General features: G+C 43.2%; 3 protein-coding genes across 5 annotated transcripts; 1 reads left to right on the forward strand and 2 right to left on the reverse strand.

Annotated features, from left to right (window-relative positions):
• Positions 1-31,253: 31,253 nt before the first annotated feature.
• LOC147436941 (uncharacterized) lies at positions 31,254-149,875 on the forward strand. Of its 2 annotated transcripts, none has more exons than XM_086486338.1 (7): positions 31,254-31,617; positions 85,343-85,442; positions 85,519-85,639; positions 122,943-123,064; positions 123,168-123,289; positions 123,409-123,568; positions 148,862-149,875. In XM_086486338.1, the coding sequence occupies exons 1-7, from the start codon at positions 31,458-31,460 to the stop codon at positions 149,004-149,006; spliced, it is 930 nt and encodes a 309-aa protein (XP_086342464.1). In that variant the 5' UTR covers positions 31,254-31,457; the 3' UTR covers positions 149,007-149,875. The 2 variants fall into 2 exon arrangements, with proteins under 2 accessions (XP_086342464.1, XP_086342465.1); XM_086486339.1 differs by lacking the exon at positions 148,862-149,875 and adding an exon at positions 147,852-148,130 and having other exon boundaries at positions 31,259-31,617.
• Positions 149,876-157,510: 7,635 nt separating this feature from the next.
• On the reverse strand, positions 157,511-158,401 carry LOC147436942 (uncharacterized). The gene is made up of 3 exons (XM_086486342.1): positions 158,336-158,401; positions 158,106-158,166; positions 157,511-158,029 (listed from the first exon to the last, which is right to left on the reverse strand). The coding sequence occupies exons 1-3, from the start codon at positions 158,399-158,401 to the stop codon at positions 157,941-157,943; spliced, it is 216 nt and encodes a 71-aa protein (XP_086342468.1). The 3' UTR covers positions 157,511-157,940.
• On the reverse strand, positions 158,279-202,398 carry LOC147436943 (AUGMIN subunit 6-like). 2 transcript variants are annotated; one of them, XM_086486341.1, is made up of 13 exons: positions 201,543-202,398; positions 201,351-201,407; positions 201,155-201,249; positions 162,419-162,575; positions 161,502-161,627; positions 161,271-161,433; positions 161,116-161,176; positions 160,645-160,963; positions 159,790-159,915; positions 159,565-159,708; positions 159,361-159,484; positions 158,702-159,166; positions 158,279-158,550 (listed from the first exon to the last, which is right to left on the reverse strand). In XM_086486341.1, the coding sequence occupies exons 1-13, from the start codon at positions 201,807-201,809 to the stop codon at positions 158,486-158,488; spliced, it is 2,169 nt and encodes a 722-aa protein (XP_086342467.1). In that variant the 5' UTR covers positions 201,810-202,398; the 3' UTR covers positions 158,279-158,485. The 2 variants fall into 2 exon arrangements, with proteins under 2 accessions (XP_086342467.1, XP_086342466.1); XM_086486340.1 differs by having other exon boundaries at positions 159,244-159,484.
• Between the last annotated feature and the right edge of the window lie 85,960 nt (positions 202,399-288,358).

Consider the following 288,358-nt stretch of genomic DNA (forward strand, 5'->3'; position numbering starts at 1 on the left):
ATGAAGCATGGCATGATAGAAAGCCTCCTATTGAGCACATGCGTGTTTTCGGCTGTTTGGCATATGCTTTGGTGCCACAAGTGCAGCGCAGAAAATTGGATGATAAGGCTGCCAAATGTACTTTTGTTGGTTATAGTGCTGAAAGCAAAGGTTATAGGTTGTATCATCCGCAAACAAAATGTATTCTGGTTTCACGGGATGTAGTGTTTGTGGAAGATTCTGTTCAGCCCTTGCTGTCATGTACTAGAGACAGTAATGTAAGCTCACAAGACATTTATGACACTTTGTTGCCTCTTTTCAGTGGTGGAAATACAAATGTAATTTCCAATGAGGCAAATGTACAGCCTATGGGGGTTTCTGAAAATGTTATAGATCAACCTATTATTGATACAGATGTACATGATGTACTCGATGAGGAAAGGGCTGAAAATGAGCACGCTAGAGATATGCCAAAATGGCTGGTGCACACTTTGCGTGACAGTAAATTGGATGCACCTTTGTCTAGTCGTACTCGTTCAGGCTCTTGCCATGCATCTTATGCATCAGATTGTTATGCTTTGGCTGTGTCTAGCTTACATGATGTTGAGGAGCCTCTATCTTTTGATGAAGCACAGAATTCAGAAAATTGGATGGCTGCCATGCAATCAGAATATGATGCACTCATAGAAAATGACACATGGACTTTATGTGATTTGCCTCCTGGCAAAAAGGCCATTGGTACGAAGTGGGTTTAACAGTTGAAACGCAAGCCAGATGGTGAGATCGATCACCATAAGGCTCGACTTGTTGCAAAAGGTTATGCACAGCAAAAAGGCATAGATTATGAAGAGACTTTTGCTCCCACTTGTCGTATGACTACTGTACGTTTTCTATGTGCATTGGCAGCTCATTTTGGTTGGGATGTACATCAATCAAACATTGTTACTGCTTTCTTGAATGGTGACATATTTGAGGAAGTTTATGTAACGCAGCCTCGCGGTTTTGTCATAAAAGGACAAGAGGACAAAGTGTGCAGATGTAAGAAGGCTTTGTATGGGTTGAAGCAATCTCCTCGTGCTTGGTATGAGAAAGCTGAGACTCATTTGGTTAAACGAGGCTTTCGTAACAGTCCAACAGAAAGCACATTGTATGTAAAGCGTGAGGGTGAGGTGCTTCTCATTGCGGTTCTTTATGTTGATGATTTGCTGATCACTGGACCAAATGAGAGACATATTGCTGAATTTAAGTCTGATTTGAATGCTACTTTCAAGATGAAAGATTTGGGGTTGTTGCATCATTACTTGGGTATACAGTTTAAGCAATGTGATGGTGGTATTGCCTTGTGTCAGAAAAGTTACATAGAGACATTGTTATGTAAGTTTGGACTTGAGGATTGCAAACCTATTGCAACTCCCATGGAAACAGGTTTGAAGTTGAGTCTACATGATGCTGGCGATCCTGTTGATGTCACTCTTTACCAAACTGTTGTTGGCTGCCTCATTTATGTATGCAACACGAGGCCGGATATTCAGTTTGCAGTCTCACAGGTGAGCAGATTTATGCATAGCCCAGGGTCTAAGCATTGCCAGGCTGTCAAGAGGATTTTCCGCTACCTTAGTGGCACTTTACATCTTGGCTTGTTTTATCCCAAGGGGGGATCATTGCCGCCAGACTTACATGCTTTTTCGGACTCAGATTGGGCTGGTTGTTTTGACACGCGAGTGTCCACAAGTGGTTTTTGTTTCATGCTTGGCAGTTCATGTATATCATGGTTGAGCAAGAAGCAACCTACTGTGGCCACTTTGATTTGTGAGGCTAAGTACAGGGCAGTCTTCACAGCTATGGTTGAGTGTGTATGGCTCAGACGCCTTATGGCTGATTTGGGTGTTGGACAGGACACTGCCAACACTATCTACACTGACAGTCATAGCGCATTGGCAGTTGCGAGGAACCCAATTTTTCATGCTCGCACAAAGCACATTGAGGTGCATTACCACTATGTCAAGGAGAGGCTCTCAGCAGGAGAGATCAGCTTGGCTTATGTACCAACACAGGACAACCTTGTAGATATTTTCACAAAGGCATTGTCTCGTGAGAAGCTTGAAGCTTTCCACAAAGCTTTGGGCTTACTCCCCTTTGTGGACTGATCATGTGCTTAGGGCATGGCACTTCCCTTTACTCATGTGCCAGCTCTCGTTCACCGCATCACTCCAGGCCATATACATGTGGTAGTGGTGTGTGAACATACTAGGACCGCCGGGGCATTTTTTCCCTCTTTAGGAGGTTTTTTCCCCCGTGCATTGTATATACGCCCATCACTCTAGGGCTATCTATCTTCCATTGCACACTAAGTGACACACTCTCTATTGTGTGCCTTGAGCTTCCTTCGTCTTGTCCAAGCTGTGTGTGTTTCTGTGCAACACTAATTCCAACAAACATATATGTTGTCTTGTTTGGATGGATGCAGGTAAGGACTCTATCTTGTCTTGGAAGGTTTTCTTTGGCTTTGGCAAGTTGTCCTACACTAGATTATACATTCACTTACTACTTGGGAAGTTCTTTTGTTACTTTGTATACTGGAATGAGGCTTCATTCTTACAAACATTGTACAAAAATAATTCTAAGACTGAGTTGTTTTTGTACTTATCATTTCATTTCTTCTAAAGCCAGTTGTCTTTTGAATGTAAAAAGTTCAATTATGTCATATTATTTATGGTAAACAGTTACACACACACACACACTCACATTACACGAGGACACTGGAACCAGTTAATGTGCTTATTGCTTTTTACTTATGCAAAAATCGATCGGACAAGTACATACCCCGTCAGGCAAAGGTAGCAATGGATGAATAAGAAAAAACATCAATAGCAAGTTTTTTAGTTTTTGGGAAAGGTTTTGTGCCATATTTGCGAAGAGGGTTCTGCATATGGATGTATCTAGAGGAGTTTTTTGACAATAATAAACATTTTCACCTTTGTACCATAAATATGCTCAATGTCTTCGTGTGAATGGGTTCTAAATGTGATATATTCTAAACACATGATAGCAGTCAATGAGCTCATATGTTGGAGCTGAGTAGAATAAAGCCTAAAGTGGAATCTCTAAAAAATTAGACAGGAATGTTTCTAAGTGTAGAGGGTAAGTCTCCGAGCAAGGAGGGAACATGGACTCACTTTAACTCAACCTCAGTGAGCATGAGGGAAAGGAAATCACGTTCAATGGCGCTTATAAGAACACACAACGATAACAGAAGCTTGCATAAATCTTGCACCGTGGCAATCACGGACACACATTCATCAGAGCACACAGAAGCTTTGGGGTCTGGGCCCAACCAAGGAAGGCAGAAGATACTAGCTGAGGGAATTCCTTGACGCCCACAACTTCCACAACAATACAGGATGATGACGACCTCGCAGGTAGATCTACGCTTTGATCTACTGAGTATGGCACTCGGTTAAACACACACACACATGATGAAATATGAGCACTATCTTGATACTATTTGGTGAGTGAAGCACAAACTAGGTTTTCATGTAATTGGGTAGCAGGTATTGGTTGATAAAGCATAAAAGAATTTTTGTATTGGATACACGCAAACAATTGAATACTTATTAATGCATTTGCATCATACTAATCTGCATGGGAAAAGAGCATAGCATACGGTGTTAAGGATTCATGAAGCCTTTGCAAATCTGTAAATAACACAAAAATCAGTAAATAAAAATAGAATTCTGGGGCTGCTGTCCTATAGGCCTGGTATGATCCGAAAGAAAATCACTCACTTAATTTGATAATATGTTTTTGTGTATTAATGCAGTTGCTTGATAAGTAGCAGTGAAGAATTAATGACATATATTCCGAATCATTAGTTATACTGAGTTGTATTGTCTCATGATTGGAAATTTAGATTCAAAGCAGCTTTAAGCATGTAATTTTGCCTCTTATCCAATATGGTATAAAGTACATGATAACTTGTTCAATTTTGTGCCAAACTAAACCATAATGTACTAGTCTACACTTGCTCATGTGATGGATAATGGCCAAAGAACTTTGAGTTTTTTTTTTTAAAGATATGTATGCCCGCCTTACTAAACCATAATGTATTGGTATGTAATTGCTCTACTAATGCGTAATGGCTAAAGAGTGTTTTTTAAATGGTATGTATGCTTTTCTTCTCATAATCCCCAATAAAGGATGCATGCATCTAATGGATAATGTATTAACCTGTACTTGGTCAGCAGAACTTAGGATATCCTTTCACAATCTAATCTCTGATCCGAAAGTATATCAAAGTAAAAGAATTGGGAAAAGAGACATACAGTAGGGTTGGCTTAGCTGGTCCAAAAAAACAATACAAAATCTATAATTAAAATGGGTTTTGGGAACCAACTGCAGGATGGTTGATAAGAATACACAGGCTTGCTCCTGTCACTTAGCTGTAGGAAGAACTTGGTGGTTGCAATCTTGAAGACATAATCTGATTCTTTTTGTTGAAAAAATTGGGTTATGCTTACTTGATCATATGCAGGTCTTGATAAGGTAGTTTTGGACAGATATGAATGATAAAGTTTTTGGAAGACAATTCGTTGCTTGTCGAGAAGGAATAGTATAACGACTGGTTTTTTTTAAAGCAATTTTGAATCACATATTATTCAATACAGGGAAAACGTATTCGGGAAGGTAATTGGAATAGTTGGAACCTTGGTGCAGTTATGGTTTTTTTATAACATTGCTTGGAAAAACAAACAAAACAATGTAAAATTTTTCAATCTTTTACTACAATGATTGCCAATGCTCATGAAATGAATGCTTGTTTGGCACAAGAACCAAGCAAAATAGGGCTGACTGCACGAATTAGGGTGAATAATAATCGAGAGAACATGAAGGCAATTAATAATAAGATACAAATGGACAGATTGGAGCTTAAATCACCTACAATGGAACCCTAAAGGACTAGGGAATTCTTGCCTAGAAAAGCTAAAGCGGTTTTTGAACCTACCATTGTAAAAAAATCATAATTTAGGATAGTAGTAGGGGGTTGTTCTAGGGGTGTGACAGCAATAACAAGTGGCAAAGGTCACTTGGTACCTGTCTACCCATTCATTGTAGCCTATTCTAATAAGATTTGATGTTTGGATGGTGGCAGGTATTGATCTCTCCTTCACCTACCAAGGGACGTAGCTACTCCTCCTGAGTGACCAGTTGTACTTCATACTTGATAAATTAATTCAATAATTTATGATCATGTTTTCTTATTGTATAAGTATGATTGTGTCATGCTTTGAAGTCTACTGTTTATATTGATTGGTGCAATTCACTATATAGTTCTGTACAGTTGGAAAAATAAAGTAAACACACACACACACATGTGCCTAGTACGATCTTTCTGGCCACTTTCACATTGTGCAAGATGTTAATCTATAGAAGCTAAAGAAGAGGGAACCGTGAGCGAGAGAGAGTTGCTTGATTATGAGCTACATGCCTTCGGAACGGGGTGATTGAAAGACATGCCCAACATGGTTTTGTGTGTGTGTGTGTGTGTGTGTGTGTGTGTGTGTGTGTGTGTGTGTGTGTGTGTGTGTGTGTGTGTGTGTGTTTTTTTTTTTTGGGGGGGGGGGGGGGGGGGGGGGAGATGCAGAGGCACAAAAGAGTTTTTCCTTTTTTGTAAGGAGGGGGCATCTTGGGGGAATCTTGCAGGTATTGGAATTTTTTAAAACCAACACCAACAGTATTGTAAAATTGTGGTGATGAGAGCCGCAAGGGAGAGCACACACTGTGGTTGGGAGAGGAAAGTGTATAGGTCTAAGTCATGGCTAAAAAAGTGAGGGAAGCAAGTTTGGATGTTACCAAAAGCTGAGCACTCTAGTAATGTGTGGTACTCAGACTTGTGAACATGCACTGGGCATAATGTGCACAATCAATTTGACTCTTCTCCATTGCCCCAACGCCCTGTCTCTCATCGAAGGGAGTGGAAATTAAGCCAAATGGCTACAATAGTGCGTATTGCTGACAAGGGGATAGGCTCAAACATGTAAGGGCGAGTACATTTTCCTTTTTCAACGAAGAATATGGTTTTGTATTTGGGGGCAATATGGTTGTTGTAATGCTTGAAGCATGACCCACAAGATTCCTTCCAAGCCGTAATAGATTGGCATTGTAGGAAAGCCTCATTCACTTGGGAGTCTATTGAAGCATCATGTAACCTGAAAATACATCCAAAATGCTATATGCTCGTTTTCTTGCTACTCTTTTCAATACATGATCAGTGATAGGAAGAGGATAATTGTCGCGAATTATAGCTGTGTTCACTTTTTTGAGATTGACGCACACTCTTAATTTGCCATTCCGTCAATTTCCTCTTTGATTTTCTTGGCAATGGTTTCGTTGTAAGTGTAAGGACATTGTCTGCTTGGCTTAGCATTAGGCTTTAAGAAAATTTTGTGCTGACAAATGGCAAGATCAACCCCTTTCAAGTCTTTATAAGGCCTGACAAAAAGATCTTTATACCCTTTGAGCGTTTAAATCAATAACTCTTCCTTGTTTGGTGATAGATCCATATGAAAAGTAATAGTGTACTTCATAGATAATGCAATCAATACATGAGCCTGCACATCTTTAACATCCCAATGAGCTTGTTTTGTTGTCGTAGGCAAAACAACTCTAACAATAGCAATCCTTGCAGCAAGACCTGCAACATCCTCAACATTGCATGTATCCTCAAAACCCGAACGTACATCAATGCCCTGCACAATGTTCTAAATGCCCTTTGACACAAGAACATGTTGCATCATGTAAGCCCACATAGGGTGATTATTCCCATCCAATCTGTCCTCAACAACAAACATCTTGAACACATCTGTGTTGTTGTCAGCCATGGCAAATGCCTGCATTTGATGTGAAAACTGCCTGAAAAAAGGAGAAACAAAGTGGGAATAACACGTGCTATATAGCACAAACCATAGAAGACTGAATGGGACCTGTTATGCAGTAATTGGCATTGACAAAAAAATTGCACAAAATGATGAAATAGCCTACACAATACTGCATAATATTGCATATAGTGGAAACGGAGGACAAAATGAGCCCGAATGAGAAATTTGAACAGACTAAGCTCTTTGAGCTTACCTGAAATTTTTGTCGACCTACGAACACTCGCCAAAGCTCATAGAAATCGGAGAAACTGAGTAGGCATGTGTTGGAGCTGCCGGAAACTAAGCCTAGGAGGATGCAACCTGATCTGATACCAATTTTTGGAATAAGGGTTGCAAGAAAACACATACAGCTTGGAGAAGATGAAGGAAGCTAAAGGCACACAGACAAGAGTGTATTACTTAGTGTGCAATGGAAAGATAAGTTAGCCCTAGAGTGATGGGCGTATAAGATTTCCCATACCACAAGTAGAAGGTATATTTGATAAGCTAAGGTTCAACCTACTTCAGTAGGATTAATCTCAAAAGTGGCTATCATCAAACAAGGATAGTGAATGAAGATATCCTAAAGACCGCATTCCGTACAGCGTTTGGTCTTTATGAATATCTTGTCATGCCTTTTGGTTTGACAAATTCTCCAGCCATGTTCAATCGTTTACTGGAGAAAATATTTAGACCCTACTACAAATTCATTGGAGTGTTCTTTGATGATATCATCATCTACTCCAAGTTCTTGGAGGAGCACAAACAACATCTCCAGGTAATTTTTCAAGCTTTGAGGGAGAACAAGCTTTTTATCAATCAAAAGAAGAGTAATTTTTTTCCTTCAAGAGATTCAATACTTAGGTCATATTATCTCTGAGGATGGTATCCATATGGATCCATCTAAGTTAGAGGTAATAATGATCCAAGGAATCTACATGGGCTATGAAGCTTCATTGGTATGTGTGCATATTATAAATGCTTCATCACAAAATCCTCTCAAATAACGGGACCATTACGTGACTTAACAAAGAAGAACGTTAGTACTCATGGATTGCTAAAGAGCAGAATACTTTTGACAAGCTCAAAGAGAATCTTACCTCCCAACCAATGCTTATGCTTCAAGATCTCTCAAAGCCATTTGAGTTCCAATGTGATGCTTATGGTGATTGCCTTGGAGAAGTCTTGCTTCAAGAAGGGCATGCCATAGCAAAGTCTCAAGTACTTCATGACGCAAACCAAGCTTTCCCACAAACAAATGAGGTGGAAAAATTTTATTTCACAATTTTATTTCCATATTGCTCACATTGTTGTTAAGCACAACCAAGTGGCCGATGCACTTTCACGATGACCAAGAGTCGATGTGGTGTCTATAGCAACTCACAATGATCTATCTTCTATGATAGATGAGTATGCTACTGACCCTGACTTTAAAGACATAATGTCAGCCCTTGCATTGGGGAATAAAGAAGAACCATTCACCTTGCAGGATGGTTATCTTCTCCATGGCAATAGGCTATGTGTTACCCACTCCCTTCGTGAGAAAGTCATGTATGAATCCTATGCTCCCCCTATGCTGGGCATAGAGACATTCAGCTTACTCTTCAAGGAGTAGAGATGTACTTCTATTGGCCTACCATGAAAGTAGACATACAAGAGTATGTTTCAAAATGTGTGGTATTCCAAAAGACAAAGTATGATAAAGGGAAGCAACCTAGGTTACTCCTGTTATTGCCAATCCCTAATTCACCATGGGTGAGTATCTCCATGGATTTCATCTTTGGATTACCTAAGTCTATCCATGGGAGTACAGGAATATGGACAATAGTCGATAGGTTTAGCAAGCAAGCACACTTTATTCCTTTAAAAAAGACTATTAAGGCACACCAAATGGCAACCCACTTCATATCTTAGATTTTCAAATATCATGGATTGCCAACATCCATCCTGTCATATAGAGATTCTAGAATGACCAGTAATTTTTTAAAAGGTCTCTTTGAAAATCCAGGTACAATATTGAATTTCTCTTTGGCCTATCACCCACAAAATGATGGCCAAATTGAGATAACCAATCTTAAAATTCTCAATCTATCAAAGACTTATGTTACAGAAGTAGATCAACGCTCACAATGGGAGAAGTACTTACCCCTTGTAGAGTATGCGTACAATAATATTGTCCATACTACTACATGAAATTCACCTTTTGAGATCATAAAGGGAAGACCTAAAAGTCCCTTGGTACTTAAAGTACATGGGAAGATCTTCATTGCTGATGAGTATAGCCGTGACCTACAAGAATTTTTCCAAAAGATTAAGGAGGCTATATCCATCTGTCAGCAAAGACAAAAGGCTGCTCTTGATAAGCACATAAGGGACTTAACATTCAAAGAAAATGATTGGGTCTTACTCAAGTCTCCCAAGGCTCGATTAAGGCAAACAACGGGCAAAAACCCTACGTGCAACCAAAAGTATTATGCTAAACCAGCAAATACTATGGTCCTTTCAAATCTTGAAGCCAATCAATGACATGGCTTATCAACTCAAGTTGCCCAACCATTGGATCATACACAATGCTTTTCATGTGAGCCTACTTAAGCCCTACAAAGGAGAGCCACCAAGAGAACCAATTATTAAAGACCCCCCAGAAATCGAAGACCTAGAAGAGGTGCTACAACCCGAAACTATCCTTCGACATGAAGGCAAGGTGATACAGCACGGTAAGATTATCCAAAGATATCTTATTAACTTCAAAAACTATCCTTTGAAGATGCTAGATGGATGCAAGGAGTACAGCTTAAGGATAGTATGAACCTTGTCAATGCACAATGCTACATTAGAGTAAGCAAATGTACATGTTTTTTTTTAAATGATGAATGTTTTTGTCTTATAAGACTAATTCTCTTCTTCTTGTGCAAAAATTTAAGTAGTATGCATGCTTAGAATCATGTTTGTGATAACGACGTCTCTCAAACACCAAGTAGAATTTGTCACTCTAGTTGGAAGAATGAAATGGACTCAAGAGCAGACATGCTTGCGATAGCTAAGTATCCCAAGCCCCAAATGGATTAGTCATCCATCTTGGAATGATGTCATAGGGTAAAAAGGGATCCTTTATCCACTTTGAAAAATGGATTAATGACCAAGACTTTATCTTCTCTACCTTATAGTCGAGGACGGTTATGGTTTCAAGGGAGAGGTAATGTCATAAAATTTAATATCTAGCTTTACCCAAGTGATTTTCTCATGTTAAACTGGTAATTTAATATGGGGAAATAAAAAGGAAACAAGAGCTAGAACATCGATATGAGTTTTTAGGCCAAGCTCAATATGGGGCCAAAAGGAGATAGTTCCATCTCGGCAAGGACTCACAAGGAGTTGGTCTGTACTAAAGAACAATGTTTGCATAATGAAGCTTGGAAGACCTTAGGGTTAGCTTCATTAAAGACCTCCACTTGTTAGTGTAAAACTCCTTACACCTAGGTTAAGCTAGGTTCCTGTTTTAAGTATTAATAATTAAGGTTCTTGGCATGCTTGATTGCTAAGGTCCTTGGCCAAGCTAGCATTGTGATTGAGGTATCCAAGTCCAAGTCAAAGATGATCCCTACAAAGGAGGGGGCGAGCCTACAAGATAGGGCATGAGAGAGAGAGAGAGAGAGAGAGAGAGAGAGAGAGAGAGAGAGAGAGAGAGAGAGAACCCATGATCATGCTAAGCATGTACTTGCTGACTAAGGTGCTTGAGAAGCTTTCCATGCTTGGAGGGTATGGTGCTTGAGGGGCTTCAGTCAAGAAGTGCCTACAAAGGAGGGGGTGAGCCCCAAATCTAGGAGTATGTTTGACTTAACCTCTCACTCACCCAAAGGGAGCTCCTTCTTCAACGGGCACAAGGACACATATCAAGTTCTCCCTATGCTTAGCCACATGGGGTGCTTGAATCCTATTGGCTAGGCTAAACAAGGGTCCAATGAGCATTTAGTTATTTAATTAATTGCTTAAAGCATTTTCCAAGCCCTCTCTCTCAATGGGGAAAGGAGGATACTTGTCCAAATGCTACCATGGTTGCTTGATATGCACTATGCATGTGATTGGCTAGGATTGCAAGGGTTCAATCAAATGCAAGCATTAGCTACAATGAGGGGTTGACCAAAGCGAGCTGGGGGTGTGCTTGGGGGTTATACTCTCTGTCACACACACTCACATGCTCATTCTTACTTGGTGAAAGTGCAAGAACTCCATCTCCTTCTCCAAGCTTGTTGAGAAGCTGAGAGCCTACACCAACACTCTTGGCTAGGGAATGCAAATCCAACCAAGAGCCGTGATTCAATGCTTAATCTTGTCATCTTCTTCATCATCATTATTATGCTAATATTCTATGCTATGCAAAAAGAGTGATGATAAATGAGGAACTATCTCTCTTTCTCGTATGTTACTTCTTCTTCCTCTGCCCTACCCTCATTCCCTGCTAGCTCTCTCCACCTTCGAAGGTGTTTGAGGCCTTGGGACTGAGGCGGGGATGGTTAATTCTTTTAAAAATGTTATGTTATGCTTGTGATGCGTGAATTTTTCCATCTTCATTGCATTACCTAGGTCTCAAGGAACCCAAAGATTGTGTTGTATCAAGTCTCTCTGTATGGAAGAATCTATCATACAAAAGCCTATTGGAGGGGGGACTGGCTCCACATAAATCTGGTCTTCAATTGTTGTCAAGTTCTCTAGCTCTCTCTCTTGCAAAATTATTAATCATTCCAAGTTAATTAAGTATAATGGTTATGTTGCTATAGCTAATTAAGTTCACCCTCTATGTTCTCAAAGTAGTCTCTTAAAAATGCTCACTATAGTCTCTTAATTCCGCTATTCTCAATGTTCATAGGCCATTTTCATTACACTATTCATCCACCTCAAAAGTTAAAAACTCACAACCACCTGGTGGCCATAGGTGTATTGAGGTCTTCAATCCATCAGAGAAGAGAGCTTGTTTCTTGTGTTGTCTCCGAAGTATCTACAATTGAATTTTTCAAAATAAATGTTGACGGGTGAAGTTATTTGTGCAAATAGAGAACAAATAAATAGCAAATAACTACTCTCGATCTTGAAAGAGATGAGACTATTGATCCATAAGCAAAGGTGTAAGAGGGGAATCAATGTGCACATGATATTATGGTGATATTGTCATTGCATTTTCAGATTTAAGCACATCATGAAAGAAGCCCTTACTACAACGATTGGAGTTGGGATGGAGTTCCAACTGCTTAGGGTGAAGAACACATGCAGGTACAAGTATTTCCATGGCATGTTGTTTGTAGGGCAGTGCACAATCCAAACAAAAGATAATACGTGTTCAAAATGTTGACCGTTGGGCTCGAATGGGCCCAAATCAGGTGTAAGCTAGTTAATACAATGCAACAAGATGGAAATGGAGACTTGCAAAGAACCTGGATTTTCTTTGACCATGTTTGTAGGATTATGGGCTAGACAACAATGGCATCACATGTATATGACCCTGTGTACTTAAGTGTTCAATACTCAACAAATAGAATTTGAAGATTTAGGTGTCCAAATAGATCAAGCATAGCATGGATGGGATCAGGGAGAGGTGAATATACAAAATATGTGACAAAATATAAGATTTGGCACAAATTACACCTACCATGATTGTTGTCACTTGTCGATTTTTTGGGATTGGAGTTGACCATGATAAAGTACATCTCAAGGGGATTCCAATGACACCTCATATGCCAAAATTGGACACTCTGAGCTCAAGATATTGACCAAACTAACTTTTAGAGTACTAATTGCACAATTGAATGACATTTGTCATTTGTTTGCCCCCGGTTCAGATACTTCCAAGAAAATGCGACACCGGAGCATCTACAAACTCAAAGAAAAGGAAAGCTATCAGGTTGACATGGACCACATCACAAGGTCCAAGGCTTACTTTGTCAATGAGGCCATTAAAACTCAGGACGACCTCTGAGTCTTTAAGTGTGTATGGAAAGACAAGCAACAAAAGAGATGGGAGGCACCACAGATGCCCAAAGATTTCAATACCATTGCATACACACCGCAAAATGCGGACATTGCCATATCCAAGGTAGGAGTCGAGGATTTCCTCTCCAAGCCGATAGTACGGGTAGATTACAGAAGGACTCATGAGTTAATCACCACTCTCCACAAGGTGTATGAAGAAAATATGACGGCTACTCTTACAAAAGCAGACGGAGAGAAGGTTACAATAGAGATCACTCCCGATTCCATATCATAACTCATGAAATTGCCAAGGGGAAAACTGATAAAGCCACAAGGCTATGCTAACAAAGATTTCAGTTTTATGAAGTTGCCTACATCTAGCAACATCAAAGAAAGGACAGAACATTTGATGAGTGTTCTGCACGAGCACCTACACTTTGATAGACAAACCGAATACACGAGGTTCGACAAGAATTTGTCTTTAACCTTCCACAAGTTAGTACCACAACACAGACATGTGCTTGTGGATCTAGCCAAATGGGTCTTCGATTGGCTCGTAGCAGCAATCGAGAAGAAGCAATGGGCCAAACCATTTGGCATCCCACACCTTAGGGGAGCCGAATTATTAACAAAGATTGTTGCATCTTAGTCGGAGAGCGGGACTAACTAGAGGATGCCCCAAACTCTAATGAATGGGTAGAAAGGGTAAGACAACCGAAAGCAAAGAAGGCGATAGCCCCATCTACATCTCCACGGACCACAAGAGCTAAAAAGACAACACAACCAAAACATGTGAGAGATGAAGGGGCCACTAGCTCTAAGTCAATAAGATCAAACTCGGACGAGGAAAAGATAGAGTGCCAGCAATTAGACCCCACTACTCAAGAAAGGAAACTAGTGTCAGCATACACCAAGAGGGTGGAGCAAAGAGAACAGAAGGCTAAGGATGAAGGCTAAGGATGAGCAAGAGGCAAAGTTGAAATCAAAAGAAAAAAGGAAATGGAATCAAAGAGAGTCTGCTCAAAGAATAAGAGACACATAAAAATTTAGAAAAGAAGAGCAGGCCCGGAGTTTAGGCGCGGAGTTTATCAAATATGATGAGGGCCAAAATCAAAGAACAAACTAGCGAGACGTCAAAAAGACTTGCAGAAGAAGGAGTAGAAGGGGAAGAACCAAAAAGAATGAAGACTCGGGATGAGCCTGAAGAAGGTGCCTCCGCCAGAGAACTAAGGACAAGAAGATTAGAGCGACAACAACCTGTTGAGACCGCTACTGAAGAAGAAACTTTTGATCAAGAAAATGTCATAGATATGATGGACCATATCTACCATCGGGAGGAGCACGCAAAGCAAGGGCAGCAATAGGAGACTCAACAACAAGGAGAACCAAAGATACCCAGCCCTGTACCTACAAATTTGATTCACATGGAGTCCCCACCCACAAATGAAGGCCTCCGGTCAGAGCAAACAAGCCAAGTCCACAAGTAAAGCATAAAGGCAGATATCCCATACGGACCCCTCACCGATGAAGAACATGCCAAAAAGACCATCCAAGATCTGTTAAATGCAGGCTACAGCCTAGAAGAGGCCCAAGCTACGGTAGAACTACCAAAGTCCTTAAAAGAACCCATCCCAGAGCCAAAAACACATGAGCAAACTACAAGTGAAAACGATCAGTCAGAGGGCTTGCCAAAAATGCAAGAAAATCCCATGACGACTGATCAAGAACACGAACTAAAAATTGATCAGGTACAAGACGGAGTAAATCAACCTTAAGGCTTGTTAAAAGTACAAGAAAACCTTGGGATGGCTGGTTTACCAACTTTATCGAAAACCCAACGACAATAAGTAAACCACGTAGTAAAAAAGATCCAAGAGATGTGGAGAAAGCACCAGAGGGTAGGAATGAAGTCGTTGCCTTGACATTCTCAAGGAGACTCCCCATGGAGGCAAACCAAAGCAAAGACTCAAGACAACCGCTCCACCGGAGATCACTCTTACCAAGAAAGATGAAAGTAAGGGATTTATGCCAAAAACGACCATCAAGATGACACAAGTTGTTGTTCAAGGGCCAACAATCCACGAATCAATGTCTAGTATGGCCAAGACAACACTTATATCCAAGCTAGTTGAGGATTTGAACAAAGAGATCATGCAGCTAACTCTCAAGTATGAGAGAGAAGAAGAAAACAACACCGATCTTAGCTTAGTGGTGGTCAACATACAAAAAGAGATGGAGAAAACAAGGAGTTGGTCGTGACCAACACTCTTCTAGTAGAAGATCTTCATAGAAGGGATGCAACAGCTAGAGCATGTCAGCGAAGAGCTGGCAAAATTCAAGGAAAGAGAAGATGGCCAGGCAAGTAGAGGAGGGAATAGCTCAAAGCAGTAAGCTTGCCTTGGAAAAAAATTAAGCAATATTAACAAGCACACCAAAGTGCAAAGGAATCCGCATCACTCGGTCAAAAGCAAAGGATCTCACTAGATGTACTAAAAAGCCAAATAGCTGAGCAGAACGAACAGCTAGAAGCATTCATGGAAGATCCTTTGCTCATCCCAACAAGCAATTATGAGCAGACCGACATCAACAAAAACCAGATAACAGACTTGCAAAAGGTCTTAGAGGTTTTTCAAACAATGAGAATCACCTTAGAAGAATCTCTACATACAAAGAGCAAAGCCATGGCAGAAGAGAAAAAAGCAAAGAACGAGAGCATTGAGATGCTAGTGAAGGAAGTGGAGGAGCTAAGAAAACAATTATCAACAATAAAGCAGTTCTAGAACCTCCCACCAAGAGAAAAAGGACCCTTGGAAACAGGGCCAGATTTTGAGCAAACAAAAGAAGAAACAGAGCAAGAAGACAGGCAGTTCAAAGGCCTGGTAGATGTGGGTACTTCAACTAAACCCCACAAATAGCCTAAAGAGTACTCGCATCCATCGGAGGACCATTGGGAAGTGACTAAGGAAGTTGTGGCCGAGAACCTTTGCTACGAGCACCATCTATTGAAATTAGATTTATTAAAGTACATCACTCTAGAGCAGCTACGAGAGGAGATTCCTTAGCCATAACTTCCCTATCCACTACTCAAATGGATAACAATAGAGAAGAAGAAAGAACTGTTGCCATCAATTTTGCTAGATGTCAAGGGAAGCTACAAAGACGTAGATGTTTCAGAATGGACCACGGAGAAAATAAAGGAAGTCAGACATGAATGGAAAGAGAAATTCATGGGGAAGAACAAGCAAGCAATCACAGTAAATTCGTTTGCTCACACCCACCTTCAAATCAACCCAAGATATTGCCCAATCATCAGGAGGAGAAGGTGGGCTAACTTCGAGCAACTGCTTGTATCTCACCCAACATGGCTGAATTACCTTGTATTTCCCAAACCAAGAGAGGCTTACCCAGTATTTCCCAAACCAAGAGAGGTACCTTTACTCGCTTTCATGAGGAAGGCCATCAAGCAAATGATCAGCCTGGTTTGAGGAAAACCAGACATCGCATGTAAGATGATGCTAAAAATATGTTGTATGCTCTTTGCATGCATCAACACTTTCAAGCACACAGAGGCCACTAAAGTCAAATGGACTTCGTTCTTAATGGGCTACAAGGCTCTGATCTTCAATTTGAATGATATCCCCAAGATGAAGGTGATTTATGGCCTATTCTCAAGGTTCATGTTCCTACCCAGCCACTACATGCAAACATTCGAGGAGGCATTCTATACGGGCTACTTTGAGATGTTCATGCCCATCTGCAAAGATCTCGGATTAAGGTTTGTGGCATACACCTCACAGGAACAAGAAGAAACCTTAACTAGAATCTACAAGCCACAAGAAGAAGACCAAGTGCAGCAAAAGATGCTGACATTCCAACAGTATGTCGACGAGCAAAAGCAAAGAAAGCCCCTGCTAAAAGATTAAAGTCTTGTCAGGGATGACAAGAAGCCGAGAGGGGGGGTGTTGAACCAAGGAACCCAATCAAGCCAATGCAAATGGGCCAGCAAAACCTTTTCTTGCACTCAATAGTTTTTCGCCTAAGCTAGCATTGTAAATCTTGAACTCGAAAGAGTGATTATTTTTGAACCATTTTGTACTTAATGGTGGCTAGATGCTAGAGCCCATCACATTTTTGAAACACCTATCCCTTTCTAGCCAAAATCCCAATTTTCCACCTTAGGTATATGAGCCAAAATTTGTAATTATTAGAGATATTTTTTTTTACTTTGGAGCTCACATAGTGAAGAGTACGCATATGCTTGCACGCTCACAACTCTTTGTATGGGAAAGCATTGCTAATGAAACTTCATGTGCTACTTCGTCGTGCTCTTGGCATTATGTACATGCTCAATGTGCTATGTTTGAGTGTGTATGTGTGTGTGCGCGCACGCGATGCAATGAGTGGGTTTAGCTCTAGGTCACCTAGTGTGTTTAAGTGATCATTTTGTGATGTTGAGGGTGTTTTAAGTGAAACTGAGCATGAGTTTCTATTTGGGCTCATTTTGGCCTTCATTTCCACTATAGACAGCATTGTGCAGGAAATTTTGTCCTTTTGTGCAAATTTTTTGTGAGTGTTATTTTCTGCATAACAAGTCCCTTACAATCTTCTTCGGGTTGTGCTTTATAGCACATGTTGATGTCGCTTTGTTTCACCCCTTTTCAGGCAGTTTTCACATCAGGTGCAAGCACTCGCCATGGCTAATAACAACACAAATGTGTTCAAGATATTTGTTGTTAAGGATAAATTGGATGTGGATAATTACCCAATGTGGGCTTACATGATGCAACATGTTCTTGTGTCAGAGGGCGTTTGGAATGTTGTGCAGGGCATTCAAGAACATCCTAGTTCTGTGGATATAGGCGATGTTGAGGATGTTGCAGGTTTGGTGGCAGGGTTGCTATTGCCAGAGTTGTTTTGCCTACGGTTGAGCAATCTCATTGGGATTTTAGAGATGCCTAGGCTCATGCATTGATTGCCTTAATTGTGAAGCACGCTATTACTCTTCATATTCATTCAATTGAATTTGCAAAACAGGCTTGGGATATTCTAGCTGGTCTTCACAATGAGGCTAAAATTGCATTGATGTGTAAAGAGCTGGAGCTAAAGATCATGTATGAGGAAGATGACATGGACACTTTCCTTGTTGGTATCAAGGATATCAATGAGCAAATTATTTTTGTAGGCAAAGTCATATTTGACAGTTCCCTTGTGCATACTATTCTTGATGCTTTGCCACATTCTTACCAAACTTTTGCTAGTACTTGGAGACTTATGAGTCAAGGAAATCCTGATGTTGTCAAGTTTGATGCATTATGCACATTGTTGTTGCAAGAGTCACTTTCAAGAAAAAACAAGGCTAAACAACGTGTAGTTGAGCGGGCCTTTATTGGTGCTCAAAGATAACGTGGTAACAGCAATGTAGCCACTTCTCATGGTTCTTTTGCGAGTAGTAAATCATCTGTTATCAATGTAGCCACTTCTCATGGTTCTTCTATGAGTGGTAAATCTCATGTTCCTAATGCTTCTGTTGGCATCACTTCATCTAGGAATTTTGATGAAAATGCAAGAAGAAGATGTGTTGCAATCGTTGTAAAGCTAATGATCACATGATGAAGCAGTGTTCGAGTTTGAATGCAATCGAGGCTAAGAAGAAAGAGGCTAGTTCCACTACAAGTGTATCAATTGTAGAATTTTTTGTGAAAGGAAATTGTGATAAGAATGTAGATGCAGAGAGGGCATCTAGTGCAAAGTGCACTTATGATCCTTCTATCCATGATGCATGTATGTCAGTTTTTGTTGATTCACATGTGTGGTACTTTGATAGTGGTGCTACAAAGCACATTACCTCTCATCGTGACTTGTTTACCTCTATCGAGGATGTTTCTCATGGGAATACAGTCACTTGTGCCAACTATGCCTCTTATCTGGCCAAGGGAGTTGGAAATAATGTGCTGACTGCTACGAATGGTAGTTCTTTCACACTTGTTGATGCACTTTATCTACCTGGGATTAAAAAAAACCTTTGTCTGTATCTGCACTTGCTAGACTTGGTATTGTTGTATAATTTGTGGATGATATATGTACAATTCACGATCTCTATTTTGGTAATGAAATTGTTGCATTTGGCATATTATGCCGTCGGTTCTATAAGCTCACTTTGTATGACAAGTGTGGGAAAAATTTTGCAAATGCAATTGTCAGTTCAAAAGCTAGTTCAAATGCAGAACTTTGGCATGCACGTTTTGGGCAGCTCAATTTTGTCATTTTGCTGTGTTTGCAAAAATCTGATATGGTTGCTTCTTTACAACCTCTTGAAGCATCTCTGAATCATGTTGTGAAGGCTGTATTTTGGGTAAGATGCAATGTTCAAAGTTTCCAAAGGATGGTTTAGTGAGGGCTATATGCAGATTGCAACTTGTTCATAGTGATGTTTGTGGGCCCATGCAAACTCCGTCCTTGGGCAATTACCTTTACTTCTTGACTTTCATTAATGATTATTCCAGGCGTGCATAGGTGTATCCGCTTAAAGCTAAGTCCGAAGTGTTTATGTGCTTCAAGCAATTTCTGGTTATGGCTGAAAATGTTTCTAAATGTACTATGGGCATCATCAGTTCTGATGTGGTGGTGGTGGGGGCGGGGGGGGGGGGGGGTATATGTCTCATGAGTTTGATGCATTTCTGGCTAGCCATGGGATAAATGACCAATGTACAATGCCGTATACACCTCAACAAAATAGTGTTACTAAAAGGAAAAACAAGTCGCTTACGAAAATGGCATGATCTATGGTCAAAGTTAAGCTTTGCCACCTTCGTTTTGGCTTGAGGCTATCATGTGTGCCACTTATGTACTTAACAGGTGTCCTATGAAAGCCTTACAGTTTGTGACTCCTTATGAAGCATGACCTGATAAGAAGCCATCTATTGATCACATGCATGTTTTTGGTTGTTTGGATTATGCTTTGGTGCCACAAACACATCGCAGAAATTTGGATGATAAGGCTCTTAAATACATTTTTGTTGGTTACATTATTGAGATCAAAGGTTACAAGTTCTACCATCTGCAAACAAAACGTATCTTGGTGTCACAAGATGTTGTGTTTGTGGAAGATTCCTTGTTGTCATGTTCTAGAGACGATAATGTAAGCTCACAAGACTTTTATGCGAGTTTGTTGCCTCTTTTCAATGATGGAAAGTTAAATGTAAATTTGAATGAGGCAAATGTACAACCTATGGGGGTTTCTAAAAATGTTACAGATCACCCTATTTCTAATGCAGATGTACATGATGTACTTGATGTGGAAAGGGCTGAGAATGAGCAGGCTAGAGGTATGCCAATGGCTGGTGTATACTTTGCGTGATAGTAAATTGGATGCACCTTTGTCTAGGCGTACTTGTTCAGGTTCTATCTATGCATCTTATGCATCAAATTGTTATGCTTTGGCTAGTTCTAGCTTATATGATGTAGAGAAACCTTTGTCTTTTAATGAAGCACAAAACTCTAAATATTGGCTGGTTGCCATGCAAGCAAAATATGATGCACTTATAGAAAATGACACATGGACTTTATGTGATTTTCCTCCTGGAAAAAAGGCCATTGGTACAAAGTGGGTTTACATGTTGAAACGTAAGCCGGATGGTGAAATTGATCGCTATAAGGCTCGACTTGTTGCAAAAGGTTATGCGCAACCAAAAGACATAAATTATGAAGAGATTTTTACTTCCACTTGTCGTATGACTAATGTGTGTTTTCTATATTCATAGGTAGCTCATTTTGGATGGGATGTACATCAATCAGATATTGTTACTGCTTTCTTGAATGGTGACATATTTGACGAAGTTTATGTAACGCAACCTCGTGGTTTTGTCAAGAAAGGACAAGAGGATAAAGTGTGCAAATGTAAGAAAGCTTTGTATGAGTTGAAGCGGTGTCCTCATACTTGGTATGAGAATGCTGACACTCATTTGGTTAACTGAGGCTTTTGTAACAGTCCAATAGAAAGCACTTTGTATGTAAAGCGTGAGGGTGATGTACTTCTCATTGTTGTTCTATATGTGGATGATATGTTGATCAATGGTTTGAATGAGACACATATTTCTGAATTTAAGACTAATTTGAATGCTACTTTCAAGATGAAAGATTTTGGATTGTTGCATCATTACTTGGGCATACAATTTAAGCAATGTGATGGTGATATTGTCTTGTGTCAAACAAGCTACATAGAATCATGACTATGTAAATTTGGACTTGAGGACTGCAGGCCTATTGCTACACCCATGGAAACAGGTTTGAAATTGAGTCTTCTCATGATGCTGGTGATCCTGCCGATGTCACTCTTTACTAGACTTTTGTTGGATGCCTTATTTATGTATGCAACACGAGGCTTGATATTCAATTTGCAATCTCACAGGTCATCATATTTATGCATAGCCCATGGTTTAAGCATTGACAGGCCGTCAAGTGGATTTTTTGCTACTTGAATGATTGTTTTGACACGCACAAGTGGTTTTTGTTTCATGCTCGGCAATTCATGCATATCATGGTTGAGCAAGAAGCAACCTACCATAGCCACTTCCAGCTGTGAGGTTGAGTATAGGGTAGTCTTCACAGCTACGATTTAGTGTGTATGGCTCAGATGCCTTATGGATGATTTAGGCGTTGGATAGGACACTGCCAACATCATCTACACTGACAGTCAAAGCGCATTGGTAGTTGCGAAGAACCCAATTTTTCATGCTCGCACAAAGCACATTGAGGTGCATTATCACTATGTCGGGAGAAAGACTCTCAATGGGAGAAATCAACTTGGGTTATGTGCCAACACATCAAACCATTTCCAAGCACAACGTGTTTTTTCAATAGCCTTTTCCCATATCAATGTCCGCATAATGCCACATGCCTTTAAGATGCAAGTGTAGGTGATTGCACTTGGTGAGATGCCATCTCTTTTCATTTGCCGAAAACAGCCTCGAGCTTCTTAGCCTTGTCTCTATTGGGCATATTCTGCAACAATCAATGCACTCCAAGAGACGACCTTCCAGACGAGAAGAGAAGCTTCCAAATCAAGTTTTGTGCTTTGTGAAGTACACCACATCATAAATTTTTGTGTCCGTATCAGCATCTTGTGTAAAGCCACATGCTTCAAGATGCACGCATAGGTGATTGCATTACTTGCAATGGTAGAAATTCTTAGCAAGCAACCGAGCCCGGTAGATTCGGATCTATTCGCACGCGCCCGCATACACACACACACACTCCCATGCACGCAGAGAATAGATTTAGTGAATTCATTTGCATTTCTTGCAGTGGTAGAGATTCTTAGCAAGCAACCGAGCCCATTATGATTGGATGTCTTCGTAGAGGGCTTGCAAGGGTTCTTTACTATCATTTCTCCTATGCTTACACCATGAAGACTTATGGCCTAATGCAAGACTATGGGAGAATTCACAACAAGATTGTTGGCTGTGCAAAAAGATGTGATTGGTGATACTATGGTTGATAGCATAGACAGACAGAGCGTCAAAAGCGATGAGCTGTCAGAACCAATCCAACAGGACTAACAGAGCTTCACCAATTTTTGGGGAACACATTTTTGAAGTTCGTATGCCAAATCCGCTACCGGCATGAAAGCATGAGAAGTTCTTTTTCTGGAATGTTATCTCTTGGAATGTGTTGATCGCAGGATATCCTCAACATGGCTGTGGCAGACTCTTTATCTTTCTTGCTATTTTTAACAAAGGCAAAGACGTGCAGACTTTTTGTGAGACAGATGGTGTGATCCATGGAAGCATCAAAGACAAGGAGACTCTTTGGAAAGGAAGCTTTAGCTGACATCATCGTGTTGGTTACGACAATCGACAAATGAATGTAGAAACGGAAGGTATGTAAATACTTTGTATTCTTTACTCATTACTGAGAACACAGTGAAATGAACACACTGGAAATTGCACGCTGCCGTGGGAATGGCACGTTCCCTCGTATTATTAAAATTGGGGAGGACTGTGCGAACTCCCCCATGCAAGGAGACTTGCATGTTTTCTTTTTCTTCCAAACATAAAAAGGGGACAACCTCTAAAAATGAACATATTTTAAGCGATCCGTATCACTTTATATAACTTCTAACCCTTCCTACAATTCTTTTGCGAGGTGCATGACTCAAAATTGTTGCATCACAATCGTAACGCACTTGAGACCGTACCAATTAAGAAAAAAAAACTTGCTTTGACGAAAGGTAACAAGCTCTCTCTCTCTCTCTCTCTCTCTCTCTCTCTCTCTCTCTCTCTCTCTCTCTCTCTCCATTTTCTTCTCCAAGAATATATACACTTGTTGAATCTTCGAATGATGCAATCATGCTCACACAAATAACAAGAATACAAAAAATAAAGCGACATTGAATCAAATAATTAATACAATTTAATAGCTAAGGACATATTTAGACATATCAAAATTGAGACACCAATATCGTGGCATTGTAAACACAAGAAAACAAGAACATAGAAGAGAAAAGCTTGAGAGAGAGAGAGAGAGAGAGAGAGAGAGAGAGAGAGAGAGAGAGAGAGAGAGAGAGAGAGAGAGATTGTGCTTTGTTTTCCACAAATCCTATTACCTTAAGGTGACAACCTTCACTTCGATTCCATACAAATGCGGCTAACGAAGCACTCTAGTTACCATACATATGTGGTAGTGATGCATGTGAGCACACTTAGGACCATTTGGGCATTTTTTCCCTCAATAGGATGTTTTTTCCCTCGTGCAGTGTATATACGCCCATCACTCTAGGGCTAACTCATCTTTCCATTGCACACTAAGCAATACTACTCTTTGTTGTGTGCCTTGAGCTTCTTTATCTTTTTCAAGCTATGTGTGTTTCCTTGCAACCCTATTTCCAACATTTACCTCATAGTCCCTTGTCTAGTTTTATTAACCAGGGATCCCAATTGAGCTAATTTAACCAAGGTAGTGTGCTAGAGATTTTTTAATATCGTAGGAAGATGCTTTCCTAATTCTTAGTAGTTACTTTAAGCTCTTAATAAGATAGTATGAAGCGTTGCATGCAGTGTGTCTGTGCTTCTAGAGTGCTTAATCCCTATTGGCCTTTAGCTTAAGTATTATAACGTAATTTTTGCTATTGTGATGAGCTTGGGGAGTGTCAAGATGACCCCCCAAAGATACACAACTACAAATGAACAAAGCAGGAAGGCCACTCAAAAATTAACAAAAAACAAGCCCAAAAGTCAATTAAGGCTGTACGTGGCAACAAAGTTTATAGCGAAGACACTTTGGGGAGTTAGCCTAGGGAAATCTATTCAAGCAATGAATTAATGTGTTATCATATTTCAACTCGAGGGTCTTCTAGGTATAGCCTCTAGTCAGCCCTATGACACGAAACAATATGCTCTTGCTTAAAGAGCTCTAAATTGACTATGAAGAATTAGGTGGATTGACTATGGGATTGACAATTGACCTTTATTGCCCTACTGACATTAAAACCAACAAGCTAGAGTCCTTGATGCGTTGACCTCGACAAGTGCCAATGAATTTAATTACATTGTGTTTTAATTGTATAATACTTAAACACGTTTGTTTAATATTTTGTCCTTGATTACCCTTTATGTTTTCTCACTGCATAAATTTTTTATATAAGCCATGTTCTATGTGAATGTAGTTACAATGCTATTTTCTTGTTAATTCTACAGTGTTCAAGTAAAGATGAGGAGTCATGATAATGCTACTCTCATCAAGATGGTTACTACTGCATACCATCCTTGGTATCTGCTCTAGTTTGCACACTCATAGATTTCAAAGATGGAATCTACATCAAGAAAAGGGGCATGTTAACCCATGACATCCGGCTTATTATTTTTAGTATTTTCATGGGCCGGGATTGTCAATCCCGTATGTGCATGATCATTGATTGGTGATCACCGATGAGAGTCACACCACAAACTTTAGTAGATAAGGATTTAGTGCTTGACCGACTGTGGGTGCCCATATGTGTACGAAATGACCCACACAAAAGCCAATGTAACCTAGTTTTTGGGTCATTATCAAAGATGCTAATGCAAAGTGCACTGCTCTCATTATCTCTACCCTTATCCTCCTCATGTCTATGTGTGAGTGTGTATGAGCATGAGAGAGAGAAGGTGTGTGTGATCGACCATCGGTGGTGCTACGATGGTGGCGAGGTGGTTTACCAGCAGAGGCAAGCTCCTACTTCACTGCAGTGTGAGATTCCCTCTTCGATGGTGACGTAGAGAGGTACGTGACACACCGTGTACACGTGTTGGGCTTGTCTGCAACAAGATCGTGTGCTTGTAGTCTTCGTGGCTTGCACATGATGCATGGCAAGGTCCCCTGCATTGATAAGAATATAATAAATAAAGTAAAAGGAAGGCCTTTTTGGTTTGCCTATGGCAAATGCCTTAGTGTTTGGTTGTTCTTCTTAAGCTTTGGAGATAAGGCAATGGTGGCTTTAAGTGGCGATCTTTTGGTAATAAAGTCAAGGGGGGAGAATAATACCTAGTTCAAAATTTGTAAATGAAAACTTTTTGGCTTACTAGATGTGTGCATTGACAAAGAAGCCCTTTCGGGAGCGTAGTTGTTAGTCCCAACTTGACTAGTTGGCAAATAGTTCCTTCAAGGTCTTGAATGTATTTATGGTCTATACTAGTTTGGGCAATATATATACAGAGAAGAAAGTCTAAATTATAGTTACTTTGGAAAGAGCCACGACATTTTATCTTAGTGAGTGCAACTTAAGAGTAGAGCCGAGCAACTTACGTATGTACATGGTTGCATGTGTGTGTGTGTGTGTGTGTGTGTGTGTGTGTGTGTGTGTGTGTGTGTTCAAAAGCCACAAAATCTAATGTACAAATAAAATGTTATTGATGTATAATTAGTGTTTGTTGGCAACCTGCTTGCAGGTAGTGATATAGGAGTGGTGCCTATCAAATCTTGTACACATTTTTAAGGCTTTCTTTTAGGCTATTTGTTAGGATTAGTAATTAAAATAACTTATCTTCCTCTCTCTCTCTCTCTCTCTCTCGCTCTCTCTCTCATATCTGCGTTGCCGTTCAAGCACTCAAGAGCTCCCCCCCCCCCCCCCCCCCCCCCCCCCCTCTCTCTCTCTCTCTCTCTCTCTCTCTCTCTCTCTCTCTCTCTCTCTCTCTCTCTCTCTAACAGCAGGCAGTGCCGCCGTCTGCGAGGTAGTTGAAGGAGTACGAGCGGAAGTGCGAGGCGAGAGAGAGTGCGAGAAGAAGAGCACGACGATATGGTGAACTCACTCTGTTGTAATGTACAAAGCATAGTGAGTTCTTATTAGGTTTTTACAAAAGAATATGTGTACATACCTGGCGGCCCGCCCACTTGCCTGGGCGACCACATTGGGCTTTATACCCCAACAACCTCCCACTTAAAGTCCAATGTGGTACTTTAAGTGTGAGAGAAGCTACTATACAAGCTACTATACAAGCTAATATACAAGAGATGTAGAGAAGTGATGTACTACCCTACACCTAATTGCTTGCGAAAATGCGCAAAGCTCTTTGAGGGAAGTCCTTTCGTAAGTAGATCAGCAAGATTTTCTGTGGTGTGAACTTTGACAAGCTGAAGTTGCTTATCCTTGAGCATTTCCCTGATGAAATGATACTTCACATCCACATGCTTTGTCTTTGAGTGATAAACTGGATTGCGAGCCAATTGTATAGCACTTTGACTATCACAATATAACACAGGCATCTCTTCTTTGATTCCCAAATCTGTTACTAGTCGATTAAGCCAAATTGATTCTTTGCATGCCTCTGATGCTGCAACATATTCAGCCTCTGTAGTAGACTGAGTAACACAATCCTGTAATCTAGAACGCCATGATACTGCTCCACCAGCCAATGTAAAGACATACCCTGATGTAGACCTTCGGTTGTCTAAGTCACCTGCATAATCTGAGTCTGTAAAACCCTTTACACTTAGCTCCTGACTCCCATAGCATATACACATACTCTTTGTAGCTTTCAAGTATCTCAATATTCCTTTCACTGCCTCCCAATGTTTCTTGCCTGGGTTTGACATGTATCGACTTACTACTCCCACTGTAAATGCAATGTGTGGGCGAGTAGCAATCATTGCATACATTAAACTACCCACTGCAGATGCATATGGAATCTTATCCATTTCAGCCTGTTCTTCCTCAGACACAGGACAATCTTGTTTGCTAAGTTTCACATATGGTGGCAATGGAACACTCAATGCCTTTCCCTTCTCCATATTGAAACGTTGCAAAACCTTGTCAATATACTCTGTTTGAGATAACCAAATCAACTTCTTTGATCTGTCTCTCTCAATGCGCATACCAAGTATATGACTTGCCTCACCCATGTCTTTCATGTCAAACGATTTTGCCATCTTTGACTTCAAAGCTGAAATTTCTTCCAAGTGCTTGCCAGCAATCAACATGTCATCCACATACAAAATAAGGATCGGCCAACTGCCATCCTTAGCCTTCTTTGTATATAGACAGTGATCGAACTCACTATGTTTGTAGCCTTGAGAAAGCATAAACTTGTGGAACTTATGGTACCATGCCCTCGGTGATTGTTTTAAGCCATAAAGACTCTTTAACAACTGGCATACCAAATCTTCCTTGCCTTTCTCAACAAACCCTTCTGGCTGCTGCATGTAAATTTCCACATCTAGATCACCATGCAAGAACGTTGTCTTGACATCCATTTGGTGCAACACCAAATCTAATATGGCAACCAATGCAAGAAAGCATCTCAATGTAGTCATCTTGACCACCGGCGAGAAGACTTCATCAAAGTCAATGCCTTGTTCTTGCTTAAAGCCCTTGGCAACAAGCCTTGCTTTGTACTTTGGCTGACTATCATGAGCGGTGATCTTATACCTGGAAACCCATTTACAAGGTAGAGCCTTTTTGCCATGTGGTAATTTAACTAGCTTCCATGTCTGGTTTTTATGCAGAGCTGTCATCTCTGACTGCATGGCCAATTGCCAATTCCCAGAGTCCTTCATTTGCACTGCTTCCTTGTAACATGAAGGCTCATTGCAATCAGTCAGCATGACATAGTTCATAGATGGAACAAACCGATCAGGAGGTCGCGTGATATGTCCAGATCTACGCAAAATAGGTGGCTCAGGCTCAGCCACAACGTGTGGTTCCAATCTATCGTGTCCTTGCTCCTCTTGAGCCCTGACATTTTGTCTTGCACGTGCAGGTCCATCTTCTTGGAAGACAACTCTTCTAATCTCCTCAACCCTCTCTGGTTTAGAATGATATTTGGATTCATTAAAGTGAACATCATTGCTGCGGATAACCTTTCTGGATTCGGGATCCCAAAGTCTATACCCCATCTCACCAGAATTACCATAGCCTAGAAAGATGCACTTTCTACTCTTTGGCTCAAGTTTGTTCCTAAATTCCTTTGGAACGTGAGTATATGCCTCACAGCCAAAGACTCTAAGATGCTTGTATGAGGGCATTTTGCCTGACCATACCATCTCTGGCACTGAATCCTTCTGCAAAACCTTGCTAGGAGATCTATTTACAAGATGAACAGCTGTTGATACAGCTTCAACCCAAAACCCATTTGGCAGCTGTGCATTAGACAACATACTTCTGACCTTCTCTTGTATGGTCCTATTCATCCTCTCAGCAACGCCATTTTGAGGAGGATTGTAAGGAGCAATAAGTTCACGTTTTATACCTTTTGACTCACAAAAGTCCTGAAAGGCCTTTGAAACATACTCTCCAACATTGTCAGTGCGTAAGCATTTAAGCTTCTTGCCACTCTGATTCTCCACAAGTGTCACAAACGTTTTGAAAACACTAAACGCTTCATCCTTGTGCTTGAGAAAGTAAACCCATACTTTCCTCGAGTAATCATCTATAAATGTCATAAAGTAAGAAGCTCCCCCTAGAGATAGGTTAGGCATAGGTCCACACAAATCACTATGAACAAGTGCCAACTGTGTATCTCTTCTACTGCTTCTATGCTTATGTGGCTGTTGTGTTTGCTTACCATACAGACAATGTTCACAGAATTCAAATGAGGACTTGTTCTTCTCACCATGGTCTTCAGCTTTCTCTTTGCCTTTTTCTGCTTTCCATTCTCTGCAGTCTCTTTTCATGTGACCCTTCTTGCCACAATGGTAGCATTCTATGTCACTCTTGCCTTTAGCACTGCGGGACTTGCTACGAGACTAATTCCTCTTTCCACCTTTGTCATTTTCTTTGGTCCTTCCCCTGACAACTAAGGCTGTTCCTTTGCCTTTGTCCGTTGTCTTTCTATTGGTTTCTTCAGTAAGCAGACTTCCTTCTACACCTGCTATGTTCAAACCATCTGGAGGTGCAGAATTACTCAAAGCTGTGCGAAAAGTGTCCCAACTTTCCGGCAATGTGATCAACAGGAACATAGCTCTAACAGGTTCATCAAACTTGACACCTTGAGCTGACAACTGACTATAGATTGTGTTGAATTCATTCAGATGATTGGACATAGGTGTCCCTTCTTTCATCTTCAAGTCAACAAGCTTCTTAAGCCAATATACCTATGAAGCTGCACTCTGCTTCTCATAAAGATCACTCAGCTTTAACCATGCTTGATAAGCCGACATCTCATCTGCTACATTGAAGTAAACGCTTTCTGCCAAAGTCAGCATAATGGTAGAAAGTGCCAATTCATCCATTTCGCTCCATTCATCTTCGTCCATATCTTCTGGTTTTATCCCCTTGAGCTTTATAGGTTTTATCTGCTTCTTTTGTACCAACACGTGCCAAATCTGCTTCTTCCACAATGGGAAATTGGTTCCATCCAGCTTCTTGATATTGTAAAGACCAGTGTCCTGTGATCCAGCCATAGCTACGCTTCACAGTAGTTTACTTTCCTGGGAAAAATTCGGTAGAGTCTCCCCTGTAAACTGACCTCTGAACCAATATCAACCTGTCAAATGAACCAAGAAAGCTTCAGATTCTGCAAAATTTTTGGCAGAGTCTCCTTCGTAAAATGGCTCTGGTGTACTCAAAAAACAGTCCAAAACAGCTCAAAAAACCACTGTCTCTCTAACACTGTAAGCTGTGGGTAAACCTGTCCTGCACCTGTACTGTCTCTCACTGTTCTGTCACTGTCTTGTAAGCATAGACTGCGACAATGCCTCAACGACAGTAAAGCAAAGATGCAATCCTAACTGTCTAACTCACAGTCAATACATCCTAGTTGCCTATCTAAGGGCTCGAGGGATCGCTCCAAGACCTGTATCACCGAAAGGATCTCAACATTCGAGAATCCCCCAGCTCAATAAAACCTCACTCGACCCTCAACAAAGGTTGCAGTAAATTTGACAGTACATAGACTTCCCACAAAGTCATACATCCACAAATTTCCCACTGTATGCTGTAACCGCTGCGGCAGTTGTTTGCTGCGTGACTCACAGCCAGCAAACCCTCAACAGACATACATCATCTCTGACAATACATCCCATGTGGAAGTACCTGCAATGTCCGGATGAAATCTGGAATATCAAGCAGCAAACACAAGCTACCTGATGAACTAGTGGATGTCGCCTACAGTCTGTGTGTAGGTGCGCCCGTGTTGTATGTAACACGCCTCCAAGAACTGTGAGCCGTCCTTTGTTGTGTAGACAGCCACAAATCAGCACTCTGGAAGTGTAGATATCCTCAGCACTTGCAGTCGTAGGCCGAAACCCCAAATTTGCAGAGTCGAATCTGCACCCGCCGAGACCACGTAGTCGAAAATGGCTTGCGCAGAACTTTGTCGAAGCCGAACGGTGGCTGAGATGACCTCAGAATGAAATTCTGAGAACACCAAGCCCTTCGGTTCGTCCCACAAGATTTGGGGCCGTGTCTTCGCCTGTCGAATTTCACTCCAATCTGAGCAGGTGACTCTGGCTACCTGCAAATGCTGCCCTGAGCCTCGATATGAGCTCTGATACCAGTTGAAGGAGTACAAGCGGAAGTGCGACGCGAGAGAGTGCGCGAGAAGAAGAGCACGACGATATGGTGAACTGGCTCTGTTGTAATGTACAGAGCATAGTGAGTTCTTATTAGGTTTTTACAAAAGAATATGTGTACATACCTGACCGCTCGCCCACTTACCTGGACGACCACATTGGGCTTTATACCCCAACAGTAGTGTCTGCCTTGTTTCTATACTGCCAAACCTTAAACTTGAGGAAACCAAAGCTAATCGTTGAACCTTCACTCATTTCTTCAACACCTCTCTTCGCTCTCTCTCTCTCTCACACACACACACACACACACACACACACGCACACACCATGCGATACACATATTACTTGGATAGATACATAATTAAATATTTTCTTATGTCCTTTTGCTCATTTATAAAGGGCAGGCATGATTTAACATTTCTTATGCTTGTTAATGTAGTGATAACCACTGTTCCGGTTCGTGGTTCGTGATTCATGTCACAACTTCTGTGCTGTTGACAAGAGAAGCGCGTGCCCCCCCGCCTACCCCGCCTCTTCCAAAAAAAAAAAAAACACGCACACACACATACACTCTATTGTTGCAATTTGCATCTGGAGGCAGGTGATCGTATCTATGATACGATGGTCAAGAGATTGCAGGTGGCTTTGAAGAGGTTTGGGGAGCAGCGCGGTCTTGTTTGGGGCACAGCGCTTGTGTGTTTTGCGGTGCTCATGCTTCTCACACCTCGCATTCCTCAGCCCCAGTCTTATCACAAGTTCGCGGATCAACGCAACCTCATTGGTATGTCTCCATCGCCTGGCATTGTTCTGTAAAAAATCAAAGAGAAAAACACGGGTGCTTGAATTCTTGTTGAGTCTGTCCATGTTTCCCATCTGAAGAATGGTGATGTATAACATATTAATTCGAGGCAGAAAGTCAGTTATAGATAGATAGAATAGAGTTAGCACCGCATCTAAAGCTTATCAGCTTGACCATCGAGTATGACACTAGGAACGAAACATTTTTGGGAGCATAAAAGAGAAACAAAAAGAATGTTTTCTTATCTGTTGAAGAGGTTGGAAATTGTTGCCGTATTGAATTACGGTTCTTCTTTGTATGAGGTGAAGACTCTTGGAAGGATACATGCAATATTCTAGTAGTTTGTATGCATTTCTATGGAATCCCGTTGGCGACATTGTGTTCGTGACCATGGTACTTTGGTACATGGTAGAGCAATGTGGATTATTCTAGAGATTGTGGATGTATTGCCTACTGCGGATTGTTGGGGGTGACCTCTGAGGACTGGCGTGCAGTTCAACCGCCTTCTCTGCCTTTTGTTGCACCACGTGAGAGAGAAGCTTGGGTTAGATGCCTTCTTGGAATTTCTGGTATAGATGCCTAGAATGTTCCATCCTTTACTTGCACTCCGCTGTCTTTGGAGTTTTCATGGGGTTTTAGGAGGCAGCCAAGTCGCTTACTGCAACGATTAGATAGATTTTACATTGGCATCTGGGTAGCATCTCATGGTGGGACAATTACAGTTTGGCCGACTACAATGCCCCAGTTGCTTAGACGAAGATTACGCATCCATGACTTGGTGTTACAGGATGTTCCATTGTCTCTTAACAATTCAGGATGTTTGGTCACCCACTAGTTTTGTTGATCCAGCGACACATTTGGCTACTTGCATCATTGCGACTTCTCAAGCTTGTAGGCAGATGGTTCTAGAGAGGCGACGAGCTCTGTTCCATTGGTTGGGATGCATACACCGACATCATGAGGAGTTTTGAGGAGATGAGTTTTTGGATGAGCATGAGTTTGACACCAGAGAGACTCTTAGTCACATCGAGATTGAGAAATCTGAATTCGCCTATCATGCTTCGATATCAACATGGATATCCAAGGTAGATAGGATGAATAAGGATTTCTTTGCACATTTCAGGGAGCGTCTCAAGGGGACTTCTAGCCTTGCACGATTTTGTAGACAGGTTGCACACAAATTTTGATGAGGTCCTTGTTGTAGCTATAGATTATTTTGAGCATGTTTACTGCAGTTAAACTAACTAATGATGTTATGCATGCCAGAGACAGGTTTGATCTCATGTTCAACCAGTGGTTACAGAGGCTATGTGTCACAAGAGGGGCACCACGTGCCAATAGAAAAGAACAGACTGAACAACTTTAAGCACTTCAAATAACAACTGAACCGAAAGAGAGACACCACACGTGACACGGAGTGGCGGAATTCCATCCCAGAGAGTATTGGCCCCAAACCTTGGCGCCCCGTTCGGTATTTCTTTATATTGCATCAACACAGTACAAGCCGAAACTCCAGACTCTGCACCTTCTCCAGGAGGCATGCCAAAGAATGAGCCCTAACCTCATATTTAAAGGCCCTTGGCTTGAAAAGCAGTTACAGTGAAAAGCCTTCAAAACTCAAAAGCTTCTGGTCCAAAAGCAATGCCAAAAAGCTGCTAGCACGTTTTACGGAATTCCGTACAACTACCACGTCAATAGTCACCGCAAAACGTGGAGCGTACGTACAGCTACCACGTTATCAATTTTTGCGTGAGTGTGTGGGTCTTGCTTTATTTTACATCCTTTGTCACTGGGGCCCCATCGGATGGGGTCCCCATAAGTTGGTAGGACTTCTTCTGTTACTTGTTCTTCTTAGGGTTTAGGTCCCTCGGCCAAGATCTGCAAGTTGGTTCCATTCTTCAAGGCTTTGACACGTCAACTGTTTGTGACATCCCCCCACCGGTCCTCCAAGGAAATGAACTTAAAAGAAGCACCGGAAGGTACACGTCGATAAACCTTTGGTTATAGTCGTCCATGGTTTCGGTGGCAAGCATTTTCAAGTTGCCCCACTCTGCCAAAATTCGGACTTCAAAGATCGAAGTCATGTAACTATGTGCAAAAACTATCTTGAAAGCTTGCAAGATCTTGGTAGCATGTGGTCATGTCGCGATTGAACTCCACCATTGCATAGCATTATCTTTAAGAAATCCCGCTGCTCGAGAAATCTTGGATTCTTATGTATAGTTCCCCAAAGCATAGATGTTGTCGAATTGTTGTAGGAACTGCAATGCTTTCTTGTGATCTTTCACCCCGGAAAAAGTGAAAAATTTAATTGTTGTGCCGCCATCTTTGAAATCTTTGGGTTGGTTAGGCGCAGATCCCGGGTATGGATAATAAGGGCATCCATATGGGCTCCAACCATTGTAGCTTGGTGGCGGCGGCGGCGGAGGTGGGGGCAATGGCGGCGGCACTGGATCAGGGTCAGATGGTTGCACCATATTCTTGAAGACTCCCCCGATCAGAACAGACGGCTGAGAAGGCTGCCGGTTGGAAGCTCTCGTACTTTCTGATGCTGGAGGAGGAGGTACCACCTGGGGCATCAGAGGGGGTAACATGTAGTTCAAAAATTGTTGAAAACTTTGCGGCATCGAAAGATTCTGCTGAGGATACCGCGAAAGAATGTCGTGAAGCTCGTTGAGCTGAAACTGCAAATCTTCTATTGAATCCATGAATTCTATGTCTTGGGTTCTTTAAGACAGAGTGATGAAGACGGGAGCGCGTCAATGCGCGATGAGTAAGGGTGGGAGTGGCTAATAAGTCCGGGGTCGAGACCCGGAGAGTAAAAATTCCAATATCTCTGTTTGCTCTTTTGTAGGACCGGTGTGCTTTCAGAAAAGCACACGCCTGATGCTCTGATACCACTTTCACCAGACGGGCACCACGTGCCAATAGAAAAGAACAGACTGAACAACTTTAAGCACTTCAAATAACAACTGAACTGAAAGAGAGAGACCACACACGACACGGAGTGGCGGAATTCCACCCCAGAGAGTATTGACCTCAAACCTTGGCGCCCCTTTTGGTATTTCTTTATATTGCATCAACACAGTATAAGCCGGAACTCCAGACTCTGCACCTTCTGCAGGAAGCATGCCAGAGAATGAGCCGTAACCTCATATTTAAAGGCCTTGGCCTGGAAAGCAGTTATAGTGAAAAGCCTTCAAAACTCAAAAGCTTTTGGTCCAAAAGCAATGCCAAAGCTGCCAGCGTGTTTTGCGGAATTCCGTACAATTGCCACGTCAGCTGTCAACGCAAAACGCGGAGCGTACGTACATCTGCCACGTCATCAATTTCTGCCTGAGTGTGTGTGGGTCTTGCTTTATTTTACTTCCTTTATGTCACTGGGGCTCCATCGGACGGGGTCCCCATAAGTTTGTAGGACTTCTTCTTCTGATACTTGTTCTTCTTAGGGTTTAGGCCCCTCGGCCAGGATCTGCAAGTTGGCTCCATTCTTCAGGGCTTTGACATGTGAGCTGTTTGTGACACTATGTGTTGCAGTTTATTGGCCCTTTTCACCTTGCTCTACAAATGCGTGATGCTGTGGTTTGTCTTGATGGTGTATCTTGTCCCGGAGAGGATGGGTTGACTCCGCAGTTTTTCTTGCAGATTTGGGATGTACTGATTCCCGTTTTAAAGTTTTTGAACTCTTCAAGAAGCCTTAAGGAGAAATCTTCTCCTTTATGTCTCCAAACTTTTGACTTTACAACGCTATACACGAAGCTAAATTTGGAGGACCTTAAATTTAGAGTTTAGTTTCTTATTTCAAAAGTTTTTGCGTACAAGCTTGAGAAGGATAGGTACAAGGCATTGCTAGTAGAAAAGTCAGCCTTGAACTTTGACTTCTTATGGCTGAAAAATAAGAATGTAGATGTAGACAAAGGAAGAAAGAGATTCACCAGGATTGTAGATGACATTGACATCATATCTTGGTTAGATTTTCTTTTGGGCAATTTATATATAACCATCGGCGACTCTCTTTTCAAGCAAACAATTGGTATCCCTATGGCACCAATTGTGCTGTTTTTCTTGCTAATTTCTATCTTTTTACTTATGAGTTTGATTTTATGGAGCGTCTTGTCCTTGCTAACACTTGTCCACAAGTTATGCAATGTAAGACGCTTTGTAGAAGATCTTTTTGTCCCTGACTCTCCTTTTTTTCAAGATTTTATGTACTTGAATTCGAGTTCTGTAGGTGGAGGAATTTATCCCAAGGAGTTTTGTGAACTTAACTGTACCACAAATAGTGATTGTTGTGCCTTTTGAGACCTTAAGATTTTTCAGACTTCCTTGGGATTAGAAGTAGATATCTATGATAAGCGCCTTGAATCAGAATATGCCAATCTAAAAATCATCCGTATGCCTCACATTTCTTCGAACATTTCTCTTTTAGCTAAGTACGGTGTCATTTGCTCTCAACTATTTAGATTTTCTCGTCTTTGTTCTAGTAAATCTACTTTTGTTGTTCAATCTTGCCATCTTATTTCTTTACTAGTTGAAAAAGGATACTCATTCAAAAGAACCATGAAAAAAGTTCGTTCATTTTTGCATCGTAGTAAGTTTATTTTTAGTGTTTCTTCCTTTGGAATGTTCAAGATAATCAGTAGTAAATTTAATAGAAGTGGGGAGCTAAAAATCCCACTTATTGTTTGACTTAATAACACCTTATGTTGTCGTTTTGATCTTTAGTGCTTCTAGTTTTTTCACTATAGCTTGACAATTGCTAACCTTTATCATGGCTGAGTATGCCCATCACCTCCGGAGGGTGATAGAAACTCAGCTCGTTGGTTTTGTAGAGTACGTTCAAAGCATGAATGACCTCTATATAAAACTGCACCTACTCTTGGGCACTGACGACGTGAGTAGGGATGTCATAGCTCTTGTCCAAGCTATGCATGATAAAGGTGGTAATCTTATTCTTCCTGTATGGACAAGCAGTGAAGTTGAGATGACATATTGTCAAGTTTGGTTCTTTGCTCTTCGTAGGTTTGTAGTAGTATTCATTTTTCGATTTCGTATTTAGCTTACCTGAGCACTTAAGAATGTGTTCCGTTAGAAGTTGTTGTGTGAAGTTTGATTTCTAGGATTAAGTTTTTAAGATGTCTTATTCTTTTTTTGCTTAAAGTTGAGTACTTGTTTTAAGCCAAGTAAGTTGCGTCAACTTATTTTACACATGCCTTTTCTAAAAACATTTTTAAGTTAATAATGTTTTGTTTTATCTAGTTTTGTTTCGTAGCAAACAAAGTGATTTAGTTAGTTTGTTTGTTTGTTTTTGTTTTTCTTTTCTTTTCTTGTGTCCCTTGCTTTTATAGTTTTGTGAGTGCTTTATTCCCTCTTATAATTCGTGAGTTCAGACTATTCTGAACTTATGAAGGTACATGCTTTTTGGCTTACATCATGCCACATAGTGCTGACGTGTTAACCATTGAAGACCAAGGGGGTTAGGAATCCTAGATCCTAACCTTGGCCAACATGCAGATCCTGGCCGAGGGGCCTAAACCCTAGCAGCAACAGAAGAAGAAGAAGAAGAAGAAGAGGAGGAAGAAGAAGAAGAATTACCAACTTACTGAAGCCGGTTGAGGAGCCTAAAACCCAAAGTGGGTTAGGATTCAAATCCTAACCTTGCCCAACTAATAGTTTAGTGGCCGAGGGGGCCTAAAACGCTTAAAAGACCAGCAAACCATAGTTACTAGGAACGGGAACGCGGAACAAAATGCCATTCCTTGTTACGGGTACTCACGTTTGAAACACGGAACGGGGATTCGGAACGGGAACTTGGAATGGGAATGGGGAACGGAGACCTGAAAACGGCCATTCCCTGTTACTATGCAGCAAACACCAATTTGCGCGGAGATGATGACGTGGCAATGAGCCCTAAAAACGCGGAAATCTAGGGAGCCCTTGGGTGCATTCTTTTTGCATCTGATGATTTTGACCTAGAGCTTTTAGAAGTCTTGCTTTTCATGTAACTGTTGTGAGGCCAAGGGCCTTTTAATAATAGTTATGTTCTCTCTCTCTCTCTCTCTCTCTCTCTCTAATTGTCTGGAATTCTACCCGTTGGAGAAGCAGAGCAGAGCCACGGAGTTGTAACCTGTTGGAGCAATATAAAGAAATATCGAAAGGGGCGCCCCAGTTTGGGGCCATTGCAGTCTGTGGGTGGAACTTTGCCACTCCGTGTCTCGTGTGGATTCTCTCTTTTAGTCTAGTTGTTTTGAAGTGCCTAAAGTTTGTTAAGTTAGTTCTCTTCTGTTGGCACGTGGTGCCGTCGCCTCGCTACAGTGGTATGAGAGTTTTAGGCGTGTGCCTTTTTGAAAGCATACGGGTTTTGCCAAGGACACATAGAGCAAGATGGCGCTTCCAGATTCTACATATATTTTTTTTCCGTTTTAGGAGAGAAACCGGTCCTACATCAACTAACAGATGGAAGCTATGGTGTGGGATGAAGAAGAGGAGTTCAATTTTGGTCTAAAAAGCTCTAAATACATGTTTTTTGGCACTTTTCTGTGTCGCAGAGGCCTCTAAAAATCTCTTCAATGGTTGAGAATTTGGATATGCAACAAAAGTCAACATTGATTCTCTTGATGAGCCTTACGCTTGACGCGAGCGGATTTTGATTCCAACAATTTTGAAAAATTAGGGTTTTTAGTAACAAATTAGGGTTTTTGCGGCATGGGTCAAAATTATGTTTTGGGCAACATCAATCATTTTTTTGTTTTTTTTCAGACAACATGTAATACTCGAAGCATTTGGGAACATAGAGCTGGACATCCATTCTTTTGCAACGAGAAGAATCACCTCTTTAGAATTTTATTTGAGATTTTGAGTACTGTCTGAGAATGTTGTTTGGAATTTGTTTGAAATGGATCTAAAGTACTTTGCAGATTTCAGCCTCTTCACCCTCAATCATCCCCAACGACATCATCCACAACAGATTAGTCACATTCAGCCCTAGCGTTTTTCCAGATTTCAGCCCTATCACCATTGATTGCACATTTCAGCCCTATTATCAGCGTTTTCAGATTTCAGCCATAACCTCATCGCCAGTTTGTAGATCCAAGCCAGATCAGGCCTAGCGTTTTCAGTTTTTTGCCCTTACTCTCTTGATCCAAGCATCTACCGCAAGATCCCATTAGCATCTTAGCATCCAGATCCATTGTATCAGCATTTGTGCAAGTTAAAGCAAATACCTCTCGAACAATAGAGAGGTATTTTAGCCCTAGCGTTTTCAGTTTTCAGCCCTTACTCAGAGTTACCCGGAACGCGGAACGGGAACAATGACGGGCCTCCCTGCGGAACGGGGAACGGGAAGGGGTCCAGAACGGGAACGATGCGGAACGGGAGGCTTAAAAAACACCCAAATAATACTATTTTTAGCGTTATGTGTTTGAATACAAGTAGTACTAGAGTCGTTTGACTCTAATATCCACACGACTCTTGAGCTCCTTCCAGAACTCAAGATCCTCTGTCTTATTCTTGCACAAAATCCTTGCAACTGTCTTTGCATAGGGGGAGGTGGTGAACTCGTCACTGATGAAGACCTGTCGGACCGCATTTTGACATTCAGATAGCCTGCGCACAAGAAGAAAGTTGAATGCGAAGCGGGTGTCTAAATACTTTAGAAGCACTTTGCCGCCCGACCTCTTGAGGTACTCACTCTGAACCAAGTTGTGATTGTTGATGAAAGTAAGAATCTTCACTGCATCAGCAATGATTGGAGCGATCCAGTCTAGCTTGCCGATGTCTTTTAGAAGGTTGTTCAAGCAGTGTGCCATGCAAAAGCACACTGCCACATGCGGATAGTGGCCCTCTATAATAGATGCTGCTGCCCTGTTTGATGCCTCCCCATCTGTGACAAAGGCCACTACGTGCTGCTCATTGATCGTTTCTATGGCCGCTGTCCACTCTGCAGAGAGGACATCGACAAACTTGCCACTCTCGGAGGCATCATAAGAGTGCACAAAGTACATCTCTCCACTCGAGGTCGCGACGAGGCCATGGATAGATCTCTTCCTTGTATCGCTCCACCTGTCGGCAATGAGGGAAACGCCATGTTTTGCCCAAAGACATTGAATATTGATGGTTGCATGCTCCACGATAGCCTTCTCTCGATCGAGCAAAGTGGTTCAGAGAGCCTCTGAAGATGGCGGCACATAGCCGGTGCCATTCTCTTCTATCTGTTGCACCATAACTTTCCAATACTCCGACCTATTTCGATCAAACATAGAAGAGGTTAGTATCAAAAAGGCGGAAACAACAATAACGGCAGAAATGAGAGAGAAGATTGATAAATCATAAAACATACCTCGCCGCGACAAATGGGATATGGTCGTGATAGAAGAATCGGGTCACGGCCGCATCCACCTCTTCCTTCTTCTTTGGGTCCTAAGAGGTGGCAAGGGTCCTTTGGCGATCGATGAAGATCCACCGGCACCTAAACCGGGTAGTGTAAGGTGCAGCGGAAGTGAATGTTGAACTTTGCTCAAGATAAGTGCTCCGAACTATGCTCAAGGGTTCCTTTTACTTACGGAAGGGAGAGCCTTCCGTTCCTTTAGTGAGAGAGTGCAATGGACACAAACAAAGTGGAAGACACTGTGAGTGAAGGTGCTGAGACTGAGAGATAGAGAGAGAAGAGAATACGACACCAGAATAGTTGTCAAACCCTCCTCCACAAGGGCCCCTCTCTCGATGGTGAGAGAGGTCTATGCTATTGACTGCACAATCTGGTACAAGATGTGTTGGGGGTGCGAGATCTCTTGCTGTTCATGCTGCTGAAAACACTGATTTTCATGCTACTGGAATCGCTGGTTCTTGCTGTCCAAAACGCTGAACTGCTGACTCTACTTGCTGGGTTTTATGGCTGAAAAACGCAGGTTTGCTGTCTCCTAAAAACGCTGCCTCTACTGCTGCAAAACGCTGGTTCATGCTGATGTAAAACGCTGGTTCATTGGGCTGAAATCGCCAGGTTTAAGGGGGTGAAAGCGCTGGTGGTTCCTTGCTGAAAATCGCTGATGCTTAACCTTGAGGGGAAAAACGCCATGGGTCTTAGTGATCTTGCTTGAGAAGTTGCCTGTTGAGCAATGCTCCTGCTGCCTCTTCTGCTGTGGAATGCTAGCCCTGGTTTCCTTATATATTATCTTACTCATTTTGCGCTACCCAGTTTTCCAACGAAAGTCACTTAATAAATAAGCGAAAAATGTCAAAAATAGGGAAAATAGGTTCAATGCACTGGAAAATGCTCCTGATGGTAATGCTTTGCGCTATCGAGTTTCCCAACAAAAGTCACTTAATAAATAAGTGAAAAATGTCAAAAATAGGGAAAATAGGTTTGATGCACTGGAAAATGCTCCTGATGGATTCTGACATGCACGGTTTGCGAACAGACTCACAAAAGCGCCAGATCACTTCCTATTCTAGATTGGCTTGACCGAACTGAACCCTGGTCATGCTGTAGCTTGTCCACGTACACATAGGGTTAGATGTGTCACGTGACAGGTAGAGAGGAAGGGAAAATGAGGGTCTTTGGGTCGATACCTTTGTGTGCGGGCTTCGCTTTATGGTTGAATTGCCGATCCTTTTCCTCGAGCTCCTTCCTCTACTCGATGGTTACGTTGGTGCAAAATCTCACCTCATGTCCCGACACTCGAAGAAAGTGTGCCCTCACTTTGTCATGCCCTCCTTTCCGCGTGTAAGAGCATAACTTGCATGCCCATGCACGAGAACCTCCCATCGTCGACAAGGTGTCTTCCGAGGTCACTTCATTTCACCACGACCATTCCTTCGCCTTTTGAGTGTTGCCCGCATGAATGGAGGGGGTTGTACGAGAGGAAGAGGCCATGGAATGATGGATGAAGAAGCTTGAGAATCACGATAGAGAGCTTGAGAGAGGCTTCACTTCTTGAGAAGTTGAGAGTCGAGCCCAAGGGAGAGAGAGCTTGAGCCTTGAAGCCTTGAGAGCAAGAGAGAGCTTGAAAGTTGAGAGTCTTGAAGGCTTGGGGCTTGAGAGCTTGAGAGCAAGAGAGAGCTTGAGGCTTGAGAGCAAGAGAGAGAGCCTTGAGAAGTTGATTCAGCTTGAGAGCTTGGTAGCTTGTGAAGGAAAGGGGTGAGAGGGTGGCACAATATATAGGGGGTAGCTTTTTTTAATTCTACCCGTTTATGACCGTTGGCTGGTTCTGCCCGTTTCAGCCCGTTCCGGCGGTTCCAACTGTTCCGGTGGCGTTCCCCTGTCCGTTCCGGTTTGAGGCAGCCTGTCGGAACGGCAGCCCGTTCTGGGGTGTTCTATCCACTCCCAGTGGCCGCAACGCCGTTCCGGCGTTCCAGGCATGAAAAGAGGCGTTCCTCGGCAACTCTTACCTTACTCTCTTAGATCCAAGCATCTACCGCAAGATCCCATCAGCATCTTAGCATCCAGATCCAAGTATCTACCGCAAGATCCCACTAGCATCTTAGCATCGAGATCCATTGTATGAGCATGTGCGCAATTTAAAGCAAATACCTCTCTAACGATAGAGAGGGGGGCCCTTGGAGGGGGTTTGGTACCCCATCAAGTATTAAGTCTTCTTTCTCTCCCTATCACTCATAGAACCTTGACTCACAATATCTCTCCTCTCTCTAGTCTATTGCACATCTCTCTCATGAAGTAAAAGGAACCTTGAGTACGCACTGAGCACTCATCTAAGTTATCACCTTAAATACCTTCCTTTGCACATTACATTGGTATCAAAGCTCTTTGGCAATGTCCGGTTTCATCACTCAAGAAAAGAACCTAAAGAACCAAGAAGAATCAAAAGAATCAAAGAAGCTTCGTATACTTGTTGCCTATAGATATTAGCCACTCCCACCCTTAGTCCATCGCGCATCAGACGCGTTGTCGTCTTCATCGCTATGTCTTAGTGGCCATTAAACCATAAACCCTCAGGAAGTAGTTCCAAGTACCCCAGTACCCAAGTACCCCAAGTAACCCTAGTAACCCAAGAAGTATTGAGTGCATGGTCGTCATCAGAAGCGAAATGGATACTTTGCGTGAAGGTGATGAGACTGAAGGTGGAGAAGAAGTCCCCACATGAGGAGGACGGTTTTTGAATCCTCCTCCATTTCCATCCTCGTCACAGAATGCACGAAGCTCAGTGGAGGTTTTGATAAGTCCATGGTGGAGATGATGCTACAACAAGAGGCTGAGCGAGCCGTAGTCGCAAGGGAAAGAATGGCTCTAGAGAGGGAACGCGAGGCTCTACGTAATAGCTGCTGAAGAAAAGAGGGTAGCTATAGAGAGAGAGCGTGAGGCCCAAAGAGATCAACACATGCAAGAGTTGGTCTATCAATTTCTCTCCTTGAGGGTCTATCCTCCCAAAGAGGCCGGCGAGTCATCACGTAGCCTGGGAAGAGACGACTCCTCCAACCACCTAGTCATTGAGAAGTTGACTTTCAGTAAGTATAATTATAAGATGGATGCTTCTATGATTTTTTTTTTCCAAGAAAAAGATCCTTCTATTAGTTAATGATACTGCCCATAGGGCTACAACCACCTCTGCAAGAGAGGGCTACAACAATCATGATGGGGAGACTCTCCCAATGAAAAAACAACATATGTACAATGAGGCTAAATCAAGAGATGGGAGGAGGGAAAAGCCACACAGGTGGACGGTAGTGCCACTTGAGCAAACCCTGGACCATGGTGAAAAAAGGCCCAAGATGCCAGAGTCGAAGGAAAGCATCTTTGCGCTCCCGCATGCGGTGGGAGCTGCCCTGGAGTCTCTCGAACTGTCCTCTGAGAGTATGGATCAGCTCTAGCCAAAGAACCTGAACAGTCTCTGCTGGTGGTACAGGGCGAGGCTCGAAGATGCGGAAGCAGCGGGCCCACCAGATGAACTAGAGTCTGATGAGCTTCCAACACTCCTCTCTCTCACTGCACCACTCCTGTGGATTAAGCTTTGTAGCAGGCTGGAGTGTAGGTCGACCCCCATGCATCACTATCATCCTGCTGGTGGAGGATAGCTCAAACTGAAGTGCCGGGCCCGTGAGAGTAGACCAAGCAGCTGCCCCCCAAGTGTACTGCCGAGTTGTCGAAAGAGCTGGCATCAGTCGAAGAACACGAAGCCACACCTGCTATGCCAAAGGACAGTTCCAAAGACAATGACGCTGACTCTCCACAAGATGGTCACAAGTTGCACATGCGGCCGAGAGACCACTATGTACAAGCCAACTTCCAACTGCTGTAGCTCGGTGTGCAACCAGCCACTGGAACAAAGTGACTCGCCTCGGCTGTTTGGAGTCCCATAACCTCTCCCAGAAAGCTGTCAAGAACTCAGTTGTGAGACCCTCCTCCTGCAAATGAGGTGCTACAGCAGGACGTGTCTCTCTCTGCGTTGCCAGTATTTGACGTCCCAATCGAACAGTGTACTGAAAGAAAGGGACGCCTGGATGGTTTGCTGAGGAGAAAGGGTCCCTCCAAAGCCACTCTCCAAGATCCCAATGTACTCATGCTAGTGGACAGATCTCCCAAGCCCACAGTCTTTAGTGGCCAGTCTCAAGAGCTGCTGGGTCGGGATCTATGACACAAGTCCTCCCACAGATGCGCACCACTTGGATCCTCTGAAAACAGCACTCTGCCAACTGTGGGGCCTCTATTGCAACTCGGTGTAAGCGTCCCTCACCCTGTAGCTCGAAAAACAAGAAGGGTATAGTCTCTGAGCAAGCCCGAATTGAGATGAGAACCTCCAGTCGCGTGAAGGCCCCCATCCATCTGGGTGTTGCTGACTCGAGAGGTGTGAGCCACTCAGCTGGTACTGCCTCTGAGATGTCCTGACACATGCTCTGCACCCCTCTCATGCCCTGTAGCTGAATGCCTGAAGCTCCTCTGACAAGCCTGGAAACTGTAGCCAGTCACCTAAAGTGTGTGCTGGACCCTCTGCCATGGGACCCCAGGAAACATGAGGCCGACTACCAACCAAGTGGCCTCTCTGAGTGCTAACCATGGGGTTCCAAACAAGGGGTTGTCTCAGGCGCTCCTCCGTGCAAGTAGGCTGACACTGCTCCAGGCCTCCCCGCAGTTGCTCCCAAGAACGGAGCAGACTCACAGCGAAGCGGTCTTCCAGTCTCCTGCTCAAGCCAACTCTGCGCATCTCTGTGAAAATCCATCTAGTCAAGGGTCGCGAGGGGCCTCGAGCTTGAGGTACCCTAGCACTAAGCCGCTGAAGCAAGAACTTCTTCCAGGGCTCCTCTCCTGGAAGAAGTCCTCTGACGATAAACTTCCCAAGAAGGGCTCTGCTCTGCTGTGCTGGGTCTATGATCCCCAATTCTCCTGAGAACAAGGAAGAATGATGACCTGCCATGCCACTTTGGCCCGGGCTATCTGAGTGTCACGCCCTGACCAAAGGAAGTTCCTGATCAGCCTCTCAACCTGGTTGATACAAGAACTCGAAAAGATCCAACAAGAAGTGATGTACCATATAGTAGCCAACAACACCTGGTTTGGCCACTACAACTCTGCCTGCTAGAGAGTCGAGGAAGGGGGCAAGAGGGCAAATGTCACGGGCACATTTAACCCTATGTGTATGTGGACAAGCTACTTCATGACATGGGTTCAATTCAGTTAGTCAACCTAGCTTAGGAAGTGTTCTGGCACTTTTGTGAGTCTGTTAGCAGACCATGCATGTCTAGGCACTTAAATAGATGCATATCCTCTGGTTGCACAGAGTATGACCATCAGATTACAGTCAGAACCCATCAGGAGCATTTTTATAGTGCACAAATCTATTTTCCCTATTTTAGCCATTTTTCACTTATTATTTTTAAGTGACTTTTGTTGGGAACTGGGTAGGGCAATTTTAGCAAGCAAGTATATAAGGAAACCTAGCGCTAGCACTTCTGGGCAGAAGAGGCAGCAAGAACCTTGTGTTCATCAGGCACCTTCTCACCAAGACCCCCCCGGGCGGAACTCCTAGCGTTTTCAGCCACAAGAACAACCAGCGTATTCAGTCTCGCAGAGCCTCCAACGTTTTTGCATTGCAGATACACTTGGCAACAGTAGGACACAGCAGGACCTAGCGTTTTTGCATCAAGAAGTCAGAATCAGCCCTAGCGTTTTTGGATCAGCAAGCAAGCTTAGGGTTTTGCAGATTCACTGTGACAGAACCCAGATCTAGACCAGTGTTTTCAGTTTTCAGCACATAAATACAGCAGAGCAAGTCCCGAATCTCGCAGATCTCACCTTCCCACAGCAGATTCTCGCGCGGTCAGATCCAGCGTAGTTTGCAGATTCATCCTGGAAAACACAGATTTCAGCATCTGCGTTTTTAGCGCGTCGTCGTTGCATCGTTGTCATCGCCGTCGTCATCGACATAGAGTCAAAATTCAGCAGATAAAGATTTGCAAATATCAGCCTGATTGTCGTTTTGTACATGTGCTAGATGTGTTGTTCTAGTGCGTCGGTACTAACAGTCAGTGTCTGCTAAGACAGTTTATGGCTTTTCTCTGTTTTGCAGGCGTAATCGAGGGCGATTACAATCCTTTCAAGAGGGGGGTATGTCACATTTTGGTGACGTGGCAGCAGGCCCCCGGACACACTCACAAAAGCTGGCAGCAGGGTACAGGCCCGCAAAACGCGGCGACAGGTTGACGTGGTAGTACCGCCACGGATGCTCCGTAAAATCCGTTGACAGGCCGTACGGAAATCCCGCTTTTTGCGCTGACTTGCTGACGCGGCAGAGCGTACGGATTTTCGGAAAATACGATGGCTGAATTGGCAGTTTTTGGCTCAGTTGCTTTATTTTTGAGAAGCTTTTGGATTACTGCTTTTGGGGCTCTGCTTTTGGGCATCCCTTGTAACAATAAATAAGTGGGCAGGGCCTCACTTCTCAGAGCATTTGGACACAGAGTCTGAGAGTGAGCACCCTCCCACTCTCTTGTACTTTGAACACAGATTAATAGAAAAAGAAATACCAAAAGGGGCGCCAGTCTTTGGGGCCAATATCTCTAGGCACGAAATTACGTTAGGCCGTGTCGACTCAAGTAAGAATTGTGAATTGTTTTGAAGTGAATCTCTGCTGTGTCGCGGTAGAATCTTGACTTGGGGTGTCCAAGTTTGTTACAACAAGTGCCAGAGGATATCAATGTTTAGGTGAGGATATCAATGTTTAGGTTGCTGACGAGCAACCTAAAGTTAAGGAAACAGAAGAAATCCTTCAACCCAAACAGATACTGGCACAGAAGGAAAGAAGGATCAAAGGAAAACTAATCAGGAATTATTAGGTCAAGATACAGAATTATCCTGCCTTGGATGCCAAACAGATGGAGGAGGAGGACTTGGCAGATACTTCTCAATTATTAGAGCTTTACCATGAGGCCTTTGGATTGCCACCAAGGGTTCATGATGATTCAACAGTTGAGTCTAGTGCAAGACCTGCTGCATAGAGGAGAGCTACTCCACTCTCTTGTCATAGATCAACACATATGATTGATAGTGGTTTTTACCGACTGGTTGTTATCCTTTCAAGGGTGCTAAGCCACGACTCTGCCATCACTATATATTTTGATGAAAGTTGCAACAGAATGATTTACTCTCTCATTTTGACTAATGTCTTGCTATTTGATTGAGTATGATTGGATGGAAGGACTGCAACATTCTATCTTAATTCATCAAAGACATCGGTCGAGTTCGAGTTAGAACTGGATGTGATGAGTAGTATGGATAAATCTAGTGCATCAAAAATTCCAACTTGAATGAGATAAATTGGGTATGTGGTTTTAGCGCATCAAGACATTCATTAGAGATCAGTCAAATCTGGATGTGATGGCTACTATATCAAAAGTTTTGATGAGGATGGCATGGCTCGATAGAAATCTGATTGCTTGAGTGCATCAAAGACATTCGTGGAGTCCAAGATAGAGCTGGATGTGATGACTAGTCTGATTGATTCAAGTCCATATGGAGCATTATCCAGTTCGTGATTGAACTGGATAATTATGCCTAGACCTTTAAGACAGATACATATGGTGCATGCCAAGCAAGAAATTAGGAGCAACACACGAACAGAAACTGCAAAATCACTGAACTTGACGCGAGAGAGAGAGAGAGAGAGAGAGAGAGAGAGAGAGAGAGAGAGAGAGAGAGAGAGAGAGAGAGAGAGAGAGAGAGAGAGAGAGAGAGAGAGAGAGAGAGAGAGATGATGATGATGATGATGATGATGATGTATTTACGTCCTCGGGGGGCCATTTACGTTCTCGGGGGGCCAAAATGACCCATGGGACCCAAAATCTCATATATGAGACTCCCCCCTTCCCATGTGAAGGAGGGGGCGTGTCATGATTTTGTGGTGATCTTGTTTATGAGTGTGGTGTGATGTTCTAGCACTTTGGCAAGATAGATGCCTAGTGCTATTGGAGAGGGATGTGTTCTTGAGAGAAGCTCCTCAAATGTAGTACATCCTTGAATAAGTTGAGGAAAGTCGACCCGAATGTGCGCATATGCTGGACATTCAAGGGTTACATGTGCCTCATTTTCCAATGAATTCAAGTTGCATTGAGTGCATCTCCTCATGTTTGCATCAATATTCAGCCATCCTCCCGTTTCACTTTTGAGCATGTGTGATCTTGTCCGCATCAAGGTGATGGCCCGTCGCGCACGGTAGGACATGGGTGTTCTGATATGTATTTGGGTTTCCCCGGTTTTGTATTCTTCCCAGTATCGTGTGTTTATGTGCTTGCAATAGTATTCAAACTTGGACCTGTGCATTGCATTCTTCCATTTGCTATGAAGGGCCTCAAGTAATTGTAGTTCAAAATTCAGCTCGTGCTCATGCTCGGTACCTTCCTCTACATGCATGTCCACATGCTCCCACATTCCATTTAGAGAACCATTTCCTGATGTCCTCAACAAGGCTAGAGGTGAGAAACTTGCTTTTGTGGTTCTTTTGCGGCTTACATCCTACCTCCCATGCTATGTGAGGCAAACGGTTATTAGGCATCAACTTCACCTTCAAGAGATATCTATGCATTCTTTGCAAAGCGAGCATTTCCAATGGTCTTTGTCTAGTCTCCAATAGCATCACTGAGTATGGTGTTGTGGTTTTTATCCCCATATGTCTACATAAGAACTTTTTCTGAATTTTCTCAATGTCATTCCATGTGTTGGCCGGAATACTTGGTCCCCGTACCTCTACCCCATACAATAGCGTTTGGATCACACACGCATTGAAAGCCATGGACTTTATTTCCCACCTTTAGTGACACTTTGTTTGCACATGTTTTCAAACTCGTAATACCTTGCTTGTCCTGCCTCAATTCTTGTTTTTGCACATTGCTCCCATCTATGATTCGAAGGTATAATGATGCCCAAGTATTTAAAGCTGTCAACTGCTTGAATCTCTTGCCCATCATACATAAGGGCGGGCTGATCCTTTGATTTGTGTGTATAAGTCGCCATACATTTTGTTTTTGTGACATTCACTGAGAGTCCTGTAGCTTCGCAAAAAGCATGTACCGCATCCAAAAGTTTTTGCAAAAGAGATATGCTATGCGCTAAAAGAACCACATCATCAGCATAAATGAGGAGTAGCAAAGTAATGAGGCCTATGTTTGGTGCATCTTCATTATCTTGCATCGTTTGGCATGTAAAGTCCTCAAGCTCATCTATGCATAGCCCAAATAATGTTGGGGACTAAGGACACCCTTGTTTGACGCCTATTGTGCTAAAGAACTCTTTGGAGAAGCCTGTTTGCATTTTTAGTTTACATCGAACCGCATGGTATAGGCGTGCCACGGCAACCCTCAAATGCATGGGAACCCCAATGGTCTCCATGTGGGACCATAACCCATGACGAGATAACGTATTAAACGCTTTCTTAAAGTCCACAAAACAACAGTACATAGTTTCCCCTTTGAGTCGCGCCTCTTCCATCATAATCCGGATTGTAATCAAGTGGTCTATGGTACTATGTCTTGCTCTAAAACCTGCTTGACCGATAGCCCTCTTTCCACTGCTTTCAGCCCATGTGCTAATATCTTTTTCTATCAGACTCCCAAAAAGTTTTGCCATGTAAGAGCCCACCATGATGGTGCGGTAGTTCGTGAGTAGGTTACGGTCTCCTCCTTTAAACAAAGCTTTGACCCAATTCTCTTGCCAATCTTCAGGCATACCTTGGTGAATAGCTTGATTCATCATGCAGTGTATCCATTTCTTAGCTTCATTACGTGACCATTTCAGCATTTCGGAGTTGAAGTGCAAAATGTCAGAGGCTTTCCCAGTGGCTAGTTTTTTCAAACCTCTCAAAGCTGTTGCAAAAGTTATAGGTTCCTTATTGTCAACCTGAATTTCAGCATTCATCATTATTTGAGCATCGGTAGGAGCATATAGAGTGTTTGTGCATATACGTACATTTCGTCCATGCTGAAATTTCCCAGTATATCCTCCTTTTTTCCTTTCATGTTGCGCCATGCTTTCTTGGGTTCTTTCTTAAATCAAATCACCTCTTGCTCCGCCTTCAAAAGTTCATGCATCCTTCTCTTTTTCCTTTTCAGCATTCTGTATTCCTTGGCTGCATTTTCCCACTCCTTCGTGGACTTATCGAAGCACTTTAGCTTGCGTTTGGCTGCTTTACACTCTTCATCAAACCATGGGTTATGAGGGAGACCCTTCACTTGTTGTTGGTCTCTTTTAGATTGCCCCTTAGTGACCTCTGCTGCCTCTTCTATTGCTTGACAAAAGGTAGCCCAATTTTCTGAAATGTTTTGGGATATGCATTGTCTACTCAATAGGCTGTCCAGAAAAGTGGCATAATCAAATTTCTTTGTAACTTGCATTCGATATGCCCAACTTGGCGCCTTTTGGAGGCGTTGTGTAGGCATGTGTGGGAGGTCTAGACATACATGAATTGGAGTATGGTCCGAGTTCGGTGACCGAGCACCAATTTTAAAGTGTCCAATTAAATTCAATGCATTGTGTAACAGACTTGGACACTCCAAGTCAAAAATCAATCGCGACAGCACCAAATAACCACTTCAAAACAATTCACAGATCACAATAGATTTGCACTGGCCCGGCGGAGTTCCGTGCCTAGAGATATTGGCCCCAAAGACTGGTGCCCCTTTCGGTATTTCTTTTTATATTAATCAGTTCAAAGTACAAGAGAGTGGCTAGGGTTTCACTCTCAGACTCTGCGTCCAGATGCTTTGAGAAGTGAAGCCCTCACCACTTATTTAAAGATACAAGGGATGCCCAAAAGCAGAGCCCCAAAAGCTTTTAAAATAAAAAGCATCAGTTCTCTCTCTCTCTCTTAGAGAGTCTTTTCTCTTTTTTTAATAAAAAAAAAGCAAAATTCGCGTAGCTCATTATTTTCAATTTTTTTTTCTATTTTAATAGTCTCCGCGATTTCTGGAAATTAGGGTTTTTGACAGAAATTAGGGTTTGCAGGAATTTTAGGGTTTTTGGCAAAAATTAGGGTTTTTGCTGTCCGCCATGTCATCACTTTGTGACATACCCCCCTCTTGAAAGCATTGTAATCGATCGCGATTACGCCTGCAGAACCGAAAAAGCCATAAACCGTCTTAGCAGACACTGACTGTTAGTACCTACGTACTAGGAACACACATCTAGCACATGTACAAAATCGACAGTCACATCACACGACATCACAGGACATCACCAGACATCACAGGACATCACATGACATTCAACATTCATTTGGATCTTAGACCATGATTTATCGGCAATGTAGCTAACAATCACATCTAGGTCCAATCGGGACCTCATCGATGTCCGATTGACTAACCCCTATTGCAACCATGTCTATTCGAGATCAGTCAGACCAAAATGCTGCAATTATTTCGGCTATCAGTTCCTGCACTCACAAGAAGTCAAGAACAAATCAATATCATTATCAGGAATTCCATTTCATAAAGTCATCCAGCAGAATACTTTCAGCTCTCAGAATCCCTGAAGCTCAAAGAGACATCAGTGACTTTAGTATCAAAATCGAGGCATCTGTTGACAAGGGAGCGGAGTGACTCCCCTCTTGTGCATCCCACTGCACCAGATCTCTGGCCAAGCTGAATTCTGGGTTCCGTTTGGAGTAGACTATGCTAAACCAAAACATCGAGGTAAAGTTTCACAATCCGAAGAGTATCTGCTAGGTCCTCCTCCTCCATCCACTTCGCATCAAATGCAGGAAAGTTCTTGAACTTAACCAAGAACCGCCTTCGGACTTTACCTTTCTTCGTATCGTTATGTGCCAAAATCTGTTCATGAACAAGGATCTCCTGTTTTCTTCCACTTCGGGTTGCTCATCAGGCTCCCCATCATGAGGCACATTACCCTTAACAGGTTTCAAGAGACTCGCATGCAATGCATTGTGAATCCTCCAAGTATCTGGCAGTTTCAATCGGAAGGAGACATCATTTATCTTTTCAGTTATCTGGAAAGGTCCGTAGTATCGCATACTAAGCTTTGGAAAAAGCCTCTCCTTTCCCTTTTTCTTTCTTAGGCGTGCCTTCTCAAAAGTAAGAGCACCCAATCATCCTCCTTCAATTTCAAGTCGCGACGATGGCGATCCGCTGCCTTTTTCTGTCGTTCTTGAGACTCTTGCAAAGTCTCGCGAACCTTGGCAAAAGCCGTATCCAAATCTCGCGAATATTCATCCGCTTCAAATATCTAATCTTTCGTGCTCAGGAAGGATGGAACCTTCGCAACACTTTCAACAATCTCACATGGCGTCTTCCCCGTCGAAGAGTGTATCGTGTTATTGTAGGCAAATTCCACCAAAGGTAAGTTCTTTTCCTATTGAGTCTTTTGATCCGAGATACAAGACTTCAATAAATCTAAAATCACTGAATTGGCAATCTCAAATTGCCCGTCAGTCTGCAAGTGGAACGATGATGAGAACTGCAACCGCGTGCCAATGTTCTCCCAAATTGCCTTCCAAAACAAACTCATAAATCTGGGGTCTCTGTCGGAGACAAAGACCAAGTGTGACGCCCCAGTTTCTGGGCGCGTCGGGGAGGGGGCCCGGCGGGGATTCTTACCCGCACGCAGCCGAGGGAACTTCTGTCTTCAAGGGGCCCGTCGGGGATTCATACCCGCACGCGGCCGAGGGGACTTCTACCTTCAAGGGCCCGGCGGGGATTTCTACCCGCGCGCGGCCAAGGGACCAAGGTGTTGCTTCAAGGGGTCCTGGCACGGACGGCACCGGCTCAGGAGGGCCCGGCTCGGACGGGGCCGGCTCGGGTCAAGTTGCCTTCTCGGGGCCCGGCTCGGACGGGGCCGGCTCGGGCGTGATTGCGTTCCATGGGTCGACGGCCGTTTGTGTTTCGCGGGTCTTCGCGGGTCTCGCGTCTCGGGTCCCTAGCCCCACGTAGCCTCAGGCTCCGCCGCACCGCCGACGGGTCATAGCGTGCCCCGGGGAACCTTGCGTGGAGTCCCCACGGTGCGCGAGTGCGTGGAGTGAGGCTAACGTGCCTAGGTGGGACAATCAGACGTGCCATGTAATCGGAAAATCATCGTGATCATTCTGTGTTCTCGGGAGATCTAAAATGAAATCCATTTCAATACTTTCCCAGGGGCGGATGGGTATGGGTAAAAGGGTGTAACAATCCTTGTGTCTTATGCCTGTCAAACTTGACCTTCTGGCATATTGTGCACAACTCTTCCACGTCCTTTTTGAGTCACGGCCAAAAGAAGTATCTCTCTACCCCTTTCATGGTGGTAGCAATGCCGCGGTGACCCGTAAAAGGTGGACAGTGGCATTCAGTCATAACCTTATCCCTCAACGGCTGTGTAACGCACAACATAGTCTTTCTCATCAAGTAGCCTCCCCGAAGGGAGTATCCCGCTACTTTCTCCCCATCCCGTATCCGTGTGAAAATATCTGCAAAATCTGTATCTGTGGCATACTGATCGACCATATCCTCGAAGCTCCTATGATGTATCGCGGAAATAGCCAGAACCAACGGTTTTCGAGACAAAGCATCTGCCACCACATTCTTTTGTCCCTGCACATGGACAATTTGGAAGTGGAACTGTGACAAGATGTTCGCCCACCGCATCTGCTTTTCCGAAAGCTGCTTCTGTGACTAGAAGTAGCGCAAACTCTGATGGTCTGTAAAGACAGTAAAATCCGCTCCGAGTAGGTAATGCCGCCACTGAGTAAGAGCATGGATAACCGCCAAAAGCTCTTTCTCATAGATCTGTGCTGTCGTCTCCGGCCTAGAGAACAAACGGCTCTCGTAAGCTATGACATGGCCTTCTTGCATCAAGACCGTACCCAGACTACGACCACAAGCATCACAATATACTTCAAATGACTTCTGCAAGTCCGGCAAAGTCAAAATAGGTCCCGTAGTCAATTTCTCTTGCAATGTCCGAAAGGCAGTCACCTCTGTGGGTCCCCATGAAAAAGGTACTCCTTTTTGTGTCAAGGTATGCAAAGGGGAAGCAACCTCTGCAAACTTTTGTATGAACTGCTTGTAGCACGAACACAGTCCCAAGAAGAAGCTTCTAACTTCATGGACATTCCTCAAATCGGGCCAATCACGGATAGTCTCTATCTTGGCCGGGTCCATTTGCACTCTTGCTGCTGACACAATGTGTCCCAAAAAAGTGCATCTCTGGTAGGAAAAATTCACTTTTCTTTGCATTAATCACTAATGTGTGATCTCGTAATGCCTGAAAGACATGAAGCAGATGATCTCTGTGTTCTACCTCATTCTTGGAGAAAACAATGATGTCGTCAAAGAAAGTGCCAACAAATAGCCTGTATTCTCGAAAAATCCTGTCCATCATCTGGTTAAATGTCGCAGGAGCATTGGTTAAGCCAAAAGGCATCACCAAAAACTCAAATAACCCAAAAGTCGTCCGAAAAACTGTCTTGTAGACATCTCCTGGCGCTATCCTGATCTGATGATATCCACTCTTCAAGTCAATCCTGCTAAAGCACGAGGATCCCTGTAACTTGTCGAGTATATCATTGATCCTAGGAATCGGAAATCTGTTCTTGATGGTGATTTCGTTGAGAGTGCTATAATCGATGCACATTCTCCAAGATCCGTCTTTCTTCAAAACCAACAACACTGGAGAGCAATACGGTGAAGTACTAGGCTGGACAAGACCCTTTTCCAAGAGGTCTTTCACTGGGTTCATAATCTTTTCATTCTGTACTCGGCTCACATGATAAGGTGGCCTATTCGGTGGCGTGCTTCCAGGTATCAGATCAATGGTATGATCTTCAGGCCCTCTGAAAAGCAATCGGCATGAGTGTGGAGAAAAATCTTTGCGTTCTTTTGATTAGGTCAAAACATAGTCAACCTTTATCCATCGTTCAGTTCTCTCCCAAAAGAATGAGTAAGACACTGAAGTTCATCAAGTACAATCTCGAAGCCCTTCATTTATCAAAGTCGCTTTCTCGGCCCGGTAGTCAACCACGGCGTAGTTCTTGTGGTACCAAGGGATCCTGAGTAGAACGTCACTCGCGTGCCTTGAACACCCCTGTCATTGCAAACGAAGTTTGCCAATGCTCGATGTAATGGCAACATCCCATCCGGGTGCCAGTCGAACTACCTCCGCCTGTGGCGTCAGTCTGTTGGGCGTAATTCCAAATCGAGCCGCCAATTCCAAGTGAAAAGAAGTTGGCCTTGGCTCCGTCAAAAGAGCTTCCTGATCCTTCACTTTGCCCCAAAAGCGGCAAAGTTTGTACTTTCATTCATTAGATTCGGTGCAGGTCCCACGCCATGTGGTACCAGTTCTGCTTTTCTATCTTTCTTTTCTGCCACATTTCTCAGCTGCTCTCGAACTCTCAGACCTGTCGTCGTCTTTATCATTCTGTTCTTTCTGTGCCTTATTAGGGCACTTCGGGGAGATATGTCCCCGTTCCCCGCATCCAAAGCACTTCCCCTCTCTTATGAAGAGATCTCTCCTCAGGAGTAAGCTTGGGTCGTACATCATTTTTCTCTGGGTTGCTCTTTTTCTTTCTACTTTCATTCCCAGAAGTCTGTTCGGCTCGTTGTGTCATGGCCTCATCTGTGGGTAGGTCAGACTGCTAGAGTGAATGGCAAAGCCCCGCTTCGCATGACTCATTTACTCCTGAATAGAAGCCGACTTCTGTTCCAAGCAGTGATCTCGGATCTCTGTAGGTAGACCCAAGGTAAACCGCTCAATCTGTTCTCTGAACGAGATCTTCTTGAATGAAGAGGTGGGTAGAAAAGAGCTCCAGAATCTTTCACAATAAGCATTGATTGTATCTTTCTTGGTCATCCGAAGATGGTTCCAAGCAGCTCGTACATCTCGTTCATATTCTTGCGTCAACCAAGAAGAAATAAAAAGCTTCTTAAATTGCCATTTAACTGGTGCACTCTTGTTAAAAGAAGTGTGGACCACCAAGTACGAGCATTCCCCTTAAGGTAAGTGGTAGCTCTCCGAATCTTGGAGTGCTCTGAATAGCGTCCTCCCGGGAAAGCGATGTCAAACTGCTGTATAAAAGACAAAGCCTTCGAAGCATCTGAGTATCCTGAAAAGTATCAAACTTGATCGAGTGGCCACCTTCCTTAAACTCTCGGACTTTCTTGCTTTTATCTTCGAGAAAGTCATATTGGTTGGCTTTGTAAAAATTCTTCTTGTTCGCATAAAGCTTTCCGTCATCGGAATCTGCGCTGTCTGTAGACGAGTCCTCAGTAGAACTGTCAGTCTCTGGGCGAGATGTAGCCTTCTTTGCCTTTTTCTTGCCCTTTCCGAAGCTTTGTTTCTTGCTTCGCTTTTTACCTTTTTTTGTCTTCTTCGCTTGAATCCGAGGAGCTAGAAGAACTATTAGAAGAAGAAGAAGAAGAAGAACTGGGTACTCCTTCAAATCGAACACGCTTCTTTTGTTTCTTTGCCTTGTCAAAAGTCGATTGACGACCCAAATAACCTGGAAAGTCGGTGCTTTTCTTCTGCTTTTTGCCGTGCTTTTTGGCTTTCTTTTGCGCGTCAAAAAGCTGAGCAATCCGTGCATCAACCACGTTCTCCAGTTCCTTCTCCGTATATTTTCTTGGAGGCAGAAGGTTTCTTGAGAGCGGGTTTCGGGAGTGGGGTTGTGGTTCTCTGCCACTCCATCTGTACCTCTTCCAAAGAGGTCTGGTTCATATATTCTGCCATCTTCGGGTCCTTGGCAAAATTGAGCATCATCTTTGTTGCATCGCCGATCAACTGGCGACGCTCCATCTCTCGCCGCTCCGCCTAAGTAGGCCAAGGCGGGCCATACTCTCTGCCGGAATCTTCGTTGTGATCCATGCCCGCATCTCCAGATGCAAAGGGAGTCGACTGATCATTGCCTGAAGCCATAGGTGCCGTGGAAAAAAATTTCGGGGATCGGATTTCCCGTAGAAGAGAAATCGGCCGTGCTCTGATACCACTGTAACAGACTTGGACACTCCAAGTCAAAAATCAATCGCGACAGCACCAAATAACCACTTCAAAACAATTCACAGATCACAATAGATTTGCACTGGCCTGGTGGAGTTCTGTGCCTAGAGATATTGGCCCCAAAGACTGGCGCCCCTTTCGGTATTTCTTTTTATATTAATCAGTTCAAAGTACAAGAGAGTGGCTAGGGTTTCACTCTCAGACTCTGCGTCCAGATGCTCTGAGAAGTGAAGCACTCACCACGTATTTAAAGATACAAGGGATGCCCAAAAGCAGAGCCCCAAAAGCTTTTAAAATAAAAAGCATCAGTTCTCTCTCTCTCTTAGAGAGTCTTTTCTCTTTTTTTAATAAAAAAAAGCAAAATTCGCGTCGCTCATCATTTTCAATTTTTCTTTTAAAAAAAATTATATTTATAATAGCCTCTGCGATTTCCGGAAATTAGGGTTTCTGGCAAAAATTAGGGTTTGCAAGAATTTTAGGGTTTCTGCTGTCCGCCACGTCATCACTTTGTGACACATTGTGGCTAACTAACGCATAATCATTAGTGCTTCTTCCATGGTTTGATGTATAGCATGTGTATGTTCCGGAGCTTGCAAATTTCTTGGTGCCATTCATGACTACAAGTTGCATAGAATTCATCATAGATATCAAAGCCGAACCTTGTTCATTCATGAGGTGATCGCATGAGCATCTATCCCACATTGCATCTAATACGAGATCGCCATCTTTGTCTGCGGGATGGATTGAGTAGTCAACCAATTGAACCTGTATGTTGGCTATGGAGCATTAAGATCCCCGAGTATCATCACTGCCCCCTTTGGTGTGTAGGTTGCAATATTTGCATATGAGTCGGCAAAAGGGTCATTCTTGGAGAGATTATGCAAATCATAGAACGGGGATTCCCGATGTGGGATGTAGCATCCCGCAATGAACATCGATCTTCCAGATGTACATATCTCAGCCCACATGTATCGTTTGTGTCCATCTATCTTGCATATCTTAACCCGATTTTGCATTTCCTCCTTGTACATTATAGCAACACCCCCTTGCCCACGCATCTTGGTACCAGGCCACCAAATCGAGTGTGTAATATATCCTTGAATACTTGGCAGTCTACATGTGTCCTGTTCCCACGTTTCAAGGAGAAAAAGTATGTCTGTTTGTGGTAGAACCTCTGTCAATCCTTCCTCTTTGTGCCAAGGGAAACCTCGGCAATTCCAACTTGTGACGTGTATGTTCTTAGTCCCATGGGTTTCCCCCTGTCATGCTTCTAGTGATGTTGCCCCTGTGGAGGTGGTGTTCTTTTTCATTCGTTCTTCATATGCCTGTCTTCTTTCTTTTTGTTTCGCGGGTGTCCTGTCTTCGCTGATGTAAATTGGGCTGTCCCTTAGATAAATGCGAGCATTTTTTAGTATGATGGCTCTTTTACGTGCATCCAACTTTGTGCATACAATTGCGCGATTGTTCTCAGGCCTCTGCTTACCCACACGGTGTGCCCCATACACCACTACATCATGCATGCCAAATGTGTTTGCAAGGAGGTCTGTGACCTCCATATTCAACATGAGTACTTTCTCATTGTTAGATTCGGGTATGCCTCAGATCACAATATTCATATTGCGTTTCTCTCGCTCATTATACTCTGTGTCATCTACATTTGCATACGTCTCATGTGTCTACGGCAAGGCATTTGGAGTACTTCTTACTACATGTGCCCAGGAGGTCATATTTCCTGTTGCATTATCACTCATGTGTGCAAGCTTCTCATTGTGTGTAGCTAGAGTGTCTTGCACATTGGAGACCTTTTTGCTTAATGCATCTTGCAGGGCCTGAATTTTCTCTTCTTGATGTTGCAGTTTCATATTCTGTATTTGGATTGTCTGCTCCAATTCCTGATTCTTTAGTGCAAGATTTATAATGTCCTCACCCTGCCTCATCACCATTTCCTGTAAGGATGAGATAAAGCCCCAAATATCTTGCATCGAGCATATCACAGATTTCTCGGTTCCTGCACTTGTATCTTTACCTGTCCCTGTATTTGTACCTGTACCTGTATCCATCTTGGATGGGGGTGTTTGTTTATCCTTTGCATTCGTCATGTTTCTTGTCGGTGACGATCGCACGGAAAGCCCACTTCTCGAAACCCGCAAGTTGACTGGTTCACTCATTCATATGGGTCGGGACCCTTGCTGCAATGGTGCGCACAGGGGTGACCCACAGCCTTGGTGGGGGTCGACGTAGCTACAGCAGCTTCAGTGCTTACAGGAGCTGCACAGTGGGGCAGGGCTGGCGAGGACAATGGCGGGAACGGTGGCGGGCAGGCAGAGCAGCTCATCAAGTGACACCCAGGGGTGACCCACAGCAGTGGTGGGGGTCGACGCAGCTACAGCAGCTTCAGTGCTTACAGGAGCTGCACAGTGGGGCAGGGCTGGCGAGGACAATGGCGGGAACGGTGGCGGGCAGGCAGAGCAGCTCATCAAGTGACGCCCGAGCAGGCTGCATAAAAGCAAGGCCCCAAACACACTAACCCCAAAAGCATGTGTTCACAAAAGCCAACGTCAAAATTGCACAAAATCTGCCAATGAAAATTGCGGAAATCCGTACAACATGCCATGTGGCACAGCCAACACAAACACGGATGTTTTGTACAACCTTGCCATGTCAGCATCGGTATAATTTGCCACGTCAGCATATCAGCTTAATTTGCAGAAATCAGCCTTGGGTTTAGGTTTTAGGCCCCTCGGCAGGTGCTCTGCAAGTTGGGAACTAGGATTTAAAAGTACCTTATTTCTTTCAGTTAAAGGCCCCTCGGCCATTCTTTCTAGGTTGAGACTTCTTCTGTTTTTCAGGTTCAGTTTCTCTTGTCCTCTCGGCCATTTCTTTCCGGTTGGGCACGCAACATCATCACTTTGTGACATTCCCCCCTCTCGAGAGAATTGTTATTGCCCTCGGTTACACCTGCAAAACAGCTGTAGGATAGACACTTTCTTCAATAGACAGTGACTCTATGTACTCATGCACCAGACTCCACCAATCCAACACTCCTACAAAGACATCAGTCACTGATCAATCACATTTCTATCGAGGGTCTCAGATACAAATCATGATCATTGTAACCCGGAATCACATCCAGACCACGCTAATCTTTTCACAGATGCCTAGATTAACTAAATCTTGTTACTATTAGATTCATATCCTTTCTTTTCACATTTTAATCAAGCAAACCATGTCCATGACCATCCCCATGAGACTGTACATCCACGTAGCATGCAGTTCACAAATCATACACTTAGTTCACACTGACACCGTGTTTCAATCATTCAATCTAAACCATCTCATTCCATCCAGAACTCTTGATGCACCTAGATCACCCGCAACCATCTCATTCTTCCGGAACTCTTGATGCACCTACACCAGTATCCAGTTATCTCATCCAAGATAGACATCTTGATGCAGTAGAATCACATTCAGTTAACATTCACTTAGCCATCACATCCAGATCTTGTTGATCTCTAATAGATGTCTAGATGCACTCAGTTCAAACCATTCATCAGGCAAAATGTTGCAGACATTTCATCTGTCTCTACATGTCTCTAACAATACACACATGAAAGAGCACATGTTTTCAATTCAATTAAGGAAATTTCCAATTCAGTGTACATATGTTCATAAGTTATTCAACAAAATATCGTCAGCCTGCCAATACCCCTAAAATCTCAAAGAGAAATTAGTGACTTTATTCAATCTAGGCAATCTGTGACAAAGGAGTGGAATGGCTCCCCTCTTGTGCAGTCCACACTGCACTAGATTCAACCTATTGATTCATAAGTAACTTTTGGCATAGACATTGTTAATGACCCAAAAGCTTCAAGGTACAGCTTTCTCTCTCTAAAGAGAATTTGCGATGTTCTCCTCCTCCATCCACTTTGCATTGAGGGCCAAAAAGTACCCTTCACCAAATTATCTGTTGGACCTACTGTTCTTGTGCCCTGTGACCAGTTGGTAGTTGGCCTCCCTTGTCCTTGGCACCTTAATCTAGATCTTTGGAATTCTCTGATCTACCAGCTGATTCCCTTTATGTTCTTTCTCGTGCCTTGGGACCTATTGATAGCTTGTTGGCCTCCTTTGTCCATTGGCACTTCAATCTCAATTGTCTGAATTCTTTGAGAATCTTGAACTGATTCCCGTGCTTTGTCGAAACCCTTAGATGCACTATCATCGGAATCCCTTTCTATTTGGAATCATGTGATGAAGTCGCATTTGATTCCCTAGGGTCGTCGGACCCTTGGACGCACAATCATCTGATTTTCTTTCTTCTCCGGAATCCTATGATGAATTGTCATCCAATTCCCTGATTCATTCTTGTTGCTGGAAGACTCTTGCCTTGTTGAGGTGGACACTAACATGTCCATAGGATAAGTCAATGAGCCGGCATGCATTCCAAAACCTTGCTTAGCATGTCCCATAAGTCTCTGAATAGAGTCAGACCTCTACTGTGGACAATACTATCGGATCTATTTTGGCAAACCACAACAAAACCGCTCGATCCGGTCCCTCAAAGTGATCCTTCAAAACGAGGACATTGGCAAATAAGTATCCCAAAACCTTTGGCAAAAGTCATCCAATGTGTCTTTCTTAGTCATTCTCAGATGATGCCAAGCCCTGATGACATCTTCATACTCTTCCAATATCCAAGTTGACATAAAAATTTTCTTGAATTTTACCCACGTTGTAGGTGCTTCTCTGCGTAACAACAGAGTAGACCACCATGTCTGTGCATTTCCTTTCAAGTAAGATGCCACCCTTTGCACATTGGTGGAACGTTCTGAGAACCAAACTCCCGAGAAGGCAACGTCAAACTGCGGTATAAACTTAAGGGCTCAATGGGCGTCCTGGTAGCCTGAGAGCGTGTCAAACCTGACGGCCTGCCTTTCCTTGATCTCGTTGGTCTTCTTGCTCATTTGTTTACTATCAAACCTGACGGCTTAACCCCTTTCCTTGAACTCATTGGTCTTCTTGCTTATCAATTCACCGTCATAAGAGGACGAGCTCTCCTCCTTTGAACTGCTAGATGGCCTCCCATGCCTTCTAGACTTCTTCAAAATCTGTTTTTCTTGCTTTTTCTCCACTTCTTCCACCTTTTCTCATCTTGACTGGAACTAAAGCACGACGAAGTGTGGGAACTCTATGAAGACGAAGAAAATTCAAGGTCATATTCGAAATGAACACGCTTCTTGGATTTGCTTGCCACCTTGAAAGTTGACTTCCAACCCAAATAACCGGGGAAATCCGTTGATTTCCTTTTCTTCCGAGAGTGCTTCAAGCCTTTCATTATCTCGTTCATCTTCGTTTCAAGAGCTCTGTCTAGCTCTTTTTGCGAGTATAGTTTCCAATTTTCTGCACTCAGCTAGTCTCTCAGCTTTCTTTCCGACTTGAGAGAAGAATCAATGGCCTCTCACCATCTTGAGTGAATCTCATCCAACAGGTAAGCCTTCAAATGCTTCACATTTTTTGGGTTCTGGAGTACTTCAACCTGCACTTGACGTTTATGCTCCACTCTGGCAAAGTTTCCTGCCAGAGATTTGCCTAAACCTTCGTTTTCAATTTCCGCACCGGGTTTGAACTTTTCTTCACCTCCATGCTGAGAGGTGTTGTCTCTATGAGATTTTCAACGAGAATCCATGTATGTTGTAGAAGGGATCGGATCCTTTGTAGAAGAAGAATCTTTCTGAGGCTCTGATACCACTGTTACATGCTTGAACTCTCCAAGCAAGAAATTAATAGCAACACACAAACAGAAACTACAAAATTATTGAACTTTGACAAGAGAGAGAGAGAGAGAGAGAGAGTCGACAAGGCACGGTGTAGTTCTGTGCCCAGACACACTGGCCCCAAAGACTGACCCCCTTCCGGTATTACTTTATTATTCAGTCGCAACAGTACCACTGCCAACGGTCCTCTGCTCTCAGACTCTGCGTCCAGAGTGAGAGGCCCAAGGTCCTTATAAATTGTACAAGGGTTGCATAAAAGCAAGGCCCCAAAAGCACTAACCCCAAAAACATGTGCTCACAAAAGCTAGCGTGAAAAGTTGCCCACAAGCTGTCAACAAAAATTGCAAAAATCCGTACAGCTTGCCACGTGCCACAACCAATGCAAAACGTGGAAATTTTGTACAACCCTGCCATAGCATCCGTACAATTTGCCACGTCAGCATATTAGTGTGATTTACGAAAATAGACCTCGTTCAAGCTTTGGGTTTTTAGGGTTTTAGGCCCCTCGGCCAATGCTTGACATTTGGGTGGGAGCTAGGATTTAAAAATCCCTTATTTCTTTCAGTTTTAGGTCCCTTGACCATTCTTTCTAGATTCTGACTTCTTTTGTTTTTCAGGTTTAGTTTCTCTTGTCTTCTCGGCCATTTCTTTCCAGCTGGGCACACCATGTTATTGCTTTGTGACACTCCCCAATGCCTACACCTAGCAGAGACTGGTTGTGCGCATGTGCAATCAAAGGGTATGCAACTAATCTAAAGTGCCTAGACATGCATGTCCTGCATACACGCTAACAAAGGTGCCAGACCACTTCGTAGGCTGTCCTAAACCTTAGAAGTAGGAATTACAGCTTGTCCACATGCACATAGTGTTAGATGTGCACGTGACATCTGTCAAAGTCGACGATGCGGAAGCGTAGAGAGAGAGAGAGAGAGAGAGAGAGAGAGAGAGAGAGAGAGAGAGAGAGAGAGAGAGAGAGAGAGAGAGAGAGAGAGAGAGAGTTCTATTATCGTCCTCGAAGGTCAAATATGACCTATGGGACCAAATGAACATGTCACGTGGTGTGAGTGCAGGTCATAAGTGACTCTCGATGCTCAAAAATGGCTGAAATGAGCGTCGCAATAGAGAGTCCACATCATGGTTGGGAGAGGAAGGTATGTAGGGAGAGCTCATGGCTGAATATATGGGGAAAAGAGGACCTAATGTGGTCAAAAGCTGAGCACTCAAGTAGTGTATGGTACTCACTCTCGCACTTGACGAGGGCATAAGGTGCAAAGTCGACGAGACTCCTCGCCAGTGCCCCAACGTCCTGTCTCGCAACGTAGAGAATGGGAGCTAAGACAAATGGAGGCAATGGTGCGGATCGCACTCAACGGGATGAGCAAGGATGTAGGGATGGGTTCATTTACCTCGTTCGGAGAAGAAGAGAGATTTGTGGTTTGGGGCAATATGTGTGGGGTAATGGTTGAAGCGAGAACCTCCGGATTTCTCTCAAGCCGTGATACATTGACGTTGTAAGAAGGCCTCATTAACTTGGGAGTCGATCGACGCATCCTTGACCAAGTGACATGCATCCCATCTTCCAAACCATTTCTTGATGTCAAGCATCCACCGCGAACTTAGTATTTTGCTCTTGCATGTCTTTTGGACCTTTTGATTTGCTTCATATGCGATTCTAGGAAGTTGATACGAAGGGCTACGTTGTGTCTTAAGTATGTACTCCACAACCCTTTGCATGGCCCAGACCTCAATGGGAAGCGATCCGGACTCAAGAAGTAAGAGCATGTAGGGTGTTTGTGTCTTGACTTGGAGAAAGTTGGTGAGAAAACGCTTTTGGACATTCTCAAACTCTTTCCAAGTAGATTCCCGATGCTACCACCCCACACCTCCACTCCATAAAGAAGCACCGGTGTCACCAATGTGTCAAAGAGGTACTTTTTGAGAGCCCAACACTTGATCTCTCCAGCATTGCACATGTTCTCAAATGTATAATAAGCCCTCTTTCCGGCTTCCAAGCGATGTATTGCGTAATCCTTCCATTTATGATTGGATGAAACCTCAAGGCCAAGGTACTTGAAGCTATCTACCACTTCAAGTTGCTCATTGTTGTATACAATGCATGGATTTTTGTCATTGAGGGTCTTTACAAGCATAACCTTGGTTTTGGATCCATTCACGATCAGCCCGCTATGTAGGCAAAAGCGTTCCAAGACACTCATAAGCTTTTGTGCATCTTCTAAGGTATGTGCCACGAGCACTGCATCATCGGCATAAAGCAAAAGCATGATCACCGCATTTCCGATCTTAATCTCTTCTATGCCTTCTTGTTGCATAAAATCAAGAACCATGCATTCCAATTCATCAACGAGTAGCCCAAAGAGGGTTGGCGAAAGTGGGCATCCTTGGTTGACACCAATGGTGCTTGCAAAAAATTTCTTGAGCACGAGAGAGAGAGAGAGAGAGAGAGAGAGAGAGAGAGAGAGAGAGAGAGAGAGAGAGAGTGAGTCTCTTGAACCAATCAACCTTGGCAATGAATAATTGAATGTGTATACAATGGAGGCAAGGGGTTTGACAAATTGCCCTACCCAAGACTTTGACAAATAAGTAAAATAAATACCTAAAAGCCAAACTAAATAATGGGATCACATTGGGCAGTTCACTTGAGATGCCGAAACTCCAACACCCTCTTTGAAGCTCAATAGTGAGACCAAGTCGATGAAGAAGCTACCATGGACACCCCAATAGTGGCCACAAACTGGATACACCTCGGTGTTGCTCTCCTCAAGTAAACTAACATGGAAAGCATTGTGGATCCTCCAATTAGGCGGTAGCTCTAATTGGAATGTCACATCGTTCACTCGGTCAATTATCTTAAACGGCCCATAATAACGATTGGAATGTTTTACCACTTTTCCCTTATTAGTCACTTGTTTCTGTAGTCTTGCCTTCTCAAACATGAGTAAGCCCAATTGACTGACCATTAAGTTCAAATTCCTTTTGTGCTTGTCCGCAGCTTTCTTATGTTTTTCCTAAGAGCGTAATATTGCTTTCGTAACTTGCCCATAGCCAGTGTCCATATCCTGGACAAACTCCTCTGTTGCAAATATTTTATCCTTAGTTAAAAGGAACGGCGCAAGCAAAGGCTTACCATAAAGAATCTCGAAGGGTGCCTTCCTTGTAGACAAATGTACGGTCTTGTTATACGCATACTTGACAAGGGGCAAATACTTTTTCCAGTCAGAGTTTGTCCGACACATAGGATTTCAACATATCCGATACTATGGAATTGGCGATCTCACTTTGCCCATCCGTTTGGAGATGGTATGCAAAAGAAAAATTCAACTCCGTGCCAATGTTGTCAAACAAGGCATGCCAAAAATTTCTTGTCATGTGAGGATCTTTATCACTCACAATAGACTTGGCATCCCATGATGCTTGAAAATCTGTGCTAGAAAAATCCTAGCCATATGATCTGCTTTGATCGTTTTCTTGACTTGAATAAAGTGAGCTTGCTTGCTAAATTTGTCAACAATGTCCAGATCGCATCATTTTCGAGATCTATAAATAAATTCATAGAAATACTCTCCAAGGTTGATCGAGCATAGGCAAAGGTTGAAATAACCGAGGCATCTTTGTGAGAGTGCATATGTGCGGAAGCGTGAGAGAGGAGAGGAGAGAGAGAGACAGACACAAACGCTGGTATGGGAAGAGGGGGCGATCAGCCCCTCTGACTACCAGAGCATGAGACTGTACAATGCCAGATGATATATATGAAATGGGTACCCCTTTGGCCCCATATATAGGAGTGCCCAAGGTGGGTTCCTGTTATGTCCCGCTCACAGGAGAGGGGATCTAGCCCAGATGCCGTCGGGATGGGCGTCCAATGTCCGGGCGGACGTAGTGTGAACCCGGCCAGTGTGGCCGGCCATTATTATAAAAGGGAGGCCAAGGCCTCATTTACAGTTATCGACCCCACTGGCAGAGTGCCAGTGGTTAGCCCACGAGGCTAGGAGTGCGCGAGGTCACCTTGAGGAGGTGAGGCCGGGTGGTATGGGACGCTCGGTCTTACAGGTGTACGCCTACGTCCTCGGACGCTGGCCCCAGCACGGGGGAGCTGCCGGATGGTGGCTATGGTCGGGTGGTTCGTCCGACGTGTATCTGCAGACGGTCCGTGTGGCCGGGAGATCCTATCTCCTCGTTCGTTTCATGGTATCAGAGCCGCCTTGGTTGCACGAAGGACCGTGTGCACACCTACGGAACGGTTCGGGTCGGAAAACCTCGTGTTTGCGTAATTTTTTAGTGATTAAATTGCTGAAACTATTTACTTTTCTTCTCGAAAGCATGTTTGCAGGTAAATAATGAAGTTCGGTTGCTGATTTTTGATAAAAATCAGCAAATTAATAGTGGGAGTGCTGAAAATCGAAGGCTTTTTCTTGAATTTACTGGTTTTCGATGAAAATCGGTGTATTTACATTTAATTTGCTGTTTTTGTATTGAAATTCAGCATATGACATCTCTCTGTAAGTCCTTCTCTCTGTAAGTCTCTCTGTGCGAAGCACGCACACACACACACACACACACACACACACACACACACACACAGAGAGAGAGAGAGAGAGAGAGAGAGAGAGAGAGAGAGAGAGAGAGAGAGAGAGAGAGAGAGAGAGAGAGAGAGAGAGAGAGAGAGAGAGAGAGTGCTACCTCTCTCTTTGCTTGGGGATGACCACTCTCTCTTTGCTTGGCGATGACCATCTGCAGAACGAGCAGCTAGCGTGTGTTGCGCAGGAGGAGAGGAAGGGCTACGTGTCTTTTGCGTGCCAAACTCAAGCGGGCACACGCCCTTTTTTTTTCCACGTGTCACCTTCTCTTTTTCTCTGTGTGCGATTTTTTGCTTGGCAGCGTTGGAGTTTTACGATGGTTGTTTTATGGCCAAGGACTTTTTTTTAAAAGTCACTTGGTCACTTGACAAAAACTATAGTGTGGCCACTTTAATTTCTTTAAATTAAAGTATGAACCCTGCTCATTGTTTAAAAATTCACTTACAGAGACTTAAAAAGTCTGCAGAACCCTCTCTTTTTACTCCTCTACTCATCACCTGAGCTCTCCCTCTCTCACTCGCTCGCGCTCCCGCGCTCCCGCCATCACCTGCTCACCTTCAGGCGCTCACGCCGACGTGTGGAGCTCCTCGAACTTCACTTTTTCGCGACCAAAAAGTGCAGAAAGGCCCGGTTTCGCGTGAATTTTCCAGTTTTTCACGGACTTCGTCATGGATTCCTCCAGCTCGGATCTGCAGCGTGACGACGCCCCAGGTAACATTCAAATTCCATTCACGCATGCTCTCTACACATGGATTACAAGCACTTTCCAGAGCTTTGACCAACGTGTTACCGCTCTGGAAAACGCGAGTGTTCAGACGAACCTTCGCTTGGCCTCTCTCGAAGGGGTCGTACAGGGGCTCAGTTCTCGACTTTCTACTCTCGAAAATATGGCTCAGTCGACGACTGCGCGTATTTCCGAGGGCGAAACCCATCTTCAACATTTGCGGACGCAGATTGCTGGTTTTGGGCGTTCTTCGCAGGGTGGTCTGACTGCCACAATTCCGTACAAAACTACAAATTTCTCAGGTGAAGAGAAGGAGTGTACGGAATTGGCTGTAAATAGCTGGCTGCACCAGTGGACCACATACTTTGATCTCCATGGGGAGCATGATGAACGGAGGATTCAGACGATTCCTCTTTATCTGCGTAGTAAGGCGCTTACTGGTGGTGTAACATGACAGAAAAGCCTACGACGTGGGTTGACTTTTGCGTGAAATTCAAGAGGGATTTCGCCAAAATGGACCCTTTGAAAGCTTATGCCAAACTGAAGAGTCTTTCAATGAAAACTCTGTCTTTTGATAAATATACTACAGCTTTCAAAGAGGCGCTCACCTTCTGCAAGGTGGATTCCACGCACGTCGTGCACATGTACTTACTGGGGTTACATGAAGATTACCGTTGGGCCTTGATTAATGATAAAGCCCCGAGTGATATTGAGGATGCAGTGGCAAAGGCCAGGACGTTCCATTTGATAAATGGAGCGAATTATGAGAAGAAAAGAACTACAGACCATCAATCCAGTGAGTGTGCTTCGAGGAAGCGATCCCGATTCCAACATAAGTCCAAATTACCGCCGAGATCTTCTCAGGAAAAGAAGAAAGCCAGAAATGCTTCAGTTGCTAATGCAGTGAAGAAGGGGGCTTGCTTCGGATGTGGCCAGACGGGTCACCAAATCAAGGATTGCCCTAAAAAGAAGAAGACGCAGAAAGCGCAAGGCCGTCCTTTGGTTCAAATTCACGAGATCTCAGGTAACTCTGATGTTGTTCAAGTTGAAATCCATCATTTAGTGCAGAGTTCATGCACAAATTGTACTTTTAGCACCAAAGTGTTTGGTAAGCACGATCTTCTCCGTTTCCCCGGGAAGATCAATGGTCAAGACGTGACCGTACTCCTTGATAATGGAAGCTCACACAATTTTGTGGATGCAAAATTGGTGCAGAAACTGAACATGCGGACGCAGGACAGTGACCATGAGTATCGCGTGAAGATGGATCGTGGCGTGGATACGGATGTATGGAATCGGATGGTTCCAGACTTGTCGCTCGAGCTGGCTGATTACAAAGAGAACCTGGACTTCCACATCATGCGCCGGGACAGAGCAGATGTTATTTTAGGAATTCCATGGTTTTATGATAAACAAGACTCATTGTATATAGACTATGTACATCACTCTCTTGTTTTTGTTAAGCAGAACATCCTCATGTATCTGTGTTGCTTTGTAATCAGAAGTCTGTAAATAATGGTTTTGCAATACGAGTTGTTACTGCTTTGGAAATGTATAAAGAAATAAAGTCTTTTGATGTTGACTTTTATCAATGTGTACCATCTGCTTGGTTCGATTCACTAGTGCTTGGTACTTCTGTCACTGAATTTCGTAAAAATGTTTCATGTTCTTCTGTTGAACTTGGGGATTCCGACGAATCCAATCTTATCCGAGAAATCATGACTGATTTCAAGGATGTTTTTCTTGATGATCTACCTCCTGGCTTGCCGCCTTCGAGAGGAGTAGATCATGGCATTGAGTTGGTGGCTGGTAGTCAGCCCTTCTCAAAGCAACCCTATCAGTTTAGTAAAACCGAGGAGGACGAGATTCAGCGACAGCTGAAGGATTATCTCGACAGGGGTTTTGTTCGGCCTAGCAAATCCCCGTGGGGAGCGTCGGTGCTACTTTCTCGAAAGAAGGATAATACTATGCGCTTCTGCGTGGATTACAAGGGGTTGAATAAGCTCACTGTCAAGAACAAGTACCCGCTCCCGCGTATGGACGATCTGATAGATCGGCTCCATGGAGCGTTGTATTTTACGAAGATAGACCTGTGATCAGGCTATCATCAGATACGGATCAAACTAGAAGATGTTCCTAAGACAGGCTTCCATATGCGTTATGGTCACTACGAGTTTTTGGTCTTGCCTTTTGGTTTGACCAATGCTCCAGCTACATTCCAGCAGATGATGAACGATCTGCTGAGACCATTTCTAGGCAACTTCGTTTTTGTATTTCTCGATGATATCTTGATCTACAGCCGAAGTTTGTCTGAGCACCTAGTGCATATACGCAGTGTTCTCGAAGTACTGAGAACTAAGAAGCTTTACGCTAAGGCTTCGAAGTGTGAATTCTTTAAGAAAGAGCTTCTGTACTTAGGTCACATCATTACTCGCAATGGAATTCGCGTCGACCCTGAAAAGTTAGATAAAGTGCGAAATTGGCCCATTCTGAAGAATGTACGCCAAGTAAAGTCCTTTTTAGGCTTTACTGGATTCTTTCGCAAGTTTATCAAGGATTACTCTAAAGTTACTGCTCCGCTAAGCGCTTACGCAACTTTTAAAAGGAGGGGTGAAAGGGCCGAAGACTTCGGGTCCTCGTCGTAAAGGTAATCCCCCTGTTGTTTGGAATGAGCGTCTCGACGAGAGCTTTCGGACACTAAAGCACTTGGTGACTACTGCGCCAATATTACACATTGTGGATGCTAGCAAACCGTTTGTGGTTGAAACAAATGCTAGTGATTATGCTATTGGTGTGGCATTATACCAGGATGGACGTCTTGTTGCGTTTGAAAGTAAGAAGCTTTCTGACACTGAGATGCGTTATCCAACGTACGAGAAGGAGCTTTACGCCGTTGTCCACGCCTTGAGGTAATGGCGGCACTACTTGTATGGCTCTACGTTTGTTGCATAGACAGATCATCATTCCTTGCGCTATATCTGTGATCAGGGTGATCTCAGAGGCCGGAAGGCTAGATGGGTTGAGCTTATGCAAGACTTTGACTTTGAGATCGGTTATAGAAAAGGATCCAGCAATCGAGTTGTCGATGCGCTCAGCAGGATTCTTGAGGTCAATGCCTTGTCTATGGCTGAAATCTCGACGGATTTCTATCTCTCTCTCCGAGGGCTATGTCGTTCCGATGGCCATTTTGGCAAGATATGGAATGAGGTCGAAGTGGGGCATGACTCGCATACAGGCTTGGGTGGTCCGGAGACCCAAGTGAGTTGTGCTAAAGAGACGAGACAGCGACAATATTCCATTAGAGGTGGACTATTGTTTAGAAATGGTAAAGTCTGCGTGTCGGAAATCGATGAGATTCGACAAAAGATTTTGTGCGAATGCCACGATGTTCGTAGCGCTGGGCACCCAGGCATCCAGAGAACTTTGGCTTTGGTCAAACGATATTTCTATTGGCCAAGAATGCGCTCTTACATAGAGAGCTATGTGAAGAGATGCGCTTAGTGTCAGGTCAATAAGGCAGAGCACCTTAGGAATGCTGGCCTGCTACATCCATTGGAAATCCTAGATGCCAAGTGGCAGAGTATTTCCATGGACTTCATCGTTGGTTTGCCAAATACTAGTCGGGGCAATGACGCTATTTGGGTTGTGGTCGACAGACTCACAAAAATGGCGAAGTTTATACCAACGAAGTCCACAGTAAAAAGCCATGAGTTGGCGGTTTTATTTGTCGATCAACTTTATAAGCTGTATGGTCTCCCAGAGGACATCGTCAGTGATCGAGATACTAAGTTCACTGGTCAATTTTGGCGAGATGTGTTTGCTCATCTTTAGACGAAGTTGAGTATGTCGTCTTTTGACCATCCTGAGTCCGACGGACAAACTGAGAGGATGAATCAGACATTAGAAGACATGTTGAGAGCCTATGTCTCTCACAGGCAATCTGATTGGGAAAGGTATCTTCCACAGTTAGAGTTTGCCTATAACAGTAGCAAGCATTCTGCTACTGGATTTAGCCCGTTCATGCTGATGTATGGATTTGAGCCTAAATCCCCGATTGCTATTGGCTTACAGAAAGTCAAGGAACGCCAAGCTCGTGATTTCTTGTATGACATGCAGGAGATGCTCGAATTGGCTAAGGATAGTATAAGAACGGCTCGTGATCGAGTCACTACTTATGCTAATCAAAAGAGATCTCCAAGGACTCTAGATGTGGGACAATGGGTCTATCTGAAGATACCCAAGGATTCCAAGACTATGCGAATAGGAAAGCATTATAAGCTTTCAGCTAGATATTGTGGTCCGTTCTTGATCACAAAGAAAATTGGCCAAGTTGCCCACAAACTGGCTCTTCCTTCGGATGTTACTATACATCCAGTGTTTCATGTCAGCCACCTTAAAGAGAAATTGGGCGAAGCCGACGTTGTGGTGCCTATTGAGAAAAATGTATGGCAAGATATGCAAACTGAGTATATTCCTCGAGAACCAGAAGCAGTTTTAGATCATCGTACCCGTCATTCGCGCCAAAAGGCTTATGACGAGTACTTAATTAAATGGAAGGGCCAATCTGAAAGGTTTGCTACTGGGGAACCTGTTAGAGCTTTGAAGGCTCGGTATCTCCACTTCATTGATGAGGACATCAATGGTTCTTAAGGGGGGAAGTATGTTATGTCCCGCTCACAGGAGAGGGGATCTAGCCCAGATGCCGTCGGGATGGGCGTCCAGTGTTCGGGCGGACGTAGTGTGAACCTGGCCAGTGTGGCCGGCCATTATTATAAAAGGGAGGCCAAGGCCTCATTTACAGTTATCGACCCCACTAGCAGAGTGCCAGTGGTTAGCCCACGAGGCTAGGAGTGCGCGAGGTCACCTCGAGGAGGTGAGGCCGGGTGGTATGGGACGCCTTGTCTTACAGGTGCACGCCTACGTCCTTGGACACTGGCCCCAGCACGGGGGAGCTGCCGGATGGTGGCTATGGTCGGGTGGTTCGTTCGACGCGTATCTGTAGGCGGTCCGTGTGGCCGGGAGATCCTATCTCCTCATTCGTTTCAGTTCCCAACCCAAACTCTCGCGGCCGGACAAGGTACAACCTAAACTATGGGTGGCCAGCCCGGAGACACTAGCCGTCAGGGAAGTGCCCTAGACCTGTGTGAAGCAGCAGAGTGGTGTAAATCTAACACCCCCCCTCAGCACCTGATGCTGAACAAACCGCATGAAGCTGAAGATGTGAGGCGAAGGATAAAGATGTTTGCTGCAATGTCAACTGAAGGACATTGTTATGTCCATTGAAGGACAATACTGAGGCGAACTCAGAGTGTGTAGCAGCGGTCTGGGATGTCCCAACCTCCGAGAGATCTCCATGATAAATTGCCGTCACGAGCAGTGTAGCAAACTGTTGTACTCCGCCGATGGAGTGTGAAGGTAGTACGTGAAGGTCCCGAACTTAGTGTGAAAACAACTCCTTGTTGTAAAAGAAGTGCCAGTAGACCTGCAAGTGTCTTGCCCAACAGGATCTGTGGTGTCTGTAGTCAAACCATCTGGAGAAAATGGAGAAGCCCAGGAACCACCATGAGAATGATCGGAAGCCTGTCAATGCATGAATCTGTAACCCAGTGTGGCGAGGTGGCTAAGCTGTGAAAAACTCTAGGAAGGCTAGATGTAGCAATCTGCGCCGTAAACGTCCTTCGAAACAAGGAAAGCCAGACTAAACAGTTTGCGCTGTGGAAGCTACTGTAAGCTGCAGCATTCACCGAGAGACCGCACGGACCACCACCGGATGCTGTCTTGTCAGTAGGTAGGGTAATCCAAGATGAGGGGAAAGCCAGACTCAACAGGCTGCACTGTGAAGGGCCTCTTAGAAGAGGTGTGGTCAGATCAAGCTGTCTGCACCGTAATCATCCTGTAAAAGTAAGGAATCTAGACTAAGCAGTCTGCACTGTGAAGAACATACGAGAAGAGGAAAGGCCAAACCATTCTGTCTGTGCCGTCTTTCCTGTATTCCTGCCTCCAATCCTCCGGTGTCAACCAAAACAGAATCCGTGCCAACAACACCACCAAAGGGCAACTGTGTGTGGCTCTCAATGTGAATGAGTTGGGAGTGACCTATTGCCCAAGTGGGGGGATAAGTCTACTAGAAGGTTACCGAGGGTGAGCGTAAGCAACTCTGAACGTAGCAATCCAAATGTAGAAGAGCAACTACACTACCATCCAAGCCAAGCTCCGGGTGACTCCGGATGTAGTCGCGGAATGATGCTTGATCTCTTGCATCTCGTGGGTATTCTCTTCAAGAGAGTCCAAAGCACTGAAGTCCCACTCCAGTCTGTAGATCCAAGCAATGAACCTGTCCAAGAAGAGATCCAAGATCCTCTACCTAGGTCCATGTAGATGCTTCTGCGTAAGCAAGTGATCTGACGTGTCGAGGTCAAGTGGTAAGTGTCTGTCCACCCAAGATGGTGGTGTCTTCTCTAGGAATGTCGGAATCCCATATGCCATGAGCATGGCCATATCTCGTGTGAACTCCTTTGATGAGTGCATAGGCGTGTCCAAAACAAACCACGAGTCACCACCCCCTCTGGAGTGCGCAACCGCCGAATGATGGCTGGAATCAATGGATCTCCCAAGGATCGTACGCCCGTAGATGATCAAGCCGATGTCGAAGATACCGTGTACTGCAGCAGTCACTGAGAGACCGCATGGACCACCATTGGATGGTGTCGTGGCAGGAGATAACTTCATCCTTTGTGAAAAGCACAAAACATGTGGCTACTGTCCACCCAAAAACGCAACTGTGAGGTGATGAAAACGCTGCTGTCTGGCGATTTTCAGCGTGCTCGTACGCTCCCAGCATGGTCTGGAGCGGTGTAGGGGTCTGGGAGGGTGGGGAAATCAATGTCACAACCCCAGGTAGGCCGAAAACAGAGAAAACAGCAGGTGTATATGGCTGAAATCTGTAGCAGATGAAGAGGAATCAGGACGGCAATGCACCGGATGCAAGGCCGGGTGGGGTAGGCAAGATCCGTGGAGGGTGTGGCCAAGCGCTCTCCTCAATGCAGCAGCCTGCCAAAAACGCAGCTGCTGGCTGAAAACGCAGGTGGAGCAGAGGGTTTTTTCGGCGAGGAAAGTGCCCAAAAAAGGTAGCGTTGGCAGCCAGGACTGGTGATCGCCATGTGTGGAGACAAAAGCGCAAGTGGAGGTGGGGTCCTTTGCGACGACAGAAAACTCTCCAAGCTCCATCGCTTGCCTGGCTTTTGCAAAACGTTGGCAGATCTTTGCAGAAACGATGGCTGATTTAGTCTTCTTGGGAGGAGAACCTCATGCTGATGGTGAAGCGCTGTCCCATGGAGAGCCTGAAGCTGCTGATACCATGCAAGAGTGCGCGCGCGTGTGTGTGTGTGTGTGTGTGTGTGAGAGAGAGAGAGAGAGAGAGAGAGAGAGAGAGAGAGAGAGAGAGAGAGAGAGAGACACTGGTATGGGGAAGAGGGGGTGATCAGCCCCCCTGACTACCAGAGCATGAGACTGTACAATGCCAGATGATATATATAAAATGGGTATCCACTTGCCGCCATATATAGGAGTGCCCAAGGTGGGCGCCCAACTCAAGTGGGTGGCCAGCCCCAAACTCGAGCGGCCGGACAAGGTACAACCTAGACTATGGGTGGCCAGCGCGGAGACACTAGTCGTAGAAGGAAGTGCCCTAGAACTGTGTGAAGCAGCAGAGTGGTGTAAATTTAACAATCTTATTGTGAGTTCAGGCATCGCTCTACATTCGTCGGTCCTTGTTTCTCCCAGGGACACATGCTAGGGAGTGGGGGCTGTTTTGTGGCTATGCCTGGCCACTAAGAGGGAGGTTTCTCATGTCGGGTTGTGTTTAGCCATGTTTAGCTCTGGTTTTGCTCAGTTCCATGGCCGGTAGGCTCCTGTAGGCACAAAGGATTTTTCCCCGCTTCCCAGGTGCACCCTCTTGCCCTTTGGCCCCTCTCTAGCATTTCCCTCTCTATTGCCGGTCGTGGGAGGGCAGGTCATGGGTTGGACAGGCTAAGGCAGGACCTATATAGGCAAGCAGAGGTGCACCCGCACCCTCTTGCCCTTTGGCCCCTCTCTAGCATTTCCCTCTCTATTGCCGGTCGTGGGAGGGCAGGTCATGGGTTGGACAGGCTAAGGCAGGACCTATATAGGCAAGCAGAGGGGGGGAGCCTCTGAGTAGTGCCGACTAGCCCAAGTAGGGGGCGCCCTCCCTAGGGTGCCCCAATGGGCAGCCTGGAGGCAGCCCACCACGGGTATGAGGAGGGGTAGCCCAGCTTTTTTGGGCAGCCCTATGTCCAACATTTTTTGCTGCCTTATCTCTTGCGTTTTGCAGCCAGAGGGGGCCTCTCCCCCAGCATTTCCATGGCCAGCTCTCTAGCGTTTTTGGTGGGCAGCCTTGCAACGTTTTGGCGGCAGTGACGGGCTGTCACCAGCATGTGACTACTATCTATCCTTTTTGTTGATTTCTTTCTTATTATCTATTTACTTTCACTTTTTGGAAACACCCCTCGGGAAATCTAACTGCCCTGCATTGCATAGCTAGTGTGGAACTGTCCAGAGGGAGTCCAGGCCTGAGGGCAAGAGAGCACTAAGGTTGGACAAGGACTATGGTTAGCCAAGTGGGGTCATTGACTAGCCAAAGTGGAATCCTTTGCTATAGAGGCTACATTTCAGTTCTGGATGTGGCCGCAGTGTACAAAGAGGGTCGGATGACCTAGAAAGATACAATGGTAGCATCTCCTAAAATTTAGGGAACTGCTATTTTGGGACCTGAAAATGTGTTGACGTCATTATCTCCGGAATGACAAGGGGAACATTTTCTTACTTTGCCGTGAAGTCAACTGGGCAACCGGTTGGGATATTTTTAGACGGCAACCCCGAAACGGGAAAATGCTTATAAATGTGCCAAGTGGCACCTTCTGGTGCACTTGCCTCATGCAACAAGAAGTGGCGCTGAATTTAGGAGGGGGAGAGCCTCATTTTCAGATTTGTCACAGGTTAAGAGCTATGGAGTGCTTGCTTTCCCTCTTATGCACAGTGCGGTGCCAGGAGTGATGCCCTGCACGCTACGCACTGCCCTCTCTCTCCCCTTTGGCAATATGTTATGCCCCTCTAGTGGGCTCTTCATTTGACCAATGTACAGTTGTGTGGGTTCATGCGCGATTGCCGAGGCAAGAGCCTCTTGCACAGGTACTGGACTAGCTAGCGGCTAACCCCCCCGCAGGTACAGGTGAATTCGGAGAGGTTTCACGCCAGAAATCTCGTCCGATTCAAAGGGCAAGTAGCCCTACAGGTGCGGGAGCTCGAGGACTTGCTACGGATGCGACCGGCACGCGAAACGGAGCCCGAAACAGTGAATTACAGCCTGCTGTGTATTTTTGCAGGTTTAGGTTTTTGGCCCTAAACGGACCCTAATACCCCCAAGAGGTTCGGGGATGCAAGGGGACCGCTGTACCGGTGATCTGGCGCATTTTCAGGGCTGAAAACAGAGAATTCAGCGTGCTGCAGATTCTCGCCAGGTTTTGCAAAGTGCTCGTATGCGTCGGGAAAGTCGGCCAATGCGTGGGAGTACTGACTGTGAAGGGTTCTAGTACAGTTATGTTGCCGAAATCGGGCTGGAACAGTGGAAATTCAGCCGAGTTTGTGTGGGGCAGCTTGTAGGGAACCACATCGTTTATTCCCTCTTTTGAACAATAAAGAAATACCGAAAGGGGCGCCTAAGTTAGGGGCCAATCTGGTGTCCTTCTACTCATATAGGTGCAATCTAGCAGCTTGTATCCCTCTCCCCTTTGTTGTGTCTTGAAAGTACAGGTAAAATAGACGACTAATAATGGGTGAAAGCTAAATCAAGGTTTGAAGTAAAGTCTACCGCCCTTTTTGGATTGAACAGGCCGGTTACACGGGCAACGCTTGCGGGCTCTCTTGATCCATGGTGATGGGCAGCAGATCATCCCTTCCACATTTCTCCTCAAGGCAGCCCATTTGGTGGGCATTGCAGATAGAGGCCGAGGAGAGCAGAGACCCCTACTTCCTCTAGAGGGCAGCCACAACGGCAGCCTTGAGCCCTTCGTCTCTCTCTCTCTCTCTCTCTCTCTCTCTCTCTCTCTCCAGTTCTTCCTTTTGTAGGAGGTGGATCTGTGTTGGGGAGCCTAGCCCATGTTGTGGCCATGTCAGTGGTCTCAAGTGCAGTCGCAGTTGGCAGTGTCAGTAGCAATCGCAGTTGTGTTTCTCGGGTCTTTCTAGTTGGCATGTCAGTTCTATGCCGGACCACCCTTGGTCACTTGTACGAGTAGCTTGTTATCAACATGGAGAGCCTTTCCCGGATCTCTCTCTCTCTCTCTCTCTCTCTCTCTCTCTCTCTCTCTCTCTCGTGTACCATGCTCTGTCATACCTAGACTCTGCTTGTATAGCTGACTCAAATGCTCGCCGTGTGAGTCTGTTAGTAGGGAACTCTCTCACTCTTTGGATAGACCGTTTGGAAGAGTGGCTCCCCTACCATATTGGGGGGGGGGGGGGGGTGTTTTAGCAAGCTCTACCCTTATGTGTCCTGTGGCACTGTGTGCTTGCCTAAACACAAGTGTGAGATCATACATACTTGTGGTCTCTCGATCTGTGTCCACTAGCTATCTGTCAACCCGGATGCCCACACTGATGTTGTGTACATTAGGGCTGGGGTGACTAATGTATCAATAGCCACCCCTTCGTACGAGGCTCCTGAAAGTGTGCTTGATGACATCTCCGCTCTAGCATGGCCAAAGCTGCATTTCCTCAAGTGAGTCTGTTAGTGGCAATATGCAACAGATGTCATCATGGCTTGGCATCACTTGAAAATGACTAAGAACGATACAATGGATGATTACTACCAGAGGTTTTTGGATACTTATTTGCGAGTGTCTTCGTTTCGGAAGATTACTTTGGAAGACCAAATTGAGCGGTTTTGTTGTGGTTTGCCAAAAGAGATTCAAGACTATGGGTCTAAACCAGAAGTCTGCCTCTATTCAGAGACTTATGCAACATGCTAAGGAACGATTCGGAACGCATGCCGACTCATTGACTTATCTCGGATAGGATAGTATTCACCTCAACAAGGCAAGAGTCCGCCAAATTGAAAAGAATGAATCAAGGGAACCAGATGCAAGTTCATCAAAGGATTCCAGAGAAACGGGATCACACGATAATGCGTCTTACGGTTCCGATGGACAAGGGAAGCGAAAGACGCTACCCACAAGTCCTAGGACACAAGGAAAGAAAGGAAAAAGGGAACCAACTGGTAGATTAGAGAATTCCCTAGACCCAGGATAAGATTTTTGGATACTGCTTTTGCCAAGGTGCACAAGGCTCTTGAGAAATTTCAAGCACGGCATAAGAGGGCGCAGCCGACAAGATTCGACACGACTTGCAGCTGTAGGAAGATGATTAAGTGCTTTTACAGTTTGAGAAGGCATGCCTAAGGAAACGAAAAGGAAAGGAGCGGCTTTTTCCAAAGCTAAGATACTATGGCCCTTTCCAGATTAAAGAGAAGATCAATGATGTATCCTTCAGATTGAAGTTGCTAGATACTTGGAAGATTCATAATGCTTTTCATGTGTCTCTCTTGAAAAATTTCAAGGGTGAGGTGCCAGTCGACAGGGAGTTTGAGGAGCAACCTGAAGGAGAAGAGACCAAGGAGATACTCGTTCTGGAACAGATACTGGCACACAAGGAAAGAAAAGTGAAAGGTAAAGTGATTCGGCGGTTCGTAGTGGAATTTAAGAACTATCCGGCATTGGATGTGAAGTGGATGGAGGAGGAGGACCTAGTAGATATTCCTCAGATTTTGGAACTTTACCTTGAGGCTTTTGGTTTAGCTGCATCTACTTCGAAAGATCCCGTGGATCAGCAGTGTTGAATATGGTGCAGACGGGTTGCACAAGAGGGGAGTTACTCCGCTCCTTTGTTACAGATTACCTCGACGGAATAGAGTCACTAATTTTCCTTTGGATTTTAGGGATACTGCTATGCTGACAATATTCTGTTGTATGACTTTATGAAATGGGAATTCCCAAAATTGAACCAAAATGATGTGTACTCTCTCATGTGATTTGTTTGAGTGCAGGAACCTAAGACGAAATGACTGCGACATTTCTGCCTCGAAAATTTTTATAGACATGATCGCAATAAGCATTAGTTAATCCGACATCAGTGAGGTTCGGGATGGATCTAGATGTGATTACTAAGTACGTTGCTGGTAGTCATGGTTTGAGATTTGGAATGAATTATTGATTTGATCTGTCATGTGATGTCATGTGAAGTGATGTGACTGTCGTCTTTGTACCGGTGCTAGATGTGTCGTGTCTAGTGCGTCGGTACTTAGAGTCAATGTCTATTGAATTGGTTTATGGCCTCTGTCTGTTTTGCAGGCGTAAATCGAGGACGATTATATTTCTTTCAAGAGGGAGGTATGTCACAAACTGATGGCGTGGCATGACCCAAGACATTAAAGGCTATAAAGTTGTGACAACTTATGGGAAAGTCCCGAGGGGTAAAAGGGACACATAGGTTAAAAAAAATACGCAGGACCTACTGACGTGGGTGGCAATAGGAACGCCGTAGATTGCATTGGTTGCTGACGTGACTGAGCGTACGGATTTCCCTGATTTGTGCTGACAGTATGGACCTCTGATTTACGTTGACTGTACGGATTTCCGTAAATCGCACTGACTGCTCTTTGGGGCCTTTCACTTTTGAGTTACTGTTTTTGGGGGCTCTGTGTTTTGGCATCCCTTTGTAAGACTATAAGGGACCCAAGGGCCTCACTTTGCAGAGCATCTGGACGCAGAGTCTAAGAGCTGAGGACCTGCGGGAATTGTACTCTGCTCAAAGATTAATACAAAAAGAAACACTAAAAGGGGTGCCAGTCTTTGGGGCTAATCTCTTTTGGCACAGAACTACGCGGGGCTGTGCGGACTCAATTGAACTGTGATTTGTCTGTGAAGTATTTTAAGTGAATCTCTCTCTTGTGTTGCGACAGCCTGGGTGTCCAAGTTTGTTACAATCTCCTCCTGGCATCAAGAAATATCTAGAGAGAGAGAGAGAGAGAGAGAGAGAGAGAGAGAGAGAGAGAGAGAGATCCCTCAAGGCTACCCTCTAGAATAATGAGGATCTTTGCGGAATGCTCTGCCTCTGCATGGATTGGCTCTAAATAGGTGGCATGAGAAGAAGACGCTAAGAAGATCACCGGCTGCCCATTGCCCCTGAGAAGAAGGGGCTGCTACCGAGGATCTGCTCCCATGCTGCCCGTGGGTGCCATAGAAAATGCTAGATAGACACTAGAGAGGCCCACAAAAACGGAGACTACCCCCCATCCCCATTGTAGCAGATTGCAAGTAACCTGTATCCATCTCTTGTGATAGAGGTTGCCCGTAGGGCTTGTTTCATCTCCCCCATACCCCAAGCAGATTCAGCAATTGGAACTTCAAATCAATGCCCTAGGACAACAAACAACTAAGGTAATCACCAACGAGCACACTTGAGTATCTGACCATTTGTGCTGCGTAGAGACATTTCCGTTGGTCGCAACGAGATCATCCTTTCTTGCGTCTGACGAGTCAACCCCTCAAGAGAGTTGAAGTGATTGTACTGAATGTAGTAAAACTTCTGTTCTAGTTCAAGTATCTGGACATATTCTATCATGAGTTTCATGATATGAGGGAGTAGTACACTTTGGATCGAGATTTTGACTCTATCTTGGATTGACAATAGAATGGGGAGACTATCTTATGTTACATTCTTAAGCATGGTTACTTGATGCGCAAGGCCAAGCTATGTCTGAGAAAGGCTCTGGGGTAGAAAATGTTGACAGAGTGCCATAATCCACCTTACATTGGGCATCGAGGCATTGAGGCGACCCTCAAGGCAGCAAAGACCTACTTTTATTGGCCACAGCTCAAGTCAGATGTGGATGCATTTGTACGATCTTGTGTGGTATGTCAGAAGATGAAGTATGACAGGCACAAAGCACCAGGGCTTCTCCAACTTTACCGATCCCATATTGACTAGTGGAGAGTATTGCGATGGATTTTTCCCGAAGACGCGGAGTAGGCATGGTGGCATTTGGACGATTGTGGATAGATTGAGCAAGGAAGCTCACTTTGTTCTAGTGAAGAAAACACTTAAAGCAGCCCATATGAATAGGTTGTTCATTGCACGTATCTTTAGATATCATGGGATATCAACATCTATTGTGCTAATAGAGACCCGAGGATGACTAGTTTGTTTTGCAGGCGTTATGTGAGAGTTTAAGTACTACAATCGAGTTTTCATTGTTTCATCCACAGACTGATGATTAGTCAAAGATAACCATTTTAGTGGTTTTGGACTTGTTGGAGGGCTTTGCCTCTGACCATGAATTTGAGTATCTACCATTGGTGAATTCGTCTATAACAACACGGTCCATACGTCTACTGGGAAGACACCTTTTGAGATAGTCAAGGGTGGCAAGAAGGTTTTGAATATCTTTTTTTCTTCGAGAAAAAGATCCTTCTATTAGTTAATAAAACCACCAATAGGGCCACAACCACCTCTACTAGAGAGGGCTGCATCAACCATAAGGGGAGACTCTCCCAATGAAAAAACATCATATGTACAATGAGGGCTAAATCAAGAGATGGGAGGAGGGAAAAGCCACACCGGTGGGCGGTAGTGCCATCTGAGCTCACCCTGGACCACGGTGAAGAAAGGCCCATGGCGCCAGAGTCGAAGGAACTCCTCTTTGGGCTCCCACATGTGGTCGGAGCTGCCCTGAAGTCTCTCGAACTGTTCCCCTGGATCAACTCCAACCAAAAGTCTTGAACAATCTCCGTTGGTGGCACAAGGCGAGCCTCGAAGATGCGGAAGCAGCGGGCCCGCCAAATGAGCTAGAGTGTCAGGCCATAGACGAGCTCCCAACACACCTCTCTCACTGCACCACTCCTGTGGGGTAAGCTCTGTAGCAGGCTGGAGTGTAGGTCGACCCCCTTTATCACTATCATCCTGCTGGTTGAGGATAGCTCAAACTATAGTGCACGGCCGTGAGAGTGGACCAAGAAGCTCCCCCCCAAGTGTACTATCGTGCTGTGGAAAGAGCTGGCATCAGCCGAAGGACCCGAAGCCAAACCTGCTTTGCCATAGGGCAGTCCCATAGACAGTGATGCTGACTCTCCAAAAGATGGCCACAAGCTGCGCATGCCGCCGAAAGGCCACTATGTACTAGCCAGCTCCCGCTCCCCACTACTGTAGCTCTATGTGCAACTAGCCACTGGAACAAAGTGACTCGCCGCGGCTGTCTGGTGTCCCACAACCTCGCCCAAAAGGTTGACAAGAACTCAGCTGTGAGACCCTCCTCCTACCAATGAGGTGCTGCAGCAGGACGAGCCTCTCTCCGTGCTGCCAGTATGTGACGTCCCAGTCGAACAGTGTACTGAAAGAAAGGGACCCTTGGATGGTCGACCGAGGAGAAAGGGTCCCTCCAAAACCACTCTCTAGGATCCCATTGCACTCGTGCCAGTTGATAGCTCTCCCAAGCCCAAAGCCTCAAATGGCCTCTCTCAAGAGCTGCTGGGTCAGGATCGATGACACAAGTCCTCCCCCAAATGCCCACTACTTGATCCTTTGAAAACAACACTTTGCAACCTGTGGAGCCTCTACTCTCTGTTGTCGACCCTCGCCCTGTATCTCGAAGAACGTGGAGGGTACAGTCTCTGGGTAAGCTCGAACTACGATGAGGACCTCCAGTCGCATGAAGGCCCCCATCCATCTGGGAGCTGCTGTCTCTAGAGGTGTGAGCCACTTAGCTGATACTGCCTCTGTGATGTCCTTACACATGCTCTGCACCCTTCTCATGCCCTGGAGCTGGATGTGCAGAAGTGAACAGATAAGAACTAGCAGGGACTTGCAATTGAAGAAAGGAGATTGGGTGCTTCTTGAGTTTGAGAAGGCCAGACTTAGAAAGATGAAGGGAATAGAGAAACTTTACCCAAAGCTTAGCATGAGATACTATGGGCCTTTTAAGATATTGAAGAAGATCAATGATGTACCCTTAAATGAAGCTGCTGATCATTGGAGGATTCACAATGCATTTGACGTGAGTTTATATGGTGCTTGAGGAGCAGCTGGAGTCAGAAGAGATATAGATAATAGGAATTCTTCCATCTGAACAGATTTTGGCACATAAAGAAAGAAAAGTGAAGCGAAAGCTGGTCTGGAAATATTTGGTTTAGTTTAGGAGTCATTCTACTTAGGGCGCCAAGTGGATGGAGGAGGAGCACGTGGCAGATACTCCTTGGTTGTTAGATCTTTACCTTGAGGCTTTTGGTTTGGCACCTACCATTCGAAGAGTTCTGGTGGATTCAGCAGTTGAGTCTGGTGCAATACGTGTTGCCGAGGGTAACTCCACTCTTTTGCAAGCACATCGACTAGGATTGTAAATAGAGCTACTTGATTGTGTCTTTCGAGGGGTCTGAGCTGATGGTACTGTGTTTGGCGACTTCTATATTTGTACATAGAAGTGATTGTTGCTATAAAGATGTTTATACTCTTCAAATTTGAGAGTTTGTCTTTGATTGTGTGTGTGCGTGCGCGTGCATGTGAGGTAGAATGTCTGTAATAAATATAGTGTGTGATAATGATGAATCTAGTGCAGCGTAAAGATGCCAGTGCGGCCTTGGATGTGACGACTAGATAGATTGAGTGTAGATCCAAAATGACATCTGAAGGTCAATGCAGATAAAGAGGCGAACTTGATTGATGAATGCAATCTGAAACCCAGTGTGCATTAAGGTCCCTTAAATAGCAGATGCTTTTAGTAGCTTTTTGGTCCCTTAAATAGAAATTAAAGGCTAGGGCACCATTTCCAAACAGATTGCGTGACTGGTCTCAAAAAAGGATTGTAATCACGAGGGGCTTTTGTTCAGGGGTTAGTGCTTAGTGTCTTGACTGATGGAAACATTCATCAGACTAAAACGGAAACAGGGTTAGAAATGCTACGATCTTTTGCCTGTTTTGGCACTGTTTTTATTTGTCAAATGCTAGTTAGTTTGCTATGTAGTGCCTTGAGATTTATTTCACACATGGTACTGTTTCCAATTTGCCAGCACGCCAGTTCTTTGTAAGAATGGTTTTCAAACCAGTTACCAACGAAACCTCATATCATATTCTTCTGTACTTTCAGGTGTTCCTAACTCAATGAATGTGATCTCAAATTTCCCGTTCCTCATAATTGGAGTGATTGGGTTGGTTTTATGTCTTCATGGAAATTATCTAGGTCTAAGGTACTAAAATTACTTGTATTTTCTGAGGTATTTTGACTTTTGCATTCAAATTAATGAATGAACCAGCCTGATGCAGTTTGAGAGGTGAAGTATGGGGATGGGCTTGCTTTTATGTTGGAGTCACTGCTACAGCATTTGGTTCTGCATATTATCATCTCAAGCCCAATGATGCAAGACTTGTGTGGGATCGACTTCCAGTAAGTTGAAACTTAATCGTGAGCACTGAAATTTTTTTACTTCAGAGGAAAATGAAGAAAAAAATTGTTAAAATGTATTTTTCAAGTTGCTCTTTTGCATTGTATGAAACTTAGGTTGTATCAATAGATAACAGCCTGCTGAATTGGGATAGAACGAGTCAAGAACTCAATAGGATGTGCTTTAGTGCTTATTTTTACTGCATGAGAAAACACTCATGGCATTGGTGTCATCTTGTGTGGATGTATGGCTCGTCAAAGTCAATCGCTTAAATTTCTTTGATGGAATTTTACTTCAAACTATGTCAGGAAAGCGTTTCTTAAGGAGGCCCATTACTGTTCAGTCAAAGCATTATCCTCATTCGATAAGGTTATGCAGGCATGCAAAGGTGTTAGTGGCTGGCCTCCATAATCTTCCAATGAATCAGGCCGTTAATTATGGTTAGAAAGCGTTAATGATCTTTTGCTTTCCCGTCATCATATCTTCACATCCCATAGAGTTTATGTAGGGGCCCCCCATGATCTTTGTCAGCATTCTTATGGGAAGTCTAGACTTGGTGCCGGCCAATTCGCTCCAGGGCCCTAGGTCCAGAGAGAGGTTGCAAGCCTAATATGATCTTTTCTGGACAGAGCTTACAGGCTATGATGCTTTGCAGGAGCAGACGCTGGTGGAGGCCAGAGATTTAATAGGCTACTGCCGGTTCTCACATTTGTATGAGTGCCAGATGAGTGATGCCTTGTGGAGGCTGGCATGATCAGAGTTCTTCAATTTTGATACCTTCCCTTGGTCTTCATATTGGAGGATAGGTGGATTCGTCTCGTTACTCTTACAGTATGACTTTGTAGGAGATCTGAATCCTGCCTTGGTTGTGTCAGATCTCCATGAGTTGGATGCAGATGATTTTTGAGGCACTATATAGGGCCTTCTCATTCCCATAAACTGCTACAGGATGGCTTTTACAGCAGATACCGGAGGTCATTTTTAGTATCTAGCATTCGACTGCACAGTTTCGCTACACTGCCAGAGGTGGACAGGGCTGGCAGATTTGTGTTAGCTTCATGCAGCCAGTGTCTAGCATTCGACTGCACAGTTTCGCTACACTGCCAGAGGTGGACAGGGCTGGCAGATTTGTGTTAGCTTCTACACCACTCTTGATGATTGATTGTATCTCGTTACTGATGTATCCTGTGGCTTAATGGGTGCTTTATCCCGATGTATTCATTGTATGTTTTTCAAGATTTTTCCCATATTTCTGGTTCCTATGGTCAAATTTACTTAATGCAAAGGGTACTTCCTCCAATTTTTTTGGAAACACACATGCGCACGGACACACACACACACTCACACACTCACACACACACACACATGTTAATTACACCACTCTGTTGCTTCATCTAGGGTTATGGCATACTTGTACATGCTAGCGTGCACTCGGGTTGGCCACCCTTGCATAGCACATAGGCTGCATCTTGTCCAGGCGTGGCCACATTGGCCCGTCGGACCATATATGATATTTGGTCCCGAGTCCCCTTTTTTTTTTGGGGCGCCCTATTATTGGGTGTATTCTTGCATTGTCATTGTCAGGTTGTGGGGGCATTTAGATGGCTGGCCGACCTGCTCATATGCAGGTATATAGCACCATAGGTGCCCTCACTCTCAGATGCCTGTGGTGTCTGTGGTGCTCCCCTCAGGGGGGGACACACCTTGGTCATGAGCATGGCTGCATAGCCTTCGTCTCTCTCTCTCTCTCTCTCTCTCTCTCTCTCTCTCTCTCTCTCTCTCTCTCTCTCTCTCTCTCTCTCTCTCTCTCTCTCTCTCTCTCTCTCTCTCTGTGTGTGTGTGTGTGTGTGTGTGGGCTACACTGCATCGACGGAGACTACAGCAGAGGATTCGAGCCATACTCTCGAATCCAGAGTGCAGATTAGGATGGATTCTAGTAGTAGTAGTATTTTGGCCTTTTGAAGACGTTAATATAACATTTCATTTCATCTCTCTCTCTCTCTCTCTCTCTCTCTCTCTCTCTCTCTCTCTCACTAGGAGAGTCTGGGAGTCACCTGGCTTGGGGACGAGGATGTCAGGTTACAGAGACCAGTTTCTCACCATATTGTCTGGGGGGTCCATACAGAGACCACGCTACATGGACACATATATGCCACATAGCTCACGGGTGGCGATTGGTCAGCTGAGAGTGGCTTCACATAGGTTAGAGATTGAGATCGGGAGACATATTGGTGTTCCCAGGGAGGAGCGAGTCTGCAGAGCCTGCACAAAGGAGGTGGAGAGTGAGGAGCACTTTGTATGTAGATGCAGAGCATACACTGAGATCAGAGGCAGGTATGAGGCCTTATTCAGAGGACAGCCCACTCTCCGAGAGATCATGGACTCTCGAGATCAGAGACAGCTCGGACGTTTCTTACTAGAGATACAGAGCCATCGGGACACACTACTACAGCCACACACAGCTACACAGACAGAGGGGAGACAGTCGCAGCTCACAGACTTCTTTCAGAGGATTGCCGCCCCTCCCTCACCAGACACTCAGAGGGGAGTGACACTCCCACAGGCGGAGGTGAGCCGAGCTAGACGACGACCACGAGTCACAGGCTACAGGGGCGTGAGCTCCCACCACGACAGATCGAGGAGATCCGAGCCTGGGAGCGCCGTGCCACTGAGGAGCGAGTGGCTCAGATGAGGGCCGACACGACAGCTTTCATCCGGGTAGCCTTGGCACCAGACCCGCCCATGTACCACATCTTACATCCCCCCATTAGTACAGGATGGAGCTAGATAGCTTGATGCATTCTCATGATTGTACTACCTTGAGCATATAGACATGCATATACCCCTAGAGATAGAGCTGCATCCCTCCTCAGATACTCCACTACCTACATTCAGTTCAGTTTTGTTTCATTTGTCTTTCCTATAGACGGATGACATACACACCATGTACATTTGATTTGTCTCATAGGCCGATTTCGGCCTGACATAGACGTTAAAAATCTTTCTTTCTTTCTTTCTCTCTCTCTCTCTCTCTCTCTCTCTCTCTCTCTCTCTCTCTCTCTCTCTCTCTCTCTCAACCTGCAGCCCCCTACAGCGCATAACCTGCAGTTCCCTACAGCCCATCCCTTGCGCGTAATCTGCAGCCCCCCCCCCCCCCCCCCCCCCCCCCCCCTCCTCCTTTTCCGCATGCGTCCCGACTCCCCCCACCGCCCAACATTTCCCCCTTCCCGCCCCCGGTAGGTGCAAGTTCCCACACGAGTTTATTTCCAAACGATTTTCAAACGGCTTTCTCAGCCCTGCAAGAAAATAGTAATTGCAAGCAGAATTTTCAGAATTTGCAGAACTTACAGAAATTGCAGAATTGGCAGTTGCAGAAAGCGGGAATTTGTTTTGATTTGCCGAAATTGCAGGAAAGGCAAAATGTATGCCATGTATGCTTAAAGTGGGGAGAACATGTATGCATAGTGTGGTGCATGTAGGGCGGTCCCCTACTACCATCGCAAATTCCCCTCTCGTTTTTTGCGGCGACCAAGCATGCGGAAACAGAATGATAAGCTTGACCCTTTAGAGGATGCAGTTCAAAAGTGCAAAGAAGAAATGACTAAAACAATCAACAAGATCAACTGCAACTTATTGGGCACAATAAAATGCTCGACGAATGCGTGTTGGCCCAAGAAAGCAAGATAGCTACACTGGGAGATCGTGTGACGGCCCAAGACAAAGAGATTGCGTCACTCAAGAGGGAGCGCGCAGAGGCACGATCACGAAACACTTGAAGAGGGAGAATTGCAACCTTCAGTAATAGAAGAGCTAAACACGATCAAAGAGCAAGTGCGAGCCATCAAAGAGGGGGACGAGCAACACAAAGAAATGACAACCTCTTGGGTGGACGTTATTACAAAGACTCAACAGAAGGCAGATGAGGCCGAGAAGTGGATTGAGGTTGCCAAGAAAGGGAAAAGCAAGGAAACAACTACGTCCACACCCACCATCATTAACCTAACACTTGAAGAGGAGCAAAGAAGGCGTGTGTGCTCTCTACATGTGAGGATTTGCAGTCTTAAAGACAAAAATAATGTGGACGAAGAGGTAAAATAACTCATGGCTTTGATGGGGGTTCATGAGCCGATGCACTCAAAGAGCTTGGAGAGTGGGCAACAAGAAATATGGGAGCAAGGGGGAAACCTCGAAAGAAAGGGCACTCATCCTTCCTTTTCCCTCCATGGAAGCAAAGGACTTTTTGAAGAAGAGACCAACTCTTAAGAAAACGGGCATCTTCCTCAGGGATGACCTTACCCTCTCACAGATAGCTCATATGCAGGAGGTAATGCCAGAGATTAGAGCGACAAGGGAAAAAAGTAACATTGCTTTTTACCGAGATGGAAGATTGGTGATATTGGAGCCACGCTCCACATGACGGTGTGAGACCTATGGGACCACACTTAAAGTTGCTACCTGAAATTGTAATGGATCTATGTGTCTCGATGTGGGTGCTTTTGAGGAAAGTTTTAGTGGGAGAGATATCATCTTCTACTCTGAGACACATCAGGCCCTTGGGCAGTCTATGCCTCACATCAGTGGATGCAGATGGGAGACCGCATGTAGACAGGAGACACGATCAGAGCACAGAGGGCCGGGCTCAAGTGGAGTGGCAGTGTTATTCAGAGAGGAGTTGCAGCCACTGATACATATAGCTCGCAGGGACGAGCAAGCTTAGTACATGTGGGTGAGATTGAGAGCAGAGACAGACAGATATCTTTACATTTCTATTTGCTACTTTTCCCCGAGTACGTCAGTGTATGCACCACCCAGAGGACAGTCCCCCTTTTCTATTTTGGATGATGACATGTGGGAGTTCTCTAGAGATGGTGACATCATCATTCTAGGGGATTTCAATGCTAGGACTGCTCATCATCATACAGTTTTTTATGATACTTCAGAGGGGATATTGAGAGAGCTGGATGTTGCAGAGACGGGCCTATCCAGACTATCACAGGATGGGGAGCATACTGAGTATGGACGACACTTGACATGGGGACTGCACATGGATTGGTTATCTTGAATGGCCTACAGAGATTTCCCTCTGCGAGGGGTTTTATATGCTTTCCACATCATGGAGCTAGCATAGTGGATTATGTCATGGCATAGCCAAGTCTCATCTCTAGTATCCAGGACCTCAGGGTTGGACTGAGACTTGTTGGTGTGGCAGTGGACCATGCTCTTGTGTCATTGACCATCTCTTTCGAGTTTAGTGTAGCATACAGGCCACAAGCAGCAACTCCTAGTTGCTACACCTTCACGCCGGAGACGGACTCTGTATACATCGATGGGATCTATAGACGCCTGTGTATAGAAGAGCCAGGGCGACCTTTGGAGGAGCTTATTACTATACTGACACAGACGTTACATGATGTAGCAGCAGAGGCATACCCACACACACAGCCTGAGCAGAGATGCCGTTCTGGGAGCATGCCCCAGAACAACTGGTATGATGAGGAATGCCGTGAGACTAGAGCTAGACTTCAAAGGGAGGTGCTTTTGGGGGACATCACTCACAGACAGTCACAGGTTGACTTCCGACACCTAGTGCGGCGGAAGAAGAGGGCATTTTTGGCTCGCCTAGAGCAGGATCTATACCAGCTATTCTTGAGTCAGGACTCACGTGAGGCATGGCGGCTCTTTCATGAGCACTCCGCCCCTGCCATTACCTCTACAGAGGCCTGGGGCCAGTACGCGTCATCTCTGTACACAGTTCCTAGATAGCCGTCCCTTCCCGATCCCCCCGATCCATGCCCCCACACATGTGCTTTTTTCACCGCTGAGATGGTGAGGAAGGCCATTGACAGGATGAAGACTGGGAGAGCATATGATCATGATGGCTTAGTGGCTGAGCACTTCATGCATGCTAGAGATCTACTAGCAGAGCTCCTAGCAATTATGTTTAACCGTGCCATTTGTGAGGGCTTGCCTGATACTTGGAGCCTATCTACTATTGTACCTATCTTCAAGTCAGGAGACCCTATGGAGCCTGGGAATTATTGCACTATCATGATAGGACACACATTGGCATGGTTGTACGCATCCATTCTTGAGTAGCAGCTGAGTAGATGGGTAGAGAGGGAGGGGATACGCGTAGCCGGGCAGACATGATTAGGAGAGGTTTTTCTACTCTTGACCATATCTTGACACTCAGAGCCATCATTGAGGAGGGTAGATCACATGGGAGACGGATCTATTGCAGCTTTGTGGACTTCCACAAAGCATTTGACACAGTACCCAGAGCTAGATTGATGCGCAGATTACAGGAGATGGGAGTACCCACAGAGCTCATTTGGGGGGTCATGGCACTGTACAGGTCAGTAGTGGGGCATGTACGCACCTTAGAGAGCCTATCTACAGCGGTTCATTCCACTATTGGGTTGAAGCAGGGTTGCCCGCTCTCTCCTACTCTATTTGGTATGTATGTGGATGAGGTTTTTGACTACATTGAGAGAGATGGTGATAGAGGTGCACAACTGGCAAAAACATGGATTCCACTATTATTATATGCTGATGATATTGTGTTGATCTCCAACTCTTCGGAGGGGATGCAACATCACTTGGATGCTTTGCATAGCTTTGCCCATGAAAGTGGTTTGTCTATCAATCTTGGTAAAACCAAGATCATGGTATTTAATACCACCCCACAGTGGATCAGGAGGTCAGCGTCCGCATTCACATATGGCCAAGAGAGAGTGGAGTATACAGATGCTTACACCTACCTTGGAGTGGTTTTTAGTGGACCAGCATTTTCATTGAGAAGAGCAGCAGAGACTAGATTTGACCAGAGCCCATGCAACATTGGGTAGATTGGAGAGGATGTGTTCACATGTTCAGTTTCAGGAGCCTCGGACGAAGCTCTGGCTCTTTGACACCCTTGTGGCTTCTGCATTGCTCTATGGAGCTGAGATTTGGGGACCTTCATTGGACCATCATGGGAGGACAGGTCGCACTGATGGATGGGGGGACATGGAGAAGCCACTAGTCTCTATGATCTCACGGCTCATAGAGCCTAGGCTTTAGTACCACGTGCCATTATCCGAGCAGAGCTAGCTACCCCCCCACTAGTGGTTGAGGTGCTCACCAGATCTGTCTCCTTCATACACCACATGTGGGAACTTCCCAGAAACAGATATGTCCGCCTTGCACTTGAGTCCTCTCAACAGTGATCCATGCAGGGAGATACAACATGCTGGTATTGGGAGATGACATCATGGTTTCAGGCGCATGGGTTCAGCATAGACAGACTGCCCCCCTTCCAGTACTCAATGGATGCACTCTCTCTGACTCACCCAGTCCGAGATCACCAGGCTCATCCGCCAGGACCTGACTCAGCTAGACACCAGGAGGACATGGATACAGCCAGCACAGGAGCTGGGCACGAAGATGGCTTTCTACAGAGAGCATCTTCTCTAGCTTACGGAGGACGGTTTTGTGACGAGATCCAGATACATGGACACCCACTTGTCTCATGGGATACAATGTGCTATTGGCCAGATACGCACATCTTCACAGTAGCTGCGGATCGAGACTGGCAGATACAACAGAGTACCAGCAGAGGCCAGGACATGCCTCCTGTGTGACCTGGAGCCTGAGATAGAGTTGCACTACACACATGCCATTGCCCCATCTACTGCGAGATACGCGGCCGCTTCCATTGCTTGTTCAGAGAGGGATTCGGACCACTCTCCAGAGTCATGCGGTACGAGGATCACAGATGCTTGGGTCAGCGACTAATGCTGGATCTTTTGTGATCTGTGATTTAGCTATCCCACCTAGCTGCTTAGATCACACCTAGCTGTTTCGGATTTCATAGCATTTTATTCTGTCATTTTATTTTGTCATTTTTGTTACTCTGACTTTGTATGAGATCCACCACATTGTAACTTTCCGGTCTCATAGGTCATTCTGGCCTTCTGAAGACGTTAATATAACATTTCATTTCATTTTTCATCTCTCTCTTCCGCTGTGCCACTTTGACATGGTATCATATGACCAGCCCCCTTTCCTTGGGTGTTCTCTCCTCCTCAGATCTAGGGTTTCCTCAAACACAAGGCAGGTTGGCTTTGTTTTTTCTCCAATGCTGGGCTGGTGCAGTTATCTCTTTGCGGTTTTCAGATCTAGATTGGCATCCCATCAGGCTTGCTAGTGTTTTGTTTCCCAAAATGCAGGTACAACAGGTGCCTAGAGGCTCATCTTTGTTGGGTCCAAGTCTGCACACCCTACTCCTTTTCCTGCATTGGTTGCCTCCCTTTGATGCAGATCAGTGGGCTGCAATTCAGCTGCCTTGGCGTTTTTGGCAAGAGCATGGGCATCCCCCCCTCGTGGAGCACCTCTCCATCGACAATGGCCTCTTCTGCTGCGGCTTCGGTTTTCCAATTTCCTCATCCACATGCGGTCAATCAAACCCCTTACCTTCGCTGCATCGTCATGATCAGAGAGGCCACCTCTTGTGAGGTACGGGTCAGTCCGTGGCAGATTTGAAGGTCCATTGGAGCTAACTTCTTGGTTGTAGATTGGCATCGGATCGAGGCTTTGATCTGTTTTACACTAGATCTACGATCAGTTCGACGACGACAACGACAACGACAACGACAACGGCATATTGGTGATTGCTTTTAAGCTATACGTTGTGCACCCTATTTCGAGCTTTGCTGTGACCAAATTTAATTTTGGTTTACTTGAATGATTTTCTATCTAGACTTGGCCATTCTAAAGAGAAAAAATAAAGAGAGTGGAAGAACTATGATTACGAAGATGGCTATAAGGTGTGTCTCCGGGCCTTAGAGTGCCAAGAGGGTGAAGCAACCTTCAAAAGTGCCAATGCAATTCGTTTAAGGTGCATCTGTATCATGTCAACACCAATTCAATGTACCTTAACGTTGGGTGAGTTGTTGAAGATTAGACTGCATCTATGGAAAGATCTACAAAGCACTTTAGAGAAAGTAGGAATAACAAGAAAAACACAAGAAAAATCCGAAGAGTTGTGCATTGAGGAATCTCAAAGTAAACTAGTCAAGTTTGTTCCTATGAATAAGGTTGGAGATTACAATAAGGTTGGAGATTACAATAAGGCAATGAGCGAAACACAACTCTTCCTGTGCAGTATAATGATGTAAGCATCATGGATGTACTAGACAGTGGGGCAAGTATCGCCACCGTGACAAAAGCAGTCTGGGAAGCTTGGGGTAGACCTGCAATTAGGAAAACAAGGATGAAACTATAATTGTTAATTGGGCACATCGAATGGCCCATGGGGTTATTGAAGAATGTGATATTCAGCTCATGCACACACATTTTCCATTGTAGATTTTGGGAAAAAACTCAACTATAAAATCATGTTTGCAGGACCCTTTATGAGACAATTTCAATTGATCCAAGACTAGGAAAATGATTATCTATATCTAAAACAGGTTGGATCAATTACACACGTAAAGTTGAGAGACCACTCGTTCAAGGGCATCCTAAAGACACCAATCTAAGAGTTGGATTCAAAGACATTTGATGAAAATAAATTACAAGCCTAGTTGAAAAAAGAATGATGCAACCTTTAGAAATGTCAATGGAATTCTTTCCGAAATCAAATGCGAATTTACGAGACTAAATGAATTAAAAACGGGTAGTGAATGCCTCTGAAAGTGGGTAGGAATACTCCTTAAGAGGAAAGTAGTGGGTAAAGAAGCAAAGAAAAGGTTCAGAGTGGCTAAACTGTCAATAGGAAACCTAGTAGTACTATTTTTCAAAGTATCTAACCATTAGAGAGCCGATCTCTGGAAACGGCCCTCTATCTGGCCCATTAACAACAAGATATTCAACTTTTGTGATAAATACTTTTCTAATAAAGGAGCGAAAGAGAGTGAAAAAGTTGCACAGGAGGCTAATCGCAGCTTGTAGTGCAAGGCTTCTCCTTCTCAAAAGGCTCACTCCTCTCTCTCTCTCCCCCCCCTCACACACAACCCCCCCCCCCCCCCCCCCCCTTGGACATGACAAGTCAGTGACGTGGAAGATTTTTGGAATTTGCGTTGACCTGCTATTACAAACTGCTAACGTGTCAAGCCACTGAAGAGCGGATCCAACTTGCAGATCCGGCCGAGGGGCCTAAACCCTAAGAAGAAGCAGCAGTATGGATTTCCATGTTTTGCACTAGCAGGTGCTCACGTGGCAAGTGTACGGATTTTCGTCATTCACGCTGACAGCTTTTTGGGCTCAACGTTTTTGGGTCTGATTCGTTTGACTTTGTAGCTTTTCATGGCCAATGGCCTTTAAATATGAGCCAAGGGCTCATTCTCTGGCATGCTTCCTAGAGAAGGTGCAGAGTTTGGAGTACCGGCGTTGTACCGAGTTCAAGCAATATAAGGGGTGCCAACCTTTGGGGCCAGTTCTCTCTTGGGGTGGAACTCCACCACTCCCCGTCTCGTGTCGTCTATCTCTTTCAATTCAGTCATTATTTGAAGTGCTTAAAAGTGCTCAGTCTGTTCTTTTCTGTTGGCACGTGGTCCATGTCACCGTTACAGTGATATCAGAGCTTCAGGGTGTCTATCTTCAGTTGTTTGAAGTGCTTAAAGCTGTTTAGCCTGTCCTTTTTGATTGGCACGTGGTGCCTGTCTCACTGTTACAGTGGTATCAGACCTTCAGACGTGTGCTTTTTTTGAAAGCACACCGGTCCCACCAAAGAGCAAGATGGCGCTTCCAAAGTTTACTGGAAATTTTATTAAGGAATCTTCGTGTCCCAACCCTGGGCTTATTAGCCACTCCCACCCTTACTTCATCGCGCATCGGGCGCGCTCCCGTTTGCATTGCTTTGTTTTACAGGGCATAAGCCATAAAGACCACTTGCAAGAGAAGGATAAGGATTTTTTTTTCAAGTTGCTGTTTTTTTGAGAGGCAGTGCCATGCAGTGGTGCCAAGGACTTGGCAAGCTTTCAAGAATTTTTTTTGCCCGAAGTTATATGCCTTCAGACGTCTTTCTTTGGAGTGCAGCTTCTGGCAGAGTGGGGTATCTTGAAATGCTTACCACGAAAACCCTAACAGATTATAACTTGAAGTTTCTCGACATCTTTTAGTAGGTGTCTCTTCTTGAACCAGAAACCTTGGAGATCTAGCATGGTTGCTATGTTTTGGGACTACCATCACTGCCATAGGAACATTGTCTGGCAAGACTATTCGAGAGCTTATGTGCCATGCTGCGGTCGGCTACAACCTTATGGAAGAAATCTAACCCTAATTTTGATGCAGGTTTTAGGATGGAAGCCCTGTCGACTTTCGAGCTCGATTGATGTCAAGAATGCTTTCAATTTTCTGAACTTTGTTTGAGAATCTGTTCGGTGATCCTGTTTGGAATTTGTTTGAAATGGATGGTATCTGTTTTAAACTTGTTTTGGTGCCGATTTGAACTGTTTGACTCTTGTTTTAATACTGGTTTCAATGATTGGTGATTTACTCCCGGGTGGAGTACTGAGAAATGTTGTTTTGATATTGTTTGAACCTCGGAACGATGCAAACAGGATGTCTGGGGAGCGTTTCGTTGTATGCTTGAAAACCTCATAATCACACAGGAGCGTTTCATTTCATTGTATGCTTGAACGGATTTTCGTAATTCACGCTGGCAGCTTTTTGGGCTCAACATGTTTGGGCCTAATGATTTTGAGTTTGTAGCTTGTCATGGCCAAGGGCCTTTAAACATGAGCCAAGGGCTCATTCTCTCGCATGCTTCCTAGAGAAGGTGCAAAGTCTGGAGTACCGGTGTTGTACTGAGTTCAAACAATATAAAGAAATACCGAAAGGGGCGCCAACCTTTGGGGCTAGTGCTCTCTTGGGGTGGAATTCAGCCACTCTCCGTGTCGTGTCGTTTGTCTCTTTCAGTTCAGTTGTTATTTGAAGTGCTTGAAGCTGCTCAATTTGTTCTTTTTCGTTGGCGCGTGGTGCCTGTCTCCGTTACACATGCTGATGTGGCGCAAGTGTACGGATTTTCGCATTTTACGTTGCTGACCGATGACGTGGCAACCTGTACAGATTTCCGCAAATTGCGTTGGCAGCTTTTTGCAGTTTTTAGCACTGGCTTTTTGGGATTAGATGTTTTTAGAGCCAATTGCTTTTAGGCTTAATGCTTTTCTTTTGGGGCTCTGCTTTTAGCAACCCATGTACTCTTTATAAGTATCCGTAGGGCCATTCTTTCAGGCATCTGGATGCAGAGCTGGAGGATTTGGACCTGTCACAAAGTGATGACGTGGCTGTCCGCTCTGCAGGAAACCCTCACCCTAAAATAAAAAACCCTAATTCTATTGTAAACCCTAACCCTAAAAGGCTGCAGAAAATGCTAACGTGGCAGATGTTGATGTGGATGGCCGTACAAATGACACGTGGCAACAATATGGAACCCCGTGATTTGCGGCGCTTTTTGTGGAGATTTAGGGTAGCTTTTGAGCAATGCTTTTTCTACACAATTGTTGAGAGAGAGAGATAAAACATCTTTTTGCTTTTTGTTTAGAAGCAAGAGAGAGGAAGAACCTTTGCTTTATCTTTTCCCAAAGCTTTTAAGGCTTTTGATTTTCAGCTTTTGGGGCTCTGCTTTTAGCAACCCTTGTACCTTTAAATATGTGAGTAGGCCTCTCACAACTCAGAGCATCTGGATGCATGGACGCAGAGTCTGAGTGTGAGTGCGTGCCTGCACTCTTGTACTTTGAACTCAAATTAATACAAAAAGAAATACCGAAAGGGGCGCCAGTCTTTGGGGCCAATATCTCTAGGCACGGAACTCCACCGGGCTAGTGTCGAATAAATTGTGAATTGTGAACTGTTTTGAAGTGGTTATTTGGTGCTGTCGCGGTATATTCTTGACTTGGAGTGTCCAAGTCTGTTACAATGGTATCAGAGCGCGGTCGATTTCTCGTCTACGGGAAATCCGATCCCAAATTTTTTTTCCGCGGCACCTATGGCTTCACGCAAGGATCAGTCGACTCCCTCTGCAGATGGAGATGCGGGAAGGGATCACAACAAAGGTTCCGGCACAGAGTATCGCCCGCCTCGGCCTACTCAGCTGGAGCGTCGAGAGATGGAGCGTCGTCAATTGATCGGCGTTGCAACAAAGATGATGCTCAATTTTGCCAAGGACCCAAAATTTGCAAAATATACGAGCGAGACTTCTTCTCAGGAAGTGCATGCGCAGTGGCAGAAAACCACAACACCACCCTGAAACCCACTCTCAAGAAACCTTCTGCTCCCAAGAAATATACAGAGAAGGAATTAGAAGAGGTGGTTGATGCACGAATTGCTTAGCTTTTTGACGTGCAAAACAAAGCTGAAAAGCACGACAAAAAGCAGAAGAAAGGCACTGACTTCCCCGGCTATTTGGGTCGTCAGTCGACATTTGTAAAGGCAAAGAACCGAAAGAAGCGTGTTTGATTTGAAGGGGTACCTAGTTCTTCTTCTTCTTCTTCTGACAGCTCTTCTAGCTCATCTGACTCGAGCGAAGAAGACCGAAAAGGAAAAAAGCGAAGCAAGAAGCAACGCTTCGGAAAGGGCAGGAAAAAGGCAAAGAAGTCTAAATCTTGCCCCGTGAGTGACAGTTCTACAGAGGACTTGTCTACAGGCAGTTCAAACTTTGACGACAACAACTTTTATGCAAAGAAGAGGAATTTTCATAAAGCCAACCAATATGACTTTCTGGAAGACAAAAGCAAGAAAGTCCGAGAGTTTAAGAAAGGTGGAAAATCAATTAAATTTGACACATTTTCTGGTTATAGAGATGCTTCGAAGGCTTTGTCTTTTGTACAACAGTTTGACATCGCTTTCGCGGGAGGGCGTTACTCAGAGCACTCTAAGATTCGGAGAGCTGCCTCTTACTTTAAGGGGAATGCTCGAACTTGGTGGTCCACGCTTCTATTAAACAAGACTGCGCCAGTTAAATGGCTGAAATTCAAGAGGCTTTTTATTTCTTCTTGACTGACTCGAGAGAGTATGAACGTGATATACTAACTGCTTGGAACCATCTTCGGATGACCAAGAAGGATACAGTGGACGCTTATTGCGAGAGATTCTGGAGCTGTTTTCTACCCGCCTCTTCATTTAAGAAGATCTCGTTCAAGGAACAGATTCAGCGGCTTACCTTGTGATGAGCGTGCAGCAGTGTGTGCAAGTGATAGAGCACGCGGAGAAGTGCAGGACTTGTGCTTTGGAGAGGTGGCGAAGGCCTGCAGAGGAGGGGCGCTAGAGAACGAAGAGGGAGAGAGAGAGAGCGCATGATTTTCTGTAGGGGAATTTGAGAGTGAGTATTTTTGGGCTCCTCTCTTCCCTTTATTATAAAGTATAGGACCAATTTAAGTTAGTGGCCAAGTTCAATGTGAACTTGGCCAAAGGTTAGTAACCTTTAAAACTATACACAAAAGGGGGCCATTTGGGCCTTTAACCCAACAACCTCCCACTTAAAGGCATAAATGGCGCCTTTAACCTACGTGACTCCCACCATCTGTATGCATAGCTGATGTTGTGCTTTGGATAAGCACTTAGTGAGAGCATCTGCTGGATTTTGTGATGTATGGACCTTAACCAATGTAATAAGGACATCCTCAAGCACTTCTCCAATGAAGTGATACCGCACATCAATATGCTTTGTGCGTGCATGAAACATGGCATTCTTTGCCAGACATATGGCACTCTGGCTATCACAACCAAGCATAAGTGCCTTGTCAGGCAAACCAAACTCACTGCATAGACGTGCTAACCAAATGGCTTCTTTGGAAGCCTCAGTGGCTGGAATATATTCAGCCTCTGTAGTAGACAATGCAACGATCTCTTGCAATCTAGAACACCATGAAACAACACCTCCTGCAAGAGTAAACACATAGCCACTTGTGGATTTCCGTGTATCCACATCACCAGCCATGTCAGAGTCACAAAATCCCTTCAACTCCAATGGTCCTTTACCATAGCAGAGGCATTTGTTTTAAGTCCCTTTCAAGTACCTCATAATGGACTTCACTGCATCCCAATGCAACCCTCCTGGATTAGCCATAAACCTGCTCACAACTCCCACTGCATGGGCTATGTCAGGCCTCATAGCTACCATAGCATACATAAGTGAACCACAAGCTGAAGCGTAAGGCACACTTTGCATGTCATTGGCTTCCTCCTTTGACTTGGAGCAATCATCCTTGGAGATTTTGACATATGGCTATAATGGCACGCCAAGAGGCTTTGCTTCAGCCATGTTAAATCTGTCCAACACCTTTTCAATGTACTTTTCTTGCGACAAATACAATATGCGCTGGTCCCTTTGCCTTCTAACACGCACTCCAAGTATATGTTTAGGTGCCCCAAGTTCTTTCATTGAAAATGTAGATTTCAGCTGCCCTTTAAGAGCATCAACAATGCTTCTTTTCTTTGCAACTATCAACATATCATCCACATAGAGCACAAGAATGATAGGGCTGCCATCCTCATCACGTTTGGTATACAAACAATGGTCTGCATGGCTTCTTTTGTAACCATGTTTGAGCATGAAGCGGTCAAACTTCTTGTACCATTGTCTACATGATTGTTTCAGCCCATACAAGCTTCTATCGAGCATACATACCAAATGTTCCTTGCCAGGAATAACAAAACCCTCGGGTTGCTTCATGTAAAGCTCTTCCTCCACATCACCATGCAAGAAAGCGGTATGTACATCCATTTGGTCCATTTCCAAATCAAGGGCAGCCACTATGGCAAACAATACACGCAAAGTGGTCATCTTCACACCGGGAGAGAACACTTCCTGAAAGTCTATGCCCTTTAAGAGCATCAACAATGCTTCTTTTCTTTGCAGCTATCAACATATCATCCACATAGAGCACAAGAATGATAGGGCTGCCATCCTCATCACGTTTGGTATACAAACAATGGTCGGCATGGCTTCTTTTGTAACCATGTTTGAGCATGAAGCGGTCAAACTTCTTGTACCATTGTCTACATGATTGTTTCAGCCCATACAAGCTTCTATCGAGCATACATACCAAATGTTCCTTGCCAGGAATAACAAAACCCTCGGGTTGCTTCATGTAAAGCTCTTCCTCCACATCACCATGCAAGAAAGCGGTATGTACATCCATTTGGTCCATTTCCAAATCAAGGGCAGCCACTATGGCAAACAATACACGCAAAGTGGTCATCTTCACAACGGGAGAGAACACTTCCTGAAAGTCTATGCCCTTGGTTTGAACATATCCCTTTGCAACGAGCTTTGCCTTATACTTGGGTTTTGCATCAACTGTCTTGATTTTATACACCCATTTGTTAGGAATAGCCTTCCTTCCTTTGGGCAATTACACCAAATCCCAAGTATGATTAGCATGCAAAGCTTTAATCTCTTCCTGCATAGCAAGCTCCCACTTGTCGCTGTGCTCACATGTCTTTGCCTCTTTATACGTAAGAGGCTCTCCCTCATCTGTCAACATAATGTAATGCAAAGAGGGATCATATCTACTCACAGTCCGTCTTGGACGAGTAGACCGTCTCACCCAATGATCCACATTATCCGGTAATGGGTTTACATCAGGTGGCATGATAAAATCATCGACAATGGGCTGTTGTACATCATTTTCAGCACCATTTTCAGCATTGTTTCGTGGATGCAAATGCCCTTCAGGAGCCTCAATTTGCTGCCCAACATCTTCTGGCTCAAACACCACTAGATCATCTACATTTTCAGCCATATGTGGTGCATCCTGAGGGTCAATAATAGGCCTAACAGGTGGCTGGTCATATTGAAATTTGACCCTTTTATGGTCATGCTTTGAGGCACAATTGTTTTGAAGCAGCCTTGCCTCATTAAAAACAACATCCCGGTTGCGTACAACCCTTTTGAGCTGAGGTAATCAAATCCTGTAACCCATTTCGCTTTCTTCACCATATCCCATGAAAAGGCCTTTAATGGATTTGGCATCTAGTTTGCTCCTCAACTCAGGTCTAATATGCACAAAAGCTTCGCAATCAAAAATACGTAAGTGATCATATGAAGCAGGCTTGCCAGACCAAACCTCTACAGGGATGTCACCTTTCAAAGACATGAGGGGATCGATTTCATATATGCATTGCAGTTTTCAAAGCTTCTCCCCAAAATCCATGAGAGAGATTAGCTGCGGACAGCATGCATCTCACCCTCTCACAAAGTGTTCTATTGAATCTTTGAGCCACACCATTAGAAGATCCTGTATGGCACAGTAAGCTCCCTCTTAATGCCCAAATTTTCACAAAATTTGTTAAATTCAACACTTATGAACTCCCCCCCATTGTCCGTACGTAAGCATTTCAACTTTCTACTTATTTGGGTGGTCACAAATGCATGAAATTTCTTAAACGCAGCAAAGGCTTCATCCTTAGATTTAAGCAAATAAACCCAAATTTTCCTAGAATGATCGTCAACAAAGGAGACAAAATAGCATGCACCTCTCATAGACTTAGTAGGCATGCTACATACATCAGAATGTACAAGATCAAGCACACAAGATTTATGAGAGACACCGGAGTAATAAGAACGCTTTACTTGCTTGCCATATTGACATTCATTTCAAAAGTCAAGCTTTGTGCCTTTAGCATCAAGCTTGTTCAATGTACAAAGTTTAGAAAGACCCTTTTGGCTCATATGGCCAAGCCTCTTGTGCCATAGCTCCATGTGAGAGTTAATTTCAGCCAATGCAATAAACTTGCCCAACACGGCCTTTCCATGCATGCAGTAAAGTGTCCCTTTCTTTGTGCCCTTTACAATCAGCCTTGAGCCTTAGTCATTTTCCACGATCCTCTCTCAAACAAGATGCTGTATCCATGCATATCCATCTGACCAACAGAAAGCAGACTCTTCTTTATTCCCGGCACATATCTAACATTATGCAAGACAAGCTCATTTGTGCCATCTATGGAGAGATGCAGAGTGCCAATACCCTCAATGGAACATGCATGATTGTTTCCAAGGTATACACGGCCATGTTTGCCTGCATCAAAAGTAGAGAAACACTCCTTGATAGGAGTCACATGAAATGAAGCACCGGAATCAACTATCCAAGTCTGGGATAATGCATCATTGACAGTCAACAAAGCATCAATAAGATCACTCTTGGTGATCACTCTTGGTGATCTGCATGTCCTTTGAATGAACATTAAGAGAGGCATCAAGGTCATAAGCATCATCATCTGACAAAGTGGCACACGAAATGTCCTCTACATCTGACATCTCCTCAATCACAACACTAGAAGCCACATTGGCCTTCTCTTTGTCCTTTGAGCTATCCTGTGCATCTATCTTGATTTCCTTCTTCTCTTTCTTTTTGTCTGCACCATTCTTTTTCCGTTCTAACTCGGCTTTGTAGTACCTGCAATCGGGTTTCTTGTGACCTTTCCTGCCACACTGATAGCAAGTCACATCACCCTTGCCTTTGCTGGTATTTCCCCTTTCCTTACTGTTACTCTTACTCCTTTGTGCATAGACATTCTTCTTCTCTGTTCTGCCTCTAACCATGTTGGCAGAGCCGCCTCCCTCTCCACCTGATTTCCTCATTCAAGATAGAACCCCTAACACCATCAAAAGTCAAATTGGGGTTATTCGACAATGAAACCACCAATGTTTCCCATGAATCAGGTAAGGTCATAAGCAAGAAGATAGCTTTCAGCTTTTCATCAAAAGGAGACAAACCTGAATCCTGTAACTGCGACAAAGTACCTGTAAACAACGACAAGTGCTCTGCAGCGCTCTTGGACTCATCTAGCTGCATGCCAACAAGTTTTCGCATCAAATGCACTTGGTTGACAGGCGTTGTATTCTCATACATCACCTTTAACTTCTCCCACACATCAAAAGCATTTGTGAGACCTTTCAAATCAATGACTGTCTCATCGGTTATGGCCATTTTAATGTATGTAATTGCCTTCCTGTTCAGGCTAACCCATGCTTCATCCGTCATATTTTGTGGCTTTACCTGTTCAAGTGCCCCTTCGCAACCCTTAAGAAATAGGATTCCCTGGATCCTGTCTTTCCAAAGGTCGAAACCTGTTCCATCGAACCTCCTAATCTCGAAGAGATTCTTCACATCCGAAGAAGATAAGACCATAGTTGCACGAATAAGAGGGCTTATAAGCTGAATTTTTGGACAAAATGCACCAAAACCGGAGTATAACCTCACAGAAGTGTGTACTACAGCTTCAAATGGTCACATGAGCAATTTGGGGCAAAATAGATCGATTTAGTCACAAAAAACAGTTTCTGAAATTTATGTGCAAGAAATTTCAGCGAGTGAATTTGTGCTAAAAAACAACAATTTTAGTTGTTTTTAGCCTCACAGAACATACATAAGGCTAATGCACAGCCTTTAGGAGCATGTATGAGCAAAAGCCCCAATTTGTAGCATCAAATTACACAAAATTGAGCCACAAATGATCATACATAGCCAAAACTTGTGTAGATTGCATCAATTTGCACTTTCCTCAATGTAGATGCATCAAAAATACACTTGCAAAAACTAGCGTAAATCTGAAATTTGCTGAAAACACCTGTTTTGGGACTTGCAATTTCTTTGTTTTTGGGTAGCGGGGACCTAGTAAAGATGTTCCCACACCTTAATACATGATTTGGAAAACCTGTATTTTGTTGTCATAACGTGTAATTTGCTGATTTTTATCTAATTTCAGTCTGTTTTAGGTCAATTTGACTTGCCGGGAGCCCTCTAGTGTCCGGGGACGAGTCCTTTGGCGATAAAACTGCAAAATCTCACATGAAAGTTAACCTTCTTGGCTGAAAATCAACGTTTGCAAGTTTAGGAGCAAACCCTAATTTGACTCTAATACCAATTGATGAGCGCGCAGCAGTGTGTGCAAGTGATAGAGCACGCGGAGAAGTGCAGGACTTGTGCCTTGGAGAGGTGGCGAAGGCCTGCAGAGGAGGGGCGCTACAGAATGAAGAGGGAGAGAGAGAGAGCGCACGATTTTCTGTAGGGGAATTGGAGAGTGAGTATATTTGGGCTCCTCTCTTCGCTTTATTATAAAGTATAGGACCAATTTAAGTTCGTGGCCAAGTTCAATGTGAATTTGGCCAAAGGTTAGTAACCTTTAGAACTATACACAAAAGGGGGCCATTTGGGCCTTTAACCCAACACCTTGGGTCTTCCTACAAAGATCCGAGATCACTGCTTGGAACAGAAGTCAGCTTCCCTTCAGCAGTTGATGAGTCATGCAAAACAGGGTTTTGCGATTCACTCTGGCAGTCTGACCTACCCCACAATGAGATCATGACACAAAGAGTCGAATAGACTTCGAAAAATGAAAGTAGAAAGAGAAAGAGCAACCCAGAATAGAAAGATAAGGATGCACGACCCAAGTTTACTCCTCAAGAGAGAGCTCTCTACATAAAGGAGGGGAAGTGCTTTGAATGCGGGGAAACTAGGCATATCTCCGCGAAGTGCCCTAGCAAGGCACCCAATGAACAGGATGAAGAAAGGCCAAAAAGTTCTAAAGCAGCTGAGAGACGTGGCAGAAAAGGTAGATAAAAAGCAGAACTAGTACCACATTGCATGGGGCTCGAACCGAATCAAATGAATGAAAGTACAAACTTTGCCGCTTTTGGGGCAAAGTGAAAGATGAGGAAGCTCCTTTGAAGGAGCCAAGGTAAACTTCTTTTCACTTGGAATTGGCGGCTCGATTTGGAATTACGTCCGATAGGTTGAGGCCACAGTGTGAGGATTCTAGTCGCTAATCCTTAATTAAGTACTTAAACTCATGATTAAGACTTGAGAAACTGAAACTGAACTTAGAACAAGACTTAGAAGACTCTGTGTTTGATTTATTGAATGTGTGATACAAGGGCTCCTTATATAGGAGACGAAGAGACATAAATGAAAAGACATCTCTTGGTGAAGAGACACGACTTTAGACGTAAAGACACATCCTTTCGGCGAAGAGCTGCAACCATTGGGCGAAGAGTCGCACCCGTAGAGCGAAGGGGTGTGACGAGTCGTCGAAGGAGTGTGGCTTTTGGCGAAGAGACATGTCCTTTGGGCGAAGGGGTGTGACCATCCAAGTGCAGGGGTCCTCCTTGGCATGGCACTTCACATATCTGCAACTAGGAGTAGGTGTATTGCTGTTAACATAGTCACAATCGTGACATTCCCTCCCATTTAAAATGAGAGCCCGTGTCAAAGAAATGACTTCTGATGTTGATAGAACTCTGGAAAAGCATTGAATCTTCGAAAATCTTCAATCTTTGAGTTATCGGAAACCTTTGTCTTGAACCTTTGCTTCTTGCGAAAGCTTTTTGCTTTGACTGCTAAGTCCCATATCATTGCATTGTTCAAAGACTTTTTAGAGGAATCTGGTTTAATCAAGTTGACTGCAACAAAAGGTTGATCTTCAAGATTCTTCATGCAATGTAAGATTTCTGGTTCAAAATCTTCAAGTAACTGTGAAATATTTGGGGAAGAGAAAATCTTCTCAAGGTACTCTTCAGATGGGGTAACTTCAACTTTAGTAATCTCTGGAGAGGATTTTGGCTTGAGGCTGTAATCATCTTCCAATAATGAATCCCAAAATTCTCTAGAATCATCTTCTGGAACTGTAACTTCATGACTTGTAATTGGCATATCATCATCCAGTAAAGAATCAAAGAAAGCATAGTCGTCTTCAGACTCAGAATCTGCAACTATATTTTTATCTTTGTCTTCATCAATTGATTCAGGAGAAGTTAATGAATTAAAAAATTCATCAATAATAATATCTGCATCTGTATCGGAAATCATATTCTCTTCATAATCCACTGTATCATGTCGCTTGACTAGTACACATGAGGCTTGAATTACTCTTTCCGAATGAGAAAGCCCGTGTAAAGTCAATTCACGTCCATCTTTGAACAAATTGATAGTATGTCCTCGAAAGCTAATTGCTGGATCATATTGGAATAACCAATGTTGACTAAGAATCATGTCGTAATAAGATAAAGGCATGACTTCGAAATCCAATTGATCTGCATAAGTTCGAATCTCAAACTGCAACTGTCGAACTGTTTGATCACAAGTTAAAATTGATCCATCTGCTAATTCCACATCATATAAGTGAGATGTCTTCTGAGTTGGTAAGCCAAGCTGTCGAACTATCTGAGTGCTGACGAAATTATTCGAGCATTCACTGTCAACCAAAATATTAATAAAGCGACCATCGAGTAGTCCAAGAAGGCTCAAAACTGAAGAATTGCATTGAGCATGCTTCATAAGAATACTCGTATCCTCTGAGACACGAATCGTATTGACCACAGATTTTCCTTTATCCTTAGCAGAATCTGGTTGTTCAAGATTTGATGATGTTTCCGCGTTGGAATTTCTTTTCAAATTAGACGGATTTGTTCTCTTTGGACATTGATACCATCTATGATCACCACTACAAATTGTACATAATCCTTCCTTCTTTGAAGTCGAAGATGCATTTGACGAAGAGCCTTGCCGAGTATTGGAACGCCGATCTTGAGAAAAATCACGTCCTTTACCTCGATCAAGTGGAGGAACATGTGAAGAAGATCTGCTTTCAGATTGTCGATCTTGAGAATAGAACCTTGAAGTTGAATAAGGTTGCATTGCTTGCTGTCTGAACCGAGACTGATGTTGCTGACTTTGGCTATAGTTGTCTCTGCAATCGCGCTGTGAAAAGCGAGCGCTATTTGAAGATCTGTTACCAGGGAGAAAATTCCGTATAGGGCGTCGATTATCGCCAAGACGCTCCACATAGGCAATTGTAGCATCCAAAGTGGTAGGGTTGTATTTGTGCACATCGTCCTTCAGGTTGGGTTCGAGTCCGTCGATAAAGCTGTGAAGTTTATCAGAGGGACTAAGGGTCTCTATCTCCAGAGTTAGCCTTTGGAACTCTGTGATGTATGCGGCCAAGGAACCTGTCTGGCTCAGGCGGCGAAGAGAGGACCGGGCATGAAAATCCGCATTGGCAGGTTCGAACGCCTTGCAAATAGCACGCCGGAATTTATCCCAAGAAGGTGGTGTTTACCATCAGCAACCCGTCGTTGCCACCAAAGAAATGCTGTGTCTTTGAGTAGAGAACTAGCAAGTGCAACTTTTTTACTCTCGACCAAGTCCGTGTTCGATAAGTAAATCTCCATTTTGAACAGCCATTGGTCCAGCACGCGCTTGTCGTGGCGACCAGTGTATGGTTCCGGCAGTTTAACATCAAGCTTCTTCTTCTGTGCAGCATTAAAAATTTTATAAAGTAATTGAAGTTCGCGATTGTCTACCTCTTCAGTTGGATCTGGTTCGTTTGGTTCATCCACTGAAGCTTCGGAAGAATGTGTTGAAGATGCTGCATTTGTAGTTCGAGAAATAGCAGGTCGACTTCGAGAAGTGTTTTCCGTGTGTATCTCATCCAAGCGAGTGTGAAGTGATGCGAGGCTTATGGAAAGTGTGGCCATCTGCTCCTTAATAAGAGTAAGGGCATCGTTAGATTGACCACCTCCGTCCTGAGAATTTGGCATGGTTACGTCTCAAAGGAAGTCGAACAGGTGCAAGTTTTGGGTTGGGAACAGGTTTTGGGAGGACAGGTGCTCCGTGAGCGGAAAATCTCTCTGAAATAAGTTCGCGCTCTGGAGTCGGGAGATCGGGAATAATTATCACTTCCGGCTCTGAGCAGAAGAATCCGGGATCACGAACACTTCATGTGTAGTGGAATTCTCGGGCAAGATTTCATCGGGGAATTTTGTCTAACAAGTTATCCAACTGCTCTCATCAGCGAAAGGTACTGCGCGCAGAGTGTGCACAAGGCCAACGCGGGTGGGTTTTGTCTTTGTTTTTTTTAAAGTTAGTTTATTTGGGGGTTTGTTTTTTTATCAAGTGAGTGAGTTCACATTGGTTTTAAAAATTTGAGTTAATTTGGGGGAGGCCGGTCAAGTGTGGCCGGCCACTTCGGGGCTGAAATTTTTGGGTTGTGGTATTTTAATGGTTTTAAAAAGTTACGCTGCTGGGTTTAATATATGTAGCGCTGCTGTTGTGTTACGTAAAAAAAAACCCAGCAAAAGGGTATTTCGAACCAGCGCCAGCAAAAGGCAGCCAGCGAATTGATTAAAAAAAACCCATCAAAAGTGTGCAGCGTAAATTGAATTCAGCAGCCAGCGTTAATTCAGCCCAGCGAAAGTTAGCTGACGCTTGGGAGAATTTCAGTAGAGGGCACATAGGCGCAAAGGCGTAGTGTTTGGGTGTCAGCAAAAGGGTGCCAGCGATTGGGTTTTCAGCCAGCAAATGGGTGAAAAGGCAGCCCAACGCTTTGTGAAGGGGTGCGAACCACTGGGAACTTTGCCTTCTATTTTGCAAAGTCAATGGCTTTCACATGGTTGGTGCTAACACACGGGTACGAAGGAGTGCAATCCGATGAAGGGGTACGCAGGGTTCTCCGGGTACGCCACGCACACACATCTGTGTTCTGTCCTGTATCCTTTATGTATATAATTGGAACATAATAAATTTAAGTTACCTCATACGCGTAGTAGAAGTACACCCATCTTTCCTCTGCGGCCATACAACACACGAGGTGAGTGTCGCGGGTAGGGTCGGCAACGGCGAGGCTAGGTAGACGCCAAGTCCAAAGGCCTGGGAAAAATTTTTGCTCTGATACCACTGTGAGGATTCTAGTCGCTAATCCTTAATTAAGTACTTAAACTCATGATTAAGACTTAAGAAACTGAAACTGAACTTAGAACAAGACTTAGAAGACTCTGTGTTTGATTTATTGAATGTGTGATACAAGGGCTCCTTATATAGGAGACGAAGAGACATAAATGAAAAGACACGTCTCTTGGTGAAGAGACACGACTTTAGACGTAAAGACACATCCTTTCGGCGAAGAGCTGCAACCATTGGGCGAAGAGTCACACCCGTAGAGCGAAGGGGTGTGACCAATCGTCGAAGGAGTGTGGCTTTTGGCGAAGAGACACGTCCTTTGGGCGAAGGGGTGTGACCATCCAAGCGTAGGGGTTCTCCTTGGCATGGCACTTCGCGTGTCTACAACTAGGAGTAGATGTATTGCTGCTGACATAGTCACAATCGTGACACACGGGGGGAGGTAGTTCGAGTGGCATTCGGACGGGATGTTGCCATTACACCGAGCATTGGCAAACTTCGTTTGCAATGACAGGGGTGTTTAGGGCACGAGGAGTTTTACGTATTTGCCTTGGAAGGTTGTGACGTTCAACTCGAAATCCCTTGGTACCACAACAACAACGTTGTGGTTGACTACCGGGCTGAGAAAGTGACTTTGACAAATGAAGGGCTCAGAGATTGTACTTGATGAACTTCAGTTTCTTTACTCACTTTTTTTTGGGAGAGAACTGAACGATGGATGAAGGTCGAATATGTTTTGACCTGAACAAAAGAACGCCAAGATTTTCTCCACACACATGCCGATTGCTTTTCAGAGGGCCTGTGAGGCGAGTTACCACCCGCTCGTCGTGAAGATCATACTATTGATCTGTACCTGGAAGCACGCCACCGAACCGGCCTGCTTACCGTGTAAGCCGAGCACAAAATGAAGAGATTATGAACCAAGTGAAAGACCTCTTGGAAAAGGGTCTTGTTCAACCTAGTACTTCACCGTATTGCTTTCTAGTGTTGTTGGTTTTGAAGAAAGACGGATCTTGGAGAATGTGCATCGATTATAGAGCTCTCAACAAAATTACCATCAAGAACAAATTTCCGATTCCGAGGATCGATGATATACTCAACAGATTACAGGGATCCTCGTGCTTTAGCAGGATTGATTTGAAGAGTGGATATCATCAGATCATAATCGCGTCGAGAGATGTCTACAAGACAGCCTTTTGCATGACTTTTTGGGTTATTTAAGTTTTTGGTGATGCCTTTTGGCCTAACCAATGCTCCTGCGATAGTTAACCGGATGATGGACAGGATTTTTCGAGAGTACAGGCTATTTGTTGGCACTTTCTTTGACAGTATCATTGTTTTCTCCAAGAATGAGGCAGAATAGAGAGATTATCTGCTTCAGGTCTTTCAGGCATTACGATATCACAAGTTAGTGATTAATGCGAAGAAAAGTGAATTTTTTTCCTACCAGAGATACACTGTTTGGGACACATTGTGTCAGTAGTCAGCAGGAGTGCAAATGGATCCGGCCCAGATAGAGTCTATCCGTGATTGGCCCGATTTGAAGAATGTCTATGAAGTTAGAAGCTTCTTGGGATTGTGTTCGTACTATTGGCGGTTCATTAGAAAGTTTGCAGAGGTTGCTTCCCCTTTGCATATCTTGACACAGAAAGGAGTCCCTTTCTTGTGGGGACCCACAGACGTGACTTCCTTTCAGACTTTGAAAGAGAAATTGACTACGGGACTAGTTTTGACTTTGTCGGACTTGCAGAAGTCGTTTGAAGTATATTTTGAGACTTGTGGTCGTAGTCTGGATGCGGTCTTAATGCAAGAAGGCCAATGTCATTGCCTACGAGAGCCGATTGTTCTCAAGGCCAGAATTGATAGCACAGATTTGTGAGAAAGAGCTTTTGGCGGCTATCCATGCTCTTATTCAGTGACGACATTACCTACTCGGAGCCGATTTTACGGTTTTCACAGATGATGGGAGTTTACGCTACGGAAGTAGCTATCGGAAAAAGCAGATGCGGTGGGCAAAACTTCTTGTTACGGTTTACTTCCGGATTGTCCATGTGCATGGACATAAGAAATTGGTGGCAAATAGTTTGTCCCGAAAGCCGTTGGTTCTGGCTGTTTCCGCGATACATCATAGGAACTTTGAGGATATGGTCGGTCAGTACGCCTTTGCAGATGTATTCAGTTGAATACAGAAAGGGGAGATAGTAGCGGATTATTCCATTCGGGATGGCTACTTGATGAAGAAAACCATGTTGTGCGTTACACAGTCGTTAAGGGAAAAGGTTCTAACCGAATGCCATTGTCCGCCTTTTACGGTTCACCGCGGCATTGCTACCACCTCAAAAGAAGTAGAGAGATACGCCTTTTGGCCGAGACTCAAGAAGGATGTGGACGAGCTTGCGCGCAGTTCATTGGTATGCCAGAAGGTCAAGTTTGACAGGCATAAAGCACAGGGATTGTTATAGCCTTTTACCCATACCCACCTGCCCTCGGAAAGTATTACAATGGATTTCATCTTCCGAGAACACAGCGTGGGCATGATTGTTTACTGCCCAGGTCTTAAGATTACATGGCATGCTTGAGACAATTGTCTCCGACGAGACCCCAGGTTCACGAGTTTGTTTCGGACGACTATTCGGGAGAACATAGGCACGCGGTTGCAGTTCTCGTCATCGTTCCACCCGCAGACTGATGGGCAATCATAGATTGCTAATTCAATGGTACTGGATTTGTTGAAGTCTTCTTTGTTAGATTAGAAGACTACTTGGGAAAGGTTTGTAACTTTGGTGGAATATGCCTACAGAAACACGATTAACTCTTTGATGGGGAATGTGCCATTTGAGATTTTTGAATTTGCTACGAAGGTTCTACCCTTCCTTAGCGCGAAAGATAAGATTTTTCTTTGAAGCCGACTAGTTCACGAGGGACGTGGTCCGGAAGGCTTTGCAGAAATTTCAGGAAAGATAGAAAAAGGCAGCAGATCGCCATTGTTGCGATTTGAAATTGAAGGAGAAGAATTGGGTGCTCTTACATTATGGGAAGGCACGACCGAGAAAGAAAACAAAAAGAAAAGAAGCGGCTTCTTTGTAAGCTTACCATGACATGGTGTGGACCTTTCCAAGTTTTCCGAAAAGATAAATGATATCTCCTTTGGACTGAGGCTGCCAGAATACTTGGAGGATTCACAATGTTTTTTTAATGTGAGTCTCTTGAAGCCTTTTGAAGGCGATGTGCCTGTTGATGAACAACTCGAATTGGACGAAAACGAGCAGATACTCGTTCCCAAACAGGAATTGGCACAGAAAGAAAGAAAGAAGGTAAAGCGAATTGACGATTCATGGTTAAATTCAAGACCTACTTCGCATTGGATGCAAAGTGGATGGAGGAGGAGGCCTCACCTTGCAGATACTCCTAGATTGTGAACCTTCACCTTGAAGCTGTTGGTTTAGCATAGTCTATTCCAAATGGAACCCAGAATTCAGCTTGGCTTGAGATCTGGTGCAGTGGGTTTGCACAAGAGGGGAGTTACTCCGCTCCTTTGTCAATAGATGCCTCGATTTTTGAATACTAGAGTCACTGATATCTCTTTGAGCTTCAGGGATACTGAGAGCTGACAGTATTCTGTTGGATGACTTTCTGAAATGGAATTCCTAAATATGAAACTGATTTGTTCTTGACTTGTTTTTAAAAGCAGGAACTGATAGACGAAATGGCTGCAGCATTTTGGTCTAATTGATCTCGAATAGACATGGTTGCAATAGGGGCTAGTCAATCAGGCATCGATGAGGTCCTGGTTGGATCTAGATGCGATTGCTAGCTACATTGTCGATTAGTCATGGTCTAAGATCCGAATGAATTTGAATGTCATGTGATGTCTAGTGATATCCTGATGACTGTCGATTGGTACATGTACTAGATGTGCGCTCCTAGTGCATAGGTACTAACAGTCAGTGTCTGCTAAGACGGTTTATGGCCTCTGTCTGTTTTGCATGCGTAATCGAGGGCGATTACAATGCTTTCAAGAGGGGGGTATGTCACAAAGTGATGACGTGGCTGTCCGCTCTGCAAGAAACCTAACCCAAAAATCAAAAACCCTAATTTTGCTGAAACCCTAACCCTAAAATAAAAAATCCTAATTTTGATGTAAACCCTAACCCTAAAAGGCTGCAGAAAATGCTAACGTGGTTGGCCGTACGGATGACACGTGGCAGCAATACAGAACCCCGTGATTTGCGGCGCTTTTTGCGGAGATTTAGGGCAGCTTTTGAGCAATGCTTTTTCTACGCAATTGTTGAGAGAGAGAGAGATAAAACATCCTTTTGCTTTTTGTTTACAAGCAAGAGAGAGGAAGAACCTTTGCTTTATTTTTTCCAAAGCTTTTAAGGCTTTTGATTTTTAACTTTTGGGGCTTTGCTTTTAGCAACCTTTGTACCTTTAAATATGTGAGCAGGCCTCTCACAACTCAGAGCATCTGGACGCAGAGTTTGAGTGTGAGCGCTTGCCCTCACTCTTGTACTTTGAAATCAGATTAATACAAAAAGAAATACCGAAAGGGGCACCAGTCTTTGGGGCTAATATCTCTAGGCACGGAACTCCGCCGGGCCAGTGTCGAATAAATTGTGAACTGTGAACTGTTTTGAAGTGGTTATTTGGTGCTGATTCTTCACTTGGAGTGTCCAAGTCTGTTACAGGATCCAACGGGAGTTGTACCTTGTTGAATCAATAATAAAGAAATACCGAAAGGGGGGCCAGTCTTTGGGGCCAAAACGTCTTGGCTCAGAACTCTACCGGTTCGTGTCTTCTCTCTCAGTTATTTAACTATTTGAAGTACTAAAAGTGATGCCAAGTGTGTAGATTCAGTGTTTCCGTCCGATCCATCGTTGGAGGTATCAGAGCTTCAGGCGTGTGCATTTTTGAAAGCATATTAATCCTACCAAAGAGCAGACAAATCAAGATGGCGCTTCCAAATTTTATAGAATTTTTTTATATAAAAGAATCAGTGTCCCTGCCTCGGGCTTACTAGCCACTCCCACCCTTAGTCCATCGCACATCGGGCACGCTCTCGTCCTCATCGCTCTTTCTTAAGGGGCATAAGCCATAAAGAATCCAAGATCCTATCGACATGGATGGAGCACTGGGAGGTCACACTATTGAAGGAGGAAATCCACTAAGCCCATCCACCGAGAGGCTCCCTGACGAGACACATGCCCATTATGTTGTACGATAATTGGTATATTTAGCAGAACGACAAAGACAGAGGCCGATGGATGACAAGATTGATTTGGAAGCCCCACTACTTCTTCACAACAGAACTCAAGAGATGTCTCTCAATTTTTGGGAGGCATTTTCAAGAACATGGCTTTAAGAGAACAACTGCGTGTGGTTTCCAAAGTACCACTACAGATTCCCATTGCATCCCCGCCCTATGTTCCCCCACCACCAATCGCACCCACTTATGCAACGGATGGACACCATCATCGTTATTATTATTACTCAGCACCTCTACTGGCAGAATCAGGTCCAATACCCTTCAAGGATGGTGGTTCCATGGTTAAATTTTTCACCTGAGATATTTAGCAGAACGACAAAGACAGAGGCCGATGGATGACAAGATTGATTTGGAAGCCCCACTACTTCTTCACGACAGAACTCTAGAGATGTCTCTCAATTTCTGGGAGGCATTTTCAAGAACATGGCTTTAAGAGAACAATTGCGTGTGGTTTCCAAAGTACCATAACAGATTCCCATTTCACCCTCGCCCTATGTTCCCCCACCACCAATCGCACCCACTTATGCAACGGATGGACACCATCATCGTTATTATTATTACCCGGCACCTCTGCTGGCAGAATCAGGTCCAATACCCTTCAAGGATGGTGGTTCCATGGTTAAATTTTTCACCTTCTCAGGTGTCCAAGATTGCAACAATGCTTTAAAGTGCTTACAACAGTTTGATGTTCTATTTAGTAACGGAAACTTTACAAAAGAATCCAAGTGGCTATGAGTCATATCTTTTCTCAAAGATAGTGCTTTGACATGGTGGGCTGCCCTAACCAAGAAACGAGGCAGTCCAAAGACCTGGCATGACTTCAATCTCTTTTTCTACCCAAGCTTTCTTGATGAGACATTCGAAGTAGATATAATTGCAGCATGGTCTGGTCATAGGATGTACCCTTCGAACACTCTTTCAATTTACAACCAAAGATTTTGGGACGCCTATCTGCCGATTTCCACCTTTTGAGACATTACTTTTGCAGAAGAGATTGAGAAGTACATTGTGGGACTACCTTTTCCACTACGAGATTACTGCATAGGGAAGGTGGCATCAAATATGCAACAGCTTATGTCACATGCAAGAGTGGGCTATCACATTATGAAGAAAGAATTGGTATTCAATGACCCTTCCTAGAGAAATCCAAGTCCTCGTCCTCTACCCAAGATACTCCACAACCAAGAGCAGGTACAAGCTCCAACACTCCTACTCGAAGGCTCACTTCTGAAGAGGTGGCACAATACCAATCAAAAGGAAGGTGTTACAAATGTGGCCTTCACGGTCACATTGCTTGGGACTGCCTAGAAAACCCCATTAACAAAAGACCCTCTACGTATGAAAGCACAAGAAATAAGAAGTCCCGACCTTCAATTGGATTGATTTCCGACTCGATAGGTGTTCCTACCGTTGATGCATCCAATGAGCCATGCAAAGCTATGGAAAAAATTCAAAGATCAAGATGCCCTTATCCTCTTCGACTCAGGCATCTATACAAAATTTTATCTAGCTGCAAGATTAGGTATTGAAGAATATGCCAAAGGGACACAAATTGAAGCATTAACGGCTAATGGAACCTACACATCATCGACACCGTTGATCGGATCACTTCGAATGCAAGTTCAGATATTTACAGATCCAATTGATTTTTACATTATGGATTTGGGAGGATGTGATGTTCTATTGGGCATGCCATGGTTTTACAAGTACCATGCCTGTTTTGACGCCAAAGAGCGAACTATCCAATTGAAGCACTAGAACAAAGAATTGATGTTGAACTTCAAAAATCAAACTACTCAAGAAGCGGCGGGAGATAAAAGAAAGAACTATGAATGTAGATTATGATGAATTGAGAATTTTGTTGTATTATTTGTGATTAATTAAGATTATGATCTTGGGTGTGTGCGCGCACCACAAGCAGGATCGAATGAACTTTTATAGGCATTGGCTAAGATCTTGGGTGAGTGATCGACATCGAAGCAAGATCCAATGAACTTTTACAGGCGTTGGCTAAGATACTGGTCTAAAACAGATTTTTAGACGCACTTGAGGTGTCTTCAACTAGCTTTTCTTTGTGCATGTCCATCATGACACAAGAATGCATGACCTAATCAAATTTTTATGAGATTTTAAGTTGCATAAATGTTAGAAATGTGAGCATTTTCTTACCCCCTGCAATTGAGGATTTTTGCGTCGAGATCAAATACGCATCTGATCCATGCGTTCGTTGGCCAGTCACAGATTCAATCTCCCTAGGAAGGTGGTCCATGCTAATCTCTTGGTCAAAGCTAGAATCCTCTGTGCATGAACAATTGTCTCTATGTGGTATTTGCATCTGTGATCATTTGCGTGGCACTAGGACATCTGAGTGACCTTCGGGTCGTGGGCTTACTTGACTGTGTTTTGCGAATTCCGGCCAAGGGGCCTAAACCCTAGAGAAAAGATAAGTTGTTTCGTAGACGGTAGGTGTAATCGATGACGATTACTTTTCTTTAAGAGAGGGGTATGTGACAAGTCAGTGACGTGACAGATTTTCAGAATTTGCGTTAACTTGCTAACGTGGTATAGCTGTACAGATTTTTGTATTTTATGCTATTGACTAATGACATGGAAACCAGTACAGATTTTCGCAAATTGCGCCGGTAGCTTTTTTGCAATTTTTAGTGCTAGCTTTTTGGGACCAAATGTTTTTAGAGCCAAGTGTTTTTAGGCTTAATGCTTTTGGGGCTCTGCTTTTATCAACCGATGTACTCTTTATAAGTGTCCCTAGGGCCATTCTTTCAGGCATCTAGATGCAGAGCTGGAGGATTTGGACCCAACGGGAGTTGTTCCTTGTTCAATCAAATAATAAAGAAATACTGAAAGGGGCGCTAGTCTTTGGACCCAATATGTCTTGGCTTGGAACTTCGCCTGGTCTGTAAGTGTTTGAAGTACTAAAAGTGCTAGCAAGTGTGTAGATTTTGTGTTTCCGTTCAATCCATCGTTAGAAATAATTAACCCCCCCCCCTCCCAAAAAAAAAAACCAAAAATCTCCATAGCTATGTCTTTCAGGAGAAGATTGGATAAAATAGAACTTCTAATTGCCTATTTTGTGAAGTTCTAAGTCTTCACATAGTGCAGAAATTACCCAAGAGCTCAACAGATTCATTGTTTTTTTTGCATACAGTCGTAATTTTCTATGCATAATGGAAAGTCCTTGCGAGAGGGGATCGGCCTCATGAAATCTGCCTCTGGGCTATGTCGATGTTAATTTCCGCTTGTATTGTATGTCTTTATCATTAGTACATTGATTAATTAGGCAATAGTTATCAGATTAATCAATTGCAAGTTTCGATTTAGTTACATCTGCAATGCACTTGTATGTGCGGATGAGCAAGCTGAGTTTTTCTTCACAATGGGATTTTTAGGTGCTCATAGGCGTGTTTTTGGCTGGATAGAAGGCTCATTGAAAGTACACCATCCGATGGTGGTTCATGCGGTCTATCGGTGACTGTTGTAGCTTGTGGTATCCTCGACATTGGCTTGATCATTTCTTTTGGGCATGAGATCTACAGGGAACCTTTTATTCCAGCCGATGTCGATGGTGGTGACTCTAGAGGAGGTACAACTTGTTTGATAGGTGCATACTATTCAAGTGAACTTTACGAGAGATATGGCCGTTCTCACGGAATATGGAAACATCGACTTCCCTAAGAAGGCACCACCATCCAGTGGTGGACAGAGACTTCAATAGACTTTTTGGTACGATAGGTACATTGCTTGGAGGAGTAATCTCTTCTTTTTTTGTCATCGCTTCGGCCTTGATCTACAGACTAGAGTGGAGCTTTAATTCTTTGGACTTCCATGAGGAGTTTACCTACGAGATGCCTCCTCGAACTATAGTCATTGTTGGCTAAGGGTCTAGCACCACATGCTCCACTTTTAAACCTCATTCAAGGAAGTCGGATGACCAAACAAGAAATGGTTCTGGAGATAGAAGTATCCCCCTCTGCCTGTAAAAGCCAACTCTAACACATGCACGAAAACATGCACTTGAACTGCTGCATACCGGATAGACAAGAGCCACCTGAAGCCGGAACCGGAATTTCCATCCTTAGATGGACAAGTGAAAATCAAAGAGCATCCTTTGCTTCAAGAAGGAACGAGATCCCCCTCTGTCATCCATAGTACACAATCTGGTACAAAAGTACACCCGAAACATCAACCTGCTATCCACCGGATAGGTAGCTCCGTCGACAATTCCAAGAAAGACCTGCATTTGCAAAAGGCACAACAAATCTGCCAATCCATTTCCTCGAAGAAAACATAGCCGGGGAAGTCGTAGACAAGGATCCAAGGCCTCCACATACCCAAGTCTGCCCCAAACTTGAGAAAACCAGGAAAAAACAGCAAGCTTCTTCTCTCTCAATCATGTCCAAAACAGGTACCAGATCAGCCAAATCTGAGCATCAAAGGTGGTCGTATCATCATAGGGCTCTGATACCATGTCAAAGGTGGCAGCGGAAGATGGAATGAAGACAAGAACTGGCTCGTGATTTGGTGGACACCTCGACTCCGATCTAGAACACCTACAATGCCAAACACATGAACAAGGCACATGTGTGGAGAAGAGAGATCACTGAGGTAGGAAGAGACGGCATTTGAGAGAGAGAGAGAGAGAGAGAGAGAGAGAGAGAGAGAGAGAGAGAGAGAGAGAGAGAGATCTGGGAAAGGCTCATGATGTTGATAACAATCTGCTCATACAAGTGACCAAGGGTGGTCAGGCATAGAACTGACGATCCAACTGGATAGACCCGAGGTACACACAACTGCGTCTGCTACTGACATTGTCAACTGTTCCCTCACACGAGACCACTGACACCGTCTCCACATGGGTTTCCCTAGCCTCTTGAGGAATCGAGGCTCTGGCGACCCAATTCCAGGTCGGCCAGCTATCCACCAGCCCCCACGACCTGGGAAATGGGAGAAAATAGGGAAAATGAGTACCAAAGGCTATATAAGCAGAGGGAAAAATACCCCCCCCAGCCTGTAGAGCTTAATGGCCATGGAACCAAGCCAAAACCCAAGGCTAAACATGGCTAGACACAACCCGACATGAGACACACTAGCCAAGCCCAGTCACAAAACAACCCTCACTTCCTAACACCTATCCCTGGGAGAAACTGGGACCGACTGGATGAACCAAGAGATGCTTGAACTCTAATATAGCCATGGCATTCCATGGAGATTTTCTTCTCGATTCTCCCAGATTTGGTTCCAAGCTCCACATGTATGTTTTCTTTTGGATTCACCTACCTTTGATGATCGAGTTACACAAGTAGAGATTGTTGGAGAGTTGTGGCAGTTATCCATGGTCTGGGTATTCTCCCTTCAGAGGGGGATGTGGAGCCAGCTTGGGAGCCAGTTTCCGGGATTGCTTCCTTATAGTTCTAGTGGTTCCATGTGTAGTGGACAGGATTGATAGTCTATTTGGTGGATTTCTATAGCACCTTGTTCTTCTCTTGCAGAGCTTGGGTGCAAGGTCTCTTACCGTATTAGCATGTAGTCTAAGTATCGATGTGTGCTCCTTTCTATTGGATGTTTGTTCCCAATTCATTTTGAGAGTGGGGTGATACTCTTTTTGGATGTGTTCTAGACAGAGGAAGATCAGTAGCAATTTTCACTCTCAGTTCCGACGGAGTTCTTTTGATACAATTTACAATTCATCATTCTATATGGTGGTTGGTGCAATTCCTTGGTTCTTCGTCATCGACAATTGATTTCTTAGTAGCCTTGGTTGTCCGCATTCTTTGGACTTTCCATACCAGCTTGTAGATTTTGGCATGTGGTATGTGACTGGAGGTGCATGCTTTCGACTCTTTCCTCGAGGGTGGAGCACTTTAGAGTTGGGAAATGATCCGGGTACCAGTAGTTTATGCCTTTACCCTTAATTTTGATGCATTCTCTTGGAGCAAGTAACAACAATACCTTTTGCAGATGTTGATTGTGTGACTTGTGAGTCGATTGAGTCGAGGAGATTTTCTTAGAGCTGGATTGAACATTTTACTCCCCGAAAATCTTTCGAGGGTAGTGGTTGGATGGCATTCTGGCCAGGTGGTATTCGACCACGAAGTCCTATAGCAGATATCCTCGTCCACGAAACCCTCTCTTTACAGTTGCAGATTGCTCATTCCATCTTCTTGGTCCGTCTTCCTTTCTAGGAGCTGAGAGGGAGTGTTAGAGTTATGGCATCTCCCTGGATTTGCCCAGTCAATCCCAGTTTCTCCTAGGGACAGGTGTTAGGGAGTGAGGGCTATATTGTGGTTGTGGCCGGCTAGAGAGAGATAGATTTCTCCTGTCGAAATGTGTCTAGCCATGTTTAGCTCGTGGTTTTGGTTTTTCTCCATGGCTATCAGGCTCCTGGAGGTTGGGAGTATTTTTCCCCAGCCTTGCCAGTGTTTCCCCATGGCCCTAGAGGACCTCTGGTGCCCTCTTGCCCTAGTTTTCTCCTATTTATTCTCTTTTCTCCTAGTCGTGACGGCTGGCTGCTGGCCGTCCTGGACTCCTGGAGGTATATAGGAGTGCGCAAGGGCACTATGGGATGTATGTGTGCACAGAGCCCTTGGGTGCAGGGCGCCCATAGTGGGCAGCCCTAGGGTGGCCGATGGGCGGGGAGGAGGGCAGGATGCGGGCATTTTTAGCAGTCTTCTCCAGTGTTTTTCTTGGCAGCCCTAGCGTTTTTCATTCCCAGCATTAGGGCAGCACACATGCAGATGATGGGCAGCAGGGACATCTTCCTTGCGTTTTTCTCCGCTGGGCAGCCTACAAATGGGCGATCATATGCAGAGGCAGGGAGGAGATGCAGTGCGGTATTGCCCATGTTGAGGCCGTGTCAGTGGTCTCGTGTGCAGGAGCAAATGGCAGTAGCAGTTGCAGTGGCAGTTGTGCGTACCTTGAGTCTATCCATTGGGTCATGTTGGACCACTCTTGTATCCATTGGGGCAACGTTGTTGGCTATTAATTCTGTGACAAGGAATTGAAAGGCTACCTTTTTGCAGCAGCGTTACTTTCAGAATTATGACCGTCTCCCCTTTGGGAAGAGGTTATTTCAGGGCTCAGCTTGAGACATCGGATTAGGATAGAGAGGCTCTTGCACGGAATTTTTTGAATTTTTGCAAGGTATTTTCCTGTTTGAAAGCTTTTGTTAGTGCAGTCTGCTGTGTGGGCATTGTTGTACTACTGATCGACCGTAGCAATATGAAACAATAAATCAGCTATCCCCTTTTTTCACCCTTTTCACCCGTCTCTCAACTAGCTTCATGACCATTAGATCTTGCTGCTGTTTATTGGTAAGTTGAGACATACTGATTTATTTTTTCTTGTGGTCCTGTCTGATTACAGATGACTATAGCCTTTTCATCAATAATGGCAGTTTTTATTATTGAGAGAATAGATGAACGAAGGGGGACTGCCTCACTTGTTCCTCTTCTTCTTGCTGGAATTGTCAGTGTGGCATACTGGAGGTATCTTACGCTTATTGGTGCTCAAGGGTTAGGTTTGCATTCTTTGCGTGGATACTGAAAGAAATTAAAGTGCATTTGGGTAAATTAATGTTTTACCTCGCAGGTTTTCTGATGATTTGCGTCCATATGCAATTGTGCAGTTTGTACCATGTGTTGCTATACCAGCCATGACAGTATCTCTGCCACCAAAGTATACACATTCTCTTTATTGGCTCTGGGTTGCAGGTGAGTCTTTTGATAATAATTCACGAATGAAAAGGCACCATCAGTCTATACCCTGATAACCAAAGGCATACTCAACATTTCATCCAAATTTATACCTTTCAACTTGTGACTGTAAACAGCCTTATATCTGCTTGCAAAAATTGAAGAGGTTTTGGACAGAAAGATCTATAGATGGACCAATCATAGCATCAGCGGTCACACAATGAAGCACTTGAGCGCTGTTATGGTACCGGTCTTTATGACTGTGATGCTTGCGCGCCGCAATATCAAGATTGAAAGGTAATGTCATTTACTTTTACTTTCTTGTGTATTGCATTTCATATGAAGGAAAAATATCTTGAAAATGGACAGTGTAGAACTACATGGATGATGAGAAATTGTAGTAAATTCAAATGCTAACTGATAATTACTGTGGAGGTGCTATATACTATTGAGGCTGACAATTTTTTATTCACAAGGATTAAATATGGCAGCAAAAAAAGAATTTTAATGAAGTGCAAATGGAAACAAACCACCTCAGGGGAGTCCACTATCAAGAAACTGCGTGTATCATGTGTGTTCACCAGATATTTTGAAAACTCCTCCCCACTCACACATGGTCATTAATTAAATGACCTCCTTTTCTTTATTAACTTTCATGCTTTTCCAAAATTGATTTCTTAAACCCCTCTTGTAGATGGACACTTTGTGACTTTTCTAAATTGAAAAATCCCCTCTTAATGCACTTCTCATGCTACACTCAACACATTTGGTGACCCCCCAGCTAACCACTAGTTTGCTGCTGCCATTTGTCACCACTGCTTGCTGTCCCTGCTGTGGGATTCTTGCTAAGAGTATTATCTTCTGCTGCTCCACTATGCATTTCTGGTGTTCGTGTATGGCTGGTGATTGTGCCGGACTGGCCACCCATCTGGATGGTATGTGAGGTTTTGGATCTGATTTTGACCATCATGGTTGTCATTGGTTCTCACCTTTTGAGACCGTGGTTGGCCAATGGTCCACTCTCTCCTGCACTCCAATATATTTTCTTGTGAACTCTCACATGGTATCATAGCCCAAATTTCAGCAGTCCAGACGTATTTTGATCTGAGGTAAATACCACTTTTTTTTGTACTGGATTACAGGAGTTGCGTCTCTTCATTGTTCTGCTTCTAGTGCTGTTACTATCAGAGGTCATATTGCACAAAGATTTCATGTATCTCGCTCTGTACGTCAGGGATGCCCATTGGCCCCATATTTGGTTTTGCTCTTTGCTGAGGCTATGTAGCTTGTTTTGAGAGGCCAGACTCGGCAGCTGTGCGCTCTTGCTATTCTAGTGGGCAGGTCCCCGCACTTGTTGGACCATTAGTATGCAGATGATACTTTGTTATATACACAGTATAATCTACGTATCTTACGAAGTCTACAGCCAACCTTCACTACCCTATGCTTGGCCAAAGGTGCTCTTGTCAATTGGCACAAGTCATTCAGTTTTCTGGTGGGAGTTGAGGGCTGTCAGTGGGGAGTGTAGGACCACTTCACTTGGCTGATGAGAGGTCAGACTTGTAAATATTTGGTTTTCATGTTGGCATTGATGTGTCGCCTGAGCAACAATTTGAGCCGGTCTTGTAGTCTATCAGGAGGAAGCTTTGCCATTGGCCCTCTTGCATATATCTTTGGCTGGCAGAGCTTTGATTGTAACCTAGTTCTTCTTGCAATAGCCTGCTTTACTACCTCTTGCTTGACTTTACATCCTAGAGTTATGTCACAGTTGCGGTAGCGCGCAATTTTCTGTGGGTGGCTCAGATGGCTCTAGAGCCATGCAACCTAGTCACTGGCACACTGTTATTATGGATCGAGAGGAGGGAGGTTTGGCCATTATCAATCCAGAGATGCATAGTGGTGCATTGCTTGCCAAGCTCATAGTCCGAGATTTGTTTCAGGGCCCCGAGCTTTGGAAGCTGTAATATTTTTAGCTACAACTAAAGATAAATGAAAATAATTTCTGTGCACAGAATGAATTTATGAATTTATTGGTACCAATTATGAATGGATAAATTTTCCGATGCAATGTGCCATCAAGAAATTTATTCGTGTCCAGATAGTATGATAAGTAGAACAATAGCCGGACGCAGTGTAGAATAGTTCAAAACAAGGAGATGAATAAGATGGTGTCCCTAGTTAGCTCAGAAAAGCTATAATTTAATAGTTTTGTTGTGGCCGGCCAGACACAGAGTAAATACGCCCCCGACGGAAGCCGGCAGATCGAGTCGGGAAAGTCATGAAATCGGCTGAGTTATTAATGCTCCAAATTGACCAAAAAATCGGATTTTAACGATCGTATTTAAGTGTAAAGTTTAAAAACCTTCTAAAGTCGGTGCTCGGCAGATCTGAAAGGGCTTAAATTACTAAACATTGAAAAAACTTAGCCATAGCGTGAGAAAACTGGAGAGACCACCTTAGAAAGATTTTGATCTCTCTCTCTCCACTCTCATGCAGCACCAGATGGCAAATCTCCGTGCAAGACCATAAGAAAGGCCTAGCGCTATCTCTTGGAGGTGCTCTAGAACAGTTTCCACCCACACACAAGAGTCCTCTCTCTTGGCTTTCAGTTCAGCCCATTCTCTCTCCCCTCACAATTTTCTTGCTTTGGTGTCTGTGAAGGCCATGCAGAAGTTGTCAAGTGCGCGGCGAAGATAGAGTGCAGTGTCACGGGACGGACAACACATGCCAACGGAAAAGAACGGACTGAACAACTTTAAGCACTTCAAATAACAACTGAACTGAAAGAGAGAAATGAAATGTTATATTAACGTCCTCAAAAGGCCAAAATGACCTATGAGACCAATCTGTTACAGAATGGTGAATCTAGTACCATGTCTGGGTACAAAAGAACTAGAACTAAGATACTACTACTAGAATCCATCCTCATCTACACTCTGGATGTCGAGAGAGTATGGCTCGCTCTGCTATAGTCTCCGTGGATGCTGTGTAGCCCCTCTCCTCAATTGTGGCCGTCTGGATCTCTGTAGCTCCAGTGCTCGGTCGATGAGAGCAGGGTGGTCTCGTACGGTCACGTACGTTTTGTCCACGTACGAAGACGTACGGTACTCATCGAACTAGAAAATTTTATGTCGTACGACATGGTTACGTACGTTCAAAAATAAAAACACGCAATTCTTAACCCTAGATTTTACACTTGGGACAATTAGAGAATTGATTATCACATTGGACAAGAAGGCAACTTGCAAGTCCGCTCTTCGTCGAGCTTCTTGGTGCGCATGTCCGCATAGGATGGACCTGTCCACCCCTCATGGACCGACAGCCGCAATAGCTTTCACGATCCTCTTCCACCTTGTTTACGAGACCACCCTGAAAAGTCCGTCCGAGATCAACGTTTTTAAACCGGTCAAACGGACTTTAAAAAAAAAAAAAGGGCCGGACGGAACGGACGGGACAAGACGGGACGAGCCGTACGACGGACGAGAACAACCCTGGATGAGAGTGCCGGTAGTGATCGAATGAGTGTGGGCCGAGCTCTGCAGTAATGGCTTCTCCTCTGACTGTCCCATATCTAGTGAAAAGAAATCTGTAATCTGTCTCTAGGACTCTCTCTCTCTCTCTCTCTCTCTCTCTCTCTCTCTCTCTCTCTCTCTCTCTCTCCCCCCCCCCATTAAAGTGTCTATATCTGTGTAACTCAAGTAGATATAGCCCAAGACATCTCTGATCCTCATAACTCATGACCCTAGAGAAAGGACCAAAACCCTCTCTGAATAAGCAGTGGAAACAGCCCCGTATCTCATAGTACATTGTGCAATGATATATGTAATGTAGCTCTGTCTCTAGCTCTAGCTGGCATAAGTGGCATATCGTGCTGTCTGCTGGTATCCATCTGAATCTACGAGTCTCAATCTCCAGCTGATGTGAGGATGTGCGTATGTGACCAATGGCACACCGCAAACCATGAGACGTATGTGTGTCCATGTAGCTGGGTCAAATAACAAACCCATCTCCTGTGAGGTGGAGAAGATGCTCTCTGTAGAAAGCAATCTTCGTGCCCAACTCCTGTGGCGGCTCTATCCATGTCCTCCTGGTATCCAGCTGGATCAGGTCCTGACGAATGAGTCTAGTAAACTCCACCCGTGTAAGAGACATCTAGGGTGCCTGAAGAGAGTACTGGAAAGGGGGCAGCCTGTCCATGGTGAAGCCATGCGTCTGAAACCATGATGTCATCTGTGCATACGAGCATGAAGTGTCCCCTTGAAGAGCTAACTGTCTGGAAGATGGCCAGTCTAGCATATCTGTCTCTAGTAGTATCCCACAAGCTGTGTACAAAGGAGACTGATCTGGTAAGCTCCTCAATCTCCATAGGAGGGGCAGCTAGTTGTGCTCGAATGATAGCGCGGGGTACGGAGGCCTTGGCTGTGATCAGTCGAGAGATCATAGATACCAAGGGCCTCTCCATACGTCTCCATCCATCCTAGCCTACAGAAGGTCCCCATATGTGCACCCCATACAACATAGCTGAGGCTACTAAAGTATCAAAGAGTCATAACTTTGTCCGAGGTTCTTGAAACTGAACCTGCGAACAGATCCTCTCCAAGCCTCCCAAGGCCGCAAAACCTCTAGTCGGTCTAGTCTCTGTTGCTCTTCCCAAAGAAAACCTCGGCTCAGTGAAGACAACTCCAAGGTAAGTGTATGCATATGTATACTCTACAATCTCTTGACCATATGTGAAAGTCGGTGCTGATCTTTTGATCCATTGTGGTGTGGTGTTAAACATCATAACCTTGGTTTTACTAAGGTTTACCGACAATTCACTATCCTCTGCAAAAGTGTGTAATGCATCCACTATGCCCACTGGTCTGGCTCCCACTATGAAATCCTGAATACAAGGAATTAAACTCGGCTGTGCCATAACATAGTCCATTGTATTGGCCCCATGTCTGTGTGGAAAGCATGTGAAACCGGCTGCTCCAGGAAATCACTGTAAGCCATTAAGTATGGCTAACCCATGTGTAGTCGTCATCCATGAGGTATCTCCTATACTCCGTCTTCTCTGTGTCATGTGAGCATCTGTCAAGCCTCAAGTCACCCACATCCAGCTCTCTAAGCATCTCATTTGAAGTGTCTTAGAAGACTGTCTGAGAGTTGCCCGTTTGGGCATTGAAGTCCCCTTGGAGGATGATATCACTAGTCGTAGAAAACTCCCATATATCATCATCTAGTATAGAGAAAGGAGACCGTCCTCTAGATGCAGCATATACTGACGTATTGGGGGGGGGGGGGGGGGGGGGGGGGAGTAACATATGGCAATGTATAGAAATCGGCTTGTGTCAGCTCTGAGCCTCACCCACATGTATCTAGCATGATCATCTCTCCGTACAATATGTAGTAGTGGTTGTAACTCCTCCCTAACTAGCACTGCTACTCCTCTTGAACCTCTACTCCCATACTTAGATCTTGCGACTGTCCTATGGGCTGTCTCCTATCTATATCCCACCACATGTGGCATAAGCTGTCAAGGGACCTGATGAGTCTCTGAGAAGAAAACAATGTCCCTATCTCTAAAACTATCCTCAAAGGCACCAACGGCCAACCTCATAGATCCATTACAATTCCAAGTATCCATCTTCAGTGTGGTCCCATAGGTCTCACACCGTCATGTAGAGTGCCGCTCTACAATCACCACCCGACCATCTCTGTAAAAGGCCATCTTTCCCTTCTCCGTTGCCGCCGTAATCTCTGGCATTACCTCTCATATGCGCAAGTTTTGAAAGAGTGAGATCATCACCGAGGAAAATACCTGTCTTCTTGAGAGTAGGCCTCTTTTTCAGGAATTTCTTCTCCTCTTCCAAGGAGGGGAAGCGTAGTATGAGAGCTCTCTCTTTTGAAGATTCTCCCGGGCCATCACTCTTCTTGCCCACTCTCCATGCCTTTGTGTGTGAAGGATTTTCCACCCCCATCATGGATGTGAGGATTGTGACCTCTTTTTCCACATTGTTTATGTCCTTGAGACCGGTTACCCTCACATGTAGAGCCCGCATCCTCCTCCTTTGTTCCTCTTGGAGGGTCATGTTAATAAGAGTGGGTGTAAAGGAGCTTCCTTACCTTTCTCTTTCTTGGTGACCTCAATCCATTTTTCGGCCTCCTCTACTTTCTTTTGTGTTGCGGAGATGATCGCGGCCCATGACTTCTTCTCCTCACCGTCCTTGATAACCCGTATTTCTTCTCTCATGGTATTCAATTCTTTCATCATGGATGGCTGAATTTCGCCTTCTTTGAGCCGTCCACTTTTTGCTTGTAGATTTCGGATTTGTTTCTCCATTCTCTCATTTCCTTCTCTATTGCCGACATCTCTTCCCTATCCGCATGAAAGAGGCTTTGTGGGCGGCCGGCGAGGGATGCGTCCTTGTATACATAGGGGAAGCCGTTCGCACTTCTCCGATGCTTCCCATGAGAGAGAGAGAGAGAGAGAGAGAGAGAGAGAGAGAGAGAGAGAGAGAGAGAGAGAGAGAGAGAGAGAGAGAGAGAGACTCTAAAACAACAAAAAAATCCAAGAAACCCTAAAAAACAACAAGAAACGCTTGTGAAACCTTTAAAAAACAGCAAAACACAGATTTGAAACCCAAATAAACAACAAAAAAAATAATGACAAAACCCTCAAAAACAGCAGAAAACAGTGACGAAACCCTTAAAAACAGAAAAAACCAGTTTTAAAACCCTAAAAACAGCCCAAAAAAGTGACAAAACCCTTTAAAAAACCAAAAAGTAATTTCGAAACCCTAAAAACAACAAAGAAGAAGTGACGAAACCCTAAAAACAGTGAGAGATCCATGAGAGCCAGAAGAAGAAGAAGAGAGAGAGAGAGAGAGAGAGAGAGAGAGAGAGAGAGAGAGAGAGAGACGAGACGGGGAGTTGCGGAGTTCCACCCCAAGAGAGCACTAGCCCCAAACCTCCCTTTCGGTATTTCTTTATATTGCTTAAACTTAGTACAATTGCCATGGGTCTGCTGTGCATCTCCCGCAAGTAGACTGCCAGAGTGGAGAGCCCATGGGTCATATTTAAAGGCACCTGGCCTTTAAAAGCAGTTTACATGAAAAGCAACAAATCCTAAAAGCATCTGGTCCTAAAAGCTGGCTTCGGAATCAGCCAGCGAAAAATACGGAAATCCGTACCACTGCCACGTCAGCATGTCAACGCAAATTGTGGAAACTCCGTACTATTGCCATGTCATCAGTTTCTTTGCAAGAAGGTGTGTCCTAGCTTTATTTAGGCCACACGGCTAGTCTTTATGAGTTGGTAAAACTTCTGTTGCTTCTCTTTTGGTTTAGATCAAATCGGCCGGGATCCGTAGGCTGACTCCGTTCCTCAGTGGCTTGACACGTCAGCAATTTGTGACATGTAGCCATAGGAGCTTATGTGCGTCCCTGCAGGGAATAGCACTCAAACAAGTGCAGCACGAGTTGCCCACAAAAATTTCAGCACTCTGACGTATTTCAGAAGCAGATTTCAGCCAAGGAGAACTCGTGTGGCCATTCCCTACTCGAGCAAACATGAGTAGAAGCTTCTCCCCCATAAAAATCCAAGTACGAAGCAGACATAGCTGTTCTCGGCTACAGCTATGTCTCGGCTACAGGTATGATGAATTTCAGACAATAGGCTTATGAAACCATACATCTTTATGCATCAGAAAAGTATTGGGACATGAACTTCATAGTTCAGAAATTAATAAAAATCTCCTTTAGGGCGGGGGGTAACCAGCCCATCTTCTGGTCCCTAGTGCTGTGTCCATTTTCTGCATTGTTTTCTCAATTTTATGTCGTGCAGAATCCTACAAAAAAAGCGTAAATTAATTTTAAAGTATTAAGTGCACATTTCCGTTCCTGTGATAGTGATTTCAGAGCAAGGTCCTCTCGTTTCCTTTCTTAAGGAGAGACGGTCCTCGACAGAAAAAATATCCATAATGGCAGGACGAGTAGAAGAGCTTAAGCGGCCCAAGCGACAGATGGCAGACTTGCAAGCTCCTTGCTCGGCCAGAAGTACAGAAAGTGCTTAAGACCCTTGAAAAGGGAAATGTAAGGAGCGGAAGTGAATGTTGAACTTTGCTCAGGATGAGTGCTCCGATCTGTGCTCAAGGGTTCCTTTTACTTACGGAAGGGAGAGCCTTCCGTTCCTTTAGTGAGAGAGTGCAATGGACACAAACAAAGTGGTGAACACTGTGAATGAAGGTGCTGAGACTGAGAGATAGAGAGAGAAGAATACGACACCAGAATGTTGTCAAACCCTCCTCCGAAGGCCCCACTCTCTATAGCGAGAGTGGTCTACTATTGATTGCACAAATCTCTAGAATGCTTTGGACTTGTCGACGACGATGAGGGCGACGACAAGACGGGCTGAAATTTGAAAATGCTAATGGCTAAAATCTGCAAATCTTTATCGGCTGAATTTTGACTCTGTGTCCTTGACGATGTCAATGACGACGATGCAACAAAGACGCGCTGAAGCATCTGCGTTTTCCGGGCTGAATACGCTGGATCTAACCGTGCGGCGAGGATCTGCTACAGAAAGGAGACATCTGCGAGGTTCGGGAGTTCTACTGCAGTGTGTCTATGCTGAAAACTGAAAACGCTGGTCTATCTTGAGGTTCCGTTGCGGTAGATCTGCAAAATGCCGAGGCTGATATGCAAATCAAAAACTCAAGGGCTGATTTTGTCTTCATCTACAAAAACGTTATTGATCTGCTGGTGCAAACTGCTATCGCTAGGGCTGATCTGTGATCTACTGTTGCCAGGTTGCTGCAAATGCGAAAACGTTGGGCTTGTCTGCAATGCTAAAATTGTTAGGTTGCTGATGCAAAAAACGCTAGGTGTCGTGTGGGGGGTCCTGCTGAGAAGATGCCTATTGAACACGGGGTTCCTGCTACCTCTTCTGCCAGAAATGCTAGCGCTAGGTTTCTTTATATACTTCTTGTCAAAATTGCCCTACCCAGTTTCCAACAAAAGTCACTTAAAAATAATAAGTGAAAATTGGCTAAAATAGGGAAAATAGGTCTATGCACTATAAAAATGCTCCTGATGGGTTCTAACTGTAATCTGATGATCATGATCATGTTGTGTGCAACCAGAGGATATGCATTTAATCTAAGTGCCCGGACATGCACGGTCTGCAAACAGACTCACAAAAGTGCCAGAACACTTCCTAATCTAATTGAATTGAACCCATGTCATGAAGTAGCTAGTCCACGTACGCTTAGGGTTAATTGCGCACGTGACATCCCCTCCTTTTCAAAGTGAGGTACTGGTACCAAACTGTATGGCGTCGAGGGAGATCGCCAACAGTGTCTGGAATCTTGTGAAGGACTCTTCGTCGGCCCACTCTGATGCGTGGGTCATGCGATACTTGAACTTCATAAAGATCTGCAACGCTTGCTTCTTTGGGCCGCGTCGAAAGCGAGACAAAGTCTTCTGAGACTCCTTCAATGCTTCAACTTCGTCTAAAGTCATGTGTCTACCTTCTTCAAGGATCTCCGAGGCTGAAAATTCTTGAAACCACTTCCAACACAAAAACATGAACATACCCATTCCATGTAAAGTGACTGGAAAAATTCTATTCTTTCAATAAAACTGTGCATGCAATGCAGATGAACAAAGTGACGGAGTGCCAAGCCGTTCATCAAACACACGCAAACAATGGGGTTGAATCTTGACTTTCTGATCTAAATCAATCAACTGTGGCAAATCACAATGGAAATGCCGATGCTTGATGCTCAATCCTTCTTGTGCTCTTTCTGAAACTGTGTCATGCCAAGGAAGAGACATGGAATGTGAATTCCTTGGTTGCAAACATTTCATCTTTTCATGAATCATCTGCAATACATCCGTGCTCATTCATGAGTGAATCGTGCTCATCATACAATATGGCATGCCTTTGAAAAGGGATCACATAATGACGGTGACTAAAATACAGGAAAGCATCACCAATGAAACACTCGAACAATGCGTGCTGACTAATCATTCGAACACATATTACTTCCTAGGGGGGTTTCTTTGGCCCTTGACTCGAGAACCAAGATCAGTTCTTCATGATCTATCGTCTCTGCAATGAGGTTAGCTTCACTAGAAAAAGTATCAACTAAACCGTCATTCTTGTGAACAATCACATCATTATCATGCAAATCATCATGCTTCTGAATAATCACATCCTGATCATGCAAATCATCATGCTTATCCTTATCATGCAAATCATGTGTGTCGTGCTTTGGAGAAGACGAGAATTCGAGTCTCCTTCTCCTGAATCCTTTCAATCTTCGCCTGCACATTAGAAATGAGAGATGAAGAATGAACAACTTGCTTCCCACGAATGACAATGGGAGAGTCACTTTTAGCATTGAAAGTGAACGTATTAGCTGCCCAATCAATGAGAGGGTTATGCTCACGAAAACATCGAATGCCTAAAAGCATATCACATCCTGAGAGAGGAGAGACTACAAATTTCGTGCGGAAGGACGCTTGTTGAACAGTGAACAAAACATCAAGGCACTCTTTGGTGATGAGAGAGTCCATACCGGGAGCGAAGCCTGACACCTCGAAAGGAAATGTCGTGCTAACCTCCAAGCGAGGTCTTTCGACAAGAGAGTCGCTAATCACATCATGTATACTGCCTGGGTCAAACAATATGACAAAACGCTTACCCTTCACATGACCATAACACTTAATGAGAGACTCATCATCAATGGGAGGATTAGGAGAAACTTGGGTCACACTCGTGTTCATCATCAATGGGAGGATTAGGAGAAACTTGGGTCACACTCGTGTTCTCATTTATTGCATTGACAGAGAAAGTGGGTTCTGTGGGTTCTTTAGATTCATTCGATTCAAGCTTAGAACATGTTCTTTTTATGTGACCCTTAATGTGACAATGGTAACAACGACCTTCCTTAGAATAAATGCTTTGCTCTTCCAACGTGATGTATCCTCCTAAAATTCATTGTTCTACCTTTTCATTTGGAGTGAGCTTAGGTTTAGCAATTGTGTTAGCTTTACCCTTAGCTTCATTTGGAGAGTTCTTTTCTGAGATACTATTGGAAGATTGGTTAGAAGAGTTACTGTTCTTACCGTTCTGAGGGTTCTGAGAAGTCTGAGAGGTACTTGTGGAAGTCTTGTTTTGCTTAGGCTTTCCCTTGCTGTGCTGCATCTCCTGTGCGAGAGCAATCGCTACCGCCTTGTTGAGATCGATTGGGTTGAGGACTTCAATATCAAACCTGATTTAGTCGTCCAACTTGAAAATGAAAGCCTCCTTGCGCTCATCATCCGATTTGCGTAATTGGGTGCCGAGCTGCAAAACAGGATTAGAGAAAAACATAACTGGCATACCATTTTGCTTGAGACTGCACCAATCGTCTTTCAACCGTGCTGGGTACTATGGGGGCATAAACCGCTCTTGAGCTTGTCTTGGAAGTCGGCCCAATTGAAGGAAAGGGGCGTGCCTTCCTCGGCTTCCTCTAGGTGCGCAGTCAATTGTGCCTCTTGCCATGCGTGGTACCAATTAATGGCATCGCTGGCAAAGTACATGGTTGCCGTCAAAACCTTGCTATTTCCTGTCTTCTTAGTTGTCGCAAAATAAGCATTAAATTGATGCAACCAAGAATGAATAATCGTAGCATCCATCTTACCATCATACTTATTGAACGTGATCTTCTCTATGACGGGGTTGTTGGAGTCCGAATCTCGGCGTACGCCACTTGATGAACCACCAACATCTGTGTCCGGCTCGGGTCTCGAGGTGAGAGCCTGTCGGACCAACTCTTGCATGCGTAGGTCTCTCTGCACCTCACACTCTGCCTCCAAGGTTGCTCGTTTGTCTTCGGCCTTCAAGTGCGCTTGCTCACGCTCACGCTCAATAGTTGCCTTTCTTTCTGGAATCTGCTTTTCTTTCTTTTTGTGCATCGTGCTCGCGTTCCAAGGCAATGCGAGTCGCTTCTTGTTGTTCCATCTAGTCCATCATCGTCTTGACCAAAGCCTCCATAGGATTTGGTGCAAACCGTGGCGTAGATGGGGAAGGGGGATGGTCAGAAAAACCTCCTCGTGCGGAAAATTCTTCATCGCCACTGCCATGCTCATCACCTCCATGCGAAGTATCCATTCCGCTTCAGGTAATGACCATACATTGAAGTCTTGGGTTCTTAAGTTCACGAGGAACTTGGGTTTTGGTTCTTGGGTCTTGAGGTTCTTGAGGTTCTGGAGTCTTAAGGTTCTGGAGGTTCTTCTTTAGCTTGCAATCTGTGTTAGAGAAGGATCTTCTCTTTACCCGAGCTCTTCTCATTTCCGCCGGCGCACCCCTTGGCGGCCTTGCGCTCACACCAAGGTTGCTTTTTCCCACGTCACGTTGATTGGCCGGCCGCTAAGTGCACGGTTCGCTCTCAATGAGTGAAAAGAGAAACAAGGGGAGGCTGGACAAGCCCTTCTTTCTTGGGTTTCTTGTCACTCTTCAAAAACACGATTAGGAATCGGCACGCCCAAGAGGACTTGGGTTACGTGCGACCTCAACAAGCAAAAAAAATTCTTGTGGTTCTTTCCTTGAGTGATATAGAACACTGGCAAAACTCTGATACCAATGTAAGGTGCACCGGAAGTGAAAGTTGAACTTTGCTCAAGATGAGTGCTCCAAACTGTGCTCAAGGGTTCCTTTTACTTACAGAAGGGAGAGCCTTCCGTTCCGTTAGTGAGAGAGTACAATGGACACAAACAAAGTGGTGAACACTGTGAATGAAGGTGCTGAGACTGAGAGATAGAGAGAAGAATACGACACCAGAATGTTTTCAAACCCTCCTCCAAAGGCCCCACTCTCTACTACTGATTGCACAAATCTCTACAATGCTTTGGACTTGCCGATGATGTCGACGACGATGAGGGCGACCGACGAGACGGGCTGAAATCTGCAAATCTTTATCTGCTGAATTCTGACTCTATGTCAATGATGACGATGCAACGACGACGCGTTGATAACGCAGATGCTGTAATCTGTGTTTTCCGGCCTGAATCTGCAAACTACGCTGGATCTGACCGTGCGGCGAGGATCTGCTGCAAGAAGGTGAGATCTGCGAGGTTCGGGGGTTTTACTTTGGTGTGTCTATGCTGAAAACTGAAAACGCTGGTCTATCTTGAGGTTCCGTCGCGGTAGATCTACAAAATGCCGAGGCTAATATGCAAATAAAAAACGCTATTGATCTGCTGGTGTAAACTGCTAACGCTAGGGCTGATCTGTAATCTACTATTGCCAGGTTGCTACAAATGCAAAAACGTTGGGCTTGTCTGCAATGCTGAAAATGCTAGGTTGCTGATGTAGAAAACGCTAGGTGTCCTGTGGAGGGTCCTGCTGAGAAGGTGCGTGTTGAACACGCGGTTCCTGCTGCCTCTTTTGCCAGAAATGCTAGCTCTAGGTTTCTTTATATACTTGTCAAAATTGCCCTACCCAGTTTTCAACAAAAGTCACTTAAAAATAATAAGTGAAAATTAGCTAAAATAGGGAAAATAGATCTATGCATTGTAAAAATGCTCTTGATGGGTTCTGACTGTAACCTTATGATCATGCTGTGTGCAACCAGAGGATATGCATCTAATCTAAGTGTCTGGACATGCACGGTCTGCGAACAGACTCACAAAAGTGCCAGAACACTTCCTAATCTAACTGAACTGAACCCATGTCATGAAGTAGCTTGTCCACGTATACATAGGGTTAGATGTGCACGTGACAGTAAAGCAAAGATAGTGGAAGAGCCACCTCAGAATCCCCCAGTACCAACTCAAGGAATACTTGAGAGTGGGGCCCCAACACGGGCTCAGAGGGATCCTGTAGTAGGAACCTCCCGACAGCATGAAAAAGACAAGATCCCTTCACCAAATTACTCGCCAAATTATTCTTTTATGAAGAACTTGGTTAATAATATTCCTAATGAGGAACTTGAGTTACCCTCAGACGAGGCTGTAGATCAACCACTTGAAGTAGAAAAACAAGATGACGATCAAAGGAAGAACCAACACAAAATTCTGGTGTACAAAGATTTCGAAGCCATCTCCATGTCCCAACACCATAAGAAGAAGAAGAAGATGTTCAAAGCTGGAGATAAAGATGCCAAATTCGAATGCTATAATGGAAGGAGGGTTGTTACGAAGGCTCTCACATTCATTCAACAATTCAAGGTGGCCTTTGCAGAAGGTAATTTCTCAGAGCGCTCAAAACTACGCCCTGTTAGCATGTATCTAAAAGATATGGCTAGCAACTAGTGGCTTACCACAATTCTGGAAAAACACAAACCTAAAGATTGGGAGGAGTTCAATAAGGAGTTTTATGCTCAATTCCTTCTCCTCGACTTTACCGACGATGTGAAGAAAGGATGGGATTGCCTCTCTTTATGAAAGTTTTTGATGAAGAGTAGATGTGTAAGTTTGAAGCCAGACTCCAGCCGGTACTTCTGAAAAGCATGAAGTTGTACCCTCGAAACACTTTCCAAATTATGATGCAGTCCGCCCTGATAGTCGATAACTTGCATTCGAAAAAAACTCCTTGCAAGCAGGCAAAACCTCCACACGAAAGTGGCCTTTAGATCAGCCCAAAGGCCTATAAAAGAAGCAAGAGGGTGTGAAGAAAAGCAAATTCCTCACTCCCTTTCAATTGAAAGTTGAAGGCCTATATGGAAGAGGGTAAATGTTTCTATTGTGGCGAGAGGCCACAGGAGACCAGATTGCCCACATCTTCAGAAAGATTCTCCTCCTCCTGCATCAAATTCAGTACATGACGAACAAGCCAACACCAGGAAGGAGAAAGGAAAAAGACAGCTACTCAAAGGGTGGGGCAGCTTAAATGGGCAGAGAGTATTGATCTTGTTTGATCCAAGCTCCACCGACAATTTCATTTCATTGGATACCTCAGAATCTCTTGGACGTACTTCCGAGAGATTGGGAACTCCAATTAATTTAGGATTAGCCTTTGAAGGGTTGACTACGAATTCCAGTCCAGTGCAAGGGCATTTAAATCTGAAGATTGAGAAGTACTTTGATCGAGAATCTCTCCTAGTTGCTCCAATACAAGGATGCGATGTTATTTTGGGAATGCCTTGGCATTACAAAATTCATCCTCTCCTAGATTATGTAAACAAGAAATTTTCCTTCACTTGCTTTCAATCTTCGGCTTGGGGTGTCCAAGTCTATCACAAATTGTTGCAACTCTGGAGTTTCGGCATCATAGTCCTCCCACCACTGATCTCTGATATGTCTTTGCTTTGCACCATATGTTTCGGCATCATAGTCCTCCCACCACTGATCTCTGATATGTCTTTGCACCTGATTGGAATTGGGGATCCACCATAAAAGCTGTTGCATGCATGGAGCGGAAGGAATCCCACCTTTCCTGGCATAGGTCTCTCACAACCTGGTACCTACCTTTGTTAGGCTCTAGCTCCTCTAGCCTCTTGATCATTCTGACCATGGCCTCGTAAATCTTTCTAATACAAGGCTGTAATGCGTCAGTCATCCTGAGCAAGTGGATGATTGGCCTGCCTAACGATACTACACGTTTCATCTCCTCCCACCAACGAGGATCACAAACATGAGCAGCACATGACTTGCCTATAGCCGTAGATGACAAGTGGTGGCTTTTTAACTCACTACTAACCATAAGCTGCTCGAGGGCGCCTATACACTTGACCAAAAAGCCAAGCATTAGAAAGTTGTAACCAAACCTTGTATCAGAGTACTTGCGAAGATCATGAGTAGACGTCTTCCTGAACTGTGCGAGCAGATATGTATGCCTGTAGATTGCCATACTCTATGACGGGAGCTATCCAATCCATCTTCCCAATATCCTTGAGGAGATTGTTTAAGCAGTGAGACATGCAAGCCGAGAAGGTAATGTGTGGAAACCTGTGTTGCACCAATCTTCCTGTTGCCCTGTTTGCTGGTTCACCATTAGCCACGGGATAACTATGTGAGCACCCACAATCAGGATAGCTTCAATCTACTCCTGTGCAAATTGCTCCGCATGCTTGCCAGAATCAGAGGCATTGTGAGCAGACACAAAGTAAGCTTGCCCATGAGAGTATGCAATAACTCCATGGACTGATCTTGCTCCAGTATCACCCCAGCCATCTGTAACAAAAGAAATGGCATTTCTAGCCCATGAGGATCTCACAGTGTGTGCTGCAGCTGCAACTACTTATACTTCCTTTTGGAGAAGACTAGTTCGAATGGCCTCCCCTGAGGGAAGAGTATAAATGGGTCCATACTCGCAATCTTCCTTACCATATCTTTGAAGTAGGAGCTCGTGCGGCATAAAATGTGATGGAGTCGTGATAGAAAAAGCGTGCAACAGCAGCATCGGACTTCTCCTCCTTCACTGGATTCCACCTACTATGGAGGGTAGTTTTCTTAGGCCGTCCTTGAGATTGCGACACTCCAGGAGGTGTCCAAAGGCAAAAGTAGTGGATGGACCAAAATAGGAGTGCACGCCTTCATAGATACTCGTTGAGTGCCTGCACTTGCCTATGATAGTTGAGAAACAGTCACATAAGCCTGAGGATCCACACCTTTGGTTTTCCTAGCTGGAGGTAGAACCTCTTGCTTTTTACTACGAAGTTGCTCAATGTCCGAATCGCTTATGGCCGAGCAAAATGCAATCTCATGCCCTGCAATGCACAATAAGTGGGCACAAATGCGAGTAGCACTTCCTGTTTTGAACTCCTTGCAATACTTGCAAGTCCAACGCTTGCCACCGCCTTGCTTGTAAGAGCAGTCTTCCAAGACCCGTCCCACCAAGACCACTCAATAGTCTTGGTCCTCTTGGAGGCAAGACACTTGGCTTGAAGATGGACATCAGGTCATGTAAAAAATAACAGCCATTTATTTTCTCAATGCAAAAAGGTACGATTATTACAAAAGTGCTAATTTGGCTGTTGTCTTTCCTCAAGCTATGGCATTTCTCCAAAACAGAGCTCGCCTAGAGGTACATGGGGAGGTTGCTTTTTTTCGCAAGCAATCCTCATCATTGAGAACCACAAGGGTAGACATCAACATTGTCGAGCCCTCTTCCTTATGCCATCAGGCAAGGTGAAGTTGCCTTTCAAGGGAAGTGGGCAATGACAATGAGCAATTTTGATGTATTGCCTCTGGGCAACACATGCCCGATGAAAGCACTCTTCTTCATGGAGAGCCATAGGTGTAAAAAATCAATGTAAGAAAAACAACCATTATAAAAAGAAAGGTACTAGATGTGCAGAAAATTAAGAATGTCATGGCTGCTGAATTTCATGTAGGAAATGAAAGTGAATGTTGCATTGAAAAATCGAGTAACCGCTGAATCATGAAGTGTTGAATTTAATATAAGAAGTTAAAGGCAATGCTGTAGTGCTTGGTTGTGAGAGGCACTTGATTCGAGGTTCAGCATTGGAGAGCTCACCGTCTACACATAGAGGTTGCTTTGTTCTTTTGGTGGTGCTGCGTGTGTGTGTGTGTGTGGGCAGGCCCCGGGGGCCGGGGCGGGGTGGGGGCAATATTTAAGGACTCTGGAGTTGCTGTAAGAGCCATTGCTTGCAGGTTGCTGTATGCATCAAAATAGTACATGTCATGCTGAGCCTGGCTATTGTCTTAACCAATGACACTAGTGATCATCCGGTTCTAAAAAACAAATGACTTTGATTATACCTTAATACTACAATGTGATAAAGTCAAATTGATAAACTTTATTCCAAGATTGCAACCATCAAATATAAAAAAACCCAAGTGAAAATCCCAACCCATATTACATTAGCTCAAGTGGATGTCTCATTTGACATTACCATCACCAAAAGACTTGTTGTACTTTGTTCCTCGCATGTTCCTAATATAATGATTTTGCAAGATTGTTGCAACGATTGGCACCTAACCCAAGGTCATTTGCCACTCCCCCCTGCACACCTCCTTCATCCCCCCTTTGAGCTCGCTCAATTGCATCCTTTGTCCTTGTGGAATGAAGTGCTTGAATTTCCACCATAGAGCTTGCCGCAGTCCTTTGGTTCTCTTCGTGCGAATTACCAATCATTAGGCTGGCTTCCGCATCACGCATCTATTTCATGTCGAAGTGGCGTATGCAAATATTGTGCAACATGAGACATGTTGCCACTACATCAGGAACATGATGTAGATCGATGTCACATCTCTTCAACAAGATGCGAAACCTTGCCTTTAGCATGCCAAATGCTCCTTTCACGGGCATTCTTGTGCTAGATTGTATGGAATTCCAATAAACTTCTTGCACGACATGCCTTCTTTGCACCCTTTGAATGACACCAACATAAATGGTCAAGCCCGATAAGCAGAGTCTCCCACCAAACAGTAATGGCCCAACTCACCTCTAGCACATTTTTGACCCAATTTATTACGTGTGAAGTTCAGGGAGTCATAGATTGACCATGCCCATCCAACATCGTAGACCCATACGGAACAATCTGCCACCACTGTTAATTGCAATAAGATTGAATGGAAGCCTTTATGGTTGAAGTAATCCACATGGTTCTTCTTTGGTGCAATGATTGGAATATGTGAACCATCGATGGCACCAACAACAAAGAGTATTCCTCGGAATTCACTAGCCAACTTCTCAAAGCGTGATGTAGAAGGCCAACGAATGTACATTTCTCTCAAACCTGAGTGAATGATGGCCTTGCCAAAATCTAAAACAATCCCACATGCTGTGCTCTTTGCACACCCATTCAAGTCACTTAAACCTTCCAAATGTGTGCCTGAAGCTAACCTTAGCATAGCGGCGGTCACACGTGTTGGAAGGTCGATGGCTTTGTGCATGTTAGTGACACGCTATTGCATGAAAGGAGCCACCTTCCCACAAGTGTAACAGAAGGTATCCTTGCTAACTCGGAGACGTCAATTGAACATGTTGTCACTGTAAGATTCTAGAAGGTAGTTGTCAACAAAATTTTGGGGCCGAGCATAAGCCCAAGCTTTTCTATGCTCGTGGCCTCTTCTTTTGCCAATGCTGATGTTGATTGATCGACCCAAACACTGGACTAAATGCAACCACGTCTGCAAGAAGGCCACATCATCTTGTTGTGGACTCTCCTTTAGCAATTCTGCAATTGCTACGAAGCACAAGAAGGCACACTGAAGTGCCATTTCTCTAGATATTGTTCTCGAAACCTGCAGGTTTACAAAACGCAATATAACTTATCAACAAAAAGAGGCAAAGACAATAGAGAAAAACACAATGAATTTTACGACTTGAGCCATAGATTGCAAGATGAGCGACCATAGGATTCACTAGTTAGTAGCTTGCTAGTTGTTGTCACTATTAGCATGTTTCAAGAATCCAACCACGGAGTCGCGGAAGCTAGCCAACAAATCCAAGCGCTTGATTCAACATCACCGGATGGTAACCAAATTTGAGGCTGACGTTGTTCCATAACCAATTTGTGCACTCAGCTGGGGAATTGCAAGTGCTTTTAAGGGCTGCTGCTTTTGGCCAAGGTCTATATAATAGACCCCAGCCTCTTAAGAGTGAACAATCGCCCAACTCTAGCATGTGTGTGTGTGTGTGTGTGTGTGTGTGTGAACTCTCTCATACGCATCAATTGTTGATTACATCTCTACATGTCTTCAAACTCGTTTTCTTGGGATATCTTTTGGTCGATATTTCTAGCCTTTTGGAGTGCTTCCGCCATTGTTTGGCCATAAGCATAGAGAGAGAAATGAAATGAAATGTTATATTAACGTCTTGTAAAGGCCATATTGACCTATAAGACCTTAGAGTTACATCATGGTGAATTTGATACAAGGTCTAGATAAAAAGAAGGAAAGAAACTAACTAAATAGAAACGCCACAAGAGCTGTAAGAGGTGGGTATCAAGAGCGTGAGAGGTACATATACAAAAAGTGGGTGTGTATCTTAGAGAACATATACAAAATGGTGGATATGTGTATCAGAATCTAGAGGTGGCTCGCATCGGTCGCTGCATGATTGTGTCGATGTCCTCCATGGTGAGAGTTTGCACAGGGTGTCTCCCATGTCTTGCCAATATAGATCTAATCCTCTGTTGCAACCTCCTCCTTTGATGGGAGCATAGAGAGAGAGAGAAGAAGAAGAAGAAGAGAATTTTAAGGTCGTAGGAAACTATTCCAAGAGACCTTCGATGGGAGCACAGAGAGAGAGAGAGAGAGATGAAATGAAATGAAATGTTATATTAACGTCTTCAAAAGGCCAAAACGACCTATGAGACCAATCTATCACAAAATAGTGAATCTGATACCATGTTTGGGTACAAAAAGACTAGAACAAAGATACTACTACTACTAGAATCCATCCTCATCTGCACTCTAGGTGTCTGAAGAGAGTACTGGAAACGGGGACAGCTGTCCATGGTGAAGCCATGCATCTAAAACCATGATGTCATCTGTGCTTACCAACATGAAGTGTCCCCTTGAAGAGCTAACTGTCTGGAAGACTCAAGGGCAAGTCTAGCATATTTGTCTCTAGTAGTATCCCACAAGCTATGCACAAAGGAGACTGATCTAGTAAGCGCCTCAATCTCCATAGGAGGGGCAGCTAGCTGTTCTCGAATGATAGTGTGGGATACGGGGGCCTTGCCTCTGATCAGTCGAGAGATCATAGATACCAAGGGCCTCTCCATACATCCTAGCCTACAGAAGGTCCCCATATCTGCACCCCATACAACACATAGGTGAGGCTACTAAAGTATCAAAGAGCCATAACTTTGTCTAAGGTTCCTGGAACTGGACGTGCGAACACATCCTCTCCAAGCCTCCCAAGGCCGCATAAGCTCTAGTCAGTCTAGTCTCTGCTGCTCTCCTCAAAGAAAACCTCGGCCCAGTGAAGACAACCCCAAGGTAAGTGTATGCATCTATATACTCTACAATCTCCTGACCATATATGAAACTACTGAGCCACTGTGGTTTGGTGTTAAACACCATAACCTTGGTTTTACCAAGGTTTACAGACAATCCACTATCCTCTACAAAACTGTGTAATGCATCCAACTGTCGTTGCATACCCTCTGGTGAGTTAGAGATCAACACTATATCATCAACATATAACAACAATGGGATCCACATCCTTGCCAGTTGGGCACCTCCATCACCCTCTCTGTCAATGTAATCAGATACCTCATCAACAAACATACCAAATAGAGTAGGAGACAATGGGCAACCCTGTTTCACCAATGGTGGAGTGAATTAAATCAGATATCCCCTCCGGGATGCGTACATGTCCCATCAGTGATCTGTATAGAGCCATAATCCCCCAAAATCAACACTTCGGCCCAGTGAAGACAACCCCAAGGTAAGTGTATGCATCTATATACTCTACAATCTCTTGACCATATATGAAACTACTGAGCCACTGTGGTTTGGTGTTAAACACCATAACCTTGGTTTTACCAAGGTTTACAGACAATCCACTATCCTCTACAAAACTGTGTAATGCATCCAACTGTCGTTGCATACCCTCTGGTGAGTCAGAGATCAACACTATATCATCAGCATATAACAACAATGGGATCCACATCCTTGCCAGTTGGGCACCTCTATCACCCTCTCTGTCAATGTAATCAGATACCTCATCAACAAACATACCAAATAGAGTAGGAGACAATGGGCAACCCTGTTTCACCAATGGTGGAGTGAATTAAATCAGATATCCCCTCCGGGATGCGTACATGTCCCATCAGTGATCTGTATAGAGCCATAATCCCCCAAAATCAACACTATGGGCACCCCCATTCCTGCAGTCTGCGCATCAATCGAGCTCTCGGCACCATGTCAAATGCTTTGCGGAAATCCACAAACCCACTAGTTTGGCTCCCACTTTGAAATCCTGAATACAAGGAATAAAGCTCGGTTGTGCCATAACATAGTCCACTGTACTGGCCCCGTGTCTATGTGGAAAGCATTGAAACCAGCTGCTCCAGGAAATCGTTGTAAGCCATTAAGTATGGCTAACCCATGTGTGGTCGTCATCCCATACTCCGTCTGCTCTCTGTCATGTGAGCATCTATCAAGCCCCAAGTCACCCACATCCAGCTCTCTAAGCATCTCATTTGAAGTGTCGTAGAAGACTGTCTGAGAGTTGCCCGTTCGGGCATTGAAGTCCCCTAGGAGGATGCGGGCTCTACATGTGAGGGTAACCGGTCTCAAGGACATAAAACAATGTGGAAAAAGAGGTCACAATCCTCACATCCATGATGGGGCTGGACAAGCCTTCACACACAAAGGCATGGAGAGTGGGGAAGAAGAGTGATGGCCCGGGAGAATCTTCAAAAGAGAGAACTCTCATACTACGCTTCCCCTCCTTGGAAGAGAAGAAGAAATTCCTGAAAAAGAGGCCTACTCTCAAGAAGACAGGTATTTTCCTCGGTGATGATCTCTCTCTCTCACAACTTGCGCATATGAGAGAGGTAATGCCAGAGATTACATCGGCAAGGGAGAAGGGAAAGACGGCCTTTTACAAAGATGGTCGGGTGGTGATTGTAGAGCGGCACTCTACATGACGGTGTGAGACCTATGGGACCACACTGAAGATGGCTACTTGGAATTGTAATGGATCTATGAGGTTGGACGTTGGTGCCTTTGAGGACAGTTTCAGAGACAGGGACATTGTTTTCTTCTCAGAGACTCATCAAGCCCCTGGACAGCTTATGCCACATGTGGTGTGATACAGCCCACAGGACAGTCGCGAGATCGGAGTATGGGAGTAGAGGTTCAGGAGCAGTGCTATTTAGGGAGGAGTTACAGCCACTACTACATATTGTACGGAGAGATGATCATGCTAGATACATGTGGGTTAGACTGAGAGCTGACACAAGCCGATTTCTAAGGATCTCTTTCTCGGGAAAAAAATTTCTTTCATCATGGATCGCTGAATTTCTCCTTCTTCGAGCCGCCCACTTTTTGCTACAAGAAGTTCACCTTGGAGAGTTTGGATTGTGGCTTCTTGTGAAGCCGCTTGCTCTTCGACGCGAGAAATCCTTTCGCATAGGTTCTTCTTCTCCTCTTTCCATTCCTCCATCTTTTGAAGAAAGGTTGCCTCCATCTCTTTCTTCCACTCCTTCACTTCAACTTCACGTATTGATATCCGCTTGTTGGTGATCGAGAACTTCATGTTGAGAGGGAGGCGGGCTATAGCCACTGGGGAGGCTATGTGAAAGGGGGTCAATGGGTAGCCCAATGGAGAGAGAGAGAGAGAGAGAGAGAGAGAGAGAGAGAGAGAGATTAAAACAACCAAAAAAATACAAGAAACTCTATAAAAAACAGCAAGAAACGCTTGTGAAACCCTAAGAAACAGAGAAAATCAGCTTCAAAACTTTAAAAACAGAAAAACACATTTAAAACCCTAAAAAACAGTGGCAAAACCCTAATAAACGGTAAAAAACAGTTTCGAATTCCTAAAAACAGCAAGAAACAGTGACAAAACCCTGAAAAACAGCATTAAAAAAAATGATGAAACCCTAAAAACAGCAAAAAGAGGTGACGAAACCCTAAAAACAGTGAGAGAGAATCCAAACCCATGGGGCGAAGAGAGAGAGAGAGAGAGAGAGAGAGAGAGAACTTTAACAATTGGGGAGCTCCCATGATCAAGAGCTCCGCTATTTTGATCTTTAAAAAAAACGGTTTAGTGGTGCTCGAGTGATGTCATTTTTAGAGGCATTGCTCAAGCGACACCTTCAAAATTTAATTTTATGCGTCGCATATGCGATGATGTGTGAGCGACACCTTTCGTCTCCTTTCTCGTCTCATATGCGATGCATTTTGCGTTGCTAAAAGCGTCACTTATGTGACGTTCTTGTAGCGACGTCTATAGCGATGCTTTTGCATTGCTTAAAAGTGACACCGTCCCTATATACAAACGCTTCTAGTATTGCATGGGATCCTAAATACATGCACTATTTAGGCACAGCTACAGTCGATTTTGGATGCTTTGGTTAGATTGGAGAGCACGTACCCTCCCTATGTTTCAGCGGGTCCATGTTGACTATGTATTTCTCTTCAAAACCTCTCTTCGTCAATCTCTTACATATGCCCATGACCTAGACGAGCTCCCTTCCTTTCATTATGAGCTCGACTTTGACTGTTGCTGATTTCTTATATGTAATGTTTTTATGGTTTTCCTCGATTTGAGGTTTCCCATTAGTAATTCAATCTATCATTACTACAAAAAAAAGTGTGTGAACACTCTGCTCAGCAAGGAGACACTTGCGTCACCTAATAAGCATGAGGAATTGTCTACTTGTATGTGCCTCCACAGTCATCTTTTTTAAATTGATCGACATTCTCATATGCTTTTGCTTTTTTTATAACTATCATGGGATATTTTGGTCTTGCACTAAACAAGATCTATTATCTGTCATGCTATATCACCAAAAATCTAGACTCCAGATATAGATACTCATGCATTGGTAGCACTCACAGACCGTGCAACAGCATTTTTTGTAAATCAGCACGTCTCTCGATTCAGGAGATGTAGACTTCTGCAGCAATTTTTTTTTGTAGTTACTGGCTGTCTATACATTTGTTTTTGTTATCTGTAGGGAATCTTGATGGGCTATGGAGATTATAAGCTGCTTAAGCTTCAATATGCAGTTAGCGTTATGGTGTTTCAAAACATTGTGATTTTATGTGACGAACTGTAAGATATGTTTTCCACGGACGATTGTTGAAACTTAAGGTTCTGGTATAATTGTACATGGGCTCTTTATGAGAAGTCAAAGGATTGGGTCAGTAGTGCTTTATTTACAGAAAATAGTGACTTTGTTGGATTACATTTCTTTTGTATCATTGTATATCATTCTGTGCGTTTTGGCCACCTACTAGCTCAGCAGATTCCAGAGAACTGTCCATATATCATCTCTTTATAAGTAGCTGGTATCATTCCATGTAGGCTTGATACATTGTATGGGAAGAAGTATCTTGCGGACAAATGGAAAAACAAATGGAATAAAAAAACAAGATGCCCTGGGGAAAACCATTGCATACACCATGTGTGCAAAACCACTATATCATCTCTTTATAAGTAGCTGGTATCATTCCATGTAGGCTTGATACATTGTATGGGAAGAAGTATTTAACTCTCTTGCAGACAAATGGAAAAACAAATGGAATTAAAAAACAAGATGCCCTGGGGAAAACCATTGCATACACCATGTGTGCAAAACCACAAGGACGGCCCAATACTGCTGAACTACGAAAAAGATGTGATTGCAGCATAGTTTAGAGGAGAAAGCTGAGATTGAATTGCGGCAGAAATTTGCTGGAAGCTCTTTAGCAGCCCAAGTGGACAAACTCCAACTTGGGCTGCTACAGAGCTTCGTACCACAATCACAAGTTCTAAACCACTTGTATCCTCTCTCTCTCTCTCTCTCTCTCTCTCTCTCTCTCTCTCTCTCTCTCTCTCTCTCTCTCTTAGATGACTCAGCAGCACACGCAGATGTGCTCAAACGTACACTCTCAAATTACTGGTCTTTCCTCATTCTTATATGTAAATGAAAATATTCTTCATGTCGTAAAAATAATTTTGAATGCATACATGTGTCATATGCAGGCAGAGCTTGTGGGAGAGGTGGAGGGTGAAAATGAAAACAAGCTATCTGTTTCAGGATGATAAGTCATCCCTATTTCAATTAAGGAGCTTTGGGGGAAAGAACACACCACTACAAGATGAGACAGAGAGGCTTGTGCAAACTTGAGAAAAGTCGAACAAAGTGAGGCTGACACAGAGAACACGTTCTATGTCACAATCCAGAAACATAGATAGCGAGGCAAAAAAGCCAAATGTCATGGCAGAAAAATCATCAATTTTTAATGTTTCGGATTTTGCATTTCCATCTTGGTGCCCTTTTCATGTTTGGAGGCAAAGAGGATTCTTGGTACCACTAACCAAATGATCAGATCAGATAGCATGATATGAATGACCAGAAAACTATACAACGGTTTTTGAGCGATCGTTAGTGATTTGGTCTCTGGTTTTAAAGTTTCCAGACAAGATGGACCAGCTGAAAAGTGCAGAAAATATGGATGTCTGCCTACATTCCATATCTGAGCCTTACAAAAAAGACACAGAATACGAATTCCAAGGGGCAGCAAGGATGGCATGTGAGTCAGTGGAACGCAGAAACTTGGTTCACATGTTCTATGTTTGGTGAAATGAGGAAAGGATGGTCTAGGAAGGAGTCGCCGTCTATATGGTGGCGTGTGATGTTTGTACTTTTTTGCCTGCCCTTAAATGTCTCTTACAGATTCCAACAGGTATGTTTATGCAAGGAGAACAGAGAAGATCACCAGTGTTTTGTCTACCCGTGATTTCTGTCACATACATCATTAGAGCCTGCAGCTCACCATGTTTTCTCGCCGCCTTTCTGGTCACTATCCCTCCAGAATTTTGGTTTTCATTTAGTTCCTTCCCGCACAGTAACCTTAGAGAATGGCACAATGACGACTACTAATGTAACTCCAGCCATAGCATTCAAAGGTGTATGAGTCTTGTCTTTCACGCTGCCGGACTAGATATGGTCTTCAAGAAGACTAAGGCAAAAGAAGCTCTCAGGGTCTCTCTCTCTCTCTCTCTCTCTCTCTCTCTCTCTCTCTCTCTCTCTCTCTCTCTCTCTCTCTCTCTCTCTCTCTCTCTGTAATTTGCTGGAAACCTAGAGTGGGGCTGTCGCATGTTTTTTCGAAAACCTGTTCAAGCCAGAAAATGGCTCCCTCAAAGTTCTGCAAGAAGGATTTGAGGCTAGCTTATGTTTTCAAGATTTTGTGGGAAAGTTCAAATTTTTGTACATGGTTTTCACTTTCTCATAAACGGGTGAAAATCATCCAAAGGTGGCTCCATAAACTCATTTTCCCGTGCCCTGATGCTGCTGAGCGCTTCATCAAGCTGTTGATGATTATTATTTTGAGGAAGTTTCCTGGAAGCTTTGCTAGATTGCTTATTATCTCTGTTCTCTCTTCTCTTTTCTCTCTTCTTCTCTATATACCAAACGACAGTAAGTTACCAAAAAACAGTTGGAAGCTCACCTTCCGCTACGCGTCCCTCTCACTCTCCCTCGTCTGGAGGACAGGTCATGCACTTGTCTAAACAAGTTAGACAAGTGCCGTTCCTCTTTAGCAACATCAAAGGAATGAGCTCCTTAAATGCACAATAATGTGCAAGTACATTTTAATACCCACTTAAGATTAAGAAGATGCTAGCAAATGAAAGTTCTCCTTGTGTTTTAGGTGCATTTGCACGCTCTTCTTTCATTGGAGGTTTGTAATACAAAGTCTGAGTCTCCTTATTTCAACTACACTTGCACAATCAAAATATATTTGAATCTCCTATCTCACAAACATGTCACTGTAACACATACAAACACATAGGTGTTTTAAGTAACTCATAAATTATTACTATGAGCAGGACGAGAGAGAGAGAGACGTCCAACACCCTTTGCTTAGGGTGTAAACACAATCCTAAAGTCGTGGATTCAAATTGGGTCTAGCCATTGAATGGGTGATGGCCATAGCCAATCGGTCAAGTGTATTTGGTAGGCGGAAAGGTAGTGTCACAAAAGTGACTATCCTTTCACCGAAATGTCCATGACCCTTTGGTTAGGATGTTAGAATTAAATCAAACACAACGAGAGAGAGAGAGAGAGAGAGAGAGAGAGAGAGAGAGAGAGAGAGAGATCTTTATTAGCATCTTTCAAAAGCACTCCATGTCATTTGCAAGCTCTAATTATATGTGCGTGTTGTAGTGTGAGCCCTCTTTGAGTGATGATAGGGAGTATTGGAGTGGCTTTTTGAAAGAAGTCTGTGATTTGTGATTGTCAACCTCCACTAAAATGCAAGTGGTTGGATGTGGCTCTCTAATTCATTAGTAGGAAGTGAACGAGTTGTATATGGTCTCTAGACTTCATTATGCTATGTGCACAGTGGTGTGTATCGACTTCGTATACCCTCATATGTTGCATAATGCTCCTCACTCTTTACTTCATCTTGGTGCGCCTTGCAAGTTCACTTAGTCTATCTCAAGTTGGGTTGCTCTCTCAGCAACAATCTGTAATCTCTGGGGTGAAAACCTAAGTTGTTAGATTTCCACTTTAGCATTGTCTTACATGTATGTGTCCATATATCTATGTCTTTGAATGAAGCCATCCTCTCAAATAGTCTAGAAGTGGGTGTTTGGGTGGAATCATATATTATAATGCAAAAAAAAGAGGGAAAACAAAAAAAAACAAATAAAATCACTATCACTAAAAAGTGAAAGAAAGCTAGGATGGTGAAAACCAATGAAAGGGCATGAAAGGTAATTGAGCTCTCCGGTGCTATCGCTTGCCATGTCTCCCATCCTCGAATGTTGTAGAGGTTCCCCATGAATATCCTTCTACATGGCACATGTCTCAATTCGGAGTATAATCGCTCTCTCTCTGAGATGTACCTCTTGTCACTTTGTTGTCAGAGGGCTGCCAATTCCAAGCTATTGGAGAGGTGTCACTGTTGAAGGCTGTTGACCGAAGTGGCAGGTGTCAAAAGACTCGCGATTGCTATTGCTTTTGTGTTGTTCCCCTTCTTTCAACTTAGCATTATGCTCAAGCTCCTTTTGCAATTCTTTGATCTCCCTCTGTCATCAAGGACAGAAAGCCTATGTTTCACCATGCTTGAAAATTTCATTAGGGATTTGCTTTCCCTTGTGACTGGGGATGCATGCACACATAAATCACTTCATTTGGCCACACAATGTCGTCTCGCTACATCAAAAGCAAGATGTACACATAGATCACTTCATCTGGCCACATGATGTCCTCTTGCTACATCAAAAGCTTGACAATCTTGTCCGTTTGGTGGTATCATGCGATCAAAGACAAAGAATTCCCAAATATATACAATGTCACGAGCAGGTACCTAGTGTTTTTTGGAATTCTCTCATCCATACGAAAGTCGTGTAAGGCCACATGCCTTCAAGGTGTTTCCATATGGTGATGAAAACAGCACAGTGCTTCCTAGTGACAGGCGTGTTTGGGCATATTCTGTAATTGACGCGTTCCAAATGATGACCGGTTTGTTGGGTTGCCAAATTACTACCATAAGCCAGTTTTCCCTTGCTTATTGGTTATAGGTATGCCCCCTGACGAGCGAGACACAACACACAGATGCAACGTACTATCTCATTTTTTTGAGTTTCGTTCTACTTCTTGAGAATCATCCATGCATTTAAAGTTATATCGACATATTTTAAAACGGTCAAAATATAGCCTTAACATAGGCCCCATTGGCGACCAGCGGAGGCCGGGAGCCATGGGGAGCAGGTATTATGGGGGGCAGGGCCAACAGAGCCACCATTATTAGTGCAATCTGCAGGCGAGTGCTCAGTCGCGCAGTGTTCACCTGAATATGGCGCAGAGGTCAAATTATTTAGATTATGCATGCTGAGGTGTCATCACCTCGTCAATTTTAGGGTGCTGACCTGCCGTTACCCCACTGATTGTTGCAGGTTTGGATTACGAGCTGCAAATTTGATGCATGCATTACGAGCACTGACTTGGCATGCAATCATTGGTAATAATCATTGGCAATGATTGGAGGAGCTAGACGATGATTTTGCATGCTGAGCTCGACACCTGATATTGGTCGTCTGCGCCTTTGGGATTCTACGTGCTGAGATGTCATGCATTGTACAGCCCTGCACGCTAATTCTGTCTTGTAATGTGGGAGGGATGGACAGCCAGGATGGCCTGCCCCCCGACCCCGGACCTTGACAGTATTGGTATCTCTTTGTCCATGTGAAGACCTTCGTGACATCAAGTTAAAGTGCAACGTCAGGATTGTTGGGGTTGGAGAAGGGTAAAGGTTATATATTGACACCCATTACCATTCTCGATGTTTATAGAAACTTAAGAGGTAACCTTCATCTTGAATCTGTATCGAGTGGATTTTTCCTTCAATACTCCATGCTAGGAGTGAAATAAGAAATATGAAGAAAGGGAAAGTTTGTAGCGACCAAGTTCCAACACTCCTTGTTGGGAGGCAAAATTACAAAGATAGTGAACGTTGATAGTGTCATTAACTCTTCGAAGCATTACTAGGCAAAGTGTTTTCAACAGCTTGTGCAATCCCTTTATTGTACCAAAAGAAATTTGATTTCTCTCAAAAGCAGATAGTGAAATCCAAAATCAATATACCCCCATGCTACTTCAGTGGTGTTGCAAATGCAAGACCATGACAGTTCAGAATATTTAACGACCAGGTACCTGTAAGGAGCATCATGTTTCTTTGTGCTTAAATATAAAATGGATGTAATACAAACTTGAGCTTGTAGAGGTATGACTTTATTTTGTCCAACAATCTTGATCCTCTAGAAGTACACATGAGGAGCATCATGTGGTTCTTGCACCAAACTTGAACTTGTTGAGTTACACCAAAAGAGCATCATTTTTTTCTACGTAAATATAATTGTACTAAAGTACAAACCTAAGCTTGTAGAAGTATAGGTTTTGTTTCTCCATCGAAGAACTAGGGTCCTCAAATTATACGACTTTGATGTCATAACCTCATAAAGGCTTCAAAGAGGTCCCATACTTGGCAAGCATAGATGCTAACTTTTCTATCCATCTACCCCTTCATATGGTAACACCCAAAAAAACAATGTCGTAATCTCAAGCCTTCTAAATTTGACTATGTAATCAAATTATTACCAAAAGTAAGATTGGAGTAGTCAAAGCTTTGTAAAATATTGCTTACGCACCATGAGGCTAGAACATACATAAGGTATCTTGTACGAGAAGCCAAGAACAAGGACGTTACACAGGGATAATTATTGGAAATCTTTGTCTTGCTCACTCCCTCACTTTGATTTTGGCCACTAAAACACTAAAAATTTGCAAATACTAAACTTTACTCGCCAAACATTCTTGCCAATTTGAGAATTATGGCAAGGCCGGTTATAATATCTAAATGTGTGATATACCATTCAAGGTGATCTGTGTGATTGATAAGGATCTAATAGACCAATAGGTGTTATTGACCTAACCTAATAATATGGACATGATGAAAGCTTATGAGCTACAACAATGGTATCATTGAAAGGAGGATGGGGTCTAAGAGCCCCTCTGAACACACATATCTTCTCGTGTTGATTCACTCATATGTAAGGCTTGCTTGCATAAATTAACATGTATGCTAGCCCTTCTTGCTACTAAGGCATTAAACATTTTTAATTCCATGTGGCATTACAATGTATAGCATGGTCCTCTGGTCTTGCCATGCTCAACCTATTGATATTGCTACACTGTTACATTAAGCCCCCTACAACCCTTTGCCCCACATGCAATCTCTCTCTCTCTCTCTCTCTCTCTCTCTCTCTCTCTCTCTCTCTCTCTCTCTCACACACACACACACACACACACACACACACAAGCATAACACCCGTATAGAAATACAATTGTCCATTCAGGCACGTACGCATATGCACATATATACACATGCTCTTGCATTGACCAACTTTAGAAAACTCTCTATCATGGCACCTAAAGCATTGGAGGACCTCAAGAAGTTCAAGAGAAAGCTCGCCTTGCTATTTGAAGCCAACAAGAAAATGATGTTCCCATCACTGTCATCAATCATGGACTCATTTCCATGTGTTTGTTATGTGACTTTGTTCTATGCTTTCGTGTACTAGCCTCTATAACTTCTAGTGCAAACAAAAGGTTCACTTTGACATTCTAAAATAATAAAATGTAAGGTAAGTCAAGCCATGTAAGGCTCTAAAATGTAAAATGAAGGGACCCATTCCCAAACTCAAACAAAAGAAGAATTCAATTGTTCTTATTTAAAGGTAGGTCCAGTCAGAGTAGAATATAATAAAATTTCAAATGTACGCCTAACTCTCTTCTCCTCTAAGGCTTGTTTTAGAAAGCCAAAAATGGAAAGGTGGCAACAAAATGTCCCCTTGCATACATCAAAGAGACGTTGAATTGTGCTTTGGATGACTACCAACTGGCTCATACCATTGCTCATCCACTTTAACTTTTCACTTGCAAGTTAAGCTTTGATAACATTTTCTATTAAAGGGATCCTCCTTATACCTCTGTCAAGCCTTTGCATTTCCTTGGGTAACCATTGAATGCCTTTCTTTGATTGCATGCTAAACACCAAAGTGCCTACCTTGTGTGTGATGATCCCTCCTTTGCATAGGCCAAAGCTTCATTCATGACAATTATGCCCCCACTTTCTAGCTATGGGCCTTTAACTGTCTAAAATTCATCTTCCACATTAAGCACTACTTTATCACCACGATCGTGGCCAACAAAACACGCATTATCATGAGGATCAAAAATATTGATGAGTTTCTTTTGTGTGGTTGCAAGCATTTTCCACTTCCTTAAGGTTTATGAAGTCAATGAACACGTGGATTGTCCTTTTACTTTGATATTTATGAGTAGCAAGGGGTAACAAGGATGAAGGATGGATACCAAATAGTGCATCTCCATCAAGGGTTGTACTGGCTATCATCTCCATGAATCTTTTTGTTGACCCTACATGGCAAAGCCTTTTCCAATATTTTGTACGAGTGTTGAATGTAGTTAAGCATCTAGAGTCCCTTGGCTCAACTCGTGTTGTTTTTCGGGATGTTTTGATGGCTTCAACATTAACTACAACGCAAACATACATTTTGTTCCTTAATTGATTCAACAAGTTACACAAGTCATCACCACAGGTATATGTTTGGAGCACCTCAATTGGAATGCCATCTGCTTAGGAGCTCTCTCCTTTTTCATCTTTACAAGTTTGCATAGTGATGAATAATCATAAGATGCACCGGGTAGATCTTTGAGGTCTCTTGGGATTGTTCATTCCTATGTCATTGAAAACACCTCAATTGGAATGTCATCTGGCTAGGAGCTCTCTCCTCTCTTCTGTTAAGGTGTGTCTATCTCCTGTTGGAAACAAGCACTCTGATAGGGTCCTATGGGTTCCCGGGGCTCAAAAATTTTGCACTCAGGATGATCTTGCCAATTGCATAGAAGTTGAACCAGAGAACATCAAGGCATCTACATTGCTACTCTCTTTCCAATCATCAATCTTGCTGGTGCTTAGCATTAAGTAGCTTTCGTCTTTTGGAAACAAAGAGGGCTGGCATATCCTTGCTTAGGACAAGATTTCTTCCAACGAGTAGGACGGAACAGCTATATCCCGAGTCTGTATACTAAAGCAAAGGACCTTGCATGTAAGTGGTTCTCCAAATTGGAGGGCACTCGACCCTAGGCTAACATTATTAGATAGTGGTTGAGCATAGCCATTGTAAATAAGAGAGGTTGGGAGGGTGGTCATTGGATTGATAACTAATGTGCAAGGGGCAAGGATTCGAAGATCACTAATCATGTAATTCAATATTGAGGTTCACTATAGACTAGCAATTCCAAAGCTGATGGTTCCCTATTGCAAAACATATGGCTCAATGGCCATGCCTTTAAGCATATAATCGACCTGTTGGGGAAGATAGTCACTACCAAGGTCACTACACATAAATCAAATTGTAAGGAAATGTGCAGCTCGGTGGATCTGTGGGACTCGACCCATTTGTGTTGATAGAATCCTCAGAATGCAGCTTCTTTCAATCAGCTAACAAGAAAGGACCCTATTTTTTTTGTAGGATATACGAAGCAGAGAATAAGGAGATCGCCCATTGCCTGAGCAACAACTTGGACACGCATACCAATAAATTGCAAAATCGAATAGTCAAAAGTGGTTGAGCAAAGTTCAAAACTAGCTGTACCGAACGAGGAAAAAACTTAAAGTGTGGAAGCCCACAGTCCTTAAACCTTAAATTTTTGATGTGGATTGTACCTCACTCAAAACAAAATATGAATCCTCGGAGGAAGTATCTCCTGGGCGTGGAGGGGATAAAAATGTATACAGCTGGGCATGGCCAAGCTTGTCCCTTAAGAGGGCATTAGCCTATAACATACAAGGGTCATTGGGTGCTCATGGTGAAGTAAAACTTTTCAAATATAAAACATCTCTCAAGATTGGAATCTATGCATCAATGAGACCTCTACACAGTTACAAAGACTACGTTACCCTATGAGTAGAGGGGATCTACTCATAGGGCATTTGATGGGCTTCTACTTTTTTACATTTACTGGGATCCAAGCATGTTCACCATTGTTGCTTGGCTGATGCACATAGCCCCACACAATACCACCTGAACTGCGGCTATATGGCATGTAGGACTCGGGAGATTTTGCTGGACTAAACAAGCTACAAATTTAGGAACCATATTGTTCTTTTCCTAATAGATGTAAAGTAACAAAATGCTGCTTCTCTCTGATCAACATTAAGCTCGATGTCATCTGTTCGGTCCAAGTTCCTCGCACATGTTATAGCCCACCGTAGAGTGCATTGCTTAAGGCAGCATTCAGACTGCACATGCCCATCCTTGATTCACTTGGTTGAGCCAATGAAATAGGATCACCATGGCTGCACAGTTTCCACTCCCCAAACGGCCGAGCTGCAGCAAGGACCTACTGCGCGCTCGAGTGTTCCTCCACCCCTAGCTGGAACACCTAACCTGCAGCCACTCAGCCAGAGGGAACAACTGAGCGCTATAGGAAAAAGTGCATGATGTCCACAGGGAGTGTGAACGGCAGCCTTCAACACTCCCTCAGCTGTGTCACCTCGAGCAGGAAAGGAGTGTGGAACGAAGTCCCATGGCGTGGTGCAGTCTGAACGGTTGGGCACCCTGCACCAGTCACCCTCACACTCAGACTAGCTAATCAAGCCGCATTATTCAAATATGTATAACACTACGGAATAACCTGGGTTTGTACGAGTTTCATGCACGAGCATGTCCCATCTACAAAGGTCAGCAACCTTCACCTTCACAACCAATCGGAAGATTAGAGCAGAACTCCAGAAAAGTTCTACACATTCAGAAGTAACTACTGCACTAAAGTGAAATCATTAGCAAACACCAATTGGAGAGCAGATATAAGAATAATGACACAAATTTCCAGCTGGCCATTTAGTGTTAGCACATTGTATTTACAAAGAATGGGTTCTCATTTCCTCTTTTGATAATGTATACAAAATTAGCTCCGCCAGCTCCCAGCATTGATACAACAATGCATGCAGCTTTGCTTGCTTAGTGGTTTTACTGCATGCTAAGAATACAAGCATTATGTCCACTCAGTGCGGACTACATTCCAGGATTGAACCAGACTCCCTCCAAGGCAACATCTGAGAGCTCAAAATCTTCAGCCCCTGCAAGACATCATAGTAAGAGTCAAATCCACAGCATGCCTGTTTTTAATTGAAGTATACCATTAGAAATTTAAAAATCACTCCTGTATTGTTTCCATTAAAAGAAGGCAGAGCATCAAAGAAGCTTCAATGCATTAAAAAACGCAGTTACCTAGTAGGTCATCATATGGGTCCGAAAAGGACGATAGCTCTGTGAGAAGAGGAGGAGAAAATGGACGGCTACCCTTACTCTCACGGGGAGTTTCAGTATGCTGCCTTTCTACAGGCAATAGAGAGCTACCCCTTTTCGGAAGGCCATTGTAGCTGAGGCACTTACTAGCTGGTTTTGAGACTCTTGCCTGCTGACCTGATAAACCATCCATGTGATGATGATCCTCATTGCCATTCGTAAGGTTCTCAATCAGAGAATTCTCCTCAAATCGGTGATACTCTGGAGAGCTCCTCAAAGGCTCTGTTTTTTCGTCTTCTGCTTTGGATGTCACAATTGGAGTAAAAAAATGTTCTGCACCAGGCTCTGGCTTTTCAGGTTTGCTGGTATCCACAGAATTCCTAGAAACGGACAAAGCCGCATCATGTACTGATTGCCTCAGTGATGCAAGATTGTCTTCTTTCCTGCCTGCACAAGACAAAAGATGAGATATAAGGGTACAAGCCTACACAAGAAAAAGGCAGACAAAACATCAGTTGCATGACCTTCAAGATCTACTTTGATTATAGAGGCCTCTTCAGCACCATTGTCTGGAGCAGGTGCCTCCAATGATCTTGCTGTATGTGCAAAAACACGAGCTTTTGGCAGTTGAGATGACCTACCCATAGTAGCAGCTGAAAGAGAGAAGATTTGAGGCAGCTTTAAACTAGCACTTTGAGGTACTAACTCCACATTTGAAGTACCAGCCTTGCTTAACACTTCCGATCGTTGAGCATGGTAGCCTTCCTGGAATACACATGATCCTCATGTTGCCCACCAAAACACACAAACACAACAAAAGGCAGTAACTTGAATGTCTCAATTACCCTTTCAAGAACAAGCCTTTCAGCTAATGGTGATGATGTCACAGAAGGAATCATCAATGGTGTTGCTCGGCTCACTTGCTCTCGAAGAGAAGTGATCGATGCTTCTATGACAGGCATAGAACTCTTTAACTGTACAATTAAAGCCTGAAGAAAAAAATAAAATAAATCGGAAGCTCAGTGATTAGAAAAAGGTCGTGACGTGCACTAAATTCTAAATGCTTGCACCTGAATGTTCGCCAAATGTTGCTTGTGTTCTGCCAATGTTGCTCTCAAGGCTTGAGCATGACCATTGTCACCCTCATCAGAAGTTTCTTTTATTAGATCTGGACCTGCACCATCATTTGATCTGGCCTACAGATACACAAGATAGCCATTCTTTTATACAAAATAAAAGATTTCTATCAAAAGGATAGAAAATCAGAGCAAACTTATTTCTTCACAAGCACTAGTCTTTACCAGCTTTAGGAGGAGTTTTGCCCCTAGGCTTTCTCAGTTCGGTGTCAGTTTAATAGTTTTACCTTTGCTTGTATTCTTTTGACATTTACTGACCGTGTGTAAAGGTTCTTTGGCTTTATCCCGCACTTCTCTTTTGGCAGCTCTGCTAGTATTACCTTTTCCTTATGGTTGTATTCTTTGAAATTTATTGACCTTAAGTCAAGGTTGTTTTGACTTTATGTCGTGTTTTTGTATGGGCAACCTGCACTTTGGCAGGCATTGTAGGGGCTATGCTAAATGAAGCCCTAGTTTCCTCCAAAAGAAAGAGCCTAAAAATTACGAATGTAACATAATAAAATTAAAATAACACACACACAAGGCATTCCACTTATTTTTCAGCCAAAAGTGATGTTCCATGCCTGCAGAAAAGCCTCTCCTGCATCTCGCTATTAAAATGGTGTTATGATTCATGAGACCTAAAAATCAGCTGTTGTTAGTTAACACACAGCCATCTAAGTTTGAGATTCCTGAAAAATGCATTTGTGCAAGAAAAGTGAAAAAGCTAGCCAATTCCACATGTCCAATTTGTCACAAGAGAGGATGCACAAGACTTGTCAATCTTATCAGGTACCAATGTTGCATTACCAATCGAAGAGCTTGTTTGTGTAAACGCTGTAAAGAATGTGTCCAGCGCCTCAAAATCTCAGCAACATCTATTGGAGAGGATCCCTTGGCACTTCTTTCTTCGATTCTGGACCGGCTCTCTTCATTAAGGTCAAGAGCATTAACTGCCATATCAAGGCGAGCATGGTTCAAACTACTATAGCTAAATATTGTCTGGTTACTCTTGAGGGTACCATGAGGAGCCCCTTCCTCTTCTGGTGCGAAGGAAGGTAGCTCATTTGAGGAAACACTGGAGCTTCTGTCCATTGCCGCGCGGAGTGCAGGACCAGACACACGATATCTGAAACAGAACAATGGCAGTTTGTATTTGTGTAGTGAAGGTTTAGAAAACATGGAAAGCAATGCAAGATATGGCACACTGCATTTCACTGAAGCTTGGTGGAGCATTGCACTTCGACCTTCAAAGACTCCCAACACATCAGTAACTACTACCTGTGTTCACGATGTGCGATAAGATCTTCAATAGGTCCAGAAGCAAGTTTTTCATGCTGAGCTGCAAAGAAAAACTTTATCATATCAAATTTTTTTGAAAACCTGTGAAACACCAACCTGTTTGCATAAACCTTTATAAAAAGGCAGATAATTACCCGTATGACCTAAAAGTGACTCCCAAAGTTGTGACGCTTTGCTCACAGAGAGAGACTTTTGTGCCTCAAAAGATCCTTCAGCACCATTTTGTCCCTCTCTGATCACACCTTCTCTCTGATACCGAGGCTCTTGCAGCTTCTCCAGCTCTTGGTGCAAGTAGGCCTAAAAGGCACAAAGACCTTTAATATCTAACTCGCAACCTATTTAAGCAACAGCACAATGCAATTTACCTCCTCAGCACACAAAGCTCTGTATTCAGCTGTCATATCATGTGCAAGGCTTGACCATAAAGCTTGCCTACGAACTGCTGCTGCTGCTCCATCAAGAAAACGTCTTCGCTCAATTGCGATCCTAGCCTGCACATGGCAAAAAAAAAATTGTTGTTAGAGTGCGTGAGGGTGCTGATTCGAAATAGTGAATTACCCCATTTTTGGATCCTACATCTAACTGGGATGCTACTCTTTTGCAATGGAAGCCCCACGGCCATTCCACTTTCAATTACAAAACGGTAAAACTTCCCTAAATTCCTCAAATCCCAAGTAACAAACGCCTGACCAACCTAAAGCTTTAAATTCAAGTTTTACTGGCTACTTAGCTGCCATCTGAAACTTTGCCATAGAAACAACCCTTTTTGGATTGAGATACACAATGAGCCAATCCAAAGCGTACTACCTCCAATGACCCCAAAGCTTGCATGACAAGCCTCTTGGGATACTTCATTCATGCACTGACTGAATTTTATTCGAGGAAACTCTTCATGGATTGAGATGTGAAATTTCCATGATAATATCCTCCCATGCCTACAAGTAGGCCAAACCTTACATGATGAGAAAGTCAATGCAGTCTAACAATGACCCCATCACTGGTAACCATATAAAGAGAGAGTTTATCCCCTCTGTTCCTCCCTGGCCCCAAAAGTCTCCCCAAGAAGATTCACTTGGTGACTGGACTCATGCACAGTAGGTCCAAAAAACTGGCAAAACAAACTTTCAAAAGCACACTGAGGATCTACCAACAAACAACGTATCTCCAAAATGAAAGGTGAGAAACTTGATAATCAAGATCTAGCATTTCAGGAGTTAAAACTCTCCATCAAAACGAAGATGCACAACCAGTGGCTGCCACTAAACACAAACATTTGGCATACCTTGGTGACAGTTAGAAGTGCCGAAGCATTACTACTTTGAGCCACAATTTCAGTCAGGGATGCCGGCAAAGGATTTGTTATGACATCTGCAGGAAAACTGCGCTTGTGTACTTCTCGTAAGGCATGGGCTGATAGTTGCCACAGCAGCTCAACAAATCTGCAAACTTAACACCTAGCATCAGCTTCAATTTCTTCCCCCAATTTGAATTACAGATTTGAATCAATTATGTCCAATAAAGGAGGACAACACTAGAAACTCATGCAAAGCTTCGACTCTGGCAAGCTCAAGGAAATAAACGAAAACTGCCAACCAGCAAGAATGTGGCTGAAGGGTGGATTACTAAAGAAACAATATTTGAAACCTGTGAATTTAAAAATCCAAGTACCTTGCAATTAAAATGCAGAGGGAGAGAGAGAGAGAGAGAGAGAGGTGGGGTTGGGGGGGGGGGGGGGGGGTTTGTTTGGTCCGCTTGTGCTCTACTGAGCAGAATGGTGGGGTTGGGGGGGGGGGGGGTTTGTTTGGTCCGCTTGTGCTCTACTGAGCAGAATCCCTCGCGCGCACAAGTACACACTCAGATTCATGCCTTTTAGTTTCACCCATACTTCCGCACGCTCTCGCTCGTAAACAACACACACTCATACACGTACTCTCAATCTCATGCACAGCTTATTTGTTAGGGTTTGAGAAGTGACGTAGGGAAGGGTCACAGTCCGAGGGTTCGTCGGTTAGAGAAAATTTTTCCATCAGCTACTCTCTCTCAAGCATTATGGCACCATCATTCGTCTTATCGGAGGATTTACAACAGAAGATTGGTGACTGTGTGGAGCTTCTCTATCTCAGACACGTCATCGACCGCCTGGTCCAATGCTCCCATGCTCAAATGGACATCTTCAAGTGCAGTCTAGCTGCTTCAAATGAAGGCACAATGGAGGACGTCATCTTACCGGGAAGAGGATACCATCACTTTTGAGTGGAAAGGGATAAAAGGCTAGGGCAAAGACAGACTAGTTGCACGAGAGGACCAGTCACCGCCCTCACAGACACAACAGAGTTCTGCACAGTGGCAAAACTCTGTGCGATAGCATGATAGAGATCAGAAGGATCAGAGTCAGCGGCAGCAACAGCATATTGTTTATCAAACACGAAGACAGAGACAAAGAAAGGCAGGTAGGCAAGGGCAGGCACAGCCTATCCTTGTTTACACACTGATAGTGAGACAGAGGTTGGATGAGGTACAGCAGCCCCCAGACAGACATCCTAAGAAGTTACCAAATCAGGATAGAAAGGAGGTCCTCGAGCAGCTGGACAGAGGAATAGAAAATGAGGACCAACAGTTGGTGGCAATTCAAGAGCAGCCTGTGTTGCCCTAGGATAGGCCAGTTCAACACGCTTTGAATCCCTTGGAGATTCAGTCGCAAGTGCCTCTTATAATAGTCACTATTGAGGGTGAGCAAGACAGTGAGTCTCCTCAATTTCTCGAGGAGTTTGACTATCCATAAGGTTTTGCATCACCTACAGATGTCCCGTTATCTGAGATCTTGCATGCGCAATTCTTTGCGGTTGGTCCATGGAGATTTTCAGATGTCTCTTTAAGGAGAGGGCAGTGCACTATGTGTCGACATGTTTTTCCTGCAGTTGCAAGAGGACGTCACATTTGCCTTGGTCTAAAGAGAGCTCCCATGACCAGATTCAAAGTGCAGGTTATCCATGAAAACTTCTTTTAGACTATTCAGCCCAATAAAAATAAGACAGCTCGTAGAAGTTTACAAGTTTTATCCCAGTTTAATTGGAATAAAGAAATACCGAAAGGGGCGCCAACCTTTGGGGCCAAGAGGGTGTCACTGTCTACTTGGGAGCACTCTAGCTACCAAGTCGTAAACTGTTTTGAAGTCGTGAATTCCCATTACAGGTTTATTAGTGAAGTTACTTTGTGTCATAAAGTGCACGTAAAGTTAAGCACGTATACATTGGGTGAAAGCCAAATTTTACCTCCTTTTAGTAAGGCTGCAGGCTTGTTTCCCACATTCGGACTGCCAACCTTTTCATAAATGTCTTAATTCACTAAATCTTGTCACTATCATATTCATATCCTTTCTCACATTTCAAGCAAACATGCCAATGACCGTCCCAAACAAGACAGTACATTCACTAAGCATGCAATTCACAAATCAAACACTTAATTTACACTGAATACCAAGGTGCAAACAATCAGTCTAGTCTCATCTAGTCTAGAACTCTTGATGCACCTAGATCTCTATGTAATCATCTCATTCTTCCGGAACTCTTGATGTACTCACAACAGTTTCCAATCATTTCATCCAGATAGGAATCTCAATGCACTAGAATCACATTTTGTTGCTAAATGGGCTTTAGCTAAAGGAAAAATAATTCTAAATGAATTTATGGAATTATAAGTGAGAGGATTTTTCTCACTGGAGACATCCGAGCACAGATATTTCCAATGCGTCATTCAAAGTAATGACGGGAGCACTATAAACGGAAATATCATTATGGCCACCAAGAACGGGTATTTCTCATGCATCACATCGGATGGGTGACAAGGAGCATCGGGAAGAAGTATTCGACCATCCAGGAACAGACATCTCTGATGTGTCATATGATGGGTGACATAGAGCATCACGAAGGAGATTGTACCGTAAGTTCGGTGAGAAAGGACTAGATGATGGGCATTCCTGATGCGTCACATGGTGGGTGATGAGAGCATCGGAAAGGGAATATTCCATGGTCAGGAGGAAATTCCAAACTATGTTAGAATTGTGCACAAGAATGAGCAAGCACTTGAATGAAGATGGGTTCAGAGGAAACTTTGAGAAAAAACAGCCTTGGTATATGTAGGTTGCTTCTATGGCCCCATTCACCAGCACATCATTCTGAATCTTCGGAATTCTCTTATGAGTTGTCAGCTGGTTTCCTTCGTTCTTTCTTTGGACATTTCACGTCACACGAAGATGTGCCCCTGTTCACCACAGCCATAGCACTTGCCCTCTTTGAAGTACTCAGCATGCTTCTCTACTATCGATTGGGCCCTATGGATTTCTTTTGATTCTTGCCCTTCTTCTTTTCCTTGGAAGACTCCAACTCGTTCCCTTGGTCCTTTCTTTGAACACTTCGCGAAGATGTGCCCCTGTTCACCAAAGCCATAGCACTTGCCCTCTTTGAAGTACTCAGCACGCCTCTCTATTGTCAATTTGGGCCCCGTGAGGAAATTCCATACTGTGTTAGAATTGTGCACAAGAATGAGCAAGCACTTGAATGAAGATGGGTTCAGAGGAAACCTTGAGAAAAAACGACCTTGATATATGTAGGTTGCTACTATGGCTATCACAAATTGGTGACATGGCAATGCAACCCTAACACACACACGACAAAGTGATGACGTGGCTGACTGTACGAAAATCCTTCATTTTGCTGACATCTGACATGGCAGTACTGTACGAATTTTCGAGTTTTGTGCTGACATGCTGACGTGGCAGATTGTACAGATTTCCGCGTTTCACGCTGGCTGCTAACGTGGCAGGGCTGTACGGAATTCCGTAATTTGCGCTTGCTGCTTTTTGCCAGTTTTTGAGGATCAATTGCTTTTACAACTTTTGCTTTTGAGTTAGACTGATTTTGGGGCTCTGCTTTTGGCATCCCTTGTAAGAATAAAAGAGCCCTAAGGGCCTCACTCTTGAGAGCATCTAGACGCAGAGTCTGAAAGCGGCCGACCCTGCGGGAGTTTTACTTTGCTCAAAGATTAATATAAAAGAAATACCGGAAGGGGCGCCAATCTTTGGGGCCAATCTCTCTGGGCACGGAACTACGTCGGGCCGTGTCGACCAAATTGAATTGTGATTTTAAAATTGTGAAGTATTTAAGTGAATCTCTCTCTCATGTCGCGATAGATTCTAGACTTGGGGTGTTCAAGTTTGTTACAATGGTATCAGAGCATCAGACGTGTGCTTTTCTCAAAGCATACAGGTCCTATCAAAGAGCAAACAGGCCACTTGGGCACTTTTGGAGAAATTATTATTGAAGAATCTTCATGTCGTGACCCCGTACTTATTAGCCACTCCCACCCATCATACATCGCGCAGCGGCACGCTCCCGTCTTCATCACTCTGTCTTACAGGGCATAAGCCATAAAGAATCCCATATTACACATGGGTTCTCGTGGAGAATCTGGGAGAGAGAACACCTTTGGGTGGGCAAGCAAAAAACTGTAAAATCCGGCGCGAGAACTGAAGAAAAGAATGAAGATGGGCAAAAAAAAATTTGATGGAGAAGTTTGCCAAAGCAAAATACAAGCGTCCACTACAGGTTGACATGGGTATGAAACGATTGATGAAGTACTCAAGAGACCCTAGATTTACGAAACACCTGAAGAATTACCCGACTGATGAGATTCAATCGAGATGGCGTGAGGCCATTGAGTCTCTCTCAAGACGGGGTGGAAAGCTGAAAGGACAGACGAATACAAAAAAGCGGAAGCTTTACTCCCAGGAAGAGTTGAAACAAAACTGTAGATTAGAAGATAACCCGATACTGGAAAGGACACTGAAAGAGATATTGATGTATTGACAATCTGGTTGTTTGTGACAGATAACCGGAAATAGAAGCGAGGAACTCGGTTCTGTATGGATTGAGAAGCATGGAGTTGGACATCCACTCTTTTGCAACGAGGTGAGCCGTCTCCTTACTTGTTTTGCAGGTGAAATCAAGGATGAGATGGTGAGATCGAAAGCGAGACAACTCAGGAATGAATCGGATATCCTTTCGATTCAAGATAAGAATGATGAATTTGATTGAATGAATGATGACGTATGTTGAATGATTCTAGTGCGTCAAGATTCCCATATGAATGAGATGACTAGATGTTGTGATGAGCGTATCAAGAGTTCCTGCGGGATGAGATGGCTACACAGGGATCTAGGTGCATCAAGACTTCTGGATGGATGAGATAGATGATTGAAACACTCTGTTCAGTATGAACTAAGTGTGTGAATGAAGAACTTTGAAATAAGAATTTCTGAAGATGATTTTTGATTTATGAGATTAATGTTGTCTGGAAGAACTTGCTAGACATGTGCAGATAACAGGTGAAATCAATGATAATGGATGACGAATTGAGAGCAATGACCGCTTCAAAATGAACCCGATAAGTATCATGAATTTTGAATGAAACTAATGCTTTTGGAAGGTCCTGCTATTTGTGAACAGGAAACAGGATTAAGAATGAGATGATGATGATTTTGGAGCAGTGATGGCTCCTAAATGAACCTGATGATTGAATCACGACCGATTCAATGGAACAATAGTGCACTCATCAAGAGTTCCTGCAGGATGAGATGGCCACACAGCTGGAACTAAATGATTGGACCACTCTGTTCAGTTGAACTTAGTAATGAATTGGGATCCCCGGAAAATATTTCTCGCACACGACAGTGTACGAGGCGAACAATTCTTGCATACGAGAGTGCTCGAGGCAAATGACTACTTGCACACGATAGTGCTTGAGTCGAAAAATCTATATAGACATGATCGCAATATGGGATTAGTTAACCCGACATCAATGAGGTCCAGAATGGATCTAGATGTGGTTACTAAATACGTTGTTGGCAGTCATCGTGTGAGATTTGGAATAATGTTTCTGTGATTGATTGTCATGTGATGTCTTGTGCAGTGACGTGACTGTTGTCTTTGTACACGTGCTAGATGTGTCGTGTCTAGTGCGTCGGTACTAACAATCTAACAGTCAATGTCTACTAAGACATTTTAGGCCTCTGTCTCTTTTTGCAAGCGTAATCGAGGGCGATTACAATTCTTTCAAGAGGGGGGCATGTCACAAACTGGTGACGTGGCAGTAAAGTGATGACGTGGCTAACTACACGGAAATCCTTGATTTTGCGCTGACATCTGATGTGGCAGTACTGTATGGATTTTCGAGTTTTGTGCTGACATGCTGACGTGGCAGATTGTACGGATTTCCGCATTTCATGCTAGCTGCTGACATGGCAGGGCTATACAAAATTCCGTAATTTGTGTTGGCTGCTTTTTGCAAGTCTTTGAGGATCAATTGCTTTTGGAACTTTTGCTTTGAGTTAGACTGATTTTGGGGCTCTGCTTTTGGCATCCCTTGTAAGAATAAAAGAGCCCTAAGGGCCTTACTCTTGAGAGCATCTGGACGCAGAGTTTGAGAGCGGAGGACCCTGCGGGAGTTGTACTTTGCTCAAAGATCAATATAAAAGAAATACGGAAAGGGGCGACAATCTTTGGGTCCAATCTCTCTGGGCATGGAACTACGTCAGGCCGTGTCGACCAAATTGAATTGTGATTTTAAAGTTGTGAAGTATTTTAAGTGAATTTCTCTCTCGTGTCGCGACAGACTCTAGACTTGGGATACTCAAGTTTGTTACAATGGCCCCCATTCACCAGCACATCTTTTTGAATCTTCGGACTTCTCTTATGAGTTGTCAGCTGGTATTCTTCGTTCTTTCTTTGGACACTTCACGTCACACGAAGATGTGCCCCTGTTCACCACAGCCATAGCACTTGCCCGCTTTGAAGTACTCAGCACGCTTCTCTACTCTCGATTTGGGCCCTGTGAATTTCTTTTGATTCTTGCCCTTCTTCTTTTCCTTGGAAGACTCCAACAGGTTCCCTTGGTTCTTTCTTTGGACACTTTGCAAAGATGTACCCTTGTTCACCAAAGCCATAGCACTTGCCCTCTTTGAAGTACTCAACACGCTTCTCTACTGTCAATTTGGGCCCTGTGGATTTCTTCTTTTGATTCTTGCCCTTTTTCCTTTCCTTGGGAGACTCCCTTCCCGTTGACTTTGGCACTGACCTGTCCGTCAGATAGATCAAAGAGTCAGAATGCATACCAAAGCCTTCTTTGGCATGTCCCATAAGCCTTTGAATGGATTCTAACTTTTGCTTCAAGCAATATTGCCAAATCACTTTTGGACCACAACAAAACAATTCTACATGCTCCTTACAAGTGATTGTAACAGACTTTGACACCCCAAGTCGGAAATCTGGCATGACATATGAAAGAATCACTTAAAAACACTTCACGAACTTTATCACAATTCAATAGAGTCAACACGGCCCGGCGTAGTTCCGTGCCCAGAGGTATTGGCCCCAAAGTCTGGCGCCCATTTCGGTATTTATTTTTATATTAATGCTTGAGCAAAGTTACAAAATCCGAGGGTCTTCTTTGCTCAACGCTCGTAAGCAAACCTAAGTGCAAAAGGCCCTCTAGGTACATAATTAAAGGCCCATGGCCTCTCAAAAGCAGTACATGAAAAGATTCAAACTCAAAAGCTTCAGGTCCCAAAAGCTTGCGCCATAACCAGCCAACGCGATTTGTGGAATTTCCATACGCTGCCACGTCAGCGTCAGCGTAAAACACGGGTTGTAGTACAACGAGTGCCACATTAGCAGTCCATGCAAGTTTTTATTTTGTCTTGTGTCCCCTGGGCCCCGTCGGAAAGGGACTCATAAGTTGGATAAACTTAAAAGATCATTTTTTATCTGCTAGGTGGTCATGCCACATCATCACTTTGTGACAATGATCTTCCAAAAAGAAGCCACTGGCAAAAATGTATCCCAAAACCTCTGCAATAAGCAACCAAAGTGTTCCTTCGTCATCCTCTAATGATGCCAAGCTCTAATAACATCCTCTTCATACTCTTCCGTTAACCGTATCGAAGTGAAGATTCTTTTGAATTTGTGTGCTTTTTACCAACTCACTGATCTTCTTATCATGAGCTTCATCAAACTCTTCTTGCAAATACAATTTCTACTTTTCTGCACTCAGCTTTGTTCTCTGCTTCATTGCTGACTTCAAAGGTGAATAAACGACTCTCACCATCTAGAGTGCGACGGAAACTTTCCATGATCTCTCGAATCCTCGAAAGGAGGCTTGCTCTGTTGGAATCTCCTCTGTTCCACCATTGAGATTGGTTTCATCATCTCCCCACAAACGAATAGTCGGAGGGGTGTCGTCTTTGTTGGATTCACTGCTAGAACCCGTGTGTTGCAAAAAAGGATCAGATTCTCCGTAGAAAAAGAATCGTCGGAGCTCTGATACCACTGTCAGAGGCAAGGTTGCATAAGTACGTACATACTGATCCTTTAGTACGGAACAATACGTACGGATTCATACAGTAGTAAGGTATGCAGTCCAGTATGGATTGAGGTTAAAGGTATGTAAGCATACACACTATTCGTAAATAACCCTTAAGAAATAGGAAAAAAATTAGGAATCTCATAAGAGAAACCTACAAATATGTAAACCATCACTCTATATAGCTAAATGGAAAGGCCGACCTGCATTAAACATCAATCAAGTGACCTACCACGATCCATGATACGAACATAGGACACAATATCAAATTTCAGTGATAGCATGACTGACTGTCTAGATGTATAGAGATCTCGGTTCCCATTGTTCAGTGTTCAATACCATAAACTTAGAAGCAACATAGCACTGTAAGAGACAATGTACATCATACATAAATAAAGATCCAAAGATTGACTAATAATTATCAAAATACTGCATCATCCGGACATGAGAAGTTCATATCAATCATGACCAATGTCTAATGCCAACTACAAAAGCTCATAAACAAGCAAGCTGTGAATGCCAAAACTATTACATAGCAAGAAAATTTTTATTTTATTTTTAAGGCCATACGGATCCATACTGTATGGACGTACCGTACGAATTCAACCCGTACGTGCGTACAGTCCAACCTTGCTCTCTTACCATCATACTTACTGAAAGTCAACTTTTTAGTGACTGGATTGTTAGAGTCATCGTCACTCCGTGGGCTAAGTCTTGCGTGCGTTGGTCTCGCTCTTTTCTTCAGCCGCTATACGTTGAGCTTTGCGTTCCCTCTCTAGAGCCATTCTTTCCCTTTCAATTGCGGCCCGCTGAGTCTCCTGTTGTAGCATCATCTATCACAAACTGGTGACGTGGCTGGCGGGCGCGCGCACACACCCTGCTGATATGACTACCCCTAAAATGCACCAACAGGCTGACGTGGCAAGAAGTGTACGGAATTCCGCAGATCGCGCTGACAGGCTGACGTGGCAGCAGTATGAGATTCCGCTTTTTGCGCTAACATGATGACATGGCAAAACTGTACGGAATTCTGTAAATTGCGCTGGCTGATTTTGCTGGCAGCTTTTGGATTAAAGTTTGTTTTGAGTTTAAGAGCTTTTGAGTTTGAGATTTTGGGGCTTTGCTTCTGGGGCAACCCTTCTAACAATAAATTGTTCATTTGAGCCTCATTACTCAGAGCATCTAGACGCAGAGTATGAGAGTGAGATCCGCGGGCCCTCTTTGTACTTTGAACACAGATTAATATAAAAAGGAATACTGAAAGGGGCGCCAGTCTTTGGGGCCAATACCTCTGGGCACGGAACTACGCCGGGCTGTGTCGTCTTTGTGAACTATTTTGAAGTGAATCATTGTTGTGTCGCAGTAAAATCTTGACTTGGGGTGTCCCGAGTTTGTTACATTCGTATCAGAGTGCGGCCGATTTCTCTTCTACTGGAAAATCCGATCCTTTTTTCGCGACACTTGTGGATTCCAACAAGAAACAATTGACTTCTTTTGCATCTGCGAATGCGGGAGGAGATCACAAAGAAGATTCTCATGATCAAACAAAGGAAGAGTACGGCCCACCTCGGCCTACTCAGTTCGAGATTGAAGAGATGGAATGTCGACAACTGGTTGACGAGGCAACAAAGCAAATGATTAAAATAGCGAAGGATCCGAAATTTGCAAATTTTTTGTCTCAGCAATCCATGGCACAAGTGCACACCCAGTGGCAGAAAGCCACAGAACCACCCATCAAACCGGCAATCAAGAAACCTCCTTCTCCGAGGATGTTTACAGAGCAAGAATTACAAGAGGTGGTTCAGACACAGATCAACCGGCTTTTGGACACAAACAACAAATCCAAAAAGCGAGAGAAAAAGCACAAGAAGGGGACCGACTTCCCGGGTTATTTGGGTCATCAATCTTCTTTTGCATCAGCAAGAAAGCAGAAGAAGCGTGTACGATTTGAAGGACTACCCAGTTCTTTTTCTTCTTCTTCTTCTTCTTCTTACAGTTCTTCTAGCTCTTCTGACTCGAGCGAGGAAGACAAAAAAGGCAAAAAGCAAAGCTTTGGAAAGGGCAAGAAAAAGGCAAAGAAGCCCAGATTTCGCCCAGTTTCTGACAGGTCTACGGAGGAGTCATCCTCAAACAGTTCGGACTCCGATGATCTTATGTTTTATGTAAAGAAGAAGCATTTTTACAAAGCCAACCAATATAACTTTCTCGAAGATAAAAGCAAGAAAGTAAAAGAATTCAAAGAAGGTGGACAGTCAATTAAATTTGAATCCTTTTCTAGGTTCCGAGATGCTTTGAGGGCTTTGGCCTTCATTCAGTAGTTTGACATAGCTTTCTCTGGAGGGCATTACTCAGAGCACTCCAAGATTAGAAGGGCTACATCTTTCTTCAAGGGAAATGCTCAAACATGGTGGTCCACTCCTTCTGAGGAAGGAAGCTCCAGTTAAATGGTTGAGATTCAAAAGGCTCTTTATTTCTTCTTGGGAGTACGAACGAGATATACGAACTGCTTGGAATCATCTTCCGATGACCAAGGGAGATTCTTTGGAACTCTTCTCTACCAACCTCTTCATTTAAGAAGGTCGTTTAAGGAACAGATTGAGCGGTTTTGTTGCGGACTCCCTACGGAGATCCGAGACTACTGCCTGGAACAAAAGTCTAATTCTATTCAAGAATTGATGGGTCATGCGAAACGGGGTTTTGCGATACATTCGGGGAATTTGACCTACCCCACTGATGAGATCTTGACTCAGAGAACCCAACAGACCTCTCACAACGAAAGTAGAAAGAGAAATAGTTCCCAAGAAAAGAAAGACAAGGATACATGACCCCGGCTCACTCTTTGAGAAAGGGCCAGTTACATCAAAGAAGGGAAGTGTTTTGGATGCGGGGAACATGGGCACGTCTCCACGAAGTGCCCTAAAAAGGCACAGCAAGAACAACATGAAGACAGGCCAGAGAGTTCGAGAGCAACTGAGGAACGTGGCAAAAAAGGCAAGATGAAATCAGGACTAGTTCCAGATTGCATGGGTATTGACCCAAGCATGATTGATGAAAGTACAGAACTTTGCCGAGTTTGGGGCAAAGTGAAAGATCAAGAAGCCCTGATTTTCTTTGTGGAGGAGCCAAGGCCAACTTCATTTCACCTGAATTGGAGGCGCAGCTCGAGATTACACCGGATTGGATGGGACCACCAGCAGAGGCAGGGGTATTTAGGGCACGAGGACTTTTACATAATGTCCTTGGAAGGTAGTGACGTCCTCCTTGGAGTCCCTTGGTACCATAAGAACAACGCCGTGGTCGATTATCAGGCGAAGAAAGCGACTTTGACAAATGAAAAGGGCCAAAAAATTGTACTTGATGTGAAACTCAAGGGCGAATCTGTCCCTATTGTATCGGCTTCGACCGTTTCCAAATTAATGAAATCCAGTCTATTTGTTTACTCGATCTATTTGAAAGAGTTAAATGATGAACATAGAACGAATATGTCTGAACTTGATAAAGAACGCCAAGATTTTCTCCACACTCATGCCGATTGCTTTTTTGAGGGCGTGCCAAGCAAGTTGCCACCATCTCGTCCTGAGGATCACACTATTGATCTGATACCTGAAAGCACACCACCGAACCGGCCACCTTACAGTGTTGGCCAAGCCCAGAATGAAGAGATTATGAACCAAGTGAAAGACCTTTTGGAAAAGAGTCTTATTCAACCGAGTACTTCACTCTACTGCTCTCCGGTGTTGTTGGTTTTAAAGAAAGACGGATCTTGGAGAATGTGCATTGATTACAGAGCTCTCAATAAAATCACCATCAAGAACAGATTTCCCATTCCCAGGATCGATGATATTCTTGACCAATTACAAGGATCCTCTTGTTTCAGCAGGATCGATTTGAAAAGCGAACATCATCAAATCCGAATCGTGCCGAGAGATGTCTACAAGACAGCTTTTCGGACGAGCTTCGGTTTATATGAATTTTTGGTGATGCCTTTTGGCCTTACCAATGCTCGAGCGACTTTCAACCGAATGATGGATAGGGTTTTTAGAGTACACATCTTTTGTTGGCACTTTCTTTGATAATATTATAGTCTTCTCCAAGGATCACACAAAACATAGACACCATCTGCTACAGATCTTTCACGCATTGCGAGATCATAAGTTAGTTATCAATGCCAAGAAGAGTGAATTTTTCTTGCCCGAGATACACTTTTTGGGACACATCGTCTCAGCAACAGCAGGAGTACAGATGGACCCAACCAAGATTGAGACTATACGTAATTGGCCCAATTTGAAGAATGTTCATGAAGTTAGAAGCTTTTTGGGCTTATGTTCTTACTACCGACAGTTCATTAGAGAGTTTGCAGAAGTTGCTTCCCCTTTGCACATTCTGACACAGAAAGGATTCCCTTTCTCGTAGGGACCCACAAAGGTGGCTGCCTTTCAAACTTTGAAAGAGAAATTGACTACGGGACCAGTTTTGACTTTGCCGAATTGCAAAAGTCATTTGAAGTATATTGTGATGCTTGTGGTCGTAGTCTGGGTGCGATCTTAATGCAGTAAGGCCATGTCATTGCCTATGAGAGCCGATTGTTTTCAAGGCCGGAATTGACAACACAGATTTATGAGAAAGGGCTCTTGGCGGTTATCCATGCTCTTACTCAGTGGCGACATTACCTACTCGAAGACGATTTTACGATCTTCACTGCTGATCATCAGAGCTTACGCTACTTCTTGTCACAGAAGCAGCTTTCAGAAAAGCAGATGCGGTGGACTAACATCTTGTCACAGTTTCACTTCCAGATTGTCCATGTACAGGGACAAAAGAACTTGGTGGCAAATGCATTGTCCCGGAAGCTGTTAGTCTTGGCTATTTCCACGATTCACCATAGAAGCTGCGAGGACATGGTCGATCAGTATGCCACAGATCCAGATTTTTACTCGAATACAGAATGGGGAGGTAGTAGCGAGATATTCCATACGGGATGGCTACTTGATGAAGAAAACGATGTTGTGCGTTACAGAGCCATTTAGGGAAAAGGTTCTAACTGAATGCCATTGTCCACCGTTTACAGGTCACCACGGCATTGACACCACCTTGAAAGGTGTGGAGCCTTACTTCTTTTGGCCGAGACTCAAAAAAGATATGGACGACTTTGTATACAATTGCTTGGTATGCCAGAAGGTCGTTTGACAGGCATAAAGCACAGGGATTGTTACAGCCTTTACCCATTCCCACCCACCCCTGGGAAAGTATTGCAATGGATTTTATTTTTGATCTCCCGAAGACACAGAGTGGGCATGATGACATTTCGACTGTCATTGATAGATTTTAGCAAGCAAGCTCATTTTGTTCCAGTGAAGAAAACAGTCAAGCCGGATCATTTAGCGAGACTGTTCATTTCACAGATTTTCAGATTACATGGCATGCGTGAGACAATAGTCTCTGACAGAGATCCCCGATTCACGAGTTTGTTTTGGAAGGCTATTGGGAGAACATTGGCACACGGTTGCAGTTCTTGTCATCTTTCCATCCGCAGACAGATGGGCAATCTCAGATTGCAAATTCAATCGTACTGGATTTATTGAAGTCTTACATTTCTGATCAGAAGACTCAATGGGAAAAAAAATTGCCCTTGGTGGAATTTGCCTACAATAACACGATCCACTCTTCGACGGGGAAGGCGCCATTTGAGATTATTGAAGGTGCTATGAAGGTTCCACCCTTCCTTAGCACGAAAGATAAGATTTTTGAAGCGGACCATACACGAGGGACTTGGACACTGCTTTTGCCAAGGTCCGGGAGGCTTTAACGAAATCTTAGGAAAGACACAACAAGGCAATAGATCGACAACGTCGCGATTTGAAATTAAAGGAAGACGATTGGGTGCTCTTACGTTTTGAGAAGGCACGCCTAAGAAAGAAAAAGGGAAAGGAGCGGCTTTTTCCAAAGCTTAGCATGAGATACTATGGACCTTTCTAGATAAAAGGAAAGATAAATGATGTCTCCTTTAGACTGAAGCTGCCCGATACTTGGAGAATTCACAATGCTTTTCATGTGAGTCTCTTGAAGCCTTTTAAAGGCGATGTGCTCGATGATGGGGAGCCAGATGAGCAACCCAAAGTAGAGGAAAGCGAGGAGATACTCGTTCCAGAACAGATATTGGCACATAAAGATAGAAAGATTAAAGGTAAAGTGATTAGGCGGTTCTTGGTTAAATTCAAGAACTATCCCGCATTGGATGCGAAGTGGATGTAGGAGGAGGACCTAGAAGATACTCCTCAAATTTTGGAACTTTACCTTGAAGAATTCGGTTTAGCATAATCTACTCCGATAGAACCCCGACTTCAGCATGGGTGAATCTAGTGCAGTGGGCTTGCACAAGAGGGGAGGGGAGCTCACTGATGTCCCTTTGGGTTTCAAGGATACTGTTGGGCTCACAGTATTCTCTCTATGACTTTATGAACTCGAATTCCCGAAAATGAAAATGATATTGATTGATTTGTACTTGACTTGTTTGAGTGCAGGAATTGAAAGACGAAATGACTGCAACATTTCAATCTCATAAATCTCTATAGACATGATTGCAATAAGGATTAGTTATTCGCGCATTTGTGAGGTCCCGACTCGATCTAGATGCGATTACTAAATACGTTGCCGATTAATCATGGTCTGAGATTTGGAATGAATTTGAATATGCTTTGTCATGCAATGTCCTGTGATGTCAAATGACGTCCTTTGATGTCCGGTGATGTGATTGTCGATTGGTACATGTGCTAGATGTGTTGTGCCTAGTGTGTCGGTACTAACAGTCAGTGTCTACTAACACAATTTATGGCCTCTGTTTGTTTTGCAGGCGTAATCGAGGGCGATTACAATTCTTTCAAGGGGGGGGGGGGGTATCCCAAACTGGTGACATGGCTGGCCCTCGGACACACACACACACACACACCATGCTGATATGAGTGCCCGTGAAATGTGCTGACAGGCTGACGTGGCAGGAAAGTGTACGGAATTCCGCAGATCGCGCTGATAGGCTGATGTGGCAGCATTACGGAATTCCGCTTTTTGCTCTGACATGATGACATGGCAATTTTGGATTAAAGTTGCTTTTGAGTTTAAGAGCTTTTGAGTTTAAGATTTTGGGGCTCTGCTTTTGGGGCAACCCTTCTAACAATAAATTGGTCTTTTGGGCCTCATTACTCAGAGCATCTGGACGCAGAGTCTGAGAGTGAGACCCGCGGGCCCTCTTTATACTTTGAACACAGATTAATATAAAAAGAAATATCGAAAGGGGCACCAGTCTTTGGGGCCAATACCTCTAGGCACGGAACTACGCCAGGCCATGTCGTCTTTGTGAACTGTTTTGAAGTGAATTACTGTTGTGTCGCGGTAGAAACTTGACTTGGGGTGTCCAAGTTTGTTACATCATCTCCATCATGGACTTCATCAAAGTCTCCACAGAATTTGGTTGCAATCAATGGCGTTGATGGGGACGGAGGAGGATCTGGAAATGGTCTTCCTGGTGTAGGAAATTCTTCTTCTCCAATTGCTCATGCAAAGTATGCATCCCGCTCCTGGTAAACACCATGCACTAAGTATTAGGGTACTTGGGTTCTTGGGGTGCTTGGGTTCTTGGGGTGCTTGGCTTCTTGGGGTCCTTGGGTACTTGGAGTTCTTGGGTACTTTGTAGTGCTTGTAATCTACGTTCAAGAAGACTTTTCTCTTACCCAAGCTCAACTCCTTCTTGCGGGTGTACCAAGGGGAGGCTAAAAAAGCCTTTCTTTTCTCGGTTACTTGTCACTCTTCAAAAACACAGATTAGAGAGATCGGCATGCCCAAGTGGTCTTGGGTTACAAGCAATCTCAGAAAAATTTTGTGCAGTTCTTTATGGCTTAATGTCCCTTAAGACAAAGAGAAGACCCAATGCGCGATGGACTGAGGGTTGGAGTGGCTAATAAGTCCAGGGCAAGGACGCGAAGATTCTTTGATAAATAAATCTAAGAGGTTCTTTTCTTGACCAATGATACCAACACTGCCAAAGAGCTTTGATACCAATGTAATGTGCAGCGGAAGTGATTGATGATGAATGCTCAGGATGAGTGCTCAATGCATACTCAAGGTTCCTTTTACTGAATGAGAGAGTTCCTTTTACTTCATGAGAGATGTGTGAAGACTAGAAAGATCTTTCAATCTGCGAGGCTAAGGGCTCGAAACTGACAACGCTAGGGCTGATCTAGCATGGAACTGCGAACTGGCGATGAGGCTAGGGCTGAAATTTGAAAACGTGAGGCTCAATCTGGAAATTTCCGAACATTGGCTCTGCAACTTTTGAAAAACTCTAGGACTGAAAACTGACGACGACGCAAATCTACTGCTGATGGCTGAAAACGCTGATGCAAAAAAGCCATGGATGTTGATGGTTGTCACAAAGTGATGACGTGGCTGCCAGAAACCCTAATTCTGCTGAAATCCTAAACCTAAAATAAAAAACCCTAATTTTGTTGAAACCCTAACCTTAAAATCACAAACCCTAATTCTATTGTAAACCCTAATCCTAAAATGGCTGCAGAAAATCCTGACGCGGCAGTGCTGACGTGGCAAGCCGGTAGTATGACATCTCCGCAATTTACGACGTGATTTCCGACAGCCAAAACCAGCGGCAACTTTTTGGCATTGCTTTTTCTACGCAAATTGTTGAGAAAGAGAGAGAGAACCCTCTTTGCTTTATTTTAGCAAGAGTGAGAGAAAGAGAAAGCCTCTCTGCTTTATTTATAAAAAGAAAGAGAGAGGAAGAACTTTTGCTTTATTTTCAAAGCTTTTGATTTCAGCTTTTGGGGCTCTGCTTTAGCAACCCTTGTACCTTTAAATACGTGAGCAGGCCTCTCACAACTCAGAGCATCTGGACGTAGAGTCTGAGTGTGAGCGCCTGCCCACATTCTTGTACTTTGAACTCAGATTAATACAAAAAGAAATACGGAAGGGGCACCAGTCTTTGGGGCCAATATCTCTAGGCACGGAACTCCGTCGGGCCAGTGTTGAATCAAGTGTGAACTGTGAACTGTTTTGAAGTGGTTATTTGGTGCTGTCGCGGTAGATTCTTGACTTGGAGTGTCCAAGTCTGTTACAGTGGTATCAAAGCACGGCCGATTTCTCTTCTACGGGAAATCCAACCCCAAATTTTTTTTCCGCGGCACCTATGGCTTCAGGCAAAGACCAGTCGACTCCCTCTGCATTTGGAGATGCGGGAAGGGATCACAACGAAGATTCCGGCACAAAGTATGGCCCGCCTCGGCCTACTCAGGCGGAGCGTTGAGAGATGGAGCATCGTCAATTGATCGGCGATGCAACAAAGATGATGCTCAATTTTGCGAAGGACCCAAAATTTGCAAAATACATGAGCGAGACTTCTTTCCAGGAAGTGCACGCGCAGTGGCAGAAAACCACAACACCACCCCCAAAACCCGCTCTCAAGAAACCTTTTGCTCACAAGAAGTACTCGGAGAAGGAATTAGAAGAGGTGGTTGATGCACGAATTGCACAGCTTTTTGACGCGCAGAACAAAGCTAAAAAGCACGGCAAAAAGCAGAAAGGCACTGACTTCTTGGGTTATTTGGGTCCTCAATCGACATTTCAAAAGGCAAAGAAACAGAAGAAGCGTGTTCGATTTGAAGGAGTACCCAGTTCTTCCTCTTCTTCTTCTTCTTCTGACAATTCTTCTAGCTCATCTGACTCGAGCGAAGAAGACCGAAAAGGCAAAAAGCGAAGCAAGAAACAACGCTTCGGAAAGGGCAAGAAAAAGGCAAAGAAGTCTAAATCTCGCCCGGTGAGTGACAATTCTACAGAGGACTCGTCTACAGACAGTTCAGACTCTGATGAGAGCAACTTTTATGCAAAGAAGAAGAATTTTTACAAAGCCAACCAGTATGACTTTCTCGAAGACAAAAGCAAGAAAGTTCGAGAGTTTAAGAAAGGTTGACAATCAATTAAATTTGACACGTTTTCGGGATATAGAGATGCTTCGAAGGCTTTGTCTTTTGTACAACAGTTTGACATCGCTTTCGTGGGAGGACGTTATTCAAAGCACTCTAAGATTCGGAGAGCTGCCTCTTACTTACTTTAAGGGGAATGCTCGAACTTGGTGGTCCACGCTTTTATTAAGCAAGACTGCATCAGTTTAATTGAAACCGGCCTGTTCAATCCAAAAAGGGCGGTAGACTTTACTTCAAACCTTGATTTAGCTTTCACCCATTATTAGTCGTCTATTATACCTGCGCTATAGTGACACAAGAGAGGGGAATGGGATACAGATGCTAGAATGCACCTGTATGAGAAGACCGACACCAGATTGGCCCCTAACTTTCTTTATTGTTCAAAAGAGGGAATAAACGTTGTGGATCCCTACAAGCTGCCCCACACAAACTCGGCTGAATTTCAACTGTTTCGGCCCGATTTCGGCAGCATAACTGTACTAGGACCCCTCACAGTCAGTATTCCCACGCATTGACTGACTTTCCCGACACATACGGGCACTTTGCAAAACCTGGCGAGAATCTGCAGCACGCTGAATTCTCTGTTTTCAGCCCTGAAAATGCGCCAGATCACCTGTACAGCGGTCCCCTTGCGTCCCCGAACCTCCTGGGGGTATTAGGGTCCGTTTAGGGCCAAAACCCTAAACCTGCAAAAATACACAGTAGGCTGTAATTCACTGTTTCGGGCTCCATTTCGCGTGCCGTAGCAAGCCCTCGAGCTCCCGCACCTGTAGGGCTACTTGCCCTTTGAATCGGACGAGATTTCTGGCGTGAAACCTCTCCGAATTCACCTGTACCTGCGGGGGGATTAGCCGCTAGCTAATCCAATACCTGTGCAAGAGGCTCTTGCCTCGGCAATCGTGCATGAACCCACACAACTGTACATTGGTCAAATGAAAAGCCCACTAGTGGGGCATAACATACTGCCAAAGGGGAGAGAGAGGGCAGTGCGTAGCGTGCAGGGCATCACTCCTGGCACCGCACTGTACATAGGAGGGAAAGCAAGCACTCCATAGCTCTTAACCTGTGACAGGAACTTGCAGAATGAGCCTCCCAGCTATAAATCACGTTTTTGCCTTCTCTATAAGTAGTAAACTGGCCTCAGAGTGCCAAGTGCCACTCATTTGTGCATTTTCCCGCTTTAGACCCTCCGGTCTAAAAATATCTCACATGCAGCCTCTGTTGACTTGGCCAGAGAGTAACAAAATGATCCCCATGTCAAACTGCACGTAGAGACGCGAAGAAATTTTCAGGTCCCAAAATAGCAGTTCCCTAAATTTTAGGAGATGCTGCCATTGTATCTTTCTAGGTCATCCGACCCTCTTTGTACACTGCGGCCACATCCAGAACTGAAATGTAGCCTATGTAGCAAAGGATTCCACTTTGGCTAGTCAATGACCCCACTTGGCTAACCATAGTCCTTGTCCAACCTTAGTGCTCTCTTGCCCTCAGGCCTGGACTCCCTCTGGACAGTTCCACACTAGCTATGCAATGCAGGGCAGTTAGATTTCCCGAGGGGTGTTTCCAAAAAGTGAAAGTAAATAGATAATAAGAAAGAAATCAACAAAAAGGATAGATAGTAGTCACACGCTGGTGACATTAATGGTTGAAATTCAAGAGGCTTTTTATTTCTTCTTGGCTGACTCGAGAGTATGAACGTGACATACGAACTGCTTGGAATCATCTTTGGATGACCAAGAAGGATACAGTGGACGCTTATTGCGTGTCACGTGACACATCCAACCCTGTGTCCGTGGACAAGCTACAGCATGACCAGGGTTCAGTTCAATCAAGTCAGTCTAGGATAGGAAGTAATCTGGCACTTTTGTGAGTCTATTCGCAGACCGTGCATGTCCAGACACTTAGATTAGATGCATATCCTCTGGTTGCACACAGCATGACCATCAATTTCCAGTCAGATCCCCTCAGTAGCATTTTTACAGTGCATAGACCTATTTTCCCTATTTTTGACATTTTTCACTTATTATTTTTAAGTGACTTTTGTTGGAAACTGGGTAGGGCAATTTTGCTAAGATAATATATAAGCAAACCAAAGTTAGAACTTTCAAGCAGAAGAGGCAGCAGGAGCACCTTGCTCAACAGGCAACTTCTCAGAAGGACCAGAACAGCATGGCCTAGCGTTTTTGCAACAGCATCAAGCTAGCGTTTTTTGCAAGACATATCAGCCTTGGCATTTTTGCATTGCAGAGCAGCTTCGGCATTAACAGACACGGCAGATCCACTTGACGACAGCAGATCAGCCCTAGCGTTAGTGGATTTCCTCCAGCAGCAGATTTTCAGCCCTAGCGTTTTTGCATCTGCAAGACACTTCAGCGTTTTGCAGATTCACCGCGACAAAACATCAAGGAACACCAGCGTTTTCAGTTTTCAGCAGTCAGATACCGCAATAGAGTCCCTGAACCTCGCAGATCTCACCTTCCCACAGCAAATCCTCGCCGCACGTCAAATCCCGCAAAGTTTGCAGTTTCAGCCAAGAAAACGCAGATTTCAGCACCTGCGTTTTAGCGCGTCGTCGTTGCATCGTCGACATCGACATCGTCACCGACATAGAGTCAGAATTCAGCAGATAAAGATTTGCAGATTTCAGCCCTTAGCATTTTCAGCTTACAGCCCGTCTTGTCGTTGTCGACATCGTCAGCAAGTCCAAGCATTGTAGAGATTTGTGCAATCAATAGTAGACCACTCTCGCCATCGAGAGTGGGGCCCTTGGAGGAGGGTTTGACAACTTCCCGGTGTCGTATTCTCTTCTCTCTCTCTCTCTCTCTCTCTCTCTCTCTCTCTCTCTCTCAGTCTCATGCACCTTCACTCACAGTGTCCATTCACTTTGTTTGTGTCCATTGCACTCTCTCATTAAAGAATGGAAGGCTCTATCTTCCCTAAGTAAAAGGAACCTTGAGCACAGTTCAGAGCACTCATCTTGAGCAAAGTTCAACATTCATTCCGCTGCACCTTACATTGCGAGAGATTCTGGAGCTCTTTTCTACCCGCCTCTTCATTTAAGAAGATCTCGTTCAAGGAACAAATTGAGCGGTTTACCTTGGGTCTACCTACAGAGATCCGAGATCACTGCGTGGAACAGAAGTCAGCTTCTATTCAGGAGTTGATGAGTCATGCGAAACAGGGTTTTGCCATCCACTTTGGCAGTCTGACTTACCCCACCGATGAGATCATGATACAAAGAGCTGAACAGACTTCGACAAATGAAAGTAGAAAGAGAAAGAGCAACTCAGAAAAGAAAGATGCACGACCCAAGCTTACTCCTCAGGAGAGAGCTCGCTTCATCAGGGAGAGGAAGTGCTTTGGATGCGGGGAACCTGGACATATCTCCGCGAAGTGCCCTTAAAAGGCACAGAAAGAACAGAACGACAAGGACGATGAAAGGCTTGAGAGTTCGAGAGCAGCTAAGGAACGTGGAAGAAAAGGCAAGATGATAACAGGACTGGTCCCAGATTGCGTGGGTACCGATCCCAGCACGTTGGACGAGAGTACAGAACTTTGCCGAGCTTGGGGCAAAGTGAAAGACCAAGAGGCCCTAATCTTCTTTGATGGAGGAGCCAAGGCCAACTTCATTTCACCAGAATTGGCGGCGCGGCTCGAGATCACTCTCGATCGGATGAGACCACTTGCAAAGGCAGTTCTAGCGGCACCCAGGAGGGACGTAGCCATTACACCTGTCATTGGGAAACTTTCGTTGCATTGTCAGGGGTATTTGGGGCATGAGGACTTTTACATAATGCCTTTGGAAGGTTGTGATGTTCTCTTGGGAATTCCCTGGTACCACAAGAACAACACCGTGGTCGACTATCAGGCGAGGAAAGCGACATTGACTACAGAGAAGGGCAGAACCATTGTACTTGACATTAAACTGAAGGGCGAGTCTATCCCTATTGTATCGGCTTCGGCCATTTCTAAATTAATGAAATCCAGTCTGTTTGTTTACTCAATCTTTATGAAAGAGTTGAGTGATGAGGATAGGACAAATATGTCTAAAATTGATAAAGAACGCCAAGATTTTCTCCACTCTCATGCGGACTGAAGCACACAACCAAACTAGCCACCTTACCATGTGAGCAGAGCACAGAACGAAGAGATTATGAACCAAGTGAAAGACCTCTTGGAAAAGGGTCTTTTCCAGCCTAGTACTTCACCGTATTGCTCTCCAGTGTTGTTGGTTTTAAAGAAAGACGAATCTTGGAGAATGTGCATCGATTATAGAGCTCTCAATAAAATCACCATCAAGAACAGATTTCCGATTCCTAGGATCGATGATATAATCGATAGATTACAGTGATCCTCGTGCTTTAGCAGGATTGATTTGAAGAGTGGATATCATCAAATCCGAATCACGCCGTGAGACATCTACAAGACGGCCTTTCGGACAACTTTTGGATTATTTGAGTTTTTGGTGATGCCTTTTGGCTTAACCAATGCTCCTACGACATTTAACCAGATAATGGACAGGATTTTTCGAGAGTACATGCTATTTGTTGACACTTTCTTTGACGATGTCATTGTTTTCTCCAAGAATGAGGTAGATCATAGAGATCATCTGCTTCAGGTCTTTCAAGCATTACAAAATCACAAGTTAGTGATTAATGCGAAGAAAAGTGAATTTTTCTACCAGAGATACACTTTTTGGGACACATTGTCTCAACAGCAGGAGTACAGATGGATCCGGCCAAGATAGAGACTATCCGTGCTTGGCCCGATTTGAAGAATGTCCATGAAGTTAGAAGCTTCTTGGGACTGTGTTCGCACTACAGGCGGTTCATCCGAAAGTTTCCAGAGGTTGCTTCCCCTTTGCATATCTTGACACAGAAAGGAGCCCCTTTCTCGTGGGGACCCACAAAGGTGACTGCCTTTCAGGCTTTAAAAAAGAAATTGACTACGGGACCAATTTTGACTTTGCCGGATTTGCAGAAGTCATTTGAAGTATATTGTGATGCTTGTGGTCGTAGTCTGGGTGCGGTCTTAATGCAAGAAGGCCATGTCATTGCTTATGAGAACCGATTGTTCTCAAGGCCGGAAATGACACCACAGATTTATGAGAAAGAGCTTTTGGCGGTTATCCATGCTCTTACTCAGTGGCGGCATTACCTACTCGGAGCGCATTTGACTATCTTTACAGACCATCAGAGTTTACGCTACTTCTTGTCACAGAAGCAGCTATCGGAAAAGCAGATGCGGTGGGCAAACATCTTGTCACAGTTTCACTTCCAGATTGTCCATGTTCAGGTAGAAGAATGTGGTGGCAGATGCTTTGTCTCGGAAACCGTTGGTTCTGGCTATTTCCACGATACATCATAGGAGCTTCGAGGATATGGTCGACCAGTATACCACAAATCCAGATTTTGTAGACGTTTTCTCACGGATACAGGATGGGGAGACACTAGCGGGATATTCCATTCGGGATGGCTACTTGATGAGGAAAACCATGTTGTGCGTTACACAGCCGTTGAGGGAAAAGGTTATGACTGAATGCCATTGTCCACCTTTTACGAGTCACCGCGGCATTGCTACCACCATGAAAGGGGTAGAGAGATACTTTTTTTGGCCGAGACTCAAGAAGGATGTGGAAGAGTTTGTGCGCAGTTGCTTGGTATGCTAGAAGGTAAAGTTTGACAAGCATAAAGCACAGGGATTGTTAAAGCCTTTGCCCATACCCACCCGCCCCTGGGAAAGTATTTCGATGAATTTCATTTTTCATCTCCCGAGAACACAGAGTGGTCACGATGGTATCTAGACTGTTATTGACACATTTAGCAAGCAGGCTTATTTCATTCCAGTAAAGAAAACAGTCAAGCCAGATCACTTAGTGAGATTGTTTGTGGCCCAGATTTTTAGATTACATGGCATGCCTGAGACGATTGTCTCCGACAGGGACCCCAGATTTACGAGTTTGTTTTGGAAGGCAATTTGAGAGAACATTGGCACACGGTTGCAGTTCTCGTCATCGTTCCACTCGCAGACTAACGGGCAATCTGAGATTGCCAATTCATTGGTTTTAGATTTATTTAAGTCTTATATCTCGGATTAGAAAACTGAATAGGAAAAGTTTCTACCTTTGGTGGAATTTGCCTACAATAACACGATACATTCTTCGACAAGGAAGGCGCCATTTGAGATTGTTGAAGGTGCTGCGAAGGTTCCACCCTCCTAAGCACGAAAGATAAGATTTTTGAAGCGAATGAGTACACGCGCGACTTAGACATGGCTTTTGCCAAAGTCCGCGAGGCTTTGCAGAAATCTTAAGAACGACAGAAGAAGGCAACGGATCGCCATCGTCGCGATTTGAAATTGAAGGAGAATGACTGGGTGCTCTTACGTTTTGAGAAGGCACGCCTGAGAAAAAAAAAGGGAAAGGAGAGGCTTTTTCCAAAGCTTAGTATACAATACCACACACCTTTCCAGATCTCTGAAAAGATCAATGATGTCTCCTTCCGACTGAAACTACCTGACACTTGGAGGATTCACAATGCATTTCATGTGAGTCTCTTGAAACCTTTTAAAGGTGATGTGCCTGACGATGGGGAGCCCGATGAGCAACCCGAAGTGGAGGAAAACGAGGAGATCCTTGTTCCTGAACAAATTTTGGCACATAAGGACACAAAGAATAAGGGTAAAGTAAGAAGGCGGTTCTTGGTTAAATTCAAGAACTATCCTGCATTGGATGCGAAGTGGATGGAGGAGGAGGACCTAGTAGATACTCCTCAGGCTGTGAAACTTTACCTCGAAGCTTTTGGTTTAGCATAGTCTATTCCAAATGGAACCCAGAATTCAGCTTGGCCGTAGATCTGGTGCAGTGGGATGCACAAGAGGGGAGTTACTCCACTCCTTTGTCAACAGATGCCTTAATTTTTGTATACTAGAGTCACTGATGTCTCTTTGAGCTTCAGGGATACTGAGAGCTGACAGTATTCTGCTATATGACTTTATGAAATGGAATTCCTCAATATGAAACTGATTTGTTCTGACTTGTTTTTAAGTGCAGGAACTGATAGACGAAATGACTGCAACATTTTGGTCTACTTGATCTCATAGGGGTTAGTCAATCGGGCATCGATGAGGTCCCAACTGGATCTAGATGCAATTGCTAGCTACATTACCGATAAATCATGGTCTCAGATCCGAACGAATGTTGAATGTCATGTGATGTCCTGTGATGTCGTGTGACTGTCGATTGGTACATGTGCTAGATGTGTGTTCCTAGTACGTAGGTACTAACAGTCAGTGTTTGCTAAGACAGTTTATGGCCTCTGTCTGTTTTGCAGGGGTAATCGAGGGCGATTACAATGCTTTCAAGAGGAGGGTATGTCACAAAGTGATGACGTGACTGCCAAAAATCCTAATTCTATTGAAACTGTAACCCTAAAATCAAAAACCCTAATTTTGCTGAAACCTAACCCTAAAATCAAAAACCCTAATTCTATTGTAAACCCTAACCCTAAAATGGCTGCAGAAAATGCTGACGTGGCAGTGCTGACGTGGCAGGCCAACAGTACGGCATCTCTGTAATTTACGGCGTGATTTCCAACAGCCAAAACCAACGGCATCTTTTTCTGTGGGCAGCTTTTTGGCATTGCTTTTTCTACGCAAATTGCTGAGAAAGAGAGAGAGAACCCTCCTTGAGAGAAAGCCTCTCTGCTTTATTTCTTTAAAAAAAGAGAGAAGAAGAACTTTTGCTTTATTTTCAAAGCTTTTACTTGAAGCTTTTGATTTCAGCTTTTGGGGCTCTGCTTTTAGCAACCCTTGTACCTTTAAATACGTTAGCAGGCCTCTCACAACTCAGAGCATCTCGACGCAGAGTCTGAGTGTGAGCCCTTGCCCGCACTCTTGTACTTTGAACTCAAATTAATACAAAAAGAAATATCGAAAGGGGCGCCAATCTTTGGGGCCAATATCTCTAGGCACGGAACTCCGACGGGCCAGTGTTGAATCAAGTGTGAACTGTGAACTGTTTTGAAGTGGTTATTTGGTGCTATCGCAACAGATTCTTGACTTGGAGTGTCCAAGTTTGTTACAATGGTACTGCGGTTACTTGGTGCTGATACTGAGGGTACTGACTTATGCTTGAGAAGTGACCCCTAGGGTCACTTATATAGGGGATTAAAGCTGGGTCGGGCAACGCCAATAAAAATCCAACGATTTATAGATGTCAATTATTAATGAGTTGATGAACTCACTTATAAGAGGTGCTTCACATGCAGGTAAATACCTAGGCTAGGTACTAATGCAACTATATGGGAACACTCCCCAAACCTACACATAGCAGACACTGGCTATGCTCAAGTGCAATCAGAGGGTATACGACTAATCTAAAGTGCCTGGACATGCAAGTCTTGCGTACAGGTTTACAAGGGTGCCAAAACACTTTTTAGGCTATCCTAAACCCTAGAAATAGGAGTAGCTTGTCCACATGCACATAGGGTTAGATGTGCACGTGACACTCCGTGACTCTGTGTCAAGATGCTCAGCCAAAGAATGGCCCCAGGGATCCTTATAAACAATACAAAGGATGCCTAAAAGCAAAGCCCCAAAAGCAACAGATACAAAAGCTCTTGCCCCCAAAAGCTTGCGCAAACTACCTTTCCGTACAATTGATGCCACATCAACACTTTCCCATTTTGCGAGACTATCGTACAGGTGCCACCGGTGGCACCTCCACTTGCAAGGCATGATGACACCTACTTTAAGAAGCAAGAAACGCCACAAAACTGATGGTCAAATAAGAGAGGAAAAGAGTACTCAAAGAGAGAATCGCAAGAGAGTTGATTACGCGTGAGAAAGTGCAAGTACCACACGCAACAGGACGAACCGTGAGTTGCACACACTGCACTGCCTCTGAGAACCTGCACCTTCAGCTTTTTGAACGCTCTTCGCAAATAACCAGAGAGTACAACACTACCCTTTGTGCCTGTTTTAAAAGCCCGGCCCCAAAAAAACCTTCGCCTAGCCAAAACGACCAGCAAAAAAAAAAAGTTGATGTATGGATCTCCATACATTGTAGATGTCCCATATGGTACAGATCCATACGTACGTACGGATCAGAGTGTCACGTGCACATCTAACCCTATGTGAATGTGGACAAGCTACTTCATGTCCAGGGTTCAAGTCAGCTTAGGAAGTGTTCTGGCACCTTTGTGCGTGTTCGCAGGTCGTGCATGTCCAGACACTTAGAGTCGTTGCATATCCTCTGGTTACACACACCATGATCATCAGCATTACAGTCAGTAGCCATCACGAATTTTACAATGCACAAAACCCATTTTCCCTATTTTAGACATTTTTCACTTATTATTAATAAGTGACTTTGTTGGGAAACTGGGTAGGGCAAACTGGCTAAGTCAATATATAAGAAAGGCTAGCGCTAGCATTATCTTGCAGAAGAGGTAGCAGGAGTCCAACTCACATGCACCTTCTCAGCAAGACCAACAAAATCCCTTGCGTTTTCAGCCATCAAGTCAAGCCTAGAGTTTTCAGCAATTGCAGATCAGCCCCAACGTTTTGCAGATTGCAGATCAGCCTGGCGTTAGCAGGTTCCAGCAGATCAGCCCAGCGCTTTTTGCAAGTTGCAGATATCTCTAGCGTTTGCAGATTCCCGGCGACAAGTACTTCCATTGCATCAGCGTTTTCAGTTTTCAGCAGTTAGACTCCGCACAGCAGCCCCCAAACCTCGCAGATCCACCTTCCCACAGCAGATCCTCGTCGCACGATCAGATCAGCTAGCCTTTGCAGATTCAGCCCGCTATTCGCAGATTTTGGCATCTGCCTTTTCAGCGCATCGTTGTCGCATTGTCATCATCGCCGTCATCGCCGACATAGAGTCAGAATTCAGCAGATAGAAGATTTGCAGATTTCAGCCCTAGCGTTTTCAGATTTCAGCCGTCTCGTCGTCGTCATCATCGTCATCTACATCGTCAGCAAGTCCATTGCATTTAGACCATTATATGAGATTTGTGCAATCAATAGCATAGACCTCTCTCGCCATAGAGAGTGGGGCCCTTGAGGAGGGTTTGACAATGTACTAGTGTCGTATTTTGCTTGTTACGATCGAGCGTGTCGATTCCTAATCGTGTTTTTGAAGAGTGACAGGAAACCCAAAAAAGAAGGGCTTGTCCGGCCTCCCCTTGTTCCTCTTTTCACTCATTGAGAGCGGACCATGCACTTAGCGGCCGGCCAATCGACGTGAGGTGGGAAAAAGCAACCTTGGTGTGAGCGCAAGGCCGCCAAGGGGTGTGCCCGCAAGGAAGAGTAGAGGTAAGAGAAGATCCTTCTCTAACACAGATTGCAAGCTAAAGAAGAACCTCAAGAACTCAAGACCTTCAAGGACTCAAGAACCTCAAGAACCCAAGAACCACAAGAACCCAAGTTCCTCGTGAACTTAAGTACCAAGAACTCAGTGTATGGTCATCACCCGAAGCGAAATGGATACTTTGCATGAAGGTGATGAGCATGGAGGTGGCGAAGAAGAATTTTCCCCACCAGGAGGTTTTTCCGACCCTCCCCCTTCCCCATCTATGCCACGGTTTGCACCAAATCCTAAGGAGGCTTTGGTCAAGTCGATGATGGATATGATGCTACAACAAGAGGTGCAACACGCCACCTTTGATCGCGAGCGCGAGCAAGCACGCTTAGTGGCCGAAGAAAGACAGTTAGCCTTAGAGCGTAAGCGCGAGCAAGCGCGCTTGGCGGCCGAAGAAAGAAAGGCAGAATTGGATCGTGAGCAAAGAAAGACGAGCGGCCTTGAAGTTAGAGCGTGAGGCGCAGAGAGACCAACGTATGCAAGAGTTGGTCCTACAGGTACTTACCTCGAAACCCGAGCCGGTCAAAGATGTTGGTAGTTCATCAAGTAGCAAAGAATCGGACTCCAACAACCCCATCACGGAAAAGTTGACATTTAGTAAGTATGACGATAAGATGGATGCTAATGTTATTCATTCTTGGTTGTATCAATTTAATGCTTATTTTACGACAACTAAGAAGACTGGAAATAGCAAAGTTTTGACGGCAGCCATGTATCTTGCCGATGATGCCATTAATGGGTATCAAGCGTGGCAAGAGGAGCAATTGGCCGCCCACACCTCGAGGAAGCCGAGGAAGACGTGCCCCTTTCCTTCAGTTGGGCTGACTTCCAAGACAAGCTCAAGGCGCGGTTCTTGCACCTCAGTACCTAGCGCAATTAAAGGAAGATTGGAGCAATCTTAAGCAAAATGGTACCCCACTCGTGTCTTTTTCTATCCGTGTTTTGCAGCTTGGCACCCAATTACGCAAATTGGATGCAAAGCGCAAAGAGGCTTTTATTTTCGGGTTGGACGACTATATCAGGTTTGATGTCGAGTCCTCGACCCCCTAGATCTCAACAAGGCGGTAACGATTACTCTCGCGCAGGAGATGAAGCACAATAAGGGAAAACCTAAGGAGAACAAGACTTCTCAAAGTACCTCTCAGACTTCTCAGAACCCTCAGAAGGGTAAGAACGGTAAGACTGGTAACTCTTCTAACCAATCTTCCTCTAGTCTCTCAGAAAAGAACACTCACAATGAATCTAGGGGTAAAGCTAACACAACTGCTAAACCTAAGCTCACTCCATATGAAAAAGCAGCACAAGGAATCATAAGAGGATACAGCACGTCAGAAGAACAAGTCATTTATTCTAAGGAAGGTCGATCTTATCATTGTCACATCAAGGGTCATATAAAGAAAACATGTCCTAAGATTGAATCTAACGAATCTAAAGAACCCAGAGAACCCACATCCTCTGTCAATGCCATAAATGAGCATACTAGTTTGTCCCAATGTAAGGTGCAGCGGAATGAATGTTGAACTTTGCTCAAGATGAGTGCTCTGAACTGTGCTCAAGGGTTCCTTTTACTTACGGAAGGGAGAGCCTTCCGTTCCTTTAGTGAGAGAGTGCAGGACACAAACAAAGTGGTGAACACTATGAATGAAAGTGCATGAGACTGAGAGATAGAGCAGAGAATACGACACCCGAGACGTAAAACCGTCCTTCGAAGGCCCCACTCTATGGCGAGAGCGGTCTACTTATGATTGCACAAATCTCTACAATGCTTGGACTTGCCGACGATGTCGTCGACGAGACGGGCTGAAATCTGAAAACGCTAAGGGCTGAAATCTGCAAAACTGGTATCTGCTGAATTCTGACTCTATGTCGGTGACGATTTCGATGACGACGATGTGATGCCGACGTGCTGAAAACGCAGTGCTTAAATCTGCTTTTCCGGGTTTAAACTGTAAACCTTGCGGGATTTGACCGTGCGGCGTGGATCTGCTGCGGGAAGGTGAGATCTGCGAGGTTCGGGGGTTGTTCTGCTGTGTCTAAGGACTGAAAACTGAAAACGCTGATGCTTCTCACGCAGAACCAATCTTGGCTCTCGAGTCAAGGTCCAAAGAACCCTCTCAGGAAGTATTATGTGTTCGCATGATTAGTCAGCATGCATTGTTCGAGTATTTCATTCGTGACAGTTTCCTGTATTTTCGTCACCGTCTTTATGTGTTCCCTTTCCACAGGTATGCCATATTGTACGATGCACATGATTCACTCATGGATGAGCACGGATGTATGCAGATTTCTATTGAAAAGAACAAGAGTTTGCATGACACGGTCTCAGAAAGAGCACAAGAAAATTTTTCCATCCAGCATTGGCATTTCCATTGTGATTTGCCACGGTTGATAGATTTAGATCAAAAAGACAAGATTTGATCTCACTTTTCGTGTGTGTTTGATGAACGGTTTGGCACTCCGTCACTTTGTTCATCTCACTCGCATGCACAGTCCTTTAGAAAGCATAGTATTTTTCCAGTCACTCTACATGGAATGGGTATGTTCATGATTTTGTGTTGGAAGTGGTTTCAGGAATTTTCCTCCTCGGAGATTCTTGATGAAGGTGGACCTACGTCCATAGACGCAGTTGGACCGTTGAAGCAGCCACAGATAACTTTGTGTCGCTTTCGGCGCGGCCCAAAGAAGCAAGCATTGCAGGCCATTATGAAGTTCAAGTATTGCACGACCCACGCATCAGAGTGGGCCGGCGAAGAGTCCTTCCCAAGATTCTAGAAGTTGTTGGCCATCTTCCTCGACGCCATACAGTTCGGTACCAGTATCTCACTTTGAAAAGGAGGGGATGTCACGTGCCACATCTAACCCGATGTGTACGTGGACAAGCTACTTCATGTCCAGGGTTCAAGTCAGCTTAGGAAGTGTTATGGCACCTTTGTGAGTTTGTTCGCAGGCCGTGCATGTCCATACACTTAGAGTAGTTGCATATCCTTTGGTTGCACACACCATGATCATCAGCATTACATTCAGTAGCCATCAGGAGCATTTTACAGTGCACAGAACCCATTTTTCCTATTTTAGCCATTTTTCACTTATTATTGATAAGTGACTTTGTTGGGAAACTGGATAGGGCAAACTAGCTAAGTCAATATATAAGAAAAGCTAGCGCTAGCATTATCTGGCAAAAGAGGCAGCAGGAGTCCAACTCACAGGCACCTTCTCAGCAAGACCAGCAGAATCCCTAGCTGTCACGTGACACATCTAACCCTATGTGTCCGTGGACAAGCTACAACATGACCAAGGTTCAGTTCAGTCAAGTCAGTCTAGAATAGGAAGTGATCTAGCACTTTGTGAGCATGTCCAGACACTTAGATTAAATGCATATCCTCTGGTTGCACACAGCATGACCATCAGATTCCATCCGATCCCATCAGTAGCATTTTTACAGTGCATAGGCCTATTTTCCCTATTTTTGACATTTTTCACTTATTATTTTTAAGTGACTTTTGTTGGAAAGTAGGTAGGGCAATTTTGCTAAGTTTCTATATAAGCAAACCAGAGCTAGCACTTTCTGGCAAAAGAGGCAGGAGTAACTCAGTTCAACAGGCACCTTCTCAGCAAGACCCCAGCAAGCCTAGCGTTTTTGCATCTACAAGAAGGTCTAGCGCTTTGCACCCAGATCAGCCAACGTTTTTGCATCTGCAACAGCCTGGCGACAGCAAAAGACAGATGATCATCAGCATTACAGTCAATAGCCATCATGAGCATTTTACAATGCACAAAACCCATTTTTCCTATTTTAGCCATTTTTCACTTATTATTGATAAGTGACTTTGTTGGGAAACTGGGTAGGGCAAACTAGCTAAGTCAATAAATAAGAAAAGCTAGCGCTAGCATTATCTGGCAAAAGAGGCAACAGGAGTCCAGCTCACAGGCACCTTCTCAGCAAGACTAGCAGAATCCCTAGCTATCACGTGACACATCTAACCCTATGTGTCCGTGGACAAGCCACAACATGACCAGGGTTCAGTTCAGTCAAGTCAGTCTAGAATAGAAAGTGATATGGCACTTTGTGAGTCTGTTCGCAGACCGTGCATGTCCAGACACTTAGATTAAATGCATATCCTCTGGTTGCACACAACATGACCATCAAATTCCATCCGATCCCATCGGTAGCATTTTTACAATGCATAGGCCTATTTTCCCTATTTTTGACTTTTTTTACTTATTATTTTTAAGTGACTTTTGTTGGAAAGTAGGTAGGGCAATTTTGCTAAGTTTCTATATAAGCAAACTAGAGCTAGCACTTTCTGGCAGAAGAGGCAACAAGAACTCAGTTCAACGGGCACCTTCTCAGCAAGACCCCAGCAAGCCTAGCGTTTTTGCATCTGCAAGAAGGTCTAGCGCTTTGCACCCACATCAGCCAGCGTCTTTGCATCTGCAAGAGCCTGGCGACAGCAGAAGACAGATCATCCCTAGCGTTTTTGGTTTGCAGATCAACCTCAGTGTTTTTGCACATCTTCGCGACAGATTCAGCCCTAGAGCCAACGTTTTCAATTTTCAGAAGTCAGACATCGCAGAAGAAGTCCCGAACCTCGCAGATCTCACCTTCCCACAGCAGATCCTCGCCGCACGGTCAGATCTCGTGAAGTTTGCACATTCAGCCTCAGCATCTGCGTTTTCAGCGTGTCGCCGTCGCATCGTCGCCATCGACACCGTCATCGACATAGAGTCAGAATTTAGCAGATACAAGGTTTGCAGATTTCAACCCTTAGCGTTTTCAGATTTCAGCCCGTCTCGTCGTCCTCCTCATCATCATCAACATCGTCGGCAAGTCCAAGCATTGTAGAGATTTGTGCAATCATAAGTAGACCGCTCTCGCCATAGAGAGTGGGGCCTTCAGAGGAGGGTGTTACAACGTCTCTAGTGTCGTATTTTCTTCTCTCTCTCTCAGTCTCATGCACTTCCATTCAGAGTGTCCATTCACTTTGTTTGTGTCCATTGCACTCTCTCATTAAAGGAACGGAAGGCTCTCCCTTCCGTAAGTAAAAGGAACCCTTGAGCATAGTTCGGAGCACTCATCTTGAGCAAAGTTCAACATTCATTCCGCTGCACCTAACATTGGTATCAGAGCTTTGGCAGTGTTCTGTATCACTCAAGGAAAGAACCACAAGAACCACAGTTTTTTTTGCTTGTTGCGGTCGCACGAACCCAAGTTCGCTCGAGCGTGTCAATTCCTAATCGTATTTTTGAAGAGTGACAGGAATCCCAGGAAAGAAGGGCTTGTCCAGCCTCCCCTTGTGCCTCTTTTCACTCATTGAGAGTGTACCGTGCACTTAGCGGCCGGCCAATCGAAGTGAAGTAGGAAAAAGCAACCTTGGTGTGAGCGCAAGGCCGCCAAGGGGTGCGCCCGCGGAAAAGAGCAGAACTCGGGTGAAGAGAAGATCCTTCTCTAACACAGATTGCAACTAAAGAAGAACCTCAAGAACCCAGGAACCTCAAGACCCTCAAGAACCCGAGACCCACAAGAACCCGAGTTCCTCGTGAACTTAAGAACCCAAGACTTCAGTGGATGGTCATCATCCGAAGCGGAATGGATACTTCGCATGGAGGTGATGAGCATGGGAGTAGCGAAGAAGAATTGTCCCCACGAGGAGGTTTTTCTGACCCTCCCCCTTCCCCATCTACGCCAAGGATTGCACCAGATCCTATGGAGGCTTGGTGCAAGACGATGATGGACATGATGACAACGTGGCACAAAGCAAGAATGGCAGCCATGGAGCGTGAGCGCGAGCAGTTATGCTTGGAGGCCAAAGAAATTGATCGCAAGTATGCAGAAAGAAAAATAGAATTGGATCGCAAGAACGTTGTTCATTCTTCCTCTCTCATTTCTAATGTGCAGGCGAAGATTGAAGAGGATCAGGAGAAGGAGACTCTTTCAGTTTTTTCTTCTCCAAAGCATGACACACAGGATTTGCATGATTATGATACGCAGGATGATTTGAATGACAATGATAGGCATGATGATTTGAATGATAATGACAAGCATGAAGAATTGCATGACAATGACAAGTATGATGATTTGCATGATCCAGATGTGATTTCTCACAAGCATGATGATTTGCATGAAGATGATGTGATTACTCACAAGGATGATGGTTTAGTTGATACTTTCTCTAGTGAAGCTAACCTCATTGCAGATTCGATCAATCACGAAGAACCGATCTTGGTTCTCGAGTCGAGGTCTAGAGAACCCCCACAAGAAGATTCGATCAAATAGGAAGAACCGATCTTGGCTCTCGAGCTTAGGTCCAAAGAACCCTCACAGGAAGTACTATGTGTTCGTATGATTAGTCAACATGCATTGATCGAGTGTCTCATTCGTGATCGGTTCCTGTATTTTAGTCAGCGTCTTTATGTGATCCCTTTTCCTAGGCACGACATATTGTATGTTGAGCACGTTTCACTCATGAATGAGCACGGATGTATGCGGATTTTTCATGAAAAGCTGAAAAGTATGCATTCACGGAAGTCACATTCCATGTCTCTTCCTTGGCACGACACAGTTGTAGAAAGAGCACATGAAAGTATGAGCACCAAGCATGGGCATTTCCATTGTGAATTGCCACAATTGATTGCTTTAGATCAAAAGAGAAAGATCCGATCTCATTGTTTGCGTGTGTGTGGTGAACGGTTTGGCACTCCGTCTCTTTGTTCATCTACATTGCATGCACAATCTTTGAGGAAGACAAGACTTTTCCAGTCACTTTACATGGAATAGGTATGTTCATGGTTTTCTGTTGGAAATGGTTTCAGGAATTTTCAGCCATGGAGATTCTTGAAGAAGAAAGAAGCATGACTCTCAACGAAGTTGAAGCATTGAAGGAGCCACAGAAGACTTTGTCGCTTTTGGCACGGCCCAAAGAAGCAAGCGTTGCAGACCTTTATGAAGTTCAAGTATCGCACAACCCACACCTCAGAGTGGGCCGGCGAAGAGTCCCTTCCAGGATTCCGGATGCTATTGGCGATCTCCCTCGACGCCATACAGTTTGATACCAGTACCTCACTTTGAAAAGGAGGCGATGTCACGTGACACATCTAACCCTGTGTCCGTGGACAAGCTACAACATGACCACGGTTCAGATTCAGTCAAGTCAGTCTAGAATAGGAAGTAATCTGGCACTTTTATGAGTCTGTTCATAGACCATGCATGTCCAGACACTTACACTAGATGCATATCCTCTAGTTGCACACAGCATGACCATCAGATTCCATCAGATCCCGTCAGTAGCATTTTTACAGTGCATAGGCCTATTTTCCCTATATTTTTGACATTTTTCACTTATTATTTTTAAGTGACTTTTGTTGGAAAGTAGGTAGAGCAATTTTGCTAAGTTTCTATTATAAGCAAACCAGAGCTAGCACTTTCTGGCAAAAGAGGCAACAGGAACTCAGTTCAACAGGCACCTTCTCAGTAAGACCCCAACAAGCCTAGCGTTTTTGCATCTGCAAGGTCTAGTGTTTTGCACCCAGATCAGCCAGCGTTTTTGCATCTGCAAGAGCCTTGCGACAGCAGAAGACAGATCATCCCTAGCGTTTTTGGTTTGCAGATCAACCTCAGCGTTTTTGCACATCTTTGCGACAGATTCAGCCCTAGAACCAACATTTTCAATTTTCAGCAGTCAGACATCGCAGAAGAAGTCCTGAACCTCACAGATCTCACCTTCCCGCAACAGATCCTCGCCGCACGGTCACATCTCGTGAAGTTTGCACATTCAGCCCGGAAAATGCACATTTCAGCATCTGCGTTTTCAATGTGTCGTCGTCGCATCGTCGCCATCGACACCGTCATCGACATAGAGTCAGAATTTAGCAGATACAAGGTTTGCAGATTTCAGCCCTTAGCGTTTTCAGATTTCAGCCTGTCTCGTCGTCGTCCTCATCATCATCGACATCGTCGGCAAGTCCAAGCATTGTAGAGATTTGTGCAATCATAAGTAGACCACTCTCGCCATAGAGAGTGGGGCCTTCGGAGGAGGGTTACGTCGTCTCTGGTGTCGTATTTTCTTCTCTATCTCTCAGTCTCATGCACTTCCATTCAGAGTGTCCATTCACTTTGTTTGTGTCCATTGCACTCTCTCATTAAAGGAACGGAAGGCTCTCCCTTTCGTAAGTAAAAGGAACCCTTGAGCACAGTTCGGAGCACTCATCTTGAGCAAAGTTCAACATTCATTCCGCTGCACCTAACACTAGTGTTTTCAGCCATCAAGTCAAGCCTGGCGTTTTCAGCAATTGTAGATCAGCCCCAGTGTTTTGCAAATTGCAGATCAGCCTGGCGTTAGCAGTTTCCAGCAGATCAGCCCAACACTTTTTGCAAGTTGCAGATATCTCTGGCGTTTGCAGATTCCCGGCAACAAGTACCTCCATTGCATCAGCGTTTTCGGTTTTCAGCAGTTAGACTCCGCACAGCAGCCCCCAAACCTCACAGATCTCACCTTCCCGCAGCAGAACCTCGCAGCAGGGTCAGATCAACCAACGTTTGCAGATTCAGCCCACTATTCGCAGATTTCAGCATCTGCGTTTTCAGCGCATCGTCGTCGCGTTGTCGACATCGCCAACAGAGTCAAAATTCAGCAGATAGAAGATTTGCAGATTTCAGCCCTAGCATTTTCAGATTTCAATTGTCTCGTCGTCGTCGGCATCGTCGTCGACATCGTCGGCAAGTCCATTGCATTTAGACCATTGTACAAGATTTGTGCAATCAATAGCATAGACCTCTCTCGCCATAGAGAGTGGGGCCCTTGGAGGAGGGTTTGACACCGTTCTGGTGTCCTATTCTCTTCTCTCTCTATCTTTCAGTCTCAGTACCTTCATTCACAGTGTCATTCACTTTGTTTGTGATCATTTGCACTCTCTCACTAAAGGAGCGGAAGGCTCTCCCTTCCGTAAGTAAAAGGAACCCTTGAGCACAGTTCGGAGCACTCATCTTGAGCAAAGTTCAACATTCACTTCCGCTACACCTTACACAGACCTTGAGAGAAACATTTACTATGGACTTTACTATATGCTAGTCGTGCACATGGTAACACTCTGCACACTTAGTTCTTTAACCCTCACGAGGCGGTTAAGATGAATATGATTGCTTAGTTCTGATCGCGATTCTAAGGCAATCATTATGTCTTCATGAGCTTGGCTTTATTGGATTACTGCACTCAACCGATGTGATGTTACACTCAAGGGAGTACAAATTTAAGTATACAGAGTCTATTTCTCTATTGGGCTATTTATACTTTAGTCTATCTTTGTTTAAACTATTTACATGTTTGGAAAGTCTACAAGGTTAGTGAAATATGACCCATTTCTCAATATCTCTGCACAAAATGATTCAACAGCCTTCGCAACATGAAACTTGGATTCACTGTACGAATGTTGCCTGCAAATAAAAGTTGCCATCAAAGAATCGTTTTCAATGGATCCAAAACTTGAAAAAGGGTGGAAACACTAGTGTTCTCCACGTGAAACTCATCTTTCGGGGGGGGGGATGGGGATGGGATTTCAAGAGAAGCATTCTATCCGAAAGGGAGCTGATAGTTCAGGGGATATTTGTAGGCCTGGACCTATAAATATACAGATTGGGTGGTGATTCACCAAGCTCTACCCTGTGGCTTTAGAGACGAGGCCTCAAGGGAGCCACTCGAGGATGCCAGCTAGTAGCCTAGCAGTGGCATCATATCTTCCATTGCCTATTTTGATATATTTGTGGCTATTCAAGCACCCCATGCTATTTCCTAGCACCCTCTACAGAGACAATCTCACAGCACTCTTTGTGTACCTCTAGCAAGAGGACATTCTGACTGACCACTCTTTCATGCAAGAGGGCCATGTCATAGGACTAAAGTCAGAAAATCTTATGTGAAGACTTTGCTCACAAAGAGATCTCTAAAAAATAGTTGTACACAACTTCCAAGGGAGTTTAAATCAAAGGTCTTCACAAACTCAAATTGTAACAATGTGCTTGACCCATAAAAATCCTTTAGACATAAGATCAGCTAGTGCTCAAATGGGCATGACACAATTATGTGCAGTGGGCTTTAACAGCCACAAGCTGGTTTGCAAAAGTTATTGTTGTGTGTGATTCAGACACATTCCCAGAGTGCAGCGATGAAGAATGCAACAAAAGCCTCTCCCACAAAACAAACGCGCCAGAACAGACAGAACGTAAAACAGATAGAAACTGATACAAGAGAGTAATTAGAAATACCTCTGTCCACAACAAGTGGCAAGGGATGATACACGGGAGTTGCTTCGGGGTAAGGCTCCTTGTGCTTCTAACTCATTAATGAGATTTTGAACAATCTATTTAATTTAACGATGGGAAAGATGGTAAGCTCCAAGCAATAAAAATCACATGTAATATACAAGTGTGCAAAGGAAGACCATTCCTCCATGCCTCGCACCTTCCGAAAATCTCTCGACTGCCCAGCATCAAAAATTGGCCAAACCCCAGCAAAATCCTGCAACATATCCATCAATTTATCAGGCCTGCACCTAGAAGAACCAATTCAAACTTCCCTCTGCCGTTGATGATGTTGCATGTCAGAAACCACTTTAGAAACTAAAAGGTTGCCTTGACTATTGGCACAGCTTACTTTTGCTGATTGGGCGGGACCCCGTAGAGCGCTGAGAAGAAAGTGAAGAAGGTTTTCACCCATGCGTGGGTTTGAATGGCGGAAAAGACCTGATCTGGGCATGCCTCCCTGTCCTAGCACAGAAGCATCCAGTCCCAGAAGAAGGCAATTGGTGTACAATGCAGCCTCCATCTCCACCTCCCTTTCTCTTTCCTTGTCCTTCTCTTTCTCCTTCTCCTTTTCCCTCTCCCTGTCTTTCTCCTTGGAGGCTGCATAGACAGAATCCATGGTAGAAACACATAAATATAGGGCTTTCAGTCAAATCAAATTGCGCTGAGCAAAAGGTCCAACAGCGCCTTCAAGCTTCTGCCAAAAATCCCTGCCATCAAAAACTTGTGTCTCGAAGCTTTTCTGTTTGCAAGACCCTACCATTCCGCAATCAATCCATGGAAACCTGGACCTGCTATCTTCGAACTTGAAAAGAGACATTTGTATCCACTAGTAGGAAACTTCTACAAATCTTTTTCATCCCATGAGGGACGAGGCACTTACCAATCCTGCAAGCCCTAGCTAAAATGCTACTCACTGCAGATTATGAAATGTTCGTAAGATGAGCTGCAATCACTGAAGAAGCGCATTCAGCACTTTGTGCGTCCAAATTGATCGATGACGAGTTCAGAGATCAGACGTACAGGAAGCTGGAAATGCCAGATCGAAGCCAATGAAAAAGGACAGCAAGGCGGAGATAGAGAGGCAGCCGCAATGCAAATGCGAAGCCGGCTATGGCGCAACGAGGCAAATGAACGGAGAGTAGGCCTGCTGTCTTTTTTTTGGGTCAGTATAACCTCAACTTTTCGAACAAGTGCCTCAAACAATGGTACCGTTGGCTTCTAAAAATTTCCTTCAAGCATACACCACAACTAACAACTCGTGCCAGTTGCACTACAAGCATGTCAAGTCCTCACTTCCATATTCAACTAACAACTCGTGTTGGTTGCACTCTCAGCTCATTACTTCCATTCTCTCCTTGTGTTTGAAACGGGGCCAAGGACCGGCTATCGTCTATGATTATGTTTACAACAAGCGAAGGCAGCGTGGGTGATTTGAGTTGGTGCATGTGGTTATAGCTTGCATGTAGAACTCTCACTCAATGCGGTAAAGCTTAGATTCTATGTGGCTTGCATTTTGCAGCTTTTGGGGTGGAATGCAAATATTTCTCACAAGGGACAGGGGCTCGAGAAGAGAATAGAGGTAGGTGGGTGGAAGACTACTCATCCAATGGTGTTTCAGCATGTGGCAAAAGCAAAATTTCTTTTTCCTTCAATCGCTCTATTTGAACCGAGACTCTCTCTTGTGGTGTAAGTAACTAACTATATAGTGTAACTCCAAAAGCCCCCTCACTTGTATGATATGTTGTCAAGCTAAAACAAAAACTAAACCCCAACACCCGCATCCTAGGAGGGCGAGGGAAAGCAGACGCATTCATGTTCAAGCTCTTAACCCTCAAGACTCGAACACAAAATAAGAGATCCCTCATGATGATAGTATTTTTCTCCTTGTAGAAGAGTTTCTGTCTTGAAAAACAGAAGTAGGAAACTAGCACTTCTCAAGTTGTTCTATGTCCGCCCACTTGGCTAGTACTTGCCATCTAAAATGAGGTCGTAGATGTTGTTTTCAGTAATCTTAAATGCATTCTCATTAGGTGAAGGCTCAATAAATTGACTCACACCTTGAGTTTCAAAGTATGAATCAAATGAGAAGAAGACAATGGCACGAGAGAGAGAGAGAGAGAGAGAGAGAGAGAGAGAGATGGTGAAGCCAAAAACTCAATAGCTCTCCAAAGGCCACACATATAAAGTATGCAAGTGTTGGCTCGTGCAAATCGTCTAAAAATACCAACACAAAATCCAAAAATTGGGGAAAAGATATAAAATGGCAAAATGCCTAGTGCAAACCCTATATGTGTCTAGAATTCCTACCACGAGAGTGAAAGTGTGGCCAAACCACAACTAAGGGGGGATTGGGTGCATGGATGAAAACCGAGAAGCAAGAGTGAAAGCATCTCAAAGGTGAACATAAAGCTCTAACACCACCCCCCCAATGTTGAGAAGCCATTGAGGAAGATGTCGAAGTCTTGGAAAATATGGAGAACCAAAATGAGCGCAAAGCCAAAAAAGGACAAACCATCGACCACCAAGTGATGATGACCCAAGTGGAGGATGCACTGATCAAAGTCGCACATGGAAGCTAAAAACATGGCCCAAAATAAGAACAACTTGTGCAAGAGGATGAAATGGAAGTGCCAAAGATGAGTGCATCATAGCCGCCCTAGGGTGAAGCACGTATAGAGAGGTGGAGAAGTGGTATCCCCTTGAAGCAGAAGACTTTGACCAAAGGAGAAATGCAGCTGATGTTAAGAAGAAACCGACATTCAAAGGACCTAGCAAAGGAGGGGTAAAGGGAAAATGAAGAAGCTAAAGGGTAGGTAGTCCGAACAATGGAAGAGCTAAGAGCCACCGATCCTAAAGTAGTCCACGAGGAAGCAAGAGTAGAAGATGCTTTGGATGCTAACATCATAGTGCAAGTGGCATGGATTTTGTCTAGCTAGTCCCAAAGGGTGTTTTCCATTAGAAACACCATGACCTTCATCTTCCAACTATATGTTATAGAATTGATATTTTATTATCTATTGCAGCTGACAGGTGGCAAAAGCATCACCAGATAATGGATTATGCAGAAGGATGTTACATTTTATGTATATTTGATTATTCAAGTGCTCTTTATGAGCTTTGGCCAATTATGTCCGACCGGCTAGTTTGTAACCAATTTGACCATTCAAGAAATCTATATAACAAATACGTGCAAGAGGGAAATGGTCACTTGCACAGGGGGAGATTGCACCCAGTGTCTGTGTATTCTTCTCTCCTCTCCTCTCTTCGCTCTCGCCGTGCTGGCATAGCACTCCACTCTAGGAGGTGCGCTACATGTGCTCTTTTGCTCTCTGTCTCTCTCTGTTCGTATTGTGCTCGATTATGGATTTGTGCGAGTCGACAGGTACGTAGATTTATTCGTTTATGTCTTGCTATATGCTATTTTGAGTATTTTGCAGGGCTCTCTATGCTCCCGTCTGTAGCAGTGGTATCAAAGCACAGGTCATCGCTCTTGGCAAGATACGGATCGTAGGAACGGAAAACATGACAAATCTGGAGCTAAGTCCTTTTTTAATTACTCGTTTTTATTCATAACGATCTTCATGCATGTATTAAGTAACTATTGCAATAAGTATTTTACCTTGAGTTGTTACATGTGTGTCGAAAAAGATAGGTGTTTGAAGAGTGGAAATTGGCAAGAGTTGTAATAGATTTGTATATAATCGCCAAAATATGGAGATGTCAATAGAAGAAAAAAAAAAAGAGAAGCATAATATCATATTGTAGGTAATTATTAGGTTAGATATCGAAAGTACATAGGAAATTTCAATGTTCTATGATATCATCAAACCAGCACACTCAGATTAGGAGCTTGATTAACATTAACAACATGGGAACCATACACCATATTAAGGTGTTCAAAAGGGTTTACTGGATTCACCATAACTATAGGGGCGTTGCGAGAAAAACTGTGCAATAGCAGATTAGTGTTCACCGTTCATCACAGATGGGGTGGACGTCTGGTGATTAGAGACAAAGAAAAAGAATTGTTATGACGCAAGGTGGCCTTGGGCGCCTCTGTGTGTGTTGGCATGTTGGTGCCCCCCTCCACCTCCGCGAGCAAGGAGGCTCACAAAAGGGGAGGTCGGTGGTGGCATTCTCATGCAATGGAGTCAAGACAGGGTGGACCTCTGACCTCATCAAACACTTGAATCGGGCGCTCTGTATATAAAATGAGCAATTAGTCAACGATGTTGTGCAGTAAGGGTGATGTAGAATTGGGGAGCCAGGTTTAGCAGAGCTTGCAATGAACACAGTATGGGAGGTTTAAGGGAGGAAAATAGGGGAACGGCAAGGAACACGTTTGGGAGAGGAGAGAGAAGGCATAGAGGGAGAGAAAGAGAGAGAGATTTCTGGCAGGAACAAATGAAAACGAGAGAGGGTGGCCCCATGCCACCTCTGCTGCCCTCTACCCTCGCCTCACCTCCATGCCAATATTGGCTTTGTCGGATGCACGTGCTGCAACCAGATGCATGCGCATGCAAACTCGAGATGAACTCCCACCCATGCAACACTTTGGCCCCAGCTTTAGATTCGACCCTTAGACCTGCCGCAATCCTCTATGCCAAATAGTGGCGCACACCAGTTTCACTTGGGATAGTTTCCTACGACGTCAAAACTCTCTTCTTATTCTTCTCGTCACTTGCATTCACACCCACGAGTCATGAACACCTATATCTTGAGCCCTCTTTTTACGTCGTGCACCCAACAACCACACACTGATCTACTGCAGCCCTGTAGCACATGCAGAGGCTCTCATTAATCTCTCTCTCTCTCTCATTGCGTTCGTTGCACGCTTCATTCTCTCTCTGATAGTGCCCACTCCTTTTCTTGAGGCAAGCAACACGCCCCTCAAGCTACACCTTTCATCCATACTCACCAGACTCCAGAGTGTTGCATACGAAGGGGTCCAATCCCTAGCTTGTCATCTTAGCATGTAATCTCTCACCCTCATTCAGCCACCAGCTCGAAAGAGAGTCACAAAGGTAAAGTTCTCAAGCTGCACATTGTCTCTATGCATTGTTCAATGCCTCATGCACCCGGTCACAGTCCACAAACACTGCAGCTATTTAGGAGTACACCATTCGCCAACACAAAGTGCCAAATAATTGGCATGCTTCTTCGAGGGCATCACATTTTGCCAGTGTCATCACTCAGTAGTCTCCCACCAAGAATTAGCTGGGATTAGCGTCATATCTAGTGGTATTAGCTTTCATTACAGGCCCTAAGGAGAGAAAGGTCCAAGTTGTCTGCGAGCAGACTTTCAAAATCAGAAAGCACATCCATTGCCTTGTCCATTTGACCTTCCTCACATAGGATTTGGACGAGCTCCTGTCTATGGATTGCAGTATTGGGCACCTCCTTTTGAACCGCTAATGCTGCAAGCACAAGGACGGGTGTTCCTGGCAAGGCCAAGCATACACAATGAGCCCCACATCGCACTTGGCTTGGTGTTTCCATAGCAACGGCCCAACCCATGAAGCATGACATTGTCTCGCTGCACCTTCTTTAACCGTGAACCCTCTCCAGCTTGTAAGCAGCACCAGCCCGTCAGCTCTCTCTCTCGTGCTATGAGGCACCCCTCAAACTCTCTCTCTTGCTCTGCTTACAATAGACGTCGGCCATCACTCTGCCCAACTCTCATTCCCCCCCTCCCAATGCAACTACCTACAGACATAGACATTAACGAAGCTCTTCAGGACACTGCATTCCTTTCGCAGACACCGGCCGCTGTCGGGCAGCCTCGGCACGACGACGATGATTATTTTACTTTGAAATTTAACTTTTTTTTGTTTTTTTTTAGTGATTCATTGTACTTCATTTCAATTTAACACCTAGACATTGTATTAAATTCATAAGGATTGTATGAGTGAGGTTCCATAGGTCTATGGAAGATAAAGTTTACGATCAATGCAATTTGACCATTGAAAGACTCTCTTGTCAATCATGCGCATCGGTTTCTAACAGAAGGTAGGCACAGTCTCTGGTAGATTGCCCCCATAAGGTAGGAAATCATGTTTCATTTGGTATCGCTTTGCAGATTACAATGAGACTTATATTTACTTATTTACCTATTTTCAATCATGTCCTTTCATGTCTCGTCTCGAGGGACACTCGACTTGTTTATTCGGCTATCCATGATAGGAAAATTGAAGTTCAATAAGAGCGCTACATAGAGTGTGTCCTTATTACGTCGTCTCCCTGCTTTCCAACTCACCCAGATCACGAGCACCATGCAATGACATCCTCACACACACACACCTTGTAAGTACTGGACAAAGGCAACCAATGCTAATTCACATACCTTCCTGATTTCCCCTCATCATCTCCAACCAAAGAAATCCGTCAACTTGCATCACTACAGTAGCTACATCCTGGTCTTTTTCGAGCATCCTCACACAACTAATGACATTTGATATGTTCTGTGGGTTTCTTCACAAGTGCGGGATATTTAATTTTCCAAGTAAGTTGCAACGTGCCATGGCGAAAGAGGATAATTTTAACGTGCCACCCAAGATAGTATGGACAAGATCCACAATGATGCACTAGAAAGGATAAGACGCACATCTACCGAATATGAAATCTTATTAGTCTGACGTTGTTGTGGTTTTGTTTTGGCTTTGCATACACTCTAGCTGTAATATTCTAGATTGCAAGTAGTCATAGATTGAACACAATTTTCTAGTCCTTGGTATGTTCCCATTGTTTGTGCTAGTGAGTCTATGATATATTACCACATATGTGCTTGACCTTCAGTCAAAAATTTGGAATGAAATTACGATCAAATATGACCATGGTAGTCTTTAATACAGCTTTTAAACGTTAAGTTATTCTCTTTGATGGGCACACATACTGGTTTTCTATTAAAATTTTGTTACAAGTGATAGTCAAACTTCTTAACACTGTTATATTTTTGACTTTCTATGGTTTGCTTTGATAGTTATTTCACGATTCAAAAGCTACAAGTAGTGACACTGCTAACCTTTTCAACCTCAATCCTTGCCCAACACCATAGACCACCTCTCGAGAAAGATAAGTCCTTTCCTGCTTTTATATGTCAAGTTTGTATTTGTATAGAAAGATCCAAGACTCATGGACTTAGGAGGTACTATTTAAACCTAATCTCTTACTAAGCACTTCATTTGTTAAGTATGCTAACTCTCTTGTCTACAACTGCGACAACCTCTGGATGTGTCGTCTGCTCCGTTCAAAACACCACCGTTCCAACCCTCTCTAGCTTGTACGAGTATTCTATTTTTGTGTGACCCCCTAATCCAAATTGTTATTCTTTCAATTATAGCTTTCTATGTACGCACACACAAGTACGTACATTTTCAGACGCAGAATATCCTCCAGGTATGTCCCTCCAGTACATCACACTTTCTCCTTTTCTAATCTACATTGTTTTGTCAACTGAATACTCCAACTCTACTACGGTCACAACTTACTACTTGCACTGTATGAAATTTTTAATTGACAATATTATTCATTAGCTATGCTACTCCTCATATGAGCTGGGGTGCTTTGGGATATCGAACCACAATTTGTAAGTCCTCTGTTACTCAACCTTACTCCAATGTGGTGTGAAACAGGTAGTACATTTTTTATGTTTTTATGCCTTGTCTAGTCCATTGGTCACATACACACAGATCCGCCAATTTAGGCAGTGTGTAAATGCTCATCTTGGTGTAGACTCGCCGATTTAGGCACACTAAAAAATTACAGATTCACAAGGAAAAATGCAAATTTGCCGATTTAGGCAGCATTAGTGCAGATTCACCGATTTAGGCAACACGTCTTATTGGTGTAGATTCGCCGATTTAGGCAACACCAATCACGAAATCATGTTGCAGTGGCTGGCCACCACTGTAACTGGTATGATTTTGTTACCCGGGTACATAATAAAAGTGATGTGGATTTGGACTTATGTTGTGGAATTGGAATTGGATTCGGATTTGGTATCTGGTGATTATTTAGCAGTGTTTATGATGAGACTTGACATTATGAGATTGATGATGAGTGTGACCAATGATATCCTAATTCATCAGGGCAAGACATATACTGCTTATTCTAGTGGTCTGGGACACTAGAATAGGTAGTATGTGGATGACGGCAGGCATAAGCAATCTTGTCTGATTTTATGAATTTTTTTACTATTTGATAAAGATTTATAATCATTGTTTTTTACAAGTATTGTTTGCATATTTTCTATCTTTGCAACTGAGGACAATTGCTTTCCAACGGAGAGGTATGTTATAGAATTGATATTTTATTATCTATTGCAGTTGACAGGTGGCAAAAGCATCACCAGATAATGGATTATGCAGAAGGATGTTACATTTTATGTATATTTGATTATTCAAGTGCTCTTTATGAGCTTTGGCCAATTATGTCCGGCCGGCTAGTTTGTAACCAATTTGACCATTCAAGAAATCTATATAACAAATACGTGCAAGAGGGAAATGGTCACTCTTGCACGGGGGGAGATTGCACCCAGTGTCTGTGTATTCTTCTCTCCTCTCGTCTCTTCACTCTCGCCGTGCTGGCGTAGCACTCCACTCTAGGAGGTGCGCTACACGTGCTCTTTTGCTCTCTCCCGCTCTCTGTCTCTCTCTGTTCGTATTGTGCTCGATTATGGATTTGTGCGAGTCGACAGGTACATAGATTTATTCGTTTATGTCTTGCTATATGCTATTTTGAGTATTTTGCAAGGCTCTCTACGCTCTCGTCTGTAGCACTATAAGCTTAGAAACCATCCAACTTCTCTGATGGATGAAAGATCCCATCCCATTGCCAAAAGTTGACATGTTTACAAGGAAAAGTAGGTACAACCAAAAAATCTCAAAGTCTCGTGGAGTAGAAGTAAAGGATTGAAGGAGACCTAAAAATTGTGCCCAAAGAAGCACCAAAGCCAATGTGAGCATGGGGGTGAGTGGCCAGAATTTGTCGAGGAACTTGAGTAATGGTTGATAGAGCAAAGGTATTCTAGCTCTTTTTAGTCCTCACCAAAAACACAAGAATTGGGGGTTGGTACAACAATCTTGCACTAAAAGGTAATGAATAGCAAGAAGAGGGTACGTGGCAAGAATCTACAGAGTCTAAAGAAGTTTGATGACAAGATGTCAAGGTTACGCGGGATACAACCAAGAAAAGAGCAATTGTTGGTGTTGATGCCAACACAGGAAGAGGGAATAGGAGCTCTGATCCACAAGCTGATGGCAAGGGGTAGAAGAGTTGCTTAACACTAGTTTGGTACCAAAACAGGACACGTAAGTGTCCTTTTTTTACAAATTTAAATTAAATGCTACTTGCATTAGACAGTCTATTTAAGAAAACCCTCTTGATATTCTAAAATATGTTAGCTAGAGGGTCTTCTAAAATATAACCTTGCATTTTAGAAATCTACTATGATCAAGAACTATACTCATCAAGTTGACCCTCGTAAGACTGTGATTGATGGTTTTAAGAAATCGACTTTATAAGCTCAAGAAAAAATGAAGCGACCTTGTAGAGGTGTCTTTTTTACAATTTTGCTATAGATAATTGAAAGTTTCATGTGCAAAAAAACTGACTTGGGAGTATATAAATAATGGAAAGTTCTATGTGTTTGATATACCCATTTCAAGCATATCGTTATATACAAAGAAAAATATGTTTTTGATGTATTTGTGAAGTTTTAGAAAGTGATGCATTGCTTACCCTTTCCATCTAGGACTCAAGGTGGAAAATAGAAGGGCTTTGGTATGCAACAATTATTGGATTATTTTAAATATTCAAAACAACATAAGAGAGAACTTTAATATTTTTATTCTTGAGACATAAGCATTCAAAACCTCAAATAATATCAAACTTTCTATGTAGATCAACTAAATTTATCAAAGTACATGGTACATACACAATTGGGATGCCCAAAACCTTGGTTTTAATGTTATTATGGAGAACTCAAGATTTTAGAGTTTTTCCACGATAAAAGTTTCAAGATAGAGTTCAAGCAACGAGATTTAATTGAGTTAGGGAACCTAAAAAATACATAGTTTCTTGGTTTCAACATATAAAGTTATTTGTAGTTGTCAAATTTCACTAGAATAGCCCCAATTTCATGAGGGGAGCTTTGGAAGACCAAAATTATGCTCTAATTCAGCACGTGCTCAAGTATGAAATTATGTCTATAACTTGCGAGTGACTTGGAAACTTGTCTTTAAAGTACATTCCATTGCTTTGCAACATTAAATGCTAACACTTGGCTTTTATAAACATAAAAAGGGCCATCTCTACAAAAAGATATAAGAATTTTATGATTTTTTTGGCAAAGCAGCTTGAAATTTTACTAATATTTATGACCTAGGACTTACCAGAATTCTATCCTTACGGATTGTATTTTGACATGGAGAAAAATCGAGTGTTTTCTTTCCCTCATAACCAACCTATGATAGAAGCAAGGTATAAAAAACTTCTTTTTAGCTTGACAAATAAATTGCCAAAACTTGGAAGGAAAACAGGATACTTAAGTGTCCAATTACAGAACTAGTGTTAAAAGAGGGGGAGAGCAATGCTTTGAAGACAAAACACAATGGGGTAGCCAAAGCATAGGGAAAAAATGATGCTATTAGCAATTATTTTAAAAAATGCTAAGGTAGAAAATTATATTTTTTTAAAGAATGACCTAAGCTATGATACAATATTTTTTAACGTTATGAATAAAAGCGGACGTTGTGTAAGTAGAGAGATAATGCAATTAAGCTCCAGGCAAGGGAGCGCTAAGGCTGAAGGCAGGAAGGGGGATGGCAAATCTACTCCTAGTGCTATGGTACCATGTCAGAATATGCAGCGGAGGAGGAGAAGACAATGGCACATTGGGGGGGGAGAGAGAGAGAGAGAGAGAGAGAGAGAGAGAGAGAGAGAGAGAGAGAGAAATGGTGAATTTGGCAACTCAACAACCTAAAGGTGACATAAATACAAGATGCCCAACGAATGGCGCATGACCACATATATAAAGTGTGACAATGTTGAGTACGATTAATCCTTCTGTTAATCCTCACGGCTCACGGACACCCTATTACCTACGACGGACGTTGTAACTTACGGCGGACATTGTATTATTTATTTGGTAGAGTCAGGTACCGGGCTTGTCGGTCCAATAGGAAAAGGGTAAGAGTGATCGCCGATGAGAGGCGCACTCTAACTGGAACATTCAAGGGATTAGTTGGCTAAGCATGGGCGCCCAAGTGTGAATGGGGCGAGCTCATATAAAAGTCAACTAAACCTAAAATTCACTCCTTCTCTCATTTGTGCAATAGAAGAGTGCTCTTGCTCCATCTTCTTCTTCTTCATCATCATCTCTTTGTGTGTGTGTGTGTGTGAGAGAGAGAGAGTGAGAGAGGGAGAGAGAGGGAGTGTGTGGGCGATCGAGCATTACGAAGGCATGATGGCGGTGAAGCGGTTGAGTGCGGCGTAGCGACGTCTCCTTCTTCTTCGCGGCGAGGAATCCTCCACGAAGCAAGTGTAGAGCGGTGAGTGACATACCATCACCTTCTTTGAGCTTACTAGTTTAGGCTTGTTGTGTGCTTGGAGCCATTTGTGGCTCGCACACGATGTATCGACAAGTTCCTTGCATTGACATGTGCGACATACGCGCACATTTTTGGCGCCGTTGCCGGGGAATGCCATACATGAAGCTCGAGTAGCACTCTGTGCTTCTCCGTGGTGCAATTTCTATTGTAGGAAAGGTAAGGAAGGAGTGTGTGTGTGTGTGTTGAGAAGAGGGATTTGGTATTATACTGTGTGTTTTTTCTATTAATGGAGTTTTCAAAGATTCTGTGTTTATTCTCTGTGTATTAAGGTAGTTAGTTTTCTTTGTTAATAGAGATTTCAAAGGTTCTGTGTTTATTCTCTGTGTATTAAGGTAGTTAGTTTTCTTTGTTAATAGAGATTTCAAAGGTTCTGTGTTTATTCTCTGTGTATTAAGATAGTTAGTTTTCTGTGTACAGTAAGTAGGAAGTAGATTAGTGAGAGTTAATAGAGTGTGTTAGTGTGTAAGAGTAGGTATATTAGTTAGAAGTAGGTAGATAGAGTGTGTGTGTGCTCTCGCGCAGGCCGCGGCGACCTTATCCTTTAAAAAAAAAAAGAGAAGGTAGAACCGAGATCGGGAATATCTCCCAGACCCAAGCTCAAGCTCACGCTCAGGCCTAGGCCTCAGTCGCCTTTAAAAAAACGAATTTTAGCTTCACACGTAGCTAAAAATTGATTTTTTGAGGACCAACGGAACGCCAGATGCCCGAAAATTGTGCTGTAAAGCACACAGCAACCCTTTAAGTGATACGCTCGTTTCGAGCTATCACACGCTTCAATAAAAAAAATCAAACATTAAAAAACATTCAAAAAACATCAAAAACAAGAAAAAATCAAGTAGAAAACGGGGTGCAAAACACACACAAAACAAAGCAAGTAACCTTTGAGGGTACTTGCCGACACTTGTAGGGCACCCAAAGCACATGTATCTACGCTCTGGTCGTGTGCTAGAGTTCGAACAACTAGCTAGTGCTTCGATTTACGGGGGTACTCACTATCCTTCCACGCTAGGGTCTACGCCCTCGGCGGGGACCCAAGGTAGTGCAACCCAAAACCCAAATATAGCGGCTAGCAACTCTTCCTCTGACTACGATATTATGGAAGAGCATCTTACACAAAGCCCTGGGGGAACAAATGAAACCGTACCTAGCTGGGCCCAACAACCTGGAACTAGTGTTTTTAGCCATTTGATGGAAACTTTTAGTAGAGCTACACGCTCTGAACCTACGGCTAGTGAAGTAAACGAAGGGGGTGGGGAAGTAGAATCACCATTCACATCTCCTGTAGACCCCACACTCCCTCAGAGTGTCCACGTGGACATTCTACCTACCTCATTTAATGAGGGCCCTACCGAGCTACCACCTTCCAAAGTAGCCTCTAAGGTAGCGGTGACTAAAAGTCAAAACACGGGAAGCAACATTGCATCCACCTCACGGCAACCCTCTAGTACACCAAGTTTGGACGGGGTGTTTCTCAATGAAAATTGGGAATATGACCTACACGCGGAGACTTTGACCGACCTATACATGGGCTACACATACCATGTGGGTTGGTTAGAAGTTGTACAATCTACATCTAGTGCCACTAGTCTAGAGGAACAACAACACATGATCTGCAATGTCATCCATAGGATTATCCAGTCCGGAGGCAAAATCGAGGAATAAACATACCTTCGACGGGTCCTATGCGATTTTTAGACACGGGCAAAGGGAAACAACCCACTCTATCACAAATGGAGACTCCCCCAGTGAGTCCCATCGATCCCCCATATGTTGTTTCGCCAGGGGTCTCAATGCAATCTGAGCCCACAAGTGATAACTTTACTTTTCCAAGTCTAGCTCATCTTTCCTTGGATACCATGCCCTACCCCAATGATGGGCATGCCAAGAAACACACCATGGACCTCATTTGTTAGTAAAGCACCGCTACATGGTAGCTCAATGCCTGCAACAGTACCTACAAGTGTGTACCAATCGTATACACCTATGGGTCATCATACTCATGTAGTCCCTACCCCTCCCATTGTTTCAACTACCTATGCTCCACAACCACAATACACAAGTTCTTATTTCCATGGGACTATACCGGCTAGCATTAGCATGTCACATCCGACGTCTGCTATGCCTAGGGCCACCCATATGAACTATGGACCACCACATGGCACAACATCGTACCCAACGTGGAACCCAAGGGCTTCCTATGCGGCAAGCCCAATGCCAATACCTACTCCACATGTAGTCTCTGGAGCACCTTCACCCACGGTGCCTGCTCACTTAGGTGACTTGGCAACATTTGCTCAAGCTATTGGTCGATCTATTGCTAAGAATATGTGTAACACGCCTGATAGAGAGCCTAGAAGTAAGGCAGTACAAATAGCCAAGCTCACACAAAAATTTAATGGAGACGGGGATGTGAGAAAGCATATCGAAGTGTTTGAACAAATATGCGATTCTCTAGGAGAACACAATGACCTACATAAGAGCAATGCTTTAAGCCTAACCTTAAGTGGAAAGGCTGGGGATTGGTATAGAACCCTAAGGGTGGAAGAAAAAACGATTTACCCTACTCTTAAGAGACTGTTCTTAAAAGAATACATACGAGAGGGAGTACTTTGGGGTGTAGCCTCTCAGCTCCAGAAAGGCCAACGGGAGGAAGGAGAGTTGGTGAGAGACTTTATAAGTCACTTGAAGTATTTGAATTCTCGTTGTAACCCAAATGAGCGCTTCAACAATAACCAATTGCTTGATAGATTCATTAGGGGATTACGACATGAGGATATCTACAATGGCCTAGTCATTAGAGGTATCACCACTTGGGAAGCAGTCACCACCAATGCGATCCAATTGGAGGATAATTTAATGATTCAAGGAGAAAGAGTGTCTGTTGAGCCTAAATCTATTAGCTCGCAAGCATCAGGGCATCAACCAATGACCCTAAAGCCTATTGCTAAGGAGCCAAAGATATCTGAGATGACTTTAGCATATCTCACCAAGGCTATTCAAGAGAGTCTTAGAGACAATTGTGCTCCGCAAAACAATCATATGTATCCAAGAAGGGAGCAACAATGGTGCTCAGTATGCTATGGACCGCATAGTACCAGTGAATGCCCTACTTTTAGAGTAAAATTCAATGGAAACTGCAATGCATGTGGAAGGTATGGTCATCAAGCTAAGGATTGCATAGTATTTAAGCACGCGATGGCCAATAAACCAACCTTAGCATGGATAGACACACTTCGAGTGCCTGCATTGATGCCGGCCCCACCTCTTGAACAAACAGCACAACACATGGTCCCTAGGGCCCAAAATGTTGTTCAAACAACACCTTTACCACCTCCAGTGCTAGGACAACAACCACCACATCCGAGAATCACTTCTGTGAATCAAGTGGGTTGTGAGTCATCTATTTCTTGTTTGGAAGGCTATGAGGAAGATATAGATCCTAATATCGCCCATGGGATGGATGTGCTTGAAGAAAGTCCACAATACTACATGGAGGACTATTGGGGACAAGTAGCTGCTCTTGCGGCAAGAGGCCAAAATATCAATTACACCGCTAAGAGACCACCTCTCCAATGCTATGAGTGTGGAGGTCCACATTGTGTAGCCGAGTGTCCTAGTAGGCTACAAAAGAACGCCACATTAATGCAAACCAATCAAGCGAGCACGTCTACAATGCTGATACTCATGTGTAATCGATGTGGCATAGATCATTTGATTGCCCAATGTCCAAATAATCCAAATGCACCGAAGATCACTCCATTAAACTTGATTGAAGTTATCGAGGAGCCATCACCAAGTACACCCGTGGTACCAGTAAACGTACTCACATGATCGATGCTCCAAAAACAAAATTATATTCTTGAGGAAAGAGACATGGCATCAATTGCCCAATCTCAGAAAAAGAAGAAAACACGAAGAAAGAGATCGCAAAAAGCAGCAAAGTTAGACCCCAGTTCAAAGACCAACATAGGGACTGGTGATGACCCCGTATATATGAACGACGCTGAAGAAGATTCTGATTCAGGCAAAACCATGGAGACCAAAACGACCACTAACATAGAAACCAACAAGGAAGATCTTCATGAGCCACAATGGCCAGGATCCAAAAAGAAGATAGGAACTTACCCAAACCCTACAGAGGAGATTGAGCAAGTCAAGCAATTAAGGAGTTTGGTAGAAGATACCCACAGGGATCTGGAACCAGCACCTAGGAAGATCCAGATTACAGACACCGTGTTCCCTACGCAACAACAACCTCGCCAAGTCCATAGACCCTTGGACATACCTAGTGTCATCCAAGAAGAAAGTGATTTAAAGTCATGGGAAAGTGGGCGTACTCACTTCTTGATGGAAAGAATATTTACAGAGGGACTACCTGATCCTATCGAAGAAATGGAGATCCCATCTTCCCCACGTCAAGGGACTCAAGGCCAAAAGGTGCCGTTAAAAATTTCCAAATTGATGGATTTTATGTCTTCAGAAGTTAGAACCACCATCATGTCCAAACTATATAAAGACCCTGAGCTAGTCTCAGCTCTTCGAGCCTTCCTCAATGGAGAACTGAAGTTTGGGCTACCACAATTTGCACAAATGGATGGAGCTGGGGAGATGCCAATAGAGGAGGAATACATAGATCCACAACCCAACCTAGATGAGAACCTTGTTATAGAAATACCTGTTAATAAGTTGGGACAATACTTTGAGGGTGATGAATCCAATGCGACCATACCAATCACTACTAAGGGATTAACTGTGAAGGGAATCCTTGATGGTGGCGCTGGGGTTAGCATTGTGACCAAGAATTGCTGGGAAACTATGGGAAGACCTCACCTTGCGACCACAACCATAGTAGTAAAGATGGCCAATGGGTCTATTGTTAAACCTATTGGGATGCTAGAAGATCTCAAGATCAAGGTGTTTGGACATAAAATAAGGGTTACCTTCATTGTTATGGATTTCTCCAAGCACACTATGGCATCGGAGATGATCTTAGGACGTCCTTTCATGAGGGAAGAAAAAATGGTGCATGACTGGTCTAAAAACCATGTCTACTTGCAGTTCCAAGATTCTGTCATTCGAGTGGATCTTGTGACGGATCGAGTACATCCTCTAGGAAACAGGTTTATAATTGATCATAGATCTGACACCACAGTTCACTCGGCCCCATTGCAGTATTGTTACACGTGTAAAGCGGACACTGATGTTGGGGAAGATTCTCCTTATATGGATGTACTACCTGGGATGACTGAGTCGGACAATGTGGATTGGGTCCACCTAGCAGCAACCATAGACACTTGGGGAAACAGGGGGACAACCTGGGTAACACCTGAGGGGGATGAAATGCATGTATCCTTAAATATGCTACAAGCAATGCATATAGCTTCTAAGAAGACTCATCCTAATATAACGAAGAAAACTTACAAGTGGGTCCCTATATATTCTTTAGCGACCATAGCTAGTGCTAAAAAACAGAAGCCTTGTAAGAAACGCCCCACTCGCTCAAAGAAATGTAAGGAAACATGGCGGTGGATTCCTAAACAACTATTGAAATCCCAAGGCTACTATCAAGGAAATGATCAACTCTGGGTGCCAAAATGTAGATTGTGTTCTTACCTGTCACCTGACCCCTGTGAGCCCAATCCTGTAGCTCCAAAACGAATTAACGATCCTGGAAAGAAAAAAATCACAGAACACTACACACCTGCTCCAGAGCTAGTTTGGGTACCGAAGAAAGAACAATTTGTTCCACCTAGCTCAGGAAGGGGGGAGTCCCATGAAGCTTCTAGCTCCTCATGTAATGCATCCATAGAGGTAAAAGCTTCTCCACAGCCTCCATTTTACAATAGTGTACCTCCATAAAGCTACAAAGGAATCCACACTTCCAAGTGTTCAAGAATCACCTCATGAACCACTTCAAGTCCGATCCTGGGAGAGTACCTTACCACCCTTGCAACTCGATGAGGCACCTAAGGTAATAGAAAACTACTGGCAAAAATCCTCACCTATTATCGACTGGAACAATTGGTTTCAAAGGGTGACGAGCACATTTCAAACGATATGATCTACCCAAGGAAGGGGGGAATGTTTGCTGATAGTCATCATTCACTCACTCCCCTCTCAACCTTGTTTCCCTGACCTCTCAATCACCAATCTTAGGGAATGTATATATATAAAGCCTTATACTCACAAAAAAATTAAAAAAATAAAGAGCAAGAGCAATTAGCAAACGAGTATGCACAATAAAAGTCAAAACATTGACCCAGCCTACACATTCACATTCGGTACACTGAAACAGAAACCTATGCCATAAAACACCTTTGATCCTCATCACTCATGTGATGGAGGGTAGGTAGGATTAATACAATAGGAGTGTTTCTGTTTTAGAGTTGAGTGATTAGCAAAGTTCCTTTTTCCCATTGATGTGCCTCCTAGAGGTATTCTTTGTGTTTCCTAGTGTGTACAGGAATGTGTTGTTGTGGTTAGGATTTGGACCTTCATGGGATCTCTCTCTCTTTCACACTTCAAATCAAGCGCGACCATCAACACAAACAGGTGTTTCTTGTCCATTAGCATTGCCCCTTATCTTTTTTGCATCCATGTTTGCCTGCTTTAATTGTGATTGGTAGCATAATATCCAGCACATTTGCTTAGTATCAAACATTTAATTCAATGTAATTTTTTGTCATAATCACTTGTCTAGGTTTAAAAATCAAGCAAGTTCGACTAAGCTAGTTTGACCAAGTTAGGTGTTAGAGATCTTCTCTTAATACCATGGGGAATCCCTTCTTAATAATCAATGGTTACTTAGGTTCTTAATCCGATTTAAGTAGCATTGTGTGAAGTGTACTAGGGCTTTCTAGTGGGCTTGACCCTATTGACCTTTAGCTTAAGTATTATAAAGGGATTTTCCTAATTTGATGAGCCTGGGGAGGGTAACAGTGTTATATGACCCCCCAAATTTACAAAATTAAAATGTTGAAAACGAACAAACAAAAAATCAAAGTGCCACAATGTAAAATCTTAAGCTGAAAGAGAAATCTCAGCTTGATTGGGTACTTCACTCACATGTATCGCCTATGGTACTAGAGCCCTAGAGGTTCCCAGTGTGGGTGCTTTTCCTTGAAAAGCAAAAAACCCAAGGCATACAAAATAAGCACACACATCAAAATTGAATCACTGTGAAAAGACTTTGGGGGGTCAAAGAAAAGGTAATCAGTCAAGCGATGATTTCATGAGAAATTCCTTTTATCGTAGCTTAACTACAAGGTCTTCTAGGTATAGCCTCTAGTCAGCCCTCGAACATGAAATACTTGGCTCTCGCGATTAAATAACTTAATTGACCAGAGAAAATTAAGAAGCTTACCCATGGTATTAATAGTCGATCTCTAGTGCCTTTCGACCGTTAAATTAGCGACCCCAGACTTGTTTAATTTTTTACCTTTACATCTGTTTATGCATTTGATTATATTGCAATTTAATGTTTATTGCTGACAAATTGTTTAAAATTCTGTTACCAATCAATTTGTCTGCCTAAAACTGCATATGCTTTTTAATCGCTTATGAGAATGCAATTACTGTGCCAATGTTGTTTGATTTTGCAGTGACTGAAGAAGGCTAAAGACATTCATATCAAATGCTCTTCCACCTCGACGAACGAGCTTCAACTCAATAGCTTCCGAGGATGGAATCTACATCAGGAAGGGAGGCATGTTAACCCTCACGGCTCACGGACACCCTATTACCTACGACGGACGTTGTAACCTACGGCGGACATTGTATTATTTATTTTGTAGAGTCACGTACCGGGCTTGTCGGTCCAATAGGAAAAGGGTAAGAGTGATCGCCGATGAGAGGCGCACTCTAATTGGAACATTCAAGGGATTAGTTGGCTAAGCATGGGCGCCCAAGTGTGAATGGGGCGAGCTCATATAAAAGTGTGAATGGGGCGAGCTCATATAAAAGTCAACTAAACCTAAAATTCACTCATTCTCTCATTTGTGCAATAGAAGAGTGCTCTTGCTCCATCTTCTTCTTCTTCTTCTTCTTCATCTCTTTGTGTGTGTGTGTGAGAGAGAGAGTGAGAGAGGGAGAGTGTGGGCGATCGATCATTACAAAGGCACGATGGTGGTGAAGCGGTTGAGCGCGGCGTAGCGGCGTCTCCTTCTTCTTCGCGGCGAGGAATCCTCCACGAAGCAAGCATAGAGCGGTGAGTGACACACCATCGCCTTCTTTGAGCTTACTAGTTTAGGCTGTTGTGTGCTTGGAGCCATTTGTGGCTCGCACACGGTGTATCGGCAAGTTCCTTGCATTGACACGTGCGACATACGCGCACACCTTCAAAAGTAACCAACACAACAAATCCAAAACCGACGGAAAAAATATAAAATGAACAAAGTTCATGGTTCAAACCCTATATATGCCTATATCCCTACCATGAGGGTGAAATGGTGGCCAGCCCACAACCAAGGGGCATGTGTCAACTTGAAGAAGCACAAGTCAAAATATGTGGAACCTGAACATAAAGCTATAACATTGAATAGCTCACATGGAACATGAGATGTATATGAAAATGAGATGGCATATACTATGTGTAGGCCACCTAACCTATGTACTTGAGTATTGTGAATGGTCTAGATAACATAGGAGATAATTTAATAGGAACTAATCCATTTTTTGGATTTGCAACATGTTTTGGAATGCCCAGAAAGACTTGTTCACCTTCTTATAAAGGTTAGGTATGTTTTCTTATCCATGTAATACTTGCGCATTTTGTAGCTAACCACGCATTTTAGAGAACATTGTATCCATGTGATCCTGGAGGAAACCCTCATCTTGTTGCAATCTTTGAAACCTTAATTAGCTTTACCTTGCATTAGACTCCCCTCAACATTTTGGGTGCATAGACAAGCATCATACATATTCAAACTAGTATCTTTATACCCAACATTAAGAAGAAGATTGAGTATTAACATGAGATGACACAAGATTGAGGGCCATATTTTATAAGAAGGACAATGGCTTTTCATTACTCATGCTCTTGGAGCTCTTTGCAACAAAGAGAAGCTTGAGTATACAGAAGACTGTGGAGGCTAAGGTCTCCATGACCCAAGCAACTTAGTGGCTTTGTTGATCATCATATATCACTCTCCTCTTCTTCCAAGCATTGATGAATAATGAATACAAGTATATTGTAGATAAAAGGAGCGGAATCTAGAGGGTGTTGATTATGAACTTGATAAAAAGAAGCTCCATAGCATAGTAATATATGGAACAATGGAGGTTCCTGAAATTCAAGCAATATCTGATCATCCCATCAGATGACATCTACAATCTCAAAACTAGCTTTCAACTTCTTTTATAGAGTTGTAGAGCTTGAAAAGCGCTAAAATTTGATTAAAAGAACATTTTGCAATCCAACCTTGTATGAGAAAGTTATGCCCAATCTAGTGAAGACTACTTATTCCTCCCTTTTCAAAAATAGTAACATTGAATTTCTAAGAGGAGGTGGAAGAGTCCAAAGAATGGAAGCATGAACGCAAGGATGTAACCCCTTTTTGGATTTTTGAAGAGGCACATGAATGTTCTAAACCCTCGGGCCCATCCACATGCCCTTCTACCCACTTTTCCTCCTATTCCCACCCACCATAAGCAATATTCATCGTTTCGAGTCTCGTAAAATCTTTGTGAGACCTTAGGAAAGTTTTTCATGCACTTATAAAGTGGCAATTTCTTATCCATGAGTGCGCTTCCTTGCATGCCTCAATGTCCTTTGACATGTGCTTTCTCTTTGTAGTGTAGTCGTTTTGGTCCCATAAAAATGTGTGCAAACCCTTACACAATTCTGTAAGCACTTATGGATGTAGCATCAACCTTTTGGAACCATAAGGTCCTATGGTTCACCTTTTTGTAGTGTAGTCATTTTGGTCTCATAAAAATGTGTGCAAACCCTTGCACAGTTTTGTAAGCACTTATGGATGTAGCGTCAACCTTCTGGAACCATAAGGTCCTATGGTTCACCTTTTTGTAGTAATCTTAACCCTGGCTCTTTTGCTCTATCTTATTTTATCTTATCAGAATGACAATTCTAGTAAGAGAAAAATATTTAAGTAGGCCAAAAGTAAAAGTTTGTGACATAATCTTGCCCTTGAAAATCATAATCATCCTTGACTATGTTTCTTATTAGTAGAGTATTTCTTAGGGACTTTCTAAGGTAGAATCATGGGTGTTGGCACCCTATAGTCTTGTGATCCACGTTTTTACCGTCATTATAACTTTGGCCCTTAATTTTTCCCAAAGAGTATATCTTTTAAGTAGGCAAAGATCTAAACATTATCTTGCTCTAACAATAGTTCTAATTGTTTATGTGCATTCAAAAAATGGTTTATCATATTCATCTTTGACTTCTCATAGGTACTTTTAAATGTAGCATGCACCTTAATTGCACCATAGGGTGCTAGGATTCACCTTTTCTCCATCATTATAACTTGGCTCTTTTACTTTTTTATTTTCTCCCTTTAGAATGTCCAACTCTAGAGAGAGAAAATCGTTTAAGTAGGCCACAATTCATTACCTTGCCCTTATAATCATAATCATCCTTGACTATGCTTCTTATAAGGAGAGATTAATCCTTGGCATTTTGCATAGGATCCCATTTTTGCATTCGACGCCATTCACAATATATGACCAATCTACTCGGTGCTTGGGAGTTTGGGTTCTTGCAAGCATGTCAACATTTTAGCTACACATAATTGTGGAATAGAGAGAAAGTCTACTCAATACTTGTGAGGCAAAGCTATTGCAAACGTGTATTCTTAATATTTGAGTTGCACACATTTCTATAGTAGATAACAAGTCTACTCACTATTTGGGAGGTGAAGCTACCGCAAGTGTGTGTCCTTTTGTATGCATAAGTTTGAAACATTCTTGACATTTTATAAATGAATAACATTCAGACACCAGGCTCTCAAGTTTTACTTCATTAAATCATTTTGCAATGTTTACATTTTATGCAATTCATTATAAGCAATAATAATGCATCAGACCTATAATACCATTCCCTTCGTGCTTGCTTCAAACCATATAGGCTTCTCTTGAATTACACATCAAACGTTCTTTGCCTAGCATAGAAAAACCCTTTGTTTGTTGCTGCATCATAAAATGCCTCATGAGGAGCACCATGCAATGATGTAGTCTTGACATCCATTTACACAAGATACATGTCCTCTCTTGAAAACTAAATGACAATAAAAAAAGTAGAAAGTGTGATCTTCAAATTATCAACCTATTTGAACGGAAAATTGTTCTTCCCTTTAGGCAAAGGTAGTAAATTCAATGTGCAAGTTTCAACAAAATAGAATGAGGAGATGGAAAATATGATTTTAGGATGGACTATTACACATCTCCATGATATCAAATTGACAAATCTCACCATGTTGTTATGGTCAATTGTCATTCACAAAGGAGAATTGCTATTGTGCGCTTCCTTCCCTTGACATGCTCTCCATGACACGATCCCTCCAGCAAATAGGGATACATAGATAGATGTGGATCTTTGACTATATACACAACTTGCATAATATGCATCCATGTAACCCACCATGGATGCATCGCTATTCCCAAAGCAAAACCACTTGTTTGTTGTACCCTTAAGATATCTCAAAACGTGCTTCACTATCTCCCAGTGCTTCCTACCAGGATTCACCATAAATTTGCTAAACACTCCCATTGCAAATGCAATGTTTGTTTTGGTGGCCACCACGGAGTATGTTTGTTTTGGTGGCCACCATGGAGTACGTAAGACTGCCTACTATTGAAGAACATGGCACGTATTGCATTTTTGCTTTCTGAGCATCAAATCTGGGAGCATCATTCTTGCTAAGTTTTACATATGCCTGCATTGGGGTACTCAAAATCACCTTCCCCCCTTGCACATTAAAACACTGCAAGACCTTGTGGATATACGTTTCTTGAGATAACTCCAATTCCATGTTTTCAATCCCTCTTGATATTCATACCAAGACAGTGGCTTGCATCTCCCAAATCCTTCATAGAAAATTGTGTGCTAAGTGACTTCTTCAAGATGGAAATCTCATCTTTAGACTTCTTGGCCTTGAGCATATCATCGACATAAAGTATCAAGATGATAACCGAGCCATTGTTCAACTTCCAAGTATACAAGAAATGATCTTCTTGGCTCCGTACATGACCTTGGGATTGCATGTACTTATCAAACTTATGGTATTATTAATTTGAACCTTGCTTTAGGCCATACAATGCCTTCTGTAGTCTACACACAAATAATTCCCTCGTAGATTTTTCACATTAAACCTCAAAACCCGTCGACTATTTCATGTAAACAATGTTGGGGTGGTAAAGCAGCCCAATGTGTTGCGCCTAAGTGTTGAGCGGTTGGAGACTAACCATGAACTAACATCACGACCATTCATTCTACATAAAACAATAAGGACTCGTAACCCTAAACACTATGTGTTTGGAGTCCACCCAAACCCGTGTCTCCTTCTTCTTCTCTATTCTCCATTGTTGCACATACACTCCCGCTCCCGCACATGCACTTCAAATGGTATCAGAGCTCGAGGATCGGAGAGCACCATTAGAGCTCGGTGGGGAAATAGGCGGGGAAGCAACAAAAATTGCAGTATGTTTTTTGTAGATTTGTTTTGGCCTGTCAAAAGTTTTGCGTTCAGGCCAATTTCCACTTTACTTGATTGATTTTCGTCCTCTTCAACTTTGCAGAAGAAAGTTTTCTCAAAATCTTCTCGGATTTTGAGATACGTCATTGAGCCTATCTACAGGTCATGAAAGACAAGCTGCAGATTTTGCAGATCAGTTTTCTCTTGGTTGGAATCATCATTTCAAGTGGATTCCCTCGTTAATTGACCAATTTTGAATGCTTTACAACTTTGTAGAAGAATTTTTTTACAAATTTTGCACGGTTTAAGAGTTATTCAGTTCAGACAGCTTTTTGGTCTACTTTTGTCGGTTCTTCTGCGTACATATTTTTGTTGCTGACTCTTTTTGCATCTTTGTCACATGCATATTTGATGTAAGACCTTGAGGGTCTATTAAATCAAACAAACCGCTCTAGCGATTATAGAAAAGGATTTATGTGGTTGATGTAAGTCTTATGCGGTTTATGTATTATGATCGAAATATGCAAAGCCTATTGTTGAGGGTCGTGGTAAGGTTTTATTGAGATGGGGGATTCTCAAATGTGGAGATCCTTTCGGTGATATAGGTTTTGGAGCGAGCCCCCGACATTTCCACAGTTTTGGCATCGACATATTATGTATGTTTATGTGGTTAGTGCAATATTGGTGTGCATTTGCTGACCCGCCATTGTTGGCATCTTTATGCGTATGCGTTTGACAATGCTCAGTCAGTCAGAGACACTCTTATAGAGTTGGAGACACTGACAATGACAATTTTTGAGATTCTACCTTGCTAGTTTAGCCACTTAGATCAATGTTTCAGTCATTGTACACATTTGTTTAGGGTTCAGAAGTTAGTTTTGCAGGGGAGACTCTGTGGAAATTTTTTAGGTTTTCCATCATCTTGTTTAGTGTTGCGGATTTACCACTTTTGTTCCTTGTCAAGTGATGGCTTCATCAATCAAAGAACTCTTTGTTCAACATTGAGAAGCTAGATGGCACTAACTTCCCATTTTGGAAGAAACAAATTTACAATGTCTTAGTACAGAAGAAGCAGATCCGATCGATAAAGATGAATGGGATAAAGCATGAGGATATGGATGAGTATGACTGGCAGGAATTGGATGAGCTTGCCAGGTCCACCATCATGGTGACTTTGTCAAAGAACATGTACTTCAATGTGAACATGGAAAAGACTAGCTATGAGCTGTGGAAGAAGTTATGTGACCTGTATGAGAAGCAAAGTGCAGCGTCACAGGTTTAATGGTTGAAAAATTTAGTTGATTTGAAGATGGATGAGGGCACCCCCATGTGCAACCATCTCAATGAGTTCAACACAATTTTCAGCCAGCTTTCTGCATAGGGGGTCAAAGCAATGTTTTTGCTAGTTACGTTGCCAGAAAGTTGGGATACTTTTTGCACATCCATAAGTAATTCAACACCTCTGATGGTTTAACATGTGCTGATTGTTGAGGGCAGTTTGCTTACTGAAGAGATTATTAGGAAGAATCTTGATGCTTCTTGTGGTACTAGCAATGCTCTCATTGTTCGTGGTCGATCACAGGAAAAGGGCAAGCAGAATCAGAGAGGAGGGATGCAACAATTGTGAAATCATTGCCATTGGAACATTGTACCAAGCCTTTTTTTCAACGTTCTTTTCTATAGCTGATTGCATCCATTTATAGATTGTGAATTTCATATTTTTAACATGGGATTCTTTCAAAGCTAACCCCATTACAGGCACCATCTAGAGCATGTCAATGTACGAGGTGGGGACATATCCAAAATCATTTAACCTGCACTCCACACCAAATGTGTTACTAAATTTGGCAATTCAAAACTAGTCAAGTAGGTTTGGTTATCTCCTTACCTATTATTGTGTAAAGAAAGAGGATGCAAGAGAGCCACACAAGACAAGCACAAAGCACACAGAGATGGAAAGCTTCTTCTTCTTCTCCCAGAAAAGAGAGTACAAAATGACTAAGTGCTAAAACTGAAAAGTAGCACATATGTACATGCGGTCACTGAGTGTGAACTCGCTAGAAGCGTACTAGGTTGGCACTATAAGTGTAGTCCAACTGTAGAATCACTGGCAGAGATCCTCCGTGTCAGTCACCTAACGCGCCAGTGAGTAAATGCCGTAAGCGGCCAAGACCCGTAGTGGATGCCAGATCAAGATGTAGAGCTCGACATCTCAACACTCCCCCTCGAGCTCTGCATGTCGTAGAGTCCAAGCATAGTTCGGAAACGTCGAAGCTTCTCAGCTCCGAGGGCCTTGGTAAAGATATCCGCTATCTGCTCCTATGTGCTAACGTAGACCAAGTCGATGTCGCCCGCCAACACTCGCTCTCGAACGTAGTGGTAATGGACCTCTATGTGCTTGGTCCTGGCATGGAACACTGGGTTCCTAGCCAACTGCATGCTGCTGAGGTTGTCACAATGGATGACAATCTGCTGGTCCACCTGCACTCCCAAGTCCTCAAGTAATGTGCATAGCCAAGCTATCTCGCACGCCGCAACTGCTGCACCTCTGTATTCGGCCTCTGTGCTCGATAAAGCAACCGTAGGCTGCTTTTTGCTGCTCCAAGTAATAGCAGCACTCCCAAAAAATAACATGAAGCCACTCGTAGATCTCCTATCAACAATGCTACCTGCCCAATCTGCATCTGTATACCCATACAATGCTAATGGCACATCTGCTGCATAGAACAATGCGTAGTCAAGAGTCCCTTGCACATACCGAAGTGTGCGTCGTACTCCATCCAAATGTGGCTTCCTCGGAAGTTGCATGAACTGACTCTCCAAGCCTACTGTGTAGCTCAAGTCTGGCCTTGTGATAGTCAAGTAGATTAGACTACCCACAATCTTACTGTACATATTGACATCCTCAACAACATCACCCTTCTCTGCACTCAGCTTTGCATTCACATCCAAGGGAATAGAAATTGGCTTACAATCAGCCATACCATACTTTGACAACATGTCCAAAGCATACTGTCTCTGTGACATCCATACACCCGCTGGAGTCCTGATCACCTCAATGCCAAGAAAGTAGCGCAACTCGCCCAAATCTTTCATTTCAAACTCCTGTTTGAGAAGACCCTTCACATGGTCAATCTCCATAGCATTGTCACCCACAATAATAAGGTCATCTACATATATGGTAATGACCACAATCCCCACATCACTCTCACATACATAGAGTGAATGATCAGCATGAGCTCTCCTAAACCCAACACTGACAAGATACTTGGCAATCCTGTCATACCATGCTCTAGAGCCATGCTTCAAACCATACAAAGCTTTGAGAAGTCTGCATACATAATCTGGGTAACCTGGATCGACATAACCAGGTGGCTGATCCATATACACTTCCTCTTGCAACTCACCATTCAAGAAGGCATTCTTTACATCCATTTGATGCATAATCCATCCTCTAGATGCAGCCACTGCTATGACAGCTCTCACAGTCGTAATCTTTGCCACTGGAGCAAAGGTCTCCTCATAGTCTATGCCATACGTCTGTGCATAACCCTTTGCAACCAGCCTTGCCTTGTGACGCTCAATGTTACCATCAGCCTTATGCTTGGTTTTATACACCCATTTACAGCCAATAGCTTTCTTGCCACTTGGCAATGGCACCAACTCCCATGTGTCGTTTGCTTCCAATGTAGCCATCTCTTCATTCATTGCATCATCCCAATGCACATTTCCAACCGCATCCTCAAAACATGTGGGCTCCACATCCTGTATCACCTTAGCCATGTAGGCTTGGTGATGCGCTAGATACCCATCATAAGTCAATTTCTGAAATGGATTTTTGACTCTGTTAGATCTGCGCGGTCTTGGGTCACTCCTTTGCCCTCTAGCATCTTCTTGTACTTTCCTTACACCAGGTGTCCTAACAGTCGGAATTCCAAATTCCTCATCAAGACTTTGTTCAGAACCATTTGAATCCATGTCTACATGTGAAAAACGTGATGATGCATCAGCCATAAAGGGAGGTTCATCTACCTTTTCCTTTCCTTTTCGTGATACATTCCCTGTACCTGCTGGTGGAGTAACCTGCGTACGTAGTCTACCATTCCATGGCTTCTCAACAGAGCCACGAGAAGATGACTCTTGTGGTCCACTCAAAACCTATGACTGTGGCCTCACATTTTGTACAACCACATCATCTTTTACATCAGCCCTAATAGTGCCATGTGCATTACTGTACCAGCTACTCATCTCATCAAAGACTACATCTCTGCTCACTCGTAATTCTCGTGTAGTAGGATTGTAGCACCTGTACCCCTTTTGTTCAAGGGAATATCCCACAAGAATACATTTCTCTGCTTTAGGATCCAATTTCCTACGCAACTCATTTGGTACATGCACGTAAGCTATGCAGCCAAACACTTCACTTTTGTTACGCATGAAGTAGACCCATACTTTCCTTGTATGGTCATCAATGAAAGAGACATAATACCTACAACCATGTATACTTGCAGTATCGGTTGGACCCCAAACATCTGTGTGCACCACATCAAGTGGCTTTTTACATACATTGCGCTCATGTGGAAATGATCCCTTTGACTGTTTTCCAAATTGGCATGCTGCACACACTTTATGCATACCATCGACCTTGAATTTGGGCAAACCTTTTACAATCTGTTTTGATTGCATGCTGCGCAATCTCTGCTCATTGACATGGCCAATGCGTTTGTGCCAAATGTCAACATCAGCCACAACACCTGTGCCCTGTGCAAATAATGCAGCTTTTACCTCAGGCATGTCTACATTCAACGTAAACATTCTGCCCACAGATTTTCCCCCTGTGATCAGCTTACAGCCATTCTGGAAATCTTCTACATAACAGCCATTTGGATTGAAGCGAACCTGCAAAACCTACTCAACTATTTGTCCAACAGAAACAAGATTCTTTGTAATGTTTGGGACATGAAGTACATCTGCTAAGTACTTTGATTTCCCACTCTTCGTATTTAGAGGTATGTCCCCTACATGAGCAATGGGGTGAGCTGTGTCATCTCTTGTCTGCACATAGCCTGACACATCTGGTTTGCGCATATCTCTAAACCACTCTCCACGAGACGTCATGTGATTAGAGGCACTTGAATCCACATACCAAACATCATCTTGGGTGGAATTCTCTGCAGTCATTGCATTCATTACATGCTACATAACAAACATGCGCTCGTTTTTGTTGTCATCTGTATCTCTCCTAGTAGATGCATAGTTGCTCTGTTCTCTCTTTCCACTTGCTTTTCCCTTTGGACAGTCACGTGACATGTGACCTCTTTCACCACAAGTCCAACATTCTCTGCTAGCTGCAGTATGTTGCTGCCTGCTTGATCCTACACCACGACCTCTTTGACTCCCCATGCCTTGAGACTGGTTTCCCCTGCCACCTGTATTGTTTTGATTTGATTGACCTTCTCAAAATTGGCCCCTGTAACCACTTGGGCCTCGACCACGACCTCTACCTATACCTCTGTTGGAGTTAGAATAGAAGGCCTGTTCAGAATTATTTCTACCATGAGAAGAAGATGTGTCAAGGTTCTTCTCCTCAAGAATAAGCATAGAAATCAAATCTTGGAACACGGGGATGTCGTCTCTTGTATTCATGGAAGACCTGAAATGTACATACTCATCTCCTAGACCATCCAAGCATGCACGGACAATGTCATCGTCTTCCACTGAGACTTTAATAGATCCAAGAGCCTCGATGATACTCTTGATCTTCAAAGCATAATCATTGATGGAGAGGTTGTTCCTCTTAACTTGATTTAGCTCCGACTTTAGTTGAAGCTTCCTGGCCTTGGTGTTCACCTCGAACACTCTGCCTAAGTTTTTTCATGCAATGGCGGGGGTTTCAGCATCCTGTAGATAGCCCATCATGCCATCTGTGATGCTCATAGAAATCCAATACATCACTTTGCTCTGGCCTTGTTGCCAGTCCCTCAAAGATTTCCTTTGTTCTGCTGTAGCATTTGCCTCGGGAATCTCTGGTTCCTTTTCATTGTCTCCTTCTACATAGTCCCAATAACCTTTTCCTTTTAGGAAATTTGTTATTCTGAACTTCCATGCAGGGTAGTTATTTTTCTCAAGCTTCTCAGTGACAATCTGACTGAAACCGTCAGACATCTTGAAGCACTAAGACAAAATAGCTGCAATCTGCAAAAACCTGCAAATCTGCTGAACCTGCTATCGTGGTACCTTTAACGCTTTCTACACTCAACGAGTGTCCACAATCAAGCGTACATACAACCACTGCACTCGTACAATAAATCTCTGTGTACTGCACTTTGGAGACCTGTTCAGAAACGAAGGGATTGAGAACGAAGGGATTGTGATGCTCTTGCTCTCTTAGCCTCTCTTGCCTGCACCAGGCTCTGATACCATGTAAAGAAAGAGGATGCAAGAGAGCTACACAAGACAAGCACAAAGCACACAGAGATGGAAATCTTCTTCTTCTTCTCACAGAAAAGAGAGTACAAAATGACTAAGTGCTAAAACTGAAAAGTAGCACATATGTACATGCGGTCACTAAGTGTGAACTCGCTAGAAGCGTACTAGGCTGGCACTATAAGTGTAGCCCAACTGTAGAATCACTGGCAGAGATCCTCCGTGTCGGTCACCTAACGCGCCAGTGAGTAAATGCCGTAAGCGGCCAAGACCCGTAGTGGATGCCAGCTCAAGATGTAGAGCTCGACATCTCAACATATTGCGCATCACCATCCCACATATTGTGCATGTCTATTGCACGTGTCAATGCAAGGAACTTGCCGATACACTGTGTGTGAGCCAAAGATGGCTCCAAGCGTGCAACTAGCTTAAAGCACGCAACTAGCTTAAACTAGTAAGCTCAAAGATGGCGATGGTGTGCCACTCACCACTCTACGCTTGCTGTCGTGGACCCGCCGTTGCGCCGTGCTCAACCGCTTCACCGCCACTGTGCCATCGTCGCAATGCTCAATCACACATACACTCTCTCTCTCTCTCACGCATACACACACACACACACACACAAGGAGATGAAGAAGAAGAAGATGGGGATGGAGCAAGAGCACTCTTCAATTGCACAAATGAAAGAATGAGTGAATTTTAGGTTTAGTTTACTTTTATATGAGCTCGCCCCATTCACACTTGGGCGCCCATGCTTAGCTAACTAATCCCGAATTTTCTAGTTAGAGTGCGCCTCTCATCGGCGATCACTCTTGCCCTTTTCCTATTGGACCGACAAGCCCGGTACCTGACTCTACCAAATAAATAATACGGCGTCCGTCTTAGGTGATATGAATGTGCGTGAGGGTTAACATGCCTCCCTTCGTGATGTAGATTCCGTCCTCGGAAGCTATTGAGTTGAAGCTCGTTCGGCGAGGTGGAAGAGCATTTGAGATGAATGTCCTTAGCCTCCTTCAGTCACTGCAAAATCAAACAACATTAGCACAGTAATTGCATTCTCATATACAATTAAAAAGCATATGCAGTTGTAAGCAGACAATTTGATTGGTAACAGAATTTTAAACCATTTGTCAGTAATAAACATTAAATTGCAATATAATCAAACGCATAAACAGTTATAAAGATAAAAAATTAAACAAGTATGGGGTCGCTAATTTAACGATTGGAAGGCACCAAAGATCGACTATTAATACCATGGGCAAGCTTCTCAATTTTCTCTGGTCAATTAAGTTGTTTAATCACGAGAGCCAAGTATTTCATGTCCGAGGGCTGACTAGAGGCTATACCTAGAAGACCTCGTAGTTAAGCTACGATAAAAGGAAGTCTCATGAAATCATCGCCTAATTTATTTACTTTTCTTTGACCCCCCAAAGTCTTTTCACAGTGATTCAACTTTGATGTGTGTGCTTATTTTGTATGCCTTAGGTTTTTTGCTGTTCAAGGAAACGCGTTTACACTGGGAACCTCTACGGCTCTAGTACCATAGGCGATACATGTGAGTGGAGTACCAAATCAAGCTGAGGTTTCTCTTCCAGCTTAAGGTTTTACATTGTGGCACTTTGATTTTTTTTTTTTTGTACATTTTCAATATTTTAATTTTGTAACTTTGGGGGGTCATATAACACTGTTATCCTCCCCAGGCTCTTCACACTAGTAAACTCCCTTTATCATACTTAAGCTAAAGGTCAATAGGGGCTAAGCCCACTAGAAAGCCTTAGTACATTTCACACAATGCTGCCTAAATCGGATTAAGAACCTAAGTAACCATTGATTATTAGGAAGGGATTCCCCATGGTATTAAGAGAAGAACTCTAACACCTAACTTGGTCAAACTAGCTTAGTCGGACTGCTTGATTTTTAAACCTAGACAAGCGATTATGACAAAAAATTACATTGAATTTAATGTTTGATACTAAGCAAATGTGATGGATATTATGCTACCAATCACAATTAAAGCAGGCAAACATGGATGCAAAAAGATAAGGGGCAATGCTAATGGACAAGAAACACCTTTTTGTGTTGATGATCGCGCTTGATTTGAAGTGTGAACAAAAGAAAGATTCCATGAAGGTCTAAATCCTAACAACAGAAACACGTTCCTGTACACACTAGGAAACACAAAGAATACCTCTAGGAGGCACATTAGTGGGAAAAAAGAACTTTGCTAATCACTCAACTCTAAAACAGAAACACTCCTATCGTACTAATTCTACCTACCCTCCATCACTCGAGTGATGAGGATCAAGGTGTTTTATGACATAGGTTTGTGTTTCAGTGTACTGGATGTGAATGTGTAGGTCTGGGTCAAGGTTTTGACTTTTATTGTGCATACTCCTTTGCTAATTGCTCTTGCTCTTTGCTATTTTTGTTTTTTGTGAGTATAAGGCTTTATATATATATTCCCTCATCGAGTTGCAAGGGTGGTAGGATACTCTCCCAGGATCGAACTTGAAGTGGTTCATCAGGTGATTCTTGAATACTGGAAGGTGTGGATTCCTTTGTAGCTTTATGGAGGTCCACTATTGTAGGTGGAGGCTGTGGAGAAGCTTTTACCTCTATGGATGCATTACATGAGGAGCTAGAAGCTTCATGGGACTCCCCCCTTTCTAAGCTAGGTGGAACAAATCGTTCTTTCTTCGGTACCAAACTAGCTCTGGAGCAGGTGTGTAGCATTCCGTGATTTTTTCCTTTCCACAGTCTTCAATTCTTTTTGGAGCCATAGGATTGGACACACATGGGTCAGGTGATAGGTAAGAACACAATCTACGTTTTGGCACCCAGATTTGATCATTTCCTTGATAGTAGCCTTGGGCTTTCAATAGTCGTTTAGGAATCCACCGCCACGTTTCCTTACATTTTTTGGGACGAGTGGAACGTTTCTTACAAGGATTCTATTTTTTAGCACTAGCTATGGTCGCTAAAGAAGATTTAGGGACCCACTTGTATGTTTTCTTTGTTATATGAGGATGAGTCTTGTCAGAAGCTATATGCATTGCTTGTAGCATATTTAAGGGTACGAGTGGTGGCATTTCATCCCCCTCAAGTGTTACCCAGGTCGTCCCCTTGTTTCCCCAAGTGTCTATGGTTGTTGCTAGGTGGACCCAATCCACATTGTCCGACTTAGTCATCCCAGGTAGTACGTCCATATAAGGAGAATCTTTCCCAACATTAGTGTCCGCTTTACATGTGTAACTATACTGCAATGGGGCTGAGTGAACTGTGGTGTCAGATCTATGATCAATTATAAACCTGTTTCCTAGAGGATGTGCTTGACCAGTTACCAGATCCACTCGAATGACATAATCTTGGAACTGCAAGTAGACATGGTTTTTAGACCAATTATTCACCATTTTTGCTTCCCTCATGAAAGGACGTCCTAAGATCATCTCAGATGCCATAGTGTGCTTGGAGAAATCCATAACAATGAAGGTAAGTCTTATTTTATGTCCAAAGACCTTGATCTTGAGATCTTCTAGCATCCCAATAGGTTTAACAATAGACCCATTGGCCATATTCACTACTATGGTTGTGGTCACAAAGTGAGGTCTTCCCATAGTTTCCCAGCAATTTTTAGTCACAATGATAACCCCAGCGCCACCATCAAGGATTCCCTTCACAGTTAATCCCTTAGTAGTGATTGGTATGGTCGCATTGGATTCATCACCCTCAAAGTATTGTCCCAACTTGTTAACATGTATTTCTATAACAAGGTTCTCATCTAGGTTGTGGATCTAAGTGTTCCTCCTCTATTGGCATCTCCCCAGCTCCATCCATCTGTGCAAATTGTGGTAGCCCAAACTTCAGTTCTCCATTGAGGAAGGCTCGAAGAGCTGAGACTAGCTCAGGGTCTTTATATAGTTTGGACGGATGGTGGTTCTAACTTCTGAAGACATGAAATCCATCAATTTGGCAATGTTTAACGACACATTTTGGGCTTCAGCCCTTGACGTGGGGAAGATGGGATCTCCATTTCTTTGATAGGATCAGGTAGTCCCTCTATAAACATTCTTTCCATCAAGAAGTGCGTACGCCCACTTTCCCATGACTTTAAGTCATTTTCTTCTTGGATGACACTAGGTATGGCTAAGGGTCTATGGACTTGGTGAGGTTGTTGTTGCATAGGGAACACGGTGTCTGTAATCTGGATCTGCCTAAGTGTTGGTTCTAGATCCCTTTGGGTATCTTCTACCAAACTCCTTAATTGCTTGACTCGCTCGATCTCCTCTGCAGGGTTTGGATAAGTTCCTATCTTCTTCTTGGATCCTTGCCATTGTGGCTCATGAAGATCTTCCTTGTTGGTTTCTATCTTAGTGGTTGTTTTGGTCTCCATGGTTTCACGTGAATTGGAATCCTCTTCAACATCATTCATATATATGGGGTCGTCACTAGTCCCTATATTAGTCTTTGAACTGGGGTCTGACTTCGCTGCTTTTTGCGATCTCTTCCTTCGTGTTTTCTTCTTTTTCTGAGACTGGTCAATTGATGCCGTGTCTCTTTCCTCAAGAATATAATTTTTTTTTTGGAGCATCAATTGTGTGAGTACGTTTATCGGTACCATAGGTGTACTTTGTGATGGCTCCTCAATAATCTCAATCAAGTTTAATGGTGTGATCTTCGGTGCATTTGGATTATTTGGACATTGGGCAATCAAATGATCTATGCCACATCAATTACACATGAGTATCGGCATTATAGACGTGCTCGCTTGATTAGTTTGCATTAGTGTGGTGTTCTTTTGTAGCCTAATAGGACACTCGGCCACACGATGTGGACCTCCACACTTATAGCATTGAAGAGGTGGTCTCTTAGTAGTGTAATTGATATTTTGGCCTCTTGCAGCAAGAGCAGCTATTTGATAGACAGGTTTGACTTGTCCCCAATAGTCCTCCATGTAGTATTGTGGACTTTCTTCAAGCGCATCCATCCCATAGGCAATATTAGGGTCTATATCTTCCTCATAGCCTTCAAAACAAGCAATAGATGACTCACAACCCACTTGATTCACAGAAGTGATTCTCGGATGTGGTGGTTGCGGTCCTAGCACTGGAGGTGGTAAGGGTGTTGTTTGAACAACCTTTTGGGCCCTAGGGACCATGTGTTGTGTTGTTTGTTCAAGAGGTGGGGCCGCCATCAATGCAGGCACTCGAGGTGTATCTGTCCATGCTAAGGTTGGTCTATTGGCCATCGCGCGCTTAAATACTATGCAATCCTTGGCTTGATGACCATACCTCCCACAGGCATTGCAATTCCCATTGAATTTTACTCTAAAAGTAGGGCATTCACTGGCACTATGCGGTCCATAGCATACTGAGCACCATTGTTGTTCCCTTCTTGGATACATATGATTGTTTTGCGGAGCACGATTGTCTCTAAGACTCTCTTGAATAGCCTTGGTGAGATTTGCTAAAGTCATCTCAGATATCTTTGGCTCCTTAGCAATAGGCTTTAGGGTCATTGGTTGATGCCCCGATGCTTGCGAGCTAATAGATTTAGGCTCAACAGACACTCTTTCTCCTTGAATCATTAAATTATCCTCCAATTGGATCGCTTTGGTGGTGATTGCTTCCCAAGTGGTGATACCTCTAATGACTAGGCCATTGTAGATATCCTCATGTCGTAATCCCCTAATGAATCTATCAAGAAATTGGTTATTGTTGAAGCGTTCATTTGGAGTACAACGAGAATTCAAATGCTTTAAGCGACTAATAAAGTCTCTCACCGATTCTCCTTCTTCTCATTGGGCTTTCTGGATCTGAGAGGCTACACCCCAAAGTACTCCCTCTCGTATGTATTCTTTTAAGAACAATCTCCTAAGAGTAGGGTAAATCATTTTTTCTTCCACCCTTAGGGTTCTATACCAATCCCCTGCCTTTCCACTTAAGGTTAGGCTTAAAGCATTACTCTTATGCAGGTCATCGTGTTCTCCTAGAGAATCGCATATTTGTTCAAACACTTTGATATGTTTTCTCACATCTCTGTCTCCACTAAATTTTTGTGTGAGCTTTGGCTATTGTACTGCCTTACTTCTAGGATCTCTATCAGGCGTGTTACACATATTCTCAGCAATAGATCGACCAATAGCTTGAGCAAATGTTGCCAAGTCACCTAAGTAAGCAGGCACCACGGGTGAAGGCGCTCCAGAGATTACATATGGAGTAGGTATTGGCATTGGGCTTGGCGCATAGGAAGCCCTTGGATTCCACGTTTGGTACGATGTTGTGCCATGTGGCGGCCCAAAGTTCATATGTGTGGCCCTAAGCATAGCAGACGTCGGATGTGACATGCTAATGGAAATAAGAGCTTGGGTGTTGTGGTTGTGGAGCATAGGTAGTTGAAACAATGGGAGGGGTAGGAACTACATGAGTACGAGGATCCATGGGTGTATACGATTCTTACACACTTGTAGGTACTGTTGCAGGCATTGAGCTACCATGTAGCGGTGCTTCACTAACAAATGAGGTCCATGGCGTGTTTCTCTGCATGCCCATCATTGGGGTAGGCGTGGTAGCCGTGGTGTCATCAAGGGAAGATGAGCTAGACTTGGAAAGGTAAAGCTATCACTTGTGGGCTCAGATTGCACTCAGACCCCTGGCGAAACAACATATGGAGGATCCATCGGACTTACCGAGGGAGTCTCCATTTGCGATAAGGTCGGTTGTTTAGCCTTCCCTTTATCCAAGAATCTCATGAGACCCGTTGAAAGCATGTGGATCCCCTTGTTTTGTCTCTCTAGCTCAATAACCCTATGGATGACCTCACAAACTCTTTGTTGTTGATCCTCCACACTAGTAGCACCCGTTATGGATTGTAGGACATCTAACCAATCCACGTGATAGGTGTGACCTGTGTATAGGTCGGTTAGAGTTTCCGTTTGTAGTTCATACTCCCAATTCTCATTTAGGAACACTCCATCTAGGCTTGAGGTGCTAGGGGTGTCCTTTGAGCTAGATGCAATGTGGCTCTCTATGGGTTGACTCTTAGTGGTCGCTAATTGGATTACTCGATTGCTCTCCTAGCAAAGATATTGACATAGGAGCTTTTGATTTTAACTCTCTTTGTTGCTCCGCCTTGCACAAGCTCTCGATTTCCTTTTCCCTAGCCGCAATGATATATCGCTCAACCTCTTGCACTTCAGCAAGGCTTCTACCATAAGGTAATATAACCTCAGAGGGGAATAGTTCTGAAGAGTCAGGGGGTGCAGTGAATGGAATATTCATGTGCACATTCTCTAAGGGCATAGGGTCTACGTTGGTCATGAATGGAGAATTTACTTCCCCACCCCCCTCATTTACATCATTAGCTCCATGTTCGGAGCGAGTGGCTCTACTAAAAGTTTCTTTCAAGCGGCTAAGCACGCTCGGACCGTGGACCCATGGCATGCATGTCTTGGCTTGAGCTATCGCGATCAGGCATTGGGAAACCCTCCTTGACGTCGTAGTCAGAGGAAGAGTCACTAGCCGCTATGTTTGGGTCTTGGTTTGTACTACCTTGGGTCCCCGCCGAGGGCCCAGAACCTAAGGTAGGTGGATAATGAGAACTCGCGTAAGTCAAAATTCTCTCTAGTTTCTCCGTCTCTAGCACACGACCAGAGCGTAAATGCATGTGCCTTTGGCACCCTACAAGCGACGACGAATAACCTCGAAGGTTAACCGCTTAGTTTTTAGGCATCCGTTTTGACTCGTTTTTTGATATTTTTTAATGATCGATTTTTTGATTGAAATGTGTGATAGCTCAAAACAAGCGTATCACTCAGAGGGTCGCAGTGTGCTTTACAGCACAACGTTCGGTCACCTGAAGCTCCGTTGGTCCTCAAAAAGGTCGATTTTTAGCTACGTGCGAGGCTAAAATACGTAATTTTAAAGGGCAACTGAAGCTTGAGCCTGAGTGTGAGCTTGGGCTTGGGTCTGAGAGATATTCTCGATCCCGATCCTACCTTTAATTTTTTTTTTGGATAAGGTCACCGCGGCCGCAATGTGCGCGCGAGCAGATACACACCTAACATACCTACTTACCACTAATACAGTTACTGTTACACACTAACACACTACTACAACAACTCACTAGCTAACATAACTACTTACTGTACTTTACACAGAACTAACATTATGGATCTACAACCTTAATACTAACACCTTATCACAGAGAAAACACAGTACCTTTCAAAACCTTATTAACAAAGAAAACACAGTACCTTTCAATTCCTTATTAACAAACAATACACAGCAGCAAAACAAACTCCTTCTCAACACACACACCTTCCTTCTCTACCTTTCCTACAATTGAAATTGCACCACAAACAAGCACAGAGTGCCATTCAAGCTTAGTGTATGGCATTTCCTTGACAGCGGCGCCAAAAATGTGCGCGTCTGTCGCACATGGCAATCCAAGGAACTTGCCGATACACTGTGTGCAAGCCACAGATGGCTCCAAGCATGCAACTAGCTTAAACTAGTAAGCTCAAAGATGGCGATGGTGTGTCACTCACCACTCTACGCTTGCTGTCCTGGAGGATTCCATGCCACAAAGAAGAAGGAGCCGCCGTTGCGCCGCGCTCAATCGCTTCACCGCCGCCATTTCGTCTTTGCAATGCTTGATCACAGTCTCTCTCTCTCTCTCACGCATACACACACACATACACAAGGAGATGAAGAAGAAGAAGATGGAGATGGAGCAAGAGCACTCTTCAATTGCACAAATGAAAGAATGAGTGAATTTTAGGTTTAGTTGACTTTTATATGAGCTCGCCCCATTCACACTTGGGCGCCCATGCTTAGCCAACTAATCCCTTGAATGTTCTAGTTAGAGTGTGCCTCTCATCGGCGATCACTCTTACCCTTTTCCTATTGGACCGACAAGCCCGATACCTGACTCTACAGAATAAATAATACGGCGTTCGTCTTAGGTGATAGGAATGTGCGTGAGGGTTAACACATGTATGTCTCAATCTCATCGTCCACCTTCACAAGCTCCAATCAAACTTTAGGATGCATTGAAGCATCTTTTGAAATGTTGGAGCTACACACAAGTTTTTTGAAGCATTACATTAGTTATTAGTCTATTCAATCATTTCTTTTGTAGCAAAAACTCACATGTTTGCAACACTCCCATCCAAGTTGCAAGCTAATGGTTTCTATCCCAATTGTATAGCACCATCCCACTAAAATCTCTCCAGCAAGTATTTTCAATTTCATGCTCAAAGTCCTCATTGGCTAGGTGCCACAATTGATTCCATTAATTTGTAATCACACTACTCACTACAATTGATGGATGGATAGGAGCATCAACTAAAAAAAAGAAAAAACCTTTTGGTTCAAAGTACCCCTCCGTTAAAACACATCAGTGAGAGGTTGCATCTCTTGGGATCTCAACTGATTTGCCTTGCCTTCTTCAATGTCAAGAGGTGACAATGCAGCACCATGGCAATTGTTGTTCTTGCTTGTCTAGGAATAATTGAAGTATATTTTACAAACAAATATTTAACTACAAGTCCAAAATCGGAGTTCCAAAAGTTATCTTACTTTGAATTGTTTTGTGAGATGCTTGAATAGCATATCTTTTCAAAGAGTAGCATCCTTATTTATCGGAAGCTCTTCGCTTGCATTATCTCTCTCTTTGATGTACACTTCAAGATCTTCCTTTATTTCTTCTCTCTCTATTGTGGATGCTATTGATTCCACTTGTATGCGCTCTTTTGCAACCTTGCTTTTCATACTCTTTTCCTTTCGCTCGTATATGCTAGAAGGACTGATAGTAGAACCATGAACCGTTGTCTCACTCTCTCTGCCTAACTATGTTTATGATGTATACCTCCTAGAGTCTTTGTTGATATATCTTCTTGGTCCAATGGTCTCAAGAATTCTCTAAAATGTTTGAAGAAAAAGTAAGCCCATCAAAGTCTAGATTCTACAAGAGTTTAAAAATAAAGCCTAACTAAGAAATTATACCAGTTCTTCTCTGGGCCGAGCAAGAATACTATTCACAACAAAGCGCAAAGTTTTAATGTCTTCATTCATTGGATTGAGGTGACATAGAGGTGCATCTTTTTAAATAGAAACTTGCAACACCGATACTCCGTAACATCCACTTGGCATCCTCGACCCATGCAGGACGTCAAGATTTGAAATCTTTGATATACTATTCCTCGATCAATGGCTTCTCCATTGTTCAGTATTTCTACAAAAGCACCTAAGGTTTTTAGGGCTCTCAACAAGTGGAATTCTTTCTAGATTTGGTGGGAGACGTTTCTTTTGTAGAGCTTCCCCTACAAGAGAATTTAAATTGACTATCAAATTCATAGCGCAAAGAAGTAAGAGCATTGTACTACCTGACATTGGTTGGTATTCTTCTCTAGCTCCTCTCGCTCAATGGTATTTATCTAGTATACAACTTGAAAATTCTATACATGTTGCCCTTTTTATTAAGGAAGAAATTGTAGTGGTTCGCAAAACTCCCTACTTCTTTGTGCTTGAAACAAACTCTATTGAAATTTGACACCTTTTTTGAGCCACATGAAAGAGTACAAAATAGATTTTTGATCCTATTGAGTGAGAGAAGGGCAGATAATGAGACTCCATGATTGGATGCGAGTAGGGACATCTAGGCAGCTATGCCCATTTGAGGGTGATAAGCAACCCTAGATGCCTCAAGATGCCTATCAAGCTTGGATCAAATGGTTCAATTTCTCCAGTTTTTACAAGAAAAATGTAGAGACAAAAGCATGACAAGCTATGGTGTTTTTTTTTTCTAAGTTCAATAAATGATGAAAGTGTGCATAGCGATGGAGTCAACTACCCCAGGATGCACCAAGAGAGATAGAATTAAGAAAATTTTGGGGCATGAAACATCAATATCTTTATAGTAATTGAGAAGAGAGGTTGGGGTGCTAGGGACCTTAGATTGTATACAATTTGCATGCCATGGGAGGGTGATAATCTCTTATACTTGGAGAATTAATAATCACTTCAGACTTGTTTGGAGTTGTGTAAAGGGAGTCTGGCATGCTAGGCACCCCACATTGTGTACAAAAGATGGGTCATTGTTGAAGCAGTTGACCAAGACACGTCAAATCTGACTAGTCAACGAAGGCGCGTTATTTATTCTTTCACTTTTTTGCCTAAAGCCGACTTTCTAACTTTTAATCCTGAGAAAGTTGTGTAATAATGAAAGAGGCTAGAGATCCTGGTGCACCCACTGTTGAAATAATTACCTCTTTTTTGGCCCAATTCCTAATTTAGAGCCCCATGCATATAAGCCAAAGGTTGTAATTATTAAGGGGGCAATTACTGTGAACTAAGGAGCACACAAACAATTTTGGCCGAAGCTTGCGTGCTCACATCTCCTTGTACATGTATGACATTGCAATGAAACTTTAGGTGTTGCTTCTACATGCTCTTAGCTTCATGTACATGTCTTTTGTGCTGTGTTTGAGTGTGTATGTGCGATGCATCAAGTGGTTTTAGTTGGAGGCTGCTCTGTGTACTAATCTTGACTTTTAGAGGTAATTGAGGTTTAAACTTGTTTCTAAGCTTGGACAGAGGTAGCTAATACTAGAGAGGATCCATAGGACCCCTCATTCGTCACTTTTGGTGTAGGTGGGCAGTGGCGACGATCGCGGTAGCTGATCCCAACCAAATTTTATAAATTGATTTTTGGTCACATAATTGGGTTCCCCTTGGTCTTATTAGCTAGGATATCAAGTTTCATCAAGTTTGGAGTCCATCTGAGTCCTCTATGGCCTTTAGGAGTCTCGGTTAGCTTGCACACAGGTTTCTCACTATTTGCTAGATCTACCTTGTATAGAGAGTGTGACACCTTCCTCCTCAGTGCTTAGCTTGTTGGAGCTTCATATTCGATGTTTCCATACACTAGTCGAGTCAGCTATGCCCTCTGATTGATAAATTATGTTGGTTTGAGTTCTTGCTATGCTACTTCGTCCGATCGTGGCGGCGATCCACCAACATTGGCACCCTTGCCCGTGATGTAGGACTTACACTAGCGGAGGAGGTTGCAGTGAGTTTTACCCATCGTCCGTGTGTTACAATTCCAATTGTTGTTCATACTTTACTATAGATAGAGAGGCATGGAAGTTTATTGTTTTCTCTTTAGTTGGTTTAGAAGCCTGGGTGCTTCTCAGACTTTTCATTTAGGCTAGACGACTTTGGTTGATGGTTTTGGTGCTTGGCATCGATTCCACGCTTGAGTTGTGGTGGTTTAGCATAGCTAGGTTAGACTTGGTAATTAGGGAGTGAGCGGCAGTAGATTAGATCACCGCCTACCTTTATCATCTATTTTTTGAGTATTTCTTTCAGTTTTTAGTGTAAACTTTGATTTTGCTTTGCTTTTAGGAGTAGCATTAGTTTAGGATATGGTTTTGGTGTTGTTGCATGCATAAACGATTGCATTATAGTGCTTGATTTGACTTTGCGGTTTTGCATTGCAGTTTTTTAGACTTAGAGTTGACCTAGAGTATACATGGATGTGTGATTATTTGAGGTGCTAAATTTGCATATTTTTGTTTGTACACTTGCATAACACTCTAGATAGGTTGACATGTACTGATTTGGGTGTCAAATATTGAGCATATTGCCGTGTTTTGAATTTAAGGTCAAAAAACCGCCAAGAACACAGATTTGAGCTCTAGTGAGTGACTCGGAGTGTGGAAATCCAAAATTTCTAGTTGTACACTCGCACAAGACTAGGTTTACAATACTTGCAGAGTTTTTATTATCATAAGACTTGAAATTTGCAGGTTAGGAAAGTGTGTGCGTCCTTGACTAGGTCTGACAAGACAAAATTGACCATATCTTGCAGGAAAACCATCATTTGTAAGTGCACATAGCATCAAAAGGACCTACAAGTGATAGGAAAGCTATTGCAACACTCACAGGTGCATAATTCTAGAAGTGGCACCAACCACGATATGTGGCATCATGCTCAAAATTGCATTTTGCCTATGCCATTAGGTGCTCCTTGACTTGGGTTGTCTTTGATACCCACCAAATTTCATTTGGATGCCTAAATCTCTCTAAATCTAAGATTTTGTGTGCACTGGACTAAGAAGAAAGAGAGCCTTTTGATAGGGGTTTTGAGCTCCAAACTCAGTGAGCATAGGCTCATTAGGATGCCCTGACCTCTGGCTACTCATTGGTATTAGCAAATCCCAAGGGGGATGCCTAATTCCTTGTAGATCTAGAAATGAGGTGCTATGTGAGCTAAATCAGTAAAGCCCAATTTTGCAAGCGATAAACTTATTCAAAACTTAAGGCTATTGATAAACTAGAAGTCCTCTTGGACAACATTTCAATTCCAGTTGAGCTTAAGGCTTTTTGGGTTGGAGAATTATCCCTCACATTCACTTGAGCATCGGTTCAAAAGGAACCATAGACTGCCAAGGACAAGGAAGCAGCTACAAGGGTAAGCACCTTTAGGAGAATTGAAACCAAATTGAAAACTGAGACTGTAGAAACCCAATCGAGCTACCTAGTGAAGAGGAACTGGAGCTTCAAAATCTCCAAAACATATTGGCTTAACTATGATCATTGGTTAAGACCATAAATCTTGCTCAAGACTATTTGGACCCAAGCGTCTAACAACCCCTAATCCATAGAGTCTAAAATATCAAAGATAAATTCATCAGCTTATGAGATACTTCCAAGGTAGGCTAGAATCTTCCCCTATTTTGATCAACCAAGTCAAGCTTCAAAGCAAGAGGACATAGACTCATATTGACTGGTTGGACCCGTTGTCTGAAAATTCTTTGAGATTCCATGGCTAAAGCTTTTGACAAAGCAGATCAAAACCCAAGAGAGTGATATCAGACCATAGTGCGTTAAGGTAAATTCAAAAGCCAAAATCATGGAGGAGACTCACTCTATCATTATCGAGAACATAGGCGTTACACAAGACATGTACTCAACCAGGAGATACACGACAATATATCTAGAAGGATTTAACTCTCACAGAGCTTTGGTTTATGCCGATGCTCAAGGATGGAAATGTGTGTGCATTGAGGAAACACCAGCTCAACCATCAGAATTAGCCCAAGTGCATGATGAGGGAGACAAATTCCGAGATTAATGAAGGTTACCTAATTGTCAAAAATCCGGAACACTATAATCAATATGGTGAATATGTAATGAACGGGAAAATAGTCTCCAAAATAGTAGAAGCACCACCGCAACTAGACCTTTCTGGAGCAATGTGTATTTACAACAAGAAGGTGATACAAATAGCGATGAATCATGGTGAATTAGGGATATATGAGCACACAGTTAGAGGAGTTACATCCTACTTTCAGTGTTCAGAACCCTACTCAAGCGAGTTGAGTACTGAAAAGAACTTGTATTTATTCACATTCGACCGAGCCCCAGGAAGTGGTGTAATATATGTCGATAAGTCGAACATGAATACAAACCCATAGATCCTAAGAAGGTAGCACAAGTTTCTATGCCAAGGGCCTTCTAGAGGCAAATCATAAATACAAAAACCGCAACTAAACGGTCATTACAATCTATTTCACAGAGAGACAACATCAAAACATGTTTATGTATCGGGTGAACATCAAGCCGTAACAGGGCTACCAACACCACCAACATCACTCTCACAATGGCATATGGAAGAGAGTAGAGTGCGGTTATCAGATCTGATAGCTAGAGACATGCCATACATGAAGAGAGCTACAACAAAACAAGATCCCTTCGGAGATCTACATGTCCTACGACATCATAGGGAATACACCTTACAAGATCCTGTAGAAGTGGATCCCTTAGCACCCCATACGTTGGAAGCTAGAGAAGGGCTTGGAGATCAAATGCTACAACCAGTAGAGAATTGGTAGAGTTTTGTTCCCAAGTCTGAAAATGGGTAAATAGAAAATACAGTGGAGATAAAGATCCAAGAGATCGCGTGGCGGCATTCTCAAGAGTGATCAAAGTAGAGGAAGTTTCGGTTTTTGTGACATAGTTTGCGGGATTCAGACTGACTCTAGAAAATGACATGGCTACATGGATTGATTGAGTGGAAAGATGGGATTTTGAGACTCTAGACGAGATGCTTGAAGAATTCATCAAAGAATTCTTGCAAAAAGACATAGATCACAATACGGTCTCACAAATTCACAGATCTAAGCACAAAGAGGGTGAATCAGTATGCAAAGTGGCATTATGGATCAAGACATATGTCAAGTTCTGTTGAAGAGAAGAACTACCTACGTAGGCACGATTGATGATGACCTTTATCTAGGGTATGAGACATGCGGGTCTTCAGAAGGATCTGCATATGACAAGGAGCTTGACGCTAAACAAATTGGTAAAAGAAGCTCTTTATCTAGTAGATCTAACTGTAAGGTATAAAAAAAGAAGAAGTGTTAAAGTCAAGAGGATGACACATCCTCTCAGCACAATCATTCACAAATGACTGAGTCCAATGCAAAACCAATGGCACCTATCAATCAGGAAAAGTTTATCGACGACATAGTCAAGAAGTTAACTCCTCTTGTAAAGTCTGATTTGGGGGAGCCTAAGTGGTGCGAAATTGAGAGGAAATGGACGAACCACACCACAAAGAGTGCTACTATAGAAAGGAATACGCTAGGGAGAGGCATGTACAACCTATTCCAGTAGCACCTACTCCACCTAGATACGCTATGGAGAATGCGCTAAGTCTAGTAGGGGTTTCAAGGCCACAGCCTATCTTAGGACAACAACCTCCACTTCCAGGTGCTAGAATGCCTATAGACATGAGATACATGCTGATGATGAAAGCGTCTAATAAACAAGCACTAGTACCAACTGTAGCCCTAGGTCCATATGGGTGTATTAATATCCATCTTGTCTAGATATATGCCGTTCTTTTTATAAAAGAATGACTCATCAAAAAATATCAAAGTTGGTGGATGCAATAGGCTCAACACCAAGTTATTGGTATCTAGATTTTCACTTGAGAAAGTCCTCTTGTTCTTTCAAGATAAAGAGAAATACCCTTCAAAGACTGTGGGATTGTTAAGGAGATAAAGAAAGATTGTTCAAATCTTGAAATGTCTCCATTTCTTAAGGTAAAGCTACTCAATGGTGACTCCTACTTGTTGGAGCTTGTGGCCTTTTTTCAAAACTTCGTGAAGATTGATCATGATGGAATGACAATGTCAAAAGCAGGGTGGGTAGATCTTAAAGAGGACGCTTCAAGTGAGAACTTCATAGACTTATATATTGAGGGCTTATGAAATTCACTCAGTATTTAGGTAAATTGAGCAGCACAAAGAGTTTCATAACAACCAAAGCATGTACTACCCTTCAGAGAAACATCAAACGAGAGAAACACATGGAGTGGTGAGGCTCGTGCAACCTCCACCTCTTCCGTTTTGACCGAAAGAAAGAAGGTATGAGATGGACAAAAGGACATTGCGGTTGTGAATAGCTGCTTAGCTAGGTCAAAGCCTGCTTTCAACCAAGGGGAAATGCAAGAAGAAGCTCCACAACCAGAGATAGATTGTCACAAAAGTTGTGACAACTAGTTCGTCAAACAATGTCCTCAGATGGATATCACTCAAGTGAATGCCTATTTTCTTATTTGTGGCATCATTCACTTGATCCCTGACTGCCCAAAAAAACTAAACCAAGTTAGAAAGATCACAAAAAATGTCTCAAGGACCATTCAGCAACCTAGTATCTCGAAAAACAAAAATGTCATACCAGTTCAAGTAGTTACGAGAGCGCAAGCTCAAAAGGAAGTTGTTGAGAATCCACAGACAAAGAAATTGACATAAGTCCAAAAACATATAACCAAAGACCAATGCGCGTAGTAAAAAAATCAAGAGCAAACGGAGTAGTTGGAAAATCTAGGAAGGCTAGGATGAAAGCACGTAGGGAACAAGAGTAGAAATCCCTAGCTGAGGAACTTACCCAAGCCAAAGAGAAGATAAGACAACATGAGGAAAGGGTTGCACCTCCTTTTATGTAGACGTCTCAACCTCCAGAAGAACATCTTGGTAGATTTTTTGTGGCATGAGATCTTCTTGAGCACTTGAGATCTTTCATGTAGCTCTTTTGTCATCTTAGTTGGCTTTTTGGTTGATTGGTATCCAAACTCTCTTACATCCTATGCAGAATCCTTGTGCAGAAGAAAATCCTTTGGAACTCATGTTTGTTTTGTATCTGCTTAGGGGTAGAAGTAGGTTTCAGTAGTATTCAATGTTTTTTGTTTGTATTGCCTCCTCCTAGGTCTTTTAGAATGTTGTTTATCTTTGTTTGGCCTTCTACCACCTTGAGACAATCTTAAATTCACTTCATATGATGTGATCTTCCTTGGCTACTTTTTGCAAAATAGAAAAGCAAAGGTATACCAACCCAAGTATTCTTCACCTTGATGAGAAATACTTGGGCTGGTATACCTTTGGTTTTCCTATTTTTCTCCATTGAGTTGTTTTATTTGGTTAACCAATGATAAGGGAATCGGAAAACTTGAACGGCTTGAGTGAAACGATCCACCAATATTCTTCAATTTAGAGGTATATGTTGTCACATCTTACATTATTATCGTTTTTTATTATCATTGAAAGGTCCATTTGAGAATTTCCTTTGTCCATATCTTTAGTATTTTTTGGCAATTCATGTGACCCTTGTAATTTTGAATCTGAAATTAGTGATACCTATAACAACTGCTTACTACCACTTGAATGGAGAGTAATAACACTATTTTTTTTTTGTATCTCTTGTATTAGTCGACCAAAGATTCCATCAACAACCATTTCCTTTGAAAGCATTACTTGAAAGTTATACTACTCTTCATCCTTCCAGATGTTGAGATTAACAACCATCATTTCCAGTTGACTTATAGCCTTACTTACAATTTTTCTGTTGTCCTAATTACGTTGAGTGATCTCAATTAACCTTTGAATGATGTGTTGAAACCATATTGCACTTTGCTTCTTCATTCAATGGATCAATGCATTGAACACTTTCTCTAGCTGCACTATTGAGTAGCATGGAAATCCTTTTTGGTGGTGCTATTGAGGACACTTGCTCTTTTTCTATTGAGACTTCATTATAAGCTAGCTAGGTCTCTAGGGATAGTGGTTGAAGAATTTGTGTTCTACTAAGGCTTATTACTTCCTCTGTGTTGAAAGCACTTGATTTTATTTGATCTGCTTCAAGTTCATATGGGGTGGAGTTGAAACATCTACAGTAGGCTCTACCTTTGTATCAGTCTCCCTTTGTGCTCTTGATGTGGTTGTTTTCCTTGGTTGAACACTTTTTGCAGCTTCTTTGCTCTTCATAGTAGATGTTGACTATGATACTACACATTTGCTTCCAATTTTTTGCACATTTTCTACTTGCATTTGAGTATATTTTGACCTTAAAAATTCCATTGTAATTTCTAGCAAAGTTTGTCTCTTGAGAGGGGACTTCAGTGACCTTTGTATAGATTTTGAGATAAATGTTTCTATTGAAGAGTGACATTGTGTAGACTTCTTGTAGCTTTAGCTTCAACCAATTTTTACATTTTTGAAACCTTTTTTGAAAACTTGAGGTTCTACATCAACCTGCCATCTGTAGTCAAACTTGCCATCTGTAGTGTTGGAATTAGGGTTTAGGGAAACACACAAACCTTGGAGAAGACGAAGGAAGCTCAAGGCACACAATAGAGAGTGTATTACGTCGTGTGCAATGGAAAGATAAGATAGCCCTAGAGTGATGGGTGTATATACAATCCACGGGGGAAAACCCCTCCTAATGAGGGAAAAAATGACCCGATGGTCCTAAGTGCGCTCACACACATCTCTACCACATGTACATGGTAAGAAATTCCCCTTGGGAGTGATGAGATGAAGGAGAGCTGGCACATAGAGTATAGGAAAGTTCCATGCCCTGAGGACATGATCAATCCACAAAGGGGAGTAAGCTCAAATCTCTCTCTCTCTCTCCCCCCGTTTGAAGATATTTAATCTGCAAGTAGAGGCCAATATATGTCAGTTGTGTCATATAGATCTAGAGAGATTTACATCACATTTGTTATTGTCCAATATACTATGAGATACTAGGTTACTTCCGTTGTCTATTTAGAGAGGGCTTTGGACTGCTAGCTAGAGTCATGAGATATCAGGATTGAGATGCCTTGGGTTTTTTTTACTAGAGCTACGTAGACACAAGGAGAGTCTCCTGAGGAGATTAGGCAATGGGAGACATTCAAAGAGGGAGATCACCGACTTCTTTAGAGCAGGGTCTCAACATCCAAATGAGCATGCTTCACAGCAGACTTTGGAGCGCACTTATACCAGAGGTATATTAGTTGATAGAGCCATTGATCTTGGGAGAGCTAGACACCCACATCTACGAGGGTGACCACAACATTGATGAAGGCTTCATCAAAGAATGAGGACTATTCTAGCACGACATGGGAGACACCCAGTATGACTATTTACAGAGGCGAACATTGATAAAGCTCTTCAATGACCAATGCAATACTTTCTTGGACAACACCTGATGTCAAGCATCCTCAGGCATTGATGATGATGATGTTGATTTTAGTTTTCTACTTTACTTCATTTTTATTTTTGTACCCACATTGTATTAGATCCACCAAGATTGTATCAGTTTGGTCTCATAAGTCATTTTGGCCTTTTGAAGATGTTTAATATAGCATTTCATTTCATTTCATTCTTCTATGGATGTCGCACGATGCGACACTCTTAGCAACTCTCTTAGTGATGCTTAGAGCAATGTTTTTTTTTTTTGGGAAAAAATATTGTTCTTAAAAGCGATGCACATGCGTCTCTTAAGCAAGACCCTAATTTTCCAAGTGTCAAAACTTACAAAGCGGCCTAGTAGTGTAGTATCCATCGATTAAATTTTAAGTACAGCTTTTTTAATACTTGCTTTAAATAATATAAGCTCTTTCTCAATCTTCATACCATTTTCTCCTTACTTTTTTCTTCATACCCCATTGGTTGAAGCATGTAAATATCCTCCTCCAAGTCACCATGAGGAAACACCCTGTTTACATCCATTTGCTTAGGATTCAAGTCTTGAGGGGCCACAAGGATTAAACAAGTCTAATGTAATTCATTTTTGCAACAAGAGAAAATATTCCATAAAATCAACACCTTTAATTTGAGAAAACCAGCTAAACACAACCCTAGATTTGTACCTCTTTTTTCCACCTTCTTCCTCCTTCAATTTATACACCCATATTTCTTAATGTCTATTTATATTTAGGCAAATCAACCAATTCCTAGGTTTTATTTTGATGTAGTTGCATGCTCTTTATCCACTCTTCTTTGGACTCATGTTGCATGGCTTCTTCATATGACTCTGGCTCTCCAGAATCTGTGACCAAGAGATGGTTGAAGGAAGGAATGAATCTCTTTGAAGATCTACTAACTCTTGTAGATCTTTGGGGTATAATTTGAGGTTCCTCGCCTTGTTGTTGTTGTTGCAAGTTGTCACCACTTGCACTCTTTGAGTCTTCATTGTCCTCAAGCTCCAGCCATGGCTGAAAATTTCTTAAAATATACTATGGGCACCCTTCATTTAGATCGGGGGGGGGGGGGGGGGGGGGGGGGGGTATATGTCTCATGAATTTAATGCATTTTTGGCTAGTCATGGGATAAAACACCAATGTACAGTGCCATATACACCTCATCAAAATGTTGTCACTAAGAGGAAAAACAAGTAACTTACAAAAATGGCATGATGTATGGTCAAAATTCAAGCTTTGCTGCATTCATTTTGGCTTGATGCCATCATGCGTGCCACTTATGTACTTAACAGGTGTCCTACAAAAGCTTTGTACTATCACTCCATATGAGGCATGGCATGATAGAAAGCCTTATATTGAGCACATGCACATTTTTGGTTGTTTGGCTTATGCTTTGGTGCCACAAACGTAGTGCAAAAAATTGGATGCTAAGGCTGTCAAATGTATTTTTGTTGGTTATAGTGCTAAAAGAAAAGGTTAGAAGGTGTATCATCCATAAACAAAGTGTATCTTAGTCTCAGAGGATGTTGTTTTTGAGGAAGGTTCTATTCAACCCTTGCTGTAATGTACTAGAGACAGTAATGTAAGTTCACAGGACATTTATGACACTTTGTTGCCTCTTTTCAGTGGTGGAAGTTCGAATGTAAATTCCAATGAGGCAAATTTACAGCCTATGGGGGTTTCTATAAATGTTACAGATCAGCCTATTACTGATGCATATGTACATGATGTACTTGATGAGGAAAGTCCTTCGTGCACATAGATAGAAGTCTAAGATCTAAGCTACATGCAAAGTCCAAGAAATGTTTTTTCATTGGCCGTGGAGAAACAGACTCTGGGTATCATTTATGGGATCCTGAACATGGTAAAATCTTTAGGAATAGAGATGTTATTATCAATGAACAAAGAAAATGAAAATGAACAAAGAATGGTACTACAAGATAGACCAAGTCTAGCAAGTGCAGATATAGACAAAGATTCTTCTTGATCCCTGGTACATACAATGCATCAACAAGTGAAAAAGAATTGTCATTTACAGTAGTAAGCACAATCTTTCCAACTCCCTTAACCGGATAAGGGGCATTGTTCGCACAAGTGACTGAATTCCCATGAGGGACATCCTTGAGAGAGGTAAACAAGTCACAATGAGAGGTAATGAGCTTTGTAGCACCATTGTCATAGTACCACACATATGAATCCCATAGATTTTGACATGCATACATCATGGACATCAGGATCATAAATACACTTTGCACTAAAATCCCACTTTGCATCTACATCAGCATCACAATCATTGTTCACAAAAGACTCTACAATAGTTGCACTTATATTGGGCCATGTAGTTGTTCCAGCCTTTCTCTTATTAGTTCTTTTGCCTTCAATTTTGGACACTGCTTGATCAAGCAATCATTGGATTTACAATAATGGCAACGCATCTTCTTTTTGCCCTTATCACCATAATTACCAAACGTAGTGCTGCAAGGAAAAGCATTAGGAACATAAGATTTTCCACTCGCAGAAGAACCATGAGAAGTGGTTACATTGCTGTTACCACCTTTTCTTGAGCAGCAATAAAAGTCTATTCAATTGTATGTTGTTTAGCCTTGTTTTTTTTGGAGAGTGACTCTTGCAACAGCAATGCGCATAATGCATCAAACTTGACAACTTTAGGATTTCCTTGGGTCATAAGTCTCCAAGTACTAGCAGCAAAAGTCTTGTAAGAATTAGGCAAAGCATCAAGATCAGTCTGCACAAGGGAACTGTCACAAATGACTTCACCTGCAAAAATAAGTTGCTCATTTATATCCTTGACACCAGCAAGGAAAGTGTCCATTTCATCTTGCTCATGCATAATCTTCGACTCTAGCTCTTTATGCAGCAATGTAATTTTTGCCTCATTGTGACTTGCATAAAGACCAGTCAGAATATCCCAAGCATTTTTTCCAGATTTTGTTGAATGAATGTGAGGAGCAATAGTGCGCTTCACCTACAACACAATCAGAGCATGAGCTTGCGCATCTTTTACATCCCAGCGAGCTTGCTCAATTGAAGGAAAAACAGCTCTAGAAGCACCAATTCTGCCGCCAAAGCTTGCAACATCCTCAACATTGCCTACATCCTCTAAACCAGGATGTACATCAATGTCTTGCTTTTTTTTAAGATGCCTTTCAACACAAGGACATGTTGCATCATATAAGCTCTCATAGGTACACATCCTGTCCTCCGCAACAAACATATTGAACACATCTGTGTTGTTGTCATTCATGGTAAATGCTGCACATGATGTGAAAACTACCCAAAAAGAGAAGAAATGAAGCAGGAACAACATGTGCTACATAGCACAAACCGTAGAGGATTGTAGGGAACCTATTATGCAAAAAATGGCAATGATAGAAATTTTGCACAAATAGCATGTGCAGTACTTCTTGTAGTGGAAACGGGGGCCAAAATGAGCCCAAAATAAAATTCTGAGTCGACCGAGCTCTGTGAGCATTCCCACAGTGTTTTTTGACCTACTTACACTCGCCAAAGCTCATAAAAATTGGAGAAAGTGAGCAGGTGTGTGTTGGAGCTGCTATAGCGACTAAGTTCAGGAAGACATAACCTTATCTGATACCAATTGTTGGAATTAGGGTTGTAACACACATAGCTTGGAGAAGATGAAGGAAGCACAAGGCACACAACAGAGAGTGTATTACTTAGTGTGCAATGGAAAGATAAGATAGCCCTAGAGGGATGGGCGTATATACAATGCATGGGGGGAAAAACCTCCTAATGAGGGAAAATATGCAATGACGGTCCTAAGTGCATTCACACACATCACTACCACATGTATATGGTAACATGTAGGGGCTTGTATATGACCTTGAACTTCCTTGTATCCATTTCCATCTGCATCTCTATATGCATATATTAACTTGGTTACATGTGAATGCTTGAGCACTATTGGGTTGGTTGGATTTTGACTTTGATTCAAAGAAATCAACTAAAATTGTACTCCTTGACTAGCTTTTTCATACAGGCATTTGTCAGCAGATTCTCATAAAATTTGTGTCAACAGATAATGAATCATTTATTATGGTAATGGAATGTGCTCCAAGGAGGATTAGCTAGAATATCTAGGATTTCTAACTAATGGTGAAATTCTTGGTAATGCAATTGAAGTTAATGTTGTTGTGGTCCCCCCTTCCTAGGGTGTTCTCCAATTGAAATTGCAATTGCTTTGGTATCCAGTACTGTTTGTAGACTAATTTGACTTTGACTTCTGTTGTGGGTTTCTATTGATTTCTTAGGGGTTTTTTTGCAGATGATATGACTGCCCCTTCCAAGGGTGATCACTAACATTTTCTATAAGAGAAAGGTTCAAGGATGTTTGGCTTTGACTTGAAATATTTTTTTTGGGCTGTGATGATAAGTTGTGTGTTTTTTGTAAAGTGTTTGACATTTGCAAACTTTCTTCATAGGATTCTATGTATGTCCATGAAACGTGACATAGCTTTCCCTAGGTTAAGCTATAACTCTCATTATCTTTCCCCTAATATTGCATATCGTGTGGATCCCATATGATCTAAGCTAGTGTGAATTTGGGACCCATAGCATAATAGAATGTAGACTCTCATCTATATCTATGTCCGTCTCATCCAAAATACGTGTTTGTCATGGAATACCATCAGAGCTTGACTTCATGTGGATGATAGTTTGGCTCTAGAAACACTTCTAGATTCACTCAAGTAACATCATTCAACTCTACTAAATATGGGAAACACCTGTTATATTCCTTAGAGATAAACCATCCTTCTTGATCTAGCACCATATGGCACAATTCTATGAGCTGGTATATAGGCCTCTCAAATATTGGTCGATTCTTCCGGTACAAGTTTCCATCTTAGTCCACATAATGTGCATAGGAATTATGTATTCCATATAATTGTAACAATGTTCCTTTCACTATATCTCTCCTCCGAACATGTGATTGCATAATATCGATAGTGGATGAAAAATCACTTGCACATCCAATACTTTTTGTTACTTCTGGTGATTGTAGAGTGCTTTGACTAAATTCACACACAAATTTATTGTCCTATGGCTCCTTTTCTAACCCTTTTGATTGCTTGTGAATCTTCATGCAGATATTGAACATGTGATGCCTTTAGTGGTGTTACTAAAGATAATGCATGAGTATTTGACTATGCCAAAAATAGAGGGCTAGATGCACTTACTTCAATAAAGGCCTTTCTAGATTGTTCTATGTATTGCTCCATGGTTGATGTATTCTTATTGTTTGGATTCTTGGGGAAATCCTTTGAAAAATGTCCTCCTTTCCTTCCAAAATATGAACAATACACTATAATGGATGGCACTTTGAAATGCTCATCCATAGAAAGCTCCTATTGAGAATTTTGTACCTCTATGCTTGTTAAATTGTCAATGTCATTCTTGAAAATTTTGAACAGTGGGCTATAAACTGATATTTCTTGACCTCAATACTTCCTTTGACTTGGTTCTCCCATAAGGTTTCCTCCAATTGGCTGATCCATAGGATTTACCATTTGTGGCTCTCGGCTATAGACTTGCCCACTATAGTCCATGTACAATGAGCCAGAGACTACATGTATATCAATTTTATGGTTTGCAGAATTGTGCAAATTTTGGGATAATAATGTAAATCAATTTCATGGACATCTATCGACACCTCATATTTGAGTTTGCAATGCCTAGCTTTGCTGAAATTTGAATACATCTGGGGATGATCGGGATTGGGCTTCACTCCTACCAATAGGATTTTGGCTCCTATGTTTCTACTTTTACTGCTCATCAGGTATTTACGGACTTTTGCATTAGCATAAAAAACCTTGTCACCATTGTAGCCATAGAGCTACTGACAAGTGCAAGTGCAAAACAGACCCCGACGGCCTCAATGCCAGGGTCGTGCATGCCGAACTCGTCACGGGAAGTGAACATGGGGGCATGTTAGCAACAAGCTAACTCGGATAACATTTTTTGGAGCTTTTGTAAAAGCACTTATTATTTTGATGAATTGGGAATGTTTTAACTCCTACTTTCCAGATAAATAGTGTAATTGATGAGCCGGGGCTACAAGCTTCCAGATTATATCAACCTGTCTTTAGTTAGAGCTCCCAGATTATTAGTTTTGACCACAAAAACCTTGGCTACGGTATACAAGCCAATTTTTGCAAGTATTTTATAAGTTTTGGATAATAGAAACATAGCGTGAGCTAACCGCGCTCACTTCTCTCCTTCTCCCTTCCCAATTGTCACATTGCAGTGCTATCTGTTGCATTGCAACTGCAAGTAAGAGCTCTACGCATTGACACAAGCATTTCATGGTAATTTGTAGCTTTTGGCGTCACCGATCCATGGCCTAATTTCATCATAAGTAGGAATTTAATCTTCAAAATCATAAAATAAGTATAGGTGGCGTATTGGAACATCATTGCTAAGCATTTAAATGCATTCTGGGTCGAAAATGACTAGGTCAAAATCTCACTGCTGTTAATAATCATGATTTTTGCACTTGACCTAAAGTGATATTTGAGACCATAAGCATGTTTGATTAGGTCTTATAAACATGTCCTAGAAGTTTTGTAACGTTTGGATGTCGTTTGATGCTGTAATGGTTGTGATTTTTTTGCCGATGAGCGACTAGCTTTTGGTGATTTCTGTCATTTGAGTGTAGCTTGAGGTAGATGCGAGTTGTTTATTGTTTTCCAAGAGATTGACAACCTCTTGTAGCCTCTATGCACTAGCCGAGTCAGGTTCGTCCCATGGATTGACAACTATATTCGTGGTTCTCGCTATGTCTGCAATAAGATAGGAGTGAGGTTAGACACCGGTCCCACATTTAGCACCGCTGCCAGGGAACAAAGAGACCTAAACTAGGGATAAACACGAGCGTCTTGTGAAGTTATCCATTAACTTCCTCTAGGAACACCTGGAGTCAAAACTTTTTATTTAAAATCGCATAGCTTAAGATTGTCGTCTTTTGCTGTGTAGAGGTAGCTTGGAAGTAGGTTGTACTTGCTAAGTATCTTTTAGGATTGTAGGATTAGATTAGGATTTTGAGAATGATTGATGGACAAGACAAGTCTTAAGATCAAGGCTCAGAAAACCATAAAAGACAAGAAAACAAGTGTTTATGGACACTTTCCACAACCCCATTGCAGTAGAACCTAGGAGTAGGGTAAGTAGAATCCGAGGTGGGATCTAAGAACATTGCTCTATCCAAAAGAATCAATTGTGATTTGTTTATGTGAAGTTGCAGAATTTCAGATCTACGGCTAGACATAGCACCAGAAGACTGTCCATTGTTGAATCCGACCGGAGATTATGCTTTAAAAGTTGTATGAGCCAATGTGTAAGCTTAAGGACGCATTTGAGGTAAAATTTCAAGAGTTTGCAAAAACTCAGATTATTTAATTTTTCTTGATATTTTAGGCCAAATTAAGTTTTGACTTGACTTAGAGGCTTAAAGTAGATCATAAAAAGACTGTCCACCACTAAAAAAGTAAAAAAAAAGTGCTCATTTTAGGCCAAAAGTAAATGATCACGATTATTTACTTTCAGCTCAAAAGTGACCAAGGTTGATATCAGAGACTCTATGCATGTGTACAAACATCTTTTGTAAAGGCCCATAGAATTTGGGTCACCAAACTGACCAAAACCTTGGTAAAAACTGAAATCTATACTGATTGTCGAGAAGTTGAGTGTAAATTGGAAAAATCTTGTTCAAACTTAGTGAAACTTGATGCATAGGCTTATATTGAAGTGTTAAACAAGTGTACATGCTCAGTTGACCAAAAAGATGCAAAAATTTACCAAGAATAAATAATCGCGATTATTTACTTTTGTCCCAATTTTCAACTTTTTTGACCAACCTAGCATACCACTAGCTTTAGCATGTTGTATTAAGCCCACAAATCAAATTTGGTAAGATGTGGATCATTGAAGTGAAAATTGTGGCCAAATTTGTAAGGTCAGTCTACAGACACAAAACTGTTGACCATTTGAATAGGGATTATCCAAACTTGATGAAACTTGGCTAGGGAGCTTAAGTTGAGCTGCGTAACCATTTTGTGTCAACATTGTGGCAAAAAATTGCATAAAAATACCAAAGTAAATAATCTCAAATATTTACATATGCTATAAAATTGTATATTTTTGCACATTTGAGTATACCACAAGGTCAAACATATCAAGTAGACCACACAAATCAAATTTGGTGAAATTTGGATCACAAAAGTGAGACTTAAGCCAGATTCTTGAAAACTGAGTCTGTGGACACGAAACAATTGATAACTTGGACAAATTTTGCTCAAACTCAGTGAAACTTGTCCAAAGACCTTGACAAGTTAAGGACTTGGCAAAGCAAGCCAAAAAGTATAAAAAATTGAGAAAAGTAAATAATTGCGATTATTTACTTCTCATACACAGAGACACCATTTTGGACTTTTGAGCTTGTACAATGTTAGACCAACATAATACAAGGCCACCGGTCAATTTTGGTTTCAATCGAATCCAAATTGGTACATGTTCACTCAATTTCCAGGTTGCAGATTAGTCCTTTGGCTTTTTGCAAAAGTAGAATATGAAAGTCTCAATTGCTGACTCACTTAGCTCAAATTGAAGTGATACACGTAGACCAGTCACAATAGCTAGCAAAAATTGTACAGTCTTTGTGAAAGAATAGCTAACTTGATTAAAACTGATATAGGAATCATGTTGCAGACAAGGAATTGAAAGCTTGGCAAGAGTTGCAATCAAGTCAAGTGGAAGAAACTGATAACAAATCAATCCGATGGTAAGTACTCTATCCAGGTCTTCACATGTCTATATGAACCTTAGATCTGGTCATATACGAGCAAACCAAGGCATATTTGGAGAGACCGCTAGTAGAGTATCCACTGAAGAGAGTCTAAATCAAGACGATCACTTGGACACTATCTTTGAAGAAGTCTCAGACACTTTTTCAGAATCAACATATGAAATGTCTTCTTATTTGACTCATTCAGGAACCGGAACGACAGTGCGATATAAGTACATACTCACTTTTTATAAGAATAATGTCCATGGAGCTCAGGTTTACCTAGATCTTAATGAAGAGTATGCTATTCGCATTGATGACCATGACATAGAGTTTGAAGAGGAAATCAGGGCAAACAAACAAGGAAAAATGTATATGGATAAAAATGGAACTCAATATTTACAAGTTGAAAACCCTGACGTGATAGACAAATGGGGGCTAGAAGTAAATACCATAATCCTAGATATGGCAGTAAAAGAAGAACCACCGACTTTAGAATTTGAGGGATACGATCAAGTCGATTTGAAGCCTTTGAAACGGTTTAGCACGGATAATCCTAGGGTCGGAGTCTATTGTTGGGAGGATAGAAATGTCAAACATCTTCTATGGACTTCTCATGCCAAATCAGGACAGTTAACACTCATGAAGATCATCTATATCTTCAAAATCAAAGACAAGGGTTCAATAAATCTACCAACCTACCTATTTAGGGATTGTTATAACAATAACTTTGTTATGATGAGTCCTGAGGAGGTGGAAAAAAATTGTAACTTTTCTCTTTCAGCCATATTTTGGTAAGTCAATACGAGTTCTGCATCTACAGTTCTTGCTCCCTCCATTTGAGCAAGGTCTATGATGGCCTGGCTAGGTTGCAAACCTTGGGTGGCCAACTTAACTTAGATAAGTGTCACATTGGTGAAAGCAAGGTCACTCTTCTTGGCCATGTAATTTCAGCCAAAGGAATTGAGGCTTACCCTAGCAAGGTTTAAGCTTTAGTATCTTTGTCATCACCCACCACAACTAAGCAATTGGTCTCTTTCCTTCAGAAGGTAAGGTATTTGAGCATGTTCATTCACTTGCTCTCTCAGGTTCTCCCTCTACAACAAGTCACCCATAGAGATGTCTTCCTATGGAGTGAAGCAAATGAGCAACAGTTTATCAAAGTGAAACAGATCCTGGCTACACTTCCCACCATTGCACCCCCTAGATGGGACGAGCCATTTTATGTTAACCCCAGTGTAGGAAGTGATACACTTGGAGCTGTGCTAATGAAGAAGGACCCCCAAACCTCTTTCATGCGTCCTATCTACTTCTCTATTCGCATCATGATCCCATTAGAGAAAGGATTCACCACGGTAGAGCACATGGTGCTTGCATTGATGTCTGCCACTACAAAGTTCCGATCTTATCTATTGCCTAGACCCTTTGTAATTCTAACAATGGAAGAGGTCGTTCCGTATGAGATGCAACACATGGATGTCTCATCTAGAATCTCTAAGCGGCTCATTAGATTACAAGAGTTCAATTACACTATGCAAGGGGAGAACTCCACCAGGGCTAGTCTAGCAGGTATTCTTACTCGTTGTCACTATGAGAAGAAGCTAAAGGTCAACTCATAAGGTAAAGGAGTGACACCAATGGTGTAAATTCCTAAGCTAGAAAGAGCTCACTCTCTTTTCTTTGATGGAGCATACAAAAGAACAACGGACTAGGCTGCAGCTGGCATCGTCATTTTCAATGAGCAGAAGGAAAAGTTATTCTCTATTGGGCAGTTGCTACACTCCCACTCCAACAACAAAGTAGAGTATGTGGCCCTAATTCTTGGATTAGAACAATGTGTTTTGAAAGGGGTTCAATGCCTAAATGTGTTTGGGGATGCCATGCTCTTAATAAAGCAGATAAATGGCACTTCAATTTGTGAAAATCAGGTTTTGCTTGGCCAATTTTGCCAAGTTAAGGATATTTTAAGAAAGTTTGAAGCAATGCAATTATTTCATGTTCCTAGGGCAGAAAATCAAGAAGCAGATGCTCTAGCCAAAGGAAGAATACAAGATGTTCTCGTAGGAGCAATCAAATTGAATCTGCCCCTCTTTCAAGGTAGCGATGCTATGCCTAATATCACCAGCTTCTTAGATATAGGAGAATTTCATGAAGGGTATACCAAGGGCAAGAAACAATGGCTTGTCCAAAAGGCAACAAGATACCTCCTTATAAACTGCACCTTGTACTGCAAGGGCGAAGACCAGATTCTTAGGCGAGTGCCAATCTCCAGTGAAATCCCGGAGGTAATCTCAAGTTGCCATGATGGTGTTTACGACGGCCACTTTGCTCTAGATATTACTAGTAGGAAGATTCTACAAGCAGGATTCTCTTGGTCTAGTCTGAACAGGGATGTGCATCATTGGTGTAAAACATGCAAACCATGTCAAGTATCCAGTGATCAAACACTAACCTATGAGCCATACACTCCTATCATCTCATATGGCCCATTTGAGAAGTGGGGAATAGATGCAATTGGTACTTTACCAAGGGCCCAATTAGGTAAACTGTACATTCTAGTTGGTGTAGACTACATGACCCGATGGGCGGAAGCAACAGCCACCACATGCATTACAGCCCAAGAAGTGGCGAAGTTCATATTTGAGCACATTTGTTGCTGCTTTGGCACACCTCTGGAGATAATATCTCATAGAGGGCCAGGCTTCAGAGGTGACTTGGTGGGAGAACTGATAAAAAAGCTAGCCATCACACACCGACACTCAACTCCATACTATCCACAGTGCAATGGTCTAGTGCAAAAGGTAAATGGCATGATCTAAAAGATCATCACAAAGCAGGTGAATAACCACACAAGTGATTGGGATAAACATCTCATGGCCACTCTTTGGGCCTACCACACAAAATTTCGAACATCACTAGGTTTCACCCCTTTCCATCTAGTATATGGAAAGGAGGCCATTCTACCCATCGAGGTACAGATAGCCAGCTTGCGAGTCATGGCTACTCAGTTTACAACGCCAAATTGCCCATCTTCGCAACCACATCTTGGATCTAGAAAGGCTTCAGCTAGATAGGGAATATGCAATCAACCACCATGCAATGCAAGCAGAATGACAACGACTCACATTCAATCAAGGGCTTAAGGAAAAGGGTTTGAAGAAAGGCATGTTAGTGTTGCGATACGACAACAAATTTGAAACTAGGAAAGATAAGAAGTTTCAACCTAGATGGGAAGGACCATTCATTGTCAAAAAGCGATACGCCAATTGATGGAAGCAGAATTCACAAGACCAGAGTCAATGGATGGAGGCTAAAAAGGTACTTCTTAAGGTATGATCCAGAGTTCATGCTAGATATTCCAGAGGAGGGAGAGCCCTCCAACTCAGCTGCCAGAGAATCAGAAGCAGAGCTAGAAGCCTGAATGCCTCTAGCCAGAAGGGGAGGGCTAATGATGGCCGACTTTCAAAGCTGCGATCGCGAGAACAAACCCTACTCAAGAAGAATAGAATAATAACAATAAAATAAAAAACATTTTTTTTGTGGGTTCCTGCATGCCGCCACCTCCCTCCTTGACTTGTGCACGTGTAGTGGGCAAGCATGGCACCACCATCTTCCCTCTCCTCCATTATCGCCACCCCTCCCTCTCCCTCTTGTTTGTTTGCAAGCCGCCACAAATATCTCTCTCTCTCTCTCTCTCTCTCTCTCTCTCTCCTGTTCGTCACCAGTCCAAGGGTCGCCATAGGCTATCTGTCTCTCTCCCTCATTCATTATTCAGCTCTCTCTCTCTCTCTCTCTCTCTCTCTCTCTCTCTCTCTCTTGCCCACACACACTCCCTCTCCCACTTTCAACTCTCCCTCCTCACTCTCTCTCTCCCTCTCTCCTGTCTTGTGTCAGGCCATCCCATAGAGCACATCTAAATATCCCCCCCCCCCCCCCCCCCCCCCCCCCCCCCCCCCCCCCCCTCTCTCTCTCTCTCTCTCTCTCTCTCTCTCTCTCTCTCTCTCTCTCTCTCTCTCTCTCTCTCTCTCTCTCTCTCTCTCTCTCTCTCTCTCTCGTTTGTCAACCTGGAGGGGGGCCGCCATGCATGGGCGCAATAGTCTCTCTCTCTTTCTCTTGTTCCCCACCCATGCTTACACTCCCTCCCTCACCCTCTCCCTCACCCGCTCTCTCAACCTCTCACCCTCGTTGACTCGCTCTCTCTCTCTCTCTCTCTCTCTCTCTCTCTCTCTCTCTCTCTCTCTCTCTCTCTCTCTCTCTCTCTCTCTCTCTCTCTCTCTCTCTCTCTCTCTGTGTGTGTGTGTGTGTGTCTCTCTCCGTCCCTGTGTCGATAGCCAGGCGTAAAAAACTCTCTCTCTCTCTCTCTCAACACCCGCCACACACACACACACACACACTTACACACTCTCTCTCTCTCTCTCTCTCTCTCTCTCTCACACACACACACACACACACACACTCTCCCTCCCTCTCTCCCCATCTCTCGCTCATTGTCTCTCTCCCTCGTTCAGCCTCCCTCTCTCTTGTGTCGGCTTAGTCCGTGCTGGGCGCATGGCAAAAAGCCTCTCTCTCTCTCTTTTCATTTACACACACACACACACACACACACACACACACACACACACACACGCACGCACACACACACACACACTCCCTCTCTCACCCTCTCCCTCCCTCTCTCCCCTCACCTGCTTGAGCCTCGCTCTCTCTCTCTCTCTCTCTCTCTCTCTCTCTCTCTCTCTCCCCCCCCCTTTCCCGAGTCCTGTGCCAAGCCAGCCATGTAAAAAAATATATATCTCTCTTATACTATCATTCCCACACACACACTTGCCGACACACTCACCCACTTACAGACACACTTCTCGATATACATGCCCACACACACTCCCTCAGTTTTTCTCTCACCCATATACTATAAACACACACACCCACACGTTTTGTGCACACACAATAGCACTTACACGCATAAAAAGCGAACCTACTTACACACTCACACACATGAAACACGTACATGCACAAACACTTAAAGCGAAGAAGAAAACAAACGCCACACCATCGACAAAAGGAGAAAGACAGCCAAAAGCACATGAAAGTGGCACCAAATCAAAGATTGATGTTGAAGGCATGCCCCACCCGGCATCAAAATCAACGAACGCTACACCGACACGCCCATGAAGCTCGCACTTCACCAACATTTCATCTGCAACACACTTTTTCCGATAATAGCTGTAGGGTAATTCATTTCTCTTTTCCCAAAGCCAGACTTGTAGAAAACCCTTGTATGTTCCACCTCTCTTTAGGTGATCGTCACAAAGGCCCACCTAGGTGAAATTCATTTCTTATTTCTCCCAAAACAAAGGAGCGGTCAACCATCTGGGACCCAGCTCCTTGCTTTGTCTCTCCTGATTAGGGCCCTAACCTAATCAGATTATCCTAAACTGATGCAGCCTGCACCTATAAAAGAACACTGAGAGGTCACTATTGGAGGGCATGAATAGCATTTTGGAGGACTTGTAGCACCGGGGGGGGGAGGGGGAGGATAGTACTTGTGAGTCAGCACTTAAGAAGGAAGCCATGCACACACCCTGACTCCAAGGGTCACCACACACAAGAGTAGAATCTCCGTGTATATGGGATTTTCCCTAGAGAACGCACTATAGGCTCTCTCTCTCCCTCTCTCTGTCACCACGGTTGCCATCTTGCCGCAACTGAGTTTTTTGTAAATACCACTTTGAATCAAGATTGCCCTCACATCTCGAGGGGCTATCATTGTCTATGTCTCTCTCTCTCTCTCTCTCTCTCTCTCTCTCTCTCTCTCTCTCTTTCTCTCTCTCTCTCTTTACGGTGTGCAGTATTACTGTTAGTTTAATCACTACTGTCCGCGTCCTAGCCGCTTAAAGCTAGGTGGTGCCCTGTGGGACGATGTCTAACCTCACTCCAATCTTATTGCAGACATAGCGAGAACCACGAATATAATTGTCAATCCATGGGATGAAGCTAACTCGACTAGTGCATAGAGGCTACAAGAGGTTGTCAATCTCTTGGAAAACAACAGACAACTTACATATAACTCATGCTACACTCAAATGATAGAAATCACCAAAAGCAAGTCGCTCATCGGCAAACAAATCACAACCGTGACAACATTAAACGACATCCAAACATTACAAAACTTCTAGGACATGTTTATAAGACCTAAGCACACATGCTTATGGTCTCAAATCTCACTTTAGGTCAAGAGCAAAAATTGCGATTATTAACAGCAGTGAGTTTTTGGCCTAGTCGTTTTCGACCCAGAATGCATCTAAATGCTTAGCAATGATGCCCCCATACCCCGCTTATACTTATTTTATGAATTTGAAGCTTAAATTCCTACTTATGATGAAACTAGGCCGCAGATCGGTGATGCCAAAAGCTGCGAATTACCATGAAATGCTTACGTCAATGCATACAGCTCTTACCTACGGTGGCAACGCAACAGACGGCACTGCAATGTGACAACCGGGAAGGGAATAGGAAGCACGAGAAGGAGAGAAGTGAGCGTCGTTAGCTCACACTGTGTTTCTATTATCCAAAACTTATAAAATACTTACAAAAATTGGATTTTATACCTTAGCCCAGGTTTTTGTGGTTAAAACTAATAATCTGTGAGCTCTAACTCAAGACAGGTTAATACAATCTGGAAGCTTGTAGCCCCAGCTCATCAATTACACTGTTTATTTGGAAAGTAGGAGTTACAACATTCCTGATTCATCAAAATAATAAGTATTTTTACAATAAAAGCTCCGAAAAATGTTATCTGAGTTAGCTTGCTGCTAACATTCCCCCCTCCTCGATTGTGTCGTCCCTTGACACAGCTTCATGGACTGAAGTAGTCTTTGGGTTGACAGCTGGCGAGGCGGTCTTTAAGCAGATGTAGGGCTTTTTCATATCTAATTCTTCTTTCTTTGTCTGGAACTTGCAAGAATTGCATGGTGACTCTGTTTTTAAGTTCAATGGCTCAATAGCCAACACATCTGGAGGTAAGGTTACTTATCACTGCCCCAAATATCTTCATTCACCAAGTTGAACAAACCTGTATAGAACACTTCCTCGAACGCCAACATATTTCTAGAGGGTAAAACCATGCATGGGCGTAGAAGCCGTAGAGGACTTCCTCTGAAGGCTGTCCACTTAAGTCATAACAGAGACCTTTATTGCCTTCGAGGAAAGACATCCATGGTGCTCCGGCTTGCTTAGGCTTGTGAAAAGCTTGAATCCAGGTAAGCAGCATTTTGCAAATCTTATACAGCATGGCACATGAGAGGTCAGGGAGGCTCTTGAAGAAAGCCATGGTGCCCGTTAGGATTTTCACCATGTATTCTTTCGTTGCTAGTCCCTGCTCTGGAGTTGGTAGTCGTGGGTAATTTAGCCATGTCAGCCTCTTCTTTTTTAGTGCTTCGTATGCCTGCCATGTCCTTACCCTTGGTACATGACATAATGTGGGGTCTTTCTGGAGGGTTGTAGGTGCTCTTGTAAACAGAATTAGATATCTTGAATTCTTGTTCAACCAGCTCCTTCTCCACTTGGGGTGGATATCCTCTGAGCCTTTTGCCTGCATATCTTTGTATAGTCTTTCTTTAACCTATAATAGCTCCACTTTGATAAAGGGGTATGGCAGTGATTGCTGATGCCACTGAGCATTGATTTGGTTGGGAGTGAGTTGAGTTACATTTACAGACAAGTGGAGAACTCTCAACTCCAAATCCATTGTTTCTTTCCATTCAACATTTGTTTCTTAGGAAATCTGCTCTTTTAGTGCATCTTTCTTAGCTTTAGCTCAACTTTAGAAAGCTAGACCATGGGCACTTGCTCAGCTTCAGTGAGTGGTACTTGAAAGTCCAACTCCGACTCTCCTGCTAGCCCTTCTGACGGTTGTGTTGCCATCTTAGCAAATGAGACCGAGGGTATGTCGAAGGTTGGTTGTTCAAATGTTCTTGCTTCTTCCTGATTTTCTGGTTGTCCCTCTCTAGGTAGCAGATTGACTCTCTTTAATTCGGCTATCACTTTGAGCAGTTGCTCTTCTCTTTGGACCCACATCAATGCAAGGTCTTGTCTTTGTGATTGTTTTAGCTTCAGCTCTAGCTTGAGATCCTTGTTTCGCTTTTCCAAAGTCTTATAGACTTCATTTGTACCTTTGATTGAAGCGACATCAGGGTTCTCTCTTATCTATGTCAAAAATGCTACCTGATCATTGATCCTTTGCTCAAAGTACTGCAAAGAAGCATTTGCTACATCGAGCTGCACTTGGATCTTTTGTACTGATAGAGTAGTGGTTAGAAGTTCATTGGTTACTTCTATCAGCTGTTGATCTTTGCTTTTGCAGGCATCGGATAAGTTAGCTAGAAGCTCTCCCAGCTCTTCCATTTCTTTCTGCTGCTTCTCTTTGGCAAGCTCGTGTTGTGCTGCTTCATCCTTCAGCTCTTTGATCTATCTTTGGAGATCTAAAATAATTTTCATACTATCTTCCAACTCTCCTTGTAGAGCATCAATGACGAGTTCAAGTTCCCTAGCTTGAGCACTGCGGCTAAGTGCTGCTGTTCGCATTTTATCTGTCAAGCAAATGACGAAGTCATCATGCAGGTCAATGAATATGCCAAGCAAATTCATTTGCTTGACATTCTTCAAGATCTACCAGAGGCTGTCTAGAGGTTTCATCCGTTTTGGTTTGTGGCTCTTTGGGTTGTGTTGTGGTTGCTGCTTGTGGTTGTGGCAGGGGTTCTACTTTTCCTCCTTGAGGCGTTGTGGTTGCCTCGGTTGATTTTGCTACTTGAGGCTTTGTGGATGCCTCAGCTGTTTCAAGTTGGGTTGTTGTAGAAGGTCTCGCTACAATCGTTTCTATTTTTGTTGGCTGTTTAAATCTGGCCTCTTCCTCCTGTTCAGGCCCTTTTCCCTTGGCTTCCTCGCCCTCATTGGGTTAGCTATTGGTGAAGGGTTTGGGCTTGGCATGGGATGGTCTTCTTGCTCCGTAGCGGGTGAAGTGGGTTTTGGAGACACATCCCCCTGTTCGTGATGTGACGCACCTTGTTCAGTAGCCTCTGGTTGTCTTTTTTGTTTGGCCCCTTCTTCCTTTGCTTTCCTTTTAGCTTCTTGAGCTTCCTTTAGCTTCAAGGCTTCTGCTTCTGCATACATGCGCTCAAGAAAATCATTGGGATCCTCTGTTCCTTTCCTTGCATTGTTCTTGGTTTTGGGTCCTCTTATATCTCTTAGACTCCATCTCTCAGGGTCCTCATCTGCAGCTTGGTGGATTCTTTCATAAGTCTGCTTTTCTCTTTCAAACCTCGCCTTCTTTTTGTTGAGGTTCCTCTTGGTGTGCTGCTACTGCTTTCTTTTTCCTTTCTTCAATTCTTGCTCGTCTTTCTCCATTGTTCGAGCTCTCGCTGCTATGAGCTTCATGAGAGCTTTCTGCAGATTCTTCGTCTGACTTATACACTCTCTTTGTTGAATGCATGGTTCTTGGAGAAGGTTGAGCAGACACAGTCCAGGTGTTCTTATCTGGGGCTGGCGGCAAATTGTCGGCCATTCCAAAAGCATGATATTCTATTCTTGTCAGCACTTCAAGAGCGCCCAGATATGCGATTTTGTCTTCTTTATTTGTGCCTTTTTGTTGGGGGCTCCAGCGTTGCAATAGCTCCAATGACCAACAAAATTGTAAATATGGAGGGATGAGCTACCTGGCTAGGGCATGGAAACACTCACACGGTTAGTGATCTAGTCGTGGCAACACAAATGGTTAACTCTATGAGGTGAGCTTCTTGGCCTATGGAGGAGCTAAACGGCAATGAAGGGCAATCTCCACATCCACTTCTCTTCACCTCCAATCAACCCAATCACACACACTACAATTACAAAACGCACACAACACTAATCCTATCATGCAACACACTAATCGCAAGCACACACACATAGATTTATTGAGCACCACACTCCAATCAAACCTACATGCACACACAAGCAAAAGAGGGCAATCACACAAGATTAGAGAGGGATTAACCACTAATTAGTTAAGATCTAGCTAATCTAAGCATCATAGGCAATCATAAGAAGCATGAGAGAGGCATAGTGAAAGAGAATGAATCATTGATTAGTGTTAATCAAGTCTCATGAGAAAGGAGAAGCTCAAGGACTCCATAGCCACACACCTCAAGAGCTCTCACCAAAGAGTGCTCTCAACAAATGAGCTTGAGAACCCTAATTTCTTTTACACACTGCCTTATATGCCTAGGGTAAAAATATGCAATGTCTGGGCGCCCAAGGCCTAAGGGCTCCACCACTTACTGAATCTGCTACCTAGGCACAATAACTGACCTATTCTTTACATCTTGGAACTCCCATTGAGCCCGTAACACATTAGAAATATTACAATGGCTTGAAATAAATCGAGAATTTACAATACATGACCATTTCACGAAAATGTGGAAAATGTGTAACTCCAATCTTCATTGCTTCTTTATGTTGATCTTCGATGTGCATCCATACTTCTTCTGTCTTTAGCAGCTCCTGTTAACTGACGTTGACTCAGTTAACATTCCCCCATTCCGATTTTAGTGCCCGTTCTCGGGCACTGTTGAAAAATGTCCGTGGAGGATGTGGAAGGTTTTGATTGGTTGTTGATGGGATGATCGTCTTCATTTGTTGTTAAATTTGTTGATGAGGTTCAATTTGTTGCAGCATCTTCATTGATATGAATATGTCTGATGTGAGAGATGATGTTGAGTTTTTCCGTTGTAATAGCATAATGAGGAGGCTTCTGTTTATTTATGAAAAGTATGTACAAGGAAAGTAGAATGATGAGGTTCTAAATTAGGGTTTGATACCTGGATGACCAAAGGGAATTAACCCAGTGGGAAAAAAGTGCCTTTGGGATACGTGCATTATTGGGGTACTTATTAGCATGGAAAATATTAATAAAGTACTCAAGGGATTATTTGCTGATAGTTATGAAATTAAAAAGACAGCAAATATGAAAGGGTATAGCATGATGGAATATTGGTTTTCCTGTTGTAGTCCACTCAAGGTGCATAGGTGGAAGCAAAAAAGAGTGTCTAATACATATGTCCAATGATGGGACATCCTATTTGTGCATACACAAAAATGCATGGAAAACAATATGTTGTGCAAGAAAGATTTTGAGGGGATCTTCAGAAAGATGGTGTAGCTATAAAAGCATATGACATGGATTTGCAAGCTGGCACCCCTTTAAGAATGGCTTTCATTGACGAGGATATGTGCTCTCATCTTACTGTGCACTGTGCGAGTGTTGGAATCTATGACACTCCACCAATTGTAAGTTAATAGACTTCGACTCTTATGCTCATCTCATCCAACATGAGCGACATGACTTTGATATGCTCAACTCTTCCAGGTTGAGTGTAAGCCTAATAACTATGACTCTTAGCACAAAGTTTAATATGACTTGAAGCTTTGGGACTAATGCTTTGCTCATTTTATGGTTCAGTAGCCCGGCTCTGACTATGCCAAAGAGTGTTTTTTGCACCCTGGCGACTTGACTTTTTACATTCTTGTGCTTACTACAAATATTTCTTCAGGTAAAAGTAAGGTTGAATCCTCAAAAAGAGGATTAGTGAAGGACCAAGTTGGCATTGAAGGTTTCTTTTGCCATACCTCTTTTATCATCTTTGAATCTGCATTCATGTTGGTTGGGTTGTCCTTCTTTGACTGTGAAGACTCCATTATCTGTTTGATTCTCCAAGTAGGCCTGTTGATAGGAGTCTTTGATGTTGTTGTAGGCCTCTGTTCATAGTCGGCATTTGGCTTTTGACTAGATGCATTGGAAGACTTAGGAATCCAAATCTCTTGATGACCTTTGTAACTCCTTGGTTAATTTTGCCGAGCTCTAGATCTTGTTGAGCTCTTGAGATCTTCATGCAGGTTTGGTGTAGTTGCAGTTGGCTTGTGGTTGACTGGTAACCAAATCTTTGTATACTCTGTGTAGATTCCTTGTCCAAGAGGACCATTCTTTGAGATCCATCTTTATTCCGTATCCTCTTGAAAGTTGTGGTAGACTTTAGCATCTTTTGATGTTGTTCTATTGTATACCTGCTTCTTAGGTATCCTAGGATATTGTCGAGGTTGATACCTAGTGGGCCTTCTTTCTTGGGAGGGACTTAACATTACTTCATATGTCCTAACCTACAGTTTTGGCACCCATATCTGTCTGTTACCTCTATAGTACTCTTGTTTCTTTAAGATGCTATGTGATGTTATCCATCCCATGTGTTTGTCTTTCTGTGTTGATTTCCTGTCCTTAATTCAAACTAGATCATTGACTTTGACTAAACTGATTCGAAAAAACACTTGCTTGACTTTCATTTTCTTTCTTGAGTACTTTGGCTGAAATATCTTTGCTTTTTTGGGTGTCTCCTTAGAGGGTTTAGTTGGGTCAGCAATTGACTTGAAGTTTTGAAAGCCTGACTTGCTTGAAGAAGATTTCTCTATTATTTGGCTTATCTAGAGTAATCTCTAGAATACTCTGGATGTTATCTGCAATCATATTGCAATTTACTTTTTTAATCCAGTAGAGCATTGCATCTGACACTTGCTCCTTTTGTACTACTGAGAACTACAGCTATTCTCATTGGAGGTTCTATTGAAGATCTTTGTCCTGATTTTGCCATGGTCTCATCTTGATCTGATTGTGTCTCTATGGAGAGTAGCTTGAGACTTTGTGTTCCAATCTGACTTTCATCAGCTGATTTAACTAGCAGTGACTGAATCTTTGGACTTCCTATTTCTTCTTGGTTGTCTGTAACCTTGTTCTTCTTAATTTTTGGCTTTGGTGGCATTCTCTGTTCAATAGCTTTCGTGGTTGCTCTTTGCTCTGTTTGATCTGCACTTGCTATTGCCTGATTTTCTTCAAGCTCTTCTGAAGTTCTGTTTGATGGAGATGAATCCTCTTCAATAAAATTTGCTTTGTTATCAGTCTCCAATTTAACTGTGCCTGAGGAATTTGTGTTGTCGTCCACGGGTGACCAATCTTGATATTCATTCTTTGTTGTCTCTGAAGACTGCATCTTCATTGAATTGTGTATCTCTAACATCTTTTGGGCCATTGGCATTCCCATTATGATGTCATCTATCATATCCTTTGCAATGATCACATGGAATTGAATTATGATGATATATGAACTTACTTCAATGGTGCTGGAGATGATTCCCCAGCATTCTGCTCGTTTGTATCCAGATATGCTCACAAATTCAGGAGTATCTTCCAGCTGTGGTTGGCCACATCTTTTCCAAGTGCAAAAGGACATAAGGTTCTTGTCTAGCTGAAAATCTAGCTTTACTTCTCTTGACAGCTTTTCTTCGTTTTCACCAATAATGTCGCACTTGATCTTCTCGAGATTTCTTTCGGTATGGATTGATTCTGTTGTGGCAGTGTCCTTTGATTGAGCTTTATCTGCATTTTCTTTGCTTTGACCACCTGCTTCAGTTGACGTTGACTCGTATGACTGTGATAGAGCACTTTTTGTTTGCAATTGATGAGCATTGTGTCGACCTGCATCTGAGTAACCTTTGACCTTAAAAGATCCATTGTACTTTTTGGTAGAATCTGTCTCTTCGGAGGAGATTTCGATGGTGACCTTTGTGTAGCTTTTTGGACTTTAGCTTTCATTGACTTTGACTTTTTTGTCACCTTTTCTAGTAGCTTGAGGCTTTGCATCATCTTCAAATAGTCTTTGACTTCAGTCGGTGGGCCATCCGTCGGGGTTTGTACAAGGTCATGATCTTGTTGATATTCGTTACCATGTGCATCTTGATATGCATATGTGATCTTGGTCACATGTAACTATTTGAACATTATGGGCTTTGTCGGCTTTTGACTCTGACTTGTGGAGGTCAGCTGAAACTTCTGTCCTTGATGATCTTCATATAAGCATTTGTCTGCAGATTCTGATGGAATTTGGGTCAATTGGAAACTTCCAACAACCATATGATCTTTCAATGGTTTCTGTTTTGAAGAGGTCTGTTGGCTAGAAGCCCTAGGGCTTCTAACTGACATTGTGGTTCTTGGTACTAGAGCTGAGCTTGATGGATATACAGCTCCCCCCTTCCTAGGGTGATCACTATAGCCTGTTTCATTGTAAGAGTTCAAAACTGTTTGGCTCTAATTTAGTCTCACCTTTTGGGACTGTGAAGGTACACTTTGGGTAGCACTGTTGACATTTGGCATCTGTAAACCTTCTGCATAGTTTCCTATGTATCTTCGTGAAACATGAAAAATTATTCCCCAAGTCAAGCTGTAGATAGCATTATCTTTTCCCTGTTATTGTCTATCTCATGGGTCTCCTATGATATGAGCTTCTTTGATTTCAGGACCCAAGGCATCATAGATGCTAGACTCTCGTCTATATCTACGACTGTTTTGGTCAAAGTATATACTCGTTTAGTCACAACATCGAAGCTTGATTTTCGATGGAGGAGAGTTTGGCTCTGTACAGATTTCTGGGTTCACTCGGGTAATATATTTCAATTCTAGAGAGGATGGGCTATAATACATTCTTTCTTCTGAAATGAACCATCCTTTATGATCTATCATTGGACGCACTTCTATGAGCTGGTATGTGGGCCGTTTAAACACTGGTTGATCCTTTTTGTACAGTTTTCCTTTTTGTTCTACATAGTTTGCACATGAATTATGGGTGCCACACAATGCTAACATCATTCTGTTTGATGTGTCCCTTAGACTCGTGAATGATTGCACACTTGTGTCAGTGGATGCAAAATCATTTGCAAATTTAACAGTCTTTTCAACCTTTGGTGATATCTCGACACCTTTACTAAATTCATGCAAGAATTGTTGTTCAAAGAATCAATTTTTAGATTTTCAGGTGCGTATGCATCTTTATACTGATTTTGAACTTGCAGTGTTTTTGTTGGTGCTTCTAATGGTAATGCAAAATCATATGATTGCATTAAAAGTGACGAGGTAGATGCACTTACATCGAGATTCACATTTCCAATTTGCTATGTACCTTGCTTGGTAGTTGATGTGTCCTTGTTGTCTGGATTTCTTGGACAATCTTCAGAAAAATGTCCACCTTTTTGTTCACATCTGACCAATATGCCATGACTGGTGGTATTTCAATTGGTTCTGTCATGTCAAGCTCTAGCATAGAAGTTTCTGCTTCTATGCTGGCCAAATTGTCGGCATCTTCTTTCAGAACACTGGGCATCAAGTTGTAGAATGCTCCATCTTGACCTTTGTATCGTCTTTGGCTTGGTTCTCCAATTAGATTTGCTTCTATTGATTGTTCTGTTGGATCTTTCGTTTTTGGTTCTCGACTATAGATATGATCACTGTAATCCATGTACAATGACCCTGATTGCATATGCACTAATTGGATGCTTTGCGGACTTGTGCAGATTTCTAGATAAACACTTGGGTTGATTTATTGCACTTCTATCTGCACTTCATCTTTAAGCTTGCAATACCTGGCTCCACTAAAGTCTGTGTACATCTAGGAGTTCTCTAAATCTGGCTTTACTCTGATCAATAGGATCTTGGCTCCTGTGTTGCTTTTGCTGCCCATAAGATACCTATGGCCTTCTGAATCTGCATATAAGACTTTATCTCCATTGTAGCCATATAGCTGCACAACCTGTTCTGTGCGGTTGTACTGATGTTGCCACTACTACTAGCTTGTTCGGTTGTACTTGAACTCTCGGCTCAATTTGAGTCCATGTCGACTGGTTCTGTAAAAACTATTTTTTAGCAGATTTTGGTATCGATGTAGCTGAATTTTTGATGTTCGGGTTTGATAAAACTGCTTGTGTCAAAGCACTTTTGCAAATTGACCGCTCTTCAGACTCGCAAGAGTTGATTAACTCTAGCTCGACAGTGTCAAAATTTATTGCAACCGTTTCAAACGATGAAAAACTAGGCCTTTAATAGATTAATCTGCAATCCGCAGTGATTTGTGCATGTTCGTCCAATTGGAAGCTAATTTGCAACGCAATTACTTGCACTTGCCAATTTCTAGCATGCAAAATTCTTGAAATTTAACTGACGCTCCACTGTTGGTGGTTTCGCTTGCTCCGGTCGTTCTTTTGCTTTACTTTGCATGGTGTGCTCGGTTTGTGGTGTTCGCTTGATTTTTCCTGGTCGGTGTTCTCGATTTGTGTTGGCTTTGTGGTGCACTTCTCCGGCTTTGCTTTTCGGCTTTTGATTTTCTCGTTGTGCTATTTACTCGGCGTGTGATACATTACTTCTCGGCTGCCTCGTTCTAGCTGTTTCTGGCACTTTCTGTGACTTCCTTTTTATTTTTCCAAATTATTTATAAAATTTTGAATTTTCTAAAATTTTTAGTCTTTTTATGACTTTTTACGGTTTTTTTGAGAAAGTTTTGATTTTTAGGAAATTTTTTTGAGAATTTTAGAAATTTTTTGGGGTTTTTTGGTTTTTTTTGTGATTTCCTTGAAGGTTTTATGATTTTTACGTTTTTTGGGAATTTTTTCGATTAGTTTTGGATTTTTTACTAAATTTTTTGAGTTTTTATGAATTATTTATGTTTTAGGGATTTATCTGTGTCACTTTTTGATTTTTTTATGATTTTTTGTGTTTTTAATGAATTTTATTATTTTTCTTGTCAATTTTGGATTTTTTATGAACTTTTTAAGAGGTTTTTTTTCTTTTTTTAATTTTTTGTGGATTTTTTTTTAATTTTGTAAGAATTTTTTTAATTTTTTTTTTGTGAGTTTTTTATGCTTTTCTATTTTATTGTCAATTTTTTTAATTCTCCCTTTTTATTGATTTTTGTGAGTTTTTTATGTTTTTATGTTTTTATTTTTTTTGGATTTTTTGATGGGTGTTTTTTTTAATAATAATTTTGAACTAACCTAAGCTAACCTAAGGCTTGCTTACCTGGTGGCGCCGTTGACTTGCGAGAGCAACACGTGGGCGAGGCAAGCAGCACCCTGGCGTGCGTGGCTGACAGCGTGGCAACTCGTGTACTGGTGAGCGTGTGTGTGTGTGGTACGCGCATGCGAGACAGCGGGAAGAGGTGGGGAACGTGACAGAGCGGGCGGGTCCGGGCCTGATGTTGATGGCGTGGAAGTTGCACGGTGGGAGAGCAGAGAGCAGGTGCACGCTGGGTTGTCAGTGCTGATTGCTCGAGCTGGCAGCAAGGGTGTTGACCTGCTCGGGCGCAGAGAGAGAAAGAGAGAGAGAGTAGGGGGAGGGTGGGTGTGTGTGAATAAGATAAAAGGGAGGAAGAGAGGGGGTTCACGCGCATGGGCAGACAGTGAGAGAGAGTAGAGAGAGAGAGAGTGGGAGAGTGGGAAGAGAGTTAGAGAGAGAGTGAGAAGAGAGAGGCAGGTCTAGAAAAATACATTTTTTCTAATCAGAGAAAATAAGGGAAAACTTGAAATTCTATCGGTTTTTAGGTCAAAATTTGAAGCTTTTGCTGATATTTACACAAAAACTTGTCTAAATTTGCCCGGTTTTCTTCAAGGCAAGCTCAAAATCTAACCAGGATTTTAGGATTTCAGCCGGTTAAAATACACCGGACCCCGAGTTGTTTTTTTCTAACACTGGTGCACAAATGCAGCAGGGAAGCGAGGAGACTCGAGAGAGAGAAGGGAGAGTTAGAGAGAGAGCGAGAGAGGGCGGCCGCCGTTCACGCGGAGCGCGAAGAAGAAGAAGAGAAGTAATTTTTTTTGTCGGCGATAATTATCCCAATAGATCGTAAAGATCTATCCACCATGGGAGTTTGTGCGCTGCAAAGCACAATTTCGGAGCCCGAACATTATTTTTTCTTATTATTTGATTTTCAATCGTCCGAAAATGCCAAAAATAGGCCAAAAATTAGCCGAAACTCTAAAAAATTGCCAAAAAATCCCAAAACATCTCCAAAAAAATCCAAAAAAATCCCGAAAAATTCTAGAAACCTTAGAAAATCATTGTCACTCACAACTGAGCATTTTTGATACGCAAAAGCACACCAAAAGTAGCAGTTTTTATCAAAAAAGCAATTTACGACACAATTATCAACCCGAGCCCCGGAAATAGCAAAACGCTCAAAACTTGACCACGAAGGGCACAAATGCGAACAAAATGATTCCATAAATACGCACACACAAAATAGCTCGTAAAGGTTACCAAATCTAAAATTATTATGGAATTAACCAAAAATTAGCAAAAAATAACCAAAAATTATCCGAAAAATACCCAAAAAATTTCTAAAAATTCTCCACACATTGGGGAAATATTTCAGCCAGATAAAATCACACAAATCACTTCAACTCAAAAATTGACTCAAATGGAGTGTATAAATCACTATTTTGAGCACAAAAATGCAGCATTTAACCATTACACACATCAATTTTTAGGCACGCACACACACACACACACACTAATAATTGGCAGTTTTTACCAATCTTTAGGTGCACACACAAAAGGGTTAAATTTGTCAAATTTGCAATATGACTTCACAAATCAATAGTTGGGCATGAGCACAACACAAATCAATCATCACAATTGAAAAATCATTAAGCACACATTGATTTCTACGTGTACAAACATGGGCAAAATAGTGCACACACACCTAAAATTAGGCATACACACACTCAATTAGAATGCACACACACTTGATTGTAGTGTAAGTAGCTATAGACACCCCATTAACTTTTGGTCGTCGTGAAAGTGCATCAGCCACTTGATTGTGCTTACCAACAATGTGAGCAATATGGAAATTAAATTGTGAAAGAAAATTTGCCCACCTCATTTGTTTGTGGGAAAGCTTGGTTTGTGTCATGAAGTACTTGAGACTTTGGTGATCGGTTCGTAAAATAAATGGAGTCCCCAATAAATAATGCTTCCATGTGTCTAGGACATGTAGAACAACTAAAAGCTCTTTCTTATAAATGCCTAAGACAAGTTCATCTGTATTGAGCCTTTAGCTCTCATATGCTATGGCATGCCCTTCTTGAAGCAAGACTGCTCCAAGGCAATCACCACAAGCATCACAGACCTCAAATGGCTTTAAGAGATCCGGAAGCATGAGGACTGGTTGGGAGGTAAGCTTCTCTTTGAGCTTGTCAAAAGCATCTTGCTCCTTAGCAGTTCATAAATACTTAGCGTTCTTCTTAGTTAAGTCATGTAGTGGTGCTGCTATTTGAGAAAATTTTTCATGAAGTATCTATAGTATACGCACATACCAATAAAGCTTCTTAGCTCATGTAGATTCCTTGGATTAGGCCATGCTTTTATTACCTCTAACTTTGATGGGTCCATACAGATACCTTCTTGAGAGATAATATGACCTAAGTATTGAATCTCTTAAAGGAAAAACTTTCTTTTAATTTCTTTTGGTTGAGAAAAAGCTTGTTCTCCCTCAAGGTTGAAAAATTACTTGGAGGTGTTGCTTATGTACCTCCAAGGACTTGGATTAGATGATGATATCATCAACAAAGGACACTCCAGTGAATTTGCGATAGGATCTAAATATTTTCTCTATTAGATGATTGAACGTGGTTGGTGCATTAGTCAAGCCAAAAGGCATGACTGGATATTCATGAAGACCAAACGTTGTGCGAAACACGGTCTTTAGGATATCTTCATCCACTATTCTTATTTGATGATAGCAACTTTTAAGGTCAATCCTACTGAAGTAGGTAGAGATTTGTAGCTTATCAAACAGATCTTCTACCTGAGGCACGAGAAATCTATTTTTGATAGTGATATGGTTTAGTGCTCAATAGTCCACACACATACGATATGTACCATCTTTCTTTTGCACTAAAAGGACTGGAGAACAAAAGGAAGAGGACCTAGGCCTCACCATCCCTTTGTCAACCAACTCTTGTACTTGCCTCATGATCTCCTCTTGTTGAGCTTGTGAAACTTGATAAGGAGGCTTGTTAGGCGGTGAGCTTCCTAGTAGAAGCTCAATTCGATGGTCATCATCCCCTCGTTTTGGAGGTAAGTCCATAGGGATATCATCGATGAACACATCTTGGAATCCTTTTAGAGAATTAGACAAGTCTAACTCTTCTTGATTCCTGTCATTTACATTTGATGAAACATTAGGACCTTTTAGGGACTTTTTGACAAAAATCATGTACGCAAAAACTGGGCTCTTCATTTAGTTATCAAAAGCAGGAGGATTTACAAGTGGTATAGTATGACCACACTCACTAGCATCTATATACACGTTCTTTCCGCTGTAGGTGAAGTAGATTCTCCTTTTTGGGAACTTCATGCTGGTAGCCCTGCGATCAAACCATGGCGCCCCTAGGATAGCATCCTCATGTTGGAGAGGAGAGATGGAAAATTCTTCTTTGTCGACATAGCTTTGGACATGAAGTCTCAATTTCTCAATCAAGGGAGTAACAGAGGCTTGTTGTCCCCCTTGAAAACCATGTCAACCATTACAATATCTCCCATCTCGAAAGCTTGAATGTCCAACTTGGTGGCCAACTCCATTGATATGAAGTTGTGAGTAGAGCTAGGGTCAAAGGGAATGAAGGCATCATGCTCCCTTACCTTTCCCCAAGCATAGGAGAGAGATTATCCTTTGCAATGAGAATCCTCTTTTGGAGCTTCGATGGTGGAAGCCATAGAAGTCTCATTGTGAGCATTTTTCTTGGGGCAAGAACGATAGCCATGCCCTTGCTCGCCACACTTAAAACACTTATGGTCCTTGCAAAAAGCTTTAAGCTCTTCAGGAAAGATTTTGTTTTTGCCTTTGTAAACTCCCTTATCCTTGGACCGATTGTTGTTGTTGTTGTTGTTGGAAGTGCCTTGGGAAGAATTTTGGGCATTGGTTTTCCCCTTTGCATCATTTTTGTCTTTGTTTTCCATGGGCTTGACATTCCATATAGCCCCTTGTCAGAACTTGATACATGAAGCAACCATGGTCTGATGGATTACTTTGGTGATAGAACCAGGCGGTTGAGAGTTGACGTATTTGGCCATCTCTTCAGGTAATTCCGCAGAGAATTATTGCTTTTGCTCGATGAAGTCTATCTTTCGGAAGACAGTTTCCCTGAGATGTAAATCCCAAAACTTGTCTACATATTTGTGGATAGACTTGTGAGAGAGAAGCTTCGTCGGTGAGCACTTTGTCCTTTGCATCACTTGCAAGGAATTGCTTCATGATGGAAACTCGTAGAGTTTTCCATGTCTTTGGGGCTTCGTTGTTGCATGAGAAAATCATTTGGGCTGGTTAGATATTGGGTTTTATGACACAATGTGTCATGCACCTTGTCATCTCATATGAAGAAGTGGATTGTTTTGCATGATACAGTTCCAACCTGTATCATGCGGCCAAAAAGTTTGAGAGCGCATGTGGTTCAATGTGTCCTTTAAAAATGAGTTTTGAACATGGTATTGGTAGCAGCACGTGTATCTATCTTTCAACCGCTTACAGAAGAATGTCTTCAACATCTCAAGCAATCTAGATGTTTTTCTTTGAATCGGTGAAAGAGCTCGGCCTACAATAACCATAATTGATCAGCATCTTTAGTATGATGAATGAATAAAAATAGGAATATACAGAAGGCTACCTAATACATCCATCATGGTCATAAATACAACAGGGTGATAGTTAGCAATCTGTGTATGCTAGTTAGCATAAACATAGTTTTGATTTTCATTACACAACAAACTTGGTAGGAGATCTTCCCTCTAAGAGGCCTTGCAACTCATACAAGAGGGGACCAAAGCCATACTCAACACTTCATTTTGGGCACTATCAAAGACTTGGATGCTACTTGGCATACTGTGCATAATAGTTAGCATATTGTGTATGCTAGTTAGAAAAAATAGTTCTAATTTTCCTTACACAACAAACATGGTAGGAGATCTTTACATACCCTAAATGCTATTAGCATACTAGTTGTGCTAACAAGGGTGATTAGTGTGTAGTTTGGCATATGAGGTATGCTAACTAGCATGGACAATGTTTTGATTGTGCTAGCTAGCATGGATTGGATTCTGTCCAACATACCTTGAATGTTAACTGGAGTAACATGTGTGCTAATTAGCATACGAGTTATGCAGTTGAGCATACCCAGTATGAAGATTAGTATTCTAGGTATGCTAACTAGCATATATTGTGCTAACCTTCTTGACCATCTTGCTAGTTAGAATACTTCAAATAGGAGGTATCATACTCATTACCTCCAACCACATTTTGAGCATGCTAGTTTGCATACTACGTACAACATAAAGGGTGTTAAAGTAGCATACATATTATGCTAACCAACATACACTGTAAGATCACTAGGTATGCTAACTAGCTTACTCATAATGCTAGCCTTCTGCTAGCCAGCATACTCTACAGGATCACTAGGCATGCTAACTAGCATACTCATAATGCTAAACCCTTGAATATTATGCTAACCAGCATACTCCGTAAGATCACTAGGCATGCTAACTAGCATATGCATAATGCTAAACCCTGAATATTGTGCTAGCAAGCATACTCTGTAGGATCACTAGGCATGATAACTAGCATACTCATAATGCTAAATCCTGAATACTATGTTAACCGACATACTCTATAAGATCACTAGGCATGCTAACTCAAATACTCATGTAATGCTAAACCCTGAATATTGTGCTAACCAACATAATTTGTAAGATCACTAGGCATGCTAACTAGCATACTTTGTAAGATCACTAGGCATGCTAACTAGCATACCATTAATTTAAACCTTGAATATTGTGCTAACCAGCATACTCTGTAAGATCACTAGGCATGCTAACTAGCATACTCATAAAGCTAAACCCTAAATATTTTGCTAACCAGCATACTCTGTAAGATCCCTAGGCATGCTAACTAGCATACTATTAATGCTAAACCCTGAATATCGTGCTAACCAGCATACTCTGTAAGATCCCTAGGTAAGATCACTAGGTATGCTAACTACCATACTCATAATGCTAAACCCTAAATATTGTGCTAGCCATCATACTCTATAGGATCACTAGGTATGCTAACTATCATACTCATAATGCTAAACCATGAATATTGTGCTAGACAACATACTCTATAGGATCACTATATATTGTGCTAGCCAAAATACTCTATAGGATCACTAGGCATGCTAACTAGCATACTCATAATGCTAAACCCTTGAATATTGTGCTAATCAGCATACTTCGTAAGATCACTAGGCATGCTAACTAGCATAGGCATAATGCTAAACCTCGAATATTGTGCTAGCCAACATACTCTGTAGGATCACTAGGCATGCTAACTAGCATACTCATAATACTAAATCCTGAATTGTTGTTAACCAGCATACTCTGTAAGATCACTAGGCACGCTAACTAGCATACTCATGTAATGCTAAATCCTGAAAATTGTGCTAACCAACATACTCTGTAAGATCACTAGGCATGCTAACTAGCATACCATTAATGCTAAACCTTGAATATTGTGCTAACTAGCATACTCTGTAAGATCACTAGGCATGCTAACTAGCATACTCATAAAGCTAAACCATGAATATTGTGCTAACCAGCATACTCTGTAAGATCCCTAGGCATGCTAACTAGGATACCATTTATGCTAAACCCTGAATATTGTGCTAACCAGAATACTCTGTAAGATCACTAGGTATGGTAACTAGCATGCTCAAAAGCTACCCTGAATATTGTGCTAACCAACATACTCTGTAAGATCACCAAGTATGCTAACTAGCATACTCATAAATCTAAACCCTGAATATTGTGCTAACCAGTAGATTTTGTAAGATCACTATGCATGCTAACTAGCATACCATAAAGCTAAACAATATACCCAACATAGTAATAATGCTAACTGGTACAAACCTTGTATCAAACAACATACTCAGAATGCTACTGAGCATACCAAGCATGATAACAATTATTATACATGCAATGCAACAAGTTATGGAACAAGTATTTGATTGATCACCTGAGGCTCGTCTAGGAGGTGCACATGGTGTTTTATGTAGCTTTTCCTCCCCACTCGCTTTTGAAAAACATCCTTCTTGTTGGGTGAAACACGAGTCTCCTCTTTTCAAAAGGTGTAGACCAATTCTTTAATTTCATCTGTGATAGGGCATAATGGTGTTGCTTGTGACATGAAGCCGAGGAAAATAAGCGAGCAACAACACCAGGCTTCTCCTGCCCGTGATTTCACCTTGAACAAGGTGCAATGGCTGACTATTAGGGCCCTGGATACTTTTTCAATAGGCATGTTTTCCTTTGAATTCAACAGCATCTGCAATGCTGCATTCTTCAAAAACAACTCCTCATTAGATCTTGGTTGCTTGATGGTAGCAAGTGTGCTGCGGACATTGGAGACAATTGCCAACATACTCTGAATATTGACCATGGATTTCCCAAATATGTGGATGGTTAGCAACAAGACTCTAGATTTCCAACTTTGTTTCTGTACTGAAACCTTGTGTCCTACTCTTGAAAGCACTCGCAATCTGTAAAGCAATTTTGTTTTTCTCCTCATCGTTGATGGCATGATCTCCTCGCTCGACTTTCATCCGTTGGTTTTCTCGTTGTTTGCTCTTTCTTTCTCTCTCTATTTCCTGATAGCCAAAGTAGATGGATCTTGGAAGTTGCAATTCATTGCCTGTAATGGCTTCCTTCTTTATTCTCTTGAGGTCTATAAACGTGCATGTATTAGATAGTTGAAATTAATGAAATGAGTAGCTGTGAGCACATGATGCAGTAATTGAAACATGCTAACATTTGATTAACTACACCAATGAATTCATTTGGAGATACAATAATGTAAACATGCTAAAATTTTATTAACTACACCAATGAATTCATTTGGAGTTTGCTTACCACCATTATAGAGCGAGCCTCCATTTCCAGCATTGGAGGTTGTAATACAGTTGGAAGCTCCAGCATTGGGTTGTAATACTGTAGGTCCATTTCTAGCATTGAAAGTTGCTGGTTCTCCATATGTATGGGCCTGTGCCAGAGCAAGGATAACAACTCAAATTCCACAACTGAACTCTGAGGCCGAATGTCAGTGGAACATACCAACATGGAGTAGGAATAATTCTGACTAGCACACGAGTCCCAGATGGAGCTCGCATGCAAAGAGAGAGAGAGAGAGAGAGAGAGAGAGAGAGAGAGAGAGAGAGAGAGAGAGAGAGAGAGAGAGAGCGAGGGAGCGAGTCCATCCACTACCCCACTCCCTCTTGGGTAACCAAAAATTGGAAAAGTCACGGAGGGAACTAATAAAGTAACGTTTTTTCAAGACATTCCAAATTTAAATTTCACTTTCCCTTTTGTCTTCAGCAAATGCTAACAAGCACAACTAACTAGCATTGTCCGGGATAGGCATTTTAGTGACACACTAACATGCTTCTACCTTGTAGGTGTTAAGTTAAGGTGGATAAGTTAGTGTGCCATTCATGGCATAAGCATGCTTGAAGAGGTTAGTGTAGAGCTTGAGAGAGAAACTATTGCACAATATAATATAAAGTATACTTACAAATGATAGAATTACATTTATTCAGCAGAATGTGCCTCTATATAGGCTTATACAAATAGACAACCTTTTGACACATGAGCACAATATGTGGCTGCCTATGCACAAACACAAGTGGCTTGTTTTTTACACAAAGGCTGTAAGAGGTTCTTCACATGGGTTGACACATGAGGTGCAAGGGGTTGTTCACACAAGACATGCAACACTACCTCGCATCCCAACAATAGGTAATCAATAATCACATTTGTATCTAGAAAGCAAGACCTTAGTTTGAGAATCATCTAGTAGATCTTTTAGGTCTCTCTCTCTTTCTTTGAACATCCTTCCTACATGAAAGATTTTTTCTCTTTTCATGGATGAGTGTGTGCATGAATAATAAGAGGAAATTGGAATCAAATTATGATTACCCTTAAACAAGAAGAGAAAATTGGAATAAGCTTTCTATTATCCAAATGTGGTAGTAGATAGGTTTAGATAGTACCATCTGGAAAATTATTAAGTCTTGAGTTCAAGAGTTATTGAATAGATCTTGGAGATCTCTTGGGTATGTGATTAGGCACATTAAACCCAAAAGTGGTAGATTGGTTACCCCAATTCTCTCTGGAGTATCAAAGGTTGGATTCAAGATTGACCAATGAGTCAATAGATTTTTCAAGTCCCTTGGGATTGTTCCTACCAAGTGTGGTACATGGTTATCATAGTTCTCTATGGAGAAGAAGTACTTGAGCATAAGACTCATCAATCGAATAGATCTTTGACGTCTCTTGGGATAGCTAAGTGTGGTAGATTCATTAGCCCAATTTCCTATAAAGTGTCATCTCTTAAGTTCAAAGCCTGTCTTGAGTGAAGATCTTTGAGGAGATAGAGTGAAGTTGTTCTCAACCACTTACTGAAGAAATAAGGATACTATGGTTAGCAAGAACCTCATTATGTACTCATTTTATGTGTAGATCATAGTACGGACAATGTGGTTGAAAGATTTTGTTGTGGCTAAACTATGTGTGAATGGTTGTTTTCTAGTGCTACGACCATTCGCTCATAGGCTCTCCTAGAAGAGAGGTGAGTGTGGATATTTGATTGACTGTAATGTCAAAGATCTAGATTTGTGCAACTAGACAAGAGCTTCTACAATATCTCCAATTGTGGCCAATATAGGTTTTCATACAAAACAATATGATAGACCATGCACATCCCTATCTAGAAGTCGTATGTGATGCCCCAATTGGGCATTGTGGACTTCTATGTCCATGCGTGTCGGAGCTTCTAAGAGAGGAAAATTGGTGGGATTTGTTTGGGGTGATATGAATGGTTTCAGATTGGATGTTGGGCTTAATCCTTTGTGTTATCTCAATAGCTTCATGTTCAATGAAGTTGGGCCTTAATTTCAAACCCTACAAGAGAGATTCTTCAGGTAAACTTGGCCATAGAAAGTAAAGTTTCATATTTTGTAACATTGTATGGTCTGCCCACAACAATCATTGGTGGAGTTCCATTTTATGTTGACTATTGTAGGATACTTTGTACAAAGATTTGGACTAGTTATTGTTTATTTGAAAGTCAAATACATGTCACTTGATGTGCTTGTAGCACAAAGCATGTGGCCATAATTCCTTTTAGCACTATTCAAACTCCGTGTTCTCTTTGATGTATCTTCCAACATAGAGGTCAATTCCAATAAGAATGTCCTCTGTTGGGGTGACCCAAAAAACATTTTGGTGCATACTTTAGCAGTTATTGCATTGGTGTTTGTTTGCTTCATGCCAGAAGACCTATTAAATGCTGGTTAGTGTTGTTATGTTCACATTATCATGGACGATATAATATTGACTATATGCTCAAGTTGTCTTGGTTGTGATGGTGCAGTGAATTCAAGGTTCATTGATGTGTCTTCTTATTGTGGAGAGGATGATTGATTTTATGGTGAAGGTACTCTACCAATATTAGAATGATATTCAAGATGTGCATGCAAAGTGAATATGAAGTCCTTTTGCCTAAAGTCTTCTCTTTGGGGAGTAGAAGCCCGTCAACTTTGCCAATTGTGAGGTATACAATTTACAAAACTCATACTAGAAAACCTTAGGCATACTTTCGATTCGCTTTTCATAATACAAGGGGTTGCAACCAAGATGGGCCTTGGAAGGAGATTGTTTTGAATGTATTTTGTTATATCTAATACATATATTTAAAAGAAAGGAACCTTGATCCACGTGGGCTTGTGGGTGCTACTCCATGCACCCACGACATCTAGCAGATGTGGAAGCACCCATATTAGAGGATATAGGGCCAAGTTGGCTCTTGCGTGGAGACAGACACCACTGCATTTGTGCACTCCACCAATCAAGGGTCCTTTGCCTTGATTAGTAGGCAATACCTTGAGCAACAAGTAAATGAAGGACTCAAGTAAATGAGGGACTCGATGGGGAGTCTAAGCATCAAGATGCGGGCCACAGATCAGCTCCCACTTTTGCAAGATGGGCAGGCAAATCTCACAACATCCACACAATGCTCATGCTCAGTAGGGCCTACACCAACAAGAGTGTTGGACCTCAAATCTCCCCTCTTTTACATGCTCACCTATGTACCTTGATTGCTACATGAGCTTCCACTTGACTCTTGTGGCTGGCGTACAAGTC

Source organism: Adiantum capillus-veneris, chromosome 17 (assembly GCF_014529385.1).
Source record: "Adiantum capillus-veneris isolate H3 chromosome 17, ASM1452938v2, whole genome shotgun sequence".
In the NCBI taxonomy this organism is placed as follows: Eukaryota; Viridiplantae; Streptophyta; class Polypodiopsida; order Polypodiales; family Pteridaceae; genus Adiantum; species Adiantum capillus-veneris.

Excerpts from the sequence above, each read along its gene's own strand:
- LOC147436941 (XM_086486338.1), top strand. The coding sequence starts at position 31,458 with ATGGTCAAGAGATTGCAGGTGGCTTTGAAGAGGTTTGGGGAGCAGCGC. Across the intron at positions 85,640-122,942 it reads TTGTGTGGGATCGACTTCCA|ATGACTATAGCCTTTTCATC; the intron begins GTAAGTTGAAAC and ends GTCTGATTACAG. Across the intron at positions 123,065-123,167 it reads GTCAGTGTGGCATACTGGAG|GTTTTCTGATGATTTGCGTC; the intron begins GTATCTTACGCT and ends TTTACCTCGCAG.
- LOC147436942 (XM_086486342.1), bottom strand. The coding sequence starts at position 158,401 with ATGCTGGGAGCTGGCGGAGCTAATTTTGTATACATTATCAAAAGAGGA. Across the intron at positions 158,167-158,335 it reads GAAATGAGAACCCATTCTTT|GTGAAGGTTGCTGACCTTTG; the intron begins GTAAATACAATG and ends TTGGTTGTGAAG. Across the intron at positions 158,030-158,105 it reads TGAAACTCGTACAAACCCAG|GGTGCCCAACCGTTCAGACT; the intron begins GTTATTCCGTAG and ends TGACTGGTGCAG.
- LOC147436943 (XM_086486340.1), bottom strand. The coding sequence starts at position 201,809 with ATGGATTCTGTCTATGCAGCCTCCAAGGAGAAAGACAGGGAGAGGGAA. Across the intron at positions 201,408-201,542 it reads GTCCCGCCCAATCAGCAAAA|GATTTTGCTGGGGTTTGGCC; the intron begins GTAAGCTGTGCC and ends GATATGTTGCAG. Across the intron at positions 161,628-162,418 it reads CACTTCTAACTGTCACCAAG|GCTAGGATCGCAATTGAGCG; the intron begins GTATGCCAAATG and ends TGCCATGTGCAG.